Below are 288,358 nucleotides of genomic sequence, written 5' to 3' on the forward strand. Positions count from 1 at the left end.
TCCCATTTGTTTGCTACTGCCTGACATTTATTTTCTGAGACAATATCTTTCATTCCACTTCGTATGATTATGGAATCATTGAGTCTTGAGAGTTAAAAGAGACTTCAGCTTCTCTAGTCTAACCCATACCTGAAATCCATTCTACCTTATTCTAGATGTATGCCTTAGCTAAATAACCTCCATAGTTGGGGAACTCACTACCTCTCTAAGCTGCCCATTCCAGTTAGGAACAGATCTAATTGCCAGGAGATCTTCCTGAGTTCAAACTAAAATCAATATTTTAAGAGAGCCACGATTCCATATCTGTAGACTCCACTATCCCAGTGCTTGAAAACAGGAAGGCATTGAGGGGCTAGAAAAGGCTAACAACTGGTCAGGGGAAGACCAAAACGAAAGGAATTTAAGTGACTCCACCTTGTTTATCTACATCTGGGCCTGAACAAATAGAAACTAAAAAACAATTATTAACAAACTCCCACGAGCACACTTTAGGGTCCTGGCACAGAATAGGTAAGCATTTAATAGATATTTGTTGAATTGAATGCCATCCATCCTGGCCCATCACAAAGTTGATCCTTCAGATTAGAGCAAATGAAGTGAGGCTGGGCTGGCAATGAACCCAGCAAAATGTGGCTGGGCACGAGATAAACGGACCAAAGACCACTTGTGTCAGAATTTTTATATCCCGCTTCCATTTCTCCTACTGATGTAGGGGGCTGGGCTCTCCGAGGCTGTTTTCCAACCAAGGAGCAATTATTTCCCTTCTCAGACACAAGGTGTCACTGTAGCACAATGGGAAAACAAACAAGCCATCCTACCAAGCGGGCTCAGTACCCCCTGCAAGAGCTCGCTCTCCACTCGCTCTCCTCTCCTCTCCCTCTCCTCTCTTCTCCCTCCCCTCCCCTCCCCTCCTCCGCTTACTCTCCTCTCCTCTCCCTCTCCTCTCCTCTCCCTTTCCCTCTCCTTCTCCTCTCCTCTCCCTTTCCCTCTCCCTCTCCTCTCCTCTCCCTTTCCCTCTCCCTCTCCTCTCCTCTCCCCTCCCTCTCCTCTCCCTCTCCTCTCCTCTCCCCTCCCTCTCCTCTTCCTCTCCTCTCCTTCTCCTCTTCCTCTCCTCTTCCTCTCTTCCCCTCTCCCTCCCCTCCCCTCTCCTCTCTCTGATGATTGATCTTTTTTAAGTAACTGCACTTCTCTTGATGCTGCCAGAAATGTATCTGGAAGAACCTGATCCATGGTGTTTTCTCTATTTCTCCTTCACATAACAACTTAGTCATTCTAGAAAGCCACAGAACATTTTTGTTCACCTTGGGCTGATTTCTATTGGCTTTAAGAGTTGGAACTGCAATAAGCTTCTGAAATTAAATATAAAAATCAACACTGAATATTGATCTCCTAACTGGCCAATGGATTGAAGGAATATTTTAAAATCTTTTTTGACTTGGGAAGGACAGCAGCTGTATACAGAGATGGGCTACACTGTTAGCTGTTCTGGAGAGGAATGATTTGGGCCAGTCCCCATGACATTGCTGTTGCATCAATCCTCCATGAGCAGAGCTAAGAGGAAGAAGCTACATAGCCCTCACCTCCCACTTTGGTTGGAAGGATTTATTCCACAAGTGTCCTGCAATTTTTAATCTAATCAAAGAACAAGAATATATTAATCTGATGTATAAAAGACACTGTATTAAATGCTGGGGCATATACAAAAGACAAAAAATGAAATAGCATTAATACAACATGTACACGTAATAAATATCTGGCACACATACCTGTATACAGAGACATCATATACATCATCACTACATCAACATATACAAAGGTAGGGAGCTGCTGGGGGCTGGGGCTAGAATAAGGAAAGTATTCAGGTAGAAAATAGCAAATGTTGACTTTTATTGTTCATGAAGCAAAGTGGACAGTTGAGGTAATTATTTGCATAGGAAAGACAGAGAAATCCCTTTTGCCCCAAATATCCACATAATTGAGGGAAAAGTCATGGGTTTAAAAGAGAAGGGATGTTTTTAGTGTGTGGTGCTCTCCATAAGCATACATGAACAGAGGCCTTTATGTAAATGATGGATTACCTTGAAGAAATACTTCTACCACATCTGAAAAACTAAATTTAGTCTGTGAGGCTTTGCCACTTTTATTTGGGTGGAAAATTGGAACAGGTGAGTGAAGAATGGAAATTAATACCCTGATATTCCACCTTTAGGGGGACCTAGGCAGAATGCCCCAAGCTGGATCATTTCTCAACATCAGACATGTTTTTTTTCTATTTTTTTTTCAGTGCTTTCTAAGCTACCTGCCCTTGTTCTCGAGTTTTAGGGGGAACTATATTTAAAGTGTCAACCTTCCTTCTCATTTCAAATAGGAAAGAACTACACATTCTTGTCATTTCCTGTGCTCTTTCCCTTTTGCCTCCTGAGTCACAGACTCTGAGCTCAGTAGTTTCTTCACATTACCAAGCCCTAGCTAACCAGCTCTAAATAAAGCAAATCACTATTTGATTCTCAATAGCATCAAGCTTTAATATCTCAGTGGGTGTGTTACATCCAATCTAAGCTTATTTCCTCTTCAGGAATCAGCTGTAATCTACATTTCAACCAATTCAACTTCACCATTTACTAAAAATCTTTTTGCTGGGGACTGTGCTAGGTTCTGGGAATACAAAACAGTCCCTGCCTTTAAAGACCCTACATTCTAATGGGGGGAAGGGGAATATGTGTATACATATAAGTGTAATATTAGTCAAGAAGAGATGGAAACAAAAAAGAGATCCAAACCAAGACAGAAGTCCTTCACTTTTTTTTTTTCCGTCATGGGCCCTTACATCAATCTGGTGAAGCCTATGGATCTCTTCTCAGATTGTTTTTAAATATTACAAGAGGGGGGCAGCTAGATGGCACAGTGGTTAAAGCACCGGCCCTGAATTCAGGAGTACCTGAGTTCAAATCCGGCCTCAGACACTTGACACTTACTAGCTGTGTGACCCTGGGCGAGTCACTTAACCCCCATTGCCTGCAAAAAACCAAAACCAAAACCAAAAACAAAACAAGAGGGGCAGCTAGGTGGCGCAGTGGATAGAGCACTGGCCCTGGAGTCAGGAGTACCTGACTTCAAATCCAACCTCAGACACTTAACACTTACTAGCTGTGTGACCCTGGGCAAGTCACTTAACTCCAATTGCCTCACTAAATATTACAAGAAATGCTAAATTTGTTAGAAATTAGTTAAAATAAAGATGTGATTTTTTTCTTGTCCAAGTTCATGGATCCTCCAAAATTTCTTCAAGGTAGAAGTAGCACCCACATGACCTAAATCCCCAAGAGCTATTTAATCAATTCAATAAATATTAAGGTCCTCTTTAATATTTGGTACTAAAGATGTATAAAGAAGAAAAATTCCAGCCCTCAAGAAGCTTACAATAAAATATACATGAATGTATCTAGTTAAAATGATAACATTCCAATTCCACATTGACTGAAAAGCTTGACTGTGTTGAAAGACGTCAATGCCTAGAAAGAACCAGCCTGCTCTTAATGCCAATCCCACTAGTGCCTTTGATCAAAATTTTGAGGATTTCCTTTCCTATTCAAGCCAAAAGCTCCTATTGTAATTCTCACAACTGGATGCTTTTCTGCAGAGATACACTGGGCTTTCAACTAAAAACAAGACAAAGCCATGACACCAAAAATACGCCCCCTTTTTCACACCACCCTTGGCTATACCCCTGAATGCTTCTGACCCCTCTCTATCTATTGTGGAGATTCTGAGATTGGAGTCATGATGCTCAACTGGGAAATGCTTATTTCAATTAATGAACTCTCTATCCCTTTGTGAATTCCTAGTAATTTTTCTCCCTAGGGAGGGATAAGATATGCACAAATAACTATAATAGAAGTCATGGGGGCAGTTACGTGGCACAGTAGATAGAGCACTGGCCCTGGAGTCAGAAGGACCTGAGATCAAATCCAACCTCAGATACTTGACACATACTAGCTGTATGACCCTGGGCAAGTCACTTAACCCCAATTGCCTCACCAAAAACAAACAAAAAAACTGTAATAGAAGTCAGAATAGTGTGTGATAGAGGTCAAAAAGAGGGGAAAAAAGAGATTTTGAAAGGGAATGATCTTTGAGGGGAAGCTTCATGAAATTGAAGGCACATAATAATAATCTTTAAGTTAGGAGAAAGAAGTATAGTAGATGAGAACATAGTAAGAGTACAAAACACTAAGGCTTGTGAGGAACAGGATGAAAGGAAGTGAGGCAGTATAAGAGATGAGAAAAGCAATAGTTTCATTTGGCAGGAACATATAAATATATGAAATAATGCCTAAAATGTAGGCAGGGGTCAAGTTGAGGAAGGTTTTGAATTGACCAAGTTTTAGAGTTTATATTTTAGTTTGTGCCCGTGGAAAAACAAGTCAGCAAAGAATTCAAGCATGCTAGAGAGTATCCTGGAAAACAATCCCTTTTATCACTTTATTAAAAGAAAATGTCAGGGCAGCTAGGTGGTACAGTTGGATAAAGCACCGGCCTTGGATTCAGGAGGGCCTGAGTTCAAATGTGACCTCAGACACTTGACACTTACTAGCTATGTGACCCTGGGCAAGTCACTCAACCCTCATTGCCCAGCCAAAAAAAAAAAAAGAAAATGTCCAAAGGTTCACCACTGTTTCAACTTCCGACACAGCAAAAATCCTAAAAGGCAAACTCTGGTTTCAATCCAAGAAGGCAACTTATTCATTTATTCCTTTTTTTAAATTTTTATTTTCAGTCATCAAGTATTCAAGAAATTGTAAACAAATGTTTACAAGTATATTGACAGTAGCTTTCATTAAACACAAGGTGATATATATATATATATATATTAAATGATCCTAAGTGCTCTCCAAATAAATAGTAATTTAAAAAACCACAAAATGAGCCTTCTGTATGCAACAATTCAAAACAGCCTCTCATCACAAATATACTTCTATAAAGACACGCACACACACGCACACTCCAATCACTAAGGACCTAATGCCAAATTATTTGACACTATAGAACATTTTTTGAAAATCAATTAGAAGCCAGTTTTCCTGTTTCATGCTCCTAACCTATCTATCATTTGGGGTTTGTGGTAGAGGTATTTGTTGGATGAAGAATGCCCACCATAAAATCTTAACAAATTTTTTTAATGTTTCATTCTTGGACACCAACTCCAAATGACTTTCTTTTGTACAACTTTTTGGCTTAATGTGTGTGCCCCAATAGTTATTTTAGTTTTCAGAGCTGTTTTCTGCTTCCATTTCTACCCAGTAACATTAATGGGTTCACCACAAAAGACATCACCCTTCACCCCCATCATTAAAAACATCTTATTGGTATAAACCTTTTTAAGGAGAAATAACAAAAGGTCATCTGAACCATGTCACGATTTACCTCTTTCTGAAACTACTCTTAATATCTGGTTAGTGTTGCTAAGGTAAATATAAAAAGCACTGAGTTTTCTGTAGAAAAGATATTTTCTATCACATGGTCATTTCCGCAGCAGAAATTCTCCATAGGTTAGATGTTGCATAAGTCATAGTAATGAGCATGAAAAGTACTTCTTTTCCTGGAAATGCTCTAGCTTTTCAAAAAGTAAAGCACATGCAGTCACATAGCACTGGAATACTGGGAATAATACCATGGAATTAGCTAGTGGTGAACATGCATCCTTGGACACTAGTAGCACCATTGCTGTTCATATGTTCCAGAAGTAACAGAGAGGAAGGACGTGGTAGGCAAGGCTAGAGTGAATATTGATCCTTCCTAGAGCTGAGTAAAGCAAGTCCTGTTTTGAAACATCATCAGATGGGCAGCTAGGTAGTGCAGTGGATAGAGCACCGGCCCTGGAGTCAGGAGGAACTGAGTTCAAATCCCGCCTCAGACACTTGACACTTACTAGCTGTGTGACCCTGGGCAAGTCACTTAACCCCAACTGCCTCACCAAAAGAAAAAAAGAAACATCATCAGATGCATACAAATTTTTCTCCAACTTGAGAACAAACCAGTGGTACATCTAGTGACCTTGTCTGAGACAGAGAAAATGAGAAACGTTATTACAGTTGATTTTTATTCTGAAAGCCTATTCACTTAGCCCAGCAGCCATTCTGCACAGCCTCTTATTGTGAAATGCATAATGGAAACATGTGTAAGGCTCCCTACTGGTCTGGATAATGAAGAATGAAGTCTGAGGCAAACCTAGACTTAAATAGCATTTGGAAACCTATCTGTTTGGGGCTTAAATTATTTGGGATGCAATTATACAAGTTATTGATGGTCACAAGTATGTCTGTGCACTATCTAGATTGTTGAAAATACACACCAAGACGTAATCACCCAAACTCCCCCCATCCCCAGAAGGAGACTCCAGAAATGATTAGGTCTCATCCTTGAAGTACCTTGGGTTCTGGATAGTTTGCAGCATAGTAAGAATTGATCATTTCTTTGATGCCAAATGAGGAGGAGGAATGGAGCAAAGATATCCTGATTCCACTGAAGAGCGCAAGCTGAAATGAAGGGACTCTGGTGTTTTTTTTCTTTTTTTGTCTTGCTCTGTGCTCTGCTGAATAGACCACATAAAAAATTCCCTTTGTAGCCAGCAGAAGTGTAGGTCCTGGATTGCCTCCCAAGACTGGCCCCCATCTTGGCACAGAGAAGCACAAAATTTGGTCCTAGAGAAGTGGTTCTCAAATTGTGGTCCTTGAAGGTCCTCTAGGTGGTCCTTGGTCTCCTGTAATAGTCTGGTCTTTAAGGTGAAGTGAGGTACGAATGAACAATTTACTTACGATAGATACCTAGTTTGATATTAGACCTCACTTTTCAGCAATGTCATTTTATCCATTTGTTCTGGGGGAATTTTTTCCACGATGACTAACAAAAGCAAGTGCATTAGGTGGTACATGGGGTCTTTCCCCACCAGAGTGATTTTTGGACCAATGAAGTTTGAGAACCACTGAAATAAACAGCCAACTAAGAAATAGAAAAAGGAAAATAAAATTGGTGTTAATTTTTTTTGTATTCATTGCTAACAGAGAACTAGGGTATTAAGAGACAGGGTTAATACCCACTGATATGACAACCAGGTCAAATCATGTTTGTTTTGTATGGAGTTCTTAATCTTTTGGCAGCTATGATTTGAACTCTAACTTATCCAAATCTGAATAGTCAAAGGAATCCTGGATTTCGAATCAAAGGACTTGGTCTTGATTCTAAGCTCTGCTGTTTGTTTACATCCCATATGATCTTGGGGAAGATCACATAACTGCTCTGAGCCTTGGTTTCCTCAGCTGTAAAATGAGGGAGTTGGAACAGATTATGCCTTTAGTCCCTTCCAGCTTGAGGTCCTATAATATGTAGTCACGTTATAAAGAGTTCAACTATATTATTATCACTACAGAAGGCTCATGCTATTATGATGCTCCCATGCTTTGTATGGTAGTAAATAGAAATCAAATTCCCATAGTCAGTCAGAGTGCTCATTTCCTGACACTTAAAAAATTGGATTTTGACTGTTTTCCATTCAAATGACTGAAAATGTTAGTTCATAGCACACTCTACTTATACAACAATAGGTCTAGGATCTCTGATTACACTCATGATTGGTGTAAAAACTCCATTTAGTAATGTGATAGATGACCTAACAGATTAATCTTAGGGAGCTTCCTGAGGCTCATAAAAGTTAAATAACTTGTCCATGGTAAATTAACCAGTAAGTGGTAAGTGTGGGATGTGAACTGAGATCTTACTAAATTGGCTTCCTCTACTCTGATACATGGCCCCACTGCCTCAATTAATTATAATAATAATCATAGCAAGAATTTCAAGATTCTTCAAGATTCGAAAAGCACTTTACATACATCATCTAATTCATACATAATGTATTAATAAAATAAAAGCAAATACATTAATTAAATTGCATTTTTAAAATATGGACACAGTTCTCTAAAAAGGTATGATGGTTGCTGACTTTCTTAGAAGGGTAACATGGTATAATGGGAGGAGAAGACCTGAGTTCCAGTACTGCTTCTGATACTAAGTAGCACTATGACCTTGGGCATGTAACTAATTGCTAAGCCTCAATTTCCTCATCTGTAAAATTAGACTGATTGTATCTCTTCCATTGATTTCCCAGTTTTCTTGTAAGGAACAAATAAGAATGGATGGAAATACACCTTTCACAATGTAAACACTCTTTACAAATGTAAGGCTTTACATCAGAGAGTTTAATCAAAAGTATCCCAATATCAATAGTAAAAAATGTAAAATACATATTGCATAGGATCATATATATTCAAAGTTGGAAAGGACATTAGAGGTCATCTAGTGCAACCCCTTCATTTTACAGAGAGGACCCTGAGGCCCAAACGGGTTAAATGACTTGTCCAAGGTAACCCACAGGTAATCAGTAGTAAAGCCGGAGATAGAGCTCAGCATCTAGCATTCTTCCTACCACATCTTGCTACCTCCCTTACTAAGCTGGTTTGTGTATCCACCCAAGGAAATGTGTAATATTCTACAACAAATATCATTAAACACCTCTAAATTTAACTGAATAATTACCCAATTCCTTAGTTCGTCCAGATGGTCCTGAAAAGCAGAATTTGGCCCATGCTGTCAATCATCGATCTGCCTTTTTGTCAAAGGAGGCACTTGAATGCTTTTCAGGTTTCATTACTCACAGAAATCATGCTCGTGGCCTCCAGACTTTATTATGTATGCATAGGATTATTATTAGCAGCCAATGAGAGCAGGTGGTTTGGTGGGTATTTTTGACAAATCTACAGAAAAGCTTCATTAAAAATTTTCTTTAAGGGGCAGCTAGGTGGCGCAGTGGATAGAGCACCGGCCCTGGAGTCAGGAGGACCTGAGTTCAAATCCGGCCTCAGACACTTAACACTTACTAGCTGTGTGACCCTGGGCAAGTCACTTAACCCCAATTGCTTCACCAAAATAAAAAAAATAAAAAACCGGAAAAAAAAATTTCTTTAAGTTGATATCCACCAAAGAACTAATGGAAATACTAACGCCTCAGAGGAACAAAAATGTTGTGGGGAAAAATGGCCCACATAAAATTGCCTAAACCTTTTCCCACCATTCCAAAGCTAATTCTCAAAGCAAGACTTAATTAATACGCTTAATTAATGTTGGGTGCTTTATTTAGAATGCATTTTAATGCCTAAAATGGGTTGTTTGCATACTCAATATGAAATATAAACAGATTTGAGGAATATCATTAAAAACTTATTCTATCAGGATGCTTACCTAAATAACCATTAAGATAGGTTAGTTATTAAAATCTAGTGAAACCTATCATTAAATTTTTAATAATAATTTTCCTATATGTAGGGTTTTTCTTGGATGTTCTACACAAAATCATATGAAATCATAAGGGAAGTATACATGAAATATGATTATAAACTTATGCAACTGCTTCTTAAATAAACATCCCAGATAGACAAACACATGGGTATAGTCCTTGAAAGCAGTCTCCTTGAGATACTACTTAAGAGGTAATGAACAGAAACTCATGTGTTCATAGAGGCTTCTCATTAATGGATGCCTCGTTATTCCATGACTTGCCTATGCCTGGAAATGCAAGAGTTGGACACTTAGTAATCTGACCTACTGGGAAGTGCTAATACCAGGTTTCTTAAAGATAGGAAGAGGTTTAAAGGATATCCACGATCACCACCATAACTATCCATATGCGGGAAGTATATTATTAATGAAGTCCCAGAAATCAATATGGGGTACATCAAATGCTAGAAAAGGAACCCATTCCCTATTCTTTCCCAAGAGGTCAATGGTTGATTAAGCAGTGAATTAACAGCATCAGGTCTGGGGCTAAAGGAAGGAAAGGTGGGATGATGTAGGGAATGCTGAACTCTTCTTCTTGACCTTCTCCCCTCTGCAGGTTAAATATAAGAAAGTCCCAAGCAATAATCTGACAATGAGCATGATCAAATCTTTAGTGTGCTGCTCAAAATCTCCTTTATCCCCTTAGAAATAAACACTTGGTGCAAAAATATCTCATATCAAGTGCCTGAATAATCCCAAGTGCCCTAGTGTGGTCATGCCCTTGGACCTCACTAGAAGCAGCCTTTGTTAAAACAAACAAAAAAAGCTACGAGGGATATGAGGCTTTCTGACCAATCAGAAGCCTTGACAGGGGAGTGGGGAAGAAGCAACTTCTTTATTAGTGCCTGTTTTGTTGGTTAATAAGCATTCCCCCACAGGGTGAATGGCACTACATGAACTGTCTGGCAGAGAGACAATAAAATTAGGTAGGTACTTATAACTTCCATATATTGTGGTACAGCTGAAAAAGCACTTGCTGTTGAGTCAAAGGCAATGGATTCAAGTCCTGCCTCTGATACTTACTGGCTGGGTGAACTTGGTAAAAATCACTTAACACCTCTGGGATTCAGTTCCCTTGTCTCTATAATAAGGGCATTGGACTAGATGACTTCTGAGGTCTCTACCAGCCTTAGGCTGATGATCCTATAACAGAGCCAAAACCAGGTTTATTTTATCATCAGCTCTATGTGAGTGTCAATAGACAAACTCGTCCTTCTGTGATCACCTGTTTAATGACTAGCTTTCTTCTTTAAAAATACTCTTCCACTTTAAGCAATAACCATCCTCTACAAACTATAGGTAACCACTATAGAAACACAACAAATGGGACTAAAAAGTAAAGTGTAACCACTCTATCAAAGAACATACGAGTCTGGTATTCATATTACTCTACCAATACAACTAGGACTAAATACTGGTAAATCTCACCCCCAAATCATGAGGCAAAACTGTCAGGCTCACATTTCCATCTATAGGAGATGGTTACCTGGCAGTGAGACCATCTCTCATACAAGCCCTGAAGACTAAATACTGCTCCCCAAAGTGACCATGCCCTACAGATTTGCTTGCTACTCATTCTATAACACAAATAGATATTTTAGGTATTGGGTACTAGGAGGTATTTTAAGATCAATCAAGATGAAACTTTACTTAGTACCTATGACAAAGCTATGCCCAGATGGACTCAATAAATATTCTTTAATAAAGAACAAAAAGTGGATATAAAAAGGAGAAAACTCTCCCTTTTAGGTCCACCTCAAGATGTTCAAGATGGTAAAGAGGAAAGAAATCAAGGTGGTAGGAGGATCTTGGGAGATAGGATTCAGGAAAATAGATTCACTTATTTTAATAAATTTCAATTAAATGCCTGACTGACTGGTACCAATTCACACATCTCATTTCTACTGGTTTCAAAAGGATTTCTTATCCCAAGTATAGCTCTCCTGATTTAATACCCTAATTTAGGGAGAAGCCAAAACAATTTTCTTTAAAGGAAACTACACCTACCTATGATTCCATCCAAGCATTTAGAAAAACAGTGCTGAAATGGCTGCCAAGTAGGTTAGGGGCAGCTGGTAGGGAAGATGAAGAGAAGGGACTCACTACTTTCATTTTAAAAGACACAGATGTAGCTGCCTTGACTGTGATCTTAGCCAAAGAATTTGTCCAGCAACTATCCTAGAAAGGAAGTCAGCCAGGAACTTTCTCATAGTCGGAGTTTCTCACCACGCCCTTTTAACAACATAGATAATGATTTAGTTTATTTCCGGGGCCCCTACATTTATGATTCAACAGCTTTTTTCCCAGCCTTGGAATGGAGGAGGCTGAAAAAGAAAACGTGCTATGAATTCAAGTGTCTATTACATTGGGCTCTGCCTATAGTGTTTTTTGAAGCATCTGAAAACTTTCCCTGATATCTAACTCTTCTATGGCTTACAGTTATCAATAGTACTTTAAGAAAAAGAGGACAATTTTTTTTAAGCTTCCTTTCCAGACTGGGCTGGATCGAAGTCTCTAAAAAACAAAATGAACATGCTGCACATACAAATTTCTGACCAAATTGCATAGTTTAGGCAAATTCACTTGTGCTTTGTAGCAGAACTCACAGTATTTATAATCTAAAAACTATGATTTGTAAATGCAAACCTGATGATACATCTCACCTTTATTTGTTTGAAATCTATATTAATGATATGCATCTCTATTACTCTTATCATAATTCTGCTTAACAATTTAGAATATCTCGGCCTTTGACTTATACTAGATTGGAGCGTGAACATTAAATTAATATAGCTAAAGTTACAACCTATCTTTAAGTTCCGTTTTCTGGAGAAGGGGATAAAGAAGACTCTTAAGTCATGTTGAGGTATCCAGCTCGCAATCAGTAATGGCTGTTTGCATTGAGTTTTGTTGGTTCATAGATTATGTCTTTAGAGTTTAAAAAAGAAAGAAAAGAAGGCACGGGTGTTTCACAAGGCGCCATTTTCGATCCAACCAACAAAACCAAAGTCTTCTATTATAACCTTCAGGGAAGGGGGCTACATGGCAGCAGTGGCTTCTTCCAACTCAGGGTCTGCTGAGGAAGTTATTGCTTCTGGAAAGGGTCCGGGGTATGTCTGTGCTGTATAATGGATTCCTCTTCCAAGACACATTTCTTCCTGGAGCTCCCCTCTGTTGTTGAAAGTTGGGCAAGATATAGTGCGAGAATAATTTTCATAAGGATCTGTGTGGCAAACGGTCTCGCTGACAGTGTTCAGAGGGGATGCCCTCCACCTTTGCCTCTGCAGCTGTTTTTCTTTGTATTTTATAGAGTACCAGGCCAGGAAAATAAAAATAAATCCAACAAATTTGAGGCCAGCCGCCAAACCGAAATAGACAAAACGAAATGATGTCACGTCATATTCCCAACAAGAGCCTTGCACACCACAGTCCTGTTGCCAAAGCATGCAGGTGGTGTCAATAACTGCTCCAAAATAAATTGGAGTAGGAATGTATGCTAGAAGTTAAAAAAAGAATCCATATTTAGTATACATTAGAAAGAGAAATACAATTTACAAGTCTTGAAATTATGGGTTTCCACTAAAACAGGCTAAAGAGCCTTTGTGTTTTCGATGTACATAATTTTCTTTCGGGTTGCTTTGCTTTTTTTTTTTTTTTTGCAGGGCAATGATGGTTAAGTGACTTGCCCAGGGTCACACAACTAGTAAGTGTCAAATGTCTGAGGCCGGATTTGAACTCAGGTACTCCTGAATCCAGAGCCAGTGCTTCACCACTGCGCCATCTAGCTGCCCCGGGTTGCTTTACTTATTTATTTTCATGAAAGATAATAGGATCATAGATTTAGAGAGAAAGGGGGTATTTGTGGTCATTGAGTCTCATTTTATATATGAGGATACCGAGGCCCAGAAAGGTTAAGTGATTTCCCCAAGTTACTGGCAGTTGTTTGGACACTGCAGAGTCAAGGTGAAATAGTGCACAGCTAGTAAGTATCTGAGATAATACTTGAACCCCGATTTGTCTGGCTTTACTTACAGTCAGCATTCTACTGTACTAGCTTACCTCAAACTTTATTACAAAAAGTTCATTGCCATAAAATGCTCATTATAATGAAAATATACTCAGAGATTCACAGCATTAGTAATTATTAGCAGTTCAGTTCATTAGTTTCTTCATTTGTTTTTCTCCCAACCCCAAACCTATAAGGAAAACTGTCAGGAAGCTCTGAAACCTTGTGCCAATACTTTGCCATGACATGATCTGATCTTCACTGGTCTATCTTGGACCTGATCTACATAGCTGATATTTCAAAGGAGTCAGATACTGAATCAATGGAGACAACTTTTACTGATAATTAATTGGGTGTTTTGTGATTAGCCTTTACCTCTTTGGAATATCCATCCACTGATCCAATAGCTACCCTATGGGGAAAAGTTGACCAGATCTATTCCCACTCACACATGTCAGTCCTTCAAATACTTAAAGACTTTTCATGTTATTCCTAAGTCTTCTCTCCTCCAGGTTAAACATCTCTAGTTCCTTAAACACAGAGAAAACTATAGTGGTTGTATGGATAACACTTGCTTAGCTGTTTATCAGAAAGAAAGTCTATGGTGAGCCACTTCCCCTACATTATACACATGAGAGGTCCTGACGTAACAAGGGAAGAGAAACTTTAGGTCCTTTGAGGGTTAGGAGATATGTTTTTGTTTTTATTTGTTTTATTACAATGACATTTTAATTTTTTTGTCTTGACTTGTGATTCTATCCCTATAGGTAATTCCTAGGAAACAAACATCCTCTGCCCATGAAGACTTGCAAGTGTTCCATAATTTACAGTCTAAGAGAGTTGCCCAGGCCACTAGAAGGTCAGGGGACTTGTCCAGGATCACACAGCCAGAATATATCAGAGGCAGAACTTAAACCCAGAGAATAGTCCTCTTAGTTACTTCTCCCAACTATCTCTCAAAATTCTTTGAGGAGGTGGCCTATATGCACAGAGAATTTAGCAATCACCTTTTCCTTTGAAGCTTTGGGCAATGATGGGTTTTGACCTTTTAGCACAGTTAAGCTTTCTAAAAAGCATTAATGCCTGACAGTTAAATCAGGGAAATCCGAACTGGTTGACCATGTTCAGTACAACAAACTCCACAAGATGAAGGCTCAGGAGAGAGAACAAAAAAAGAAGAGACTCCTTCTCTACATTTCCCTACCCCTCCTACTACAATATCCTTTGGGGAGACAATTGTTTCTACTGTGAAAACAGTGATTTCCTTCTACCTCATACCTGTCTGAGTTGGTCCCCATTTAATTCTCTAAAGCACTTCAGATTTACTTTGCAAACAACATAGTTTATAAAGTACCTTCTCAGAAAAAAGAAAAACTTTTATGGGTCTAAAACTATTACCAGGTTTAACAAGAAAAAGGAAGCTTTTCACCCTCTGGTTATCTCTAGAAAGCCAGCATATAAAGTTTGGGCTCCTTATGGCCACGAGAGGACTCCAGTAACACTCAACACTTCAAAATCCTGGTAAAAGATGCTTCCTCCTTTAATGTGGAAATGTGGTTCATACTTGGAAATTCAAGGCATGGAACCACATTCTTTTGTCCTACAGACAAAAGTACTGATTGCTGCAAAGAATAACAGCAGCTGAGGGAAATGAGAGGCTGCAATTTAAGATGGAGCATCCATCAAATGAGGAAGTCTTTTTTAAAAATGCATTGAAATTGGTGAAGCAAACAATCTCAGAACTGTCAGTTTAGAAAATGCTTCAGCTAAACTTATTTTCTCTATATTTCCCTAAAGTATCAGCTCAATGAATGATAGCAAAGAGTATTTATAAAAATCAAAATGATGCTGTTAGGCCACAAATAAAGACTGCTATTACAGTTTGCTATATTGCTTTCAGCTGTATTAATGATCCTGGCTCTTTAAAAAATAGTCTAGAAGTCTGGACTAATTTTTCAGGATATTTAATTCATTTTCATCCCCAAATTGGAAAAAAATTATTGCGTGAACTTAAGTAAATCACTTTCTATCTCTGGACACCTCAGTTTCTTCATCACTAATATGAATCAGTTGAATGAGATGATCTCTAAGGTTCCTTTAAACCCGATTGAATTTATGAGTATACGATTCTTTTATTCAGTCCTATACAACCATCAGCAGCAAGGTAGCACAGTAGATAGAGCTCTAAGCCTGGGCAAGTCACTTAACCCTCTTTACCTCAGTTTCCTCATCTGTAAAATTAGTGGAAGAAGGAAATAGCAAAGCACTCCAATATCTTTGCCAAGAAAACCCCAAATGGTGTCATGAAGAGTCAGACATGACTGAAAGACTCAACAACAAATCCCCTAAAGAATGAGGCAACTGAATAATTTGCTCTCAAGAGAAGAACAAATGCCAACATTTTAATTATTAAAATGCACAACAGGACAAAATAAGGCATATTACATAAGTCTATTAATCAGGCCATTATATACTGCTGTGATCTATGATACCTAAAATTTTAAACTGTTTAGAGAATGAAGCCTAAATTTTGATTTGTACCTAAGCATAAATTGAATATGACTTTCCTTTCATCACAAGTGAAAAATCAAATTGGATACTCTAGACAATGTAGCACAGGGAAAAGAACAATGGATTTGGAGTTAGAGGAACCAGTTTCAAATGCCATCTTTGACACTTAAGTGGCACCAGACAAGTCATTTTAGCTCTTTGGGCCTCATCTTTATTTGTAAAATGTGGGAGTCAGGCTGGATAGCCTTTGATGTCCTTTCCCATTTTAAGTCTATGATCTTAAATCATTCACCTTTTATTTGTTCAAATCAGAAGGAGTGATATCCTCCATGTCAAGTTGTAAAATTCCAGACCCCAACAAAAACAAGCAACTTTTCATTTTCAAAGGCAATTGAGAGTTTGCCACCTGCAAAGAGGAACTAAGAACTGTACTTGGAAATTCAGAGACTTACCAAGTGTTCGTAATAAAACAAACTGCATTCCTAGTGCAAAAGGTCTCTCCCCATCTTCCACAGACCTGGCCCAAGAGAGAAAAAAAGGAAGGAGAATGCTTTGAAATAAATTTTCAATTAATTCTACTTAAATGAAAGCCTACAGAACTACTCTATCTAAATGTACTCCTAAATTCTAAAAAGTCTAGAGGCTAAGAGGAAAGCTGTCACAGAATCTAAACAAAGAGGAAATACAAATTCCCTCTAAATAGAGTGAGAAAAATCTGTTTAATGTTGATTGTTTCTATGCCAAATAGAATGAGTTGAAAGGGACTCTTAGAAGGCATCTAGTTCATCCCAAAACTGCATAAAAATCCCCTCAACAACACACCCAAGAAAACTTTTTCTTGAAGACCTCTAATGAGAGGAGCCTAGATACTTGTTTCAGGCAGCCAACTGTAGTTTTGAACAGCTGTAACTGTTAAGGAGTTTATCCTCAGAAGGAACCTACTCTTTTCTCTTTGAAAAATCCACCTATTGAGTCTAACGGTAGCCTCTGAGACAAAGCAGATCAAATTGTTCCTTCTTTCTAAATGAAAGTCCCTTAAGATACTTAAAGATATCACTTATGGGGGCAGCTAGGTGGTGCAGTGGATAAAGCACTGGCCCTGGATTCAGGAGGACCCGAGTTCAAAGCCAGCCTCAGACACTTGACACTTACTAGCTGTGTGATCCTGGGCAAGTCACTTAACCCTCATTGCCCTGCCAAAAAAAAAAAAAAGATATCACTTATGTTCCCCTAAATCTCTTCTCAAACCTAAACATCCCCAATTCTTTTAACTCATTCTTTATGTTACATGAATTCCAGGCCTTTAACCATGTAGATCATCCTTTTTTATGCATCCTTCAATTATGTGGCATAATGGATAGTGTGCTGAACTTGGAATCCTATCTCAAACATTTACCAGCTATATGAGTCCAGGTAAATGATTTAACTTCTCACAGCTTTCATTTCCTCATCTATAAAATGCAGATAATAGTAAGCAGATAATTCACAGCAGGGTGAAGAGGATCAAATGATACAAATTAGGTAAAGTGCTTTGCAATCCCATATAACTCTATACAAATGTTAGCTATTATTTTGTTTTTGGCTTTTTGTTTGTTTGTTTTTTGTTTTTGCGGGGCAATGAGGGTTAAGTGACTTGCCTAGGGTCACACAGCTAGTAAGTGTCAAGTGTCTGAGCCTGGATTTGAACTCAGGTCCTCCTTAATCCAAGGCCGGTGTTTATCCACTGCACCACCTAGCTGCCCCAAGCTATTATTTTGTTCAATGTTACAATGTCTTCTATATTTCTAAGAGAGGAAATAGGGGCCAGGAGGGAAATAAGCTTATTTTACTTCCAGAGTATCATTTCCAAATTTGATAAGCACATTATTTATTACTTTTAACTCATTAATAAAAATGTTAAACAGCACAGAGACAAGTACAAATCACTGAATTACTACTCCATCAGCCACCTCCTTTATAAATTGTCATCAAACCAATAAAGACTATTCTTTGGGTTCAGCCAGTCAACCAATTCTAGGTCAACTTGATGGTACTATTATCTAACTCGTCACTCTATCTTTTCTAGATGAATAGGAAAAGATTGCCAAATGTTTTATCGAAATCTAGGTAAGCTCTGTCTACAGAATTCCCCCAGTCTTTGTAGATGTGTCAAAAGAGAGAATATGGGGCAGCCAGATGGTGCAGTGGTTAAAGCGCTAGCCCTGGAGTCAGGAGTACCTGAGTTCAAATCCAGCCTCAGACACTTGACACTTACTAGCTGTGTGACCCTGGGCAAGTCACTTAACCCCCATTGCCCCACAAAAAAACCCCATTTTTTTAAAAAGAGAGAGAATAAGATTAATTTAATATGATCTACCTTTTTCCTGCTCCAGTTTTTCCGCTAACCTCTAATCTCACATTTCCAACTACCTTTCAGACATACTGAACTGGATGTCCAATAGACATCTTAAATTCAATACGTCCAAAACACAACTCATTATCTTTCCCCCTAAATTTTCCCTGTCCCTACCCTCCCTGTTACTGAAGAGAGCACAACATCCCTCTAGTCCCTCAGACTCACAAGCTAGGAGTCATCCTGGATTGCTCACTATCTCTCACCCCCACCCGTAGTCAAGCTGTTGCCGTGGCCTATCATTTTCAGCTCCTTGGCAATCAAAGCCCTCTCCTACCTTCTTATCCCTTACTCCCCAACACATACTTTTTGATCCATTGACACTGGCCTCCTGGCTGTTCCAAGAATATGATATTCTATCTCTTTTTTTCTTTCTTTCTTTTTTTTTTTTTTTTAGTGAGGCAATTGGGGTTAAGTGACTTGCCCAGGGTCACACAGCTAGTAAGTATTAAGTGTCTGAGGCTGGATTTGAACTCAGGTACTCCTGACTCCAGGGCCAGTGCTCTATCCACTGCGCCATCTAGCTGCCCCTTCCAAGAATATGATATTCTATCTCTTGGTAGCATTTTCTCTGGCTGTCCCCCTGTCTCCCTCCTCCACTCCAGGTACTGACTTCCCTCTTCACTTTCTATATAAGAAGCCTTCTCCAACACTTCTATTTCTAGTGCCTTCCCTCTGTTAATTATTTCCCATGTATCCTGTGTTTTGCTTGCTCTGTAAATATTTGTTTGCATATTGTCTTCCCCCTTAGAAAATAAAGTCCTTGAGGGCAAAGACTGTCTTTTGCCTCTTTTGTTATCCCCAGCTCTTAGTATGATGCCTGGTACATAGTAAGCACTTAGTAAATATTTATTAATTGATGAACTGATAGTGGATGGTATATATTTTAGTTATCTGAGAAAATTATTGTACTACTCAGGATAACTTGGCAATGGGATGAATATGGCAATAGAGCCAAAATTAAAGCCTCTAAGTTTGCAAGCAGGGTGATAATCCTTCACTGATGTTCAAACTAAACAATCATATCTCACTTTTAGCCTCTCTGATCAACCGGCTGCTGGCTACTGAGCAGACAATGCTGAGTCTTTCCTTCACAACCTCTACCTGCAGCACTTTCTAATCTCAATAATGTCTTCAAGAAATAATTCTATCATACCACACCACCCTTAAGTATATTGGATAGCAATGAAGCCATAAGTTCCTAGGTAACTCCAATTTGTCCTTTCTATTACTTCTAATTACTGAAGAAAATCACAATACTTACTCTGGAGATGTTGGTGTCAAAGTCTTTAGTAGGAAAAAAGCAAAATGTCTCTTCTAATTTTGTAAAAAGCACAGAAGACCCCAGGGCCAAGAAGATCTGAGGGGAGGTCCTGCCTCGGCGACATACTGGCTGTGTGACCCTGAGCAAGTCATTGACCCTTTCAATGCCCTAGGCAGCTCTCTTCAACTAAAAGTTGCAGAAAAAATGCTAACTGATTTTGATAGAGGTAAATTCCTCACCTGGGAGCTCTTTATGCTAATGAAATACTAAATCTGGTTGCTATACCTCAAATAAAACAACCAAGGATATGACAGAGACAGGAAGAGCACATAGCATGCATGCATACATGGCCAAGCAAGAAAAAAAAATCTGTCTCTTTGTCAATATATTTTTCTCCTTGATTCCAGGTCACGAAGTATGAAGATAGTCAAATCAACATTAGTAATTGCTTGTCCAGAAAAAAAAAAAAAGTTTGTCATCCAGTACAGAATCACAGAATCTCAAAATCTTGGAACCAAAAAGGACCTGAAAGGCTAACTCATACAAGCCAAAGTTTCACCTATCAATCAATCACTCAATAAGCACTTATTGATTGAGTGCTAACTACGTTCCAAGCACAGCACAAAGCATTGGTGGCAGGAAGACAAAAACTAAATAATCCCTGAATTTAAGGAGAGGAAAATATACCCATATAAGTAAATACAAAATAAATATACGTTCCACAAGGCTGGAGAGGGGAAGTCACCATGAGCTGAGGGCATTAGGCACATGAGATGAGCTTGGAAGGAATTTAGGGATTGTAAAAGATATCATGAAGTAGCTTGGCATAGCATTCCAGACAGGAGACAAAATAGCATGTATGAGGAACAGCAATGGGACAGTTTGGCTTGACCACAGAGTGGGGGAAGGGTAGTATGCTCAGTCTAGAGAGGGATATACTATGAAGGGTTCTAAATGCCAAGCTGAGCAGGCAGGGAGTGTCCATCTACCATCTACCTGGAGTCTTGAGCAACCTTGTGCTTTTAGGATAAATTATTTTCCAAGTTCAATAGGCTTCTTGTTGCTCCTCTATAGTTTCAGCCTTGTTTTTGCTCACAGTTTATGCAGAGTCTCATGGAGCCGGGGAACAAAACAGAACTTTTCAGGGTTGGCATTTTGAGGAAGTGGGGACATCCTAAGGAACCTGTCTAGAAAAAGTTAGCACTCTGGGGGCAGGTAGGTGGCACAGTGGATAAAACACCGGCCCTGGATTCAGGAGGATCTGAGTTCAAAGCCGGCCTCAGACACTTAACACATACTTAGCTGTGTGACCCTGGGCAAGTCACTTAACCCCCATTGCCTCTAAAAAAAAAAAAAGTTAGTACTCTACTGTGGTCCTTGCTTCTAACCAGTCACACACCAACCCCTTTCACATTTGATAAAGAGCATAAACATTGGGCAAGTGCCTAAGCACCCTGCATTTTACTCCATCCAAACTCTTCTCTTCTCTGCCTTATTCTGTTCAGTTCCCAACACAGGGCTAGGCTTGTATGACGAAGGTGACCTTTAATGCTTCTTCCAGCTCGTAAATAATGACTCTTCAAACCCTGACACTTTACAGTAGCTCCTGTAAAGATAATGAAGGCTTCCCTGCAGTCATAATCCAGGGCTCACCTGAGTGTGACTATGATGGCTGATGGCTGGGCACATGCTGTTATGAGGGTAACAATGAAAAGAAAAACAAGGAATGGAATAAGGGTATTACAGGTCCGATTGCACTTCCCAGACACGGCATAGCCATTCTCATTGAGATAGGTTTTAACAATAACCATCCGAAGCTGACTACGCTGCCCCACTGTAGGTGCAGTGATGACCTGTCGGCTCTGAACACAGGCACACTCTGTGTAATTACGTACCTGAGGAAAGAAAATGGAGAAAACAACATTCAAACTAAACACTGTGATCAGCGACAACAACAAAATACACAGCAGGGAAATAATAAGACTGAAAAGAAAAATTTCAAAATGAATGGCTTTTGGATGAACCCTAATATGTAACTACATGAATATCTTCACAAAGTTATATGATGTACCCATCAACGATGATAATCGGTCTCCAAAAATAAAGATCTCAACAGGCTAGAATGAATCTGAAAATTACATAGTGACAGATAAACATGGTACAGAAGAAAAAGCATTTAACTTGGAGGCACAGGATCTGGGTTCAAATCTCTACCTTGCTAATTATTGTCTGTGTGACCATAGGCAAGTCACTTAACCTCTTTGGACTTCAGTTCCCAAATCTGTAAAATGAAGGGATGGACAAGATCAGCACTAAGGTCCCTTCCAGCTCTAAACGCATGATCCTATGGAGAACATTGAGGATCCAAAGGGCACACATGTTCTCATAAAACTTTTTTTGGACCAGTAAAGAACGTTAAACATCAAGGCTTCCTCCAGGAATCTTCCCTGTCCATTCCAATGTTTACCTCTCCCTTTTCTTTACTCCTGAAATATATTCATTTAGCTCTGACCATACTGTCTTATTTGGTTATTTAATGGGTAGAGCGTATAGAGAGCCATCCTTGAAGCTGGAAAAACCTGGATACCTACTGGCTTTGTGACTCCGGGCTCCCAGTGCCCCAAACAACTAAAAGTGGAAGTGGAAGAGAAGGCACTGACCTGCATTAATAGCAGGGAGTTTGCTCATCTCGGAGTTTTCTATATCAATGAAGTCAGAGGTCTAGAATGTCTGCTTATGTATATGTCTTATGTCTTTGGCTCTGTTAAGGTATTATGTGTTATATATTTTTGTGACCATCAACCACACAGAGACACACACACAGCTGAGCACATAGTACCACAAAATCACAGTTTAAGGGTTAGAAGGAACCTTGTTAATTACTGATCCAACCCATACTTGAATGGGAAGTTCCTTACCAGCTCCGAAGCTGATAAATGTTTAATGGTAAGCTAGGAGGGAGGGGGTGGAAATATACATATACATATACTTTGGGGGGGGGAGGGCCAATGAGGGTTAAGTGACTTGCCCAGGGTCACATAGGTAGTAATTGTCAAGTGTCTGAGGCCACATTTGAACTCAGGTCCTCCTGAATCCAGGCCAGTGTTTTATCCACTGCATCACTTAGCTGCCCTTATACATATACTTTAAAGTTTGATCTGCATTATTAAGACTTTCTTAAGTCTAGACAATCAACAAAACAATAAATTATGCCCACATTTTTAACAAATGCTATTTTTGAGGTTTAAATGTCCACACTGAAAATTTAACAATCAGCTCTTGCAAAGCCAGTTAAAAATAGCTTCAGCACACCCCTGTAGATAAGGATAGTAACTTAGGCCTGTGATTTCATTGATACAGAAAATTCTTAGATAAAAAATCTCCCTCTGCCAATGCAGGTCAATCCCTTTTCTACAACTTAAAGTCTTAAGAGAGTTGCTTAGACCACTGTGAAGTGAAATGATTTGCCCTAGGTCTCACGGCCAGTGGATATCAGAGGTGGCACTTGAAGATAAGTCATCCAGACACTGAGGCCAGTTTTCTATCCACTTTGCCATTTTGCTAAAGAAGATACATATTGTTAATATTTATTCATCATCATCATCACAGAATTTTCTCCTTTTAAGTCACAGCAAATCAGACCCTGTGAGTAAATAAACTAGTTCATCAAATAGATTAGGTAATGTGGGAAATGGGTACCTGAATACCTCTTAAAAATCACTATTATCCTGGCATTATAAATTGAGCAAGAAAATAGTCTTCTAGAAACATGAGTCAGCCAAAATCTCCCTGTTTTTAATGGTACTTTTAATTCAAGGCCAATGCAATTAAAAAATTAATTCAGTCAACTACCATTTTCGCATTTTAACCAATTAAAATTTAAAAAATTATACCAACCAAATTCCCTCATTTGACTGATTTTTGTTGTTTCTTTCCCCCAAAAAAAGCCCCTGCTGAATTCAATGAATTAGAAAACTATTTTGGGGCAGCTAGATGGCGCAGTGGATAGAGTACCGGCCCTGGAGTCAGGAGTACCTGAGTTCAAATCCGGCCTCAGACACTTAACACTTACTAGCTGTGTGACCCTAGGCAAGTCACTTAATCCCAATTGCCTCACTGAAAAAAAAAAAAAAGAAGAAGAAAACTATTTTGACATTTTCATTATCCAGTATAGTGGTAAAAAGTATGACTAAGGAAGGCTATTTGGCCATCTGCTTGTCATTCAGTAAACAGATGCCTTGAAAGAGTTAATGTACTTATACTAAAGAACTAACTTAATACCAAAGAAATATTTGGGTATTGGACTTAAAGCCTCTGGTGACTCACACGCTGAATCTGGTTTATTAAATAAAGAAAATAAATCATCTATAGTCTATTTTTATAACTTGATGCTGTATTTTTATGTCTTAAAATAGAAAGATCTTTAAAATTTTTTTTGTTTAACAGGTATAGCCCCATTCCACCAATCCAAGAATGTTAAAGGTATTTTAATCTTGTCACCAAAATAGGTTCTTTATAGATCCAATAAGTATTATACAAAGAAGCAACACATTATTTTGAGCAGGGAGTATACCTATTAGTTAATTGATATAAGAATACCCATGTGGAAACTGCCCATTCCAACTGAGCTCAGAAATCTATCTGAAGCTTCTATCCTGAGAGTTCTTGAATCAGAAGTTGGGCATCATTTGACCAGACGGAAAGTTTCCTTAATAGCATGCTTCTTAGAAGAGAAGACAAACAGGATAGCTAGATAGCAGCTAATGGATTAGAGAAAGTCATCCCCTGGAGCACCAGGAGATCTAAACCTATAAACTTCTCAGATGATGTAGTGAAACATCTGTTCAGTAGTACCATAAAGTTGTCCTTACCTTACAAGAATGGGCAAGAGTATAATGAACATAATGGGCTACTTGATCATTGTTTTATGTTTCTTCTGTTTGTTTATATATACCTTTAAGTCTCCATCTTAGAAAATTTTCTGTGAGTTTAAATAAAGACTTTCTTATAACCCATTAAAAAAAGGAAGTTACCTGGAATATTGAGAAGTATCTTGCCCATGGTTACATAGCTAGGTTTTCCTACAGTAGGAATTGAAGCTGTTTTCCATACTCAAGGCAGCTAGCTGGTGCTGTGGATAGACTGTTGGGCCTTGAGTTTGGAAGACTCACCTTCTAGAGTTCAAATCTGGTCTCAAACACTTATTAGCTGTGTGACCTTGGGCAAGTCACTTAACCTTGTTTGCCTCAGTTCCCTCATCTGTAAAATGAGCTGGGTAAGAAAATGGCAAACCACTCCAGTATCTTTACCAAGAAAAATTCAAATGGGATGACAAAGAGTTGAACACAACTGAAAATGTCTGAACAACTTCCAGGTTCTGAAACTTATCTGTTAGTGACTGTGCCACCCTGCCTCACCCACACTAAATAACTGTACAGGAGGAACATGTTCAAGTTTCCTGAAGAATATGTTAAATTTTCCTGGGATTCAATTTCTTCATCTACAAAATGGGAATAACAGTATTTGCACCACCCATCCCATTGGGTTGCTACTATGAAATGCTTAGTAAATTTTAAGTGTTATGTGAGTATGAAATTATTCATAATGATAATATATTATATTATAGAAAATTTGGCGGCCCAGTGTTGAATTGCATGCAGAAAGTAGATGGAATGATGTCATCAAAGAGGTGAATGATCAGAAAAGGACCTCAGTCAATCATGTTGCCAGAGCACTGGATAATTAATCAGTGCAACAATCCTTAAACTGAATTCATATGCAGGTAACATCAGCAGATGAGGAAACCCCTTAGGACACTAGGTGGACCTCTCTGGAGGGCTTATGGGTAGATACGGATTAAAGTCAGAGTGAGAAGGTAGGAATGGACTAGAATGTGTGTGTATGGTGATAGGGATACCTAAATAAATGAGCTCACAGACTCATTGAATTATTAAAGCTTGGCCTGGGAGAGAACTGTCAAACTCAGAACCAACAACTCACAAAACTCCCGAGGGTAACCCCCCAAAAAAGATTAAAATGTAATTGGGAAATGTTTAACAAAATATGTAAAAATGCAATACAGCATAGATTAAGGCAATTTGCAATTTTCTTCTTCTTTTCTTTTTTTTTTTGGTGAGGCAATGAGGGTTAAGTGACTTGCCCAGGGTCACACAGCTAGTAAGTGTCAAGTGTCTGAGGCAGGATTTGAACCCAGGTCCTCCTGAATCCAGGGCCAGTGCTCTATCCACTGCACCACCTACCTGCCCCAATTTGCAATTTTCTAAGTCAATCATAGCCCAGGAATCTGTTTCTATTAGAGTTTAACACCATTGGCCTAGTGGAGAACAGTGTTGGCCTTAAATCTGGAAGATACAGGCTTAAATCCTACCTCTGACACAATATCTATGTGTTCTCTGTGAAAGTCTCTCTGTAACCCCTCTCAGACTCCATTTCCTTATTTGCAGTATTAACTTCACAAAGGGAAGGATGAGAGTCAATTCAACTGGCATTTATTGAGTTCCAATTAGCACCAGGCATTGTACTTGGGCCCTAGTAATAAAAGGACAAAAGCTAGGCAGCCCCTCCCTTCAATAAGCTTCCATTATACTTGGGAGACATCAGCACCTACTCAGATGAGTAATCACTGGATAAATGTAAAGCTATTCTTCATGACACTGACTATTGTGGAAATCAGCTCAAACTGAGACTTAAGGAAAGCTAGGGATTCAAAGAGGGAAACATCACATCTACATAAGCACCTTATAAACCTTTAAGTGCTACATAAGTGTTTCAAGTAATATTATCCTTATTAATCATAAGAAAGTTTTCTATAGTTAATAGAATCATAGATTTTCAGAATCAGAGACTTTAGAACTAGAGGAGAACTTCAAAATAAGCTTCTCCAACACTCGTTTTATAAAGGAAGACACCAAATTTCAAAGAGTTCGACTAACTTGCAGGTAAAAAAAGAAATGACATAGTAGCAGAACGAGGATAAGAAACCAAGTCCTCCAACTCTGAATCCAATGTTTTTTATGTGTTATTCATAACTCATGGGGAAGAGAATTCTCAAAATAAACTTTGAAAGGCTGAACCAACAGAATTATCTTTAACCCAAAGTTTTAAAAAAAGTGTACTATCTTTTTGGCTCCTAAAAACAGCTTAGAAGGACATTTTTAAGACCCCAAATGTGTCAAAAGTACAGTTTACTCACACACTCGATCTAGTCCATGAAATAATGGAGAAGAAATCAAAGACCATTTACTTTACTGTTCTATTGCATGAGCATCAAATGCAGTGGCCATCTTGACCTTCACAAATGCAGACAAGAGAAGTCAAAGGAAAAAAAATGAGGGGGGTGAGGGAGCAGGGTGAACCAGGAGCTTCACATTATCATGTTGCACTGAGCCAGCAACACAAACAGTCAAAGTGCTGGTGTGGAAGGAAGTCAATTGCCTCCCCAAAGCTGAGCTCGTCTCTAGAGGAAGGTAATATTGCTTCATTTTTCTTCCTCTAGGTTGAGACAGAAAGCATTTTGATGGTTAGGGTAAGCCTCTAATGAATGAAAATAACTGCATGACAATAGCAAATGAATATCTACAGGTCCTCTGTCATGGAAAGGTGGATTAATAACAGTCTATGAATTTGTCCCAAATACTTACCCCCATACTATGATTACCACTATTGGCACAGCCAGCCAGACAAGGGTTAAAGTATGTAATTCCATCTGATCCACAGACTGGCTCATACTCATGGATTTTACAACCACAATTAACATTGCAGCTTCCGGTCAGATTCCTGTGGGCCATGGTGAGAGAAGGCCTAAAAGCAAAAGGAAGAAGAAAGGTTAGAAACAACACGTGCATAAAACTTAATTTGGAGATAGCTGATCATTACCATTATGGATTTTAGAAAAGAGATGTTTTCCAGGTCTTTATTAACAATGGGGCATGTGGCACCTACATTACCACACTTCTTTTACTTTATTCCCATTCATTCTACATTTCAATCAAACTGGACTATGGGCCATTCCCTAAACTCAGCCTTACATCTCCTGCACCCATGGCTTTGCATAAGCTCTCCCCCATGCCTAGAATGCCCAGGGATGCCTCCTCACCTCCATCTTAGAATCTTTAGCTATCTTCAAATGGCTAAGAATTCAAGTGCCACCTCCTACCCTAAGCCTTTCCCGATTCCCCTTGTTTTAAGTGTTCTTTCTTTTTTTCAAAATTATCTTGTGGTTACTTATCTCTGACTCTGTTGTATCCCCAAGTAGAATGTAAGCTTCTTGAGAGCAGGAACTGTTTTTCTTTTTTGTGTTTGCGTACCTAGTACAATGCCTTCCTCATAGTAAGTACTATATATAGTAAGTGTTTATAAAACTCCTCATGGTAAATGCTTATTAAATGTTTGTTGAATTAAATCAAAGCCTTTAGTCACATAATTGAAGCAAGGAAAATGTTTGCCTTAATATTCTAACATTTCAGGTCTAACAATTTTTCTTACCTATACAAATGCCTTAGTTCTAGTCTTCAATTCAGTGTAAGTTTCTATACTTCCAAAACAGACGCAAGAGCCATTTCCCAATACATAAGATATATAATCATTGTAAAGTGTTTAGCACAATGCCCAACACACAGTAAGTGCTTAATAAATGTTTATTCCCTGGGGGGGGGCGCCTAGGTGTCGAAGTGGATTAAGCACCGGCCCTGGATTCAGGAGTACCTGAGTTCAAATCCTGCCTCAGACACTTGACACTTCCTAACTGTGTGACCCTGGGCAAGTCACTTAACCCCCATTGTCCCGCAAAAAACCAAAACAAAACAAAAAACAATAAATGTTTATTCCCTCCCTTTCAAAAGAAAAATTGCCAACTGAATATGACCACATGAAAATGAGCTTCAAATCACTAACAGTGAGAGAAACATCAATTAGAACAATTCTGAGGTATCACCCCACAGAATGAAAATTGAAAAGGAACAAAAGATGAGAATAGTTGATATTGAAAGAACCCTGGGAAGACAAGCACACTGATACTCTACTGGGGAGCTGTGAACAGGTGCAACCACTCTATATTCTCCATTTGGAACTACACAAAAAAGTGACTAAATTTCCCATACCCTGTGACACAAGAATCCCCCTCCAACAATACCACCACCACCAAGTAAGTCAAGGACAGAAACAAGGGGCCAATACATACTAGAGTATTCATAACAAAATTCTTTGTGAGGGCAGAAGGTTCAAAATAAAGTGGGTTCCCATTGTCTGGGGAATGGCTAAATAAACTATAACATATTAATGGAATAGAATAGTACAGTGCAACAAGAATGACAAATATAAGGCATTCAGAAAACGTGAGCAGATTTGTATGAACTGATACAATGCAAACAGTAGCAATAAAATAAAATACACTATGGCTACAACAATGTAAATGAAAAGGTCACAAATAGCACAAATCCCTCTCACAAATCTTCAAATTTATTTTAATAATCCCCCAGTGGAATGGGTGGGGATCCATTTCTGTGTTTGTACAACTATTCTCTCATTGCTTGAGATGAATTCGGTGAAGTCTCAGCAACTTAACATTTTTTTAATGGAAAGAAAAGGGTTTGGTTTTGTTTATAAACTTTGGAATCAATATAATGGTATAGCTGTTCAGTGATACAATAAAGAAAGCAGTGAGCTAGATATGTCCTCTCTCAAGAATGTCCAAGCCCTGGGGCAGCTAGGTGGCACAGTGGATTAAGCACCAGCCCTGGATTCAGGAGGATCTGAGTTCAAATCCAACCTCAGATACTTGACACATACTAGCTGTGTGACCCTGGGCAAGTCACTGAACCCTCATTGCCCCACAAACCAAAAAAAAAAAAAAAAAGAATGTCCCAAGCCCAGAGCATCGCCCCTAGGAGAGAATGGGGGATTTGGCAAAATAACAATCAGGCAGATTCCAAAGGGGATCACATAAAATGCTAGGCTAAGCACTCAGTACCACATCTTCCACTTAACAGGTATGTAATATTTGTATTCGACTGACAGCATAGCATATAATTATTTCCCTTCCTTTTAATTCTTCACCCATCATCTCTAAGCTATAAGTTATATTTACAGAAAAGTCATTCATTCACTCAAGAAACAGTCATTGAGAAATTGTTATGTGCAAGGTCATGTCTTTAGTGAAGTGATTTGACAACAAAGAAGAAAGTGAACTAAGTATCAAATTGGAAATCTCAAAACATTACTTTTTCCTAAGGGCTTTTCTGCTCTTGCCTATTCTCTCTTTTGGGAAATGAGTCCCTCAAGTTTAATAAAAAATAAAAATCTAACCAAGAGAAACTTCTAAACCAAGCAAGAAAGAATAAAAATTTTAATTCATCTCCCTTGCTTACATGGGTGGAAAAACTTGTCAAAGATCCACATAATGACATAAATTAATTCATATTAGGACTTTATCAACACAATTCTCTTCTGCAAATCCATTCTTTCTGACAAGCACTTTGAAAAGTGATAGAAAATATAAGGATCAATAAAAGGTCTATCCAATAAAAATATTCATCCCATAAAATAGTACATTTCAACAGCTTCCAAAGACATTTATTGCCATTGTTATTTAGAATGTATGTAACAAAATGATTTAGTTTTCTGATTTCTGATTTATATAATTATTTACAATTATTTTACAATTATTCCATGCATCTGCAAGATGAGATTTACAATTTTAAACTTCTGAGGCAATTATTAAACACATCTAATTTATCCATCTAAATGGGTATCCAGGCAAGAGGGAAGACCTGAAAGAGAAATAGTGAGCAAACATATGACACAGATTCCAGAAAGACAAAAGCTTTCTGGTACACAGGAAGTGAAACACAGCTCCAGGCCAACCCAGAAAGTGTTTGACTCTCTGGACAAGATGAGGTCATGATGTGTGATGCAAAGAAATTATAAAATATGAAACACTAAGAAAATCAATGTAGGAAAGCCAAACAGTAAATTTAAATAGTAATGAAAGGAAATAAAATATAAAGAATAATGAAAGGGAAGCAGGCATGTTATCAAAAGAATTGGGCAGGGGGTGGGGGGAAAGGAGGAGAGGGGTCAAAGGGATCTAATCCAACCCCCAAAAGAGAATAGACTTTTGTGGTTGATCTCTGAGTAGAGTTGACAGAAGTCATGCCTGAGGATAATAGTACAATACTTACTTGAACAATAAGTACAATACTTACTTGAAAGTTTCTCAGTCCAGAAAGCACAGTGGAATATATATATATATAAATATAAATTTTTTACTTGCATTCTAAACTGAAAGTAGGAGTAGCCAAATACCACTCATTATCCTAAAATGAATATATTGTTGGGGTGTTTGATACAGTAAGATCTGCTAGAAAGCCACAATGTGTCTTTGGAAAAGCACTATATAGACACTTCACAAATAAACAGACACATTAATTTGATAAAAGACTTTTTGACAAAATATCCCTCCCCAAGTAGATTTCTTTAAATGAGAGCTTACTCTGAGCCATGAAAATACACAAGTTGCAATGAAAGAATTAATTTAATGTGTGTCTCACAAGTATGCAGGGACTCTCATAAATCATGGCTTTATAGTTGGCTTGTCACATAATTAAAATGGGGTCTATGAAAGATGGCTGTGTTTTATTATTGTTTTATTTTATTTTTAGTGAGAACAGAGCAGGGCTATATTATATCCACCCAGCTGACTTATGAAACTGACATGATATCAATTTAATATGTAGAACCCCTTTAATATGTAGTAAGTCCTTGCTACTCACCATAGTCCCCTCAAAAAATACTGTTCCACAAACCACAGGGCAAATGTCATAAAACAGATTTGCTATTGCTAGGTTCTTAGTGAGAATCAATGAGGATAATGAGAAGGAAATCCAGTGTGACAGGTGCTATGCTAAACACTTAACAAATATTATATTATTTGATCCTCACAACAACCCTGGGAAATAGGTTCTATTATGAACCCCATTTTACAGTTGAGGAAACTGAGGCAGACAGAAGTTAAATGACTTTCCCAGGGTCATAGAGCTAGTAAGCATCTTAGGCCAGATTTAAACTCAAGTCTTCCTGACTTCAGGCCTGGCGATCTCTACACTAGCTGCCCTCTTAACTGGTGCAAAGATGGGGAGATTATGTGTCTTGAGTGTGAAGAACAAGGTCAGTGTGGCTAACCCAGAAATAGAATGGGAGAAAAGTAATGGACAGTGAGCCTTGAAAAGTAGGACTGGGCTAGTTTTTTAAGAGCTTTAGAGGCAGAAAAATAAATGAAAAAACCCATTCCCATAACTATAGAGTTTTACAGAGTGGCCCGAAGCACCACTAGGTTAAGTGACTTGCCCAGGTTTCTGCAGCCATTATGTGTCAGAGTTCACACCTGAACCCAGGTCTTCCCTCCTCAGAAGCAGGCCTTCCATTCAATCAATACATGCTGCAACTCAACTGATATCCAGGTGACAGTCATGGATTTTCTAGTCCTTATTTACAACAACAATTTTTTAAAAACAGGTCTTCATTAAACCAGGCAAACTTAAATAGCAAAATAAAATTAAAGACTAAAATCGGGTAATTAAATATGCTGAAATAATTTAATGTGGTATACAAAACAAAGCTTCTCAAAGAAATAAATGCTTCCAAATTCATGGACTCAGTAGAGCATTAGAATAAAAAGGACCATATCAAGATCATAAAGTACAACACTTATTTTATAGAGAAAGAAGACTCAGAGATTGAGTAAATGATTAACATCATCCATTGGGGGAAGCTAGGTGGCACAGAGGAAAAAGTACTAGCCCTGGATTCAGGAGGGAGGACCTGAGTTCAAATCTAGCCTCATACACTTAACACTTATTAGCTGTGTGACCCTGGACAAGTCACTTAACCCTCATTGCCCTGCTCAAAACAAAACAAAATAAAACCACATCATACATTGATTGACAGTAGTAAAGCCAGGACCAGCCAGACCCCAAATTCTCTAACAAAGCCATAAAATGTTACAGTGGATAGACCAGAGTATGGTACTTAAAGAAAGACCTGCGTTTGAATACTGCCCTGGACTCTAACCAGCCCCTGTCATCCTTGGAAAATCACTAAACCTCTCGCAGCTTCACTTTTCTCCTCTGTGAAATGATACTCACAGCACCTATTTCTCAGAATTGTTGAGGATCAAATGATAAAAAAACAGGGGAAGCATTTTGCAAGCATAGAGAAATGCTAACTCTTCATTTCTAGTCCTGGGAACTTTCATTACACCCCATTTCCCATTTGGATACCTTTTCCACTAATCCATAACCAGAATGGTAAAAATAGAACGTTGTAGAGTAGAGTTTGACAGTAAAGGACATCCATCTCATTCAACTCACTGCTGAATGCATCATAACATTAATCTTATACAAAGACTTTGAGTAAAGTGTTATTTTCTAGCTCAGCCTAGATTTTTTACTTGGGAGTCAAAAAGCCATTCAATTGAGAGATATCAGCCTTTAGGCCATAGGTTCTGGAGCAAGAGAGACATGGGTACAACCTCTCTGTTTTACATGAGAAAATTTGAAGCCTAGAGAGGATAAACAATTGGTTCAAGGCACACAAGTAATGATACAACTCAACCAACTCGATTCAATTTAATAAGCATCTCTTAACCACCAACTATGTACCAAGTACTACACCAGGCATAGAAGATACAAAGACAAAAATGAAAATGGTCCCTGCCCTCAAGGAACTTTTATTTCATTAAGGGAGGAAAGCATGTACGTAGTGAACAAAACCAGTCAACAAGCATTTATTAAGCACTTTCTAAGTGCCAGGTGCTGTGCTAAATTCTGGTGATAAAAAGAATAATTTTTTAAAAATCTTTGCTCTCAAGGAGTTCATAGTCTAAGGCAGAATACAATATGCAAGCTATATAAAAGCAAGATAATTTACATGTATACATATAAATATTATGTATACATGTATATATAGAGAGAGATTTATGTATCTGTGTGTCTTGGAGATAATCACAAAGAGAAGACAATAGGATTATGGGAGACAGGAAAGGCTTCGTGCCCATGCAATGGGATTTTACCTGGGATTTGAAGAAAGCCAAAGACAGAAAGGAAAAGGGAGGGGGCATGGGGAATGGCCAATCAAATGCACAAAATAAGGAGATAAGAGTATCTTGTGAGAGGAACAATAAAGAGGTCAGTGTCACTGGACCACAGAGTACATGGAAGAAAGTAAGAAAGTAGGGGACAGGTTTTAAAGGTCTTTAAAAGCCAAACAGGATTTAATATTTGATGCTGGATGTGATAGGAAGCAACTAGAGTTGACTGAGTGGGTCAGGGGGAGGAAGTGACATGGTCAGAGAGGAAAATCGATTTGACAGCTGAGTGATGGATGGACTGGCATAGAAAGAAACTTGAGGCTATTGGAATAGGCATGAAGTGATAAGGATATGCACAGATAATGAAATAAAAGGGCTATCCTGAGTCCCTTCCCTAGGATAGTGAATTGAGAGGTAAAGGAGAAGAATAGGTAGACAGAAACAGCTAGAATAACTGATGCATAGACAAGTGGCATCCTCTCACACCAAAGAAATTATACCAAGCCTAGTGTGCATTCTTATCTGGCTTATTCATGACTACTGTGTTCAAAAGGTGCCTGGGGTCCTCTTACCTTAGGTTGGTGCATTTGCAAAAGATTACAGGGGGCAGCTAGGTGGCACAGTAGATAAAGCACTGGCCCTGGATTCAGGAGGGCCTGAGTTCAAATCCAGCCTCAGACACTTGACACTAGCTGTGTGACCCTGGGAAAGTCACTTAGCCCTCATCGCCCCACAGGAAAGAAAGAAAAAGAAAGAAAGAAAGAAAGAAAGAAAGAAAGAAAGAAAGAAAGAAAGAAAGAAAGAAAGAAAGAAAGAAAGAAAGAAAGAAAGAAAGAAAGAAAGAAAGAAAGAAAGAAAGAAAGAAAGAAAAGAAAGAGAAAGAAAGAAAAAGATTACAGCTCCCTTTGTCTTGCTTAGTAGAGTAGTGCTACATCCTTTTTATACCTATAAACACGGATGGTTTGTATATAATCAGTAAACCTCATGGTTTGCTTTTTTTTGTTCAGGGCTGCACTTCTCCTTAAGTTCTAGAAAGAACATTTCTGACCATGTGACACCCCCCCCCTTTTCCACTTAACAAATTCCAGTAGCTGCCTATTGCCTACAGGATCAAATACAAAATGCTCTGTCATTCAAAGCCCTCTATAACCTACCCTTCTCCTATCTTTCCAGCCTTCTTATACCTTATTCCACCTATGCACCCACTCATAAATGCCCTTTGACCCAATAACATTGGCCTCCTGGATATTGCATGAACATGATACTCCACCTCTGGGCATTTTCTCTGGCTTCTCCCCATATCTGGAATACTCTCCTTCCAGAACTCCACTTACTAACTTCCTTGGCCACCTGTAAGTATCAACTAAAATCGTATATTCTACAGGAAGCCTTTCCAAATCCCTCTTAATTCCAACACCTTCCTAATTTCCTATATTGTATCTTCAGCACTTAGTGCAGTGCCTAACACATAGTAGCTACCTAATAAATGTTAACTGATGGATCAACACTAACTCAAGCAGTAAGTCACTGGAGTGAAACAGTTCTGATAAACAAACCCAAACCCAGTATTCTTTTCAAGATACCTTCCCACTACTGTAAAAGGTAAATTTGTAGTCAAAGGCTTGTTTCCATTCAGCTTTCTTCTTTACCAGGAATTTTGGATGAATGAGCCTTTTCCTATTACTTTTTTTCTATTAATCATTAAAAAGGTCTTAATTTGTCTTTGCTAATAGCAAAGTTTCTCTCCCTTCATCTGCATTCAGAGGAAAATAAGACACAGAAATAGCCATATGAAGTTGTGCTTGGTTTAAGAGTGCTATCCTTATTTTCTCCACCAGAAATAGGTGGTCATTTTCCAATTTTAAAAGTAAGCCATCCCAGGGATAGCTAGGTAGCACAGCGGATAAAGCACCGGCCCTGGATTTGGGAGGACCTGCGTTCAAATCCTACCTCAGCCACTTGACCACTTACTAGTTGTGTGAACCTGAGCAAGTCACTTAACCCTCATTGCCCTGTAAAAAAAAAAAAAAAGTAAGCCATCCCTCCCTCCCATTGATTTTTGAAATGTATATACATTAGGGCTTGAATTAGTAGACTCAGAATATTTAATACCTGTGATACTGATTAGTCATCTGTGATACAAACCCAAAATTATATATTCCTTATGAACAAAATTTAAATATGGGTTTTAAACATGGATTCAAAATGGTTTTATGAAAATAGTTTAAAACATCTGAGAAAATCTTGTTCATACTAAAAAATGAGGACCTAAAAACAATTCTACACACTTCCAATTACAGTAGGAATTTTGTGCACCATGTTATTAACTTACTAGAAGCCTGAATCCTCTGCAACATCTGGATTCCTGATACATATCTGCTTAACACTACAAGGGACTTAATTAAAATCACAAGCTTTCAACTGAGTTTGAAGAGGAAAAGCTTTCATATTTCTTTTATGGAATTCAAAACATCTAACTAACCCTAAAGCTATAGAAATATCAAGTGATCTTTCCCTTTTCAGTCAGCAAAGAGCAGAAAGAAAAAAAATGCCTGCAATTTGCCTAGACTGAACAAGATGCTACAACGGTACACATCAGCATTTTCTGCTTTTGTTCTTCAACAAAGCTGACTATGTAAGATTAGATTGTTATCTTTAGGTCTGACTTGGATCTGTCTTTATGGAAGGTGCACACAGTTTCTTAACTTTGACACAAGTGTATGATGGGACCATAGTTAAATCATTTTAATGCCCAGGAAAGATGTTAAGTGGAACAGGAGATGACTCAAACCTCATGCTTCTCGGAACTCTGAAAATAAAATGAAATTCAACTCAACATCCATTTCTGGAGCATCTACTATGTTTGGCTTTCACAGAAGCTCCAAGTTGGAAAGACCTCAGTGGGAGGCCATCTGATCCAACTGTTAGCTAAGAAAAAAAAAATCCCCTCTCCAACGTGCATTTCTTTTGCTTGGAGAACATGCCATGGCAATATTAGTGAAAAGAATTGGGCTTGTTTAACTTGAAGAAAAGAAGCCTGGGGTGGGGGAGAGAGATGGGAACATAGGGAGGTATATGATAGCTATGTTCAGGTGTTTAAAGGATATACATGCTCACATAAAAATGAAATTACACCATACTATGATCTACCATGAAGGGGCATCTACTACCTCCAAAGAAAGTCCATTCCACTTTGGGATAACTCCAATTGTTAGGAAAGATTTTCCTCATATCAAACTTAAATTTGACTCTGTTACTTCTACCCATTACTCCTAGTTCTGTTCTCTAGGACTGGGCAGAAAAAAATCTGATCCTTCTTCCCCATGATAGGTTTTTTTCAGGAGGGGGGGCAGGGCAATGGGGGTTAAGTGACTTGCCCAAGGTCACACAGCTAGTAAATGTCAAGTGTCTGAGGCCAGATTTGAACTCAGGTCCTTCTGAATCCAGGGCCAGGGCTCTATCCACTGTGCCACCTAGCTGCGCCCCCATGATAGCTTTTAAAACATTTCAACTCATATTTCTTTCCCTTTTTTAAAATCAGGCTTAATATTCCCAATTCCTTTAACTAATCCTCATAAGGTATAATCTTGAGGCCCTCCAAAATCCTGATTACATTATAAGACTAATTTTCCTCATAATAAAAGGCTTTTGCTTTTATTCCCAAACATATCTGGCGATTGTTATAGGTGACTAAATATGTAAGTCGCTAATCTAATAAAAAATATGACTAAAGATAGCAGAGATAATTCTAAAGCCTACATTAATAGCCTAAGGCAAAAAATAAGCTTTTTGTAACTATACAGGTTTGCCTCAAAATGAAGCATCATGTAAAAGCCTTTGACTATAATATCATCTTGATCTAAGCAGTGGAAAAGAGAAATTGAATTGATACAACTGGATTGCACTCTTCTAGAGAAGTGTTATTCAGTTGTTACAAGGCAAACCGACTTATGTGACTTGCCCAGAGTCATCACCCAGCTGGTAAATATCTAAGGCCAGATTTGAACTCAGGTCTTCCTTAGTAGAATGCCTTGAACTGAGTGGATTTAAAGGAGATCAGGAGGATTAGTATATAGGGTTATAGAAGCTGTACTGCCAAGTTGCAAAGAGTCAGTGTGATATAATCGAATGAGCAATGAAATGTCAGGAGTCCTCATTTTTAGTCCATATAAAAATTATTACCTCATCTTTAAAAAGAGAATCAAACTAAATCCATGAGATCTCTTCTAGTCCTAAGATCTTCATAAAATAAAGTTCTTACATCTGTTACCAAGGGGAAAAGAGAGAGACAGAGAGGTAGTGACAGAAAGAGAAAGAGACAGCAAGACAGACAGGTAGACAGAGACAGAGATAATACCATGTCTCCTTACTTACCAAATCTATGGAGTATAAATCCAGTTTTCCCTATCACAATATAATTAGCTAATACTGTCAAAATTCTGTTTTTATGCCTTGCAAAAAAAAGTTTCTTAATCAAGCATTTAGGGGGAAAAGTTATTAAAACTTAAATATATTTAAGCCAACTCCATTCATCTTGCTTAGTGAGAAGCACTATGGTCTCCAACAGTATCTATTCTTCAGTACTACAAAGAAAGTAATAGTTGACCATACTCCTTAATTAGAAACCAGTGGTTAGGTAATGTAACAAAGGGATGATTCAATAATCATACTTATTTCTTTGGCATCGATATGGAATAAGTATCGTTCTGTAATTGTACTGTCGCATCCTCTAAGACATTTGGAGGATTCAAAACTGAGCTTCTGATGATTTTTCATTCTCTAGACTCCAGCTGATATACTGACTCATTTCCAATTCAAGTAATTATATTCTCAGCACCTAGAGTTTCCCCTGCAGTTTTAATTACAAAGTTTGATTCACCTTCTGTCTGCATCTGCTGACTATGAACTCTTGTGTCCCGGACATCTTGAAACTGAAAAACAACTGCTTCACTTTGGCCCGACAGTCACTGAGCATGTGCACAGATGGCTGGGTTTCAATGCGAAAAGAGATGATCTCTGGGGGGTTTGTGTTACCCATTAAAAAGTGGTCCGGGATATGTGGTCTTCTTAACCTTTTTTGTTGGTTTGTTTCCTGGATCCCTTAGTCAGTCTGAGGATACTTCCTGACCTCTTCTCAGAATAATGCTTTCAAATGTATAAAGTAAAATACATAGAATTGCAAAGGAAACCAATTATATTGAGAACCAATTATTAAAAAAAGTTTTAAACTTCACTGGGAGGACAGTTAGGTGGTACAGTGAATAGAACATAGGCCCTGGAGCCAGAAGGACTTCAGACACTTACTAGCTCTGTGACCCTTGGCAAGTCACTTAATCTCTATTGCCTCCAAAAAAAATGTTCAATGGATATACACATGCTATACACATGGCTGACATTTCATTATCCATTTCCTTCAACTCCATGTTCTTCTTTAAGTAACTGGGTCTGAAGGTAAAACAAATACTTTGCTGTGGCTTCTTCAATTTAAAAAGTTGTTTAATTGAACAATCATTTATTAAGCACTTACTTAATAGATGACATAGTAGACAGAATGCTGGGCCTAGAATCAGGAAAACCTGAGTTCAAATCTGGCCTCAGACACATATTAGCTATATGAGCCTGGGCAAGTCATTGGTCCCCTCTTTGCCTCAGTTTCCTCTTCTTTAAAATGGGAATAACAATATCACCTGCTTCCCAGGGTGGTTGTGAAGATCAAATGAAATAATAATTATAAAGCACTTAGCACATAGCAAGTACTATAAAAATGTTAGATATTATTATGAATCAAAGAGATTATATTCTACTAGAAAAAACTTGTTCAATAAAACTTAAACCTTAAGTTCTAAAATCTCCATGAAAATATAGAGATATAAAGCAAGGCTTCGACTAGGGTTAAGCTTTATTATCATCCCACTTTTATTCTATTTCTGTTCTAAAGAACTTAGCTCTTTGAAATCTATAAAAGTTTTATAGATTATTATTATTATAGAAATATGTAACATTTTTTAGTTGGGGGGCTCTGGGGCTAAATTTGAGGAAATCTAACTTAGGGGTATCTCTACCCTTGAAATATTATAACAATAATAGTGCATCATGATTTATATAGTACTTTCAGGCTTCTAAAGCACTTTCCAGATATCTCACTTTTTTCTCACAACAACCTTGGAAGAGAAATGATATTACTTTTTTTTTTTTTTTAGTGAGGCAATTGGGGTTAAGTGACTTGCCCAGGGTCACACAGCTAGTAAGTGTTAAGTATCTGAGGATGGATTTGAACTCAGGTACTCCTGACTCCAGGGCCGGTGCTCTATCTACTGCGCCACCTAGCTGCCCCAAAATGATATTACTTTTTATGAAACCCCATTTTGCAGATGAGGAAACTGAGGTAGGTAGTGACTTGTCCAGGGTCAAATAGCTAGAATGAACTCAGACATTCCTAACTCTAAGTGAAGCACTCTGTCTACTATGCTACCTCCTTTGTTGTTGTTCAGTCATTCTTCTGTCATGTCCAGCTCTTCATGACCCCACGTGGGGTTTTCTTGGCAAAGACACTGGAGTGGTTTGCCATTTCCTTCTCCAGCTCATTTTGCAGATGAGGAAACTGAGGCAAACAAAGTTAAGTGACTTGTCTAAGGTCATACTGCTGGTAAGAGTCTGAGGCCAGATCCGAACTCAGGAAGATGAATCTTACTTACTCCAGGCCTGGCACCTAGCTGCCCCTACTTTGCCACCTAGCTAGCACATGGACATGTGTTAGGGATTGGGGAGGGGGTTCTGGTTAGTACCCTTAAGGCACATATGAAATTAAGTTAAATAAAATTTAAAATAATTCAAATTTCTGAATCAAATACCCAGAAAGCAAATATTTCAATCAAATGTGCTGGTTGATATTTCTGTTCCAGAAAACTATACACATTCCATTTATTTCTGGCCTAAATCACAATAAGCTACATGTCAGGCTTCTGCTTGTGATACTGTGGCAAAGATGCCTGAAAGCAAAACGCCTTTTTCAGTAGAGAGGATGCCTTTGTTTATCATATTAAGTTTCAAACTTGAGACCTGAAAGGGCAGAGGAGAAAAGGGATGGAATCTTTTTCAATAAAGGCATTAATCTAACAGAGAGAGGTCAGTGCTGACACTAAGTTGTTTAAATAGAAAATAACCACTCTCATAAAGTGGAGGCAAAAGCTTCTAAACAAAAGTGAATTTAATGCAGCATTTGTGTGTGTGTGTGTGTGTGTGTGTGTGTGTGTGTGTTCAGTGTAAGTGTAACCAGTAGATATAGCTGTGGAGTGTAAAACCGACTGCAGGTACTCAAAACAATAGTTTCTGCTCCACCCTCCACACTAGATTGGGACTGAGCTGAATGTTCTGAGAACCGTCCAGTCTCATCCCTAGGAAGTAGTTTAGGGTGTGAACTTTTCTCCAGTCAGGTCCCCTCCTTTCTACTCCCCTTTCTCTAGGGAGATTTAATTAGCTCCATCCTGTTACAACAATCAGCTTACTTTGTAGCTTACCGGTAATGTAGGCCCTCTGGTCCATGTGGTCCCCTCCTCTGTGGTTTTATATGGAGTTTATACCAGACCAAATGTTACTAGTATGATCATAATAGTTTAGAGTCGGACATGACTGAAAAAACAACTAAAGAACAACTAAGCCCTGGCCTCTTTTTGCTCAAGGCAAAAATCAGGATACAGGAAGTAGTTAGGTAAGAGAAATAAATAGAGTATATTAAATTACAGTATCTATTATTGAATAGGCACATTTGAACGGAACTTGCAGAATGAGCAAATTCTTATTTGGAACTTTCCTCAGTCTTTTTTTTTTTTTAAGTGAAGCAATGGGGTTAAGTGACTTGCCCAGGGTCACACAGCTAGTAAGTGTCAAGTGTCTGAGGCCAGATTTGAACTCAGGTACTCCTGATTCCAGGGCCGGTGCTCTATCCACTGTACCACCTAGCTGCCCCTCCTCAGTCTTTAAAGAGATGAGTACAACCAGCAACTTTAGCCCTTGTCTTCTCTGAGATGCCTGTGAGGGTCCAATAACCATCTTTGAATTTTCTCTTTTCTGCCAAAACTCAGCCCTCCTTTCATCATCACCTTTCTGTTATTCTTTTTGACTGCTGCCCCTGTGTGAGTGCTGGACCAAGCTGGGAATAGTCTCTTTACTGTTCTGCTTGAACCCCTCTTATCAGAAGTGGTTCAAAGAGAGAAGAACACATATACACATCAGAAATACAGAAATCTGTCTTACTGAATAAGAAAATAGGAGGGGAAAGGGATAAGAGAAGGCAGGACAACAAAAGGGAGGGTAGATTAAATGAGACACTAGTTAGAATCAAATAGATATTTGAAGGAGGATAGTATAAAAGAGAAAGGAGGATACACAGAAAAACATGGGATGAAGGGAAATATACAATTAATAATCATGACAGTGAATGAATAGAATGAGCTCACTCATAAAACAGGATTCTGCTTTCTAATCCATGCTGCTATCCATTTCTGTTAATATGTTGTTTACAAGAGACACATTTGAAATGGGAAAACATACACAGAGTTAATATAAAGGCCTGGAGCAGAATCTAATATGTTTCAGCTGAAGCAAAAAAAGGTAGGGTTCACTATCAGGATCTCAGACAAAACAAGAGCAAAAATAGACCTAATTAAAAGAGATAATCAGGGAAACTACATTTTATTAAAAAGTGCCATGGACAATGAAGTATTAACAAAAAAATTTATAACAAGTTTCTCTGATAAAGGCCTCATTTCTCAAATATTTACTAAGTATGGAAATGAGTCAATGGGGGGGGCAGGGCAATGAGGGTTAAGTGACTAGTGTCAAGTGTCTGAGGCCACATTTGAACTCAAGTCCTCCTGAATCCAGGGTGGGTGTTTTATCCACAAAATAAGTCAAATTTATAAAAAATAAGAGCCATTCCCCAACTGATAAATGGTTAAAGGAAATGGACAGAGTTTTCAGTAGAAGAAATCAATACTATTTATAGTCATATGAAAAAATGTTCTAAATCACTATAGATTAGAGAAATATACAGAAACAACTCTGAGGTACCACCACATACCTATCAGAAATAATGAGTACTGAAGGGGATGTGGGAAAATAGGTACACTAACGAAGTGTTGGTAGAGTAGTGAACTCATCCAACCATTCTGGAAAACTATTTGGAACTATGCCCAAAGAGGTCCAATTGAATGTGTGACTTTGCACAATTTCTGTGAACCTAGAAATGAAGATTCATTCTAAAGCAATAACTCACCTGAGCTGAGCTATTATTACTTCTGTAAATAAAGTCTCTAATACTTTAAAAAAATACTGTGCATACCCTTTGATTCAGCAATACTACTACTAGGTATGTATTCCAAAGAGATCAAAGAAAAAGGTAAAAGGCCTATATGTACAAAAACATTTATAGCAGCATTTTTGTGGTGGCAAAGAATTGGAAATCAAAAGGATGCTCATCAATTGATTAGCAAATGGCTGAACAAGTTGTGGCATGGGATTTTATGAAGTACTGCTGTGCTATAAGAAATGACTGACGGAGGGATGGATTCAGAAAAAAAGATGGTAAGAATTATATCAATTGATGCAAAGTGAATTGAGAAGAATCAAGCAATCATTAAGCACGATAACAGCAATGATTAACTGTGAAAGACTCAGCTACTATGACTGATACAATAATGCAAGACAATTCCAGAGGAGTCAAGAGGAAAAAATGTTATCCACCTCCAGAGAGAAAACTGATTAACTCTGAGTGCACATTTAAGTACATTTCCTTATTTTTAATATGGTTAATATGGAAATATGTTTTACATAATTTCACATGCATAATGATATTTTGCTTGCTTTCTCAGCAGGTGGGGAAGGAGTGGGGGGAGAAAGAGAATTTCAAACTCAAAATTTTAAAAGAAAAGATTTTTATAAATAAATAAAGGAATGAATAATTTTTGCAGAACAAATCGACCACTCATACAAAGTTTCCTAAGATTCTGAGGCAGTTTAACCCAAAGAACATATTTATTTCTGGGCATTCCATGAAAATAAACCCTAGATATCTATTTTGTAAACAACAGTTTATCTGACTGCCAACCTTGGATGATCTCACCATGTAGAGCAGCACCAGGAGGAAACTATATCTTTTTACTTGTAATCCTGATAGGTTGCTTTTATTTTGTTTCTTTTTTTCCCAACCTAAGTGACTTGGCAATACGTACATGAAACTCAATTTACATCTAGAGGAAAATCAAAGCTGTATTTAAAGTCAGAAACCAGACATCTCATCAGTGGCTCATCATTTAGGGCTTTGTTTTCCTCAGTTGTTTTGCCAACACATCCAAATGGGTAAACTGTTCAAATGAAAGCAGCTTGAGTTGTCCTGTTCCCGAGTTTTAGAAAATTACTTCTCTGGGAAATCCACATCAAATAAGGATTTTTTCTCTCGTATCTGACAAGTTTTAGACGGTCTCTCCAATGTACAATATGCTTCAGTTTTATCCAAAATAGAAGTATATCCAAAATAGCCAATACTCCAGTTCTAGAAAACATAGATTATTTACTTTCCAGATCAGCTCTTTAGAAAACATTTTGTTATACATTTTGCCTAAATAAGTCCCAATCTGAAGCACAATAGGATCACAACTTGAAAGCTGGAAAAACCTTGGAGGCCATTTAATGCAATCTCCTCCTTTTTTTTGTTTTGTTTTGTTTTGTTTTGGGGGTTTTTGCGGGGCAATGGGGGTTAAGTGACTTGCCCAGGGTCACGCAGCTAGTAAGTGTAACCTCCTCCTTTAATAGATAAGAAAACAAAGGTTAAGAGAAATTAATGGAATTATCCCCCACTAAATTGTGAGCTCCTTGAGGGAAGGGTTGGTGTGTGCCTCTTTTTGTATCCCCAGTGCTTAGCAAAGTGTCGGGCACAGAGTAGGCTCTCAATAATCATTGACTGACTGTCCTTGGTTATATGGATAGTAAATAGCAGAGGCAGGATTTTAACCTAAGTCTTTCCAACATCAAGTCCAAATTTTATCTACTATATCAAGTTTTCTTGGCTATGTGCTTTATTCAGGGAAAAGGTGTTACAATAATCCTTTTGTGTCACATTTTTAAATATCTGTCATCATTAAAAGCATGTTTAAGATTATCTTTGTCCATAGTCCAATACTAGGGTCTAGCAAAGAACAATTCAGATGTGATTTTGGTTTGCAAAGCATTAAGAAAAATAAATTTCCCCATGTGAAAAATAATATTTGGGACAATATAATATTTAATAATGTAACATACCCTTACGATTTAGTCATTGTCATTTCCCCATCATTCTAAATTGCCTCAATGAGATAGAAGCTTTCACAAATCCAATTTCAAATGGAATCTATTGCAACATGGATCTCTACTGTGAAGTAAAAAAAAAAAATAAAAAATAACTAAGCATTACTTCATAAACTGAAACTTTGTGTTTAAAAACTGAAATCCTGTATAATGAAGGGATACTGAAACACCTCTGATGTGCATAAGTGATGGATTGTTTGTATTTTTATGAGTACTGAAAATAAACATTTTTATTCATGTAGAAAACCCTAGATTTAGGTCTGGAAAGCTGGGGTTCAAACCTTGCCTCTAACATTTATTATCTAATGACTTTGGTCAACCTGGTTACTCAACCTGAGTTTCAGATTTCTCATTTGAAGAGGATTGCTGTGTTTTGTCCTTAGTTTTCATTTTCAAAGAGGACAGAGAACATTATGGGGTGATGTCCTCACTCACGTGTGAATTGGATTTGAAGAAGATAGTCATATTTTTACTACCTATGTCAAGGGATTATTATTGAGGTAAATGCTTTGTGAGCTGTAAAGTGCTATATAAATGAGAGTTGTTATTAATTTTATCCATTCGCCATCAGCAGAAATCATCTGGGTGAAAAAGTACCATAGAAAGCACTTTAGGGGGACAAAGACATGAAAGAAGAAAACACGGTCTCTGCCCTTGAAAGAAATTGCAGTCTAGGCGGAGAGACAAAACATTCGCCTAAGAATAATTAGAAAGGCACATAGCATTCTAGATGCTACAACATGGTTGACTACAGTGTTTAGAGCGTTTGCCATGATTGTAATACTATTGATTGTTCAGTCATTCAGAGATACTTACCCTGTTGTGTATGGAATATTTATGCCACCCAGGTTGATACTTTCACAGCCAACAATGAAGAGTGTTGAAAAACACAGCAAAGACACCCCACTGCAGATCATTGCTAGTTTTGCAGATTCCCTGGCACCAAGTTTCAATTTTTTTATAATGTAACCTCCTAAGACAATACCAACACCAGCACTGGGCACAATAATCACACCTAGGGAAAGGAAAGGAAGCAGAGGATTAAGTCAAAATGAATGAATACTAACATTAGTCTCTTCAATCAATTCTATTTTATGAATTGTTTTGTAATATGACAAATATCCAACAGAACATCCACAATCAACAAACTCTTTGGCATATAACAGAATCCTGGATTCATTTAATCAACAAACACTAAGTGTCTACTGTGTGCACTGAATTCGATTCTGGAAAAAAATTAAATAAGGTATTTTCCTGCCCTCAGAAACCTGAATCTACATGCTTTAATAAGAGAGTCCTGTTTAATTAATATAATTTAACACTGAGCCCAGAGGGAGGCATTTGGGATGGGCTGTCTGGGGGTCTTCTGCCTCTCCTTGAAAATATGCTGTACAACATTGTTTGAAGAACTGTGAGGACTTAACTATTCTTAACAATACAATGATCCAAGACAATCCCAAAGGACTATTGATGAAACATACTACCCAACTCCAAAGAAAAAACTGGTACTGGTGAAACACAGACTGAAGCATGCTATTTTTCATGCCTTTCTTTCATTTTTTTCTTTTATTCAAGTTTTCAAATACAAAATGAATAATATGGTAATGTTTTACATAATTGTACACGTATAACCTATATCTGATTGCTTGCTGCCTTAGGGAAGGGGGAAGGGGAGGGAGGAAAAGAGGGATAAAAATTGGAACCCAAAACTATAAATAAAAATGTTTATTACTTTATAAAAAAGTTGACTCTGCTCGAAAAAGAAAAAGAAAAAAGAACGAAAATATGCTGTATTTCAAGAGTAAACCTGAAGATAAACCTGTAATAAAAATATTTTTATTTAAATGCCAAGAGTCCAAAAATAGTATCAAATAACTAAAAAAAAACTCATAGAAGAACACTGGCAGGACTACTAAATATATAACCTTTATATTGATGAGGAAGCAAAACTCATAAAAACAAAGTAGTCCCAGGTTTTCTTTAGCTACAGATCAGCTTTCAGTAAATAATGGATAAGATCAAAGGCAAAATTTATTAGAAAATTCATTAAGATCCTGTTTACATTTCTATTATAATGTTAATAATTAATTTATTTAAATTAAAGTATTCAGTCTTCATTACAATCATTACCATATATGCAAAAAGCATTTTTGATTAACCAAAACTGTACAGCCAGAAAGGTTCTCTGTCAGGGGCATCCTCTCGCAGAGCCATCCACAATTTAATCCCTACAGCCCAAAATAGGATCTGAAGACATTGATCATTTCTCCTTAAACTGAAATCAAATATTCCAATGTGCCACCTCTCAGAGAGCTTTGCATTTCACCTCAAACCATAGGCTTGAAGGTTTTATTCTAGGCCTGAATTTACTTATTCGATAAGCATTTATCAAATGCATACTGTATGCAAAGTACTGCAAAAGTTTAAATAATCTCCAGTCCCTTTCCCCAGGATTCCTGAACTCCATTCTAGGATTCTGAGACATTACCCTCCAACTATGGAACATGCAGGGAATATTACGTTCCATTACTCCTTTTTAAACAGGAATAAAAAGGAGAGATACACTCTGGAGATGTGGTTAAAGCATAAGACTCCTGGTGAGGAAGTGTGGGTTCTCTTCCCATCTCCATCCCCAATACTCTGGCCGAGCTAACTGCCTTTTCTATACTGTGGAACCCTCCTGAGGTCTGAAAGAATCTCTGAAGGCCCTGGGTTAAAAAGGAGGGTATTAATCCTTTTGTAGGGGTGGTGTCATGAGGCACAGTGCTTAGAGGTGCTTAGAGATCTTTGGGATCAAAATATTTCAAAAGTTGCAGAATATGGTGTACGTATCCTTCCCACACAAAGCCTGCAGCTCTTTCATTTCCTGATAGTGTGATGTGTTTTTTTTTAAACTAAGAGTAATGTTCTCATTAGTTCTGGTCGATCAGGTTGTCCTTCTTGACATTCGTTACCCCTTCTTGTATGCTGTAAATCTAAAATTCCCCTGCCCTTATTGGAAAATGAACATGTTCAATAGAAGAGATCACGGATGTATAAGAAATATCATTTGGAGTCATTATGCTATTCAATTCCAGCCCTGTTCATTCCTCTCCCTTTAAAGAAGGGATATGATGTGTATCTGGAATAAAATTGGGATAGAATGGAGCTAGCCCAGTGCTCTCCAAACTGTGATTGTCACAAGATTTGCTTGAAGGCTCTCCCTTTCTTCCCTTTATGTCTGTCACCTTCCCCCCCCCCCCCGGGGATACATTTATGGGGTTAAGGGTAAAAGTAAATTATGGGTGAAAAGATAAATAGGGGGAATGTATTTTTAACGTAACCTTAAAATAAGCCCCCCCAAAAATTAACACTTAACAAATGAATGGTTGGTTGTTGTAAATTCTAGTTAGTCTGTCTAAAATTCTAATGAGTAGTCACCAATAAATTAGAAGCTTTAGCAAGAGCTTAGACTTTTAAGTATTTAATAAAGAGCATTAGGATCTGATGATCAGAGAGAAAGGTAAAAATCTAACTATTTCTAAGAGACCCCATCATCCGACCTGCCATGGCGAGGTCAGGAACAAAAAGGACCCAATGCTTCCTTCTTCTTCCCAGAAGCCTCTCCTTGAAAACCGAAATAGCCCATCCCCCCATACATACACACAGCTCCAAGCTAATTGGCTGGTAGCTTTGATAGACAGTACCTATGAGCAAACGTCACTTCCTGATGCCAAGGAACTGACCTTCCAAGCCACATGGCTTGCCCTCAGATGCCTTCTCCTCATGGCGCAGTTTTCCTACAGTAACTCTCCAGCAGGTGGTGTCACTCCAATTGTCACACAATTATATTGTAATATTAATTCTAAAGCTATACTAATGGTAATGCTTACATTTAAGCCATGATGATGATGATGGCTGACAATTATATAGTGCCTTAATGTTATCTCACCACAACCCTGGAGATAGGTAAAAATTGTATTCTATTTTACCAAGGAAACAAGCTCACTGAAGTTGTCGCTCAGCTCTAAGTAGACAGTGTGGCAGAGAGGGAATGAGTAAATGACCTTTTGTGTCAGTCACTGAGCATTTATTAAGTGCCTATTATGTGCCATTTACTATGTTAAGCTATAGCAGTAAGAAGAAAGGTAAATAAAAGTCCTGCTCTCATAGGAACTCACAATCTAATGGGGGAGACGATCTGCCAAAAAAAAAAATTATCCAAACAAGATGAGTATGACAGCTCTGAGGAATTCAGACAAATAGGGGGGGCTTGGACAAATATGTGCTGTGAATTATGCAAAACCAGAAGGGCAATAAATACAATGATTACAGTAATGTAAATTAAAGGTAGAGTAAAAGGAAGCCAAATTCAGATGAACTGTAATGACCAATTTTGGACCACTAGAAAAGATCATGCAACATACCTCTCTCCTCTCAGCAAAATATGGGAAAATATTGGCTACAATAACAGACACAGTTCCTATATTGGTGGTTTTTGCTAAAAAAAAAAATTTCTCCTTATAAAAGAGTAGATATATTCAGAGAACAGGGATTATCTAAAAATGACTAAGACATAAAAAAGATATGAACATAATATTTCTTTTTTAAGAAATAAAAGATTTTAAATAAGACAAGAATTGGGTCCAAGTCCTGTCTCCAACACTTAACAGCTATATGACTATAGGCAAGTCACTTGAAATCTTCTAAGCCTTAGTTTGTCATCTGTAAAATGGGGGTTATAATACTTGTATCATACTGCCTACCATATAGAATTGATGTGAGGAAATACAGTAAATGTGAACTAGTTACTACTCAAATATGTCTTTGCTTCCAAGAAAAAATTAGGGTCATTAAAGGAGTACTGTGGTTTTCTAAAGGCAAATCAGTCTGCTTCCCCCATCCTGCTGAATTCTGGCCTCAGGTAATAATTAGAATGAAATCTTATTAATCGAGTGATGTTGATGATGTGGTGTGTTATAAAATATTGCTTGAGAAAGACTGTTCCCTACTAAGTTTTTTTTTCCTATTTTTCTCTTCTTTGTTATAAGAGATGGCTTTCGTGGAGGGGGAATTAATAAGGAAATGTTGAAAAAGGCAGATAATCCTTTAAAATCAGTCTTTTTTTTTTATTAGGAAAACATTACTGATGCTTTCTGTTTTTCTTCTGTTTGTTGCCCTTGTACTTTATCCTTGGGCTGACTTTGCTTAAGCTTCTCACCAAGCTTTCTTTCAACTGGTTTTTCCCTTCATAGCCCCCATAGTGATGATCTCATAAGTCTTTTACCATTCTTCTCCATAAGATTTTGCAAACAAATTATATTCCAGACCTGTATTACCTTTGGCTACCAAATCTCTGGAGCTAGTAATTAAGTCAAGTGTTTATTCCTTAGGACCTTTTGATCTAGCCAGTGGTAGAGTGATAGAGTGTTGGGCCTGCAGCCAGGAAGACCTGAGCTCAAATCCATTCTCAGACACTTAGCTGTGAGGGGAGAGATTAGTGCCCTCCACTCAACAGTAAACATTCTCAAACCTGGTCATAACCTTTCACATGCTGGTGACTCCAAATTTCTGTAGATCATCCAAATCCCACTCAACATCTCCTACTACCTGATTCCTCATTCTCAATGCCCTCAATCCTACCACCCCAGAGTTTCATCCTAACTCCACCAAGGCCTCCCATGGTGCCCCCTGAAATTCCCGTTTCACAGGCAACAAACTTCCCTTCATCTTTTTTTTTTTTTTGCAGGCAATGGGGGTTAAGTGACTTGCCCAGGGTCACACAGCTAGTAAGCGTCAAGTGTCTGAGGCCGGATTTGAACTCAGGTCCTCCTGAATCCAGGGCCAGTGCTCTATCCACTGTGCCATCTAGCTGCCCCCTCCCTTCATCTTAAATCTATTCCTCTCCCCCTCCTTCCATCTATAGGCTCTTATTGAAACATGCCTTTCCCCTGATGACACAGCCTCCCTGGCCACTCTCTCCAGCACCGGCTGTACTTTCATTCATTCTCCTCAGGTCGAGGTGGAGAATTGGAATACATCTTGCTTCCCCATCATTATTTCTGGGTTCTCCACCTTCCTCCTTCACTCGGTAACCTCTATTTCTTTGAGGTTCATGCAATTCAAATCTACTACCCAATCAAAATCCTGGGGGTTATTATCTAGACTTCTAGGTCATCCCCCTTCCTTCCCTATTAAGTCCAGTACCTGATTCACAGTGTTTCTCTCTTTAACTCTTATCCCCGTACTAGGTCAGTTAAACATGCATAAATGACTCTCCCCAAACACTCTAATTACTCAGTTCCTCAACCTCACCTCAGTCACATACAAAGTTGATACTAACCTCAATCTTGCCATCACCCACAGATGTACCACCTCCATGTTCAAGAATTCTGAAATCCCCTTATCCATACATAGTCTATTGGCATTCCATTTCTCCCGCTGTTTTCCCTTATATAATTCTACTCTTCATCTTCACCATGACCTTTGATCCCTTGCCCCACAGTTCTCTCCTAGGCCATCTCCTCTGCACGAGCCACTCTCTCCTCTTCTACCCATCTTGACTCCTTGATGAACCAGTTTAATTCAACACTGTTCTCCTCTCTTGAATTGCTAGCTCCCTTATATCACCCAATTATACCCAGGCAATACATAGCTTTGGATCACCCCCACCATTCATTGACTTTGCACCTACATACATGCTGCAGAATGAAGGTGGAGAAAAGAGTGTGGCTGTTTTGACTGTGTCCACTACAAATATATGTTACATAGTCTCCAATGGGCCCTCACGTCTGCTAAGCAATCCTACTATACCTCCCTAATCGACTTACTACACCACACTCTCTACAATGACTCTTCCAAACCTTTTCTTTCTTTCTAAAACCTCCCAGGGGCAGCTAGGTGGCGCAGTGGATAGAGAACCGGCCCTGGAGTCAGGAGTACCTGAGTTCAAATCTGGCCCCAGATACTTAACACTTACTAGCTGTGTAACCCTGGGCAAGTCACAACCCCAATTGCCTCACTAAAAAAAAACAAAAAACAAAAAAAAACCTCCCAGGGGTCCCCCTCCTACCACTTTTTCAAATGATAACCTAGTGCCATATTTCACAGAAAAAAAATGAGGCCATTTACCATGAACTTCCTCTTCTCCCCTCTTCTTCATCTCCCATAACTCAGTTGCCTTCTGCCATTTCCTCCTCCTTCACTCTTGTGTCACATGATAAAGTGCCCTTACTCCTTACCAAGGCTAACCCTTCTACCTGTTAAATCTGGCTCCTGAATTCATCATTCCACTGAAACTGCTCTCTCCAAAGTTACTAATGATCTCCTCATTGCCAAATCCAATGGTCTTCTCTCAATCTTCATTCTCCTTGACCTCTCCACAGCCTTTGACACTGTTGTTTGTCCTTCTCCTCCTTGATATTCTCTTCTCTCCTAGTTTTCCTCCTACCTATTTGACTATTCCTTCTTTGTCTCCTTTGCTAGATCCTCCTCCAAATCATGCCTTCTATCTGTAGGTGTCCCTCACATTTCGGTCCCGGGTGCTCTTCTCTTCTTTCTCTATAGTACTTCACTTGGTGATCTCATCAGTTCCCATACGTTGCTGATGATTCTCAAATCTACCTTTCCTGCTCCAATCTTTCTGCTGACCCCCAATCTTTCAGCTGCAATTGCCTTTCAGACACCTAAAACTGAATATCCAGCAGACACCTTAAACCCAATATGCCCAAGCCAAAATTCATTATCTTCTTCACCACCACCACCACTACCTTTCGTATTACTATTGTACCATATTCAGTTTAACCTTTGCAACATCTCTTGAATGTACCCCCTTCTCTCCTTTGACACTGCCACCAACCTATTGCAGACTGCTATCACCTCATGCCTAGTTATTACAATAGCCTGCTGGTGGGTCTACCTGCCTCAAGTCTCTCCAATCCATTCTCCATTCAGTCACTAACATGATTTTCCTAAGAAACAGGTCTGGTTATGAGGTCTGATTATGACATCTCCCTACTTAATAAACTCCAGTGACTTTCTATTGCCTCTAGGAACAAATACAAAATGCTCTGTTTGGCATTCAAGGTCCTTTATAACCTAGCCCCCTCCTACCTTTCCAGCCTTCTTATACCTTACTCCTCATCATGTATTCTTCACTACAGAGACACTGGCCTCTAAATGTTCCACAAATAAGAAATTCTATTTCTTCACTGTATGCATTTTCTCTGGCTGTCCCCAATGCCTGGCATGTTCTCCCTCCTCAAATCCAGCCACTGACTTCCTTGACCACCAAGTGAAAAAGGCTTAACCCAGAGAATAATTTATGCAATAACAACCATATTGTAAAGATATCAACTTTGAAAGATTTAGGAACTCTGACCAACACAATGACCAACCACAATGCCAGCCAAAGGACTCCTCATAAAATGTGCTAGCTATCTCCAAATAGAAAGCTCATGGGTTCAGAGGACAGATGGAAACATTTGCTTCTCTTCCCTTATTTGGGGGCAGGACAGAAGGGAAATACAGCTACTGTGAAAATTTGCTTTGCATAACTATATATATATATATATATATATATATATATGCATGCATGCATGCATATGTATATACACATACATACATATATATTTATGCATATACATACACACATTCATTTTGTTTTTCTTATTTTCTCAAAAGAAAGGAGAAAAGGCAAAAGGAGAGAATTCACAACTGAAAATAAAATTTAATTTAATTTAAAAGAAAAAACTCAAAAGACAAACACAGAGGCTCAATATATACCAAAATATTCATAGCAGCACTCTGTGGTAGCAAAGAATGGGAAACAAAGGGAGTGCCCCTTGATTAGTAAATGACTTTTAAATTGTGGTATACGAAGAAAACCAGATATTACTGTATAGTAATAAATTATGAATATGAAAAATTCAGGGAAAAGTGGCAAGATCTGAATAAACTGTTGTTGAGCAAAAATAAGCAAAACTAAGAGAATGATGTATAATGATGCCAATAATGTTAAGGAAAATATCATCTAAAGAAATCAAATTCTATGATGGAATGAATAGAAAACCCAGTAAAGATCCTGGAATAGAGACTATGAAACATACTTCTCACCCCCTCACAACAGTTTATTCAGAAGGACCACTAGAACAACATATTATTTGGATTGTAGGATGCAGCAAATGAAAGGATTTTTCTGCTTAATTATTATCTTTGTCACAAGAGACGGTTCCATCTGGTTGGCAGTTGAAAGAGCTGTGATATAAAAGACAAATGGTTTCAACAAAACATTTAAACAAAGTGCTCATGATACATAAATAAGAGGTCTCTGTGTAGTCTCAAAGCCTTGGGCAACTTTTATTCCTTATTATTGCTCTATATTTCCCAGCAAACTTCTCCCCATCCTTACCTATTCCCAACTTTGCACTGAAGTCACCTAGTACCAAAGCATCTGTGCATTTAGAGGATCTTACTTAGTTCTTCATAGAATTTGTCCTATCTCTTCATCCTTTGAAACAACTATTGGTATAAAAGTTGCAACTATATTTGCAATGGTCTTTTTGCAAATAATTATCATGAGTACTCAAAAATGAGATGACCAAATGTTCCAGGAAGTTATGGGTTGTTTTTTTTTTTGTTTGGGGATACAGAGTAGAACCAATTATCAACTTCTTTATTTGCCTCTCCAAGAAGAATCTGTGAGCTACCCTTCATTAAAATAGAACTTCCTTCTGGTTTTGTTTAGAACAAGAATGTTATATCTGATGCAATTCAATTCCTCCAGTAATATGTGTATTCATTACTCATTGGACAAGTATCTCACATTTAGCATGCCAACAATTAAGTTAAGGTTAAAATGGCAAAAAAAAAAAAAAACCAAACCCAAAACAAACAACAACAACAACAACAAAACAGTGATTCTTAATACCTTTTACCCCTTTTTCCAACACCACTACTAACATTATTCAAGAAAAAAGGACACTCCCAAGACTAGGGATAATTTTCTCTTTTTCTTTATTCATCACCAAGTGCCTTCTTGGTCTACTAGAGATAAGCCTCTTCAAAAAGGAGGATTTCATCAGGAGGGCATTACTCAAAACTTTTCCCTCATGGTGGGACCTAACAGAGGTTGAACCAGAGCCTTCAAAAACTTAGCATTACCTCTATGACACAAGACGGCTCTGGAATACAACTTTATAAAGTATCATTTCAACTGTATATATAAGGAGTATGAAACTCAGAGAATATGTTACAAAGGGCACTGGATTTAGAATTAAAGGACTAGATATATATGATATGCTTGACTGTGGAATGTCACTTAACACCAGTATAAAATGAAAATAATAATACTTGCTAGGAAACATTTAAGAAATACTTATTGATTGACTTAAATGATTTGCCTACAATAATGCAGCTAGCAAGTGTTAGAGTGAGGACTCATATCCAGGTCTTTTAACTCTAAATCTGGGGCTTTTACGGGTATACACTGAATGAAGTATTTTATGGGGGTGCTTTCAAGACACAAAACTGTCCTCGGAATGTCATGTATAAAAAACCTCTTTTACAATTTAACAACTTCTCTGTGTTTGTCTTGATTAATATAATGACATTTCCTTCCCAAAGCCAAAAAGATATTCTAATATAAACCACTAAGAAATCATTTAGATGATTCTAAATCAACTCACTGACATATAGCGTTAGAAGAAAGTGCAATAACTTGATATATATGTATGTATGTGTGTGTGTGTGTATATACATGTATATATATGTATATATATATATGTGTATATATATATATGTATATAAACTCATATCAGGCTCAACCAATCCAATTCTCCTACAGTAGTAACTTACAAGGTTCTTTGCTATCAGCGAGGAAAAAAATAGGGAGCCATAGAACATCCTAAGAGAAACCTGAGACTTTTATTCTTGGGGAACCACACACCCTTTTAATATCTGATGGAATTACAATTTTAAAAAGGTAGATTCAACAAAAAATGGTGTCTTTCACTTCAGGCTCCTACAAAAATGCAACTAACTAAAAGCCCTGGGGTACTCTTCAAGATATAAAAGCAAATGCTGAATGTGATTCCAAAAAAAAATCAAACTAAATTAATATTTTATCCTTTATGGCTTACAAACCTAAAAGGCTTTTCCGCAGAGAAGCAATAAAACCAGAGGACGGTGCTGATTTTAAATGATGAAATGCAAAATCAGAGTATTTACTTCCAATTATCTCTAGCTCCAAGAAACCAAAGGTGAAAAAGCAAAAAACTGAGCCTACCCCTCCTTGTACACCTAGGGCCTCTTTTATAGGCAATTCCAAAGAAAAAGGTTAGCTCATCGTTACAGCATTAATTTTTCATTGAGCAAAATCAAGAACTCAACCTAGAGCTGAGAATCAAGCGATCGTCCTCAGTTCCAGTTCACACAGCTGGGTGTGGCCTACAGGAACTATTGTGTCAGCGCCAAACGTACAGCTGGACCCAGGGCCCCATGGCAGGATCAGCTTTCTGTCAGCACTTTTCCAATTCTGACCTTTCTGTTGTTGTCCAAATGCTGCAACACTCAGAGCTTTCCCATGGAGACAGATGATGATCTTAACATTCACTAATAGCCTAGTTACAGAAACCTAGGCAAGCTACATTTCCACAAGGAGTAGAGCAAGGACATTAAAAATAAAATCAATTCTGCGTGAGAAAAATACTGAGCCAGATTGTCCCTGTACCCAGGCTACTCCCTGGCTGAAGATTAGACTACTTAGTAAGCTGTATTAACTCTTACAGGCCACTAGAGTGTACTGAAACAGTAACTACTAAATTAATTCATTAATGTGCTCATTTTGAGTTTATTAACAATCTACATAGGGTTGGGCCAGAAGTTCAATTTTTGTGCCTCCTAGGAAAGAGGAGGCAAATGGGTAGTGTAAATGAGGCTATGAGAAGAATGTTTAAACTGCTTAAAAGAGCAAATCATTTTCAAGTATTCATATAAATGCAAACAATTGATATGATAAATATCTTTAATTTTCACCTAAACATTAAAGCAGATCCAGTAAGACTGAAGCTGAATAAAAATCCATCATTCTCCTTTTCTATTGCACTTTAAGATTTATAAAATTAAATCACAACAACCCTGTGAGGTAGCACAATATTATCATGGTCATCAAACAGATGGGGAAACTGAGATTCTGATGATAATAACAACAACTAGCATTTATACAACACCACTCTAGTATCCTTGCCAAGAAAACCCCAAATGGGCTGAGATGGCTGAACAATAACACTAAGTGCTAAGTGCTTTATAAATATTGTCTTACTTGCTCTTCACAATATTTAAGGTAGATGTTATTGCTATCTCCATTTTACAGATGAGGAAACTGAAACAGAAATTAATGGTTTGCCCAAAGTTACACAGCCAATAACTATCTGAAGCCGAATTTGAACTCAGGTTTTCCTGACTCCAGGCCCAGCACTCGCTGCCTCAAGAATTGTAACTGACTTGCCTATCATCTTATAGTGACAGCATAGGCATAGAATTTGAAATCAGGATTCCTGAGTCTAAGATTAGTAATTTACTATGTGAACTTTAGCAAGTTCCCCATCTATAAGGTGAGAAAGTTAGACTAGATCATTTGTATGGCCCATCCCTCTTCTGAGAGTCTATGACTCAAACCAAAAATGAGAATTTAGGGAGAGATACAATAGGGAGTATGGGCTCTGAAATGGGTACAGACCTCAGACTATTTCCCTTGGAATAAACTGGAGGGACTTCAAGGCTAGTGGTCTCAGGGCCTTTTGGGGTAACTAGGCCCAGACAGCCTAGAACAACAGATGAAGAAGTCAAGCTTCAGCTAAAAGGCAAAACCTACAGTAATCATCAGGCAAATCAAACATAGTCAATTAATTAGCTAGCATTTATTAAGTACTATTTGTGTGCCAAGCACTGCTAAATGCTGATACAAGGTAAGGTTAAAAACAAAAACAAAAAACCACAGTCTCTGATCTTAAGGGGAATGGGGGAAAATAACATATAACACGCAAATAATCATGTACACACAAAATGTGTACAGAATAAATTGAAATATCAGAGGGAGGACATTAGGATGGAGGACTAAGAAAGACTTCTTGCAGAAGGTAAGGTTTTACCATCAACAGAGAAAGAACTGATGGTATCTGAACACAGATTGAAGTATAATTTTATTTGTTAGCTCCTCTTTCTAAAAGCATTTTGTCTATTTTCCTTCACAACCTAATGAGAAGATGTTTTACATAACTGCACATGAATGACTTATACTGAATTGCTGGATTTCATAGGAAAGGGTGCTACAGTTGATTCAGAGGCTTGGTGGTAAGTTCTTCTGGCACAGTGCGCCTGGGGTCTGCATTGACGCAATCGTGGGGTTGGTTTCTGTTCATAGCCCAGCATGGACCCCTTTAATCTGTCTTTCGCTGGAAAATAATCTCAGCCCATCTTTTTGTGGCTTTTGCTGCTCCAGGGGTTCTTTTATTGCTGTTTAGGGGGTAACTGTGTCAGGAGCTCTGTGTGTTTAGTATCTTTCCTCCACCATCTTGGCTCTACCCCTCCAGAGATGTTACCCAGAGGAAGAAAACATTAGGAGCCCAGGAGGCCAGCCTGGGACAAGAAATATCTCCAGAACTAACATTGGCATGATGTTACCAAAGATTTCAAAACACTCTGAACCTCATTAATTTGTTTCAATGGGCAAAACTATCCCTCCAAGAGAAACTTGAGAGCAAAGAATTATGTCTATATTTTTGCTCTTATGAAAAGCCACTAGCTAATATGAGGGAAATACTGTTACTTTAATGACTCTCTACTTTTATGTAAGTCATAGAATTTGATCCTGAACAGTTTATTTCACAAATAAGGAAACTGAGGCCTGAAGAAGTAATTACTTGCTCCAGGTCATATTGGCAAAATAGAATTTAAATCTCCAGACCCCCGTCAAGTAATGATACCAGACTTATTTTAAGCGATTCTATTTTTAATATATTTGGACTTTTCTTTAATTGGCATCAGCCTTCTCCCCCATTAATACAAAATAATAAGGCTTTGCTAAACAAGGAGTTTATTTTCCCAATCAATTGGCAGAGTTTTGTTTTGTTTTGTTTTTTTTATGGTGGAGCTGTGAACAGGTGTGATCTTTGGGGGAAGTAATGTGGCTGTATAAAACAAGAGGTACAAAACTGTTCATAACATTTGACTCCGTGATCTCACTACTAAGACAATATTTTAAGAATGTTTACTGGAGTGTCAAAAAAAAAGACAAATGTCTACAAAAAGACTCATAATAACATTATTTATTCACAATTATGAAAAACTCAAAACAACCCCTATATCTATAGATTAAGAAATGATTAAACAAATTATGGCATTCAAATATAAGGGAATATTATTGAATGATGCAATTAGTATTACATACTTATACTACTGTTTACTATACTATTATTATTATCATTATTAGTAATGCAACACTGATGGGAAAACACAAAATGATTCTTAATGAAGAACCAAAAACAATGTAAACAATGACTATGACTATTAAATATAATTATATATAACAATAATATAATCTGAAAAACACATACAGCAGCAAAAAAGAAAGACACAGAACAAAGGGTATTTTTGTTATTATCTTATTAAAAATCAGTGTACCCTTTTTAAGAACACATTGTAAATAGTGGAGTTGTCAATTTCATAGAATCTCAGCAAGCTAGAAGGGATTATACCTGAATAAGAATTCACTCCACCATGTACCCAGCAAATAATGGTCATCTGGGGAAGCTAGGTGGCACAGTGGATAAAACACCCGTCCTGGATTCAGGAGGATCTGAGTTCAAATCCGGCCTCAGACACTTAACAATTATTAGCTGTGTGACCCTGGGCAAGTCACTTAACCCCTCATCAAAAAAACAAATGGTCATTTAGCTTTTATATAAGACTTCTAGTACTTGAAAAAAAAACCCTTCCTCCCTATATAGCCCTCTACTTTTGGATAACTCTAATTGTTAGAAGTTTTTCCTGACATCAAGCCTAAAACTCTCTCTCTGCAACTTACATCCATTATGCGGGTTCTACTCCCTGGAGTCAAACAAAACAAGTCAATATTCCTCCTCTACATGACAGTTCTTAATTGAATACAGCTATTATGTCCCCTTCCCAAGTCTTTTATTCTCCAGGCTAAACATTCCCCATTCTTTCCAATTATCCTTTCAAGACATGACCTCCACTATTCTTCCTCAAATGTGGCATCAAAGACTATATGATTAATGTTTTAAATTTTTTTTTATTTGTTTAATTTTTAATTTATGGAATAAAAAGCATTTCCATAACATAAAATAATAAAAAGATGATTGTACATGAAACTACAAATCTATTATGTACAACTTACTGTTCCTTTTAACTATATAATAAAGTTAGCCTGTAAATTTATTTCCTCTTTTTTCCCTTCCCTCCCCACCTCCCCACCCTAAAGATGGCTACCATTAGGCACAAATATGTATATATACATATATATGTAAAATCATTCTATACATACATCTATTTATCCATTTCCTCTCTGTATGCAGATGTCTTCCCTCATATGTCCTTTCTTTTATGAAACAAATATTTTTTAAACTTTTGTGTATTTACATTTTTAGTGATGCTACCAAGTTTAATTGATGAAGTTAGCAAGGAAGGAAGGAAGAGACTGATTAAGTGCCTACTATGTTCCAGGAACTGTGCTAAATGCTTTACAAATATTATCTCATTTGATCCTCACAACAACCCTGGGAGGTAGGTGCTACTATTTTTGCCACTTTACAGTTGAGGAAACTGAGGCAGAAAGAGGTTAAGTGGCTTACCCAGTTACACATTTAGTAAAAGTGTCTGAGGATAAATCTGAACTCAAGTTTTCCTGACTCCAGGCATTGCACCACCTAACTGCTTCCTACTTGATTTTATCCATCTCTTTGCATGAGGATACATTTCATGTGTTAGATTTGGAATATAAAAACAAAATCTCAGACAAATCTCTTCTCCTTTTATGATTCTAGTGTGTCTTGAAAAACTGAAGTAAACCAAATATAATAAAACAATTTGTTTCAATTTTTATGACAAATTAAAGCAGTCAAATATACTTCTACAAATATTAAAATGCTCAAATGGATGTTCTCACTAAAAATATTCTTTCTAATGATAGAGATGGAAAATTATCCTTGCCTACTCATCCTTCGAAACTCTTAATCGTGCTCAGCCATAAGTAAGTTCACCAAAAAGGGTCCACTTAGCATGCTGGAGAACCTTATTCTCTTCCTCTTGACATCACTGTACCCCCACACTGGGTACAGGGCCATCCATCAGTTGCTCATCATTCCTTCCAGCTAAGTTACACCAATAGGAGAAAATGTAGCCTGATATCTTGTCAGGCAAGCCCACTGGCCAGAAGGTCATACAGAGTCAGAGAGCAGTGTTCCAGAGTCATCCTCAAGTTAGCCTACAGGTGCCATTTGGGGAAGGACAAACTTAATCCACTCATATTTTTATGCTCAGAAATCCCAACAACAGAATGAGAAACATGAGCACTGTTTACGCCACAAACCAACGCTAACATCTTAGAGAACTAGGCTGGTATTCATCCTGACTTTTAAAAGTTGAAGAATAAATAAGGGGGAGAAATTGAGGTTTAACAAGGACAACTGCAGGGTATGACAGTGAGGTCAATAGTTGTATGTGACTAAATAGGATTGTTTTTAAAAGTAAGAATTGGACTAGATGATCTCTAAAGTCTCAAATATATAAAATAACTCAAATTAGGCTATGAAAGCTCACAACTATTGAGATCCAATGAACAAATAAGACTAAATGAACATATCAATTACTGGAATAAAAACTGTGTTTCTAAAATGCTTGAAGCTGCTCCAGACGTTTGTTCTCTCAAGTATTTTAAATATTCCCATCACAAATTTTTATATGTGATTACAGTACTTATCTGACCTCTATCTAAAGTAGTTTGTTAAGCAAAGATACTTAATTCAACCTTTTCCAAATTATCATCAATCTAATGTCATAATTAATAACATCTGGCTATGTTAAAAAAAAAAATCAAATGCCTAGCCTGCTCCTGAGACCCCATAGTAGTGCGTTTATTAACATTAAAAGTCATTTTAAAAGACCATTTTAGTTCAGAAAAGACACTCAAAGGGCTAAATCAAGTCTGGTTAGAGAAAAAAAATTGTCTGCCTTAACAGACTGAGCTTCACAGAGTGATCTTACATATGGTATCTCTCATAAGGTCTACTGTGTTACATTTGCAAAAAAGGTGGCTGGACTTGGAATTTAACATGGAATTTATGCTTGAAAAATTCATAGAAGCAGTTTCAGAGATAAAACGAGCTATTATATAAAATTAGCATTTATTATATTTTATTTTTAAAATATTCTCCAGTGAATAAAGTGACAGTGTACTTATACTCTCTCTAAATAACTTGTTTTAATGATATGTATTCCCAATAATGTTCTCTTGTCCAGGTAGGATTAGAGTTAAAGTGTTTTCTGACAGTAAGATACTATAATTATCTGCCATAAATAGAGACATTAGAAAATATAGTCAGTTTCTCTAGTACAATTTAAATTAGAGTCTAGAGTCAGTGAGTTGAAGAAAAGTAACTATTTGCTTGAAACCTTGGTTCATCTATTTCTAGGAACAACTCCAGAGAAACTTACATGCCCTCCTTTCCCAACCAATGGAGAGATGCCCCGACAGAGAGCTGATACACTGGCAGCTGAACAAATCATCTGCAGACCTTCCTTCCTGGATGAGTGTAAGTTACAGAAAGACCATGACTTCAATTTCTGATAATATCCAAGCACATGTTCCATCATTTAGATGAAAAGAAAAGTATACTTCCTGTCTGCATGGTAATGATGATGTCCTGGCGATGCTTAAAGACCAAGATACTCGTTAGCCCAGAATGAGATTTCTGCAAGTTAAAGGGGAATTCAAACCAGTCTTTTGGACTGGGCTACGGAAAAGATTTTTGTGTCCCTAAACTCAGGTATATTAAAAAAAAAAAACTAAACTCAGTTATAGTACTAACTGAATGACAATTAGCAAAAAAAAATTCAACTTTCCTGTTCCTCAGTTTTGCCATTTGTTTTTTGTTTTTAAGTGAGGCAATTGGGGTTAAGTGACTTGCCCAAGGTCACACAGCTAGTAAGTGTTAAGTGTCTGAAGCCAGATTTGAATTCAAGTACTCCTGACTCCAGGGCCGGTGCTTTATCCACTGCACCACCTAGCTGCCCCACCATTTGTTTTTTTTAAAGATTAATAAAAGTATTTTATTATTTTCCAGTTACATGTAAGAATAGTTTTCAACATTTGTTTTCATAGGATTTTTAGTTACAAATTTTTCTCCCTCCCTCCTCCCCAAGACAGAAAGCAATCTGGTTTTGGGGGGATTTTTTTGTTTTTTTTGTAGGCAATGGGGGTTAAGTGACTTGCCCAGGGTCACACAGCTAGTAAGTGTCAAGTGTCTGAGGCCGGATTTGAACTCAGGTACTCCTGGATTCAGGACCAGTGCTTTAACCACTGTGCCATCTAGCTGCCCCTGAAAGCAATCTGATATAGATTATATATGTACAATCACATTAAACATATCCGTGCATTAGTCATATTGTGAAAGCATCAGAGCACAAGGGAAAAACCTCAAAAAAGAATGGAAAAAACAAAAAGCCCAAAAGTAGAAACAGTATGGTTCAATCTGCCTTCATAACCCACAGTTCTTTATTCTGGATTTTGAGCATGTTTTCTATCATGAGTTCTTTAAAATTGTTTTGGATCATTGCACTGCTAAGAAGAGCCAAATCTAACACAGTTGTTCATCACACAATGTTGCTGTTACTGTGTACAATGTTTTCCTGTTTCTGCTCCTCTTAGTCAGCATCAGTTCATGTAAGTCCTTCCAGGTTTCTCTGAAATCCTCCTGCTCATCATTTCTTACAGCACAATAGTATTCCATTACATTCATATACCACAACTTGTTTAGCCATTTCCCTCGATTTCCAATTCTTTACCACAGTTTTGCCATTTGTATAATGAGAACAATAACAGACCTCCTTCAACCCCTTCAAACCAGAATCTTATGAAGATAAATGGATAACTGTAATGGATTCCTAACAAGTCTCGCCACCATAATGAAAGACATACAGCTTTCAAATTTCACCACCAAGTTTCTTATGCATAAATCTGTTCATGTCACTTCTCCACTCAAGAAAAAACGTTAATGGATCATAATTTCATCCTAAATAGAGTTTAAACTTGCCATTTGTAGAAGGAGGAGAATAATACCAGATCTCCTTCATCAACCCCTTCAAACAAGAATCTTATGAAGATAAATGGATAACATGCACTGTTGCATAGTGTTGCACAGTGAAGTGAACAGAACCAGGAGTACATTGTACACAGTAACAGCAATGTTGTTTGAAGAAGAACTATCCCTTAGGGATCTAAAAGTTCATCTGGTCCAATCTACACTTTTTACAAAAGACATATAGGGGCAACTAGGTGGTGCAGTGGATAGAGCACCGGCCCTGGAGTCAGGAGGACCTGAGTTCAAATCCGGCCTCAGTCACTTAACACTTATGAGGTGTGTGACCCTGGGCAAGTCACTTAACCCCAATTGCCTCACCAAAAAAAAAAAAAAAAAGACATATAGCTTCAATTCAGTCACTGTCTCTCTGAGAACTCAAGAGCAAATACCTTAGTAATTCCAGAATTTGTGATTTCATCAGTGCAGGCATTCTCTCCACTAATGCAGACCCTCCCCCCACCCTCATTTCTTAGTACTCAGGTGTTTCCAGAGTTGCTGTCATAAAAAAAAAAGTTATTACCTTGTAACCAATGTGGTAATGAGCCTTTCTGCCCTTAGCTAGACAGATGCTCAAACAGAAGGCAAAAAGTCCCACCCACCAACTTTACCCAAAGCTCTTCCAGCTTGGAGAAACCTTGTAGAGCTTGAGTTTGACTAGTATAGCCTTTGAACCCAATGCTACCTCTATGCCCAAGTGAGGCAGCAGATAAGAACTTCAAAGGGAGGCTAGCACTCAATAGACATGGAAACATTTTGAGCTAGAGTTATCCAAAGTAAAATAGTAAAATTTTAATTAATGAGAATTATTTTGGGCATGGGGATGTTCTGGTGAATGGAATTCTGGTTAATTGAGGGTTAAGGAATCATAGTACTACGTTCTTATTTAGGGAACTTTATACACTGAGGGTATCTGTGATGTCTGCCATCATTTAACCTATTTTGATTCAAAACACTCAAGGATTGATAAAGAACCTACTGCCTTTCAGTTATTTCAAAATGGATGTCCAGTAGACATCTTCACCTCAACATGTCCAAAACTACCTCATTATCTTTCTCCAAAAAACCCTCCTCTCTTCCTAACTTCACTATTAGTTGAGGACTCCACCATCTTCTCAGTCACAGAGGCTAATAACCTAGATATCATCTTTGCTTCTTCATTTTCTCTCACCCCACATAACCAATAAGTTGCCAAGTTCTATCATTTCTGCCTTAGTAACATCCCTCATAAATATTCCCTTCTCTTCCTGAACACTAACACTAGCCTGATACATGTCCTCATCACCACATGCCTGGACTGTTGCAATAGCCTGCTGGCTGGTCTCCCTCAAGATTCTTCCCACTCTAGTCTGTCCTCCATTTGGCTGTCAAATTAAATTGCTATGGCTCTTTATCACTTCCAGGATAAAATATAAAATCCTCTGATTGACATTCAAAGCTTTTCACAACCTGGCCTCCTTCTGTCTTTCCAGTCTAGAAGACTTACTTACCTTACTTACCCCCTACATACTCTGAGATCCAGTGACATCAGTCTCCTTGTTCTTCACATAAGGCACTCCATGTCCAGGCTCTGTCCACATGCCTGGATATCTCTCTCTCTCTCTCTCTCTCTCTCTCTCTCTCTTCCCTGGATTCCTTCCAGTCCCAGCTAAAACTTCACCTTTTACATACAAGAAGGTATTCACTATCCCCCTTAATGCTAGTGCCTTTCCTCTGTTGATTTTCTCCAATTTACTTATCTTGTATACAGCTTGTTTGTACATAGTTATTTTCATGTATTAGACTGAAAGATCCTTGAGAAGAGGAACAGTCTTTTGCCTTTCTTTGTATTCACATGATTTAGTACTGTGGCTGGCACATAGTGGATGTTTAACAAATGTTTATTGACTATTCAAGATTTACTAACTTTCTTTTACTCCAGAGAACAGAAATGGGACCAATGTGTGAAAGTTAGAGGGAGGAAGATTTTGGCTTAACATGAGTGTGAATTTTTCAACTGTTTGATCCAAATTATCATAAATAACAAATCCCTTAAAATGGTCACATATATCTGAATTTGTGATATTCAAAGTTATAATTATGTAAAAAGTGGTAACTTGTTCTAGCCCCAAGGAAATATACAATATGAATCTGAATAATACAACCACTTCACCAGATTCATTGTTCACACTAATTGGGACCTAGCTAAAACTACCACTAATTGGAAATGGAATGTATTGCATCAGGAAGCAGTGAGACATCACCAGTGGCCTTCAAGAGAAATGTTGGATGTGATCACTGGTCCACTGGTTGATATGATTCAGAAACAGACTGCATTCAGCAAGTTCTGAGAGCCCTTCCAACTAGAGATTCCATGATTCTAAGTATCTTAAAGGTGTAGGAGTCTTTGCCCTCAGCTTTATAAATGAATCAACAAAGGCCAGAGAAGTTGAATGCCTTGCCTAAGACAACAGAACAAGTCAACAGGAAAGCACAGATTTGAACTCAAGTCCTCTGATCTCAAATTCTGTCTTCTTTCCATTGAAGTACCCACCTTTGAAATCCTTTGACCTCACAATTTGAAATATTATCTAAATGATAAATGTGCTTGGGAGAAGGAATACATTAGTGGGAATGAATTTCAGTCAAAATTTAAAAGTGTAGGAGTTAGAGACCAGTTATAAACTAAGGTCTAGAAATGAGGGTGCCTCAGAAGAGGAGTCTGGGAAGAGAGGAGTAGACAGGAAAGCTTCACGATTTTGTTTAAGGCCATGTCTGTTTACTTGGAATTATGTACAACGAATAGAAAAGGTGTTTCTCAACTATGTTCCCATTCTCTGAGTGTAGCTGAGTCAAAGGAAACACTCCCTGCCAGCAGTGGTTTTTCTCTTTATTCCCTTTGCTTAGGCTATTGGTAACTATTCTAAGAAAAGCCTTAGTTTGCTTTTTGAGCCCTCCAAATGAAGGAGTTTACCCCGGAACTTTCTAGCCCACCTAAAGCAGAAGACAAGCACAGCCAAGAACCGTGGCCAACATCATCTTTCTCCCACCCCCACAGCTAGGGATTCCCACTTACAGACGGTTTCTAGTGTGTTATGGCCTTGTTTTGTTTTACTTTTGACACTAGGTCTCCCTATTTTGCCCAGGCTGGAAATGCAATAAACACACACACGTAGGCCAGATCAACATAAGAGCCTCGACCTTCTCCATTTTGGACTCGGGCTGGTTTTCCCCTCCTTGAAAAGCCTGTTTCCCCCACTCCCACCCCAGCTTCCATCAGGAGTTCACCGTATGGGGCAGCTAGATGGTGCAGTAGATAAAGCACCGGCCCTGGATTCACGAGGACCTGAATTCAAATCCAGCCTTAGACACTTGACACTTACTAGCTGTGTGACCCCAGGCAAGTCACTTTAACCCTCATTGCCCTGCCAAAAAAAAAGGGGGGGCAGCTAGGTGGCGCAGTGGATAGAGCATTGGCCTTGGATTCAGGAGGACCTGAGTTCAAAAAAAAAGTAGTTCACCATATTTGTACCATACTTGTGGGGGAAGGGACACCTAATCACGTCTCCCCATATAGCTCAGAACTCCCAGTTCAAAAGATCCATCAGGGGCAGCTAAGTGGCGTAGTCGACAAAGCATCAGCCCTGGATTCAGGAGGGCCTGAGTTCAAATCCAGCCTCAGACACTTGACACTAGCTGTGTGACCCTGGGCAAGTCACTTAACTCTCATTGCCCCTCCCCCCCAAAAAAGATACACCAGCCTCAGCCTCCCCAATAGCAGAAATTACAGAAGTACACTGCCATTACAGCCTAATGCTTTATTTTAAGAATACCAAAATAGTCCCCTTTTGCTGTTGGTTTCTTTAGTTCATTGCACTGATGTCATTTAAATACAGAACCTCTTAAAAATGTCATATTACATATAAGCTATCTTCTTTTAGGACAGACTAGATCTTAAGAGACTAATTTTATTTTACAGAAGAAATTAGCCCAGAGTTTTAGTTCCTTGCTCAAGGCACACTTATATTTTCCTCTTTCCATCTTCCACCTATCACTATTATTTCTGATCTCTGGGGCCAAACAGAACAATTTTTCAGATGTGGTCAGATAATAGCAGATGCCAGGTCCCTAGTCCTATACACTGTGCCTATCTTAATGCAGTCTAAGATTATGTAAGCTATTTATTTAGACTGCTTTGTCACAACTTTTAAGACAGGCAGTGTGGGGGCAGCCAGGTGGCGCAGTGGATAGAGCACTGGCCCTTGAGTCAGGAGTACCTGAGTTCAAATCCTGCCTCAGACACTTAACACTTACTAGCTGTGTGACCCTGGGCAAGTCACTTAACCCCAATTGCCTCACTTTAAAAAAAAAAAAACCCAAGACAGGTAGTGTGCAAAATTGATAAAGAGCCTGGTCTCAGAGTCAGAAAGACCTAGGTTCAAATTCCAATTCTAAGACTTGCAATTTGTGTGACCTTAAGCAAGGCATTTATAACTTTATTGGGTCTCAGTTTCCTTATCTGTAAAATTAGGGGATGGAGTAGATGGCTTTTGAAGTCCCTTCTAGGAATGGACTAGAGAAGACAGATCAAATAGGCTACGATTGTTAAATTTTCAGCATGAACATTTATACCTCGAAAATCAAGATTAGATTGTGAGCTCCTTGAGGGCATGGATTGTTTTTTACTTCTTTTTTATCCTCTTCACTTATAACACTGCCTAGCACATAGTAGGTGCTTAATAAATATTTATTGATTGATAAGTCAGCAAAGGATACAATTAGAGCTTCATTAACTGTTTTGCTGTTTGTCAATAATACAGATTAAATTAAAGTGTCGCATGTACATTTCCCCCAAAACATTTACCAGCACTTTTGCTTTGATTCATATCTATCATTCTATGAGTTCTCTATACCAGTGAAATCACAGACCTACAACAACAAGAATCACACTGTTGACTCATAATGAGCTTATGATTTATTAAAAACCAAAGATCCTTTTCCAATAAAATTCTACTTAACCAAAGGAACTTCCTATCTTACATTTTTGAGGATGATTTTTTAAGTGAAGTATAAGATTTTACATTCTTAGTGAAGTCCACAAGTGTTAACAGTGCAAGCTTTCTTAATATATGAAAAACCTTGGAGATGAGAAAGCAAAATTTGTAATAGTCTATCGTCTCTTTTTTTAAAATGACACCATTTACAGGAATGTTCATGAGCCTTGAAGAAATTAGAATAGGGTTCATTTTTATAAGGAGCTCTACCTTTCTGCTCCAGGGCAGAGCATATTTTTCCATGTTAGATTCTAATATCTGTTCTATCCCTTTTCATGTAGAAACATAGAATTCTAGAGTTGGAAAGGATCTTAGATGGCATGTCATGCATGTCATGTCTATTGAATTCATTAGTCCCCTTGACAGTATTAGTAATAGGTGGTCATCCAGCCTTTGCCTGAAATGATGCAGGAAGGAGAAAGAAAAGGAGAGGAGGGGAAGGAGGAAGATGGAAGAGAAAGAGGAGGAGGAGAAGAAGGAAAAGAGCATGAAGAAGAAGAACAAGAAAGTTGTTTATATAGTGCTTTAAGCTTTGCAAAGCACTTTACAAATAGTATCTCATTTTTTTCTTCACAACAACCCTGGGAGGTAGATACTATTATTATATTATTAACTTCATTTTACAGATGAGAAAATCAAGAGGCAAAAAGAGGTTAAGAGACTTGCCCAGGGTCACATAACTAGTAAGTGTCTGAGGCAGATTTTGAACTCAGGTATTTCTTGCTCTGGGTCTAGTACTCTAACTATTGAGTAATCTTGCTGACATACTAATAACAGCTAGCATTTATACAGTAACTTAAGATTCACAAAGCATTTACTGGCCCTAGAGTCATCCAGACTAATTCTTTCATGATAGGGTATAGTTGTTGGATATAATGATATATTCCCTTCTTCATATTAACCCCACCCCAGTTCTTTAACTATTCCTCACATGAGTTTCAAGGTCCCCTGCCACCTAGAGGCATCTAGTTTCTGAATATGCTCTTTGTCAATACCCTCTTAAAAAATGAAAAAGATGAGCTGATACCTTTGTGTTTGGCAGTCTATAGCAGCTGGTGGGAGAAAGAAGCTGATTTATAAACACTTTCCTGATCTCCTTGGAAAGCTGAAAAGGTTAAAGCACATAGCTATAGAAATCTCAAATTCTTGTACTAATACTAATGCTGCTTCATGAAGTTAGAGCTAAATCTAACTCTCCTCTCTGGAGATTCATTCATGTCCAGTTTTCAAATAATACTAAAGAAAAGCACACTACCCATTCTCTCTTGTGTCCACTTTTGTCCACTGAGCATTTAAATACGTTTTTAAGAAACAACTCGTGAAAATGAATGTTGAAAACTATCATTACATGTAACTGGAAAAAATAAGATACTATTAAGATTGAAAACAAATAAATGCTAAAGAAACATCTTATATCGTCTTTAGATCCAAAGAAAGATGGGAAGGGAATCAACATGTATTAAGCACCTACTATGTTCCAGGCACTATGCTAAGTACTTTATCAATATCTTCTCATTTGATCCTTATGAAAATTGTGAGTGGTGAGTGCTTTTATTATAACCATTTTACAATTAAGGAAACTGAGGCAAACTAGGGTTAAATGATTTGCCAAGGGTCATACAGCTAGTTAAGTATGAGGATGAATTTGAACTCAAGTCTTCCTGACTCCAGACCCAGCATTCTATCCATTGTGCCATCTATCTGCCTAGGCAGGATAGGGCAAAGTGTTAGCCTGGGAATCATGAGATCTGGGCTCTACTTCTAGTTCTGACTGCCACTAACTAGCTGTGTGACCTTAGATAAGTCCATTATTGGAACCTCAGCTTGAGACATCATAATAAAAAGAAATTAGCACTAGCTGATTTTGATGATCCCTTCTCCTTATAAAACCCCATTTCTATTTATTAATTCTATTTTTAAATAGTTTTAAGTAATAGAAAACTGATTTTTTGAGATTAACCTAAACAGAAAAAAATTAAAATATCTAAATAATTTTAGCCCTTGCTACATTCAAAATAAATTATATAAAGCAAAGTACTTTGCAAAGCAAAGTTTGCATTCTCTTTTGGACTCAAGGATGCAGTAATTTGAATAGTTCACAGGTTTAGCTCATTGTTACTTAATAAGCTGCCATGCTTTGATGCTGTTCAGTTAAAGGCCAATCATTAGCTGAACAGATGGATCCCAAATGTTTGGTTAATAACCTGACCTTGCCTTATGAAATATGTCGCAGGCATCAACCTGATAACTCCTGCAACTGGAAAAAAAAAAAAGGTTTTGATCATTCTACAAAACTATTCTTTGCACCTGGCAGTCAGCCTGCCTAAGTCTCACAATGAATTCAAGACCAAAGTCAAAGGCATCTGAGCAGAACCTGGGAAGGTTGATGCTGAGAACAGAACTCTAAATAAATTTGTCACTCCGTTGCATGTCTCAGTGAATACACACACACACACACACACACACACACACACACGCACAGAGTTTTCAAAGATTATTTCTCCTGCAAAGACAACTGACACCATGAGAATATGAGAACCTATCCCCATGAAATCTAAAATCCTTGAGTGGAGCTGAACTGACACCCTGAAATTTTTGACTCAAAATAGTCTCTGTAGGGGCGGCTAGGTGGTGCAGTAGATAAAGCAACGGCCCTGGATTCAGGAGTACCTGAGTTCAAATCCGGCCTCAGACATTTGACACTTACCAGCTGTGTGACCCTGGGCAAGTCACTTAACCCCATTGCCCCTGCCAAAACAAAAACAAAAACAAAAAAACCCACCAAAATAGTCTCTGTAATCAACACTCTCTGTGCCAGAGAGTAACAGGTTGGTTAGTACTGTCCTGGGGGGCACTCGGCTTTTATTTCTAGGGTTCCTCCAGATTAACCATATACACTGAATGCCAGGTATAAATTGTTTTGTTAAACACCCTCATTTGTTTCATCCAAACTATACCTGAATAGCTATTCCTTCTTTGTGGGTTAAAAATTGCTCTCCTGTGCTACTTAGGTAACAGGACAGTTTTTGCTCACTTTTGGCATTATGGTATGCTATTCTTAACCAGAGAATACTGAGTCATATCCCCCAAATCATACAGGGCTTTGTGGTTAGTACAGACATAGCTTTAATGACCTGAGGAGGTGAATAACTAAAATGCTCAGAGGAATGGCCTCAAGCATTTCTAATGCTGCCAAAGGAAGTGGGAATGAAAGATAAATATTATAAATGCCATTGCCTCAAATTCTCCACTCAAGTCCCACTCCAGTGACACACAGGCATGCATGGAGGTCACCTTGGGTTCTTCCTACTCCAATCAATAAACCTTTATTTAATTCAATAGGCATTGAGGGCAGCTAGGTGACACCGTGGATAAAGCAATGGCCCTGGATTCAGGAGGACCTGAGTTCAAATCCAACCTCAGATACTTGACACTTACTAGCTGTATAACCCTGGACAAGTCATTTAACCCTCATTGCCCCGCCAAAAAAAAATTTTAATAAATAAATAAATGAATGAATGAATAAATAAATAAATAGATAGATAGATAAATAGATAAATAAATAAATAAATTCAGTAGGCATTTACTGAATCCCTACTCTATGCTAGGGATTTTCAGGAGACTGGTCAGTGTAATTTCACAGGTAGATCCCACTGGGGAATTTCCCTCATCAACACAGATCAGCACCTTCTGTACAGTTGAATTTCTTGGGGCCCCTGAATAAGATTAAGTGACTTGCTGAGGGTACTATAATCAGTCTGTATCAGAGACAGAACTTGAACCTAGGTCATCCTGACTCTGAGGCCAACTCTCTATCCACTGTACCCTCCCTACCTCTCTCAGGCTAGTGATTCAAATCAAAAATATAACCACCAGTGCATTTAAGGAGCTAACATTCTGTCAAGGGGGGGCAACATGCACACATATAAGTTTACACAAAATATGTACATAATAAATAAAAGATAATTTGGTGAGGGAGCACCAGGAGCCAGGGAGATAAGGAAAAATCTCAAGTGGAAAGTGGTATTTGAGCTGTGCTTAGAAGGAAACTAGATATCTTAAGTGAAAGGAAGTACACCCCTGTGGAATGCAAGCTGCAGGAAGTCTTAAAAAGGAGGAAAGGATTCATGCGGCCACCATCTTAGGACCCAGCTTAAGTGGCTCTGAAAATCTGGTCACTAAGTGATGATTTCTTTGGAGAGAAGACAGAACAAATCCCAAAATAATCTATTTAGAGGGAAGGATTTTCTTTTTCTTTTTCTTTTTTTTTTTTTTTGAGGCAGTTGGGGTTAAGTGATTTGCCCAGGGTTACACAGCTTTGAACTCAGGTCCTCCTGTCTTCAGGGCTGGTGCCTCTATCCACTGAGCCACCTCACTGCCCCCAGGATTTTCTGAAATGCTGAAGTGGGGGATGTATTTGCATCAATGAAATACTCTGAATTATGTAATTCTGAGTCTCTTCAGCCAGTGAAGTCTATTCTTGGGGCCATGCTTCTAAACTCAATTTATACCCCAACACACTCTTCAATTCAGTGGCACTGGCCTCCTTTCTGCTCCTCATATAAGACAATCTATCTCACCTCTGGGAATTTTCTCTGGCTGCCTTCCACGCTTGGAATGCTCTCTCTCCTCAGCTCTGCTCTGGGATCTTTCAGATCCCAACTAAAATCTTGCCTTCTGGGCAGCTGGGTAGTGCAGTGGATAGAGCGCCAGCCCTAGAGTCAGGAGGACCTGGGTTCAAATCCGACCTCAGACACTTGACACTTACTAGCTATGTGACCGTGGGCAAGTCAATTAACCCCAATTGCCCCCCCCTCCACACACACACACACACACACACACACACACACATCCTGCCTTCTACAGGAAGCCTTTCATAATCCTCTTTATTTCTAATGCCTTCCTCCTGTCTATCCAGGAATCCAGTATAGCACTTGCTTGGTATGTATTTGTTTGCATGTTGTCTCTCTCATTATATTATAAGTTTCTTGAGGGCAGGGATGGTCTTTTGCCTCTTTTTCCTATCCCCAGCACTTAACAGAGTACTTGGCACATAATGGGTGCTTAATAAATGCTTTCTGACTGACAGGGTTCTAGTCAATTAAATTCAACAAAAAGTTAAGTACTCTTTGTAGTCATGACACTAAGCTAGACACTGGAATACAAAAAAGCCAAGCAAAACAATCACTGTTCTCAAGGAGTTCCTAGGACATACAGCATGTATAAAGACACATTTAGTCCAAGATAGGGAATGAAGGAGGAAAAGAAGAGATCAGAGTGGTCTAGGCATAATTGAGGAGAAGGGAAACAGAACGACAAGAGGTAATAGCAAAAGGGGTGGCTTGTGAGCTGAGCATGGAAAGAAAATAAGGACTCTGAAAGGTAAAGATGAACAGAAAGTGCTTTATACACATGGGGTCTGCTTGTGCAAAAGCACTAAGGCCAGAGATGGTCTATCCAGTGCAAGGAATACCTGGGTCTGAGAAGGCAGGAAGGAAAGTAAAATAAAATAAGTGTGTAAATGAAGACTTAACCCATAACATGGAGGGCTTTAATTGTATTTAACCTAAAGAAAATAGGGAGGTTTTTGAGCAAGAGAAAGATATGGTTAAATCTACGGTTAGGAAAATTATTTTGGCAACTGTGAGAAAAAGAAGGGCTGGAGGGAAAGAGAAACTAGAAATAAGGAGACCACTTCAGAAGCAATTACAATTGTTCAGGTAAGAGGCAAGAAAGCCTGACCTAGGATTGACAAATGAGGAGAAAGGAGAGTAGAACTGATGGGAGTGATGTCGGGGAAATAGAAGTAATACTAAGCAATTGATTAGATATAGATGATATGGTGGGAAAATGGGGTATGGTTTGGGGTTCTTGGGAATTCCTCTTTAAAGAATTACACCCTCTTGCACACAAAACGTAGTTAGAACAAGGTGATAGTTTATTTAGGGCCAAGGGAAGGGAAGGGTGGGGGGAGGGAAACCATGAAAGAAATCCTTGGACTTTTCATGGGAAGATTTGGCATAAAGCACATGGCTCAGAGGTACCAAATATCCTTGAACAGGAGACTGGAAGGTACTTTTATAGAGGCCTGATGGGGGTGGACCATCTGCCTGTGGAAAGTTCCTTTAATGAAGGTGGACCATCCCCCACTGGTGGTAGCTGGGGGAATTGGGTGAGGAGTGGAGGACCATCCCCCACTAGTAGTGACTAGAGGAATTGGGTGAGGGGTGGCTACAGATATCTCTACAGGACACAAAGGCCCCAGCCACACCCAAACTTATCTCCCCAGGGTAAGGGAGACCAGAATGAAGGGTAGGAATCCCAAGCTAGCTCAGTCCGATTTGGTTCCTCTAGGCATTATCTGTCCTCTGGTTTAGTTTCTCAAGGAGAAGATTCCTCAGAGAAATTCTGGGGTGCTCTGCACCCCATGACATACAGGACCAAAGATTACTCTGAGGTTATTGGGAAAGTTTTTTGAGTGAGTTGGCCCACCTCCCCCCAAAAAGGAAGTACCATTCTTATAATCTCTTTGAAAAACATGCTTATATTCCATAAAAATAAAATCAAAAATTTTAAAATATGCTAAAGCTTTGGCTCAAAATTAAATCACTAATTTCCATATATCATCATTAAATTACATTTTAAATTCAAGAGTCCAAACTATAAACAGATAATAAAAATTTTCAAATACATTAATTAGTTTAAATTCACTTATACTAACGTTTATCCTTAGGGTATTTAAAGAGAAAGAGAGAAGAACAACACAGAAAAGAAAAATGTCAAAGATCTACAAAGATTTTCATAACAAACTGTTCATCATCATGGACAATAAAGCCACCACGCTTGGACTTCAACATGGCCATCTTGAATGTGCTTATATTGAAGCCAGAAAGAACAAAAATGGTAAAAATAAAGCACCTACGATGAACCTAGCATGTATAGAAGATCTCTGTCTTAGGGATAATAAAATTGTGAGGATACCAAGGGACTGTTTCAGAAGGTATCTAAAGGTGGGAAAGATACCAAAAGAGGGGGGATTATTAATAGTCCAAAAAAGTAACCAAGAAAACATGAACAACTATCAATCTATATGCCTACTTTTCCCATCTACACAAAATCTTTGAGATTCATTTGCACACAAATTAAGAGTATCCTATTCCAGTCATTAGAAGGGAACAAGCAAGTTTTTGCAAATGATATTCAAAAAAGAGACACATATTTAAAATTTGATAATTGACTAAAAAGTCAAATAGAATATAACATTTCACTGTGTTTTTCTTTTTATTTTTCTTTCTTTCTTTCTTTCTTTCTTTCTTTCTTTCTTTTTTTTTTGGCAGGCAATGGGGGTTAAGTGACTTGCCCAGGATCACACGGCTAGTAAGTGTCAAGTGTCTGAAGCCGGATTTGAACTCAGGTACTCCTGAATCCAGGGCCAGTGCTTTAACCACTGCACCATCTAACTGCCCCCACTGTGTTTTTCTTGGTGTTGAACATTAAAAAAGCATTTGATTCAATAGAGTAAAATGCTACTTTAAGAGCCATCTTCCCTGAATCAATTCATTAAAATTCCTTAAAAGATATAATGGAATTAATTCTGTTCAATGACATTATCAGAAGCATAAAGCAGGGAGATGTATGTTCACCAAAAGCATTTGCCACTATGATGGAAGATATCTCTAGCCCAGAGTTCCAAGTTGAAGAAGGATTCCTCATGGACTGTGTGAGATCTTCCAGGTACTCTCATTTACAAATGATATTATGGCAATTTTATCAAGTCCCAGAATATTACAGAGCCTTCTAGAAGAAATTCATAATCATTCAAAAGATTTTTCCCTAACCATCCACAAAGGTAAAGACAAAGTGGATAAAAAAAATACATATCACCCAGATTATGACATACAATTAAACAACCTATTGAGCTTGTCCAATAGAATGTACATGAGGGACAGTTCAAATGAACCACAAACTGGGCCCAGAATTAAACAGAACTGGCCAAAATACCTTAAGAAAATTTTAAAATCCCTTTATTGACCCCCAACCTCCTCCCAGAAACAAAAGTTCATCTCTTTAATATTAACATTCTACCACAGTAAATTATTATGACATAGAAGGCAATAAAGATTAACATGGTAGATGTAAGCAGACTCTAACATATAACCACTGAGGAACTTTGAAGAACAGGATATCATCAGGGAACTGTATGTATGCTAGGAAGAGAATATGGGACAGTAACATGGCGAGGGCCAGGGATGAGAGATGAATATCCCAAATGCTCTTCTTGTGCCCTCAGGATGTGAAAACAAAGTGAAGAAGGTCTTCAGAATGAGGAAGGAAGGAAGGGAATTTCTGGAAGGCTGTAGACAAAAGATGAATGGTAGGAGCAAGGCTTATGACCTGCACCATTTGAGGGAGCATCCTAGTTCATGAGAGCACAAATCCACTTAAGTATTTTTGAATATTTCTTCTGGGAATGGCATAAAATACCTAACATTTATTTTGAGCTAATAAATGTGGTCACATCTGAATTAACAGAAAGAATGACAGTCTCATCTATAGAGAGTGTGATAGGAATACAAATCAGGACAGGTAGACATATAGGGATAACACAGCAATGAAATTAGGGATTTTCTGGCTTCTATTACTAAACTGTTTAAGTAAAGGCTGCTCTGGTAAATCCCTGGGGATTTACAGGCCACCCCAGACAGAAAGAGTGCTCACCTACTAATTGCAGTCATCAATTCTATTCAAAAAAGAGAACGAGTATCATATAATTATATTGTACATCTAAGCCAAAGTAAACATAATGGGACTGAACAAAAGAGAAAAGTGTTGGAATGTGAACATATGAATGTAGTTTATTTAAGTCTATTGTTAAGGACTTTAAAGGTTTTTCAATTAATCACATAACATTCTACAAGCTTCTTTTGTCTGTGTTTACTAGAGAAAATACAAATGGAGGTTTGGGTTAGACAACTAAAGCAAAGTGAATAGTATAATGATTTGGAATAAAGTACATCAAATTTAAATTTTAAATAATAGTAGCATTAAATAGCACTTTGGAGTTTGCCGAGCTGTTATGTCATTAGAGCCTCAAAAACTCTGTGAAGTAGGTGTGATTATTGTTCCCATTTTATAGAGTAGGAAATTAATAATGACGGTCAGACCAGGGTCACAAAGCTAGTAAGTGACTTGAGTTGATATTTGCACTCCAGTCTTCCTGACTCTAATCCTCTGTTCTTACCCAATGTTGTTATTGTTTAGTTGTTTCAGTCATGTTCAACTCTTCATGACTCCACTGAGGATTTTATTGGCAAAGATATTGGAGTGGTTTGCCATTTTCTTCTCCAGCTGATTTTACTGATGAGGAAACTGAGGCAAACAGAGTTAAGGGACTTGCCCTGGGTCACACAGCTAGTAAGTGTCTGAGTCTGGATATGAACCTGGAAGATATTTCCCAACTCCACTTTATCCACTATACCACCTAGCTGTCTTATATTACCCAATGTACCCCAAATAATAATAGATGGCATTTATATAATACTTTATAGTTTAGAAGTGCCTTTATACTCAACAACTATTTAAATCTTGACATAATTCTGTGAAATAGGTACTATAGCTATAATTATCCCCATTTTATACATAAGGAAATTGAGGCTCAGAGAGGTCACAGTAATTGGTTTGCCCAAAGGCACACATGTCGACAAGATTTAAACCCAAGTCCCTGAATCTAAATCCAGCATTTATTCCACTATGTTACTGTGGCCTTCTTAAGACAGAAAGAACCAACTCGATTTTATATACAGAGCAGAAAGATCAGTCCACTGTCAGGTCAGTGACATGGAGTTGGCACAGTCCTTATAGATCATCTGTAGGGGCAACTAGGTGGTGCAGTAGATAGAGCACTGGCCCTGGAGTCAAGAGGACCTGAATTCAAATCTCACTCAGACACTTACTGGCTATGTGGTGACCCTGGGCAAGTCACTTAACCCTAATTGCCTTAAACATCCGGGGCCATCTTCAGTTGTCCTGGCATACATACACACACACACACACACACACACACACACACACACACTCACTCTCTCTCTCTCTATATATATATATATATACATATATAAACACACATACCTATATATACATATACATGTATGTACATACATACATATCTAGATCTAGATCTTGGCATTGGAGGAGAGAGTGAGGATGGTGACTTTGCACAGCCCTCCCTCAGTTAAATACAATTCGGTATAAGTCATCACCCTGATGTCATGGGCCTTGTAGAGAACAAAGGACAAACAAAAAAAACCAATGATGGGGCAGCTAGGTGTCGCAGTGGATAACAGCACTGGCCTTGGATTCAGGAGGACCTGAGTTCAAATCCGACTTCAGACACTTGACACTTACTAGCTGTGTGACCCTGGGCAAGTCACTTAACCCCAACTGCCTTGCCAAAAAAAACAAAAACAAAAAACAATGATATAGATCATCTACCACCACATTCATCATTTGACAGATGAAGAAAGTCTGCTTAAATGAGGCTAAACACTTACCCCCAAATCACACAGGCAGTCAATGATGGCACAGAGATTTGAACTCATGTTTTCTGGCTCCAAATCTGTGCCCCTTTCACTGCACCACACAACCCCTCACTATTACTGCTTGTACTTTATTGTGGAAGGAAACTATAAATGGGCTGGGAAAGAAAACGCAGTCTTATTAGCACACTCTGGTAATAGCAGAAGGCCATATACAGTGGAGATTGCAATGCAGATACCATGAATGCAAGAAGGGAAAGCCATGGAAAAACTCATGACAAGAATTAAATATAGACAGATATTTCTGGGGAATGGCATGTGGTTGCTTTCCTAATCATGGTGCTGACAATCACGGCAGATAGATGCACTCAACAGACAAGATATCATTCAACCCTTGTATCTCAAATCTCAATACACGGGGCCTCCTCTCACTACATATCCCATTGTCACCACTACAGTTACACCCAACAAAAGAGCCCAACGCAGTAGAAACTTTCATTTCTATTTCCCCCCATGCTGTCTCTGCAGATTGCAGAGATGAGACAGAGCTGTATAAAGTAAATTCAGCCTCAGCTGCACAGTGAGCTAGGGGCCAGAGAGAAGGAAAACCTAGCATCACTGTGGGAGGGAAGGGACTAGCACCTGAGGGAGGGAGATACCCCAGGCAGCGATGCTTAAAAGAGAAACAATATCTGCTACAGTCTGGAAAGCATCTTTCTCCCTTCTTTGGAAAGGTGAGAATCTAGAGTAGAAAATATTTAATATACCATCAGATTTGGTTAATGTGTTCATTCGTTTTACCTAATTGCTTTATTTTCTTCTCTTTATTCTTTGTTACAAGAGATGGCTTTCCAGGGAGGAGAGGATCAAATAATTTGATCTTCATAAACAACCTTGGGAAACTGATGCTATTATTATATTTAGGACATGGACTGATCCTATAAGTTTCATTGGTATGGGGAATCTCTAAGTAAGAAAATTCCCTCTAGCAATACAAGTCAGAACTTTTCTGTGGAACAGTCTTAGAGAGTTTGCTAGAGCACTTAGAGTTGGCACAATGGATAAAGCACTGGGCCTGGAGTCAGGAAGCTGTTGTTGCTGTTGTTTAATTATTTTCAGTCACATCCATTTCTTCATGACCTCTTTGCAGGGGGTGGGGGTGGGGGGGGTTCTTGGCAAAGATACCAGAGTGGTTTGCCATTTCCTCCTGCAGTTGATTTTACAGATGAGGAAACTGAGGCAAGCAAGGTTAAATGACTTGCCCAGGGTCATACAGCTAGTAAGTGTCTGAGGCTGTATTTGGACCCAGGTCTTCCTGATTCCAGGCCCAGAACCATATCCACTGTGCTACCTATATGTCTCTTGGAATCAGGAATTCATGCTTTCAAATTCAAAATCAGACACTTACACACCACCCATGTGACTTCCAGGTGTCATTTAAACTCTGTTTGCCTCAGTTCCCTCAATTTATAAATGGGGATCATAAAAGTACCTGCCTCCCAGGGCTGTCTGAGGATCAAATGAGATAGTATTTATAAAAAGTACTTAGCATGGTGCCTGGCACATAGTAGGTACTACATAAATATTTATCCCTTTCCCCTTCCCCCTAACTTGCCCTGGGTTATACAGCTAGAATGTGTCAAAAGGAAGACTTGACCAAAGGTCTTCTTGATCTGTTATGCCATATGACTACTCTCCATTCAGAAATAAGGATCATGTATTCCTTCTAGCTCTAAAGTCCCATTATGCTATGAAAAGGATATCTACTACTTCCTTGAGTTCCCCAGCTTGAGAAATTGAACTACATGGCATTGCAGAAGGGTTGGGAAAGGCCACCCAAGACTCCTTGACAGCCAAGCAAGAAATCCCAATCCATACAACCAAAGTCAGTACCCTGAAGCCCTGGCAGAACCAGAGCAACCCCACCATTACATACACCACGCCTATCTATTATCTAACAAAGTGTTTCCTATCATCTTTCGTCATAACCAAGCTTGCAAAATGAAGTGGAGACAACAACCACAACACTATAAGCTTAAAATAACACTAAAAGTTGTGCTGGTTCAGAATGATATAACTAACCCTAATTCCAGAGGGGTAGGGATGAAAATATTTCCCTCTTCTTGGTAGAAGGGTGGGAAGACAATAGGTGGGAACTGATGCACACTACATGCTCCTTGCATAGTTGGTGTTTGTTTTGAGTATCTACTTTTAGTTGTTATAAGTTCAATGGGAAGTGAAAGTACTACTTAAAAAGCATTAATAAAATATTAAAATCTAAAAAAAGAAATAAGATAAAAGTAAAAAATTAGGTAATTATCCAGGTAATTTAAAGCAACTACCCTTCCTGCCAATCATTAGCAAAAAAATAATTTTTGACAGATAACTGTCAAATAGGCAACTAGGAGGTATAGTGGATAGAGAGCTGGAATTCTGAGTCAGAAAGATCTAAATTTAAACCTTCCCTCGGACATTTTCTAGCTGTGTAACCATAGGCAAAATCCATTTAATCTCATCCAGTCACAGTTTCTTTATTTGTAAAACGGTGATAACAATAGCATCTACTTCACAAGGCTAATAAAGAATAATAATAATAATCGCTAACATTTATACAGCATATACTACATGCCAGGACCTTTACAAATATCTCATTCGACCCTCACTACAACCCTGTGAAGTACGTGCTACTATCCCCATTTTTACAGCTAAGGAAACTGAGGCAAACAGAAATAAATGCAAGTTTTTTGCCCAAGGTCACACAGCCAGTAAAGGACTGAGACTGGATTTGAACTCAGGTCTCTTCCTGACTCCAGGCCCAGTGCTCTATCCACTGCCCCATCTAGCTACTTTTACAGGGGGTTACTATAGGGATCAAATAAGATTTTATAGATAGATATACATACATATGTATATCTAAATACCACTTTGCTAACTTTAAAGATATAAGTATTACTTATCATCATCATAATTATTAAGTCAAACAGGAAAGTGGGTACTGATACATTGTAATATGATTATTCCAAAGCTCTACTTATAGCCTATGTCCTTGGTAATAAGTGAGGCCCTTAGAGAGATGTATTAATCTCTCAGTCCACTGAGATAAATTGTAGTGTATGATGATTCAGAAGCTACTAAAAATTACCCTAAAGTCTGAAAAAGTTAATTCCACCACTTTCCTAGGCACCTAAATTACTAAGGAGGGAAGTTTGAATATTAAATACTATTGTCCTAGATATCAAACGTCTCTAGGAACCAAAGAACACATGTGTTTGTAGATTACAGAGACTTAAAACAACTTCTAAAAGGAAAACCATTCATGTCTTTCCAGAATTTAGCTAACTCTAATCATTCGGTTAAAAATATTTTTATCTTATCAAGGATAGCAGAAACAGACCTGGATTTAACCTCTGGGAACCTGGATCCTCGTCCCATTTCTGCCTCTTGTTACCCCTATGTGACCTTAGATAAGTCATTTATAATCAGAGAGGTGACAGCTAGGTGCCTTAAAAATAGAGCTCTGGGCCTGGAGGCAGGAAGACCTGAGTTCAAATGTGACCTCAGACACTAACTATATGACCTTATAAAAGTCATTTAACCTTAAGAGATGGTTCCATTTTCTCCTCTGCAAGATAAAGAGATGGATTCTGTGACCTAGATGAAGTCCCTGACAACAATAATCCTATGATCCGATAAATAAGTGAGGAAAATGCTGATAGCACAATGAGCAAATACGTCAGTTCATTTTGTTGTTTTTGACATGAACACTAAAATTTCATGCCAACTACATAGAAGTCCTATGTAAGACTTCAGCTCCATCCCCTTTCCCCTTTTTGGATTGGATCTATGATTTATTTGGGATAGGGGACTCCCAGTGAGAAACTTCCTCTAGTAATGGGGGCAGGGGGGTTCAGCAGGTAGGTGGCACAGTGAATAGAGTGCTGGGACTGGAATCAGGGAGACTCACCTTCTGAGTACAAATCTGGCCTCAGACATTTACTAGCTGGGTGCCCCTGGGCAAGTCACTTAATCCTGTTTACCTCAGTTTCCTCATCTGTAAAATGAGCTGAAAAACGAAATGGCAGTATCTTTGCAAAAAAAAAAATACCAAATGGGGTAACAAAGAGTTAGACATGACTAAAATAACTGAATAACAACAATGTGGATCAGCAAATTGTCTACAACTTATAATTTTAGAGAGCTGTCTGGGACACTGAAAGGTATAAGTGAATTGCTCTATGTCACACAGCCAATAATATGTCAGAGACAGGACTTGAACCCGAGTCTTCCTGACACTGAGAGCAGCTCTCTAGTAATGATAATAACTCACCTTTATATGGGACCTACTATGTGCCGGCCTCTGTGCTAAGCACTTTACAAATATTATTTCATCTGATCCTCAAAATAACACTGGGAGGCAAGGGCTATTATAATCCCTATTTTACAGATGTGGAAACTGAGGCAAATAGAGGTTAAGTGACTTGCCCAAGATTATACAGCTATCAGGTGTCTAAGGCCAGATTTGAGCTCAGATATTCCTGACTACAAGCCCAGAGGAACAACAAGAAGACCACCTAGCTACACTTTTTTCTCCCCTCCAGTGCCTCTCCCTCTTCTTTTTTATATTTTCAAGAACAGAAGTCTTAAGACAACAGAAGAATTAACAATTAAATCCAAGAAGAAAAAAATCATCATTTAAAATCACAGAAGCCAATTTTTTTCTTTCTGAAACAAAATTGGCGTTTCCAGACTTTCTCCCTCCTTAGTTTAATGGTGATAAGATGATAAAGAATTTGAATTTGAACTAAACTTCCGCCAAACTCACTCCTATCTGATGACCAACATGATGATGTTTGCAGGTATCCTGAATGGCAATGTCTTACCAGTGTAGATGCTGGCACTGGAAGCAGGGATGCCAAACTGTGATTCGATGAACTTGGGAATGAAGGTGATAAAAGCGGTGACAATGGCACTCTCAGCTGTATATGACAAACTCACAAAAAGGAATGTCATGTTGCTTAAGATCCTGACAGCTGCTCTTGGTAGGTCTACAAAATGACAAACAAACAAAAAATGATGAATGTTATCAAGAAGGGATGGGAAATCAAATCCAATTTGAACTGTCTTCCAAATGAATTGTAAATAACCGCTGAGCCTTTATAAACTTTTTTTTTTACTTGATGCCTGATTGGAAACTTTTTCTTTTAAGCATATCTTTGTGGTATTTTTTTCTCAAATAGGATAAAAAAGCCTAATATAATGTTATGAAATGTTTTAAAAAATATGTCAATAATCACCATAAAAGATCCCATGGAACAAACAGGTTATATTCCAGAAGTGTGTTTCTAAGTTGATTGTTCTAAATTCAAAATACATTTTTCCAGAAAAAGAATGTGATAAATGGTGGTTAGTTCCCAGGCTAGTCCACAAAAGCCTATTCAACTAACTGACTATGTGCCTAAAGTAGGATTTCAATAGTATTATTACTCCAAAGTTATACTTCCATCATTTGGAAAATTCAGTGAGTCCCAACTCCAGATGGCAGGACTTTAGCTCCTTCCATCTTCTTTTCTTGCTTCCCCTCTAAGGGAATATAGCTTCCTTTGACAGTGGTATAATGAGGAAAGATCTTAGGACACCAGTAACTATACATTTGCATAAGGGAAGGCAGCACTCCAAGTTAATCACTTCGTAAATCCTTTGAATAAAGGGCAAGGGGAGTTCCCCTCCGCCCAGTGCAAAAAGAGGGAGAGAGTTTGGGGGGTGGGGATACTTCCCTACTATCCATTCACCTATCTGGGTCAACTGGGTATTTTCTGTTAAAGGCTAAAATTCTAGCTATATTGTCTAAAATATCTAATGAGTGGTCGCCAATAAATTATAAGCTTTAGCAAGAGTTAGACTCTCAAGCATTTATTAAGGAGAATAAGAATTTGGTAAAGAGAGAGAGAAAGGCCTACATTCATCTATCTCTTAAAGGGAGAGTGCATTTCTAGCTCCCTTCTCCGCCAGGGTCCTCAGGAAAGAGCCTGAGTCAGAGCGCTAGGCTCCCCCATCTTCCTCCCACAAACAAACGTCACTTCCTGTCGCCAAAGAAAAGACGCATGTTCTTGCCCTCAGAGACCTTCACCTCATGGCACAGCTTTTCTACAGTAAGTCTCCAGCAGGTGGCATCATTCCAATCGTTACATTTCCTAATCATAGAATTTCTTGTATCTCTCATACTTTCAATGCTAAGATATTGTGCTGCATTATTTTTTATACATACAATCATCTGAATGATGGTTTGGTGTCTTATGCAACAGCTGCAATCAAGGTCCTTAATAAAAATTAAATCTCTTTGAAAGTACATAATTTAAAACTTCTTCCCCAGAACACCAAGATTAGAAAGTTAGCCAGAAGACATGTATATTTTGGGGGAGTTCAGACTTGCAATTTCATCCAAATATGCTGGTGTAGACACTCCCTTTTCTGACTCAAATCAGCAACTAGTCCACAATTTAAGTCTTAGATAATTAGTCCACTAAGATATTGAGAGGTTGTGACTTGTACAGGTCACAGGGCCAGTATACATAGGAGGGTGGACAGGAACTTACGTCTTCCCAACCATCAGACCACCTGCTCCAAGGTTGATCTTCAATCCACTATACCGTGCTGCCCCTCACTTCTACATATCATTTTTAATTAATATCCAAGTTATTTGGTATAGTGATGGCAATAAAAAGTTTTATTATAAAATTCAAAGAAAGCAATACATTTACAATGTAAACATCCATACAGATAAGAGGTAGGGGTGAACAGTTTCTTTCTAAACTAATAAATTGTGTTTAAGAAGAAATTCTACTTATTTAAAAACTGACCAAGTTGACTAAAAGAGAAATGATTCCTTCTCTTTTCTCTTTGCTGATATTATTAATAGTTCCAGGATACAAATCTGACTTCCAATCAAGGTGCTTTTTATTCCACCAAGCTACCTCTCATTGAATTGAACTGAGCTCTTTTCCCTTCCACTAAATGGCTCCAGAATGCTAGGCTTTTTGAGTCTATATCCTGTGTTATTCAGTTGCTTGAGTCATGTCCAATTCTTCATATCCCCATTTGGAGTTTGACCCCATTTGGAGTTTCTTTCCAAAGATAATGGATTGGTTTACCATTTTCTTCTCTAACTCATCCCCACCTCCCATGTGGGACAATGAGGGTTAAGTGACTTGCCCAGGTCACACAGCTAGTAAGTGTCAAGTGTCTGAGGCTGGATTTGAACTCAGGCACTCCTGAATCCAGGGCCAGTGCTTTATCCACTGCACCACCTAACTGCCCCTGCCAATCCATTTCTAATAAACTGCCTTTTTTTTTTTGGTTGATTAGTTATATCCTACCCTTTGTGACCCCCATGGGATTTTCTTTGCAAAGACACTGGAGTAGTTTGCCATTTCCTTCTCCAAGATGACAAAACTGAGGCAAACAAGATTAAGTGACTTGCCCAGGGTCACACAGCTAATAAGTGTCTGAGATCAGATTTTAATTCAGGTTCTCCTGACTCCAGGGCAACCCAGCTGTTCTGTGCTGCCTCTATTGTGCTTCAAAAAAAAAATACACTTAAGAATGCTCTAATGCGCTTAAAAAAATAAATGACTATTGTGTTATGGTTCTACACAATTCCCCAGAATAAATCAAACCCTGGAAAGGACCATGGCAACAGCAAAGAGGAGGTGTTGTGTAGAAAACAAACCAAATTCTCCCAAGTTATTCCCAGGATATATACCAGTCACGTTTGGAAGCTCTAGTGAGTGTTCTTATCAGGGGTCCAGGAATTTGTGTTATATAGATCTTTTCTGATAACTGTATTTCAATATAATTACTTTGTAATTTTATGTATTTTATTTTATGCATTTAAAAATGCAATTCTGAGAAAGGAGTCCATAAGTTTCACCAAACTACCAAAGGTATCCATGGCACAAAAGAACAGGTAAGAATTCTTGGTCTAGCAACGAACTCATCCAAGCAACTAAGGAATTCTTCAGGATTTAAAAAAACAAAACAAAACAAAACCTAGTTACCTTTACAAGGAGATCTATCAGAACCTCTGAGTAGCTAAGGTTTCCTATAATGAGAAACAAGTTTCCTATGGCTATAAACAGACATTCAGTAAAAACAAAAACAAAAACAAAAACAAAAACAAAAACAAAAACAAAACCAGTGCCAAATAAAGCCATATTGCTATTATTATTGCCAATATTTACCTAATTATGTCCTCAATGCAGCAGGTACAAATGATATACAGTAACAAAACATGGCCCTTTCAGGAGCTCATATTCTAATTTTAGGCATACCAACTACTTCACACAAGCAGAGACTATAGGAACCCACTGCTTGCCCTTCGTGGTTAATTTTTGCTTTCTGTTTTTACCTTCTATTTTTATTTCCTAATTGGAAATTCTCAAATGTATCTAGTTAAGGAGAATTATCTTAAGCAACTGTACAGTAATCACTTGAAGGTTTAGAGAGAGGAAAAAGCCTTACCTAAGCCTTCTAGAAGATGCTTCCTCTTTGAAGTGTGATTTGGAGAAAGTGTTCAATTCAATCAACAAACATTTTAAAGCACCTACCATGTGCAAGGTATTGGGAGATAGAAAGATGAAAAGAACAGGGCCCCTGTCCTCAAAGAATTTATAATCTGGTAGGGAAGATAAGACGTATACAAACACTATAATACAAATATGATAAAATGTATGCATAATAGAGGAACAATGTTTTATGAGAGAGAGAGAGAGAGAGAGAGAGAGAGAGAGAGAGAGAAAGGTCATTTCCAACAGAGGGGAAAAGCTTCCCTGAGGAGGTGAAATTGAAGATGGGCTAGTTGAAGAAGCAGGGAAGAGTGCTTTGATGTATAGGAGTTGGGCAGCAGTCCTAACCATGGGGAAAAAAAGCAGTCCACGATAGAAGGAGACCAAAGGAACAAGTAGATATGAATGAGACTAAAGAGAGAAGTAACATGATGAGAGATGGGAAGAACAGATCTATGCTTCATGAAATGCAAATATGACAAAAGAATGGGTGGTTGTTAAGGAGAAAAGGAGAGAAATCTCATTATTTATAACCCTAATTCTACTATTATATACTTAAAATAATGAAATAGCAAATCAAGACATAGGAGCATGCACTAATTTAATTACATATATGTGCCTCTATGTAGAATATGCATCTACTACTTAGAGATTTGTTCTTGATTATATGGAAATTCAATGAGGGATAAATCTTTTCCTCATTTCTAATAACTCTCTCCTATTCTTAACTTCTTAATACTCTGATTTTTTCTTGATGATTTGAAGGTGATCCTGGTTTCTGAAAGCGATCCTAGTGGAATTCAATCTTTGGCAGGTTCTGACAAGCTGGTAAAGCTCCGAACTTAAATCCAGCATTGGGCTGCACATCTGACCAAGGAACGATCCAAGACAGAAAATTGGCCAGCAGGAATTTAATCTTTTTAGTTACAGAAACTCAGATAAATTATCACTATATTATGGCATGGTGGGGTTATGATCTGTTTTGGTAGAGGCTATGATATCCCCTCTAATGAAATGAGGAAATTTACTGAAATACTGGTGTCTTCTGCCATTGTGTAGTTATTTAAGTTTATGACATCGTACTATGCCTGCTAGTTGAGGAAGAAGAGAAGAGGAAAAAGAGGGAATGAATAAAAGAGGAGAGGGGTGAAATGAGAAAAAAAAGTAGGCAGCAGCAGAAGCAGCAGCAGCAAAAAGTTACAGAATTTGGCCCCAAAGAAGAGAGAAACAAATTCATCTCCCTCACTTCTTTTTGGAGGTGAGGAGTTATGAATAGACAAGAGATGTGGCTGATTTGTTGACTAATTTTGCTAAGCTGCTTTTTTCCTTCCTTCTTTTTTATTCTTTATTGAAAGGAGTAACTCTCTGGGGAGGGGAGAGGTTGGGATATATTTTGAAATGAAAGTGTTATAAAAAACAAAAAACAAAAGTTATTTTTAAAAATGTAAGGTAGCGTATTTGTTCTGCAACAGTAGCCTCAAAGCAACAAAAATCTGGACTTTTGTTAACTTACCATTCCTAAGAACAATTTGGGTTTTTACAAAAGGAAATACTATTTTAGTAATACAATAATTTCATAACAGATCATAAATATTTAGTAAGTGCAAATTGGCGACATGGCATTGTACATTTCTAAACTAGCTGAATGAAAACAGAATTTTACACTGCATTAGAGAAGTTCTTGGGCTTCCTATTTTAATGTTTATTTACTTACTTATTCATTTATTTATTTATCTCTATAGCCGATTCTTAAGGTCAAAGTTGTTTTTTTTTGGTTTTGTTTTTTTTTAGTGAGGCAATTGGGGTTAAGTGACTTGCCCAGGGTCACACAGCTAGTAAGTGTTAAGTGTCTGAGGCCGGATTTGAACTCAGGTACTCCTGACTCCAGGGCCGGTGCTCTATCCACTGCGCCACCTAGCTGCCCCAGGTCAAAGTATTTTTAAGCTTTAAAGTCTTCTGATATTTTAAAGGGATGGGAAAAGCAAGCATACCCTAACTGGAACGATGTTTATAGTAATAATAATGATAATAATAGTACATAACACTTTAAGGTATACAAAACACTTTACAAATATTATCTCATTTAATTCTCACAACAATCCTGTGAAGTAGGTGCTATTATTATCCCCATTTTGCAGATGAGGAAACTGAGGCTGAAAGCAGTTAAGTGACTTGCCCAGGGTCACAAAGCTGGTAGATGGCTAAGGCTGGATCTGAATGCAGAACTTCCTGACTTAGATTCAGCACTCCATTCACTGTGCCACCTAGCTACGTAGGTGTATGCATCACTTATTCTATAGTCTAAGTCTAATAAACCTTATATGTGCATTTCCTTGAACGTGTCAATATGTCTTTGTCTTTTACTCAATGTAGCTTTCTTTGTCTAATTCCAGCTGTATGTTATAAATAAACAAAAGAAAACTTATAAAAGACCACCCTAGAAATGATCACCTACACTTAATTGCCCCAATCTTTCTCCTCTCCTTGGAAGATGACAATTATGTAGAATAATTGATAATAAGTTCTATACCGCCACTGTCCCCAACCTTCTCTTCCCTTGCCCTCCTTCACATACAGACAGGAGCATGCCCTGCTCTTATATAGTGCATTACTGTTATTAATAATAATATCTTAGGAATAGGGACTGGACTAGTTATCTCATTAGGGTAAAGAACTTATTACTGGGGCAGCTAGGTGTCGCAGTGAACAGAGTACCGGCCCTGGATTCGGGAGGACCTGAGTTCCAATCCAGCCTCAGACACATGACACTTACTAGCTGTGTGATCCTGGGCAAGTCACTTAACCCTCATTGCCCCGACCCCCAAAAAAATCAACTTAAAGAATGTATTACCGGGGGCAGCTAGGTGACGCAGTGGATAGAGCACCGGCCCTGGAGTCAGGGGTACCTGAGTTCAAATCCAGTCTCAGACACTTAACACTTACTAGCTGTGTGACCCTGGGCAAGTCACTTAACCCCAATTGCCTCACTAAAAAAGAAAAAGAAAAGAAAAAAAAGAATGTATTACCAGTGCAGGCTAGCACCTTCTCTGAAACTTACATAATATTAGAGAACTGCTCTGATAAATTAAGTGATCTGCCCACAGCTACTATGTGTCAGAGACAGTACTTGAACTCAGGTCTCTGTGACTCCAAGGCTAGCTCTTTAAGAAGTCATACTGCCTCTCGATTCATAAAATGCTAATGACAACAATCAAATTGACAATTTTTAGTCCCACAATCACCACAAGGGCAGATAACTTTTATTTTCCTCCAAAATTTTAACTCACTCACCACACACTTCAGTGAACAATAACAGTCTTGGTTATGAAACAGACCCTTCACAATCCCTAGCCACAAAACCAGCTTGTTTATTTGAAATTTACACTGATCAATGTCCCTTTTCATCCATGCAAGTATGATACAAACTTGAATGCTCTTTCCACACTTAGAACATGAGGAAAGTAGCCCCTCTATGTTATTTGAATCATAGTTTGTAGACTCTGTTAACAGTCACTCTCTGCCTCCTTCCTTCACAAATTATATTTTCTACATCAGTGGGGCTGTCTTAAGTTGTAAATGTGTAAAGGACAGGTATATGTAATTCTTCTTATCAAGCCCATGCCACATGTAATACTTTCTGATGACAACACAGAGGATGGTGATTAGACATCTTTACTCAAGCATAGTGACAGGGTCCCTAATGGCCATCTCACATGTGGCTCCTGGATTCGGTGTAGCCAAGAACTCCAAAACTCCTCTGTACTCCACTGTAAAAATAGAGTGTACTTGAAATAGAGAACCTATAAAGAAGAGCCTACAAAGTTTTGTTCAAATCATTAACATAAGTAAACATAAAAACATAAAAGATCACAAATAGATAAAGACAGGAAATTAAAGTTTTATAATCATCAAAAGTAAGTAACTTAGAAAAGTTTTAAGTAGCTGTACTGTCGAGATGTGATGGCTTCAAGGATTATGGGCTCAACTCTCAGAAAATTGATCAGGCATCCTTAATGTTTTAAGTGCTACTTTTAGTTCATAAGATATTAAAGCAACCGACATCTTGTAAAGGGCTCAACCTTCTTATATGTAGCTGAAGCAATAACACTCAGAATCACACCTTCCTTTTTTACCACATTTAAAACAGCTTGTGTATGGCACAATTTACAAGGTATAGCTAGAAAAATGATCATATCAATTGATCATGAGTGTCCCACTCTTTGTGTTAACTCTAGGGATCAAAAAGAGTCTTTGTAGCTTCCAAAGGTGCATATGAAATTCAACAGCAGTTGATTTTACATTCACTGATATTTCTTTATCAGTAATTCTAAACAGAAATTTAATTATATTAGATGAGACAATTGTTTGTTATCTCTTTTTTAAGGTAGCACATTCAATACTATATATGTCAAATTGTTTTCTTTTTAAAGTCAGCATGGGAAAACTCGCTGTGGGAGGGGTTGTAAAAATACAGGGACACTAATTCATTGCTGTGGAAGCTATAAATTAGTTCAACCATTCAAGAAAACAGTTTGAAATTATGCAATAAAAGTTACCAAAGTATTTGTATTTTTTGGTCCCAAAATTCTACTATTAAAATTATTGTTATACCCCATGGAGGTTATTAACAGAAAGAAAAGACTCGTGCAAAAATATTCATAGCAGCATTATTTGCAATAACAAAATTTAGAAACAAAACATATGTCCAATGATGGCTAACAAATTATTGTTATTACCTATGTATGTAATATAATATTATTGCACCATAAGGAACTTCTATAAAAAACTGACTAAAATTCTTGGAATAAGCTTGAATATCCCTTGATACTCAATTACTTTAATGGCAACATGGCCAGAAGGAGAGGAAAAAAAATTTAGGATTAAGAAATTTAAAAGGCCAGAAGTGTCTACATTACCCAACAGACTTATGCTTGGACAGTATGAATTCTATAAGAAGAAACTTAAAATGTGCTAGACATTGTGTGTTCCAAAGAACACAACAACATGAAATTGGCTCTAGATGGGAAATAACTGATTACAATATGGGGGGGGGTCATTTTAGGACTACTTGCCTTTATAGTCAAAGTCAAAATTCAAATCTAATGAGAACATGGCAATGAGAACTATTATGCATTTCTAACAACTGTAACTTAACCCATTCAAAAAAAAATGTTTTAAATAAAGAAAGGATAGTAAAGGCAGTCATTCTGATTATCATCATTTCTTAAATAATACTGCAACAAAAAGAATAAAACTGAGAAATAAGTGTGAAGAAAGTCTGATTTGAAACTCAAGTAAGACAGGTCATCCTAAGAGTATTGATAGGTAAAATTGGAGGGAGGACAACAATCAGATAGAAAATGGAAAAAAAAAAAAAAAAGAAAATGAAATTAATTTCTCAGTGCTTCTATGGCTGTCTATTCACATTATTGATGACACTGGGACTCCCATATTTGGACTCTAACCTGTCAAAATTCCAGAAACTATAAGTGAAAATCAAAATGATACTTTAAAGGATGAAGCTGACAACTGTACTAAAGCAAGTATACACTGAAAAAAATCAGTGCCAGAGAAAATAGAATTTGGAAAGCATTAAAGGCCCAATTTAAGATATTCCAAAGCAAGGAAAGAATCTACGTGCTTTAAAAAATTATAAAGTTACTTTTTCAAAAAAAAGAGATTTAGATGTAATCAGCAAATGGCTTGGATATTTTCTTTCTCACTTGTTGATGAGAATGATATATAAACATATTTAGGATATCCTTCCCTAATTAAAATATGAAGAACAAACTTTTGCAATTATTTTCTACAGCAGACCACAACTTTAGGGTCATATAACTGACTGCAAAGTGTTTGAGAATTTGGGAAAATGGCACCAATGTTTTCAACAATCCCAATATGCTTACATCTTTTTAATATCAATACTCTCCCAGGGTGTATGTGAATCATAAAATAATACAAACTCAAAAGAATTAAAATTGTAGCTATTACAATATCCCAACATGTTTGCTGTTGAATAAAGAAAAAAAGTTGGGGCAGCTAGGTGGTGTAGTGGATAGAGCACTGGCCCTGGATTCAAATCTGGCCTCAGACACTTGACACTTAACTAGCTGTTTGACCTTGGCCAAGTCACTTAACCCCAACTGCCTCACCAAAAAGAAAAAGAAAAAGAAAAAAAGTAACTCAGTAAAACCAAATGAAATCTTGAAAGCTCTCCTATAACAAGCTGTCTCCCATAAATATATTAAGATCATACAAACTATATTCCAGAACATACAAAATTCCTGGATAGATGCAACTAAAGAGAAAACTATTCAATGATCCTCTGATTACCACTGTCAATTTATATATAAAACAGGGAGATATATACTCACCAAAGGTGTGTGCCAATATCAAAAAGTATATCTGAAACTCTAAATCTGGTGAAAATGAATGTTGACAACTACCCTTACATGTAACTGGAAAAAATAAAATAAATGTTTGTTGCAAAAAAAGGATATCCTATACAGAGTAGAAATAGAAGAAAGATTCCCTAGAGATTTTGAGGTTCTCCAGATGTTTATGTTTGTGGATGATATTGTGATGATTACATTCAGCTGCCAAAATACTATAGAAGTTTCTTAGTGAGATCCATAGTCATTAATACCACTACAAAATGTTTCAGCCTGACAATCCATGATGAAAAGAAATTAAATAATTGGAAAGTGCCTAGTGTTCAGACTATGGTATTCAGTTGGATAGATAAACCATTGGGTTAGTCCATTACTACATATCTTAGACATAATATAGGCTCAGAATTGAATAGAAGGAAGAGAACAAGCTATCTATAGTTATATTTTTAAATGCTCTAGGTCATTATTGATTGGAGAAATGTACATCAAAACAATTCTGAGGTTCCACCTCATACCTATCAGATTAGATAACATGACAGGAAAGAAAAGTGACAAATGATGGAGTGGATGTGGAAAAATAGGGACATGAATGCACTGTTGGTGAAGTTGTGAACTAGTCCAGCCATTCTCAAGAATAATTTGGAACTATGCCCGAAGAGCTATCAAACTGTGTACACAATACCACTACTAGGTCTGTATTCCAAAAAGAACAAAATAAGAAGTCAAAGGACCTATATATACAAAAATATTTATAGCAGGTCTTTTTGAGGTGGCAAAGAAATGGAAATCAAGGGATGCCCATTAAGTAGGAAATGACTAAACAAATTATGATATACAATTGTGATGGAATATTATTGTGCTATAAGAAATGAAGAACAGAATGGTTTCAGAAAAACCTGGGAAGATCTATATGAATTGACACAGAGTGAAGTGAGCAGAAGCAGATCATTGTACATAGTAATAGCAATATTGTTACAATGATCAACTGTGAAAGACTTGGATACTTGGATAAATACAATGATTCAAGACAGTTCCAAAGGACTCATGATGGAAAATGCTGTCCACCTTCAGAGAGAGTACTGAAGAATTCTGAGTGTAAATTGAAGTTATCATTTTATTCACTTTATTTTTCTTGGGTTTTTGTGACACAGATAACATAGAAATATGTTTTACATTATTTCATGTGTATAATTGATATCTTATTACTTTCTTCCTTGATGAGTGTGGGAGGGGTAGAAGGAGGGAAAGGATTTAGAACTCAAATTGCTTTTAAATGTTAAAGATAAATGATATTTTTAAAAGAAACTCATTGTAGGTATAAATATTTTATTACAATAATAACAATAATGACTTGAATATAGATGGCATAAAAAGAATATCTAAGAAATGTATGAGTGGAAAAAGAGGTGGGCTAGTTGAATACCTGGACTGAGTAATAACAAATTCTCAGTTCAAGTACTATCCAAAAGTTAAAGGACCTAGAGTTAGCTCTCCATTGTGTTAGATAGATTCCATGCCATATTTTTTTTTTTTTTTGCAGGGCAATGAGGGTTAAGTGACTTGCCCAGGGTCACACAGCTAGTAAGTGTCAAGTGCCTGAGGCTAGATTTGAACTCAGGTCCTCCTGAATCCAAGGCCAGTGCTCTATCCACTGCGCCACCTAGCTGCCCTCCATGCCATATTTAAGAAAGAATGTGCACAAGGATGGCATATGAGAGCTACAATTGTAATCTGTACAAGGAACTTGATACCTACATCACTGATATCCCACATCCATTAATGTCATAGAATAATTGAAGTTAAAATGTAACTAAGTCCTGAGGATAAAAATATGAAGAATATTAAGTAAAAATATTCAGAAATCCACCTCCCTTATACTTCTCTGAGGTGGACAGTATTGTTGCCTTCATTAGAAACCAAAAAAGGGAAACCCAAAGAGCTTTTGTTCTAGACTAATAGGGAGAAAAGTAGGTGTGGGAATTAAGAAAATCAAAATTGTAATGACCAACAAACCTGCTTTACTCATTCTAACTGCCATGACTTTTTATTTAATTCTAGTTCTTTGGTACAAATTTTGTCATTTAAATGTTTTTAAATGCTATCGCTGAGTCAACCACTGTTAATATTCCTACATAATGTAAATATTTGCTGTATTATCTATCAATCAAATGTTGCTTGATTCTCTTAAAATTAATTATGGAGTAGGACAAAGGCTCATGAAGGGGTAGCAAATGATTAATTTACAAGTCACTTGGATTAATAGATATTTTATTAACCTCAAACCACTGGATATTAAGAGTAGATTTCTGACACATTAATTTTTTAAAATTTCTTAGTCTATATTTCTTATCCTTATTTAGTCTATATCTTTAAAAATATAAAAGAACTGGCACATAATAAATGTTATTTAAGATCTCTGAAATAATCTCAACTCATATTTTAAAAAGACTCATGTTTGAAGCCTAAATACATTAGTTATTTCTGTATGTTACAGTAGGATTATAGGATTAACTGGGAGATATAATTTTTAAGCAATATTACATTTAAATAGACAAAAAGTCACACTGGAAAGTATGTATTTTTAATCCATATATTTCTCTTAAGTTAGGTACGTACTACTTGACGTGGTCAAAATCAACAATCAGAGGTCTCTAATGCGTGTCTGAATGCACATAGGTTCGAATACTTTGAATTACTCAGCCTGTTTCTCTGAAAAGGATCCTTTACCTTTTACATTCTTTCCAAATGCCATAGAAGAGGCAACTCCTTCTTGCTCTCTGCTGCTTGATTTCTCCTTCATAATCTCATCTTCCTCATTGGAAGCATCATCAGAGGACTTTTTCTTTTTCTTATGTCGAGGTGGAAGCTTCTTTGGGAAAGTAAACATTGGGAATATGACAAGAAGCATTGCAATGGCGCAAAGGAGAAATCCACTCCACCTACAAATCAAGAAACACAAAGAGCCATTTATGCTTTAGGTAGTATGAGGGGTGAAGCAAGGAAGAAGACAGAGCAGAAGTGATAAAAACTCTAAAGAGAACCAAAATAATTTATCTTCATAGATCAACAGCTAAAAAGAAAAAAAAAACTAAGCTAACTGGAGAGAAAGGCTTCTCTTGTTCTGTAGCACAATTAATGGCAAGCCTACCCAATAATGTCAAAAGTTAAACACTCTAGCCATCCTATTGGAATGTTATACTATTGAATAATATTTTCAAAGAACCTAATTAATGTGTTTTTCTCTGTGCTATCATCTCAATGGAAGTCCAATGGTAAGTCGCCAAACAAAATTAATCTTCCACTCCACTCCTATTCCAATTCCACAACATGACATGGAGGTGACTCTGGGTTCTCAAGGCTATGCCAGCAGAGTGAAATCAATGTAATATAGGTGGCCAAACTCTATCATTATTGGGAGTTTTTTTTCCTAAAACTTCCCTGACTCATTATCCCCACACCCACTGTCTCCCTTGAAAACGTCGGTATCTGACTTGGGCCTCCTTTCAGGGTCTTCCCTGGGAACATCAAAATTTAGCTCATATCTTTCCCTGTGAAGGTCCTCAGATTCTCATGCCTATGAAGGCATGGGAATGTTGCAAACCACACCAGCAGCTATGCCTCCACCAATGCAATTGCTGGTCTCTTTTTTAAAACTGGAAGACAGTAAGGAAACTACCAAAGAACAACTTTTTAAAATCATTTCTCTTACAACATATGGGCTACTGTAGACACAGGACTTCTACCAGATTGGGGCGGGGGGAGGGGGGACAAAATCATTTTTTAAAAGTGAGAAAAGTGGGGCAGCTAGGTGGCGCAGTGGATAGAGCACCAGCCCTGGATTCAGGAGTACCTGAGTTCAAATCCGGTCTCAGACACTTAACACTTACTAGCTGTGTGACCCTGGGCAAGTCACTTAACCCCAATTGCCTCACTAAAAAAAAAAAAAAAAAGTGAGAAAAGTATAGAAGATAATCTCTGAAGAAATGTTAGAATGTGAGAAGAAAAACAATAACAATAGCTAGTATTTTTATAATACTAAAGTTTCAAAAAATAACATAATGATAACATATTTGAGCCTTACAACAGCACTATTGTTATCAACATTTTACAGTTGAGGAAAATGAGGCTTGAGAGAGAGTAAGTTTTCCCAGGATCACCCAGCTAATAAGACTCTGGGGCAGAATTTAAACTCAGGTCTTCCTGAGGCCAAGTCCAATCACGTATCCACTCTGCCACCTGGGATATGAAGTGCTTAAGGACTTCAGCAAAAGAGGAATTAGTGCGAACTGCAGTATAGCAAAAATCTTCTTGGTGAAGGATTTGAGCTCAATCTCAAAGACTGGATAGGATTTAGATTCTGTCTATATGTAAACTGAATATCACCACGCTACAGTCACAAATTCTTATATTCATTCAGAAGTACTTTAAAAAAAAAATACTCAAAATCGGGGGCAGCTAGGGGGTGCAGTAGATAAAGCACCAGCCCTGCATTCAGGAGGACCTGAGGTCTAATCCAGCATCAGACACTTGACACTTACTAGCTGTGTGACCCTGGGCAAGTCACTTAACCCTCACTGCCTGGCAAAACAAACAAACAAAAATACTCAAAATCCCCCTAGTAAGTTCCTCTTTCAATCACCTATCACCTACTATGTGCTAGACAGTGTGCTAAGTATACAAATATAAAAGTGAGATAGTCTTTGCCCTCTAGAAGTTTATATTCTACTGGTATCATAAGTATGGTCAATGAAGCCTAAAAATCAAATATAATGCCACAATGATATGTGGGAATGGTGGTTCCCAGGAATGAAACTCATTCACCCTCCATCTGCTCCTACAGACTCTTGTCTCTAGGCCAACATTTCTTTTACTCCCACCCCATTCCCCTTCTTCTTTCTTACAGGTCTTAGGAACCGGCCTGCCTGATCTCTTCCTATTATAATACATGTCTTCCCTCTGACCAAAGATTTTCTGCTCCCTGGCCCACTTCTGCAGAAGTGAAATATGATTCCCAACTTCTCCCCTGTTCTCCTGCTCCTGGGTAAGCACTGCAGCCCTTCTGAGATTTCCTAGGGGATTTTGCTTTAAGTAACTACAGAGAAACTTCGGAGATAAAAATAACAAACATTAGCAAGTTACACAGCTATAAAAGGTCATAAAGCTTTCATAATAAAAGTTATCTCAGGTATCCACTGGAGTGTAAATATATATGGTCTGATCTCAGCTCCTTCATGAACTCCTCATTCATGTCTCCCAAGAGTCAGTCATTCTCAGCCTCTTTGTCTATTAATTATTATTCATGTATATAAATTGTTAATAGGACTAGTGCCCCTGGATCATATTCTTTCAGTAAGGAAAACACTGGGCGGCTAGGTGGCGCAGTGGATAGAGCACCGGCCCTGGAGTCAGGAGTACCTGAGTTAATCCAGCCTCAGACACTTAACACTTACTAGCTGTGTGACCCTGGGCAAGTCACTTAACCCCCATTGCCTCACTAAAAAAAAAATAAATAAAAAATAAGGAAAACAACATCCAATATTCCATCCCCTAAACCCCTTTGTTTCCTTCAGCAGACTCTGTATAGGGAAGACAAAGACGAACACAGGCGCTCTCACAATTCAGTTACAAAGAACCAAATTTAAGGTTTGCAAAGCACTTTACATTTATTGTCTCTTTTAATCCTCACCACAGCCCTGTGAATAAATAGCACAAATATTATTAGACTAATTTCAAAGATGAAGAAACTGAGACTCGGAGACGTAAACCTGCTCATGGCTGGGAAGCCTAGATTTGAATGCTCATGTCCTAATTCCAAATCCAAACTGCTGTTTGGCCACATAGCTCTTACCATAAAAGAAAGAAAATTCCAGGTTTATATGTTTATCTCCATGCCCCAGTTGCTAACACTTCCTTCCCAACGCTAAAAGCAAACAAAACAAAAACTTGCTTTGTATTTCTTTTATATATACTTATTTATATGTGTAATGATTGGAATGACGCCACCTGCTGGCGACTCACTGTAGAAAAGCTGCGCCATGAGGTGAACGTCTCTGAGGGCAAGACCGTGGGTCTTTTCTTTGGCGTCAGGAAGTGACGTTTGCTGGTGGGAGAAAGAAGGGGGAGCCTGGCGCTCTGACTCACTCTCTTTTCCTGTGGACTCTGGCAGAGAGTGGAGCTAGAAATGCACTCTCCCTTTAATAGATAGATGAATGTAGGCCTTTCTTTTTCTCTTTACCAAATTCTTATTCTCCTTAATAAATGCTTAAAAGCCTAACTCTTGCTAAAGCTTATAATTTATTGGCGACCACTCATTAGATATTTTAGACAGACTAGCTTGAATTTTAGCTTTAACGTATGTGTACATATTTTCTCCCCAGATAGAAAGCAAAATCGATGCAGGGCAGCTAGGTGGCACAATGGATAAAGCACTGGCCCTGGATTCAGGAGTATCTGAGTTCAAATCCAGCCTCAGACACTTGACACTCACTAGCTGTGTGACCCTGGGTAAGTCACTTAACCCTCACTGCCTCGCAAAAAAAAAAAAAAGAAAGAAAAGAAAAGAGAAGGAAAAAAAGGAAAGCAAGATCAATGAAAGCAGACTCTTTCATTTTTTTCTGTATCCCCAACTTCTAGCATGGTCCCTGGCATATGGTTAGGCATTTGCTAAATGCTTGTTCATTAACTGATATATCAATATCTCCCTGTTTCACATAATAATAATAACTCACATTTATATAGTACTTTAAAGTTTGGTAAAGTACTTTACTATCAACAACCCTGTGAAGTAAGTAGTGTAATGATTGGAATGATGCCACCTACTGGAGACTTGCTGTGGGAAAGCTCCACCATGAGGAAAATGCCTCAGAGACATTGTGGCTTTTCCTTGGCATCAGGAAATGACGTTTGCTCATGGGTGCTGTCTATCAAGGCTACCAGCCAATCAACTTGAGGAGCTTCCTATTTTCTGGGAGGAGACAAGAAGGAGGAAAGGGAGCCTCCGCAGAGAGCTCTTGCGCTTTTGGGTTCCTGACTTGGTGGTGGTGGCGGCGGCAGAGGACTTCATAGGAAATTTGAGGAAAGATAGGAATGCCAGGCTGTTGGAATTCCGTTCTCAATCTTTTTCTTTCTATTTTTCAATAAACCCTTAAAAACCTAAACTTGTTTATCAGTAATTTTAGTCAGTTTCCCCCAAAACTGGGGGAACAGATTAGAATCCACATTTAAAATCTTAAAATACACAGTAGTATACTATTAGCATGGCACAGTGGATAGAGAACCAGCCTTGAAGCCAAAAAGATCTGAGTTCAAGTCCTGTCTCTGACACATACTAGCTGTGTGACTCTGGGTAAGTCCCTTAATCACAAATATTCCAAGGCAACTTTCTTAAGAATTTAAATTTCATAGAAGGTGCCAATCTATCATCCAGAAGGATCCCTATACCAATTAAATCCCGGGTCCAAGCCTACAACCTGTCCTCTATACAAATGAGGAAACTGAAGGACAGAGAAGATGCCTTAGCCATTAGCACACAGCCAGTGTCTGTAAAATTCAAACTCAGGCTTTTCCACCTTCTATTAATGACGCCACACTTGTTCTCAAACAGCAACAAAACAGGATCAGTCCCAGACACTAAAAACAATCGTTTTCTCTTTAATTTGTTTTAATGTATCTGAAGATACGTTCTAATTGTGAGCATGGATCAGCTAGAAGAAATACGTATGCAAATTTAGAAATGGAAACACCTCTCATAAATTCCCTCTTTGTCAGTCACTCTTAATTCTGGGATTCTACCAGCCACTTCAAAAATGCTTCAGTGGATCCGTGTTTTCATCCATTATGGGCACTCCCTCCACTGGTGAAAATCACAACCCACCCATGTCTTCTTCTCTTGTAAGATTCTCATCTATATTCTCCCATGATCCTCCACAGAAGCCATCTGACCTTTTGAATGGTCTAAAAACTGTGGTATTCCTAGTACTCTCTGCTTCTTTTAATGCTCCTCCACCACTGTGACTGGAAGTACAAGGAAGTCACATAGAATGAAGAATATTTTTTTTTAATTTTTCTTTATTTTATGGATCATCAAGTCAAAAATTCATTGCCTAGTGACAAATTACTAATAAATCTCTCACTATTTAGCTAGATTGGTTCTCAGTTGTTTCAGTCACCAGGACTATACTTCAAGTGTTCCCAGCAAAGTAGAACATGCTAGAGCTTATGGTCTCTCCATAAAATCTTCAAGAGCCTAGAGTGCCTTGCACACCATACTGAGGCATCTTGGGGGGAAAATATGCAATTGTAAAGAAATATTCTTATAAAGGTTGCTGATATTTGAAGTTTCATATCTTAGTCATGATTGTATTTTCCAAATATCACACACACTTTCAAAATTTGTACTTGTATATATTTTGTATTTATTTATATGTGAATGTGTTATTTCCACTGTAGAAGGTAAGCTCCTTGAAGGCAGGAACTAATTTGTTTTTGTCTTTGTATTCTCAGCATCTAACACAGTGTCTGGCACATAGTAAGCGCCTAATAAATGCTTGTTAATTGACTAAAGGTTTCAAATTAAGTCTGAGACTACTAGAACTTCTTAGACAACTGGGAATCAAAAAAAAATTTTTTTGAGATTGTTTCATTATATCACCCAGGCTGAAAATGCAGTGACCACTCATGAGCCTAACACCACCAGTGTCAGCATAGGAGCTTTGACCTGCTCCATTTCTGCCCTGAGCCTGGTTGCCCCTTCCTGGAGGATCATCATGTTGGTAATGTACTTCCAGTGGACCTCCAAACAGCTTTAGCCTTGGCATAGTTCCGAACTCTCAAATTTGAACAATCCAACAGCCTTAGCCTCCCCTAATAGCAGAGATTACAGGCATGCACCACCATGCCCAGCTCCAAAACGATATCATTAAAACAACACTATTGATAAGTTACATTGCTGACATTTTTCATGTTGTGACAGGCCTCAGTAATCATAGATTTAACAGTGCTAAAAATGAACCAAGAGACACAAGTACTTTAAAGAGTGGGAGGGAAAAATTGTCCTCTTTTACTTTAGTATGAGAGAGGCTTCACTATACCCTTTTCTTTAAAAGTTATAAAAGCTAACCATATGATTCCAAGAAAAGAATACAGGAAACAGTTAAACACTTACAAGCCACAGGCATATATGGTTAATTTTAACATATAAAACATATTATCTGTTCATAAAATGATTCTCACATAATCTAAAGGAGGGTCATTATTGAAATATAATTTTTGGTCAAAAATTGAATAGGAGGTGGGGTTTTCATGTGTAATCAAATTAAGACAAAAACACAGATTGTTTAATATTTTACAATGGAGAAAATCTTCCCTTCTCTCATTTCAGCTAATAAAATAGTACCAGAGATTTATATTTGAAAGAGGCCTTTTAAAGGATTAGAAGGATCTAACATGAAGACCAGAAAGTATTAAGTAAAAATATAGCAGCATTCACTTTCTGAACCCCAGGAAAAAAAGGAAATAAGATTCAAATATGACATATAAAACATCTATAATATTACAATAGGAATATGTGTGCATATGTAATCATAGTAAAGAAAAATAAAAGAAAGATTCCAAATAGAAATTCTCATTTCTAAGCAGGATAAAGGTATCTATATAATTTTAACAGTAATATCCTTGGTTTCCCACTTTGGAAGTTCACTGTGTCCATCCATGTTATGGTTCATCACATTTTTTTTTTTGAGTGGGGCAATGAGGATTAAGTTACTTGCCCAAAGTCACACAGCTAGTAAGTGTCAAGTGTCTGAGGCTGGATTTGAACTCAGGTCCTCCTGAATCCAGGGCCAGGGCTTTATCCACTGCGCCACCTAGCTGCCCCTTATCACATATATTTTGATAAACAATAACAAAATCATAATAAGCCAAATCAACTTCCTCCCAGCCCAATAATATTATGGAGCAGTCATAGCAAGGATGAGTCCCCTACCTACATGTACTGAGAAATTTACTCCATCTATTTTTACTCATTACAATAGAGCCCAGTATTAACAATGGTAGCAGTTCTAAAAGCAAGAAACATTTACATCTGCTGTTCCCTCAAGATTTTTTCCTTCCTCTAACTTTCTTGTATAGCCTGGTCCTCTCTCTCATATTTGACTCCTTCTACCATCAAAAGCCAGAAAAGAGCAATATCTGTCCAGCTCAATCTCCTCTTTCCCCAAATTCTTCAAGAGTTAAGCACAGTCTTCACTAACTGCTTTATGTTTGTCTTCTTTAACACCACTTTCCTGGTGGTCCTTTCTGAGCTTTCCTTTTCTCTTTATTTGTCCTGGTGTTCTGTTTTCACTAACCAATGATTTATTTTGACTGTGATTGACCTCACAGGTCCAGGTATATATGAATTTATCTTTAACAGATTTTATTGACATTTGTTTTTATATCACCTAGATTTCCTCTTAACTCCTCTTCCTTTTCCTAGAGATCCAAAGCAAAGACTTTTCAAGAAAAGAAAAATGGGGGGGCTCAGTGGATAGAACACCGGCCCTGGAGTCAGGAGTACCTGAGTTCAAATCCAGCTTCAGACACTTAACACTTACTAGCTGTGTGACCTTGGGCAAGTCACTTAACCCCAATTGCCTCACTAAAAAAAAAAAAAGAAAGAAAAAAGAAAAACGGAATAAGAGATAAATAAATAAGACCTGACTTTATAGGCAATATTCCTTACCTATAGACCCTTCCACCTCTGCAAAGGTATAGGGGAGAATGTCTTCTCATATCTTTCCTTGGGAGTGATTTATTCATTTCTTTTGTTTTTTTAAAGTGAGGCAATTGGGGTTAAGTGACTTGCCCAGGGTCACACAGCTAGTAAGTGTTAAGTGTCTGAGGCCGGATTTGAACTCAGGTACTCCTGACTCCAGGGCCGGTACTCTATCCACTGCACCACCTAGCTGCCCGATTTATTCATTTCTACCAAATAGAAATTACTTATGCTTAATCTTTTCACATTGCTGAGAAAACTGAGGGCATTCTTCCTAAATTCCCTAATCTACCATTCTCTTTATCTCAAAAGTTCTTGACATGATCCCCCACTCTTTTCTCCTTTCCTTAAGTCTCTGACCATGTTACTCCACCTTGCCAAGGCCAACCCCTATAGGTGTGTCTTTGATGCCATTTCCTGCTATCTTCTCCAAAAGATCACAACCTTAATTATTTTTTCTTTCTCTTGAACCTTCACTTCTTCCTAAATAGAGGTTCCTTCCCTACTGCTTTCAAACATGCCCAAGTCATTTCCATCCTTAAAGAAACTTCACTACACCCTTAAGTTATCATCCTAAATCTCTCCTCCCTCTCAACCAACACTGGTTGCCTCTCCTCCCGCTCCTCAACATTTTGCAATCTGTCTTCTGACTTCACTATTCACCTGAAACTGCTCTCTTCAAAGTTACTAATGATCTCTGAATTGCTAAAGCTGATGGTCTTTTCTCAGTCCTGATCTTTCTCTCCTGCATTTGATACTGCTGACCACCCTTCTCCTCTTACATTGCCAACTTACTTCTTACTTTGCTGGTTTGTTCAGAAATATGCTCTTTAACTGTGAGATCCCCAAGACTCTGTCTGAGCCTTCTCTCTCTATTTTCTCATTTGGTGACCTCATCAGCTCCCACGGGCCTAATTATAATCTCTATGCAGATAACTCACAGATCTATATATCCAGCCCCAGACTTGCTTCTGAATTTCAGTGGCTGGTATCCCCAATTTATGTGCTATTGAACATCTCAAATGGAATGTCCTGGAGACATATGAAATTCAAAATATCCCCCCAAAGCACTCTCATTATCTTCCTCCCCTACTCTAAACTTTCCTTTCTGCTGAAGTCACCATCATCCTTCTAGTCTCCCTGCCTCTTGTCTCTTCTCACTCAGTCCATCCTTGGCACAGCTGCCAAAGTGATTTTCCTTAGGTATTCATAACACCATTCTAATCCTCTACTCAATCAACTCTGGGGCATCTCATTGCCTCTAGGATAAAATATGATCTCTTTAGCTCTTAAAACCCTTCACTACCTGGCTCTGCTGCAGCCCTCTATGATAGAGCCAAACTGTCTTTCTTTCCATTCTTTACATCATACTCCATCCCCTTTCTCTGTGCCTTTACAATAGCTTTTCCCTGTGTCTCCAATGCAAATGGGCAACGAGGTGATGCAGTCAGCTAGAGTGCTGGGCCTGGAGTCAGGAAAAACCTGAATTCAAATCTAGCCTCTGACATGTAGTAGCTGTGTGACCCTGGGCAAGTCAATCCTGTTTGCCTCAGCTTTCTCATCTGTAAAATGAGCTAGAGAAGAAAATGGCAAACCACTCCAATATCTTTGCCAAGAAAACTCCACATGGGGTCATGAAAAATTGGACATGACTGAACAACAAAATACCTCAAATGCATTCCATGCCCACCTCTATCTCATAGAATCAATCTCTTACTTTAAGAACTCTGAAACCCAGGCAATTTATCAGCATCAGCCTCCCCTGATAGCAAGAGATTACAGGCATACAGCAGTATGCCAAGCTCCCAAACTAAATTATGTTTTCTAGTAAGCTTTTCCTAAGTCCTCCCCAACTGCTAGTGCCTTCTCTCCCAAACTAACTTGTATTTAACTCTTTGTATTTATTCTATATATGCATATGTATTATATAGGCATAAATAATTTCCACAGATAAAAATTAATATATCATTCCAGAGTAGGCATATGAGAAAATATCTCCCCCTCCTCCTTTACAGAGGTGGCAGGGTCTGCAGGTAGGGAACATTGCCTATAATGCCAATTTTTATGTGTGGTCTTCTTTTTTTTCTTTCTTTTTCTTTTTGAAAACTGTCATGGGTCTCCAGGAAGGGGATGGGAATCTGGGTGATATAAAAAACAAAAAATATAAATATAATCTATTATTTAAAAATTCATATATCAATAGCATTTGGTTGTTGTGTCCTTTGTTCTCAAAGACGACCATGACATTGAGGAGATGTCATGACTTGCAGTGAATTGGATTTAAGTGAGGGAGGGCTGTGCAAAGTCAACAATCTCGCTCTCTCCTCCAGGACCATCTGGGTCCAGTGGCAAGACATACATCAGGATGACTGGTGATAACCTTGGATGTTTGAGGCAATCTAGGTTAAGTGACTTACCCAGGGTCATATAGCTAGTAGCATCAAGTGTCTGAGACTGGATTTGAACTCACATCCTCCTGACATCAAGGTCAGTGCTCTATTCACTTCACCACCTAAATGCTCCAGTAGCATTTGGACTTGTGATGTCAGTGACAGTCAAAATAAATCACTAGTTGTTGAAAAAGACCACCCAAGACAAGATGAGAGAGAAGAAATGCTTGGATCAAATGAGTATCAGGAAAGCAATGTTACAGAAGCTTCATATATGAGTGTTAAAAGCTGAATAATATATGCATATAGAGAGAGATTTATCTCTGTTTAAATTTGTGTATATGTGTGTATATACATATAAATTTGCACACAAACACACTTGTCTACCCTGTAAGACTATAAGCTCTTTTAAAATAGATTGTTTATTCCTTTGTATTTAAATCCCATACCAACAATAGTACCTGACACATAGTAAGCATTTAATAAAAGCCTTGATAGGATTGATTGATTGTAGAGATAAGATTAAGTAGGAAGTGGATCAGGCCTGTATTTTTATTATTATTATTATTATTATTATTATTATTATTATTATTATTATATGCTGTAACTACAAGTGTATCACCCAAACTGGGAGACTGCCAAGCAAAAGAAACTCCTATTAAAAATGAAATGAAGAAAGAAAGAAGAAAGAGGAGGAGCAGGAGGAGGAGAAAAATTATTGTAATTTGTATGTTAAGAGAGTTAAGTTTCCATTGATACATAGGTGCTTATAACCTTAGGACAACTAGGTGATATTGAGATAGATAGATAGATAGATAGATAGATAGATAGATAGATAGATAGATAGATAGATAGATAGATAGATAGCTTTACAATTTCAGATTTTTCCCCCTCCCTCCCCTCCCTCCTCTCCCTCCTCCCTCCCCTAGACAGCAGGTAATCTGATATAGGTTTTATATATATATACATACACACACACACACATATATATATACACACATAATAACATTAATCCTATTTCTGCATTAGTCATGTTATAAGAGAAAAAAATCAGAGCAATGATGAAAACCTCAAAATAGAAAAAAAACAACAGCATCAAAAACAAAAGAAATAGTATGGTTCATTTAGCATCTATACTCCGCAGTTCTTTTTTTTTTTTCCCTGGATTTGGAGATCCTCTTCCATCATGAGTTCCCTGGAACTCTTCTGTGCCATTGCATTGGTGAGAAGAATATAGTCCATCACTGTAAATCAACACTCAATGTTGATGTTACTGTGTACACAGTTCTAGTTCTGCTCATCTCACTCATCATCAGCCCACGCAAGACCCTCCAGGTTTCTCTGAACTCCTCCTGCTCATCGTTTCTTATAGCACAATAGTATTCCATTGTATTCATATACCACAACTTGTCCAGCCATTCCCCAATTGATGGGCACCCCCTCAACTTCCAATTCTTTGCCACCACGTAAAGAGCAGCTATAAATATTTTTGTACATGTGGGTCCCTTTCCCCCTTCTATGATCTCTTTGGGAAAAAGACCCAAAAGTGGAATTGCTGGGTCAAAGGGTATGCACAGCTTTATAGCTCTTTGGGCATAATTCTAGATTGCTCTCCAGAATGGCTGGATCAGTTCACAGCTCCACCAACAATGCATTAGTATTCCAATTTTCCCACAGCTTCTCCAACATTTATTATTTTCCCTTTTTGTCATTTTAGCCAATCTGATAGGTGTCAGGTAGTACCTCAGAGTTGTTTTTATTTGCATCTCTCTAATCATTAGAGATTTAGAGCATTTTTTCATATGGGAATAAATAGCTTTGGTTTCTTCATCAGAAAACTGCCTGTTCATATCCTTTGACCATTTCTCAATTGGGGAATGACTTGGGTTCTTATAAATTTGATTTAGTTCCCTATATATTTTAGAGATGAGTCCTTTATCAGAAGAACTGGACTCAAAAATTGTTTCCCAGCTTTCTGCCTCCCTTCTAATTTTGGATGCATTGCTTCTGTTTGTACAAAACTTTTTTAATTTAATGTAATCAAAATCATCCACTTTGCATTTTATAATATACTCTATCTCTTGTTTGGTCAAAAACTGTTCTCCTTTCCAAAGATCTGATAGGTAGACGATTCCTTTCTCTCCTAATTTACCTATGGTATCACCTCTTATGTCTAAATCGTGTATCCATTTTGACCTTATTTTAGTATAAGGTATAAGATGTTGGTCTATGACTCAGGATATTTCTTAGCAAACAAGCTGAACAAATGTACCATTTTAAGATAACTACCACTTCCCAAAGTCAATGACTACACAACATCTTTAGATTAACCAAAGGAGATGGCAGCATGAGACGGTAAAAATATCACTCAATTTAAAATCAGAAGACCTGGGTTTAAATCCCAGCTTAACCATTTACTATTTGTGGAAACCTTGGATATATCACTTAATCTCTCTGCGTCTCAGTTTTCCTCATCTGTAAAATGAGTGGATTGGACTAGATGACTTCACAGGTCCTTTATAGCTTTTAATCTGTGATCCAATGAACTATACCAACTAACCCATCAGTTTCCCTTCAAATAATGTGTCTATTTCTATGACTGCTATAAGGATCTGGAATATATGCCACAGTCAAAGGCTAAACATGACTGTGGAAAAGGCAAATCCATGAGCTAGGTTCAGAAGAATGTCCACAAGCTCAGGCATATGCTACCAAACCAATTAGTGTTATTAAATCTTCAGGAACATTTGAAGAGCAAGAACCTTATCAATAATGAGATGTTAGAACTTTTTCACAATATGAGCAGAAGTAATCTGGCCTCAAATCACATTCTGCCATGTGACCCTCACATGGATATTGATGTTTGTTGCAGCAATGAAAAAAAATGGCATAGGACAAGAAAAAACTCTAGACACCCAGAGGAGTGTGCCTTTCACCTAGAAGTACCAAAGAGGTCATGAGGAGCATTCACATCCCCAACACTAGCTATGCATCCATGACCCAAGCCAGCTATAATTCAGCTCTGTAACAAATCATATCCTTCGATAAATTTCAATAGAATATATATATGAATTTTGTGTTGAATTTTGCCTTCACCTTTTAGTGGCACAAGGCAAGTTTTACCACGCAACTCAGTAATATAATGTAAAATACTTTGTATACCTCAAAATGTTCTATAAATTGTAACTTTTATTATTCAGTGCTTAGCACAATGACTAGTACAAGGTAAATGTTTAATAACTATTTTTATTGATTAACTATTCATTTAAAAACCATTAGCTACTAAATGTCAGGGAATGGAGAAGAGGACTGCATCACTTCCCACCCCCAATCCTTGGAATCAGCCCCATGAATCTATACCACTTTCTTTTTTTTTTTTTTTTTTTTGGTGAGGCAATTGGGGTTAAGTGACTTGTCCAGGGTCACACAGCTAGTAAGTGTCAAGTGTCTGAGGCCGGATTTGAACTCAGGTCCTCCTGACTCCAGGGCCGGTGCTCTAGTCACTGAGCCACCTAGGTGCCCCTATACTACTTTCTAATCACATGACTTTGTCTTTCAAAGTTCACTATCTGGTACCTTCCTACTTTATCGCCTTATCTGATGGTTCTTTCAATTCTCCAGCCAAACTGTTTCCTTGCTCATATATATTCAACATTTTCTATCTTTTTTGTTTTTTGTTTAGTTTTGGTTTGGTTTGGTTTTTGGTGGGGCAATGAGGGTTAAGTGACTTGCCCAGGGTCACACAGCAAGTAAGTGTTAAGTGTCTAAGGTTGGATTTGAACTCAAGTCCTCCTGAATCCAGGGTCGGTGCTTTACCCACTGCGCCACCTAGCTGCCTCATTTTCCTATCTTTAAACCTTTGCTTATACTGTCCCTTATACCTGGAATACTCTATCCCCCAATGTGACTGTTGAAATATGTCCCATTTGGGGCAGCTAGGTGGCACAGTGAATAAAGCACTGGCCCTGGATTCAGGAGCACCTGAGTTCAAATCTGACCTCAGACACCTGACACTTACTAGCTGTGAGACCCTGAGCAAGTCATTTAACCCTTATTGCCCTGGGGAAAAAAAAAAAGAAATATGCCCCATTCTTCAAAGTCAGGCTCAAAAGTTCTACCTTCCATGAAGTGAAGCCCCTCACACTCATAAATAGCCTTTCTTTCCTTAGATGTTGCAAAGCATTTTATACCTTTCTAGTGAACTTATGAACTGTATAGTAAGCACCATGTTGTAGTGATTGCATGCATATATTCTATAGTCGTTACATATTTCTCTCTCCCATACACAGTTCCATGAGGACAAGAACCATATCTTCATTGTATTTTCATCTCAAATAGTAAATGATTGGTGAAGGAAGTCTAGAACTGAGATCACTTGGCCCATATAGCAACAAAAACAGTGTCTTAGCCATAAGTCAAAGTGTGCCATCAATGGAGCATCTCTAATCCAATAGGCTTGTTGAGTCTTCCTCCAACTGGCTTATTTGGTCCTGGATTCTACATGGAACAACTAAGGCATGAGAAAGGGAGGAGGGAGGGAGAGAACAATGGCACTATGGAGCTAGAATCATATAGATTTAGAGATGGAAGGGATCTTGCAAGTTATCAATTTCAACCCCTTGATTTTATTGTTAAGGAAACTATAGCCTAGAATGGTGAAGAGACTTGGCTTGAGGTCACACAGATAGTAAATGAAAGAATGGATTTCAAACTAGGGCCTCCAGAAACAAAGCCAGGATTCCTCCCACTGTATAATGCTGCCTCTCAGCTAGGGGGGCGGTGATGAAGAAAAAAAAAAGAAAAAGAGATAAGGTTACTATTTTTAAATGGGCAGATTTTCTTTAGAATTTTAATACATAGTTTTCTTTTTTCCTTTTTTCCCCACCTCCATCCCCAAAAAAGAGAATCTTTTAGAATTCCAAATCTGGTCTCAGCTTTTCACAAAACAAGTCAGAAGCTAATTATGCTTCCTTCCCCCTTTTCAACCACAGATTTACTTTAAAGGGTTGGCAGATACAGGTGCCATTGTAACAAAGAGTGGTCCATGTGTTTTTTTCTCAGAAAGATTCATTCAATGATACTTCCCACATAACCTCAAAACCCTAATTCCTCTTCCGGGCCTCACTTAAATTGATGTGAGGACATCCATCCTGCCCACCTCCCAACACAAGCTCGTATTGCATGCCAATGAGACACTTAAATACCAAAAATATTTAACTTTCTATTTTAAAAATCTATTATGTCACTATCTAGTTCCTGCCAAATACTTCAAATCCTTTTCTGGTTGGTGACTGGTCAGTGTTATCCATTTTAGATTGGCATCGCCTTGGGACATGGTCTGTCTTTCATTTCTCTGAAAAGTGCCCATGATGGTCCTTGTGAAGATGGGCACAACAATGTTATTGATTATGATTAAATCCTAGCACATAAGCTTCTAATCCTCCATAAAATATTCTGAGATATACACAGTCCTTGGCTGATCTTTAATTTTAGAAACAAAAGGCTAATCTACCTCAAATTATTCAGAATATATTCCAGAACCACTCCCAAATATACTTATTCTACTCTCTCATCCTCAATTTCATCACCACTGTTCCTTTTTTACAACATTTAATGCCCAAAAAAGAAAAAAAATTATATTCATCTGAAAAATATATATACACATTTAGTCACTCATTCAAGAACATTTTATTAAGTAACCACTGGGGACAGCTGGGTGGCACAGTAGATAAAGCACTGGCCCTGGATTCAGGAGGACCTGAGTTCAAATCCAACCTCAGATACTTGACACTTACTAGCTGTGTGACCCTGGGCAAATCCCTTAATCCTCATTGCCCTGCAGAAAGATAGATTAGATGGATAGATAGATAGATAGATAGATAGATAGATAGATAGATAGATAGATAGATAGATAGATAGATAGAAAGAAAGAAAGAAAGAAAGAAAGAAAGAAAGAAAGAAAGAAAGAAAGAAAGAAAGAAAGAAAGAAAGAAAGAAAGAAAGAAAGAACACTAACTTTGTCTACGGAGCAGTTATGTGGTGAAATGGATAGAGTTTAAATCTGGTCTCAGAGACTTAAAAGCTGTGTGACCCTGGGCAAGTCACTTAACCCTATATGCTTCAGTTTCCTCATCTGTAAAATTAGTTGGAGGGGGCAGCTAGATAGCGCAGTGGTAAAGCACCGGCCCTGGATTCAGGAGGACCTGAGTTCAAATCCAGTCTCAGACACTTGACACTTACTAGCTGTGTGACCCTGGGCAAGTCACTTAACCCTCATTGCCCTGCAAAAAAAAAAAACAAAACACAAAAACAAAAACAAAAACAAAAAATTAGTTGGAGAAGGAAAGAGCAGACCACTCCAGTACCTTTGCCAAGAAAACTCCAAATGGAGTTACAAAGAGTCAGACACAACTGAAGTTACTGAAACAACTGAACAACAACTACTACGTCTATATCCCTTTGCTAGATGCTAGGAAGAGTACCCAAAAAAAAAAAAAAAGAGTACCCCCCCCAAAAAAAAGAGTACCCAAAAAAGTACATTTTCCAAGCTGGAAAAAGAATGAATAAATACATCAAACTGCTAGAAAACAACTACAGGGCAATACAGAGGTAGTATAATTTTAAGCTGTAGTAACTTAAAACTGCCCCAAACCTTGGAACAAACAGTACACGTAATGTATACATTATCCGCAGTAAAGGAACAGATTTTAAAATATAAGAATCTATACGCATCCACAAGAGTTTTATCATCTTCAAACTAGTCACTCTGGAAGAGTATATACTTATTCTAATGACGTAACTATTACTTCAAAAAAAATTTTGGATTTTCTCTTTTTGGGACCTGGCCTTTGAACCGGTCTTGATATGAACCTTGAAGGAAGTCTGAGATCTGGGATGTACGTGGAAGAGTAAACTGCCAAACTGCATGGTTCTCTTTGCATATTACTGGTCAGAAGAAGGTGGAATTAAATTGCTGAGGCTCATTCCTATGACTAATACTTTTCATTTCTTAAGCACAATCTCTTTGCAAACTAAAGTTAGATCTTATAATAAGCTCTTATTCCTCTTTATACCTCCAGGCTCTCAAGCACCATGTTGAATTCTATGCTCTGACCCTGAAACTTCAATAGGACAAATGCCTAGTCCTCCCCTTTATCCAAAGGTTTCCACTGGATTGATGATGATGATGATTTAAAATGTTACATTTTATAGCTCTTTATATTTTTAAGTACTTTTTCATTTAATTCATTTGATTCTCATAACAATACTATCTGGTAAAAAAGGAAGGAATGGTTCTTCTTCCTATTTTACATATGAGGAAACTGAGACTCAGGAATAATGAGTAACTTGACCCAGGTCACAGTAAATGGTAAGGCCAGAAATACAACCCAGGCTCATAGTCCATCTTTCTTTCCACAGCAGCCACCTTACAAGTAACTATATTGTGCACGGAATTTTGAGAAATAAGTAAATTATCTGCTAATGTAAAATTTACTTACAATAGGAAATCCTAGTGACTAAAGCTCAAGGGAAAGCCTGGAACTCTTGGGGGGGGGGTTAGGGGGGATATAGGTGTGGAGGGGTTGGGGGGTGTAAAACAGAGATGATAATTAGACCCATGAGAGTCAATGAGGTTACCAAGAGAAAGAATGCAAAGGGAGAAGATAGAAGAGGACCTAAGACAGAATCTTGGAGAACATCCATAGTTAAAGAGTATAACATAGCAAATGAGACAGCACTGGAGACTGGGGAGGGATCAGACAGGAAGAAGACAAACCAGGAGCAGTGCCAACCACCTGGAAAATTCATTCCCTGGTAATATTGGGTAAATAATCTTTTTCCTGCTTATGTCCTAAAAAATTAAATTTAATTTAAAAAGTCAGAAGACTACCAGTGGTGCTAGCCAATTACCAAATTCATATATCAGGCTACTAGTTCCTTCACTAAAAGTCATCTCTAATGCTTAATTGTGAAATCAAGATGACTCTGAGTTCTCTCAGGTTATGGCTGTGTGATGCAAACTTAACAGATCCTAACAAGCCAAGCAAGACTGTGACTGCCACTCACGTACAGAATGTGTGTCGGCTACCTAACTAGCAGCCATGCTCAATTCAGACAACCTTATCACCAGAAGGGTGGCCATCAGCTGATGAATTTTTTAGCCATAATAATTCATGAACACACTCTAGTGAGGCATAAAAGGACTGCTGCCTACATCAGCACAGGAAATGCTGTTACCTGATGAAATCTACACTGTCTTTTTTTATATATTGAATTAAGGGTTCTACTAACTCTACTAAGGGGTTCTGCTAACTAATCTTCTGGCTTTGTTAGAAGCATAAATGCCTTCAGTAAATGATAATATGATTGGATTTCCAAAAGTATACTGAATTTCACCATCTTGCATTTCTTTTCTGAGACAAAATTCAGTCATTATTTTTGCATTGTCACTTGAAATTGATATTTTTTATCCTTCATATTAGAACATTATTTCATTAATGTGACACTAGTTCTTTGCTCATTCACCTGTCAGTTCTCTCACTATAACATATGCAAAGAACCAAACAAAATGTTATTTTAGTTATTTAATTGAAAAATTAAATAACATTTAATTGAACTTTAATGCAAATTTGATACACTGAAATCATATATTAAAAAGAACTTAGTGGGGGCAGCTAGGTGGCAGAGTGGATAGAGCACCAGCCCTGGATTCAGAAGAACCTGAGTTCAAATCTGGCCTCAGACACTTAACACTTACTAGCTGTGTGACCCTGGGCAAGTCACTTAACCCTCATTGCCCTGAAGGAAAAAAAAACAAATAAGGCAGGGGGCAGTTAGGTGGTATAGTGAATAAGGTACCAGCCCTGGATTCAAAAGGACCGGAGTTCAAATCCAGCCCCAGGCACTTGATATTTACTAGCTGTGTGACCCTGAGCAAGTCATTTAACCCTCATTGCCCTATAAAAAACAAAAACAAAAACAAAAAATAGGGCAACATAACACTCCTGCAACTGCCCCCCTTTGTTTTCCTCTTTTTCTTAAAAAAAAAAGAAAAGAAAAGAAAATCTTAAAATTTCCTTTTGAAAAATTCTTCTATGAGAAAACTGTCAGATCCATCAACATCTTGTCCATGCCAGCACTGTTATCTATAAAACACCACACTTAGGTATAAGATCTCTATAAATGTCATTATCCCACATAAAAATATTAAAACAAACTTCAGATTCCAAAATCTAAAGGAGGACCAAGGACTCAACAAAAAGAGATAGAATTCAATAAATGTGGTACAAAGACTAGAAACCACATGACAGACTGAGAGATAAATACTGGTAGGTTCACCTAGCCAACGTGTTTATGTATGTATGACCTTTGTTTACAAGGCAAGTGGGGAAAGCTAGGTGGTGCAATGGATAAAGCACCCACCCTGAAGTCAGGAGGATGTAAATTCAAATACAGCCTCAGACATGATATTTAATAGCTGTGTGACCCTGGACCAGTCACTTAACCCCGATTGCCTCAAACATCTGGGGCCATCTCCAGTCATCCTGATGTATATCTTACCACTGGACCCAGATGACTCTGGAGAAGAGAGTGAGACTGGTGACTTTGCACAGCCCTCCCTCACTTAAATCCAATTCACTGCAAATCATGAAATATTTCCTCCCAATGCTGAGCCTAATCTTAATATCTCAGCACTCATTTTCCTGCCTTATACAGGGTGGTTCTGTTTAGACCTGAGCCTCTCCCTCAAATGACTCACCAGCCTGATCAATCTGCTTGGAAATTCACACACTGCCTTCACAGACCCTATTCTTAAACACTGGCAATGGTGGGTCTGGAGAAGGCAGTGCCTTCCCTTCTCACAATCCTTAAGTAATTCCAGTTTTAGCCTTTTTTTTTCCATCTTACTCTGTCCTCAATGAAATTCCATTCTCATTCCTACTAAATCTTAGCTGCAGGGGAAGTCTGAGGTAACTCCCCTCCTCCCTCAAAGTAAAATCTCCAAGAGTCTAAACTCCTTGAGACTAGAGATTATTTTACTGATTACATTTGTGTCCTTGGGGCAGCTAGGTAGTGCAGTGGCTAAAGCATCAGCCCTGGATTTAGGAAGACCTGAGTTCAAATCCAGCATCAGACACGTGACACTTATTAGCTGTGTGACCCTGGGCAAGTCACTTAACCCTCACTGCCCCGCCCCCCCCAAAAAAAACTGTTCACACTACATTTGTGTCCTTAGTGTCTGCCACAATGCTGACACATGGGAGGTGTTTAATAAATGCCTATTTATTGATTATGTCTTTAGCAATGCAATTCTCACAATAATCTAATTGGGTAGTAAGAAGGGAGGGGGAGACCAAGAATGAAATCAAAAGTTTTACTGTGAGTTAAAAGATAAACCATCTTCCTGCCTTAACCTCCTGACTAACTCTAACTTCCTGTTTAAGCTAACTCACCGGCTGGACTTCTAAGAGTTTCCCCATATGTAAACACTGAGATAATAGTTCTTGGACTTTAATAGTGAGCATGGCTTTTTACTACTAGGCTCTTTCATCTTCAAAGTGGATGGCTTACAAAAGGAGCAAAAATAAAAAGTGTTGTGCAGATTAATTAATTCATATTTGCAAAGTACTTTGAAGATAGAAAGTTAAGTGTTGCCATTCTAATAACTTCACAAGTGTCAGATTAATATTCAGGTTATTACTCCACACAAAATAAGCATTTGTCCTTTACACAGTTTCTAATATAGTATTTATCACAGCTTTTTCTATTTTGTTCTTACTTTCCAATATAAAATGATTTTTAACTAATGGATGCCTGTTTAATGTCTCCTAATAATAGACACATATCACACTTTCAACATTTCCAAAGTCCTTTACACTATCTCACTTGAGCCTCCCAAAAATCCTAAGTACTGCATAAATTATCGTCCCCATTTTACAGATGAGCAAACTGAGCCGTGGAGAAGTTATGTAACTTGCCTGTGATTATATACACTTAATGACTCTGAGAGACAGGATCAGAGCTCTGGTCCAAATCCAAGTGGCTTCTATGAAATGAGTTTAAAGTTATAACCCTCTGATGCTACTTGTTACAAACCACAATGAAACCCACCATCATGTTTCAGCTCCAGGCTTGCTATTAAAGTCTCAAAAGCCTCTGGAGGGCCCTTGCAAAGCTACCATCTCCACCAGAGACTTGACAGAGTGTTAAATGTTAGACTTGCTTAGGTCCCACAAGGCTTGGGCAAAGTGCTGCTCCTAACACAGCAACTATCTACTTGTAGGCTGCCAACCTCTAGCATGGAGGAAGGAACAAAAGGTTACTGGGTAAAAGCAGTCACAAGGAAGTGGGTAATGGAAAGGTTTGGTAGAGAGTAACACAGGAGAGACCATAAAGGAAGATCAAAAGACATTTAAGGTAGGTGGGACAGGAAGGTAGTATAAAGAGACACAGCAGGAAGATAGTAAAAGGAGGAGGGAAACTCAAGTGGAGAGAGCCATGCAGGTGCAGATGCTGCCAAGTGAGCCCACACCACTCTGCTGTTTAAGGACAAGCCCCCAATGCTACAGATCACTTGTGAGATATCACATCGTCGGTGATATCACCAATCTGTCCATTTGGAGAGTTTTCCTGAGCAGTGCTGCAAGAGCACATGCAATCCCTCCTATCAGCATAACAGTGAAGTGGGGGGAAAAAAATTATTTCTTACCAGTTTCCAATGAAACGAGGGTCATTCTGGTCAAGATGAACGGGCATTCTGGGATCAACATAAAAACCAATAAGAACTCCACCTAATAAATATCCTGCTGCAGGACCAAGTGCTCCCATGACATACATGATGGCTGAGAAAATAGAAGGGGAAAATCATGAACTACAGCAATTTATTTTGTGAAAGTTTTGCTATTTCTCTAAGTCAGCCAAAATTATAGCAGACATATGTCACCATAAGAGTCCATGAGCCAGCAAAGGTCCTTCAATGACTGGCAGTCTGGAAGACTTTGACAGGTGTTAATACTTCTGTTCTAAGCCTTATCCATTTATTTAACTAACTAATGGCTGATGACCTCTTAAAAATCCTTAAGATATCAAAGATGGGGGGAGGGGGGATAGCAATATAGCAATTAGTCTAAAAAAAGTCAACAATTCACATCGACTATATGGCCAAACCCAAAAAAGGATCCTTTTGATAATCTCTAAAAGTACTATCCAGATAGTTTAATAAGCAGAGGATACAGCTAAGGATCCAAGTCCCAACATAGGCACAATTTACTGATCACTCATGGGGCATTAGTTAGACACATATGACACATATGTAAGCATATTCTGAGCACATGACTAGTACAAAATTCACTGGTACAACACAGAGTAAGTTGGTTGCCTGGCTTTTTTCTTAAACCTTCCAAGATTATCTGGTAACAGCTAAGCATTCAAAAGGAACAGATAGGAAACAAAAACAAAGTGTAAGGAAGAAGGGAGACAGAGAAGGAGAGAAAGACAGAGAGAGAGAGGAAGGAAAGGAAGAAAAGAAAGACAGACACTGGCAGTGAGTGGGGGCAGTGGGGGCTCAGGGAGAACACTGACAGACACAGATTCAGAGAGCAACAAAAATCACGAAAGAGAAACAGATTCTGAGACAAAAAAGAGGAAAAATAAGTCACAAAGAAAGGATACATTCTGATCACAGCCTTCCATACAAATGGAAAACATAAAGAGGTTGAAAGAATAGAAAAGAGTCTAAAATAAGACAGAGAGCCTAAAATCTCTCTGTCTTAAAACCCCTAGTACCCTACAGGCCACCTCAAAATCAACAAAACCCTCAATAAGATATTTGGTTAATTGTTTATCCAGCAAGTTATGCTTAGAAGCAATGGCATCTCTAAAGGGACTGTGTGAGAGAATCATCTAAGGAACAAAGTGAATGCATTAACATAACATGAAAACAACTGGGAAGATCCCATATTCTATTTAGAAAGTAATGAATTTTTTAATCATCATTTAGATTGAAGAGGTTTTATATCAAAAAGGTTTTTCTAAAAGATTGATTAGCATGCTTTTCAAATGATATAATCAGGTTTGATCTTTTTCTCACTTGTGGATTTTAAATATTAAATTCTTTTTTTTTTTTTTTGCGGGGCAGTGGGGGTTAAGTGACTTGCCCAAGGTCACACAGCTAGTAAGTGTCAAGTGTCTGAGGCCGAATTTGAACTCAGGAACTCCTGAATCCTGGGCCGGTGCTTTATCCACTGCGCCACGTAGCCGCCCCTAAATTCTTTGATGATCACAAAGAAACCTAGATAGCCCATTCTATTTCCATGGCTTTTTTTCCCTCTCTTAAAACTCCTTTACATTTTAGGAACATTCATAACTTAGAATACTGCCTGGATGCTGATCAGAATTGTGTGCTTAATAAGGAACTCATTCATTCATAAACATTTTAAAGCATCTATTGGGTGCAAAGCATTTTGCTAAATACTAAGGGAGATACAAAGATAACCAAAAAAAGATGTAAAAAGCTAACAAGCTAGACCACGGATGCCTTTAAGTCCCTGAATAAACAAGTTACTTTTTTCTCTTTCCTGTAAATAATGCCATTCTTACAGTAAGGCAAATGAAAATGAGCAGAATGACTGTGCATTTTCTTAAACATCTGCTTCTAAATAAATGTTGACTAATCTTTTATCTCCAGTTACACATGCCTACCGTTGGCAAGGCAATTCCACAACACCTGTTCTCACTCCTTGCACTATTTCAAAAGAGAACCTTAAAGTAACATCCGATTGCACCAACCATGACTGAGCTGTTAAGACACTTGCCATTTTTAAACAGATGCATATGTGACTGTAGAAGCAAAGCAGCAAGTATTTGATAGTAATTGTAGGCATTTTTTGTAAAAATAAATAAATGAATGAATGGATAAATAGGAAAATGAATGAATAATAAATGTATGAGTTAAATAAATTCTTCTACCTTTTTTATTACCTGTTACAAATCAAGAATAGAAGGTTTGTTTGTTTTTAATTACAGAAATTCTTACGTACAAGGGATAGGGGACTGAATATGCTACTTCACCCATATATGAAAGTCCCTCAAATAATTCAGGCCACCACATTCCCTGCAATTTACAATCTTAGTGGTATGGAGCACTTGAGATTAAATGACTTGCCCTGGGGTCCCATGGACAGTAAGTATCAGAAGAAAGACTTGAATCTAGGTCTTTCTAGCTCCAAGACTGGCACTCTATCAACTATGGATGGATGGATGGATGGATGGATGGAAGGAAGGAAGGAAGGAAGGAAGGAAGGAAGGAAGGAAGGAAGGAAGGAAGGAAGGAAGGAAGGAAGGAAGGAAGGAAGGAAGGAAGGAAAGAATTTTAAACTTAAACAGGAAGGAAGGAACCAAGTTGTCTTCCAACCCATTTGGTTAGCATTTAGAAAATCACTAGTCGGGGCAGCTAGATGGTGCAGTGGATAGAACACCGGCCCTGGAGTCAGGAGTACCTGAGTTCAAATCCGGCCTCAGACTTAACACTTACTAGCTGTGTGACCCTGGGCAAGTCACTTAACCTCAATTGCCTCCCCCCCCAAAAAAAAAAACCCCAAAAAACAACAAAAAAAAAATAGAAAATCACTAGTCCCCTGATCTCATTCAATACCCTAAAAAACACTTAATACATTAGAGCAGTAACTTAGTAAACTAAATGCAAGTCCTTCCAGTGTTCAAAGTCCTTCCACAGCTTCTCCAGTGGCTATACAATAAAGTCTACGCTCCTTAATCAGGCATTTAATAGGGTCCACAATTTGAACTTGGGTACTGTTAAGGGAGCGGAATGTGATAGGAAAAGTACAGTACTAGAAATCAGAAGTCATGGGTTTGAATCCTGACTCTGCTCTTTATTTTACTGTGTAGCCTAGAACAATCACTTTTTCTCTGTTAGTCTCAGTTTCTCAGTCTCCCAAATCTGTCTGCCTACCAGGGTTATTCTGAAGATGAAATCAGATTATGTACATGAACTATCATGAATTGTCCATCAAAAAGCACTATACACATGTAAAATAAGGAGATGGTATGATCTGCAGTATGGGCAGCTAGTAATTCAGTAGATAGAGCACCTGGCCTGGAGTCAGGAAGACCTGAGTTCAAATCTGGCCTCAGACACTTACTAGCAGTGTGACCCTGGACAAATCACTTAATCCTGCTTGCCTCAAATAAGGTCACAAAGAGTCAGACATGACTAAACAAGAACATGATCTGGAGCAGTATTTAATAACCCAAACTTTTTGCTGTTGTTCAGTCATTTTTCATTTGTGTCTAGCTTTTCATAACCCCATTTGGGGTTTTTTTGGCAAAGAGACGAGTGATTTGCCATTTCCTTCTCTAGCTCATTTTATAGATGAGGAAACTGAGGCAAGATTAAGGAATGAGTGACTTGCCCAGGGACTAGCTGAGGCCAGATCTGAACTCGGGAAGATGAGTCTTCCTGACTCCAGGCACAGCATTCTATCCACTATACCACTTAGCTGCCCTTAACCCAAGCTAGACCTGACCAAAAACTTAGTCATTTTACTTCCTCAGTTTGCTCAGCCCTTGACGATGATGGGCATTATGAGCCAAAGAAAAAGAACTGGCAGGGAAGATGGGGAGGGGGAGCAGCATTAAGGGAAAAAGAGGAGTCATATCCTTCAGCTGGATACTGGCTAAATAAATTGTGATATATGAATATGTGAAATATTATTGTACCATAAGAAAACCAGATGATTTCAGAGAAGCTTGGATAGCATGAACTGATGCAGTGTAAAATGACCAGAATCAGGAGAACAATTTATACATGGAGAATACTATAAAGAAAAAAAACTTTGAAAGACTTAAAAGCTCTGGTCAATAATGCAATGACCAATCATGTCTTCAGAGAACATATGAAGAAACACATTATCCACCTCCTTGACAGAGAGGTGATGATGTCAAGGTGCCAAAAGAGACATGTATCTTTGGATATGTCACTATGTAGATTCATCTTGGTTTACCATGCTTATTTGCTAAAAGGTGTTTTTCCCTTCCTTTTCTCTGTTTTAAATTGGGAGGAGTGGTATGATGAGGAATGAAGAGTTAACATTAGTGATGAAAAAAGAGAGATAGCCATAGTAATATATTTTAAAATGCAAAAAAAAAAAATAAGAGAACAAAAGAAAGTTCAGAACAAAGCATAGGTAAGCAGAATAGTATTGAAAGTAATGTGTATACATGTAATGGGAAAAAATAAAATACTTTATTGATTTTTTAAAAAAAGTAATGTGTAGGATTTTTTATTCACTTTTTTTAAAGCATGCAGTATGAAATGGAAATTCATGGTTACAGATACAATCATTTTTCTTGTTTAGCCGCATATATGGAAATTATCATTTTTAGTGTTTAAGTTTAAAATTTTAAAAATTAAAAATAATACAAAAAACAAACACACCTGTGAAATAGTCCTTGATATGAAGGGAAATAAAAGGTTGGAATAGAGTATTAAAAGTAAAAAGCCATAAAGTTTGGAAATAGGACCTAAGAATAAAACCAAAATGGCATTAAGTACTACCTGTTCATTTTCCATAGTCTTTGAAGGATTGGAAAGGATTCTGGGAGTACACCTGGAAGTTTTTCAGCATTATACAGGGTTATACTCCAAGCTCAAAAACAAATCAAATATTTCTGCAGTTCCCAATCAGAGTTTATCCAACTAATGATTGATTGGATAACAGGAACATAAAAATTCAATGGGAAGCCTTGTATAAAGTTTGTTTTGGAGGTCAGGATGAATATTCCCCTTTTTAGTCCTATAGCAGTTTTATTGTAGATAGTTTTTAAAGCTTAAGTGGGTGTGATTTAACTTTTCATATGTACAAATCCTAATCAACCAGGTTATAATGAATATCTACTAACATGAAATACCTCCTGAATTTTTAGCCCAGACTTCTCAACCCAGACATTACATATCACCTTTTAAGAATCTAACACTACAGCACCTATTCCTAATAAAAACACTAGAGAACTTAGGAATAGGTGGAGCTTTCCTTAAAATGGTAAACAGTATCTACCTAAAACCATCCACAAGCATTATATGTAATGGAGATAAATTAGAGGCCTTCCCAATAAGATCAGCGGTGAAACAGGGATGTCCATTATCACCTCTATTATTCAATATTGTACTAGAAATGTTAGCATTAGCTATCAGAGAAGAAAAGGGAATTAAAGGAATCAGAATAGGCAAGGAGGAAACAAAACTATCATTCTTTGCAGATGATATGATGGTATACTTAGAGAATCCTAGAGAATCAACTCAAAAATTACTTGAAACAATTAAGAACTTTAGCAAAGTAGCAGGATATAAAATAAATCCACATAAATCATCAGTATTTCTATACATGACCAACAAAGTCCAGCAGCAAGAGATAGAAAGAGAAATTCCATTTAAAGTAACAGTAGATAATATAAAATACTTAGGAGTCTACTTGCCAAGACAAACCCAGGAACTCTATGAACACAATTACAAAACACTTTTCACACAAATCAAATCAGATCTAAGTAACTGGAAAAATATCAATTACTCATGGATAGGCCAAGCTAACATAATAAAAATTACAATTCTACCTAAATTAGTTTACTTATTCAGTGCCATACCAATCAGACTACCTAAAAATTATTTTATAGAGCTAGAAAAAATAATAACAAAGTTCATCTGGAAGAACAAAAGCTCAAGAATATAAAGGAAACTAATTTAAAAATGCACAGGAGAGTGGGCTAGCCTTACCAAATCTGCAGCTTTACTATAAAGTGGCAGTCATCACAACTATTTGGTAATGGCTAAGAAATAGAGTGGTGGATCAGTGGAATAGGCTAGGCACAGGAGACACAGTAGCAAATGACATTAGTAATGCAGTGTTTGATAAACCCAGAGACTCCAGCTTCTAGGATAGGAATCCAGTATTTGACAAAAACTGCTGGGAAAACTGGAAGATAGTATGGCAGAAATTAGGCATAGACCAACATCTTACACCTTATACTAAAATAAGGTCAAAATGGATACATGATTTAGACATAAGAGGTAATACCGTAGGTAAATTAGGAGAGGAAGGAATAGTCTACCATTCAGATCTTTGGAAAGAAGAACAGTTTATGACCAAACAAGAGATAGAGAATATTATGAAAAGCAAAATGGATGATTTTGATTACATTAAATTAAAAAGGGGTTGTACAAACAGAAGTAATGCATCCAAAATTAGAAGGGATGCAGAAAGCTGGGAAACAATTTTTATGGCCAGTACTTCTGATAAAGGCCTCATTTCTAAAATATATAGGGAACTAAATCAAATTTATATGAATCCAAGTCATTCCCCAATTGAGAAATGGTCAAAGGATATGAACAGGCAGTTTTCTGATGAAGAAATAAAAGCTATCTATTCCCATATGAAAAAATGCTCTAAATCACTATTGGTTAGAGAGATGCAAATTAAAACAACTCTGAGATACCACCTGACACCTATCAGATTGGTTAATATGACAAAAAAGGAAAATAATGAATGTTGGAGAAGCTGTGGGAAAATTGGAACACTAATGCATTGTCGGTGGAGCTGTGAACTGATCCAGCCATTCTGGAGAGCAATCTAGAATTATGCCCAAAGAGCTATAAAGCTGTGCATACCCTTTGACCCAGAAATAGCACTTTTGGGTCTTTTCCCCAAAGAGATCATTAAAAAGGGAAAAGGACCCACATGTACAAAAATATTTTTAACTACTCTTTTTGTGGTGGCAAAGAATTGGAAATTGAGGGGTTGCCCATCAATTGGGGAATGGCTGAACGAGTTGTGGTATATGAATGTAATAGAATTCTATTGTACTGTAAGAAACAATGAGCAGGAGGAGTTCAGAGAAACCTGGAAGGACTTGCATGAACTGATGATGAGTGAGATGAGCAGAACCAGAAGCACATTGTACACAGTATCATCAACATTGTGTGTTGATCTACTGTGATGGACTAGATTCTTCTCAACAATGCAATGGTACAGAAGAGCTTCAGGGAACCCCTGATGGAAGGGAATCTCCAAATCCAGAAAAAAAAAGAACTGTGTAGTAGAGATGCTGATTGAACCATACTATTTCTTTTGCTTTTGGTGCTGTTGTTTTTCTGTTTTGAGGTTTTTCCTCATTGCTCTGATTCTTCTCTTATAACATGACTAATGCAGAAATATGTTTAATGTTATTATTTGTGTGTGTGTGTGTATATATATATATATACATATATATATAACCTATATCAGATTACCTGCTGTCTAGGGGAGGGGGGAGGGAAGGGAGGGAGGGAGAAAAATCTGAAATTGGAAAGCTTGTATAAAAAAATATTGAGAACTATTTTTACATGTAACTAGAAAAAAATAAAATATGTTTATCAGGAAAAAAAAGAATCTAACACAAGGTAACTGTGAGCAGAAATTGGAAGGTCACCTGTACTAGGCATTTGAATCGCATTTCCAAAAAAAGAGTTGAAACTCAAATTAAATATATGGCTATATTATCCCTACCAACTGGGATCTCACAGAATCTAAGAGATGGAAAGGACCTCAGAAGCCATATAAATGAGCAAGAACTCCCTCTACAAGTGATTGTCCAGCCTTTGATGGAAGACCTCTAGTGAAATGGAACTGACAACCTCCCAGAGTAATTCATTTCACTTTTAGATAGTTCTCATTGATGAGATCTTTTTTCCTCCCATTTAACCTAAATTTGCCTCTGTAAGATTCTATATATTACTTCATATATAATATATATTATATATCATCATATATTATTTTGGCCCTCTGGAGCCAAAAAGAACAAGTCAAATCATTCTTCCTTCAAACAACCTTCACTTAACTTTCAAACACTTGTATGTAGTTATCCTGTCCCACTTCAAACTTCTTTTCTTCAGATTAAATATCTTTAGCTCCTTTGATTGATCCCCTCATATGACAAAGACTTAAAACACTTGACCATACTGGATGATTTACAACTTTTCAATGTCCTTCCTAAAATTTGGTGCCCAAAACTGAAAACAATTCTCTGGATGGCATCTGACTACTAAGCTTCTATTAATATAGCCTAAGATGAAATTACTTTTTTATGCTAACACACTAAAGCTTAAGATCTTTTACCTAAAATTACAAGTACAAAAATGAATGTTCAAGTTAAGCCATCAATCTGGGGCAAAGATTTGGAGACTAAGAAAAATAAGAATGGATAATCATATGAAAAACTAAGTTATAGATCTATCTGAGATTAGAAAAATTTATATTATAGTTGATTCAAAACATTCTATAGAAAATTATATGGGAAGCAATAAAATATAATTCAAGAATGTTTTCCTCTATCTTCTTTCATAGTTATGTGTTTTTTAACAATCCCTAATTTTAACATTGATTTTTGTACTGCAATAATCTACTGTATCTGACCTCCACTATTTTCATCTATATGCTCCATCATTCAAAAATTGTCAATGCCTCCCCATTATCTACATCATAAGGGCTAAACCTCATAACTTGTCACTCAAAAGAAGGAAATTAGCATTTATCAAGCACCTACTATGTACCAAGCACTGTGCTGAGCACTTTGGAAATATAAACTCACTTGGTCAAAGCCTTCTGCAGTCTGGCATTAACTAACTTTCTGGCATTATCTAATATTCCTTCCTTCATAAACACTTAAGTCCTGCCAGTCTTTTCATTCACTGATAAATATGCCATGTGCATTTCAACTTCTATATCCTTCAGCTCTCTCCTTATCTGACTCCTACCCATCCTTCCAGGACCAGCTCAAGGCTCCTCCATGAAGCCTTTTCCTGAAAGCTAGGAGACTTCTTTTCTTATCTGAACTCAGTAGCATTTTTTATTTGTACTACTCTGAAGACCCAGAAAAGAAAGTTCTTGTCACCAAAGTCTTTGGCACTGTCAAATGATTCAATATTGGAAATGGATGTGGTCCTATTAATGGAAATGACACTAAAAAAGATTCATTACCCTCTGAATCCTAAGCACACCACAGGGCCTTTCCATATGACTTTGAGCTGAAACCACCTCATATATGTTGTCTTTACCATTAAAATGTGAGCTTCTTAAGAAACAGGGACCATATCTCTTTTCTACATATATCCCCTGTGCTTACTGCAGTAAATTGCTCATATTAAAGGCTTTATACACACTTTTTTCATCCATTCATTAAGCAAGTGGTATTATATAATTCTTTAACCTTCTCTATCAAATAGATTATAAACTCCTTGAGAGCAAGAACCATTTCAGCAATGCCTGGAAAGACTTATATGAACTGATGCAAAGTGAACTGAGCAGAACCAGAACAATTCATACAAAATATTGTAAAGAAAATCAACTCTAAAAGACTTAGGAAGTCTGATCAACACAATGATCATTTGCAATGCCAAAGAATTCATAATAAAACAGGCTACCCACCTCCAGATGGAGAACTGAAGGACTCAGAATACAAATGAAGCATATTTTCTTTTCTTTTTCTCTTCTTTCTTTGTCTTTCTTTCTTTCTTTTTTGGACATGGCTAAACAAGAATTGTTTTGCATGTCTATGTATCTATTTGTAATGAGTTGTGTTTTGCTTTTCTTTTCAATGGTTCCAAGAGAAGAAGAGAGAAGAGAAAGAAAACAGAACTGAAAATAAAATTAAACTAAATTTGAAAAGAAAAGAGAAATCTAGAGTAGACAAATCAGGAAATCACTAAAGATAAGAGAGAATGGTTCCTAACCCTATGTACTTTTAAAATATTTTTTGAAAATCTTGTTCTAAATGATGTATTATCTATTTAGCCTTAGTAATTAAAATAAACATTCATTTTTTTTAAGAGAAAGCAGGAGCCATGAATTAGACTTTTGTGTAAATTTATGCAGCCTCTAAATCCCTCTGGGAGCCAGCTCTCTTGATCAGTGACTGAGTACGAATTAGTCTACTATATCTACCAGCTGGAGCCAAACTCCAGACCATGCTTCAGCCTCACACTCCATCCAGACTATTTTGCCATCTGCTCCTTCTGAGCTCTCTCTTTCCACCTCCTGCTCAGGTCACAGGAATCAAATCAATTAGTAACACTGCTTCTAGAAAGAATGTGGCAATTCACTCACCAAATATATTCACGCCTCCATGACTTCCCAGCCCCCAAATCACTTCTGTGGCCACCAATCTCCTATATGTATCATCTTGCCCTATAAGAATATAACCTCATTGAGAGTAAGGACTGTCTATATTTTTGTATTTGTTTCTCCCGTGTTTAGCACAATGCCTGGGATATACCAAGCAATTAAAAATACTTATTTTTAAGAGCAAAAATGAATCTATTGAATATGGGAGGGGAACAATATGAGCACTTTTATTTTTTCTCAAAGAATAGAACAGAGCAGAGTACATTTCTAGACTTTAGTCTAGGAGACCTTCCATGAGTAACCATAAGTATCTGTGGTAGAGCTCAACCCAATGACAGCTTCTATTCTTGTTCAAAATTAGTCCCCCTTTTAATGTTACTAGTAATATAATAAATAAGAATAGAAAATCCACTAAATTGTTCAGTGTTTTGAAGTCACCACTGCCTTCTTAACCCACAATATCCTGGCTCTCCCACCTTGACCCTATAGATTACTCCCTTCCACATGAGTCAAACCAAAGTCCCCATGAAGTCTTTTTTGACTATTCTCGATGCCCCCGAAGCTTTTCATTTTATATAAACTCTTGTATGAATTATTATCACCAAAGTGAAATTCTCTAAACTTATCATTCCATCTCCCTCTACATGACTTCCCATAGGCTGTCTTCTCATCCCTGGAATGCATTCTCTCCCTATCTCCACCTCTTAGAATCTTTACCTTCCTTCAACCTAGGGTGCCACCTCCTAGACAAAGTCTTCCCTAACTCCTGTGCCTCAGTTGTGATTACCTTCTCCTACCTCAAACTACTATATATTTATGTATCTGTGTATAGATTGCATCCACCAACAGAATGCAGAGATCCTTGAGGGCAGAGACAGCTGTCACTTTTCTCCCTCTATCCCCAGCACCCAGCAGAGTATTTAATACATCACAGATACCTAATAAATATTTGTTAAACTGAACTGAATATTGACAAAGACACATATACATAGTATAAACAGATACAGATTATGTAGATCTATTATCAAGTATTATCTACAACAATAGAAGTAGTTCATACAGTCTAAAAGACACGTCTATATAATTATAACAGGATCACTAGATTGAAATTAGGCATGCTTTTAAAAACTATTTTAAAACAATTTATAATCTAAAAGTATGGGAAGGAAATCAGGTTAAGAGAATAGAGAAAAATCTCCCTTGATGGATCATTGCTTTAAAACATGAAATATCTGGAAAAAAAAAAACTGGTCACCTATGAAGAGCAACTGTGATTTTTTCAGATTTGTAGGACATTAAACTGAAATTCCATTTATGCTTCCCAAGCTTACACAAAAAATGCTGAGAAAAGATCACCTGGATCTCAAAATTAGTAAGCAGTCATGCTAATCACTAAGTATAAAAGCCTAGGGTATTAAAAAATTAAAATTAAAAAGTTAGACTAATCTTAGAAAGAGCAAGTTGCAAGGAAACCAACATTTTCATAAATTTTAACAATAAATTTCACAGCATTCTGTGGTAAAATATGAAAGTTTTTAACAGTCGGTTAGGATAAGTGAAAGACGCCAGTTTTTCAAGGACCACCCTTTTGGGGAGGAGATGAACAGTCCGCCTGCTGCGCATGTCAGACTGCCTGCCAGGTACAGTGCGCCTGCTGCGCATGTCAGACTGCCTGCCGGGTTTTTTTGACTTCCGGGGTGGAGAGAACGGGAGTAGCCTTTTTTGCCGGCTTGGCGGGACTCCGGGCGGCGCGGCACAGACGGTCTGACTCACTCCAAAGGTGGCCTAAATCGGTTTGGTGAGTTTTTATAAGGAATATAGACAGCCTAGATTTAAGACGATTTGTACTGTATTTCTGTTTTCCTATCCTTCTAATCAACAACACCTTATATACAATAAAGGCTCTATCTAGAAAACCAGAAGCTTCTTCCATTTACTAGTCTGGGAGATGAATTAAGGGAAGGGTTAAGTAGGGGAGATTTATGATCTAATATCCAATTTTAAATCTCACAGTTTGGCGACCCCGAAGGGACCTTAAGGACCCTCCCACCCTCCCTAGTTTGGCCATAAGCCGGCTAATTCGGTGGATTTTCCAAATACCCCCCCCCCCCCCCCGCGGACTTTCCCTTTGTCTAATCTCCCTTAAAGACTTTAAGCCTCTAAAAGTCTTGCTTTAAACAGAAAAGCCAGCCCAGTTTAAAGGGCAAGATGCTCGAATATTCTACCATCCCTTTGATTTTTCTCATCGGAATGTATTGGGACAGCATAACATCCCGACTTAGAGGAATAGTTTATTCAATGGTCCTTCATAACATTATTGGTTTTTTCCTCATTCAGGCAGCAAAAAGTTTTTTGTATAATAGTATACGTGAGAATCTTTGGGAAAATACGTTTAATATAAGTAGAAATTTTATGCCTGCAATTGAAATACCTTTTAATACCACATCCATAGTTCATACGACTAAGGATTTTATTTTTTTTTGTTGTTTTTTTTTTGTTTTTGTTATTATCATTGTTTTTGTTATTATCATTGTTATGATGTGGGGGAAACTCTCACATATGGAGAGAGACCTCAAAATGGCTGTTTCTACTAGAGATGATCCAAGTTCAGAATCAGATCAGCAGAAACTACTCCCTCTGCAGGAAGCTATAGAACATAGTAAGAAGGGAGTGCCAATTCAAGTCAGAAAATATAGCCCCTTTAGACCAAGTGACTTGAGCGCATGGAAATCAATCATCCCTAGTTTTGAGAAAAATCCAAACACTGTAATTTCACAGTTAAGGACTATATTTAATGCATATCAACCCAGTTGGGCTGATGTTACTTGCCTTTTGGAAACTTTACTGTCCCCAACTGAGATTACAGATATTATCTCAGCAGGAAATGCCCTTGTTGCGAAAGGTAAGGCCGATGTGGAATGGCCTCTAAAGGATCCAGAGTGGAATTATAATGATGATAGGGATTTCCAAAGATTAAAAGATGCTAGAGAAACACTTCTGAAGGGAATGGAATCTTGCTCTAGAAAACCGGAAAACTGGCAGAAATTTTTAAGCCTACCTCAGGAGGCTAATGAAAGACCAAACAGATTTTATGATAGACTTTGTGAGGCCGCTAGACAGTACACCAGATTGGATCCAGTAGATTTAAGAGATTCCTGTATCATTCTCAACACATTTGTTTATAATTCACTGCCAGAAATACGCAGATACTTTCTGAAACAATGTCCAGACTGGAGAAATCTCTCAGTAGATAGAATTAAGGAACTTGCAAATTATGTCTTTGACTCACGTGAGGAAGATCCAGATCACCCTAAACAGAGCATTCTGGCACCAGCGATTCCTAGTCAGCCATGTGGACACCGGAACAAGGACACTAAGGTGTGTTGTTACTGTCGTAAGGAGGGGCATGAATTGAGAGAATGTAGGACTTGGAGAAGAAATTCTAATTCTAATTACAGGCGAAATCAAAATAGAAATAGATCTTTTTGGAGGAATACAGAAAGGCAGTACCAGAATAATGGTAACCAAGACCCCCCTCAGAAGAGGACACAGGAATGATGGTGTCTTGGGGAGGAATGGAACATAGATAATGAAAGCCATATATTCCCAGATCCAGATTTTTTGAATGCACTTGTGCCAGTCCATTCACCTCCCCAGAGTAATGAACCACATGTCACCTTAAAAGTGGGGGAGACTTATTATGATTGTCTGCTAGACACAGGAGCCTCTAAATCAGTATTAGTAAGCAAACCAGATGCTGGGTGTAGACCTGTAGGATTTTTGAATGTAGTGGGAGTCTCAGGAAAGAGCCAGAGAGTGGCAAAATTGAATCCTCGCATGGTATCTATGGGGCCCTTAACAGTGGAACATTCATTTTTACTCATGCCTGATGCCCCTGTAAATTTATTAGGTCGTGATCTCCTTTGCAAGCTTAGAGCAACCATATCTTGTGCTCCAGATGGGGCTGTCTCCTTACAATTGCCAGAGGATACTGTTCATTTATTACCAATTTTACTTACAGAAGCTCAAGGAACAGCAGGGGAGGTATCCAAAATCCCCTCTGACATTCCTGAGTCTTTATGGGCCTCATCCCCTAATGAGGTGGGGCTCCTTAAGTCTGCCATGCCTGTTACCTTTAAAGTTAAGGGGGGACCACCCCCCTCCATTCCACAGTATCCATTGTCTAGGGAAGCAATAGAAGGGATCACCCCTATAATTGAGGCTTTGAAAAGCCAGGGTATTATTATTCCATGTCATCACTCTCCATGCAATACTCCCATTTTGCCAGTTAAAAAACCCAAGCCTGGGCCAGATGGTAAACCTGTTTATCGCTTTGTGCAAGATCTTAGAGCGATTAATAATTATGTTATTCCTAGACATTCTATAGTCGCAAATCCGGCTATGATAATTTCCTCAATTCCCTATGAATCTACATGTTTCACAGTGGTAGACCTTTGCTCTGCCTTTTTCTCCATACCAGTACATGAGGACTTCCAATATTTATTTGCTTTTACCTGGAAAAATAGACAGTGGACCTGGACTAGACTCCCACAGGGATTTGTAGACAGTCCCACATTATTTTCCCAAATTTTACAGCAGGATCTGGCCTCTATTACCTTTAAGGGCTCCACACTAGTACAATATGTAGATGACTTACTTTTGGCCTCTCCTAATGCTGAAATTTGTCAGGAAGATAGCCGTCACTTACTGCTGGAGCTGCACAAGAGAGGACACAAGGTTTCCAAGACAAAGGTACAATGGTGTTTGCCCCAGGTAGAATATTTAGGATTTATTTTGGCTGCTGGAACTCGCTCTGTCTCTTCTAAGAGAGTCCAGGCCATTCAACAACTCTCTGCCCCCACTACTAAGAGGCAGTTGAGAGCCATTCTGGGAGCAGCTGGGTACTGTAGACAATGGATACCCTCTTTTGGTGAAATTACTAAACCCCTCATAGCTCTTACAAAAAGTTCTGTTCCAGACAGTTTACAGTTGGATCCCCAGCATCTCTCAGCCATAAAAGAATTAAAACGGGCCTTGTTATCAGCACCTGCCCTAGGACTGCCAGATTATAGTAAGCCTTTCACTCTCTTTGTGCATGAACAAAGGGGGGTGGCTTCTGGAGTCCTGACTCAGTCACTGGGGCCTAACCAACGTCCTATAGCCTACTATTCAATTCAGCTGGACCCTGTAGCGGCTGGAGCGCCACCTTGCCTTAGAGCAGTGGCGGCCACAGCGCTTTTGGTAGAAAAAGCCTCTGATTTGGTCCTAGGTAACCCTCTAACTGTGCAATGCCCTCACGAAGTGGAGGCTCTCTTACTACGTCACAGGACACAAGCCTTTTCAGATCAAAGGCTGGCTAAGTATGAAATAACCCTGTTAGGTAATGAGAATATCACTTTAAAACGCTGCACAGTTCTTAATCCAGCAACACTACTCCCTAACTTACCATTCTCGGGGGAACCGTTGCATGACTGTGCTTCTTTAGTTGATATGGCTGAAAAACCCCGTGATGATCTTTTTGATACACCTTTAGAAAATCCTGATCTTGTCCTCTATACAGATGGTTCCTCATTTATGAGAGAGGGAACCCGTTTTACTGGAGCTGCTGTAGTTTCTGATTATGACACCCTCTGGGCAGCTTCTCTGCCTTCCCATTTTAGTGCACAGGCTGCTGAACTTGTGGCTCTTACACAGGCCTGTAATATAGCTAAAGATAAGAGTGCCACCATTTTTACTGACTCGAAATATGGCTTTGGCATATGCCACTTTATTGGTATGATTTGGCGTCAACGAGGCTTTCTAACATCCTCGGGCAAGGCTATTGCCAATGGGGACCTTATCAAGGACCTCTTAGATGCCCTAAAACTGCCTTCTTCCCTAGCCGTTGTACATTGCCCTGCCCACACAGGGAATAGTGATCCTGTTTCAAAGGGAAATGCACGAGCCGATTCTGCAGCCAAGCTTGCTGCATTAGAAGCTCCTGAACATGTATTTAACCTTTCACCTTCTGAGGATATTCCTTCCAACCTAACCTATGACGATTCTGAAGTAGAAAAGTGGAAAAAGAAATTTAAGGCGAAACAGATCAATGGCATCTGGGTGTCTCCGGAAGGTAAGCCATTTCTTCCCCGGAAATTCTACCACCAGGTATGCCTCTCTGTTCACAGAAAAGGCCATTTTGGTACACAAGGCATTGTAGACTCTATTAAGAGAACCTGGATAGCACCAGGTGTGACTAATACAGCATCTCGAATCTGCTCGGGCTGCTCCACATGTCAGTCTTATAATCAGTATGCTTTTAAGGTCAAAGCTTATGGAGGGCGTCCTCTAGCATATACACCTTTTGAGCACTTACAAATTGATTATATTACTATGCCAAAAGCAGGACATTATAAATTTTGCCTTGTTATAGTTGATCAGCTCACTCGGTGGGTGGAGGCCTTTCCCAGCCCCCGAGCCACAGCTGCCTTTGTTGCCAAAATTCTTCTTAAAGAGATAGTACCTCGTTTTGGCCCACCAGCCCGCATCGATTCTGACAAAGGCACACATTTCACTGATTCGATTTTATCCCAAATCTACTCTTTCTTGGGAGTGACTCCAAAATTCCACACGCCCTACCATCCACAAAGTTCAGGCCAAGTCGAACGTATGAATAAAGAGCTTAAGAGTATGATTGGCAAATTATGTACTGAAACCCATTTGAAATGGCCTGATGTTCTACCATTGGCATTATTCTATCTACGAAGTAGACCAAGAGGAGAACTTCATATATCTCCTTATGAAATGCTTTTTGGTCACCCTCCTATCCAAGCTAAAACTTTTTCCCCAGTTTATACATCACTGGTGGGAGGTGATACTTCTGTTGCTTCCTATATACAGGAATTACAGACCAGGCTACGTGAACTCCATGAGGCAGGAGCTGTGGTCCAGGCAGGACCATTAGACTTTTCATTGCATAACTTCAACCCAGGAGATAAAATATATGTAAAGAATTTTCAGAGAACCAGTGGAACTCAACCTGCCTGGGAAGGACCTTTTCAGGTATTATTGACAACTCCTACCGCCATTAAAATTGGTGAAAAAGACTCATGGATTCATTGCTCTCATATAAAGCCTGCACCATTCATAGGTGAAGAGATTTCAGATAGACCTGAGGTAGACGCTAAAGAGGTAAAAACCCTAACGATAGCAACTGTTAAAGAGCAAAGAAAGTTCAGAGGAAACAGGAAGTTCCCATTTAAGAATCCCACTGATCAGTTAAATGCTTTGGGACTCAGTCTTCGTAAAGTATCAGGAGACGGAAATTGCCTTTTTAGGGCTTTAGCAGACCAGCTAGAAGGTCACTGTAGAAATCATCTCAGACACAGACAAGAAGCTGCTTCTTATATGATTAACCATAGACAAGAGTTTGAGTCTTTTATAGTAAATGACTCCCCTTTTGAAGAATATGTTGATGAATTAAAGAAATTTGGAAAGTGGGGAGGAAATGATACAATTGTAGCATTTGCTAAGCAGCATCAGCTGAATGTTGTGGTTCATCAATTAAATCAGCCTTTATTGAAAATCAGTGGCACAGACAAAACTGATGCTACAGAACTCCACATTTTCTACCATAAAGAACATTATGACAGCATTAGAAAGATCAATGACAATTCAGAAACCCCTGCCACTTTGGCATGCAGAGAATTGGGGAACCAGTTAAAACAATGTGGCATACCCCAAACTCTAGCAGCTTAAATACCTTATAATTTAACAAGCATTTCCTTCTACAGGCAAAAGCACTGAAGTACATGGCCTAGTTTTCTGGCCTACCTCAACTATTTTTTTTTTTTATTTTATTAATTTTTGGGTTTTTTTGTTTTTGTTTTGACTTTTGAAAGGCACTGAAAAGACCTGGAATTGACTGCACCTTTAAGTTCTTTAAGAGCACAAAAGGGTGCTTAGCTAATCTTTTGCTTTTTATTTTTTATTTTTGGTTTTGCTTTGGTTTTTTTTTTACTTTTGTTTCTTTTGCTTTTCTTTAAAACTAAATTTTGTAAACTAAGTGATTATTCAAAGACATTTTAAGTATATGCTGTGGGTGAGGCTATCGGGCCTCAGAAGCTACCAGAATTCTTCTTTTTTTTTATTTACTCTTTCTTTTTGAGAGAACCATGAGTTCTAATGAGTTTTGTTTTATTTATTTATTTTTCTCCTTTCTCTTGTATGTTGTTCTGTTTAACTAAAAAGTACCAGAAATTGCTTGATACCTCACTGAAAACATTGAATATTGAATCTTGCTAATTGAAGTCTTATTTCTTTTTGATGAATTAATCACCACTTTAAGTATCTGCTACTGTTATACCAGAGAATTCATGTATAAGATGATGTGGTCTACTTGCTAAAAGAAGATTATGTAACAATGTCTAATATAATCAGCTATTTACATTCGTTTATTATTTATATGTCATTATACTCTGGGTATGGTTTGGAATTATTGTATATATCACTAATATATTCTCAGTTATGCAGCATAGCACACATTTTTACCATCATATTGTCTTTGGTGAAATTAATGAGATTTCAGAAATATGGAAACTTATCATTTCAGAGACTAACTTGCTGTGAACTCTGACGCAGGCCCTGGAGAGAATATATGTGCAACAAAAGGAGAGACAGGTATACGTAAGTCCATGGTTTGCTTATGATGGTGACTATGTAGAGCACAATTACTAGGCACAGTCCAGTATTCATCCTCTCTCCCTCCTAATTTAACCTAATTTAACTGAACTTATTTATCTTTTTATCTCACTCAGTTGAATTCACCTGTGGCCTAGCACAATCACTGGCTGTCTCAGAACCATGAGATATGGTATGATAACCTTTCCATAACATTTTCAGGTGTCATGAACACATACTAAATTTGGCTTTGATCCAGACACATGGTGGTAAAAAGTGTTACACATTGCATAACTACCTCAACCCTCTATTACAAGTCTAACCATATAAAGGAGGGAATGTAATGGAATTTATTAATTTGATCATTGACAATGCTATGCTAAGGTTTTAAAAATACAGCAATTCAAACAGTTAAAGAAGATAATCCAGCTTTCCAGACCAGAGTCCAGAATCCAGTTTTCCAGACCAGAATCCAGTTTCCTCCTGATGACATCTTACCACTTCAAGAAGACAAGAGAACTCAGAGACTTTATATGAACTGTTTTGCTTTATTAGCTTTTACTATCTCCTTTCTGTTATATACTATCTGTAACATGTACTCTCTGCAGAGGCTCTCCCTTTGCAAGACTAATGTCAAAGCATCGGTTCATGAGGAAAAAAAAAAAATCGCCCCTCTGGACAAAACTTTCCTCTCTTCCTTTTCTGTATTGTTGTTCGCATATTATTAGTCAGCAAAAGTTATTATATTCTTTTTACTGTTCCATCAAGGAAACATTCCGTTTCTTGAGGAAGCAAAGGGGGGAAATGTGGTAAAATATGAAAGTTTTTAACAGTCGGTTAGGATAAGTGAAAGACGCCAGTTTTTCAAGGACCACCCTTTTGGGGAGGAGATGAACAGTCCGCCTGCTGCGCATGTCAGACTGCCTGCCAGGTACAGTGCGCCTGCTGCGCATGTCAGACTGCCTGCCGGGTTTTTTTGACTTCCGGGGTGGAGAGAACGGGAGTAGCCTTTTTTGCCGGCTTGGCGGGACTCCGGGCGGCGCGGCACAGACGGTCTGACTCACTCCAAAGGTGGCCTAAATCGGTTTGGTGAGTTTTTATAAGGAATATAGACAGCCTAGATTTAAGACGATTTGTACTGTATTTCTGTTTTCCTATCCTTCTAATCAACAACACCTTATATACAATAAAGGCTCTATCTAGAAAACCAGAAGCTTCTTCCATTTACTAGTCTGGGAGATGAATTAAGGGAAGGGTTAAGTAGGGGAGATTTATGATCTAATATCCAATTTTAAATCTCACAATTCAAACTTTGGTTTTTCAAACTACTAAGTTTCCATGCCATGAGAAGCATCATCTGTGAGCACATTCAAGACAGCAGACTGAAAGGAAGCATTTTTTGCATATCTCACCCAGCATACCCCTCCTCCATAATGCTCCTGATTTACTTCTAATTTCACTGATTCATTTTTCCAGCCTAGGATAATTTATGGAGATAGAGAGGTCTGCTGACACTGGGGCAGAGGCTGGCAAGAAACATTCCAATATCCACTGACAGAAAGGAGGCCATGAAAGGACACTAGAGCAGAAAACACTGGAGTAAAAAGAGATACCATGGAATTCCTTAACTAGCACTGGGTGTAGGAACAGGTTACCCATTACCCAGTTTGGGGTCACAGATTCAGGGCAGGGAGGAGCAACCACAAGAAGGAGAGGTTTAGCTGAACACTGAGCAAGGAATAAGTTGCAGAAACATAGTTCTGAGCATAGAAGCATAATAATGACTCGTTTCTACCCTTTAGCCAATCACATAAGATTGCAGTGGAATGACCAGGGCAGGGGGTCCTGGGCCAAAGGGGAGCCAAGAGTTCAGTTGTTCTGAACTATAGAACCTTCTAGTGGACTAAAAATGACTGACTCCTGCCTCAATCTACTGAAACTCAACCACACACAAGTCAACAAACTCAGACCAGGAGGGCAAAGAACAAATCTCTCCTGGTATCAGACTTAGGGAATCATGAAAACTTGCAAATTACCACCCTAAGCTATGAATTAAGCAAAAGGGTTTAAAAAGACAGAAGCTTGAATTGCTTGAGTTCTTAAAGGGGGGGGGGGGGATAGGGAGGGAGGGAGGAAGAGAATTTGGAATACAAAGTTTTAAAAATTGATGTTACAATTTGTTTTCACATGTAAGGTGGGGAAAATTCTAAATAAATAAATGAATAAAAAGACAGAAGCTCACTACAGACATCCCCTTCAGAAATGTAAAGAACTCAGCACTAACATAACCAAAAGAAAAAGACCCAATCATAAAGAGAGACTGTGGTGATAGAGAAGTTCAATGTACAAATACAGAAGACTACAATGACTTAAAAATATTTATAGGAAAAGCTTCAAAGAAAAAAGCAGATTTGACACAAATTCAATAAGAATTCCTAGAAGAGTTTAGAGAAAATGTTAAGAAAAAGAGGAAAAGGGCAGCTAGGTGGCTCAGTGGATAAAGCACCAGCCCTGGATTCAGGAGGACCTGAGTTCAAATCTGGCCTCAGACACTTGACACTTACTAGCTGTGTGATCCTGGGCAAGTCATTTAACCCTCATTGCCTGGCTCCCCAACCCAAAGAAAAAGAGAAAAAAAAAGATTTTAAAAACCAAATGAAAAGAGTAGAGGAAAAATGGGGGGAAAATGAGCTATACAAGAAAGATATGAAAAAAAGAATTAATAACTTGGTTTTTAAAAGCTATAAAACCTGACTGAAGAAAATAAATGGGAAAAAAAAGCTTTAAATCCTTGAAAATTAGATTTGGTCAAATGGAAGCTAATGACTCCATGAAACATCAAGAAATATTAAAACTATTAAAAGACAAAAAAGTAGAAGGAAATTTGAAATATCTCATAGAAAAAAAAAAAAACAAGTGACCTAGAAAATAGATGAGGAGAGGTAATTTAAGAATCACTGGATTACCTGAAAGCCATTGAATTACCTGAAAGATAATTTAAGAATTATTGGATTATCTGAAAGAGTCTATACATGATATCTCAAGAAATAATAAAAGAAAACTGCACAGATATCTTGAAACTAGAGGGAAAAGTAGTAAGTGAAAGAATCTACTAGTCACCTCCTGAAAGAAACTCCGAAATGAAAACTCCCAAGAATATTATAGCCAAAATCCAGAGCTTTCAGGTCAAAGAAAAAGAATACTGCAAGCAGCCAGAAATACAAAATTCAGGTACCATGAAGCCATCATCAGAATCACACAAAATTTAGCAGCCACCATCATAAAGGAATGAAGATCTTGGAATAAAATATTCTAGAAGGCAAAGGATCTAGGATTACAATCAAGAACAGTCTACCCAGCAAAACTGCATACAATCCTACAAGGGAAAAAATGGTCCTTTAGTGAAATCAAGGATTTTCAAGCATTCTTGATGGAAAGACTAGAACTAAATAGAAAACTTGACATTCAAACACAGAATTCAAGAAGTATAAAAAGGCAAAGTGAGTGAGTGAGAAGCTATAAGAGACTAAACGTGGTTAAACTATTTATATTTTTATATGGGGAGATGATAAATGCAACCCCTAAGAACTTCATCATCACCATTGGTCTTAGAGAGAGTCTTTTGAACAAAATTTTTCACAAACAAATGTAACTAAAATTAGAAGGAAAAAAGGAAATGGGGGGGGGGGGTCCTTTGCAACAAAACCACAGTAAGGAACTAAGTCAAAATAACAAGGCCATGAGCCATGCCCCAATAGAAAAATGGTCAAAGGATATGAATGTGTAATTTTCAGAGGAAGAAATTCAAGCTATCAATACCTATATGAAAAAATACTCTTCGTTACCAATAGAGAAATTAATATTAAAGCAACTTTGAGGTACCATCTCATACCTATCATATTAACTAAAATTACAAAAAAAAAGTAATATGACAAATGATAGAGGGTCTGTGTGAAAGCAAGTACAGTAATACACTGCTGGTGCATCTGTGAACTAGTCTAAACATTCTAAAAAGCAATTTGGAACTATGTCCAAAAAACACAAATTATGTATACACTGACCCAGTGATACTGCTACTAGGTCTATACCCCAAAGAAATCAAAGAAAGAGGGAAAGGACCTATATGTATAAAAATATTTATAGCAGCTCTTTGTGTGGTGGGAAAAGAATTGGATACTAAGGAAATGTCCATCAATAGGGGAATGGCTAAACAAGTTATGGCATACAAATGTGATGGAATATTATTATGCTCTAAAGGATGAGAAAGGGTTATAGTACTGAAAAACATGATTAGACTTATATAATCTGATGCAAAGTAAACTAAGCAGAACCAGTAGAACAATTAATATAACATCCACAATATAGCAAAGATAATCAACTTTGAAAGATTTAGGAATGCTGATCAACACAATGGTCAACTATACTTCCAAAGGACACATGATGAAACATGTTATTCACCTTCAGACAGAGAGCAGATGTACTTAAAGTTCCTTCTCTCTCTCTCTCTCTCTCTCCTTCCCTCCCTCCCCTCCCTTTCTCTCTCACATGGCTAATGCAGGAATTTGTTTTGTATGACTATACATATTTGTATTGAGTTTCTTGCCTTCTCAGTGGTTGGGGAAAAAGGAGAAAATTTTGAACTGAAAATAAAATAAAATAAAATTTTAAAATAAGAGAGAAGCACTTGATCAACTAACAAGTATTTACTAAATACCATATATATATATATATATAAATATGTGTTTGTATATACACATATACATATACATGTACATGTACATATATATGTGTATACACACACACACACATATATCAGGAAACAGACTAGATACCAGGAAAACAAAGTGATGGCTAGGTGGTGAAATGGATTAATTAACTATTAACATTAATCCTGTAGTGAAGAAGACCTGAGTTCAAATGCAGCTTTAGGTAATATTAGCTATGTAACCTTGGACAAGTTACTTAACTTCTCTAAGCCTTGATTTCTTCATCTATAAAATGGAGAAAATAATAGCACCTATCTCACAAAGCTGTTGTGAGGATCAAATAAGATCATATAAAAAGATATTAGTAGTTGAAAACCTTAAAGTGCTATACAAATATTAGCTATTTCTATTAATTGTTAGCATCATTGTGACCTTGGAAAAATGGTGGAAATAAAGGGAAATACAAGTTGATAGGTATCTTAGGATACATAATACCCACCAAGTTGCCTTAATGTAACTCTTATGATTGAACTGCCTGAGTAAAACACACTTTTTTAATGTTATTTTTCTTGCTTTTTTGGTTTTTGTCTTTGCAACATGACTAATACAGAAATGTTTTACATAAATTCACATGTATAATTGATACCATACTGCTTGCCTTCTCAATGGAGGGGGAGGGACAGAAGGAAGATAATGTGTAACTCAAAATTTTTTTAAATGAATGTTAAAAATAAGATAGAGGAGCTGTATGACCTTGGGCAAATCACTTAACCCACATTGCCCTGCAAACCCCACCCAAAAAAAAAATAAGATACAGGGGCAACTAGGTGGCGCAGTGGATAAAGCACCAGCCCTGGATTCAGGAAGACCTGAGTTCAAATCCAGCCTCAGACATTTGACATTTACTAGCTGTGTGACCTTGGGCAAGTCACTTAACCCTCATTGTCCCACCCCCCAAAAAAATAAGATAGATGAATGAGAGAGAGAGAGAGAGAGAGAGAGAGAGAGAGAGGGAGAGGAAGAGGGAGAGAGAGAGAGAGAGAGAGAGAGAGAGAGAAATTGAGATTGATCTGCCCAAGAATCCACACGAACAGTTCATAGATCTCATAGTTTACCTAAGCTCTAGGATATAGATTTGGCATGGTAGTGAAATTGTCGGAAAAATCTTTGACATAACCCTTCTTCATAAAGAATGATCAGTCAAACCATAAAATCAGACTTTACTTCAAAAGATATTTTAGAGCTATTGATGGGTACTAAACTATTAAATTCATGGGAGAAAAAGTCCTGGCTATAATCTTTAAGTTACAGGAGGAATGATGAAAGCAATGGGAATAGGAGAGGAAAAAACAAATCTTTCATGGTAATAAATGGGCCTATAAACCCTGAAGAAATAACTCAAATTTGAAAAGCATCCAAATGTCTTTGCAGTTATAGGCAGAATCAGTCAGTCTTGTAACTGGATGATAAATGTATGAGCTTCAAGTTGCTGTTCTAGCATCTTACAATGCAAGTTTCCATTCTACTTAGTGAAGTATTTCAAGGATCCATGATTTCATTGCACTCTCCTTACCAATTCAATTCAACGAAGACATTAAATGTCTAGTAGAGAAAGACACTGTGATATCTACCAGGGTTACAAAGACAAAAACAAAACAGTTCCTGTTCTTGAGGAACTCACATTCTACTAGGAGAATATATAATGTACCCCCAAAATGCAAACATAATGTCATACCAAATAATTTTCAAGAGGGAAAGAGTAAGCTGGAGCAGAGGAAGAAACCTCACTGGAGGGGGAATCTGAGCTATGTTTTTAGAGAAGCAAGAGATGCTATAAGGCACAGATGAGGAAGAAGTACATTCTAGATCTTGGGGAAAGGCTCTGTACAGAAATAAGGCAGAAGATGGAAAATCAAGTATGGGGGAAATCTAGCAGGCCAATATGGCTATTTCTGTAATGCCTTAATAGTTTGATGTGTACTATGTCCCCTGAAAATGTTTTGCTATGTTATCTAGTTTTGTACTTAAGGTAAGTAGGTGGAGCAGCAGATAAAGCACTAGACTGGGAGTCAGAAAGACCTATGTTCAAATCTGACCTGTGTGATCCTGAGCCAGTTATTTAACCTCTGTCTGCCTCAGTTTACTCAATTATAAAATAGGGTTAATAGCAGCACCTATCTTATAGAGTTCTTGTGAGGATTAAATGACATAATATATAAAGAGCTTTGCAAATTTTAAAACACTATATAAATGTGATACATTGTTATTGTTTATATATGTTTATAAACATAATTTTATATGTATATTTATATACATATCTGTGTGTGTCTTTTCCAGCATGATAAAACCCTGGGGCCAACCTGCATGGCCTTCAAAAATCTTTGAGAGCAACCTCCACATTACGATGAGGTTTTAAAACAGGACATTTGTGTAGGTTTGATTCTCATACTACCTAATGATTTGCTGTAGTAAGAATGATAGCTAAATGTTTGTTGTCTGAAAAAAACAGATTCTAAATATGTTTTGTAATATTTACTTCAGCAGACATACTGAAGACCCAAAAATGTATACCAGCTGTTGGGTGCACATATGTTCCCTGGAAAGTATACAATTCTGCCAAGAAACACCTGCAATAGGTAAAGCGATACATATTCACTTACAAGCTCGACGAGTTGACTGCCAGAAATTGAAAAAGTGGCCAGCTAGTTTCCATGGGAAAGATCTTAGTTCAAAGCAAATCTCTATTACAACCTGAAAATCTTTGCTCTCAGCAGCAAAGTGAATGAGATAGCAAAACATACGGTAAAACTGTGTTGGAGCTCTTTGCCGTCTGTTCATTTTTAGTCTTTTCATGGATCATAAACACTACAAAACTTTGGGTTCAAATCTTTTTCCAACCAGTTCAATTCACTTCAACAAAGTTTTATTACATTTCTGATGCTAACAAGCCACTAGAGCAGGTGATGGAAATATCTGCTATGGAGAAGGGCTATGACTTAACCAGCAAAAGAAAATGCCTGGATAGAGCACTGGCCCTGGAGTCAGGAGTACCTGAGTTCAAATCCAGCCTCAGACACTTAACACTTACTAGCTGTGTGGCCCTGGGCAAGTCACTTAACCCCAACTGCCTCACTAAAAAAAAAAAAAAAAAAAAAGAAAATGCCTATGTTCTAATGCCTATAGATATTTTCTTTTCAATTATCAAACAAACAAAAAAAATCAGAAAGGGAGGCTTCCTTTAAAAGCTATATAGCCAAGGTAGCAGCTAGGTGATGCAGTGGATAAAGCACTGGCCCTGGATTCAGAAGGACCTGAGTTCAAAGCCAGCCTCAGACACTTGACACTTACTAGCTGTGTGACCCTGGGCAAGTCACTTAACCCTCATTGCCCCACCAAAAAAACAAAAACAAAAACAAAAGCTATAGTCAAGTTTATTGTTAGAGCCAATTAGGAGCTGCCTAAGACCCACAGAGATAGAGGTTAAGTGTTTTGCCCAGAGTTACCCAGGAAGAGCCAGGATTTTAACTCAGTTTTTCTATCTGCTGGTTCACATGTTTGTATACACGCCTTCCCCTGTTGAAGGAGTCCTTCCTCCATTTTGAACCCTCAAAAATGGGTAACCACTATTCTGGTTCACCACATGGTAACTCTGGAGTCAAGCTTCAAGCCAAGCACAATTCTTCACTAGGCTGAGTCCCCCAATTGGCTGCTAGGTCAAAATGCTGTGGATACGCTGAAGAGGTGACCTGCCTCGCAATCTCTCTCTTCTTTCTGACTTCAGAGCACAAAGATGACTGTGAACTATCTCCTGAACATGTCAGGGAAAAGACATTTGGTCTGTTTCCCACCTGGCCCCAAGCCATGAAAATATGCCAGGGCTAAGTAGCAGTCCTGGGATAGTACCACCTCTCTGTCAAGTTCAAGGTACTTTTTAAAAATTATGATGAACAGGATGCTATCAGAAAAACCTGGAAAGACCTACATGAACTGAAGCAGAGAGAAATGTACTGTATACAAAATAACAGCATTAGTGTAAGATGATCTGCTGGGAAGCATGTGGTTATTTTCAGCAAGAGTTATCCAATATAACTCTAAAGAACTTAAGAAAATTGCAGTCCATCTACAGAGAAGGAACTGATGGTATCTGAAAACAGACTGAAACACATTTTTTTTGACAATTCCTTAATCTGAAGTTTTGTTTTTATCTGTTTTCCCTCACAACCTAGATAATGTAGAATTGTTTTCCATGACTACTAATGTATAATTTATGTTGAATTGTTTGAGTTCCGGGGGGTGGAGGTGGGAGGGGAGGGAGGAAAAGAAGTTGGAACACAAAGTTTTTTTTTTTAATTGATGTCAAAATTTGCTTTTACATGTAATTTGGAAAATAAAAGTCTAAAAAAAAAAAAGAGGCTGAAAGAAAAAAAAATTGAACTAAAAGCCCCAGAAATCTTTGGTTGGGTTGTATTTACATATTAAAGTCCAGGAACATAACTAAACAGGTAGGAAAGACAAGGATCGTATGCTTAGGTTTGTCTCTGTGCTTTTTCTCTTCGCTGAACTAAAAGGAGAAATGTGTCCAAGGATACCAAAAAAAGACATCAGCAACCCTGCAATGTTACTACACACTTGTGGCCTATGTGGATACTTTTCCATGTGTGTTCCATATATTTATATGTGTGTATACATATAGTATATCTCTATATACACATATATTTTTCTCATTGATGGTACACACACACACACATATACATATATTTGTGGTATGATGTGTGCCAAGTTTATGGGGAAAATGTTTTATTCCTAATTTTTTTACTATAATGTTCCATTAAATGCCTTTACCTTGTACCATCTGATTATTAAAGGTAGGTCCATTGGTGGGGGCTTATAAACTATAGCTTCAGTGATTGAGCACCTAGAACCTGATGGAATCTACTCTGGGAGTTCCACACTTTGGGGAGGGACATACTACTATATCAGTAACAAAGTTATAGGCTATAGAAACAATTCAGTGGAGATAAATCCTAAATAACTTTTAATTAAGTAAACCACTCTTGCCCTCAATCTTCTCAAATGCAAAATGAAGGAACTGAATTTATGATCTCTCATGTTTTTCAGCTATGATTTCAAATGTTTTTGTTTAAAAATCTGTGATTTTGAAAAGACTTTAAGTTCTAGTACTTGACATATATCCTTTCCAAAATCTATGTTTAGCTTCTCCCCAAGAAACATAAAACCAAAAATGCTATATCTATTCATTTATTAAGCTAATAAGGCTACAGTGATATCTATTATGTGAAGAATAAGTTTCAACAAACAACACTGAACTGGAAATTGCTTCAAAGATATTTTTTCTCAGTGACTTTTCTTATCTCAGGGCCTTGAAAACTGACATTCACAATCTAGTACAATATATTAAACTGCAAAGAGCATGAAGATGATTTTTCAATAAAGATCATTTCCAAATGTAGGCTTTCGTTATTTTAAACAAATTACTTCTCCACATTTTGACAGCCATTCAATAATATATAATAGTAAATAGCTACTCAGTTTATAACATGTAGTAGACAATTAGTAGAAGACATGTCCTTCCTTCCAATAGCAGCTATCCCATAAGATATTGGAAGACTCTCATGAGATGAAATAAGCTTTAAAAGCTGAAAACTGCACTGAAACTTGTAGGATACCTGGTATATGTAAAGTACTTTGGAAACCTTAAGGCTTTATAACTGTCAGCCAGACTTTTATTCTCTGGTGAAAATGAGGCATTACAATTCCTATCATACTGCTATTGTCAAGTTAATTACCTAATCACATCGGTGAATTATTCTGGTAAAAAAGGAGGGTTATACAAATTCAAATTTGTAGACATTTTACACACACTATATAATTTAAGAAATAATATTCAAAGCTTAATTTTCCTTTTTCTATGTTTCTGAGTAAAAAAAGTAAATTTGGAAAGTCTATTTACCTTGCACCTAGCACAAAGCTCAGAGCAAAACCGAAGTCCTCTAACTTTGTTCTTTGTTTGGACCACTTTGTAAAAAGAATTTCCAATACTGGGGGAGGAAGTGTAGAGGTTAACTTGTTGACTGAGTGATTGAACCTTTGAATACTCCACAAATAAATGAACTAGGCAGCCCAATTGTTTAACCCAGTAGTAGGAAGCATGTGGCAGAGAGAGTCTATTCATAGTAACAGTGGTTGAATGTGGCAGCCTCATCAACTCTATTTCCTCTGAACCTCCTATAACAGTGGAATCAGGCCCAGCCACTTCCACCTTTTTCCACATTCTAAGAGGTATGCTGGAAAGAAGTACTCAGGTCTAGGTCCAACCCGCCCATACTCCACTGGGCTGGCCATCCACTTGATTTCTAATCAACTTCCTTCTGATACAAAATGTACCATTTGGTGACTATTGGCACTGAGCTCCCAATTCCTCAGCTACCTTCAAAGGGTTGGTGGTGAGTTCCCAGATGTAGATGTTCAGCAAAAGCCCCCTGAAATCTCTGATCATCAGGCAGCCTTCAGTCTCAGAAAAGTCTTTTTTCTAAAAGGTTTTTTGGTGGTTTTTTTGCCTCTGTGTAACAAAGGAACCAGCATTTAAACCCTCTGTATTCAAAAGAACATGGTATCAAACTACAATTGGAAGGGTACAAAGAAGTTACCATTCCCTGCTCCCAAATCCTCTACCCTGTGACCATGTAATTTTTTAGATAATAGTCAACTTTACTGTTTTTATTATAAAAATATAGCATTTTCCCTCAGAATATTTAAATAAAGTTGCATTACCATTTGTAATTTTTTTTTTTAAGTATCAACTTGTCTCCTTTGGTCTTGCAGTATTATTGTAAGTTAGGTAGAAGTGAATACCACTGACCTCATTATAGAACAAGAAAGATTATTTCATGAGATATATGGCTATCACATACTGCATTGCTAATGAAAAGTCTTTGCAAAAACACCATCATGCAAATAATTGCGGCTTACATATCAACATTGGCTGGGAGGATGAAATGATAGAGGAATTCTACAAAGAACTTGATTAAGACAGTACCAATTAAATTAACATATATTCTACTACTTCAATGCAAAGGTAGGAAAAGGTGACGATGAAAAGAATTATAAGGTAAAGTATGGTTCAGGAGGAAGAAATGAAAGAGGCTAAAGACATGTTAATTTTAGAGAAGTTTCATACCTCTCTATCATAAACACATTCTTCCAAAAAATAATCAGAAACTGTTGGGCATAGTTGGATAGAAAACACCAAATAATATCAAAAAGAATGAAATTTACATTTAACTGACCAGAAAAGGATTATTGATAGGGGAATTATCACTGAACCAGCAAGCTAAACACAGTCAGACCATTAATTCAGAACTAAAATTGGAATCTACAATAAACAATAAGAAAGAGCAATAATGCTTTTATATGTGTGTGTGTGTGTGTGTGTATATGTGACTTAACCCTGAATTATTTAAATAAGTTATTGAAAATAAAAATGGAAAATGGAAACAGGAATGACAATGACACTGACTAATAATTTCATTGAGAAATTAAGCTAAAAGAGAGGGCAGCTAGGTGGTGCAGTGGATAAAGCACCAACCCTGGATTCAGGAAGACCTGAGTTCAAATCCAGACTGAGATACTTGACACTAGCTGTATAACCCTGGGCAAGTCACTTAACCCCAATTGCCTCACAGAGAGAGAGAGACAGAGAGACAGAGAGAGAGAAATTAAGTCAATATAAATTAATTGCTATGATCAGAAGACCAAAAAAGCCTAGAAAGCATTTTAGTCAGCAAACACTGACTAACCAAATGGAAACAGATGGCTGCCAAAGACAACACTGAGTTAGAATATATTCTCCACTGTAAAATCCTACAAAGAATGATTATAAGTAGTGTTGTTTTATAAAGTAGGAAGAAGCAGAGTGTAAGCCAGTATAAAGAAAGCTTAACAAAGATATGTAATTAAGCAAAGTCATCCCAAGGGCATTCATAGATAAAATTGGAAACAGAACTACAACCTGAAGAAAAAGGGTAAAGATTTCCAAAAAAATATTACAACAAACTGTTTTCTCCATCAAAGACAGTGGACCCTAATATCAGAGTCCCTGATGTGTCTGCAGAGTAAACCTAGAAATAGCGCTAAAGGGAACAAAGATATGAAAAGACACTAGTTTGGATCAAATAGAGAAACAATTCATACTGAATGTGGTGCAGTGGTCAAGGGATTAAGACACTTACTTACAAGGTACAAAAAGAAGGGCAAGATAAAAATTGAGGAAAATCTCTGACCTTATTGATACTTTAAAAAAGGGGAAGGATGAGATCAAGTAACACTAAATATTACCAATCTCTATGCCTAATCTCTCACCTGTACAAAAAATTTATCTATACAGGAATTGAGGGAATCCTCAATGAGGATATTAGTAGAGAACAATCAAGTTTTCACAAACGATATTCAACAATAGACCCCATCTTTACTATCTCCCAATAGACTGAAAGATTTAGAGAATATAAGATCCCATTGTCCTTATTGTTTGTTGATTACCAAAAATAAATAAAGTACTGCCTTACAGGATCTTTTAAAATAAAGTATCTCCCATCTATATATCAAGATCACCCAAGATTATTATATCATGGAAGATATGTAACAACAGAAATAATCCTAATAAATGGTCTTGTGATAATAAACATCATGGGAGGTATATAACAAGGAGATGTACATTCACCAAAAACAGAAGTACCAGACTCATGGCCTGTAAAACTCCTGAATGGGACCTGAACAATTAAATATATTTAATTATCCAAATAAAATGGAATTGGAAATTATATGACAAAATAAATACAAAATTAGTGTAACATAGATAATGTTAATTTCTGGTTTTCTAACTCGACAAGGGGTGATTCAGGGGTCCATTTATGTTTGAGTTTGACACCACTGACCAAAAATATGCATCAGTGGGACAGAAGAGACCCAGCACAGAGTCATGGTCAAGATCAAGGTCAAGGATGAACTCCCAGGGACCAGGAGATCATATAAATGCTCCTGTTTCTGAATGAAACTGCTGATTGCATCGAGTCCTAAAACACTGCAGAAATTTGTGATTAATCAAGGGAGTTTGGCTTGTCTGTCTACACAGTAAGACCACATGGATGAATGTGTATTGCCCAGATATCAAAACATATGTGAATGTAGATCCAATAGAGCTCATCCAACAGCATGACAATGATCTGGCTCCAGAAATGGGTCCAATCTGGAATTGTTTATGGGGAATTGTAAAGCACTTTTACTGACCCCAAGCTTCTCACCAAAGCCCATATTTTTAATAGACATTTTATCAGTGTTGCTCTATGATAACATGACCTGGAATACTCCTTCCTCTGAAGAACTAAAGATATGCATCACACACAGAACAATAGAAAGGCAAATGGTGGGTGTTATCAAGCTGAAATATACAGCCTCTGAGGAACTCAGAAGAGGAATGAATAAAATATATCAGCAAGGAATTTTATGATAGAAGGAAAAGATGGGTTGATTACGTGCACTGAGAGATGGCCAGCTACAGTGTTCCAGTGGGACCTTTAAAATGTCAATAGATAGCAAGAAAAGCTTTTGACACTTTTTGTTATTCTATGAATGGCAAACTTTTGGGAAGATATGAATAAGAATAGCATAGGTGCAGCAGATATGGGTGGATTTCAATCTACAATAATGGAAGAAATTCCTGAATCAATGAGGTCACAGATCCATTTATTATAAAACACCCCTCAAAGTGACAGAATATGAGGCACCAGAGAGAACAAGATCTCTACTGCAGCCGGTCTTCTATAGTCATCTATAACCATTCTCAGATTACTACAACTACAGATATGAAGGTGAGCAAAAAAAAAAATTTTTTTTATTTGCTTATTTGTTAGCATGTTCAGCAAATTCACATGTTAAAGGAAATTATTCAGCGGTAAGAGACAATACAAGTAAATCATACATGAACAGAGATACATATACTTGCCTGTAAATAAGTGATGCATAGGAGGGTCATGTAAGAAGTAAGCATTACGGGGCACCTAGGTGGTAGAGTGGATAGAGCACTGGCCCTGGAGTCAGGAGGACCTGAGTTCAAATCAGACCTCAAACACTTACTGGCTGTGTGACCTTGGGCAAGTCACTTAACCCCAATTGGCTCACCAAAAAAAAAGAAGTAGTAAGCATTACACTCACCACTCCTCCCCACTACAGAGAATGGAAACTCAGTGAGCACCATCTTGGAAAGGCTACCCATCCTGTTGTCTCAAAATGATCTTTTGCCTTGTATATATTGTGCCTTAGTTAGAGACTAGAGAGAATACAAACTATGACTTCCAGATAGAAACAGTGAGATGATTATTGTAGAAAATTAACAAGGATGATGTGGACAATTACATGTGAAGAAGATTTCTGGAAGGGTCCTATCCATATTATAATTAACTAAAAACCCTTTCCCAATGTACTTTGATGGGAGCCTAAAACTTCAAGAATATTCCTGATTTGCAGGCATCCTAGGGTACCAGGGCCCCTTTCTGCTATTCCAGATGGGCAATTTTTGCATAAATCCAGTATTCCTAGTCTCTTGGGCTGACCTCAGGGTCGTATGCCCAGTTGGTATAAGTGCACAGCAAGGCAAGCCCTTAGTAAATATCAATTTGTTTATCTATGAGGAATGTGTGAAGAAATAATAATTGACTAGAACTTGAGTAATTGGCTGGGAAAGAACTGTGATTATTCACAGAATGAAAAGATTGAGCACTAGAAGAGATCCTAGAGACAATTTGAAATGCAATGGTCATTTTACAGATGAAGGAAACTGAGGCCTAAAAAGACAAAGCAATGTGTCCAACTAGTAAGTAGCAGAGTCCTCTGAATCCAAATCCAGTGTTTTTCCCCTATGCCAAATTGCTTTCCATTAATAAATATTTATTTTAGTACCTAGAAATAGATAAAGCACAGAAGACTCAAAAATAGATATAACAGGGGGAAGCTGGGTGGCACAGTAGATAAAGCACCAGCCCTGGATTCAGGAAGACCTGAATTCAAATCTGACCTCAGACACTTGACACTTACTAGCTGTCTGACCCTGGGCAAGTCACTTAACCCTCATTACCCAGCCAAAAAACCAAATAGATATAAGAGAGAGAAAGCAATAAGATTTATATTGTGTCTACTGTGTTCCAGGTTCTGTGCTCAACATTTTTTATAAATATCTCATTTGATCCTCACAACTATACAAGGTAGGTACTATTGCTATTCTCATTTTACATTTGAGGAAACTGAGAGACACAGAAATATGACTTGCCAAAAGTCACACAACTAGGAAGTATCTGAGGCTGAATTTGGACTAGGGTCCTCCTGGTTCCAGGACCATCACTTTAAACACTGGGCCACCAGGAGCCTCCCAGAGCTTCCATTTAAAAACCTTATGATCAGGGCAGCTAGGTGACGCAGTATATAGAGCACCAGCCCTGGATTCAGGAGGACCTGAGTTCAAATTTGGCCTCAGACACTTAACACTTACTAGCTGTGTGACCCTGGGCAAGTCATTTAACCCCAATTGCCTCACCAAAAAACAAAACAAAACAAACCAAAAAACCCTTATAATCTAATGGTAGTATATGGGGAAAAGGGGCAAGAGAAAACAAACAGTCATGATTATTTTTTTTAAAGAGAGTGAGATTGTTGCAAGGGAGAGATCCTGGCAAAATACTATAAGAAATTTGAGGAAAGAAGGCTTCACAGAGGAGGTGGCAAAACAGAAATTAATGTTTAAAGAACAACTGTGAATCACTGTTATTCTAAGGGTGTGTGTGTGTGTGTGTGTGTGTGTGTGTGTGTGTGTGTGTGCTTGTGTGTGTGCATGTCCACATGCTTGTACAAAAGTATTGGGGCAGCTAGCTGGCAAGTGGATGGAGCACCAGTCCAGGAGTCAGAAGGACCTGACTTCAAATCCAGCCTCAGATACTTAACTCCAATTGCTTCTCAAAAAATAATAAGTACATATAAGTAAATGTGTACGTGAAATGGTGGTCTTATCTAGTGTGGGGTGGGAAGGGAGAGAGTTCATAACTTAAAATGTAACAAAAAATAAATTTAAAAAATTTTAATGCAAATTAGGAGGAATCTATTCCAAACATGAAAGTTTGAAGGAGCAAAGGCAGGAAGATGAGAGACAACAGAACAAAATCTGCTGCTAGAGAGCCTTGATTATACTGGACTTACATCAACACCAGTGTAACTGAAAAAGGAAAGAATACAGTGAGCAAGCTAAGAGCTACCATAATAAGACAGCACTATATAAACTTGTAGGCAGCTAGGTGGCACAGTGATTAGATCACTTGGCCTAGATTCAGAAAGATCTGAGTTCAAATCCAGCCTCAGACATTTTCTAGCTTTCTGACCCTTACCAAGTCACTTAGCCTATTTGCCTCATCTATAAAATGGGGATAATAAAAGCACCTACCTTCCAGGGTTGTTGTGAGGATTAAATGAGATATTTGTAAAGTACTTAGCATAATGACCTGCACATAGTAGGTGCTTAATAAATGCTTGTTTCCTAATTTCCTTTACCAATGACTTGTGTTCTTTCCTCTGCAGTATTACCTGACGTCTTCACACCTTACACACTCTCTCTCTCTCTCTCTCTCTCTCTCTCTCTCTCTCTCACACACACACACACACACACCAAATTTTATAAGGGTTCCTAGCTCCATTTCACAACTGCTACCTAGTTCCTTGAATTTGACAGCACTAGCAAACTTTTTGGCTTGGCCTCTACACAACATCCTGGTTCCAAGAGAGAGAAACAAAGCCATTTATGTAAATATAAACTGGCCCCAGAGCACAGATTGTACTACACCCTTTCTCACCTTAAACAGTATCTTCCTCTCAGAACTTTTAACTCCCTTTAATCAAATGGAGCTAGACCAATAGAGGGATGGAGACTATAACACCTCTGTCTTTGCTGGGAAACCAGCCTGGGGGAGTGACACCCCTGTACTTAGCTCATTTATCTAGAATCATAGAGACTAGACTCATCTTTGCATATTTTACACTCTATTAAAAATAAAGACATGGGGGCAGCTAGGTGGTGTAGTGGATAAAGCACCAGCCCTGGATTCAGGAGGACCTGAGTTCAAATATGACCTCAGATACTTAACACTAGCTGTGTGACCCTGGGCAAGTCACTTGATCCTCATTGACCCACCAAAAAAAAACAAAAAAATTTTTAAAAATTAAGAGATGAACAAAAAGTAAAGACTGATATCTGGAATTTATTTTTTAAAAGATAAAAAAATTGGGGCAGCTAGTGGTACAGTGGATAAAGCACTGGCCCTGGATTCAGGAGGACCTGAGTTCAAGTCTGGCCTCAGACACTTGACACTTACTAGCTGTGTGACCCTGAGCAAGTCACTTAACCCTCATCACCTTGCCAAAAATAAATAAATAAATTTCAAATTTTAGCATTAATACAACCCTTTGCTATAGACATTTTACAGATACAAAGGCCACCCTGTAACTCATTTCTACAGTGTTGTAAGGTTTTTTTGCAAAGTACTTTCCTCAAAGCAATCAAGTGAGACAAACAGTCCCTTAATTAATGGCCATAAATATGACTAAAGCCAGGGAAGTGTCCTCTGATTCCCTGAGCTTTGATTATGGAATGCATGCTCTTTGAGGGCAGAAAGTATTTCATTCCTACCTTTGTAGCCAATGAAACTTGCACAGCACTTGGCACCGAGTAGGTGTTTCATCTCTAAAATGACCTGAAGAAGGAAATGGCAAACCACTCCAGTATCTTTATCTCGCCCCCGCCCACCCTCCAAAAAAGAAAAAACAAATGAGGTCACAAAAAATTAGACACAACTGAAATGAATGAACAACAAAGTACTTCATAAATGCTTGTTTAATTGAAGTAAATTGTACCAAGTATTTTGTAACATCCTATTTATATGTGAATTAGTGAGCTTTATGATAGTTTTCAGTTAACCAGGATATTCATTTATTCTCAAGCACTATATGTCACCATCTATAGAAGCAGCTAGGTGGTACAATAGATAGAGCACTGGACTTAGAATCAGAAAAACCCAACTTCAAATCCTGCCTCAGATACTTAGCTGTGTGACTCTGGGCAAATCACTTGACCTCTGTCTGCCTCAGTTTCCTCATCTAAAATGCAGATGATAAGATCACTTACATCCCATGGTTGTTGTGAGGATTAAATATGATATTTATAAAGCATCTTGCAAACTTTAAATGCTACATAAATGCTAGCTATTATTATTATTATTATTATTATTGTATTAATGGAAATGTATGCTCCATCAGTAAATACCTACTTAGTGACTACTAAGGGGAAGAATTATGCTATATAAAGAAGTTCAGAACATTGTCCTTACCTTCAAGGAGCTTACAATCTAGTTGAGTAGGTAAACACTGCCCACATAAAAGCAAAAGTAACAGTACAGGCTAGACTATAAGTATCAAGGCAGCTAGGTGGTGCAGTGGATAGAGCACTGGCCCTGGATTCAGGAGGACCTGAGTTCAAATCCGGCCTCAGACACTGGACACTTACTAGCTGTGTGACCCTAGGCAAGTCACTTACCCCTCACTGCCCTGCAAAAAAAAAGAAAGAAAGAAAGAAAGAAAGAAAGAAAGAAAGAAAGAAAGAAAGAAAGAAAGAAAGAAAGAAAGAAAGAAAAGGACTATAAGTATCAAATGAGTGGTCCCCACTTTAACTGGGATAGGAATTTAGAGGAAAAGAAAAATAAATAAATTACATAAATAAGAGTTTGGGCCCACTAGGTATCAGATTCATGTCTTATCATCATTAGTATTCTATTAGCACAAAGGTTCTAATACTGAAAAGAAAAATCGCTGGCATCTTTCCTAGACTATCTTTTTCTTTTTTTTTTTTTTTAGTGAGGCAATTGGGGTCAAGTGACTTGCCCAGGGTCACACAGCTATTAAGTGTCAAGTGTCTGAGGCCAGATCTGAACTCAGGTACTCCTGACTCCAGGGCTGGTGCTCCATCCACTGAGCCACCTAGCTGCCCCTCTTAGACTATATCTAAGGAACAACAAACTGGATGATTCTTTCCTGTGATTTTAATAGCAACCTTCAGTTTTTTAAAGGAAGAAAAACTTTTATGGGACATACATCAATATTTTATATTGCATGATACTTCTAGAACCCATAGCCAAAATTATCATAAAATTATTTTAAGGGCTTGTTACCAGATAAATTTTTAATTCAGGGCCTTCTAGAAACAACTACAAGTATAAGCATGAATACTGATAAGCTATAATCATATAGAAGCTATTATGAAAGACTGACAGTTCTACTTGGGAAGTTAATATTTTGGTCATTATTCAGTCATGTCCAACTCTTTATGACCCCTTTTGGGGTTTTCTTGGCAAAGATAGTAGACTGGTTTGCCATTTCCTTCTCCAAATGAGGAACCTGAGGCAAACAGGGTTAAGTGATTTACCCAGGGTCACACAGCTAGTAAGTGTCTGAAGCCAAATTTGAACCCATGTCTTCCTGACTCCAGCCCCAGCACTCTATCCACTATGCTACCTAGCTGCCTCCAGAAAATTAATATATCAGACTTCAAAATGACATAGAAATTAACAGATAGTCATGCAGACACAAAATATAAAGCTGAAGTAGACATATGGATAATCAAATACCAAAGAATATTTCACCTGAATATCCAAGATATAGAAACAAAGATCTTTCCCCCAGATATCTAGAAAACTGCCCAAATCCTTCAGTTTGCTTCTTATAAAGGCCAGCTAAATGAGATCCAGAAAAAGACTTACCATAATCTTAGTCTCTCATCCCTAACAAGAAAGGATCGATATAAAGAATTCACTCATTTTATATAGGTATTATGTTACACATAAATATTGGGTTTTATATATATATATACAAATATAATGTATTCATATAATAAGTAGCATATAAAATAATATGTATTTTATCTTCCTTGTAGGACATTTCCAGTAGGTCTTCCCAGATTCCCTTGCCCCATATGTTTGTGCCCTCATCCCCAAAAATACCTTAAATGTATTTTGCATAAGTTTTGTATATATTTACAATATGTTCATGTTATCTCCCCGCTGATACATGTAAGCTACTTTAGGTGGAAAGCATTCATTTTTGTCCTTGCATCCTCAGTGCCTAGACAGGTGACTGGAACATAATAGGTGCTTGTTGATTGAGGCAATTCTTCTGGCTTAAAGTTTTAGTAGCTTATAAATTTATTGTAGTTAATTGCAAAGCTGCCTTAATAAGAGAGGACTCACATTTGTAAAATACCATACAAAGCACATTCATCACTGTGGCACTTGGCAGTTTAATAAGAAAAGTTTCAACCCTTTGCCAAGCATAAAACATCCCCAATCTGAATCCAACCACTTTTCAGTTATAACTCTTATTTATTGCCCTCCTCCAGAGCTTTGTGCATGTCAGCTTCCACATACCCCAGCACATCCTGTAATCTCTCACCTCCATGCTTTTGCTCATGCTTTCGCCCATGCTTGAAATGTCTTCCCATCTTACCTTCTCCTAAAAAATTTCTAACCACTGTTTAAAGCCACTCCCAAGTTCTGACTCTTCTCTTTTTGGGGAGAGGGGGAAGCAATGAGGATTAAGTGACTTGCCCAGGGTCACACATCTAGCGTCAAGTGTCTGAGGCCACATTTGAACTCAGGTCCTCCTGAATCAAGGACGGGTGCTTTATCCACTGTGCCACCTAGCTGCCCTAGTTCTGACTCTTCTTATCAAATTTCTCTCACTCTCACTCTCTTATAATAATTATTTTTCCCCTCAGATTTCACAAAGCATTTAACTCCTTAACATTACTCATCATAGAGTACTATTACAATGATTTTTTTTTTCCTTTTAATTTGAGACTGGGTTTCCCTATCTCTTCCAGGCTGAAAGTCAGAGGCCACTCAGAGGGTGATTCCAATAGTAATCAGCTCAAAAGCTTTAATATGCTCCATTTTTCCAACATGAACCATCTCGACCTTTGTAGGTAGACTGGCGGCCCTTCCTTCCTGGAAGCTCAACACATGCTTAATGAAGAAACTAATTGGCCTTAGCCCTATGGCTCAGAACTGCTGAGGTCAAAAAATCCTCCAGCTTCAGCCTCTCCAACAGCAGTGTCTACAGGCATGCACTGCCTCACCAGTTGCTATAATGATTCTGCTTCTCAGGGAGGAATAGCATCTAACCCCTGGACCACTGGGGAAAAATACCATTTTCTGAACAGAAATATATTGTTATCCAAAATGATTTTTTTGTGTAATATGAGTTCCTAAAACCATACTCCAGAATAAGGCATAGTTACTATCAGTCTATTAGTAATTCAGGTGACTTCATACCTAATAAGTATAAAACTAAGCCCTCATGACATAGTGGAAGAAAGAGTAAGCCTCAGATTTAGGAAGACCTGGACCCAAGTTGCACCTCTGAAATACAAGATATTGGACTGGGTGGGGGGCAGCTAGGTGGCACAGTGGCTAAAACACCAGCCCTGGATTCAGGAGGACCTGAGTTCAAATCAGACCTCAGACACTTGACACTTACTAGCTGTGTGACCCTGGGCAAGTCACTTAACCCTCACTGCCCCACAAAAGAAAAAAAAAGATATTGGATTGGGTGACCCTGGACAGTCCCAAAAGCTCTCATCACCCCCAGGAAGTTCTCTAAAATTATAAATTGTTGTTCAGTTGCTGATCTGAATTAGTAAAAGGGTCTCTTCACCAAAAATTTCCCACACCAATGAAGTCACAGCTAAGGGCTAAAAAATAACAAGAGTAACTCATCATTTTGAAAACTATTTCTCCTCCTACTTATGCAAAGAATTCAGTTAACTCAAGGATTCCTGGAGAATCTTCTAGAGAAGAGGTCTATAAAATTCCCAAATGCAGCCCAAGCCAGACTAAAATGTCATTAACAAAATAAACACCAATACAATATTAAGTGTAAAGAGACCCAAGTATTTCATACAGTGTCAGTCCTCTTGGCAGCAGCTGTAAGAAAGAGCCTAGAAACCCAAGAGGATTCTCCAAGTCCTGTTTTATCTCATCACAGCTCCCTAGGGACAGACCACCTTGTATAATCACAGTTACTCCTTTTGGTTCATTTAATGACTGAATTTTTTCATTTTTCCTAAACCATAATTACTTAAGGCACGATTCTATAAGAAACTTTTACCCAGGATGAGTTCAATATTTCAGTATTTGAATTTGTGAATGACTAATTGACCATAGTGACTAGATGTAGGCATTTTTGCAAACTCCACTCAAACTGTGCCTCCCTTTGGAATCATATAATCTGTCTTAATCCACAAACATCAATCATAAGCTGATTAAATGACCTCTCCATCTTCACTGTTTGCCTTACCATTTATCCCTAGCACTTTGGGGCCCTGTACTCTTCAATGAACTGGCATTTCATCTGGAAAACTGTTGGTCAAAGTGCAGTGGTGTTTTTAGAAACATGCCATTACAGGGGATTTCCAAGTATCACAAACATTGTAATATATGAAAAAACTGTGGCAATGACAACTCATCACATTGCAGTTTTGATGAACAATCCATTTTAACAACTCCAGTATAACCTGGTTATATATATATATATATATATATATATATATATATATATATATATATATAGTTACTATTATTTTAATATTAATTTACTTCCAACAATGCATCAGACTGAGTAAAGAATTCCATGTGAATATTTTACTCCATAAACAAGATATTTCACAGCTACCTAATCTTAATTATAGGCCAGAAGCATTTTGACTAAAATCATGGCCCAGTATAATCTAAAATTATCCTTTCACAAATATGACAACCTCGGCTATAATAAGGGGTCAGCTTTTCCACAGTGATTAAAGCCCTAAACATTTGTGCACCTGGTCCAGCAAATAGGTGCATTCGTAAAGTAATCATCTGGATGAGAGCTCAAAGAACTTCCCATTTCTCTTTGGGAAGGATATTTTTCAAGCATGATGTAAATGACTCTTTGTTAAAAAAAAAAATGATACCATCTGTTCAAAACTGCACTCCCCAAACACAACAGCCTTCTGCACCAGAGATAAATCTTTCATGTCCTGACCAATTCTTAACACATTTTGAATGTTCTGCAAGCCAGATTTTTCCTAGTCCTAAGAGACTCTTTGGTAGTAAACTGAAGTGTGAAGGAAGGTTCATTAACCCTTTTATTTTGTGTTGTTATTTTGTTTGTTGACTTTGGGTCTCCCCATCACTCAGGATAAAAGTACAGAAACCACATATGGTCCAAACCCACTGCTGATCACCATGGAAGCTTTAACCTCTTCTGGTTCTGACCTGTACATTTCATTGTCTCCCTTCAGGCAGTTCATTAACCCAGAATTTTCAAAGACTCAACATACTAGTGTCCACTTAATGCAGACACTAATCAGCTATAGGCCTATTGCAACTAAGAACTCCGGCACTCAAGCACTCCATCAACTTCAGCCTCTCCCAGTAGGAATCATAGGTATGCACCACCAGGCCAAGCTAATACTTTTAAACAAATAAACTAACAGTTAGTTACTGTTGGTAGAGTTAGAATCTGTAAAACCATACTGGAAAGCAATTTTGGGATTATGTAAATGAAATGACTAATCCATTCCCTTTGACCCAGAGATTCTACTACTAAGTGTATACCTCTGGGAGGTCATTGATAAGAAGAATTTCTATATGCACAAAATATTTATAGCAGTACTTTTTGGGGTAGCAAAGAGAAACAAAGTAGATGTCCATCCAGTGGTGAATGGCTAAATGAGTTGTGATACATTAAAGTAATAGAATGTTACTGTGCTGTAAGAAATGACCGATATGAGGAATGCAAAGAACTTGGGAAAATATACAAAAACTGATGCAGAATGAAGTAAGCAGTCTAGGAAACAATATACACCATAGCTATAACAATGTAAATTAAAAGAAGAACCATAAAAGATTCAAAAGTGAATGTTACAAAGTTACAAAGAATAAGCATGACTACAAAGATCCATGAGAAGAAACCCTCATCCCACTCCTCTGAAGGAGTAGGTAGGAATTCCACAAGAGCATATATTTTCAGACTTTTTCCATTTGTTGACTGTTTTTGGTTTTTTGTCTTTATCCCAGAAGAAGAGATGAATTAGTCATATAATAAGAATTTGACACCAAAAAGGGCACACACAGATAACCCAAATGTCAGTTGATGCTAAAAATTAGTGTAATTTTACTTTGAAATAGTCATACTATTTCTATTTTCTTTGCCTTAGGGGTGAAAAAAAACCCTCTATGTAAATTGATGCATTTTGATCCTTCAAGGTATTCCAAATTCCAGCCTCAGTGGGCTAGGTGTCTCTTGTGTTGAGAATTTACAGGGATACAAATCTGGATCATTGCAGAGTCAGAAAACAATCACTTTCTTCCTGAACCTTCCTCAAGTAATTATTCCCCAAAAATCACACTACAGTAATACTTCTAAAATCATATTGCAGATGTAAATAGATGCCACCTGTGTTCCCACATGTTCTGGGATTTAGGAATCTCTTCTACCCAAGATGCATGTAACTGGGATAGTGCTATGAAAATAAAGCAAAATAAGGAGAGAATTTCTTGTTCTTCCATTCATGACCAAAACCCAGAGACAGAAACTACATAGGGCTTTCAAACATTTCAGGGAAACACATTTTTTTTTCATTATACTTTCTTAAATCCTTTTAATGATATACCACCAAAGAAACCTATCAACCAAAAAACTATACTAGATGAGATTCTGACCTCAAACTCAAAATAATTATACTCTTTTTCAAATAAAGAGCATTTGGAGTTAATTAGGGAATTAAAGAATTTAGAGCTAGAATTCATAGAGTCTAATTCATTCACAAAAGAATTAACAAATATTCCCATTTTGCTTTAACATAGTGAAAAGAGACCTGGCTCTGAAGTCAGAAGATCTAGGTTCAAATACTGGTCTGGTGCTTACTACTGCCTATGTGACCCTGGACAAGTCACTCCCTGGGCCTCAGTTTCTTCCCCTATAAAATGAGTAAGTTGAACTAGATGGCTCCTGAAGTCTCTTCCAGATTCAGATTTATGATCATATGAACTGCAAAAGCAAGTGACTCACAGCATACAACTATAAATGTTTAATAAATGGCATTCTTATGAATATCATCAGCCCTTCCATTTAAAACTATAAGTATGAAGAATCGACACTCTGACATTACTTAAGAATCACTGCTACAGGGGCAGCTAGGTGGCACAGTGGATAAAGCACCACGTCTGGATTCAGAAGGACCTGAGTTCAAATCCGGCCTCAGACACTTGACACTTACTAGCTGTGTGACCCTGGGCAAATCACTTAACCCTCATTGCCCTGGGGAAAAAAAAAAGAATCACTGCCACAATTATCAGAAACTATCATAAGAAGAGCTAAGTCCGGGGCAACTAGATGGTTCAGTGGATAAAGCACCGGCCCTGGATTCAGGAGTACCTGAGTTCAAATCCGGCCTCAGACACTTAACACTTACTAGCTGTGTAACTCTGGGCAAGTCACTTAACCCCTATTACCTCACCAAAAAAAAAAAAAGAAGAGCTAAGTCCTCATGAAGTAATATAAGGATATAAGGTAGTTACTGCAGACTGAGGAGCAGCTAGGTGGTATAGTAGATAGAGTGTCAGGCCTTGAATCAGGAAGACTCCTCTACCTGAGTTCAAATCTGGCCTCAGACACTAGCTGTGTGACCCTGGGCAAGTCACTTAACCCTGGTTGCCTCAGTTCCTTGTCTGTAAAATGAGATGGAGAAGGATATGACAAACCATTCCAGTATCTTTGCCAAGAAAATCCCCAAATGGGGTCACTGAGAATCAAACACAACTGAAAGCATTCAACAGCAAATGCAGACTGAAAAGATATCAAACATGAAGACATAAATTATTTATTTCCTCAACTTCATATATCAAACCTGGTCCATTAGTGGGAAAGAATCTACCCAAAATGAAGAGCGGAGTATAAAAGAGAACTTTGAAGGAAAAAAATGTATTCTTTGTGGTCCCTTCCAACTCTATTGCGATAAGGAGATCATGGTGTGTTGTGAAGGTTTTGTTTTGTTTTTTTAATTTCATTTATAGTTTTTGGTTCCAATCTTTATCCCTCCTTCCCTCCTTCCTCTCCCCACTCCCCAAGGAGGCAAACAATCTGATATGGGTTATACACGTATGATCATGCAAAACATCACCATAGTTGTCACTTTTTACAAGCAAATTAAATCATTAAAAATATTTTCAAAATGTAAGAATGTGAAAAATAGCATGCTTCAGTCTATTCTATCAATATCAGTTCTTTCTTTGGAAGTGGATAATATGTTTCATCAATAGTCCTTTAGGATTGCCTTAGATCATTGTATTGCTGAGAATAGTCAAGACATTCACAGTTCTTCTTCAAACAAATTACTGTCTCTATGTACAGTTTTCTTTAGTTCAGCTTACTTCCCAATACATCATTTCATACATGTCTTTCCAAGCTTTTCTAAACTCATCCTGCTTGTCATTTCTTATTGCACAATAATATTCCATCACCATCATATACCACAGTTTATTTAGCCATTCCCCAACTGATGGGCATTCCTTTGATTTCGAATTCTTAACCACCACAAAAAGAGCTGCTATAAATATTTTTGTACAAATAGGCCTTTTTCTCTTTATTGGGATGTCTTTGGTAAACCTAGTAGTGGTATTGCTGGATCAAAGGGTAAGCACAATTATCATTTTTTTAAAAGATGTCATATATTCGTAGTAGTGCTTAATTTTTAAAATGTCATTTGTCAAGAAAAATCTAATTCATAAAGGACATTATTTAAACACCATTAATAACATTAAATTTTTCTTCTTGTTTGTGAAATGTCACTCCTCTCTCTTTATCCAAATCTGTAATGCTGCTCTGACAGCCATACACTAATGCCGCTAGCATCCGGATCAGGTTAGTCCCTGAAAACTAAGGCTTCATCAGATATAGCAACTCTCCCAACTTGCACTTGCACTTGAATTGTTGTTGTTGTCATTGTTAAAGAAATCCCTTCACTCAGCAATCTACTGATAGCCACTAATAAGTGAATTGAGAGATCCCTGTGCTACTGCTTGCTTTGAGAGATGTTCAAGGAGATATTGATCTGACTATTGAAAGCAGCCCAGTCTACCAAGACCAAACTTAGCTATAAATAAAAGACATATAAATATATTTGGCAAGGAAATACTTACATCTGAAATGTAACCTTGCTTAGTAAAACAACAAAAGCTCTTTATCCTACTTGGATACTCTTTCAAATGTAAAGTTTCCCAATTAATCAATTGGTACTGTATTTGATACCTACTAAGTGCAAGATGTTGTGTTGGCACTATAAGAGATAAAACTATAAAAGTTGCATAAGACAGAGTAGTATGGTAGTATATCTCTGTTTCCTTACCTATAAGAGAAGGTTGGACTAAATGAGCACCAATTGCCTCTCTGGTTTCAAATCCTAATTTCTCATCATCCTGTCACATGAAGAGTTGAATAACAACCCAGAAGGTTCAATAAGATTACATGCAAATATCATGATGATGTATATGATTATGAAATGAAAGGGATAGTAGTTCAGAGGAGAATGCAAACACTAAATTGCAGTGGGTGGGGATACTTCAGAACAGAACCAGAAAAGATTTAAGTGGAATCCTGAAAAACAAGAATTTGGATATACAGCAAAAAGAGAGGAGGGGCAGCTAGGTAGCACAGTGGATAAAGCACCAGCCCTGGATTCAGGAGTACCTGAGTTCAAATCCGACCTCAGATACTTGATACTTACTAGCTGTGTGACCCTGGGCAAGTCACTTAACCCCCATTGCACTGCAAAAAAAGAGAGAGAGAGAGAGAGAGAGAGAGAGAGGAAGCACAACGTGCAGATAGGGTGAAATAAAAAGAAGAAAGTCCAAAGCTAGGAAAGCTCTATGTAGATTTGTCTAGAGATGAGGATTTGGAAAGGTAAGTAGTTAAAGATAACCTTAGAAAGGTCAATTGGAGTCAAATCAGGTATGCTAGGGATATGTCAAGTTCTCTCTTGAAGGTTTCTGAAGTAGAAAAGTGTTATTACCAAGGAGAGCTTTATGAATATTGATTTGGCAGCACTGCGCAAGACAGCCCAGGGGGGTAAGAACCAAAATTTCTTTTCTGCTTCATCCTTTGCCACAGAAGTCGGTGCATGAACTGCAATTACTTTCATGATCTTTTTTCTTACACTCATCAGGAGAGATGACCAAGTAGCCCATGAAATGATATTTCTCTTTGACTTTAGGCACACATGAAACCAATCCTTGCAACGTTTTTATTCTGTCTAAAGAGAACCAGTGAGCTATTCTATCATGTGATGGCAACTATTTATGTATTTTGATTTTATTCATAGTGAGAATGTAAATATTTCCATGTTTTAGTTCCTCCAGTAGAAAAAAGAACACACGTTTAGAGTAACAACAGTTACATTGGTATTTATGTAAAAACTGTGTATTTTTTTATTACTCCCTGTCCCCTCTTTCTTGCTCTGCAGGCATTCAAGGCCTGCCACAATCCAGCACCAACCTATTATCTGCACCTTATTGACTGCTATTATCACCTTATCTATTCTAAACTCATATGTTGAATACTCTGGTGTTCAAACCTTTTTTTAACCTACCTCCCTCCTACCTTTTCTAGTCATTTAATCCCCTCCACTACAATGATATGATCTCCTTGCTAGTCCTTGACCAAAACACTCAGTCTCCCAACTATGGGCATTTTCACTGGCTGACCCCCATGCTTAGAATGTTCTCCCTCCTTATCTCTGCCTCCTGACTTCCCTGACTTCAAGACTCAGCTAAAATCCAACCTTCTATACAAAGCCTTTCCCAATCCCTCTTTGTTGCCTTCCCTCTATTGATTATCTCCAATTTATCACATATTTCTTGTTTGTACATAATTGTTTGTTGTTTTCTCCATTAGACTGGAATCTCCTTGAGGGCTGGGACTATTTTTTGTCATTCTTTGTATCTCCAGTGCTTAGCATAGTGCCTGACTCATAATAGGTGTTTAATAAACATATGATTCTAGAATTGATAAGGTGATAATAGCAGTCTATAAGGTGCAGATAATAGGTTGGTGCTAGATTGTGGCAGGCCTTGAAAGCCTGAGGAGCAAGAAAGAGAAGCAGCTAGGTGGTGCAGTGGATAGAGCACCAGCCCTGGAGTCAGGAGGACCTGAGTTCAAAGCCAACCTCAGACACTTGACACTACTAGCTGTGTGACCCTGGGCAAGTCACTTAACCCCAATTGCCACACACACACACACACACACACACACACACACGCACAAATTCAAGAGACATAGTTTCTGGACAATTAAAAAACCCAAGAAATCAACAACAAATAAATGCTTGCTGATTGTTATTCTCCTATACCAATTCTCTGCTCTACCCTGACTAATCTACTCACTGTATACTACTCTAGCTTTGTTCTATTTGTAAACCTTGAAAGCCTTCACTTTTCTTCCCCATGTGAATTCTATCCATCCATTATGGTCCATCTGTTCTCTAAGGTCTTTTTTCTCTAATCCAGACTATAGCGATTTTTCATCTGAACTCTTAAAATAACTGGAATCTGCAGAACCTACTTGGCACTCATTACCATTTCCTGCCTTTTACTATATACAGGGTAGGTCTAGGCATGTCATACCATATCAACAACAACTCAAGCAATGGCATAAAGATATTATCCAAAACATGTGTGACAAGAGGGTGATTTATGATGTAAGAAGAGTATAAAACAAAAAGATGCATAGCCTGAGTGCTTCACTGGTGTCCACAAAATATCAAAAGGACCAGAGGAGAGTTGCTAACATGTTAGATAAATTTTTGATAGAGAGGATTTACAAAAGTTGGCCAGGGTCAGAAGAAATGAAGGTAATGTTTTCTGTACTAGTGGAGGGAGTATACACATTGATGAGGTCACAGATACATCAAAGTATGACATGATAAAGTTAATTGTCCTTTTTTATGTATATACATCTTCTCTTTCCCACCAGAAACATACACTTAAGTAGAGTATCTTTAATTTTCATTTCCCATACCTGCCTAACAGCAGATCCTACCTGTGTAATTGAGTAAATACACCTGGAGTCAAAAGAAACTGGGTTTCTAATTCCAGGCCAGACACTTACTAGCTGTGTGACATTTGGGAAGTTGTTTTACTCTCTGAACCCCAGTATCTTTATCACTAAAACAGGGATAACAATACTTTCATCTAACTTAGGGGCATAAATAATTGTATTTTATACACCTAAAACCAGGATGTTAATGCGAAGTTTTATCGTCAATTAAAATGGTACCTTAGAGGCACACCTGGGGACCCTACCATCTCTATAACTCCTGGGAGCACAGAGCACAACAAGGCCTATTCAGAGGAGATTCTGTCCCAAAGTTGTTTCCTGCTCAAGCTCTGACTAGTCTTGCAGTACTACATGTTTCACTGCTTCAAAGATAATCAGTTGTAACTAGCTTCAGTTTGGCATCCTGCCTTGCACCCTAATCCCTGTTAACCTGTTCCTTCTAACTCCCAAGGCCACTATTCTCAGACTTCTCATTCAGCACTCATCATTTGTTTCCCTCATTAGAACTGAGTTTTAAGTGAAGTTACTTTATTTAGAGACAAGGGTAAGTTAATAATCCAGTAGGCACAAGAAATCAGAGAAGGTAAAAGTTATCTGAACCATGTAGCACAATATATGTTCAACTGGATTCTAATGAAATTAACTGAATTGAATTGAAGTTAAAATATATGCTATCTAAGGTCCTTTCCTATTCTAAATCCTTTAACTCCGTAACTTTTTCTCTAAGTTTGAGATGCATAATTCCATTTGCTTTTGGGACATCTTCAAAGATGTGTATACCATTGGCTCTTTAAACTCAATATATTCAGCCAGTCCTGTGGATTAAATTGTGTGATTGGTGAGTGACTCACATGGTCTGCCATATCTAGCCAGCCCTAGTCATGCTCCAATTTATAGCCAAGCCACCTTGCCTGCCCCATGCATGGTAACCTTCACCTCAACGTTTCTAGCTCTGGAATCAAATCAATACTGTCACTACTACTGGAAAGGGTATGCCAATCTCCCTTATGGCTCTACAATGCAAGTTTTTTTAAACCTATGGAGGACAATAGCTATAGTCAATGCAATGACCAATTGCAACACCAGAAGACTGATAATGATTCTTATTTACTACCTGCTAACAGAGAGGTGATTGACTAGAGATGTAGAATGTGAGATATAGTATATTTTCAGGCACAGTCAATGTTTAGATTTGTTTTGTTTGACTATATTTTTTTGTTATAAGGATAGGCTTTTTTGTATGGAAATGGTTTGGGGTGAAGGAAAGAGATCAATAAACCAAAAAGAAAGAAAGAAAAGTGCATCAGTGAAACATTAAGATCCTATACAGAGGGGCAGCTAGGTGGTGCAATGGATAGAGCACCCACCCTGGATTCAGGAGGACATGAGTTCAAATCCAGCCTCAGACACTTGACACTAGCTGTGTGACCCTGGGCAAGTCACTTAACCTCAATTACCTCCCCCCCCCCCAAAAAAAAGATCCTATACAGAAAAGGACAGAAACAAGCAGGGCAGTATTGGAACTACCATGCTAAATTAAGTATATACATTTCTTAAACCCAAGTTGTTCATAATGGTCAATCAACAAATACTTATCAAGAGCCCAGGCACTGTTCAAAGCACTGGAGATACAAAAATGAAAAAGCCAGCCCCTGCCTCCAAAGAGCTTACAATCTAATGGAGGAAGACACTTTAGTTTCATAGTCTCATATACAATTTTCTTCTGTTCTTTATATAAAGAAATGATCGTGTTTGTTGATATTTGTCAAGTTCACAATAATATTTTTAAAGAAAATAAAAAGGTTAAGAAATTGACATGACAAATTGTTCACTGGGGGGAATTCCTCTACATTTCTTTTATTAAATGCTTTTTGAAGCTCCCCTCTCCCAAAAAAGAAAAAATGTAAACTCCCTGAAGGCAAGATCTGTCTCCCTTTTGTATTGTATCAATAGTGCTTGAGACATAACAACCACTGTATAAATGTTTGGGTTTTTAAAATTTATCTATCCATTCATTCATTATCTTTCTTCTTAAACACCCTTCCTTGTCTGGTTTTGGCATGACCATTTACCACCTCTCTTTGTCCATAATGTTGAGGTTTTACTTCCCTTTCCAAGTCCCATCAATTCTACTTCTTCAAAATCTCTCACATTAAAGATCCTACCTCTCTATTCTCACTGCCACCATCTTTATCCAGGTCCTGATTAATACCTGCTCATTAATATCTATCTTAATATAATAACATTTGCCCTCCTCCAATTTATCAGGAATAGAACTGCCAGAACATTTTTTTTTTCATGCACAGATATGGTCATTATATTGTTATTTCATTGCTTGAAATTTTTCAGTGGCTCCATATTTTTCTACCATGTAGAGTTCTAACTCCTTTCCTGGCACAGAGTAGGCACTTAAGAAATGCTGCTTGGCTGAATGACGTGATGGCTTTCCATCCTTAATTTTTATTACACTCCTCCATAGAACACACATTCCAGTCAAACTTAAGTTTCTATACCTTTGCGCACACCATTTCCTATGCCTGAAATCTCCTTCCTCTTTACTTGTGGAATTCTTTTTCATCCTTTAAAACTTAGCTTTATTTTTATTATTATAACAAAAATTTATATATATATATACATACATGTGTATATATATATATAACAACTAGCATTTAGATAGCACTTTAAGGTTTGCGAAGCACTTTTTTTTTTTGCAAAGCACTTTACATATGTTACCTCATTTTATCCTCACAACAACCCTATAGTGTAGTTGCTATTTTTATTCATATTCTACAGTTGGAGAAACTTAGACAAAGGTTAAATTATTTGACCAGGGTCACACATCTAGCTAGTATCTATGGCAGGATTTTAACTCAGGCCTTTCTGACTCCAAGCCCAACTCTCAATTCATTGTCCCCTTTGATCTTATGAACATTCCTCCAAGCCTAATCATGAGAGGAATTTTTTTTCTCTCCCCACTACCTCTACTTGAATTTCTCTCCCCTTCCTACAACCATTTCCCCTGAACACAATGCTACCTGGGACAACACAAATACCATCCCCACATTCACCACTAGGAATACTGCTGGGGGCAGGCTATGGGGTCAAAGTAGGTTGCTAAAGCAATCCCTAAGGACTGTTTATATTTCATAAAGCCTGGCATTGGCATCATAATCCCCATGTTACAGATGGAAAACAGAGGCTCAGGCAAATTAAAAGGTTTATCCCCAGTCTCAATGCTACCATGAGGGAGAGCTAATGATTCCAAATCCAATCAATTAATCAACAAGTATTTTTAAGCATCTATTTTGTTCCAGAAACTCTGTTCTGGAGTTACAAGACATAAATAAAAGCATCCTGCCCTCATGGAGTTTATATATAATGGGGGGAGACAATATATCCTAATAGAAGAGCATGCAAAATTAGTATATACAACATTAGTATAATTTGGGGAGGGTAGGTACCGGCTACCTAAGAAATTTGGAAAATGCTAACAGAATATAATGTTTGAATTGAGCTTTGAAAGAGAGTACAAATTCTGAGTCCTAACTGAGGAGGTAATGCATTCCAGGCAGCCTGTGATGGTGGCACTGGGCACAGAGATGAGAAATGGAATGCCCTGTATAAAGAACAGCAAGAAGGCCATTTGGGCAGGACCAAAGAGTGTATGAAGAGGAGTGATGTCCAATAAGCTTGGAAAGACAAGTCCAGTCTTAACTACTCTACTGCCCTAGCACAACAGGAAGACAAATAATTAAGTACAGTGAATCTATTCTACACATTTATTCATTCATTCAACATTTACTGTTGGCTTGTGCGAAGTACCCCACCAAGGCGCTGGGGAAGGTATAAAGTTGAGTTAAGATACCGTCCCTTATAGTCTAATAGGAGGATAAGGAACCAGCACAGAAAGCTGTACTAAAAATCGTTACAGGATAGGAGCATTAGATCTACAAAGGACAAAGTGGTCCTTGTCACAAAATAAGGAAAGTTGATGAGGGAGGGGAAGCTAGCAAAAGGCTTCCTGGAGGAAGTGATCTTTCCCTCCCCAGACTTGCCATAATATTCCATATTTATTTGAAATAAAAATACTCACTTCAAAACTATGTATATACAGTAGACAAGGCACTATGCTACCCATTGTGTATACAAACAAAAAAACCAGCATGGTCCCTACCAACAGGTGCTTATATTCTTTTTTTTTTTTTTTTTTAGTGAGGCAATTGGGGTTAAGTGACTTGCCCAGGGTCACACAGCTAGTAAGTGTTAAGTGTCTGAGGCCGGATTTGAACTCAGGTACTCCTGACTCCAGGGCCGGTGCTCTATCCACTGTGCCACCTAGCTGCCCCAGGTGCTTATATTCTACCCAAGAAATTTAAATTCACATGATAATTATTTGTGAGTTTTTGGTTTTGTTTAGTCATTTTTAGATGTGTCTAACTCTTTGTGGCCTTATTTGGGCTTTCTTGGAAAAGATACTGGAATGGTTTGTCACTTCCTTCTCCAACTCATTTTACAGATGAGGAAACTGAGGCAAAACAGAGTTAAGTGACTTGTCCAGGATCACATAGCTATAAGTGAGGCTGGATTTGAACTCAAGAAGATGAGTCTTCCGGATTTCCAGGCCCAGTACTCTATCCAGTGCACCACCTAGCTGGCCCCTAATTGATCAAGGTGTGTGTGTTGGGGGAGGGGAGTGTTTGCCCTCTTTCATTTATGTTTGTGTATAAAACATTATTATCCACTTAGCATAAACTTAATAAATGTTTAAATTAATTCATTGAGATAATTCAAAAAAGGGAAAAGAAAAATGACAACTGAATAATAAACAATAAAAAACCTGATCTTTTTTTCCAAAACACAAACCCCATGATACAACAAATACTTTTTTTTATTGAATTACCAAATTAACAAACAATTACTTTAGTGGGTATCTGACTGAGAGCTGCTAGATATCATTTCAAATTGCCTTACTATGGAAGGGTCAAAAAACTCCTATAAAGAAGCAGGAGGAAATTAAGACAGAGTAATGATGAACAAATAACATTTAACAGTTAGGGAAGGTCTCAATGGAAGGCCACATGATTGGTAGCAAGCTTTACTAGTGACAAATATGAAAAGATTAAGAGCCATCAAATTAAAATCACAGATGATGCCAAATAAAAGAGGGGAAGACAAATTTAAAAAGGATGCTGAAATAGGAAATCTGGTTCTTCAACCAATGAGGAAGATCTCAAATTATAGTACCATGTGTCATTTGATGTAATAGACATGCTTCTAGAAAGTTCCATGCACATTAAATATGTGTAGTCCCTGAGTCTAAGAAAACTAAGTCTGGTAGTTGTTTGAGTTCTGAAATTATGAACTGTAGTAGCTAAAGCCAACTGGGTATCTGCAAGCAAAGTGGTGAGCCCGTAGGAGCAGAGGGCTACCAGGCTGCCCAAAAGGGGGCGAACTACCTACATTGGATAAATTGAACATGTTAAAACTTTTGTGTTGAGCAGTTTTGAGGATAAGTATATGAGTGACTGCTGCATTTCCAGCCTGGGTCAGCCTCAAAAACAAACAAACAAACAAAAAAACCCTGCAACCCCTGCAATAGAAACAGAAACTCTTCTCTCACCTTTTGGAGATACTCGTCTATGACCTAGGGCAGAAATTCCAACAGGCTGGAATGAGGACAGAGGTGTGGCTGAATAAGAGGTGAGGCCATTTCAACAGTCATTGGTTACTCCCTTTCCTGTGGCCTGGACCAAGGACTCCAGCCAGGCTGGGATGGGCAATGAGGAATGCCTGGAGAATGGGTGGGGTTGTTGCACCGGGGTCACCAGTAACTCCTGGCCCTCCTGCCTTCCTTATCATGGAGACTGTCCTTTATCAAGGTTACTCTCCTGTCTAGTCTTGAAGACAACTCATGATTTTCTAAGTCTCTCTTTTTTGTTGTTCTTAATTTCAACAGTTAGGTTGGCAACCAATCTAATTCAATTCCATTCAACAAACATTTAATAAGTGCCTACTATGGGCAAGGCACCCTAAGAGGTTTCTGGCCAGAGAAATTAAAATGGTCTGAATAATGTGTGAAGAAGTTATACCTTGACTGGTATAAGGGGAAGTACCTATACCAATGAAATCATAAACCTTTTGAAGAATTTGAAGAAGAAACATAGTAAAAGGACTCCCTACTACTCCCCTTTCTCCACCCATCAAAATCCCATCTTTTTCCACTCATATGATGGGTGTTTGTGCATAAATACCAAAAAAGAGAAAAATAAAATTTATTTAAATTTCATAGGAAGAATCCCATTAGTAGGGGGTACCAAAGAGGAGGACTAAACCTCTTAGATGAGGAAGAAAGGGAACAAGCATATATTAAGTACCTACTATGTGTCAGGTATTGTGCCTTACAATTTTTATCTCATTTGATCCTTATTTTACAATTGAAGAAGCTGAGTAAGACACAAATTAAGTGACTTGCCAGAGTCACATAATTAGTAAGTGTCTGAGTGCGAATTTGAACTCAGGTCTTCCTGACTCCAGGCACAGTTCTATATTCACTGTTAAAAAGGAAGAGGATAGGAAACTAGTAGTAATGAGATCCTATATAACAATTCAAATGAAACAAAGCCTATCTCTTTAGATGGTGAGGGTTTCTAAATGTTTCTATTCCTCAATATCATACTAACTGCATATAGCCACAGAATATTACAAAATCTCCTTTGCGAATTCTACAGCAATAGGAAAGAAACTAGTCAAACCACTAAAATTAGAAAAACAAAGTGGATGAAAACCACATATTGCTCAAACTATGACACTGAGCTATGAGGCCAGTCCTTTGAATGTGTTCCATCAAAATGTCAATCTTGAACAAGTGCTGCAGATAAAGAATAACTTAGACCAACAACTGAGTAAGAGAAGAACAGGTTGGATTGTATTTTGGTAATTTTACAAATCTTTCAATATACAAAACTGTTTTCTGTCACCAAAGCCTTTTTCTTTAATATTCCTCACCACAATCTCAGAACAAGTAAAATTTCAAAAAACTCAAAGAGCAATGGAAAGATACACAAAAAGCCCACACTGGTCCGGCACATTACCAGTGATAATTTTCCCATGGGAAGTGTCATAAAAGGTATTACTGAAAATATGAAAAACTAGGAAAGGACATGTGCCATTCATGTGACAAGAACAAAATACCAAAGTACCTTCTTCCTTTTCCCATCCATCAAAACCAGTATTGCCATCTGGGTCACCAATAACACTGGAACAAATTGACTGGCACCCAAATGGAGGTTACAACATGTGGCTTCAGGCTACATCCAAAGGAAAGAGGGGAGAGAGGAAAGAAGGGAAATCTCAAGTAGAGGCATATAAGGGAAGGAGAAAAACTTATGGAACAGTCACTGTACAAAGAACATATACACCTACATTAAGCTTATGTATTGTGAGGATTGTGTTTTGGGGTTTTTTTGGTTTTTGTTTTTGTGTTTGTTTTTTTCAGGGCAGCTAGGTGGCTCAGTGGATAAAGCACCAACTCTGGATTCAGGAGGACCTGAGTTCAAATCCAGCCTCAGACACTTGACACTTAAGTAGCTGTGTGACCCTGGGAAAGTCACTTAACCCTCATTGCCACACACACATACACACAAAAGAGCTCAACATTTGAACAAATCCTCTGGTACCTCCTTTTGTAATTTGAGCTCTAACTATCCTGCCTTTGACAAAAATTAATGTTTTATAAATTCAGATTTATGTATATCAGATTATGCATACAAAAATATTCATATATATATATACACACACACACAAACATGCACACATATGCAAAGAGAAAATACATATCTCACCATACTTAAGCCTACAGTCATTCTAAACAGCTGGTTATCATCAGTTTTGCTCCCTCCATTATATGCCTCTACTTAAGATCTCCTTTCCCTCCTCCCTTTGGTATAACCTGAAGCCACACCCTGTATCCCCATCCAGTGCTAATCAATTTTTATATATACCTGTATATAGAAGAGGGCTTCCAAAACAATTCATTTTGAAAATATGTAATACTTGAGTACAAGCTTATTGGTGTAAAACAGATCTCTGGATTTGGAGGCAAAGGATCCGAGTTTAACATCTGGCCCTGCCACTTAGGCATAGAACATAGAACAACTCTGGACTTCATTTCACCATCTCCAAAATGTGCGTGTTGGACTGGAAGCTCTCCAACAGGGCAGCTCTAAATTTATGCTTTGGTGACCGTAAGTGACATCTAAAGGACATGTAATAACCATTTAACATTAAGTATTTGGAAAGCTGTCAACCCCACAGAGGGAAAATAATTATTTTTTGGTTGAAATCCAATTGCTAATGAAACAAGTGTGAAAATTTTGGTTGCCATATAAAAAGGGGACAGACATGTAATCTATCAGACTGTAAATTAAGTCCCCTGGAAGGAACTAGAAAAGTCACCCAATCACTTGAGTCAATTAAAACTAGTTTGGATAAAACATTTCATTGCCATGCCTCACCAAGGCTAATCACAAAGTGATAATTATCTACGTTATTATTAGGCAAAGATAATTATTATGTCTTCTGTGTGCTTTGCAAGATTGGCTCCTAAAAATATTGTAGACACCTTTGCTAGTTGCTTTGCCTCCCACGAGGTACCTACACACCATTTTCCAGTAATGGAAAATGAGCAAAGTAACCATCAGTGAGCTATAAGTGAGGCACAAACCTGTGTTTTGGAGGTATCAGGTCCCTAATCCCTATGAACAGTCTATCCCTACTTCTCCTTTTTAGTGCAAAAGACAGGAAAAATAACAGTATCTTGGTGGGCTACCAGATCATAAAAATTCTTATTTGTTTAGGCCTTTATAATTTGCATGGTACTTTCCTCACAAATCTGTCGAGAGTAAATGTTTGATTGCTCCCATTTTACAAATGAAGAAACTGAACCTAAGGAAAATTGAGTAACTTGCCCTCAGTGACACGGCTACTAAGTGGCGGAGATGGGATTCAACCCCAGAGGTTGGTAAAGTATTCCTTCCTCTTCTTGGTAGAAGTTGGTGGCCTAGTGATGCAGAATGAGGCATGCATCATCTAATATAGCCAGAGAGTAGATTTATTTTAATTAACTGTATGTACTTTGTTATAAGAGAAAGTTCTATGGGGATAGGAGGAAGGAAAAGTAATTAGGAAGTTGAAAAGAGGATAATTTTTTTTAAATCAATTGAACCCAAGTTTTCTAATTTGGGGGGGGGGGGCGGGGCGGGGCAGGGCAATGAAGGTTAAATGATTTGTCCAGGATCACATAGCTAATAAGTATCAAGTGTCTGAGACCAGATTTGAACTCAGGTCCTCCTGAATCCAGGGTTGGTGCTTTATCCACTGCACCACCTTGCTGTCCCAAGTCTTCTTGTTTTTAATCCAGGGTACTTTATAACATACTGCCCTGTCTCCCAAGAGCCATCCACCCACCCTGAGTCACAAAGGTCTCTATAATTGCCATTTTTACTTACAAACTAGTAGACTCACAGAGGGAGACCTTGTCAGAGGATTACAGGAGGTTTGTAGTCTAGAAAGAATTAAAAACAAAACAAAAACAAAAAATAATCTATGAGTTGCCCCTATCTTAAATAAGCATATAGATTCTATTTAAACTTCTTTCCCCATGCTCCTTAGCAATTACATTTCACCATATTCAGAAGCTTTCAACATATTTCTCCAGAGTCACTAGCAAAACCATCTAGTTTGGAAGCTATTTATGCCTCCACAGTCCTTGTCTTTCTCCTCCCTGTAAACAACCTTTACTTTGTCTGGTAAACATAAAATACATATGAGTAAGCATAAAAGAGCATGCAGAAATCAATGTAGCATTCCCATCAACCAGAGGGAACTCCCTACAGAAGAAAGAGTTTCAGCATTACTCACACAGCTTAGCCAAGAACATCACTGTTTGCTATCTCTGCCCTAATGGAACTAACATGTCCTGTTTTAACACTGGCTCAGGTCCTGCCCAGCAGATGGTCACCACCATCAGCAGTCAATAAAGAGTTATTAAATGTCATTTTTGGTGACAGCCATCCCATGCTGATATGTACCTCCCCCAACCAAAACAAGCTAAGGATATAAGCCATTAACATTTCAGGCCTCATCCATATTAGTCTATAAAATAAATAATAGCTTGCTCCATTTACATAAGAAGAATCTAGAGCTAGAAGGGATCTTACAGACTACCTCATTCAACCCATTCATTTTACAAACAAGAAGAATGAGAAACAGGGAAGTTAAATAATTTATACAAAATCATATGACGACACCATCCCTGGAGTCAGGAGGACCTGAGTTCAAATCCAGCCTCAGACACTTGACACTTACTAGCTGTGTGACCCTGGGCAAGCCACTTAACCCCCATTGCCCTGCAAAAAAAAAAAAATCATACGACAATTCAGGATTGAGTGTGTGTTGAATCACAGACTGGCAATTGACAAAGGTTTAATAGGCATGCTATACTATCACTACACAACCGGGACATCTTAAAGACTTGAGATCTAGGGGGCAGTTAGGTGGCGCAGTAGATAAAGCACCAGCCCTGGATTGAGGAGGACCTGAGTTCAAATGTGAACTCAGATACTTGACACTTACTAGCTGTGTGACCCTGAGCAAGTCATTTAACCCTCATTGCCCTGTAATAAATAAATGAATGAATGGATAAATAAATGATAATAATAATAAAAAAGACTTGAAATATAAAGTAGTGTTTGCCAAATCAGAGGTGGGAGAAGCAAGAAAAAAGAGAAAACGAAAAGATTCCTGTGGAGGATTTGTTCCCTTATACGGAAGTTCCCAAACTTTTTCTAGACTTATGAGCTCAGCCTCCAAAGAGTACCTATAAAATCTAAGCCAAAAAAAAAAAAATGTATCCAGAAGGGGAAATTCTGAAAGAAAGGGGAACTGTACAAAATGACTAATGCAGAAATATGTCTAATGTTATTTTATACATATAACCTAATATCAAATGGCTTGCTGTCTTGTGGAGGGGGGAGGGAGGGGAGGGAAGGGAGGGAGGGAGAAAAATTTGGAACTAGAAATCTCATAAAAGCAAATGTTGAAAACTATCTTTACATGTAATTGGAAAATAATAAAATACTTTTATGATTTAAAAAAGGGGGAAATTTGTATTTTTAATTGGTTCTTGCCAACTTTTTAAAGAAATAATAATATCCTACCAGAGAGGCAGGGTAGAATAGTAGAAGGAGAGTCTGCTTCAGAGTCCAGATGCCCAGGTTCCAAGTCCTACCTGTTACACACACAGAATGGCTCTGTGAGCCTGGACAAGTCACTTAACCTCTCAGTGGCCCCTGGACAGCTCTAAGACTGTAATTTGCAAAGCAGGTGTTGATCTGCATTGGTAGAGGGAGTTTCCTTTACTTAACAGCTCCCCACACCAATGAAATCACACATGTATGTGTATATTCACACATGAAAGGTAACCTTAGAGGGAGAGACACTAGCACTTGGGAAAGACTAGGATTCTAAGCAGGGTCAAGCAGAAAAAGCATCACAGGCATAGGGTGCAGCCAATGTCATGGCACAGAGACTGAAATATGAAGCATTTATGTATGTAAACACAATAAAGCCAATATAGTTGGATTGTAGAGTGTATGGAGGGGAGTAATGTGAAAGAACTGGGAAATTAGGAAGGAGCCAGGTTGTAAAGACCTTTTAAAGCTAAACTTAGGATTTTATGTTTGATCTTAGAATAGGGAGCCATTGGAGATTTTTGAGGAAGGGGGCTGACATTGTCAGACCTAGTCTTTAGGACAATCACTATTGCAGCTGTATGGAGAGTGAATTGAAGTGAGGACAGACTTGAGGCACAGAAACTAATTAGGTTATTGCAAGGGTCTAGTTGAGAGTTGATGAAGTCCTGAACTAAAGTGGAAACTATGTGAGTGGAGGGAAGAGAACATATACAAGAGTTATAGCAAAGGGTAATTGATTAGCTGTGTGGGCTGACTGAGAAGAAGTTGAGGATGACACTAAGACTGTAAATCTAAGTAAAGATGGTGGTGTCCACAACCAAAATAGAGAAGTTCAGAAGAAAAGACGTTTTGAGGGGAAAGATAATGATTTCTGTTTTGAACCTATTGAGAATCAGTTGCTTAGAGAACATCCATTTCCAAATGCCCAATAGACAATTGATGACCCAAGACTTAAGCTCAGGAAAGAGACCAGGGTGGATATATAATCTAGGAATCATAAACTCATGACAGCTGATGAGTTCCCTGAGTCAAAAAGAATAGAAAGGAAAGAGAACAGAGCCCAGGAAAAAGCCTTGAAACACATCGTTTGTGGGTGAGGGATAAAGATCTAGCAAAGGAGACTAAGAAGGAGCAGTTAGAAACAAGAAAAAAACAAAAACAAAAAACTGAGAACAGTGTCATAAGAACCAAGAAAGAAAATAGTATCGAGTAGGAAAAGGTAAGTCAGTGCACATAGAAATATACATATATGGCAAATCAATGTTCCTAAAAGAAGTGCTTCACTGCATATTTGAAAAATTAAAATAAATTAAAATAAACTATATATTGAAGATTCTGTTTCACCCATTGAAAGACACTGAGGATGTCTTGGAGATCTATAAGATCAAAACTGGAAATCACAGTTTTAAAGTTTTGTAGAGTTAAAAATGAAATTAATTAACTTATTCAAAGAAAATTACACAGAAAAAAAGGTATCAGGAAGATTTTATATCTTGTTAAAAGGTGCTGATGTCTTGCACTACACCTGTACCTACAGGCAAGTCATTGTAATTCAGTTCAATTCAGGTCAGTTTCCCTGGCAACAGAAATTAATAAGTAGGAAGAAAACTTTTTGGTGCATAGGCATATTTCTAGACAAACATCAGTGATCATCTGTCATCTGCCAATGTGGAGACACTACACAAATAAGGAACATTGTTCCTATTTTATAAATTTTTCAGTGTCTGAAAAAGTAATAAAAAATACAAGATGTATGAGTCCCAATGGCTTACCCTAATCACCTAAACAAAACTTCTTTCAATCCTTTCATTTAAAAAGAAAAAGCACATGTTAAATTTCTACCTCCCCCAGAAATGAATGTCAACACCAACCTCATTAACAGATTTATAGTCAAGCCATTCTGAATGATGGAAAGTCAAGGATTGGACCAAATTGTTTATAAAGTTCCTTCAAATTTTAACACCCTAATAGGTGGTGTTTTTTTTTTCAAAAGTGAACAATGATATTTCAGACACTTGAAATTTCTGTAATTCTGCTATAGCCTCTTAAAGTTGGAAGAAACCCCTGAGTCCAGTTGCTCTGCCCTGCTGAGAATACAAATTCATCTATTCATTTACCAAACTTGTTCTGAAGCACCTATTCACACATCATGAATACAAATACTACACCTGCCCATGCAGACAAAATTAAGCAACAGTGTTAATTTCATAGTGACAAGTTTCACTCTGTGATCAAAACACCACTTCCGAGGATTTCTGATTTTACCACCAATTGACTTTGAACTACATGAAAAAGCAACCAAAGAAATGCATCAGGTGATCCAAGGTAAAAGGTCATCTCAAAGCATCATTCATACTGGTGTCAGAACTACACTTCAGCATACATCTGGTCAGTCCTCTGAGGGAAGAGGTGAAATAGGTATTATCAGGCCATACTGGTTGGATGTGCCATATTTTATTCTTGATATCTAACATTAGGCTTAATAAGTCATGTTTTCAAGGACCATAGAACCAGAGCCAAAGTTTAAACATCCTAATTCCTACACAGGACTTAGACTTCACAATCTTTCAAGAATGTATAAGGATCAGGCAGCTAGGTGGCACAGTGGATAAGACACCAGCCCTGGAGTCAGGAGGACCTGAGTTCAAATCCGGCCTCAGACACTTGACACTTACTAGCTGTGTGACACTGGGCAAGTCACTTAACCCTCATTGCCCAGAAAAAAAAAGAATCTATAAGGATTTATCACATAAAAGACTGGGGCTCCTAGGAAAAACTGTGGTGATACTCACAAAAGGAGGAGACAATTCATTTCTTGGTAGTTTAACTACTAAAACAATTATAACAATCTTCTCATATTCTTAGTATTGTTGAATGAATGGATGAATAAATGCTATTAGGCCAATGTATGTAATATCAGTCAATCAATCAGCATTTTAAGTACCTACTATGTGCCAGTATGGTGCCAAGGATACAAAGACCAAAAACAAAATCAGTCCCTGCCCTCTAGAAGCTTACATTCCATTTGGGGAGACACATACACAATACATTCAGGATAGTTATATAAGATTGATTTTCATGTGTGGCTTCAAGAAATTCATCATCTAGCTTTGTCACTCTCATACTACTTTCCTCAACCTAACAAAATAGAGAAATATAACCAATTGATTCCTTCTTTTTTATAAATTATTTTTAAAGTAGATACCACAGAATTTTACAGTGAGAAGAACCCTTCATCTAGTTCAAGAGTTCCATGGGCTTCACCAGACAGCCAAAGGGATCCATGACATACCAAAAAAGGCTAAGAAGTCTTGATTTAATTCAATACCCTGGATTTAAAAAGGAGAAAACTGAGACATTCAGAGAAATGGCACATCTTCCCCCAAATCACAAAGTTAGTTATTAGCAGAGCCAAGTATAACTGAGGTCCTCTAATTGACCAGTGTTTTTCCCCTATGCCACAAAAGGCCACTACATGGTACAGTGGATACAATACTGGCCTTGGAGTCAAAAGGACCTGAGTTCAAATCTCACCTCAGACACTTACTAACTGTGGGACTCTGGGCAAGTCACTCAACCCCAATTGCCTTAAACATCGCCTCCTGATACATATCTTGCCACTGGACCCAGATGGCTCTGGAGGAGAGAGTGAGGTTTGTAACCTTGCACAGCCCTCCCTCACTTAAATCCAGTTCTCTACAAGTCAAGACATCACCCCAATGTCATGGTCCTTTTCAAGAATTAAGGACAAACAACAACACAAATGCAAAAAAAAATTAAAAAGAAAGAAAGAAAAGATTTTGTCTCATACTAGGTGTATTTTGTTGCTTGTTTATTTTACATTTCTTTCTAACTGCACATTTTGCCCCAGATGAAATCAGGTTGTGATTAGGCATCTCAGGAGAGGTTATCCTATTGCATAAGAAGCAAGATGGCATAGCAGAAACAAAGTTGGTCTGAAAGTAAGGAAGACTTGGCATCTGACTAACACATACAGGCTGTTGGATCCTAAGCAAGTCATTCATTGTGCCCTAAGCAAGTAAGACCCTAAATTACAAAAAAGGAACCAAAATGCACTGGTAGAAAATTCCTTACCAGGAACTCTTTTCACCAATTAAAATCACAGCTCCAGTCAAACACACACACACACACACACACACAACAAAAACCCACTGTCTAAAATGCTTTCTTGGGGTACCAAGAATTTCTCCTCAAAGAGTAATAAGTACCTTTTAAAAAATGGAGTCACCCTATACAAAAGGGAAAAAAGTGAAAATGTGCCAACTGCCTGATCCTTGTCCCTTAAAGAATCCTTACACTCCAAACTTGAAAATTCTGCTTACCAATTCATTGCTAGCAAATGAAAACTTCCTACTAGCCAGCAAGATAAAATCTGAGCAATTAATGTCTTTTCCTCAGTGTATGGCTCCATTTTCCTGCTATTGCTATTAGAATCGACTCTGCCAGGCACTTTCATCAGTGATTAGGTTGTGTAGGTTGGCTCATTAGTGACATGACCTACTCTAATCTATTTTACAGCTGAGGAAACTGGAACTGAATATGGAAGTGAAGTACACTCTCCAAGGTCAAGAGCCAGCCAGGAACAGGTCTGGAACTGTGGTTCTTGATTCAATGTCCTTTCTATAGAGACAAAACATGTCTAGCATACTAGACTTGGTGAAGACCTGGATTCAAAACCCTCCTCCACTACTTTCTGGCAGATTCCAGGGGTACTTCATTTGACCTAACTCAGATTCCTTATCTATACAAATAGAGCCAATAATAGCTAACATATACTGCTTACTATGTGCCAGGCACTATGCTAAATGCTTTACAAATATGGCCTCATTTGACCCTCACAATCACCTAGAAAGTGCTATTATTATCCACATTTAACAGATGAAGAAACTGAGGTAAACAGAAGTTAAGTGACTTACCCAGGGTCATATGTGTCTGAGGCCACATTTGAGCGCATCTTCCTAATTCCAGCCCCTGTGCTCTATTCACTGGGCCACCTAACTGCCCCTAATACCTGTGGTAGCTATCATAAAAGGTTGCTATGAGGCTTCAAGGACACTTATTTTTCAAACTTTAAAATACTGCATCAACCAATCAATGAACGTTTCTTTAAAAACCACGATTTATTCAGTATCTATCAGATACTGTGCTTGGTGTTGGCAATACAAAGACAAAAATTAAATAAGAGTTACTACCTTTAAGGAATTTATCTTTTACCAAAATGGGATGTGTGTGTGCATGCGTGTATGTGTGTGTGTGTAAGGTTCCATCACATAAAAGGATGGGGCTCCTAAGAAAAACTATGGTATATTCAATACATTCAAAAGGAGCAGAAAGTTCATTTCTTGATAGTTTAACTACTAAAATAATTATAACAATCTTCTAACGTGTTTAGCATTGTTGAATGAATGGATGAATGAGTGTTATTAGGTCAGTATATGAATCTTCTAAACGGATCTAATTCCCCTGTCAATACCCCTTTTTTTCCTCCCTTGCCAAAGGCCAAAGCTTGGTTCGAACTCTAGCTTTATTCCCCATCCCATTCCCAGAATATAAGTAGACCTAAATGGTACTCCTGGGTATATCAGGTGATCAACAGGTCCTTCCCAGATAAATTTGATTCCTTCCATTTTTTCTCTCAATTGAGAAGGCGAATTCAAGTAAACTTCCACAGTGCAGAGGTTTGTCCAAGACAAATACATATTCATATGGGAAAAGCTCTATTACTCAAGATAGAGACTAGATCTGTGACTTCATTTATCTTGAAAGCTCCTAGATATAATGACTTCTTCCACCAATACAGGTCAGAACCTTACAATCTTAGAGTCACTAAGAGTAGTAAGGGATTAAATGGCTTCTCTGGAATCACAAAACCAGCATATGTCAGATGCTGGTCTTTCTGGGTTTGAGGCCAGCTCTCTATTCAACACATCAACCTGGCCCTCTGAGGAGAACCACACTGAAAGAAACTCCAAGATAGCAAAGTTACTATTCAGACAGGAACAAAGAGATTTTAAAGGTACAACAAGTTGATAGCAAAAGAAATTCTGCTTGCCTAGCACCCCTTGGTAAGGTCAAAAAATAGCTCTCCAAAGCTGCTTTCTGTCAGTGAACTCTGTAGAGGCCACAATGTGGTACTACTATGGTATTTCAACAACCCATAGCAATTGACAGACCTACTGAGTGAACAGCCACCACAAATAAAATGGCCTATTTAGTGAGAAAAGCCACCTGCAATCCCCATAAAGCAATGAAGGGCTATTCTAGTTTTCCATGTGGTAGCAAGAGACACAGAATACATCTGGAAGAAGGAAGGACTGCTAGGAATCGTTCCTATTTTCTTATACCTTCTCACTAATCACTCTATTTATAATGTTATACATAAAAGCCATGAGTTCCATGCACTGTATCTCTAGTGCCACCAACAGTTGCTGATTGCTCCATCACAGGGGTGACTGAGGGGTTATCCTGTCCAGGTATGAAAGGGCTATACGCTGTAACTCATTCTCTTATGTAGAATGGATAGCAATTCAGCGGAAGTCATAACTAGAAATTCTGCTACCTGAGAGTAATGCAGTTGGTTGGGGGATGACATAGAGAACAATCCATTCTGATCAAGTGTGTTTATATCGGGGTAGGGGGCAGCCTATCTCTTAACAAATCTAATTTCCAGACCGTTTAAAAAGGCTGATGACCAGACTCAGGAAGGAAGCAGAAAGGGGAAATGAGGTAGACAAGAGCCCTGGGAGTAAAGGGAAGGTGGTAATAGGCAAGGAGTGAGAGCTATGGGCTGGTGAGAGGCTAACAGAGTGGAGAACCACAAAGTACTGAGTCTACAGCAGGGAAAAAATACGCCCTCCTACCAGGTGTTGGCACCCTGGGTATAGAGCCCCAGTGGGACACCCCTTAGTTATAGCTCTGTGGCCAATGTTAATTTTGGCCATATTAATAATCATAAGGGACCACTGTTAAGAATGAATCAATTTCACTCATTACTATTGAGAGATAAAAGGAACAGATTTGCCCCTTTGCAGATTTCTTGTCCCAAGTATGTCTCAGACTCACAATTATCTCAACAATGTTGTTCAAAGTAATTAGTGCTGATTATTAATTCAGACCAGGCTACTAATGTTATTTTACAGAAGCACAGAAACCAAGCTGTATCACTTTGTTCTGTTCTTCCAATTGTCTCTAAACATTTCTACTGTCTACTCACTCTCTGACTGCCCTCATTTCAGCTCACTAGAGGACCATGTACTAATTATTCTCAGTGGGGATAAAATTGAGACTTTGAAAATTTTCATATATTATAAATTTTTTAACTAATTTTACATTTAGAAGAGAAATATATAAGTTACTATCAGGGATTTATTCAAATAGTAATTTTGAGGATATTCCCTGGGGTCAGTAAACACAATCCCAATTTGTATATCATCTCCAGTCCATTCTAATGAGTTAACTCAGAATAACTACTCTGAAGGACTCTAAGAACTTTAGTCATCAAAAATAATTAAATGTTGTTCAATATATTATACTAAGACAAGTAGACTTTCATATTTTAGACAAAAAGAGGAACTAGAAAACACAAGGAGATGGGATTAACCCTTAGTTAGAGAACTCAGTGAGACTACTACAATACCTTGTCACTAAAATTTCCCTATAAAATATTTTTAAGGTAACATTTACTATCTTCTCCTTGAAAAAAAACTGGGTCCAAATATGCTTTAACTTTTCTGTTTAGTTTAGGAGTTTACCTCCTCTGTTCTTTCTTTTTCTCTGCTTCCCCATATACTTTCCCAGTCTTCCCCTTTTTTTTCCTCTTTTGGCCTATGTTTTCCTATATTTGTGGAGTTATTTCCTCTCCCCCAAAGTGTCATCTCTCTCCCCATTTGAAAATATATTGATCTAGATGGTTCTTCCTAATTCCAGATTGTTGGGGTTTTTTTAAGTGAGGCAATTGGGGTTAAGTGACTTGCCCAGGGTCACACAGCTAGTAAATGTTAAGTGTCTGAGGCCAGATTTGAACTCAGGTACTCCTGAATCCAGGGCCGGTGCTATATCCACTGCGCCACCTAGCCACCCCTCAGATTGTTTTTTAATACCAAAACATAATTGGTTGGTACTTCGCATATTTAGTAGTGAAAACTCTACATTTTATCTGTGATTACCCACTTTCTCTAAAATGACCTCTATGTATGACCATGGATATTTCAAAAGACCAAGATTATTCAGTGATCTCTGAGCCTTTACTGGCATTCAGATTGCCTTTAATTACTAAAAATCTCTATCTACTTTTGACTTTTCACTGAGGGAGTCCTTATAATTGCCTTTAAAGGGGTTAGAGAATGATTGCATTTCTGGTGTGGGTGTGTGTGTGTTGGGGAGGTGTTTTGGGGGGGGCAGGGCAATGAAGATTAAGTGACTTGCCCAGGGTCACACAGCTAGTAAGTGTCAAGTGTCTGAGGCCAAATTTGAACTCAGGTCTTCCTGACTCCAGGGCCAGTGCTTTATCCACTGTACCACCTAGCTGCCCCAATGATTGCGTTTCTGACCAAGACCTCAAACATCATTATAAAAGTTCTGCCCACTTCTGCACATGGCCTTACACCTCTGCTGGATATTCAAACGTATTTCCGTTTCTTTGGACTTTGTGTGCCTGAAAATTTCAGTTCTTATAGGTTTTTGAAAGGTAAATAATGTAAAAAGCTTTAGTTTAAAATTTCCCCAAATGTTTCAAAAAAAAAAAACCACCCCACCACCACAGGACCAAATGTAACATCATTAAATTAGTACATTTTCCTTCCTGTATATTGCCTTATGTAATTTTGAAAAGGTATATGGAGGATTTTTTTTCTTTACACATTGGGGTCTGTCACAGTCAGCAGCACTAAGACTAAATCTTTGAAAGCTGACATAAATATTCACATTTTAAGACTTACATTAACACACTTTAATATTTCGTGGTATTTTCCTCACCAAAACAAACTTGGTACTAAAATTATTATTATTCTCATTTTACAAGACAGGAAACTGAGGCTCAGCAAGATTGAGTAACTTGCCTGTGGTCATACATCAGTAAGGAGCTATGATTTGAGCCCATATCATCTGATCTCAGGCCTAGTACTCTTTCCACTACTTCCTGCTTTCTAGAGGTTAAAACTTCAAGGTAGGTAGTTTGGGACACTGTATGTAACAAATTCTAGCAATACTTATCTGTCTGTATCTTTTAGAGAGTTGTTATTTACTTTTCTTGATGTTTGGGGAGAGAAAAGATTAGTTCTCTTCCTCACAGCACTTTTACATTTTGATATTGATGTATTTTCTCAGTTGTCATAAAGGAGATTCATTGCCACCTATTCTCCTGATGTAGTTTAGATTCATGCCAATGAAATGTTTGAAAGACTATGGTTTGGTTTGGTTTTTCCTGTTTTAAGAGCCATTTGAGACAGGGGAATAAGTGAAATGGTTCTGTACTGCTCTCTTACTATTCCCCAGATTTTTTCTCTGAGAATGAAAATAAAACCTAAGAGTCTTTTCTCTGATATGATTCAACAACCCAAACACCTTACGTATATAGCAGATTCTGGCAATAATTATCTCTGCTCTGGGGGAAAGATTATATAATGTAATTGCATCTGCATGGTTATCAGTAGCCTTTGAAATTTCTAAAATCCTAGACTTTTTATACACATAAATAACTAAATATAATTAATATTCTGGAGTATTCATTATATATATAATGAATTTTTTATATTATATATAATTAGACATATATTATAGATTATTGTAATTATATATCTAATGTATCTAATTATATACGTATGTGTATATATATATATATATATATAAATACACTGATTTGGTCACTCCACAAAGTATAACATAGTGAAAAGAAGAAAATACTTCAGTAGAAAAACTTTTGGCATATTCACCTCCTCACCTACTCTCACCAAATCTTCACAAAAAGGATTCAGTTCTGAAGTGGACTGCTGGTGTAGGCCCTCAAAGTACCCTGTCAAGGAGAAAATGGGCTTCCAGTTGCACTAGCTGCCAAGTTTCACACCATTATTCAAGTAATATCACCTCATATATTCCTCTCTGCTATCAGCAAAAAAAAAAAAAAAAAGAGTAGGGGTGAATTTTGCAGTTATCTAGCTGAATCTTAATATCCAAAAGCCACTTCTTGGCAAGAATACAGTATAATTCAGTAGTCATAAAGTTAATGTTTTTCAATCCAATGTAAGTTAGTAAACTTGATGTCATTCAAGATTTCCCCCCTGAGGCACAAGTAAAATACATAAGATGACATATATATGTAAACATATACATATATATGGCTACAATAAAGAAAATCTTATTGCAGCTAATTTTTGCTTATCCTTGCTATTATGAGGAGGGATGAAATAAAAGCAACAAATAATCCAAAGTTTAGTTCACTGATGCATTCCCACACAGCCCATAGATCAGTTGTTTTGTAGCACAACTGAGTGATCTGAGTTTCTCCAAAAACAATGCAAAACAGAAGGGGGGAAGAAGCAAGGAGCCTAACCTGGAGAGAAAAATCAACACCCTCATTATCATCTTCATTCACATCAAAAGTCACCTGTGGTTGGGGAATGAAAAACTTAGTTTGAAAACTTATTCACCGTACCCTGGATGACAACCATCATTCCAAAATAACTCCCTGAAAAGAGAATCAATGCAGCACAAAAAGAAGGTGAAGTACCACCCTCAAACTAAGTCAAGTAGTCTGAAAAATGGTGGTAGTGAGGGAGAAAGGTGGCTTCTTAAAAAGAAACACATTTTGGTCAATGTTTTGGGGATTGGGTGTCATTAAAGACCACAGGAATGCCTTACCTAGGTACAATGATGCATTTTCTTTCTTGACATTGTCATCTAAGTAGGTTGGTCCCAAGGTATAAATAGGAGTGGAGCCCATACCAATGAGAACCTGTGCACCAATGAATAAAGCTACATAGAGCGAGTGATCATTACCGCCAGAGTCCTTCCAACAGGCAGATGACTCCAAAAGGTCCCTGGCACTGCTGTTGCCATTCAAACACAAACCCTCGTTGGAAACTGAGGAATTCAGTTCTTGAATCTGGTACGGTGGAGAGATGAAATGAGGTAAAGAAAACAGGGCAGCCCCCAGTGCAATGAAGAGTCCACCCACTGCAAGCCACAGAGGTCGCCTGCCCCGGCCTCCAAAGTAACTGATGAAAACGACCACAACCAGGCTCCCAATGTCAAAACAGCTGACCAGCAGCCCGGACTCGGAGCTTTTCAAACTGTAGCGCCTCTCGATGGTGGTGATGACACTGCTGAGGTACCCTGAGACCATCAACGACTGGATAAAGGTCAGGAAGCACATGCAAACCAAAAAGCAACGGGAATCCGTCAAAACCACGTGGAGGCATCTTCTACCATGTAGGGTTGCCAGAGTGGAAGAGACCGACAGGCCTTGGGTGGAGGAAACTGACAGGCTTTTGCCAATGGCGACCATGTGGTTGCAGTCTAAGGTCCCGACCATCCCTGAAGAAATGGAAGGGGTGCAGGAAAACACAGTCCGGGAAGAGGCTGAGCGACTGAGCCCCAGCTGAACCTGAACCGGGTCTACGCATCGCTTCACCTCAGTGCCCCCTGAGAAACCGTAAAAGCCCGATTTGGGCCTCCTAAAGGAGCTATGCCTTTTATCTGCCCTCCGGGGGCTAGGGTCCCGTCCGCCAGCGGAGTTTAGAACTGGCAAACTCTTGGACCTACGGGTCTCATGCCTGCCCTCTTCCAGGGCAGCAGGGGCTACTGTTCCCTCCTTCTGCTCTCCCACCTGAGGCTTCATTGCGCCCTCGACATCGGGCGCAGCCATGGCAAGTCTAATTCAGATGAAGTTAGTGACTGACCCAACACGAGGACCCTGCTGACGCTCTTCAGCCACCCTGCACAGGGCGCCAAAGCCGGGCCCATGCGGGAGCGCCTTGGGACCGGGACTGGGGACCCTGAGCAGCGGGGCAGGTCATAGTAACTAGCAGAAGGAAGCCAAATGCATCCCGGGATCAGAGGGAGCCCCGCAGGCTCCGGGCCGCATGCCCCCAGCTGTCCTCCAATGAGCCCTGACTGAATACCACCTCTCGTCAGCAGCTCGCAGGGGGCGCCTTGCCTGCCCCGGGTGCATCCCCTCCCTCTCTCACTCTCAAAAGGCAACCAGCGAGACCCCTCGGGCCCCCAGAGCGGTTACGCAGAGGCGCAAAGTGCTAGGGCAGTGCTGGAGCACTGGACCGACCGGTGGCTAGGCTGCGGGTGAACAGGGCTCCCTCGGCTTGTCCGCATCCCTTGTCCGCCTTCCTTTCCTGTGTAGCTGTGGAAGGGGAGCTCAGTCTTCACTGCCTCCACTCCCCAAACCCCCGAGGGGCAAAACTTCCAACCTGAAAAGCAGAAAGAGACAGAGAGAAATGAAAGGTCAGAGAGGCCATCAGCTGGACCACCGGAAGAATGGAGAGGGGATAGGACGATGCTACGGGACGAGAACCTGCAGGAGGAGGGGGAGGGAGGGTACTGTCGGGCTCAGTCTTTAGGCTCCGGAACAATAAGAGCCAGGCGGCAGAGATCCTCTCTCATTGTCTACGGGGCGGACGTCCTCGGCCCTGCCCCGCCCCCTTGGCAATGGGCAGCACATCTGTTTTAACATGTTAATAATTATTAATTTGTCAGCTATGACTCAGAAGCAGCTTCCTTTTATTTGGGGGAACTAATTGTAACCTTTCCTACTCCTACTGCATTTCCCAAAATAGAAAATATCCATAAGAACAAAGGAAAGTTAACACAGAGAGGATTCGTTCCACTCTCTTTAAAAAAAAATCTCCGAGTGTATAAGAATGTACATATACTTGTACAAACTCACGTGTGCGCTACTGAATATATGTCCGTTTAATTCATCAATTAAGAGACCCTTTTATTTAAAGCCAAAAGCCATAGCAAAAGGTCAGCATGCCTACGCCTTTATTTCCAATACTAAAAATAAACCCCATGGAAAGAAATATTCAATTACAAATATCAAGGGCATTCAAGGCTGCATCCCACATTGAGTCTGTCTCTGGGGGCATGGTGCCACTAGAAACTGAACATCTTAAAAAGCAGGAATTCTCAATGCTGAAGAAGGGGAGGGTAGTGGCAAGAAACAAAGAAATAGCAGTAGGGGAAGCCTGTTGTAGACCAAACGACTCTCTCCACCTAGAACAGTTCCGGACATACATCAGCGACATAAACATAACTATATAAGATGAGCGCGGGCACAGTAAGTACGGAAGAAGCTTCATAATTACACAAAGTGAACGCATGAATTGTGTACGCCAGTGGCGTGTGCATGCGTACACACACACACACACACACACACACACACACACAATTTACATATACAGACGGATGAACTGCCCCAAAACAAACACCGCACACATTACTAGCTTGAAATCAGCAGGATTGCACTGAGTGGAGGTGCTCTTTGTAAATCTCCACAACCGGCTCCCAAACCGGACGTTAGTCCTCGGGTCACATAAATACGTGCGGCCAAAGGGTGAGCACGGAGTGGGGGTAGGGGTGGGGGTAGCAGTGGAGGATGGGATTAGGGAGGGGAGCTCTTCACTCTGCTCCAGTCTAATCCCGATATCCCCACTCTGCCTTTGTGCTGCCGAATTTTAAATAAATAAATAACCCTGTGGGGAGGCGGCTAAGGAGAGATTCCTAGACTAGTCTGTCAGCGGCCACTTTGCCTCTCCACTGGACTCTAGTTCACTTCCTCTCCCATGGTTGCAGCGGAGGGGGTCCTAGAGCCTCACAAAGCCAGGTTTCCCCCACCCGTGCTCCTGCAGGAGCTGCGCTCCCGGGGAATCCCACCGGCTGCAGAAGCACGGATTGGGGAATCCCAGAAAACTCCCATCCAGGGCAGGGTGAATGTCAACCATAAGAATGACACAGGCAGGATTGCTAATACAAGCTTGAGAGAGATCCACCGGACAGGGGAGCCGGGGAGGCCCTATGGGAGAGGATGCTAGTGAGCAGGTGTGACACTCGATAGAGCCGCCCAGGTTAGAGAAGGAACAGCAAAAAAAAGAGAGAGAGAGACAGGGAATGCTCCTAAGGAACACAATCAACAGCTACTCACTCGTGTGTCTGTCTGCCTGAGTGGGGCACCGGGACGGGGAAGGGAAAGGTGGAGGCGGAGGAGGATGGGTGCTGTTTAGGGACGCTGCCTCTTGCTTCAGTCCTGGTGCTGGTAAATCAGTGAACGAGACTATGCCTGACTCCAGCTGAACTCTTCCTCCACCTCCTGAGTGTCACCTAACACTCTCCTCCCCTCTAAACACATACACAAAAAGACAAACACAGAAAGAGCAGCAGCAGAGGGCGCAGGCGCGCACCAAAGCCCTAGCCCAACTCTTAGAATAGCTGGAGGAATGAATCCCTCCTGATCTGAAGCATGTGGTGACCATGGGAAGAGTAAGAGCTCGCCATGATCCCCCTTCATCTACTAAGGGGGGGGGGGGGGAGAACAAACAGACGTTTTTAAAAAGTTTTCCTCAGAATAATAACCTTCAGGAGTCTGGGAGTGTGAGTATTCTTATCCCCCTCTTACAGATGAGGTGTGATGTGACTAATAGCGTCATACATCAAGAGATGGAAGGAGCTTCAGAAGTAACTAGTCCAAACCCTTCCTTAATTTTCCAGATGAAAGTAAGGTCTAAGATCATGCAGGGAGTGTCAGAATTTGAAGCCAGGTCCTCTGACTTTAGAGCTAGTATTCTAGAGTATCTGACTCCAAATTCAATGCTCTTTCCACTAAATTATGATGTATTTCTTCTGTATGGTCTATACCCATATTTATAATGGGGGGCAGGGGAAGCTAAGGGAAACAAAACGGAAGAAAACACAAGAAGAGAGATATTGATAGGTTGTTATTTAATAGAATTGTCTATTGATAGACAATAGGTTGTCTGTTGATAGAATTATCATTACATGCATGTAGAAGGGTTTTTTTAAAGTTTCATTAGAATGGCCCTGATGGAGATATTAAGGAAAATCTGCCACAATTTAAAATGGATGTTAAAGATAATTTTCATCCACAGCCATATAGCTGTTCCTATACAGCTATCTGTTCCTGACTTTGTTTAGAATTTGGAACTTTAGAGTTGTCTCTTTTTTTACTTAATAATATTTTATTTTTTCCCAATTACATGTAAAGATGGTTTTCAACATTCATTTTTGTAAGATTTTTCTCCCTCCCTCCCTGCTCCCCAAGACAACAAGCAATCTGATATAGGTTATACATATACAATCATGTTAAACAAATTTTTACATTAGTCATGTTGTGAAAGAAAAAGCAGAACAAAAGAGAAAAACCACAAGAAAGAAAAAAGTTTAAAAAAAAAGTATGCCTCAATCTGCATTTAGACTCTATAGTTCTTTCTCTGAATGTGGATAGCATTTTCCATCATGAATTTTTAGATCACTGTACTATTGAATAATGTTGCTGTTACTGTGAATAATGTTCTCCTGGTTCTGCTTACTTCATTCAGCATCAGTCCACTTAAGTCTTTGTAAGTTTTTCTGAAACCCACCTGCTCAATCCTTTCTTATAGCACAATAGTATTCCATTTCATTTATATACTATGACTTGTTCAGCCACTCCCTAATTGATGGACAGCCCCTCAATTTCCAATTCTTTGCCACCACAAAAAAGAGCTGCTATAAATGTCTTTGTACATGTGAGACATTTTCCCTTTTTTATGATCTCTTTGGGATACAAACCTAGTAGTGGTATTGCTACATTAATACCAGTTTTATAGCCCTTTGGGCATAGTTCCAAATTGTTCTCTAGAATGTTTGGATCAGTTCACAACTCCACCAATAATGCATTAGTGTTCTAATGTCAATTGTCTTTTTTAGATTTTTTAAAAATGTAGTAAAAATGAATATGAAATTTGCTGACCAGAAAGAAATTTGGACTTCAAAAGGTGCTATTAAAGGGGAAAAAATTTTAAGTCTATTGAGTTTACAATTAAATAAAAATACATTTAGTACTTCAACCATATTTCACTTACAATATTTGTGTATGAAAATAAACCAAATTAACAAATTGTTCTTAATGTCATACCATCAATAATTTTTCAGGTAAACAACCTCCCAGTCCTTTTCATGTATTTTACAGGTTCATAGATTTTAGAACAGAAAGGGACCTTAGAAGACATGGAGTCTAATCCCTTCATTTTACAGATAAGGAAAGAGAGGCCCAAAGAAGTTAAGTGCCTTGTTCAGGGTCACATATCTAGAAAATCCGCAGCAGAATTTGCATTCAGGTCTTCTTGATTTCAAGTTCTGTATCCTATCCACTACATCTCAGTTTTCTAGCTCTGACCTTCTCAAATTAATCTGTGTCTCTACACTCTCATGTTACCTGCAGATGGGTATGATAGAAAAGTTCTCTAGCAAGCAACAAGGAAAAGAAAAATGGAAAGATGCTACACCTGAAGCAGGACTTTGATCTTACAGCCTTGAGAAATCTCTTTTCCAACAGCTATTTGTAAACCCTAGCCTTTATCTAACCCATGAAGTCCCCATTACTCAATAAAGTGATTTTATTGCATAATTATAATCATTTTCCAATGGCCCTTCTTTCCAGCAATCATTATTTTACATCTTTACTAAGCAGGTATGTGTCCATAAAGTGGGTTGGGTTTTTTTTGTTTTTTGTGGGGGGGTTTTGCAGGGCAATGAGGGTTAAGTGACTTGCCCAAGGTCACTTAAGTATAATGTGTCTGAGGCTGGATTTGAACTCAGGTCTTCCTGAATCCAGGGCTGGTGGTTTATCGACTGCTCCACCTAGCTGCCCCCCACAAAGTATTTAGAAAAGAAAACTGCTTCCACTAGTTTCTTTCAGTTCTCAGCAAATAAATGGATGGATGGATGAATTAATAAATAAATTAATAAACCATCAAATGAACTCTCCTCCAATAATACCCTATTGGATCGGATAAGATAGCAAAATGAGAGCATAACACTCAGGAGGGTGTACTTTAATGGGCATTTTAAAATACTGTTTCAAAAAAATACACACAACTTTAATGCCAGAAAATTTCACTATACATATCACTTAGATGTGGATTGTGTGATATCAGGTCACATAGTTTACAATAAGCCCCAGGAAAGAAAAACATAGTAGAGACAATTTTGAAATCCTGCCTGATTCACACAGATGTTTTGATTCTCCACACTACTTTCTTCCTTCTCCTCCTGGACATCTTATACTACCTCTTGGAAAAAAAAATAATGTTATAAACTAATTTATACATGAATCCATGTTACTCTGGTATATTTTATTTTAATTGAGGGCCACAGAGACCGGACAATTATTAAGCCAAAAGGAATGAATCCCTAATGTTAGAATTTCAAATATTATTGTACCTGGATAAGGGAAATATGTTTGAAAAGAATTTTTTCACTTCTTTCAAAGTTATAATATATTACTAGTAAGGCCTCTCCTAGCTCCCTATTTTGCTACAATAAATCAGTGGCATAGCTAATATCTATAGAGTACTCTAATGACAGTTACTGACTTCTGATGATTTATGTGAACACAAATGATACTACTCGAAAGACTCTAGAAAGCATTATTCAGGATTATGAAGATGAGCAATAAAATCAAGACATTAGAGGCACAGGTGGTTTTTTCATCACTGTTGCTGATTGAAGATCAAGGCTTCCAAAGACAAAAGACATTTTCAGAAGTGAACAGCTGTTTAAGAGGATGGTATCTGAAAGCTAGTTTGGGATTCCTGGAAGCTAGCTTAAAATACAGGAATGGTAGAAGTCTCTTATAAGTGTTGATATAATATATATTTGCCTGGACTCTTACAACTCTATACAAAATATATTTCAAAATGAAAAAGATTAGAGTAGGAGAAAACTGGCTCCATATATATATATATATATATATATACACACACACATATATATACATATATATATATACATATATATATATATACATATATATATATACATATACACACACACACACCCCAAATTACTTAGAAAAGAGAAGAGAATAGCTACAATGTAAGAAAGATAATAACACTAGAAATGCCTAGAAATCCATAGAAGAAAAAAATTCAAAAAGGCATCAGGGATTTTTTTTAAATGACCTCACATGTTTATTTAGAAACATACAAAGTACCGAGAAAAAGTAAAATGAACTAAAGATTATAATCCAAAGAGGCATACGACCTCTAAGGTTTCACTAAGACTTGGTAGGATTAGACTTTGGACTGGAAAATGACTCTTCAAAAGAAAATAAATTAAAGGGATTGCAGAGGAGCATCTATATTAAGATGACATATCAGTATGAGGAACTCCAGAGAGGGAAAGCATGGCGTATAGCATTTAAGTAAAGAGTATAGGAAGCAGAAAGAGGAGGTGTATTATTAGTGTCTATCATAGAATACCTTGACAGAAGGAGTGAATGAATGAGAAATATGGGAAACAGGCCACAATCTGGGCACAAAAGCATTCTATAGTAATGGCTGGAGAGTGGGGTGGACTTAAATTATATGGACATCTGCTGGAAATCTCTGTATGCCAAAAGTAGATCAACTAAAATCTTGGCTTACTTTAATTAAAATTTCATCTTTCTAAAGATAGAGGAATCAATCAGGGAAATTGTTATTCTGGATCTAATTCTCACCAAAGAACTGTTGGAAGTAGGAATGATGGCAGAGCCTAGGGAAATGACCATTCCATCTTTAAAATCAGCTTCCTAAAAACCTAAAGAGCATGTAAGACAACATCCAGCTTTCCTTGATCACACATTCTAAGGGCCTGAAAAAAGACAGGGAAGGTATCATGCTATAGAATTCTATAAAGGATTGTTCTCTGGGACATGGGGAGGAAAAATTGGAAAACACAGATGATATTTTAAAAATGTCAATAGAAACTTATTTCTTTTAAAGAGAGAAAATGGGATAATAAGAGATGTTCCAGACAGCATTTGGAAACCTACATTTTGGTAGGGTGCAAGAACAGGTACCAACTGGCAGCTATCAGCTCACTAGCTAACTTCAGGTCATTGACCCTAGGTGACTGGGAAGGAAACCCACACCTCTGGATGGCATTCATTCCAGAGAGAGTAGTTCTAGACTGGGTTCCCGGAGCAAGGAGCAAGTTCAGAAGCAAGCAGCAGTTGTAAGGAATGGGGGTCTCAGTTTCAGCTTTCAGCCCAATAAGAAGCCTGTAATGGAATAATAAGGGCAAGAATCACAGACCACAGGGAAACCTATGTCTATCACTGTGAATCAGCAGAGCTTTCCAGCTGGCTAACTAACTAGCTCAGTTCAGTTGCAATATACTAGAATTCCAAATGGGACAATCCTACAGGCCTATTGCTCAGACCCAAACCCAGGTGAGGAGCTTACAGTACTCAGACTATGTAAGCAACCACCAGACTTGTTTTGGGAAAACTAAAAGTTTTTGGGTTCCCTGCTTGAGCTGCAATAACATAATACTCCCAAGAAATCAGCAGCAGAATGAACTGACCTTCCATCAAGTAGTGTGCAGAGCAACATGGCTAATGCAGAAATATGTTTAATGTGACTGTACATTTATAAACTGTATCAGATTGCTTTCTGTCTTGGGGAGGGGAGAGGGAAGGCAGGGAGGGAAAAAAATTTGGAACTAGAAATCTTATAAAAAACAAACGCTGAAAGAGGTAGCTAGGGGGTGCTGCTAGGTGGCGCAGGGGATAGAGTGCCAGCCCTGGATTCAGGAGGACCTGAGTTCAAGTCCAGCCTCAGACACTTAACACTTACTGGCTGTGTGAACCTGGGCAAGTCACTTAACCCCAATTGCTTCACCAAAAAAAAAAAAAAAAAGAATGTATAGACTGAAAGAGGCAGCTAGGTAGCACAGTGGATAAAGTACTGGACCTAGATTCTAGAGGAGCTGAGTTCCAGTCTGACCTCAGACACTTGACACTGGCAGTGTGACCCTGGGCAAGTCACTTAACCCTCATTGCCCTAAAACACACACACACACACACAAAACAAATGTTGAAAACTATCTCTACAGGTATTTGGAAAATTTTTAAATAGTTTTATGATTTAAAAAAAGGTGTGGGTTATTAAAGGAGCTTTGTCATTTCAAAAAAAGAAGAAGAAGTGTGCAGAGCAGAGACCTATCATAAAATTCAAAGCCAGGAAGTAGGCTGGAAGACACAAACAAAAAAAGAACAGCATTAAAAAGCTAGGGGGCAGCTAGGTGGCGCGGTGGATAGAGCACCGGCCCTGGAGTCAGGAGGACCTGAGTTCAGATCCGGCCTCAGACACTGGACACTTACTAGCTGTGTGACCCTGGGCAAGTCACTTAACCCCCATTGCCCGCAAAAAAACAAAAAAAAAAACAAACAAAAAAAAAAGCTATTATAGGGGGCGGCTAGGTGGCGCAGTGGATAAAGCACCGGCCCTGAATTCAGGAGTACTTGAGTTCAGGTCTGGCCTCAGACACTTGACACTTACTAGCTGTGTGACCCTGGGCAAGTCACTTAACCCCCATTGCCCCGCCCAAAAAAAAAAAAAGCTATTATAATGAAAGGGACATTCAAGACACAAACTGAGAAAAATACAATGGCATGGAATGTCTATAAGCAAAGCTTCAAAGGAAATAGAATTTAGCTAGCACCATCTTGGAGCACATTCTTCATCTGGACCTGCTGTTGGTTGGTGAACACTCCCCTCTTAGGACAGGGGCCATGAGGATTGGGTGACTTGCCCAGGGTCACACAGCTTATGGTTGTCACGTGTCTGGGGCCAGATTTGAACTCAGGTCCTCCTGAATCCAAGACCAGTGCTTTGTCCACTGAGCCACCAAGCTGTCCCCTCTACAGTAGTTTTGTTTGTTTTTTTTTAACGGGGCAATGGGGTTAAGTGACTTGCCCAGGGTCACACAGCTAGTAAGTGTTAAGTGTCTGAGGCCGGATTTGAACTCAGGAATTCCTGAATCCAGGGCCGGTGCTTTATCCACTATGCCACCTAGCCACCCCTACAGTAGTTCTTAAGAGTTCTCCTCCTGGGGTGGAGCCAAGATGGCAGAGGAAAGGCTGTAAATTTTCAGATCTCCCCACAATCCATGCACATACCTCCAAATAATGCCATAAGACAATTTCTGGAGTAGCAGGACCCACAAAAGAACAGAGTGAGATCATTTTCCAGCCAAAGATAGCTTTAAAGGGCAGCAGGGAAAGTCTGCTGTACCAGGCTGAGAGAGAAGCCAGCTCCACCTCGCAAATCCAGCCCCAGGCAGGCCATGCCTCCAGAGCCTCAGAATCATCAGCATCAGTGGCTACTTCTGGAACTCAGTTCACGGACTGGTGAGGGGGTCCAGTGGTTGGCTGGAAAGAGATAGTAGGAGTCTCTGTCAGAGCTGAGGTGGAGTGCTATAGTGTTGCCCAGGAAGCAGACTTGAGAGGCATCAGCCCCGTAAGGGAGGGGCACAGGCACATCAAGATTTGACCACAGTGAATAAGATTTCTGCTTCCAGGTGTGAGATTTAAAATTGGATATTAGATCATAAATCTCCCCTCTTTAACCTTTCCCTTAATTTATCTCCCAGACTAGTAAATGGAAGAAGCTTCTGGTTTTCTAGATAGAGCTTTTATTGTATGGTAGTCACAAGGTGATGTTGATTAGAAGGATAGGAAAGTAGAAACACAATACAAATCGTCTTAAGTCTAAGCTTAGTCTATATTCTGTATAAAACTCACCAAAACCGAAGGCCACCTTTGGGGAGAGAGAGACCGTGTGCTGCTGCTAACCGCGAGCTGGGCCCAGTCGAAACTCTCATCAGCATCAGCCTGTGCAGTGCAGTCAGGAGACCAGCAGAGCAGGAAAAAAGTCCCACTTCCGTTCTCTCCTTGCCTTTTAAGCCCGGAAGTGGAGTGCTAGCAGGCAGTCTGACGTGTGCAGCAGGCGGACTGGCGTGCGTAGCTCATGCTGTTGGTCTCCTCCCCGAAAGGGTGGTCCTTAAAAAAAACTGGCATCTTTCAGTTATCCTAACCGACTGTTAAAAAACTTTCATATTTTTTACCACACAGGTTAAAGAGTAAGCAGGCCCATGGTTACTTACAGACCAGAGCACAGGCGTGGCAAGCTGAGAATGTGCCTCTCCTTAAATTGTACCACCTGGGACCCCCCTAAAGCTTGGGACAGTGCATTCTAGAAGCAGTGTCCCACTTTAAGAAGGAGTTAAAAGCCAAAAAATAGGCAAGGATAATGAGCAGGCAGAAAAAGATGCAGACCATGTAAAGTTTCTTTGCTGACAAGGTAGATCAAAATACACCCTCAGAAGAAGATAATAAAGTCAAAGCTCCTATAGCCAAAGCTTCCAGGAAAAATATGAATTGGTGTCAGGACACAGAAGCACTCAAAAAGGAGTCTGAAGATGAGAGATAGAGGGAAAAGTAAGAGAGGTAGAGGAAAAAATGGAAAGAGAAATGAGAATGATGCAGGAAGGTCATGAAAAAAAAGTCAACAGCTTGAAAAGCCAAATTGGACAAATGGAAAAGAAGGTACAAAAGCTCTCTGAACATTGTTATCGATTACACTCCTTCACATTTTGGTACAGTGCAAGAAACACTAGATTTAGAATGAGAGAACTTGGGTTCAAATCCCAGCTCTTCTACTTTACAGAAGTATAATCTTGGGCAAATCATTTCCCCTACTAAGCCCTCAATTTCCTCATCTGTAAAAGTAAGTTAGAGGGGCAGCTAGGTGGCGCAGTGGATAGAGCACTGGCCCTGGAGTCAGGAGGGTTCAAATCTGACCTCAGACACTCAATACTAGCTGTGTGACCCTGGGCAAGTCACTTAACCCCAATTGCCTCACACACACACAAAAAAAAGTAAGTTAGACTAGATGACTTTTATGGTCCCTTCTGGCTTTAAATCATATTATCCTATCAGCCTCCAGCATATCATGAAAGGAAATAACTATATGATAGAATGACTACATAGGATCCTAGGTTTGAAAGTAGAAAGGACTTTAGAGGTCACCTAATTCAATTCCCTCATTTTAAATATGAGGAAATTGAATTAGGTGACCTGAAATTGAAACCCAGAAAGGTTGTGACCTACACAGGGTAACCAAGGTAGAAAGTGACAGAACAAGGATTTAAATTCCTAATGTAGGTAAAAATTGACTTTTAATGTTACTATAGATATCATAACTTTTCTACTGTAAGCCTGTAGTAATACAATTCTGAAAAGGGGAAGGGAAGAAAAAAAAGGAAAAAAGAAATTTACATGAAAACTTTATTATATATTTAAAAGAAACAGCAAGTTGTACATATTTGCAATTTCATGTATAATCATCTTTTTTATTACACTATGTTATAGACATCCTCATTTTATTCCATAAATTAAAAATAAAAGTGATTTTTAAAATTACCTTGGGTCTTTTGGGTGGGGGAAGAGATGGGATACCTAAGAGACGAATCATCAAAAAACAGTAAGGGAAGTGAGCACAGTTGGTAATCTAAGCTAAAAAAGGAATTATCAAAATCTGTATTTGATACATCTCTGTACTATAAACAGACAGAGAGCACGGCAGGTTTTCCTCAGGCAGGAAACAGGAAGTTAGTGTGAGGACCAAGATGGGTGAGAGCTCTGAAACAGGATCTAATTTCATTCCCTGCATGACCACAAGCAACTCAAATCCTCTCTCCATGCTTCAGTCTCCTCGTCTGCACAGTAAAGGAAAGTTGGACTAGATAAATGATGCTTAAAGTACAAAGTTAGTAAACCTGGGAATTTGGTGATTCTAGAAGGAAATAGACATTCTGCTGGCTAATGTGGCGCAGACAGGAACTGGGAGTGGTAGCACTCGATATCAAATCGATATGTCCAGTAGAGACATCATACGCCCAGTCCAAGGGCTGGTTTGGAGCACAAGGTGAAGAAGTTGAGCTTTGGTTCAGCCTTAGAGTAGGCTTAAATGACTGATTAATGAATATGCCTCAAGCATACCAAAGAGGAAAAAGAGGATTAGCTAAAGTGAGAGGATAAGACTTCAAAAGCCATAGAAACCAAAGGGAGGAGAAAAAAAATAATAATTGAAAGGTCCGTAGAAAATAGCTTAAATCCCAGAGGAGGCATCTGGGGAGGGGGGGGGGGGCTCTAAGTCAAGAATTTCCATGTCCAAGAGACTAGGAAATAGGACAAGACTGAGAGTGATAGGCAAGCAGTAGAATAGAAGTACAGTAACACCTCAGATCAATGGCATGGTCTCAAGACTTCACACCCAGCAATGGGACTAGGAAGCAGGTTTTCGAAGAGGCTGTGAATTCTGCCAGACCTAGCACAGTGAATCCAACCCAAATTTGCCTTGGGCTAGATGGCTGAACAAACTGACCTGGCACACATTCCAAACCAAGTTAAGTCAAAGAATTGGAATGCTGGAGTTAAGAGGCTCCTAATATACTTTTCTTTTATTAATACCTCATTGCCTTCAAGCTATTTGGAAAGGGAACATCATAATACTCATACATACCACCAGAGCAGTAACTAAGAAATTTTTTCTGCCTATGGCAAATGAAGCACACCTGGCACACAGTTGCCAGAAAGAAGCATGTGTATCGCAGGGCATCATGAGATTTCCATGTTGCAGAAGAACCAACAGCTGCTGCTTAAGAGTTTCCAGATCAGTCTGGCTGGATGAGCGGTCACCCAAGGGAGGAAGCAAATGTTTCTTATTGGCACCTAGGAACAATGTCCCAGTTTACACTTCCCTAGTTATGGCTCTGCACCCCACCACTACTCTTACTCAACTTTGGGCACAACAATAGATTTCAAAAAGGAATGGCCAGATGATTAGACTAAGGAGGCTGCTTTCTATTGTTAAAACATTTGGAATGTTTCAATTCAAAATTGACCTCTCCACCTTAGAAGGGAGCAATACACACCTACCCCACAGTGACCAACAAATATTTCATACAGGTTGGAATGTAGGTGGTGTAATGTTACCTCTAAACAACAGAGAAAATTTAGGGGTACACTGTATAAATAAACTTGGATAAATATTTAAATTCAAACATAGACCACATACACATCAAATTTGCAGGTGACAAAGCTGAGTGGTATCACTGACCCGATGATAAAGTCAGGAGCAGAAGGATTTTGACAAGCTAGAGCATTAAGCTAAATAATACGTTAAAATTCAGTACATTTACCTACAAAAATAATCAACTTCATAAGTACAAAATGAAAGAGACATAGTGATTCTGAAAAACATATGGGGGATTTGTGGACTACAAGCTCAATATGAGTGAGCGACGTGATGTGATGTGATGGGATGGGATGGGATATGATGGGATATGATGGGATGTGTTGGGATGGGATGTGATGGGATGGGATGGGATGGGATGGGATGGGATGGGATGGGATGGGATGGGATGGGATGGGATGGGATGGGATGGGATGGGATGGGATGGGATGGGATGGGATGGGATGGGATGGGATATGATGGGATATGATGGGATATGATGGGATGGGATATGATGGGATGTGTTGGGATGGGATGTGATGTGATGGCCAAAAAAGTTAACGCACCATGGGCTACATTAAGAGAAGCATAGCTTCCATGAATATGGAAGAGGTAGTCCCACTTGTACTCTATTCTCTTCAGATCACATTTAAAGTATCACTGTCAGTTCCAGGAGTCACAGTTTAGGAAAGACATTGATAAGGGGGATAATGTCCTGAGAAACATAACCAACATGGTAAAAAGCCTTGATTCAAGTCATATAAGGATCAGTTGAAGAAAATGGGCAAGTTTAACCTTGAAAAGAAATGGCTTGGGGGCAGCTAGGTGGTGCAGTGGATAAAGCACAGGCCGTGGATTCAGGAAGACCTTGAGTTCAAATCTGCCCTCAGACACTTGACACTAGCTGGGTGACCCTAGGTAAGTCACTTAACCCCCATTGCCCTGCAAAAAAGAGAGCGAGAGAGAGAGAGAGAGAGAGAGAGAGAGAGAGAGAGAGAAAGAGAGAGAGAGATGGTTTAAGGTATGATACTGGCTGTCTTCAAATAGTTGAAGGGTTATCACATAGAGGAAAGATTTGACTTGTTCTCTTTGGTCCCAGAGGGTAGTAATACTTAAATTTCTTTTGCTTTTGCTTTTCTTTCTTTCCTTTTTTTTTTTTTTTTTAGTTAGGGGCAATGAGTAGAAATTGCAAAGAAGTCAATTTAGGCTTCTTCTCAGTGAAAAAATACTTTAAAAAAACCTCCCTAACAGGGGCAGCTAGATGGCGCAGTGAATAGAGCACTGACCCTGGATTCAGGAGGACCTGAGTTCAAATCCAACCTCAGACCCTTGACACTTACTAGCTGTGTGACCCTGGGCAAGTCACTTAACCCCAATTGCCTCACCAAAAACAACAACAACAACAACAACAAAAACAAAAAAACAAAACCTCCCTAACAATTAAAACTGGCTAAAACTGAAGTAGCTCCTTCCCCCACCCCATCATTCCCCTCCTTAGAGAGAGGTCTTCGAAAGGGGCAGCTAGGTGGCGCAGTGGATAAAGGACCGGCCCTGGATTCAGGAGGACCTGAGTCCAAATCCAGCCTCAGACACTTGACACTAGCTGTGTGACCCTGGGCAAGTCACTGTGGAAACTTTTCACATGTAGATTGACCTTGATGACCACTGAGGTCTTTTCCAACAATCAAATAATGTGATTCTGTGATTGGCAGGCAGTCCGCCAGACTTGTATCTGAAATATTTCCAGCTTCATAAAACCTTCCAAACCTTCACTCCTCTTGTTAAAGACTTTGAGAACTCAGGGATGCCTCCAGACCATGAGAAAGAACTGAAATCAGGAATCAGTGGAAGACCTATTCCAAAATGCCACTTAATTTGTTGTCCTTGGATAGAAGAGATATCACTATTCCAATAATGAGAACAGATATAATATCTTTATTCAGTGAATATTTAAACCAATATAATGTACAACATAATGTGCAAAATAGATAATAATGATTAAATCATATGTATATGAGCAAATACAATTCAGCTATACCACAAAGAGGTCTTCAATTAAAATATCATAGCTATGACAGTAATAATCATTATTTTTAAAAATTAATCAATATGGGCAGCTAGGTGGCGCAATGGATAAAGCACTAGCCTTGGATTCAGGAGGACTTGAGTTCAAATCCAGTCTCAGAGACTTGACACTTAATTAGCTGTGTGACCCTGGGCAAGTCACTTAACCCTTATTGCCCTTCAAAAAAAAAAACAAACAACCAAACAAAAATTAATCAATACAAGCATGTCTTGATATGTAAAATATTTATTTGAAACCTTAAAATAAAAACATAAATATCAGACAAAGTAAATATAATGATAAATAATAGAAAGTCACTAAAAAAATTAAAACAAAAAAGTCACTAATAACTAATAAATGCAGTCATACACTAATTCCTTATATTTTCCATCTACTATTATTATCAAACTGCCTTACTCCAGTAATATGTTCAACATAAATGTCTCCATCTAATGGCTTCATGAAGCATCTCTTTGTATATTCATTGATAGCATCCCAACCCCAATTTCATACTTGACAGCCTGGGTTCATCACCAAGATTGATCTGTAACCCAACAGCACCCCCAATAAATGCATCATAATATACTCTGAAACATTCTTGAGCCAAATGTTGGACTACTGATTTTTTTTTTTTGGCCAGGTCTGGTATTCTCAAAAGTTTTCAAAGGAAAGTAGTATCTATGATTACAATTGTCAAAGTCGTGGCCTATCATCATCAAGTTAAACCAAAACACTTTCTCAATCTGGAAACTATCTGATTGGCATGGATCTCAGTGATATCGGGCATTCTGATGCCCTACACCAACCAGTCCAATAATGAATTATGTAAAAAAATAATTATGTCTATGGGTTATAGCATTATTTAAACAGTGATGACCTCAGTGCAGTACATGATGTCTACCCCTATAGCAATTTATCCCAGAACCAAAGAGTCATACACCACTTAAATAGTCTTGCTAAGTGACACATAGTTATTTAGCAAAACAAATAAAAATATCCTCACATTGGAAGAAATAGAGACCAAGGTAGCAGTAGATACCACTTGTATTTTTGCTTAGTGGGGCTTATTATAAATCAGTTTTGCCTGTAATATTAGCAAGTCGTGAGATTCAATTAGTGTTCCAATCCTTCAGTTGCCAATGAACATCTACTAAGCCATAATGCAATACTCTTATTGCTTGATTGTCATTCAGTTTTAATTTTTGTTCATAAATGGCAGTAGCCACACGAAGAGTCCAAATATTAAGTAAAATCTGTTTGGATGGCAAAATCACACTTCATTTCGTCATTAAGTTATTCAACAAGCTCACATGACTGGGATCATGCCTACCTCTGTTTCTATCTTCCAAAGAGGTGATGAAAGAATTAACCCTAATCCACAGAGACCAGTAATCTCACTCCAGATGATGATGGAATCTTGTGTCAATGGTAAACAAATTAACCTGATACTCTTATAAGGTACACTAACTCTCTGGGGGCAGATCTAACCATTTCTTGTCTGCATTTCTAACAACTCTATCTAAGGTGCTAAAGGTACTCTTGGAAAACTTGCTATTCTTTAAATGACATGTGATGCTCAGAAGAATAAAAATTGACTATATCATTTTTTGTCAGGGTGCCCATCCTAACCATTTAACCAAATGTCATTCTACTGTCATTTTAGCTATGGCAAAATTACTGACTAATTCAGGAATACAATTTCCCACGGGAATTCCCAAGTAGACATAAGTGTTTTCCTCTGTCATGATAAGAGACAATTTTATCTTATTAACTAAATTTTATAGGAATTACTCTTTTCTTGACTATCAGTAAAAATGCACACTTTCTTGGCATTAAATCAAAATATTACCCATGAAGCAACCTCATTTACACTGAAAAACATGGGGGGTGAAATGGGGGAAAGTCTTTTTCCATATCAACATGATCTAAATAAACCAGAATGGTGAATACTTGACTAATCAATCAATCAACCAATCAACAAGTATTGTGTATTTACTATCTATCAGACTCTGTGCTAAGCCTTAGAGACACAAATAAAGGCAAAAACAGCCCCTGAAATCAAAAAGCTTATATTCTGATGAGGGATAAATATGTAAATAATTAGACATACAAGAAACACACAAAGTACATGAAAGGCACTAGCACCTGGGGAAATGGGAAAGGTCTCCTGCAAAAGGTGGTGTTTGAGCTAAGTCATGAAAGAAGCTAGGAATTCTAAGAGACAGGTGAGTAGAGAGGCATGGGAGACAAAAAAGTACAAATTCATGGAGATGGGAAACAGAGAGCTATGTCCAAGGAATGGCAACTGACAAGTGGGATAGTACAGCTGGATTATGAGTAGAAGGAGGTAAAATATAAGCATACTGGAGTAAAAATCAGGTTGTAAAGAGTTTTAAATGCCAGTGGACTTTTATTTAATTTTGGAGGTAAAAGGAAGCCATAGAAATTTACTGAGTAAGGAGGAGGTGACAAAAAGAGACATAGTCTTCAGGAAAATCACTGGCAGTTACATGGAAAATGGATCTCTCTTTCTCTCTCTCTCTCTCTCTCTCTCTCTCTCTCTCTCTCTCTCTCTCTCTCTCTCTAATAGGGCAATGAGGGTTAAGTGACTTGCCCAGGGTCACACAGCTAGTAAGTGTCAAGTGTCTGAGGCCGGATTTGAACTCAGGTCCTCCTGAATCCAGGGCCAGTGCTTTATCCACTGAGCCACCTAGCTGCCCTGGAAGATGGACTTTAATGAGAAGAAACTGGGGGGAGAGATTAATTAAAAAAACTTCAGTCTGAATGCAGACCAAAGCATATATCTATCTATCTATCTATCTATCTATCTATCTATCTATCTATCTATCTATCTGTGTATGTATATATGTATATATGTGTATATGTATGTATATGTGTGTGTATATATATATAGGCAAGGTAATGAGGGTTAAGTAATTTGCCTAGGGTCACACAGCTAGTAAGTGTCAAGTGTCTGAGTTCAAATATGAACTCAGGTCCTCCTGAATCCAGGGCCAGTGCTTTATCCACTGCACCACCTAGCTGCCCCAGAAGCATATTTTTTTATCTTGTTGCTTTTTTCTGAGTTTTCTAGCACAAAATGACTAATATAGAAACATTCTACATGATTCCATATGTATAACCTATATCACATTGCTTATTGTCTCAGGGAGAGGAGAAGGGAGGGAATAAGGGATAGAATTTGGAACTCAAACCTTAAAAAAATGCAAATATTCAAATATTCAAAATTTTACATGTAATTGGAAGAAAATAATATATATAATAAAAAATATTTTAAAGGTTATTACAATAATACAGGTAAGAAGTAAAGAGGGACTAAATGAAGTATGATAGTGGCTGTGTGAGTGAAGAAAATGGGACAAATTCAAGAGATCTTGCAAAGGTAAAAACAAGATTTTGCAACTGATTCGATATGTGGGATGAGTGAGAATAAGGATTTGAGAAAGGCACTGAAGTTGGTGAACCCGTGTGACTGGAAAGATGTTGATAACCCTTGACAGTAATGGAGACGTTTGGAAGAGGGGAGGATCTGAGTCTGGGAAAGAGGAGATCATAAGTTCTGTCTGGGACCTGTTGAGTTTGAGATGTCTCAGATATCCAGTTTGAACTGTTCAATAGGCAGCTGATGATGAGAAACAGAAGCTTATTTGAGATAGTGGAGCTAGATATTCATTCAGATCAATAAATCATCTGCATAGAGATGATAATTAAACCCTTGAGAGCTGATGAGGTCACTAAGTGAGAGAATAGAGGGAGAATGAAGAGAGAGTCTCAGGGAAGAACCTTGAGGAATATCCACAGCTGGAGACATAACATGGATGATAAGCCAGCAAAGAAGACCGAAATAGAGCAGTCAGAGAGGTGCAAAGACAACTAGGAGAGAGAGAATAGTGATATTAAAACCTAGAAAGGAAGGGGTAGTCAACAGTGTTGGGAAGGATGAACACTGGGAAAAGACGATCATATCTGATAATTAAGAGAACACTGATAACTTTGGAGAGGATCGTTTCAAGTGATGAGATCAGAAACCAGATTGCAGATGCTCTAGAGGAGAGCAAAAAGAAATCTAGTAGAGGCAACAAGCAAAAACTATTTTTTCAAAGAGTTTAACTGAGAAGACAAGGAAAAAATACAGTCTTGAGTACCAAGGGAAAAAAAGGTCTTGAGTCATGTTTTCTGACACACAAACATAGGTTAACGTCAACAACACATTTAGTATATGTCATAGAGTAAGAAGTTAGATTTAGATTTTTTTTCACATCTTTCCTGCCAAGCTACAAAGTTTAATCTCTTTTTTCATCTCAAAGAAAGAAAGATATGGGGAAAAAACAAAATCACATGAATAGTATAGCGCCTGCTGGTTATGCTAGTAGGGAAAGTAGGATCAAGTGAGAGTTTCTTAAGAATGGAAGAGATGTGGGTATGTTTGCAGGCAGCAAGGGAATAGTCAGTAGATAGAGAAAGCCTGAAAATTAGCTTGAATATTAGTTCTACTATAAGAATAAAAATAAATTAGTTTAAAATTTTTTAAATTTTGTTTAAATAAATAAATTAGTTGACTAGGCAATCCTATATTATTTCTATATATAATACAGTGATAGTTGGATTTAAACCAAGACTATCACATATAATGGTCATGTTTCCCTGATAAAATATGGGGATAATCTTCTATCTCACCCTCCTATAAGCCTTCCCATTTTAGTGATAATCATATTGTTTTGTGGGGCACTGCTCTAAACCTCAATCAGTTCAAACCAAGCTATTCCACAAATGAACTGTCAATGGCACATGTATAGTCAAATATAAATATATACATATATATGTTGTATGTATGTACGTGTGTGTGTGTGTGTGTGTGTGTGTAAAGTAGGTTTGCAACAACCATTGATTGGCATAAAGTTCTCCCAGTATTCACTGATCCACCCATTTTGTAGCCAATTGGCCAGGACTGCAACATATATCTTCACTCTGGTGCTTCCTGAGGAAATTGATCTACAGTTGGTAGACAAATTCTTTTCACCTTTCTTACAAATTAAAGCAATATTTTTAAGGTGGTATTCATTCAGGACAAATTCACATTTATTTTGTGTTTTAAATTGAGGCAAGAAGATCACAAAGAAGAAAAGGACCTGTGTGTACAAAAATATTTATAGAAGCTTTTCTGTAGTGGGAAAGTACTAGAAATTTTAGTTTCTAGGAATGTCAATCACTTGGGGAATGTCTGAACAAAATACTTGAAATACATCATTTCTGGGGGCAGCTGGGTGGCACAGTGGATAAAGCACTAGCCCTGGATTCAGGAGAACCTGAGTTCAAATCTGATCTCAGACACTTGACACTTACTAACCATGTGACCCTGAGCAAGTGACTTAACCCTCATTGCCCCGCAAAAAAAAAAAAAAAAAATTAATCATTTCTGAGAAACCTGGGAAGGCTTATATGAACTCATAAAAAGTGAAGTTAGCAGAACCAGGAAAACAATTTATACTATAACAAAAACAACTTTGAAAGACAATAACTCCAACCAATACAATGACCAACTATGATTCCAGAGGATTGATGATGAAGAATGTTATCCACTTCCTAACAGAGAAATGATGGATTAAATAGACAGAATGAGACAAATATTTTTGATGTGGCCAATGTGGAAATTAATTTTGTTTGCCTATGCACATATGTTACAAGGGTTTTCTTTTTCTTTTTACTGGGGAAGGGTATAAAAGAGAAAATAAATGCTTATTAACTGAAAAAATAAAATTTAATTTGAAAATAAAGGTAAGGGGGCAGCTAGGTGGCACAGTGAATAAAGCACCAGCCCTGGATTCAGGAGGACCTGAGTTCAACTCCAGCCTTGGACACTTGACACTTACTAGCTGTGTGACCTTGGACAAGTCACTTAACGCTCATTGCCCTGCAAAAACAAAACAAACAAAAACACACCCACAAAAAAAAAAATAAGGGTTAGACTATGTCCTCTGAATCAAGCTTTTTTCCCAAAGCCAATACTTTAAACACTCTAGTCATGATGTAATATTATTATGACAGCTGAGATAGGCCCTAATCTGAATATGTGTCAATGAATTCTATAAATCGGATTTTCCTTATCCATGGGATCATTATAATTAGGAACCAATTAATTCAAGGTTGTAAGAGAATTTGTACTAGGTCCAATGACACCCCTCCCCCAGAAAATAAGTATGCAGTTCATTCATTAGAACCTGACAGAATGGTGAAGTTGATTTTGTTGTTTCTATAAATGCAGGGAACAATTTGTTCTGCATAGTCACTGTATCTAAGTTCCTTCCTGGTTATCATTTGATACCTGTGGTTAATTGTTATAGGCTGTTCAAATGACATATAACTAAATTCTTTGTTAAAATTCCTAATAAAATCAGACATAATAGTCCATCATTACAGTTATTACAATATGTAATCCAACTTCTCTGGAATGCTGATCTGTACAGATTGCCATGAAAAACCATCAATATTTGAAATTTGGATTTCTGCCATTGGATTCTTTTTTTTTAATGCTAATGGATCCAGATAATAAACGTACTAATAAACAATGGAGGTAAATGTCCTGGAGAAGAAACAAGCATCTGAGAAATGCCAAACTTTACTGGCAAAATGGTAATGGTCATTTCAGATTCCAATGATAAGAACAGACATTTTAAAAAAATTTTTTTAGTGAGGCAGTTGGGGTTAATTGACTTGCCCAGGGTCACACAGCTAATAAGTGTCAAGTGTCTGAGGCTGGATTTGAACTCAGGTGCTCCTGACTCCAGGGCTGGTTTTCTATCCACTGCGCCACCTAGCTGCCCCCTGAGCAGACAATTGACTTTATTTCTGTTAATGTTTAAAATAGAGTGAGTTCAATTATGCATCTACGTACATCAACAGTCTGCATAAAACAGATTCCAAAATCCTTGGGATTACAACAAGTCTTAACAAGTCAACCTCCAATAAAAAATTAATTAATTAATTAAGTTAAAAAAAGGTCAACCTCCATCTGAAGATAATGCCCAAGCAACGACTTCATAAAAAGAAATAGAAAATAGAACAAGTGTGTGCACTTTAAAACAGCAAATGCATCAATCTGAACATTAAAAAAACGGAAAGCATATAAATATCAAATGAGACAATTTTTTCTTTGAAAAAAAAAAAGTTAGGCACAAACATGTCCTGTCTTCATAAGAAAAAAAAAAGAACCACTATTTTGCCTGACTGAAGTGATATGTTCCACACAGATTTCCCTACTCAACTTGATAATATCCTATAGCATGAGGACACATATAAGTCTTGGTCAAACAAGAGAGAAGCAGGCAGCTAGGTGGCGCAGTGGATAAAGCACCAGCCCTGGATTCAGGAGGACCTGAGTTCAAATCCGGCCTCAGACACTTGGCACTTACTAGCTGTGTGACCCTGGGCAAGTCACTTAACCCCAAATGCCTCACCAAAAGAAGAGCAAAAAAAAACCAACAACAAAAACAGAGAAGTTAAGAAGTATATATACACACATATATACTTAAAAGCATTGCTGCTCCAAGGTGGTTGTTTTTTTCTAGGACAAAGCAATGAGAAAGATGGCATTGTACATCTTGTTCCTAAAAGGCTCAAGAACTTGAGAGGTGGGACAGACAACACCATAAATTTAGAGGTGGCAATCTCTCTTCTGAACCAGTGTTGTCCTATAATATGTCATTTTCCCTTTCCCCACTCATTCACACACAAGCTTCTCATTACTTGCTGCCTAGTCACCTGGATTCCAGTTGTGAGTTAGACATAAGTCTGATCTGGGGTGAGAGCTCTAAGGAGTCACATTGTTAGATGCACCTGATGACCTCAGTAGGAACACAACTGGTATCTTCTTGCATGTCAGAAATAATCATGCTGACTCAATCTTTTTCTCCTCTTCAATAACACTGATGACACAATCAAAACACAGTGTGTTGGTCCATTAACCCTTGTTTGCGTTATGTAGTCTGCAGAAGTCAGGAAGGAGATAAATCATGTCACATCCCACAGTTGAAAACCAAGCCTTCTGGGGTGGGGCGGGGCGGGGCGGGGCGGGGGTGGGGGTGGGGAAGGGGGGGAGGAATCTGACTTTTCTGTAAGTTGAGCAAGTTAGGAAATGTCTGACTTAGAATCTTTTTAAGTTAATTAAAAACTACTTCTGTAAAATTTAAAATCGGTGTCCTCATAAAAGATCATAAACAAACACTCTTTTGGAGTTAACCATGAGCTCCCAGGAATGGAATTCATTTTTTAAATGAGTTCTTGTTTTGGTTTGGTTTGTGTTTTTCTTAGTGAGATTGATTTATTAACTTTTTTGTAACAATGAGGTCAAGCCTAGAATATTCGAGTAAAGACTGTCCTCACTGTGCCTGCCAGAGGAGCAGAGTAGGTGTCTGAGTTTAGGAGAGGAGAGATCTTTCTTCTTAGGAGAGCTGATACCTTCTTCCTTCTTCCTTCTTCCTTCAAAAGAAGACACATGTGGTTCCAAACCCTCCTGGGAAGAAATCCAGAAAGAAAAAGAATAGACTTTGGAGTGCATGTCGAAGAGCAGAAGCCTCCGATCTTTCTTTCCTTATTTCTTCCCAAATTGGGTCTGGAACCACAAATCCTTTTTTAAAGCTGGAAAGAAAAAGCCTCAGGCAAATACATGGGCCCCAAGTTATCATTCTCTCCCCCAATGAGGAAAATATGCAAATGCTTCAGGCTTGAACCCAGGGTTGTATTTTTAAACTCACTATTTTTCAATTCGATAAAAAGTTTAAATTCACTTCATCTTATTTAAGCTCTGAATGAAACTTTTCTTTGCACATTGGCAGGGTCTTCTGATCAAATCTGAATCGAATGGGTTTGATTCCAATCTAATCAAGTAAACATGTATTGTGTATCTAAGTAAGAAAACAAGCATATAAGCACTAGTCAGTCATTTTAAGGTTGGCAAAGCATTTACAAATATCTCATTTGTTCATCCAATCATGGGAAGAAGGTGCTATGATTATCTCCATTTTACATTTGAGGAAACTGAGGCAGACAAAGCTTAAGTGACTTGCCCCAGGGTCATATGACTTAGTAAGTGTCTGAGGCCAGATTTGAACTCAGGTCTGCTTATATCCAAAACTCCAAAAAGCCAACTGTCTACAAATAAATAAATGTATTTTGGGGGAGGGGAGGGGCAATGAGGGTTAAGTGACTTGCCCAGGGTCACACAGCCAGTGTCAAGTGTCTGAGGCTGGATTTTAACTCAGATCCTTCTGAATCCAGGGTCGGTGCTTTATCCACTGGGCCACCTACCTGCCCAATAAATGGAATTTTTGTTAAGATAGCATGTGCATTAATTAGCATCTATTTATAAGCACCATAACACCCCTATTGGCACAAGGGTATATAACTACCCAAGTATAAAATTACTCATCATTCATTCACAAATTTATCCAACAAATTTACTCAAACTAAGTACCTACATTGTACAAAGCACACTGTTATGTGCTATAGGGGACCTTAAGCCCAATGTCCCTTCCTAGAGTTATAGACCAGTAGGAGAGAGAATTTTTAAGTACATAAATCACTGTAACATCAAGTGGAATGTAAAACCTACCTTATAGGATAACACTACATCAAAGTAGTATCAGAGGTCAAAGGTGGGAGAAATTATGTCCAAAAAAAAATTTGTAAGAGTTGGAGAAAAAAAAATTTTTTAATTAAAAAAAATTTTTTTTTAAAGTTGGAGAGACACCAGCCCTGAAGTCAGGAGGAACAGCTTCAGACACTTACTATCTATGTGAGTGTGAGCAAGTCACTTAACCCTGATTGCCTTGGGGAAAAAAAAAATTCGGAAAGAATAGCAGAAAAGGCTTCATGGAGGAGGAAGCAGTATTTGACATGAGTCTAGAAGGATGGGTAAGATTTGAACAGGGAAGTTGAAGAGGAGTAAATCTGAGGGAACAACATGCCTAAAGATCAAGACCAGAAACTCCTTGCATGGGGGGCAGCTAGGTGGCACAATGGATAAAGCACTGGCCCTGGATTCAGAAGGACCTGAGTTCAAAGCCGACCTCAGCCACTTGACACTTAGTATCTGTGTGACCCTGGGCAAGTCACTTAACCCCCACTGCCCCACAAATAAATAAAAAAATAAATAAAAATAAAGGCCTGGTTAAAAACAAAACAAAAAAACAAACAAAAACATAGGGGGCAGCTAGGTGGTACAGTGGATAGAGCACCAGCCCTGGATTCAGGAGTACCTGAGTTCAAATCTGGCCTCAGACACTTGACATTTACTAGCTGTGTGACCCTGGGCAAGTCACTTAACCCTCATTGCCCCACAAAAAACCCCCAAAAAACAGAAATTCCTTGCATGATCTGAATTTACCTAGTCCTGTTTGAATGGAATAGAGTATATTCTTTTAACTATTTTTGGTTTCTCTTTATTTAAACAATTATTTTCCTTCACGCATCAAGGAAGGCCTTCACTTCTGAATTGTCCCAAGACACTTCAGTTTGGCCTTGTCTGTCTGGCCCAGTCCCAGCTGCTCTTCAGAATAAAGGTGTTAATTACCTCTTTAACACTTCTCTGTTATTCTGTCAGTACTAACTGCTCTTAATTTCTCCCTACCATCTTTAGACATTGTAAAATGGTTCTTCTCAAAATGGTGCTATTTACTGTCCCCCAGCAGGCTCATTGCCCTTCCTAGTGACGGATTTCTCTTTTGTGCAGGCTAGCTTAATAAATAGTCTTAAGATGGTACTTCCCCTGAATATTTTAAATCAGACAAACAAAGCATATTTTAAACAATATTATACATGTTTCTTCTAGGTATCACTTTTCTCCTATAGGAAAAGAAGTGAAGGGATTGAATTAAATAATCTCTAGGTTCTCTTTCAAATCTAAATCCTATTATCCTTAGCATTTAACAATAAGATTGGTAAAGTGGTAGCTAAGTCACCATGTATGATAATAACTCAAAAATCAGGCTAACATTAAAATTGTCAATATTAAGAGAAATAAAAATGAAAACAACTTTGAGGTTGAGGAACCACACCTAGAAAATTGACAAAGATGACCCCAAAAATACAAATAAATAGGAATAGTGACTATTAGAAAGTTTATGGGGGAGAAAGACACACAGCACATATTGATAGAACTGTGATTTAGTCTAATCATTGTAGAGACCAATTTGGAATTATGTGAGAGAAATGACTTAACGATTCATACTCATACATATACTCCAAGTAGGTTAAAGGCAAAGAAAAAAGTCTCTCTTCTTTACCAATATATTTGTAGTAGCATATTTTTTTGGTGAGGCAATTGGGGTTAAGTGATTTGCCCAAGGTCACACAGCTAATAAGTGTTAAGTGTCTGAGGTCAAATTTGAACTCAGGTCCTCCTGACTCCAGGGCCGGTGCTCTATCCGCTGCACCCCCTAGCTGCCCCAGTAGCATTTTTTTAATGTTATCAAAAAATGCATGAGTGTTGATTGGGGAATAGCTATACAAACTTTGGTATATGAATATAATGGAATGTTATTGTGCTGTAACAAATTATGAATGTGAATAATTTAGAGAAGTATGGGAAGATTTGTATTAACTAATATATAGAATAATATAAACAGATTTAGGAAAAATATACAAAATGAAGGAGGGAGAAGAAGAAGGCAGACAGGCAGGCAGCCAGGAAGGAAGGAAGGAAGGAAAGGAGAAAGGGAGGGAGAGGAGAGAGAAAGGGAAAAAGAGAGGGGAGGAGGAGAGAAGATGAAAAGCAAACACAAGGGGCAGCTAGGTGGTGCAGTGGATAAAGCACTGGCCCTGGATTCAGGAGGACCTGAGTTCAAATCCAACCTCAGACACTTGACACTTACTAGCTGTGTGACCCTGGGCAAGTCACTTAACCTCCCATTGCCCCACAAAAAAACAAAAACAAAAGCAAACACAAACATTTTCATAATTGGCATATTTCCTGTAGGGAAAATACACTTCATTTCAATTTAATACACATTTACTATGCACCTAAAATGAGTAGGGCATTGTCCTAACGTCTGGGGATACAAAAATGAAAAATGTCATAATCTCTGCTCTCACAAGGAGCTTATCAAATGCTATCAGGACATATGTACAAAATAAATAAGGCTCATTGTAGAGCAAAGACAGTATGAAGACAAATTGCACTAGAGACATTTAAGGAGTGATTCCATTTCACCTGAAGCAGCAGGGAAGGATTTCACTGAAGAGGTGACATACCATCAGAGCCATGAAGGAAGAGCAGGATTTCAACCATCAAGGAAGGAGACCTGGAGGGGCTGTTCTAATGCAGAGGGGAGAGTGCAGGATAAGATCAGGGATTAATATGTAGGCCAGTCTGTCTGGAACAGAAAATACATAAAGGAAAATCTAACTCCTGCTGCTTTTCACACAGGACAGTCCATCTCCTGTCTGCACATCCTTGCCATGACTGTCCTCCATGCCCGAAATGTGCTCCCTTCTCACCTCTGCCTCAGAGGATCTGCCTTGAGGCTCAAGTGCCACTTTCTATATATGCCAAAGCCTTTTCTGCTAGTGCCTGCTTCCCATGAATTACTTTGAATTCATCATGTATAAATTTTGCATATACTTATATGTTAACATCTTATCTCTCCCACCTAGATTGTCAGTTCACTGAAGGCAGGGATGCTTTCATTCCTTGGTTAAGGCCCAGCACATAGTAAGAACTTAATAAGTGCTCGTTGGTTGAATTGACTGAATAATAAAAAATTGGAGATTGTGGATTGCTGTAAAAGGCAGGCTAAGGGGTTTGTACTTGTATTAGGAAGACTAATTTGGCAGTGGTCTGAAAGATAAATGTAAAAGAGAAGATGGTGGTAGAGGCAGTGGGACCAATTAGGAAATTGTTACAAAAGTCCAGGTGAACTATTAGGTCTTTATCTCAAAGAAATCATAAAAAAGGGAAAAGGACCCACATGTACGAAAATATTTATTGCTGCCCTTTTTGTGGTGGAAAAGAATTAGAAATTGAGGGGATGCCCATCAATTGGGGAATGGCTAAACAAATTGTAGTATATGAATGTAATGGAATACTATTGGGTTTTTGGGGGGTTTTTTTGGCGGGGCCATGGGGGTTAAATGACTTGCCCAGGGTCACACAGCTAGTAGTGTCAAGTGTCTGAGGTCGGATTTGAATTCAGGTCCTTTTGAATCCAGGGCCGGTGCTTTATCCACTGCGCCACCTAGCTGCCCCCTGGAATACTATTGTGCTGTAAGAAATAATGAGCAAGCAGATTTCAGAAAAACCTGGAAGGACTTAAATGAAATGATTCTGAGTGAGATAAACAGAACCAAGAGACCACTGTACACAGCATCAACAACACTGTGTTTTGATCATCTGTGATAGACTTAACTCTTCTCAACAAAACAATGATCCAAGGTAATTCCAAAGGACTCATGATGGAAAATGCTCTCCACATCCAGAAGAAAGAACCATGGAATCTAGATGCAGATTGAACCATACTGTTTCTACTTTTTTTGTTGTTTCTCCTTTTTCTTTTTTGAGGTTTTTCCCTTTTGTTCTGATTCTTCTTTCACAACATGACTAATGCAGAAATATGTTTAATATGATTGTACATATATAAACTATATCAGATTGCTTGCTGTCTTGGGGAGGGGAGAGGTAAGGGAGGGAGGGAGAAAAATTTGAAACTAGAAATCTTGCAAAACCAAATGTTGAAAATTATCTCTACATGTAACTACAAAATAATAAAATACTTTTATGATTAAAAAAGTCCAGGTGAGAAATAATAAGAACCTTGATTATAGGCAGTATAACTACAGAAGAGAATAGAAGGGGTGGGGAAAGGAAGAAGAGGAGGAAGACAAGGTGGAAGAGGAGGAGAAAGAGAATTGAGAGAGGAGAATTGAAAGGACTTGGCAACTGACTTATTGACAAAAACGATTATGAAGTTTCAGTCCTAGATTGACAGGATAGTGAAGCTATCAACAAAATAAGTGGAGATCAGTCTGGTCACCTAAATGACAAGAAGCCAACCCCACTCTGTATTGTTCTTGAGCAGCAAAAAGGGCCCATTTCACCACCACGAGGTATGACAATGTAAACCAAAGGATTTCAGCAGAGACTCTCCAGAGCTTTTAGCAGTGACACTAATGAAGACATTGAGTCTCCTCAGCAGGTTTCTGGGACATGGAGAATCTGTCTAGAGCCAATGCTACTACCCTAGGTGACTTTGCCAACTCTTAAGAGTTGTTCTCTACAAGCATAGTTGGACCAGACGTGCTCAATTCAACAAGTATTAATCAGGTGCCTACTATACAGCAGGCATTACTCTAGGTGCTAGATACTAAAGTGATAGAGTGAGTCAGAGCAGTATTCACTGCTATCTATCAATCTCTCTCTCATCCTTCTAGGTGGCTCACTCCTAGGTACCAGGATACAAAGATAAAAATAATAGGATCCCGGGCAGCTAGATGGCACAGTGGATAGAGCACCAGCCCTGGAGTCAGGAGTACCTGAGTTCAAATGCGGCCTCAGACACTTAACACTTACTAGCTGTGTGACCCTGGGCAAGTCACTTAACCCCAATTGCCTCACTGAAAAAAAAAAAGAAAGAAAGAAAGAAAGAAGAAATAATAGGATCCCTTTGTCCAGAAAGTATTCATCCATTCAATTTTCCAATTATCGGACCAGTAGAATCCCTGACCGTCTTTGTGTCTACATCTATCCAGCTAAATTGAGGTCTACTCAAAAGAACAGTAAACATACACTATTAGGGCAACCTGCTTCCTGTAGTAGACAGCAAAGGATACAACACAAAGAAAGTATCCCTGGGCACAAATACAGAAGAAAAAATATTAGCATGTTTCTCATACTCCCAAATATAGCTAGTACTTTACATTTATATAGCAATTTAACTCTTAAGAGTACTTTCCCGGGGCAGCTAGGTGGCGCAGTGGATAAAGCACTGGCCCTGGATTCAGGAGGACCTGAATTCAAATCTGATCTCAGACACTTGACACTTACTAGCTGTGTGACCCTGGGCAAGTCACTTTAACCCTCATTGCCTGGGGGGCGGGGGAGAGAAGAGTACTTTCCCTGTCTGTTATTCTCCTGTTATCCCCTGAGCACATACATGCTCACACATACATAGAGTTCATTAATACCTAAATACTATAACTGTGTGCTAAGGATATCATCAGTATGGTCTTATCACAGGTGCAGCATGGGAAGGAGCAGAGACATGCAGCCCATCCCCAAGCACCACCACTGTCCACCTCACCAACTCTAGGTTCACAATCAGCACCCCTCTTGCTCCCTAGCATGTCCCCAGTTGACATACTACCAAATGCCTTTTTCCCTATTGCTGATACCTTCTAGACAAGAGTGGCAAGGGTTATGTGGTCATTCATGTGCACAAAGAGCTCTGCTCTGCTCTTCTGCGCCCTTTTAATTTAGCCAGATCTATCTCAAGGCACATCATTTCACGCTCCTTGCCCAAATCTCTTTTGTTTAGCCTGGTGATTCACAGAATCAGCCGCTATTCCCAATTCAATCCATTCTATCAAATACCAGCAGAGGGCTTCTCAGCCCAAAGGCAAATAATCACTTCCAAAGAACACTGTTTATCCATCAACAATTACAATAAGCTAATTAGGTTCCAGTCTAAGAACTTATATTCTTTATCATCACAAATGGAAAAGCCATGATTTGTAGACAGAATAACAGAGATTCAATTAGTTACCCACCTCGGGATCAAAGAGGTAGGCTCCTTACAAAGAAGAGCCCTTCTGCTTTCTCTCTCATTGTTAGAACTCCAGAAATTGCTTGATTTTTCTATCACACGGTCAGCTCAACCCTCCCAGACTTGAAAACTCACATGACCGTAGGACCATGTCACTGTGGGGATTCCCTGAAGCTTGTTTTACAAGATTGGGCGGGGGGGGGACAGTATGCCTCTACTCTTTCTTTCCCTTAAAGGAGGGCCAGGTATGGTTAGGAAAGGGGAGGCCCAAGCAGAATCTCTTTAAATCTAACTCTGCTGTATTGCTGATTCAGGGTCATTAAATGTGCATAGAAGGCTTCTTCTGGCCCTGGTACAGAGCCAGCAGCATGGCTGATGAAAGCATCTGGGTGTAATCCCAGTTCTAAAAAGGAGGGAGGTAGACAATGGGGTAGAAGGGAGAGAGCCTTTTCCAAACCGTCCAGCAAAGAGAAACAGTCTTGGATGGCTGTGCACTTGGGGAAGAAGAATTAGGCAAGTGATTAAGATGATTTTCTGGGCTTTAAATACTACTCATTCTTGCCTCAGGTAACGATTGTCATTCAGTTTGTTCAAGAATAACAATAATCCAAAAAATTTTTTTAAAAAAGAATAACAATAATCTCAAAAATAAAATAAATTAAAAACAATAACCTCACATTGGTGTAGCCCGTTAAAGTTCAGAGACCTTTCTCCCCTACATCATTGTAGGATAGACAGAGCAAGGAGTTCTTTATAAATAAAAAGTTGAGCCTGGGAGAGGTTAAGGGATTTACCCAGAAGCACATACCCAGGAGGTGTCCCAGCCTGGGTCTTAGGACCTGGAGTTCAGTGGATGAATTGTACTTTTAAATAGCATCCTTGGACACAATTGAACTGTTTTTGTCTCCTTGATTTATGCAAAAACTTCAAACTGGATAAAATCTGTAGGCAGAGCCATCCCTAGGTTTTGGCAAATTAGTACAATTACCCTGGGACCTGTGCTTTGGGGGGATTTCACACTGCTACCAGAGCCAAGCAGCTGGGCAGTGATTCAGGGAGGCAGGCTGGGAGAAAATATGGTGTCTCTGGCCATCAGCCCATCAATTCCACTGGCACCAAAGAACTGGGGCTGGATACCCTAAAACAACCTTCCTCAATTTACCCACTCTTCAAGCTGCATGCTTTCTTTATGTCTTTTATCATTCCATACAAGGCTGCCCTGAAGGTTCATTTTTCACCACATTTTTCACCTTTACCAAGTCTTCCCAGTGTGGTTTGTGTCTGACCTTAAGCCCTCCCAGGGATCTGAGATCTAGGAAAATCTCTACCCATAATATTATAAATAAATAATGGGCAAATTACTTAGCATCAGAGGATCACAGACTTAGAGCTGGAAGATACTGCTCAGTCCATCCATTCTAAGCCCTTTGTTTTACAGATGAGAAGTCTGAGGCCCAGAGAGGTTAAATGATTTGTCCAAAGTCACACAGGTAATGACAATGGCTTTATAAAAAGATTCACTCTAGAGTTCCTTTAAAAAAGGAATGCTAAGGGGCAGCTAGGTGGCACAGTAGATAGAGCACCAGCCCTGGATTCAGGAGGACCTGAGTTCAAATCCGGCCTCAGACACTTTACACACTTACTAGCTGTGTGACCCTGGGCAAGTCACTTAACCTCAATTGCCTCATGACAAAAAAAAAACAAACAAACAAACAAAAAAAGGAAAGCTAAGAGGGCAGCTAGGTGGTACAGTGGATAAAGCACCAGCCCTGGATTCAGGAGGACCCGAGTTCAAATCCAGCCTCAGACACTTGACACTTACTAGCTGTGTGACCCTAGGCAAGTCACATAACCCTCATTGACCCACAAAAAGAAGACCAAAAAAAAAAAGGATTGTTAAGTGAGTTGATTTATAAAAAATATACTTCACATATAATTTTTAAAGTTTACTCCACTGTATAAAGTGAAATAAACCTATGCAATACAAATATTTAAATAAAGAAGCAGGCTGTGAGCAATACAAAACAATTCGCAAAATTATTAAAATATCACCCCAAAATGCAACCACAGCCATTGTAATGAACAGAATTAGGTCATGTTACCTACCCATTGTGATACCATGTTGGCATTTACTTTATGATCTGTTTTCTCAATAATCTATTCCTCTACTAGAAATTTGCATAAATACATGCTAAACTCACATTAATTCTTTAGAAACTGTCTCATTCCCATAGATATCCAGGCTGGCCGACTAGTCTGCTAAAAACCCCTTTATCCTAAAAATAAATTAGCTAATCCTACATGATAGGAAAAATCATTCTCTGAGATGCCATTAGTCCCACAAAGGAGAGTAAAACAAAATTCAATCCTAGTTTCCCGAGCTATCATTTCACAAATGCTATACAAAAGCTCTTTTTAAAGCAAAGGAATGGGAGAGTTCAGGGTGAAAATGAACACGATTACTCAAAGAAGCTGGCAAACTTTCTAAATAGCTCACATCCACACACTCTCACTCATTCACTCACTCAAAAAAAAAAAGTTAACTTATAGAAGTTACTTTGTACCAAATTTACTCAAAGCTCCTCTCTCTCCACTATATTATCTCTTTTGGTTGATAATTACCTGGTTTTAGAAAAACTCCAAGTATCCAAGATGAAAAGATGTACTGTTTTAAATTATTACTGCTGCTGCCTTCCACATGTGTGCGCAGGCGCCAGTGCTCTCAGCATGAGGACTGGACTACTCTAACAGAGTCCTTGGTTGTCAGTGATACACTGATAATTGTTCTCATTCCTTTGTTGTCATTAATGAATGCAAGATGACTGAACATGAGAGTGAGCCCCTTAGACTGGCCAGAGTCAGGATTCAAAAGAGTTTAATGTTCCATTTGAGGATAGGCAAACTTGTTGTCTAGAACTGGAATTTAAATTACAACCAATTGCTTTGAGCTGCCATTTACTTTTTGAAAATTATAGTTGTTATAGTCTAAATTAAGCTTGCTTCAACTGATGTAAGTCTAAACTAATAGATAGGTTTCCCTAGAAAAACAGCACCTGAAAACTGAGCCTTTTTTTCCTTCTCTTGGTCCTCTTTGCTCATGCATCCTCATGTTGGAGCAGGAAAAATATTTTCAAATAGAACTGTCACCAAAGTCCAAACACAGCAGATAATATTCATAAATGTGTGCCCAGAGATAAATTTTAAAGTTTAAGGAGACATGGAAGTGAGTTCTGAGGAGAAATGACAAGATAGAAAAGAGATCTGTAAGTAAGGGAAAAAAACATTTTTTTCTTTCCTATATAGAAAAAAAACTAGGACCTTATTGCTCTCATAATAAGGCAGCCAAGGGCAATACTGGTTCAGAATATAAACTTGCTTGTAAAATATCATGGAGAAAGTAGTGGAATATCATGAGGCAGTATTAGCTCATGCAATAAGATAACAATAAGAAACAAAAGGAAAAGAAAAAAAAGTTTAAAGAAAGCCAACTAAACCAACCATTCAAGTCATTCAAGAATGAAACAATAAGGAGGGCAATAAACAAAAAGTGGAAAAGATCTGCAGTGATTTTTCTAACAAACTCTCTTCTCCATCAAAGACTACGAAGCCACTACATTTGTACTTGGATATAACAGTCCTGGATATGCTTATAGAAGAAGTAAAAATGTCACTGAAAAGAAAAAAAAGCAACTGGACCAGAATAAGCATACATAGGAAGTTTTATGGTGGAAGTAATACAATGTGTGTGGAAGGCAATGAGCAATTAATTCTCAAGTAAAGAGGGAAAGATATTAATGACATAGAACATTTTATTAACTACTAAAAGGCAAATGAAAGAATATTATAACTACCAACCCATCATGTCTACTTTCCTAGTTATACAAAATTAAGCAAGAACACTCTGTACATCCATCCAGGACATGTTTGATAAGGGTATTAAAATGGAACAAGTAGGCTTTTACAAACAACATTTCACAGTATACTGCCTCTTTGCCATCATACAATTAACTGAAAGATGCAGGAAGTACAAAATTCCACTGTACTTATTTTGCTGACCACACAAATTCAAAAGAATTTGATTCAATAGGATAAAGCACCATCTTAAAGTCCACACTAATGGCCCCTTCTAGTCCTGAATCTTTGATCAGATAGCCTTTCCTAAGAAAGATAGCAGGGCAGCTAGGTGGTGCAGTGGATAGAGCACTAGCCCTGGATTCAGGAGGACCTGAGTTCAAATCCGGCCTCAGACATTTGACACTTACTGGCTGTGTGACCCTGGGGAAGTCACTTAACCCCAACTGCCTCACCAAAAAAAAATAATAATAATAAAATTAAGAAAGATAGCCCTGGAGGGTAGCTAGGTGGCTCAGTGGATAGAGCACCAGCCCTGGATTCAGGAGGACCTGAGTTCAAATCCAGCCTCAGACACTTAACACTTACTAGCTGTGTGACCCTGGGCAAGTCACTTAACCCCAATTGCCTCACTAAAAAAAGAAAAAGAAAGAAAGAAAGATAGCCCTGGGGCAGCCAAATGGCGCAGTGGATAGAGCACCAGCCCTGGATTCAGGAGTACCTGAGTTCAAATCCAGCCTCAGACCATTGAAACTTACTAGCTGTATGACCCTGGGCAAGTCACTTAACCCCAATTGCCTCACCAAAAAATAAAAAAGAAAGAATGATAGCCCATACCCTTACTTTAATTATAGAGAGCTCAGATTCCCCTATACTGAATCAATCCATCAGGAGTCTGAACTAGGTATGACCAAGGCCTAGATATTTCCATTGAATTAATGTCATGTCTAGGTAATAGCAATTTATTTCTTATATACTCTGTTTCTCCTCTAGTTGATTGAGTTCTCAAAAATATTATTTTTTACTATTATTTCTACTACTACTACTACTACTACCATTATAACACCCTAATTACTTACTATTGCCAAATCTTCAAAGAGCAAGCCTTGAGATTCACCTTTCCTAAATGTCCCTTTATACACACACACATACAGAGTTAGTGAAACCTCACTAAACAAGGTTTCTAAAATAGGAGACAACTTCCAATATAAAAGTCTAACTATAAAGTAGGAAGACTGATATTTTTAATAATAGTCTCAGAGCATTCATCCACATATATGAATACTTTCCCTCAACCTGGGATATCATATCATAGTAAAGCTGTCATTGCTCAACATATTTTTGAATCTCTTTAGGAACTATTTTCAGAACTAATTTTAAGGGCCCAAGTTAATCAGCAAAAGGACTCTGTTGACATATCATGAAATTTCACTTATTATTATTACTTTTTAACCCAAAAGAACATTCACTAGCTTGACCACACATAATTTTCACTGGATTTGGCTTTAGATGATGTTTAGCTGGTTCCAAAATTAAAAGCATGGAAACTGTCAACACTGAGGCCTTTCCAAAAGGTCAAACTGCTGGCATTAAAGACAACCATGAAAGAGGAATTCTTGAAGTGTTTTGGGCATTGGCTACACTGGAGGAGTGAGTGTGGAGCTTCACAAAAGACTATTTGGAAGGGCACAATTCTAAGAGAGATATATGAGTTCTGGCATATTTGCTCAAAAATCTGTCCTGTTACTTTTTTTTTTTTGGTAGGGCAATGAGGGTTAAGTGACTTGCCCAGGGTCACACAGCTAGTAAGTATCAAGTGTCTGAGGTCAGACTTGAACTCAGATCCTCCTGAATCCAGGGCTGGTGCTTTATCCACTATGACACCTAGCTGCCCCCAGTCCCATTTCTTTTTAACCATGCCTTGTAGAAGCTACCATCACCTTGTCCCAAGGAAAACTGTCAAAATGTCTAACTATAAGCGAAAATCACTGATTTTTACTTCCTTCCAGAACTCTTCAAGTCCTCATTCTTCTGTAAGGCCATGCGTATTAAACCCTGCACCCAGTATTTGGATATAGGACCTCTAAGAAAAGCTGTACATCAAAAGGTGGTATCCTTCTGGTAATTAGTACTTTCTCCAGCTTATGTGGTTTCTACACTGTAATGCCCTAATTAGGGTCCAAGTTTTAATGCTTATTTACAATTGTCTATTCTGAGAGAGTACCAAAATATAGCCAAAGTTTTTGGATCTCAAAACAAGGATCTACGTTCTTTTTTTTTGGTGAGGCAGTTAGGGTTAAGTGAATTGCTCAGGGTCACATAGCTAGTAAGTGTCAAGTGTCTGAGGTCCAATTTGAATTCAGGTCCTCCTGAATCCAGGGCCAGTGCTCTATCCACTGCGCCACCTAGCTGCCCCAAGGATCTACATTCTTAGTAAGAATTTAGAATAGTTTCCCTTTCAGTGAGAAGACCTCAGATTGCACCCTAGAGCCTAGGACGTTCTATCTCCCGCTGGACACAGCATTTCCCCTGGGGAAAGACTTCAAGGGAGAAGGGCCAAGCATCTCCCATTTGCCCCAAAGCAACCATTTCCATCTGTGCCAACACAGGCAACTTCCACCTCCTGATGCCAACACAATATCCCAACTGGAATGTGAAGACCCTCCAGTGCAAAAAGAAGCAAGTCTCCCTTTGACTTTAGGCCTCCCATTTCATGCTACATCTGTTCTGAGGGTAGAGAAGTGGCACCCTCCCATTCTCACACTTGGTCATACCCTTCATAATCCAATGACTTGGCACATCGTCCAAACCCAGTTCCATACTCTCCACAACTTGATTCCTCATTACCATTCCTCTCAACCCTTCCTCCCCAAAGTTTCAATCAAACTTCATCTAGCCCTTCCATTGTGCCCTCTGGAATGCCTGTTCCATAGATAGCAAACTTCCCTTCATCTGAAATCTTTTTCTCTCCTACTCTTCCCATCTACTAGCTCTTATTAAGAACTTTCCCATGATGACACAGTTACCTTAGCCACCCTTTCTGGTACTGGCTGCACTCTTCCCCGTGCCAGAATGCTCTTCCTCCTGTTCTGACTACTTAACTCCCCTTGTCCACAGAAAGCTTTCCCTAATTCCTCTTAATTCAAGTACCTTCTCTCTCTTAATTATTTCCTATTTATCCTGTATATAGCTTACTTTGCATATATTTGTTTGTATGTTGTCTCTCCCATTTAGATTGTAAACCTCTTGAGGTTAGGGACTATCTTTTGCATCATTTTATATCCCTTGTGCTTGACACAGTGACTAACACATACTAGGTTCTTTTTTTAAAAAAAATAAATGTTTATTGATAGCTTTTGTTTTTATGTTACCTTTTTTTGTCATGGCAATGAGGGTTAAGTGACTTGCCCAGGATCACACAGCTAGTAAGGGTCAAGTGTCTGAGGCTGGATTTGAACTCAGGTCTTCCTGAATCCAGGGCCAGTGCTCTATCCACTGTACCACCTGGCTGCCCCCCACATACTAGGTTCTTAATAAATGTTTGTTGATTGATTAATTTCAAAAGAAAGGTAAACTGCCCTCTGTGTTCATATCTATATGTGATTTCCAGTTTTCACTCCAACGTTAAACTCTTTGATCACTTCATATTGTCTTCGTTTTCTCATCTCAAAATGACAGGTGGGTTTGTTTGGGTTTTTACAAATTCTCTAGGATCTTAAATAAAAGTACTATTTGAGGAACATGCAGCACTACAAATGATATCCTGAAACCATTTGCAAAGGATAACAGTAACTCATTTATCCATGCTGAATCCTAACAATGACACTTCACTAGCTAAGTGACAATCAAGTGACTTAAATGTTCTGGGTCACAGGTTTCATATCTGTAAAATGAGTGACTGAATAATGGTCCTGAAGGACAGGTAACAAAACATACTATCCTCTGCTTAGCAAAGGAAATAGGGGATTACCAGGGCAAAATGATGCCTATGTTGTGAGACGGTGCCACAGTCTCAAGGTATATTTTTTCTTTGTTCTAAGGAAGGATTTAATTCTATAGTGGGAAGGGTTAAGGAAGGAAGCATTTTTCCAGAAATGATTGTCTTATAAAACCAAAATAAAATAAAGAAGAGAGTTTATAATGATAAACCTAAAGAAATGGCAAGACCATTGGGGGGGTTCCCATTATACATTTTTTTCTTTGCAGGGGAATGAGGTTTAAGTGACTTGCCCAAGGTTCTGGCATATTTGATCAAAAATCAGTCCCATTACTTTTTTTTTTTGGTAGGGCAATGAGAGTTAAGTGACTTGCCCAGGGTCACACAGCTAGTAAGTGTCAAGTGTCTGAGGCCAGATTTGAACTCAGGTCCTCCTGAATCCAGGACTGGTGTTTAATCCATTGTGCCACCTAGCTGCCCCTTTCCCATTATATTTTACTGTGGATACTGTTTCCATTTGATGCATAATATAACCCATCCACTCTTCATCCTATGTAACCCTTTCAGTCTTCCCTTCTATATATTCTCCACCCAATATTCTTGGGATTTTTTTCCCTAGGTACCCCATGAGTCAGTACCAATGCTGATTATCCATCTTCATATTATTTTAAAAAAGAAGTAATAGGGGCAGCTAGGTGGTACATTGGATAGAGCACTGGCTCTGGATTTAGGAGGATCTGAGTTCCAAATCTGGCCTCAGACACTTGACACTAGCTGTGTGACCCTGAGCAAGTCACTTAACCCTCACTACCCTGCAAAGAAGAATTCCCATTATCAATATATGATCAATCAACATCCCTTTCTAGTCATATATTTCTTTAATGATACCTATTACTCATATTTAAATTGATAGTAATATGTAGCTGCCTATATACAACATAGGCTCTTCAAGTGATCCATAATCTTTATTCCTTAGAGATTATTGTACTGCATGATTTACATGCATATGTAATTAAAAGGACATTAATGTTAAAAAGATAAGATTTTGTTTCAGGGAGGACTTGGGGTCATTTAAAGTTTTGTGCAACTTCTCAAATGAAGTTCGATCCACTCTCCAACTATTCAATTCTGGGTCAGTTCTTTGTCTATATGTCAAGTCTGTTTGTGGTGATGGATTAGCTCTGTTTATTATCCATTCAATGGTACATCACAGCCTGTGCAAAAGACATTCTTTAGTTACTTGTTTTTGGAGTGTCTTTTTTCCCCTGTTTGGATACTTAAACCATTCTTTTGAGTAATTATGGATCTCATTGAAGAAGTTCTGTGATGGACAAATTGATGAAATCAGCATAATGTCATTCTCAAACAGGAATATCTGGGAGAATTCACTATCTATGGGTAGTCTGCCTCCCATCTAAAACTCTAGACTGGACATCCTCCTTGACAGTGGCCTTATGTCTCACTTGATATTAATACTAGAGAATCATTAAACAAAATTTTTACTGTTATTACCCCATCAATGATTCATGTATACACCTTAATATACACCTGGGAGACACTTTGTTGGAGAATTGTCTTTAAGATTGAAGTTTGTTTCCCCAAATCGACTTTTTAAAAAATATATTAAGGGGCAGCTAGGTGGCGCAGTGGATAAAGCACTGGCCCTGGATTCAGGAGTACCTGAGTTCAAATCCGGCCTCAGACACTTGACACTTACTAGCTGTGTGACCCTGGGCAAGTCACTTAACCCCCATTGCCCCGCAAAATATATATATATATATATATATATAATCAACATATAATTAGCATAGCGGTCTCTCTTATTCTTTGCACCTTTCAGTTATGTGTGATTATAAAACTGTAGCCTGCTGCAAATACTATTTGTGAAAACCTGCCTATTCTTTTATCACACATTTTTCAAGGATGTCCTAGATACATTTGTAAATTATTATAGAGACCAGAAAATGTATAGAGATCAGAAAACAGGCATATGGATTAATAGACATTGATATTTTCCTAGAGGTCTTCCCCTACCCCACCCCCCCCCATTACCCAGGAGCTTTCTCTTCTTTCAGATATCTTGAGAATCCCTCAATAATCTCAAATGTTTGCTCCCTCCAGCATGAATCTCCTCTATACAGACTTGGTTTGATCCAGCTATTTTTCCCATTTTTTTTTCCTTAGTGATATTTCTTCCTCCTCACATAGCACATCAAGGAATATGACTTTAAATGTAGTTGCTCCACTGTCACTGATAGAGAAAAAAAGTTCATTTAGGAATCTCTTCGACATCTTATCCATTTTTTTCACTTTGTTGCCTTCCGATTCCATTCTTTTTAAATTAAAAATTTTAGGGGCAGCTAGGTGGTACAGTGGATAAAGCGCTGGCCCTGGATTCAGGAGGACCTGAGGTCAAATCTGACCTCAGACACTTGACTCTTACTAGTTGTATGACCCTGGGCAAGTCACTTAACCCCAATTGCCTCACAAAAAAAAAAAATATTATGATCTTGAGAAACATAAAGAAATAGAAACATTTCAATATAGAATGAAGAGAAAAATAAACTGCATGCAAAATCTCAAAGTTCTATTATGAAAAGTTTGGGTATTTAAAGAACATATTAAATTTGACATAATACTGCCTTTCTAGTCAATCAACTAGTATTGACTAAGTACCTACCATATGCCCAGCACTGTGCTAAGTATAGGTAATACCTAGTAAGGCAAAACAAACAAAAAACCAGTTCTTGCACTCAAAGAGCTTAGCGTCTAATGGGAAAGACAATATGCAAACAATTATGTACATACAAGACATATACAGAATAAATTCAGGGTAATCTCAGAGGGAAGGCACAAAGATCAAGGAGGATGGGAGAGGTTTCTTACAGAAGGTGGAACATCAGCTGAGACTTGAAGGAAGCCAGGGAAGCTGAGAGGCAGAGATGAGGAGGGAGAGTATTCTAAGCACCAGAGACAGTCAGTGAAAATACCCAGAGTTGGGAGCATTGTCATGTGTGAGGAATAGCACGTAGGCTGGTGTCTATGTTCCCTTCTGAAGCTACTTCTACTCCATTCTTTGAATTTTTAATGGTCTTTGGGGGGGGCAATTGGGGTTAAGTGACTTGCCCAGGGTCACACAGCTAGTAAGTGCCAAGTGTCTCAGGCCAGATTTGAACTCAGGTCCTCCTGACTCCTGGGCTGGTGCTCTATCCACTGCGCCACCTAGCCACCCCTTTAATGGTCTTTTTGATGCTCTTTTCTTTCTTTTCTTTTTTTCTACATCACTACCATTACCCTCCAATATCCTGCCACCACAATCTCCTTTTTAAAAAAAAGTACTTCCTTGTAACAAAATATAACCAAGCAAAATAATTTCATTCTTAATAAGCTTCAGATGATCTAGCTCAAATGTTTATCAAGCTTTCTGTAGTTTTATCCCCTAATGCTTCTGATTTTTTTAAATCTTTCATTATTCCCCTTCATAAGATTTTATTCTAAGATGTTATTGCCCTGAGTCATTTTAGGTAAATCTATATTTACTGGCCAAGGCAGCTCTTAGTGTCTTTTGGATTTCTCAGTCTGGAGATATAATTATTATAATTATTTGTCATAATTACCATGGTTGCTGGAATCTATATAATGCTTTATGATTTTTAAATATATTACATAACCACTAGTAGATCTGCATCCCAATGAGATCCCAAAAAGGGAAAAAGACCTATTTGCACAAAAATATTTCTAGCAGTTCTTTTTGTACTGGCAAAGAATTACAACTTGAGGGGCTATCCACCAATTGGGGAATGGTTAAACAAATTGTAGTATATCATTATAGCTGAATGCTATTGTGCTACAAGGAATGACAAAGAGTATGATTTCAGAAAAGCCTGGAAAAACTTACATAAAATGATGCAGAAGGAAGTAAGCAGAACCAGGAGAACATTATACATAGTAAAAGTAATACTGTATGATAAACAACTGTGAATGACTTATCTATTCTCAGCAATACAATTATTCAAGACAATCCCAAAGGATTCATGATGGAAAATGCTGTTCACATCCAGAGAAAGAATTGCTATTATCTGAATAAAGACTTTTACTTTCTTCCCTTCTTTCATTTTTGGGGAGGTTCAAGTTCTCTTTCATAAAATTACTAATATGGGAATATGTCTTACATGATTGCTCATGTGTAACCTATATCAGATTGCTTACTGTCTCGGGGTTGAGGGAAGGATAGAATTTTAAACTTAAAACCAAATGTTAAACATTGTTTTTACATGTAATTGGGAGATATAAATAAAATATGATATTGAAAGAAAAATACATTATATACATTATTTTATTTGTCAGTTAAGCTTTTGTGGCAGTAATACTCTGAGTTGATATCAAATCCTTAATCTATTTTCCATTTTTCAGTATCAATAGGTTATTTAAATAGGTTAGGTGGGAACTATTTTGATTGTATACCATGTCTCCTCATTTTTATTCTTCCTTCCAATTTGGTATTGATTTTTGTTTAACAAGTGAATAGTCTGACGATATACAGAAAGCAGATTCTGAAATTAATTCCCACCTCAATAACCAATATTCTAAGATAGAATTTATTTCATATTTCATGATGTTAGCTAGTATGTACCAGGCATTGTGTTAAGTGCTGGGGATACAAAAAGAAGCTAAAGATAGTTCCTGACCTCAAAGAACTCACACTCTAATGGGAGAGACAACATGCAAATAATTATGTACAAACAAGCTAAAGATAGGATGGATAGAAAATAATTAACAGAGGGAATGCCCTAAAATTAAGAGACTTTAGGAAAGATTTCTTGTAGAAGATGGAATTTTAGTTGGGACTTGAAAGGAGCCAGAGAAACCAAGAGGAGGAGATAAGGAGAAAGAGCCTTCCAGTTATGAGAGACAGCCAGAGAAAATGCCTGGAGTGGGGCAACTAGGTGGTACAGTAGATAGAGTACTGGCCCTGGATTCAGGAGGACCTGAGTTCAAATCTGGCCTCAGACACTTGACACTTACTAGCTGTGTGACCCTGGGCAAGTCACTTAACCCCAATTGCCTCACCAAACAAACCAAAACAAAACAAAAAAGAAAGAAAAGAAAATGCCTGGAGCCAAGAGATTCGAGTGTCTTGTTCATGGCATAACAAGGAGGCCAGTGTTAGAATACTGGAAAGATAGGAGGTAGGTTAAGTTATGAAGGACTTTGAACATCAAAGACCTTGTATTTGAGTCTGGAGGTGATAGGGAACCAATGAAGTTGATTGAGTTAGAGGGGTAGGACTTGGTCTCATCAGTGCTTTAGAAAAATGACTTTAGCAAGTAAATGGAGGATGGATTGGAGTGGGATGAGACTTGAAGCAGGCATACCCACCAGAAGGTTATTATTACATTGGGCCAAGTGGGATGTAACAAGGGCCTTCCCTAGGATGGTGGCAGTGTCAGAGGAGAGAAAGGAGGGTTATTCAAGAGATGTTGCAAAGATGAAATCACAGGCCTTGGATATGGGAAAGAGATACATAGTGAGGAGTCTAGGATGTCACCTTGGTTGCAAACCTGAGGGACTGGGAGGATGATGGTGCCCATTACAATAACATGGAAATGGGGCAGCTAGGTGGCACAGTGGATAAAGCACTGGTCCTGGAGTCAGGAGGACCTAAGTTCAAATCCCTCCTCAGACACTTGACACTTACTAGCTGGGTAAGCCTGGGCAAGTCACTTAATCCCCATTGCCCCACAAAACAACAACAAACAATAACATGGAAGTTTGGAAATAGGGAGAGTTTGGGGAGTTCAGTTTGGGACACATTAAGTTTAATTTGTCCAGTGGACATTCAGTTTGAGAAGTCTGAAAGACAACTGGAGATCTGAGAATGGAGGTAAGCAGAAAGTTTATGTAGCTAGGTTAGCAGACAGATAGATTTGAGAATCATCAGCATAGAGATGATTATCAAAACCACGGGAGCTGATGAAAACTAAAACAGGGAGAAAAAAAGAGGCCCCATGACATACCTATGGTTAGAGGGCATGAGCTAGGTGAGGATCCAGCAAAGGAGATAGAGAAGGAGCAGAGGCTATGGTTAGAGGGCATGAGCTAAGTGAGGATCCAGCAAAGGAGATAGAGAAGGAGCAGAGGTAGGAGGAAAACCAGGATGAAGTGTTATTTACAATAAGAGAAGGGAGTATCAAGGAGAAGGGAATGATCAACAGTCTTGAAGACTTCAGGAGATCAAGGAGAATAAAAATAGAGGAAAGGCCATTGGGTCTGGCAATTCAGAGGTCATTAGTAACTTTAGAGAGTAGTTTCAGTGTAATGACGATCAGCACCACCAGATAACTTTCCTTTTGATGAACACTTTCATCCCATAGAGGTTTCTTAATTTTTTTAATTTTTATTTATTTCATTTTTAATTTATGGAATAAAACAAGCATTTCCATAACATAGTATAATTTTTTTTAACTTTTTCATTTTTTGCAGGGCAATGAGGGTTAAGTGACTCACCCAGGGTCACACAGCTAGTAAGAGTCAAGCGTCTGAGGCTGGATTTGAACTCAGGTCCTACTGAATCCAGGGCCAGTGCTTTATGCACTGCACCACCTGGCTGCCCCCACATAGCATAATTTTTAAAAGATTATAATTTAAAAGATTTGCAGCACGTGAAGCTACAAATCTATTTGCAACTTGCTATTCCTTTTAAATAAATAATAAATAAATAAATATTTGGAAAGATTTTATTTATTTAAAGTATTAAGATATTTGAATAAATAATAAAATATAGTAAATGTTCCTTTTAAATATATAATAATGTTATCATGTGAATTTTTTTCCATTTTTTTCTTCACCCACCCACCCTAGAGATGGCTACCATTAGACACAAATATGTATGTATATATGTATATACATATATGTAAAATCACTCTATAAATACTTTTATTTATTAGTTCATAGAGGCTCCTTTGTAACCTACAAGCTATTAGCCTCTCATTTTTTTATCCTAATCCAGATTTTCCAGTATATTCTTTGCCATCTTCCCATATTCCCACCTTTGGATTGAAGTCTCATTTAATTTGGAAAGTCCCCCTGAATTCTTCAAAGAATTTCTTTGCTTCCTCATCTTCTTCAAGAGAGGTTAATGCATCAGCTGCAACTATCTTCATGTCAGTCATCTTCTTACTTGTGCTCATTATGAGCACAGCAATGTGAAATAAGCAAATGTCTTATGAAACAATGTTCCTTTGAAAACATGATAACACTAAATTCTGCCAACTTCCTTAAATGACTCTTTAAAGAGAAACAGCTAACCTGTTCTAACATTTAGATATAATTTCTTTTATCTTATATCTTTTTTCATTTATATTGAGGATGTGAATTCTTTGTTACGAGGAAGTAATATTTGGGAGGAAATCATTCCGCAATAACAGTGAGGTTTTTAAAAAGCAGCTCAATAGAACATTTTAGGAGATTGTTATGCTTGATATGATCCAGGTTTTCCAAATCTATCCACATACTTCTCATTGGACAAGTTTCTCACATGTAGAATATCAATATCAAAGTCAAAGTCAAAGTTCACAGATGGCCTAAAAGCTATAATTTCTATTACCCTCTGCATAGAGGGAAGGAAGACTTTATTGAACACTTGTGATGTACAAAGCTCTGTGCCAAGGGCTAGCTAAAGATACAGAGAGAAAAGAAAGACAATCCCCTTTCTGAAGGCTGTTTGTTCAGTATCCTGCCACCATCACTACAGAAGCAGAAGGGCCATTATGCATCTTTTTTTGTTTCTCGACAAAGATTATCACCAAGCAGCCAGTCTACCAGTGATGAACATCTCTGTACTAAGTTAGCATGGTCCTCAGAAAAAAAGATTCAGCCTATAATTGGGTGCATACTCAAAAGTTTTCCAGCAAGATAGAAACTACCAAGGGCAGCTAGGTGGCACAGTGGATAGAGCACCAGCCCTGGATTCAGGAGGACCTGAGTTCAAATCTGGCCTCAGACACTTGACACTTACTAGCTGCGTGACCCTGGGCAAGTCACTTAACCCCAATTGCCTCACCAAAAACCAAACCAAAACAAAAACAAAAAACAAAAAGATAGAACCTACCAGAGCTCACACTTTGCTGCTACAGCTTCAAAGAACAAAGGGCCACCTCCACATTTCAGTAAGTCACAAAAGCAGAATTTCTATGGATATGTCATCATAACTATTACTAACACCACTGCACTACCAGGAGTATGTACAATCTGATATGGCTGATACTGGGAACAATGAGTAGGATTTTGACTACCCATTGATAGGAAATATATTTTTATTTTTCAGAACACTATATTACTGGGCAGCTAGATGGCACAGTGGTTAAAGCGCTGGCCCTGGATTCAGGAGTACCTGAGTTCAAATCTGGCCTCAGACACTTGACACTTACTAGCTGTGTGACCCTGGGCAAGTCACTTAACCCCCACTGCCCCACAAAAAAAAATTAGAACACTATATTCCTAGCTGTGTGACCCTGGGCAAGTAACTTAACACTCATTGTACTGCCAAAAAACCCCACTATATTAGAGAAGCTAACTTTATCATTTAATTTAGAGACAAAGAGTTGAGGGGGAAAGCTCTGTAACCTGACTCACAGCTACTATGCCAACTTAAATGAAGGTCATTTTTTTTTAACTAAAAGCTCTTAAATTTGGATGTTCGGTTTTGAGTTCATTTGGTTACTACAGTTTCATCTAAAATGAGGTGTATTTTTATTGTCTGTTGTTTAAGTGATGGAAAAGACAATAGGCTTTCCATAGATATTTACTGTTAATTTAGACATGAAAATGAGGGTTTACATTAATCTGTCCTTTCTCTGAACTCTTATAGGACTTCTGGCCATACAGCTCATTTTGGTAATTAATAATCATACTTCTTCATATAATTATTTGATATTATGCCTCATTTTGTTTATGTAAGATTGAAATCTTGAGGACAGTAGTCGTATCTTACATGTATGTGATACTACACCCTCACCTACAGAGTTGAGCACAAAGTAGTGAGAAATGGCAAATGGTAATGGTAAAACATACCTTTTTTGTTAGGAGGAGAAATAGTAGACTATTGATGTGGAATGAGGCATGCAGTTATCAGACAGGGTCAATATATTGGTTTTGCTTAAATATACTTTTTTAAGACAAAAGAAATTTATTAATACACCAAGGCAGTACACTTAGGAAGACTGGCCAGGATTTTTTTTGAGGAGACATTTCATATCTGCCCCTTTCCCCCCACCCACCCACATTTATTTATTTTATTTTTAAATTATGGAATAAAAGAAGCATTTCCATAACATAGCATAATAAATAAAAAGATGATTGCACATGAAACTACAAATGTATTATGTCCAATTTGCTATTACTTTTAAATATATAATAGTTATTATGTAAATTTATTTAATTTTTTTTCTTTTTTTCTTCCCTCCTCTTTTCCCCTCCCTAGAGATAGCTACCATAGAAAGGTTCTTTGGAGAAGGCAGTCAGTAAGACATAATGATATTTTTAAAGTATAAAGGAAACATTTAATTTTTTTAAAGAAAAAGTCTTGATTCTCAATTATTCCATCCATGTATTAGCTATGTCCTGACCTCTTCTTTAATATCATCAAAAAATATTAAGTGCCTGCTACTATACTATATGCTTTGTATAAAACATACCGAAGAAGCCTAACCCCCTCTTGTTAGGAATTTACAATACGGCAGATCCACCAATATGGAAATACATGTATACATGTTTAAACATGCTGATTTATAAATATACATGTATACATGTTTCCATGTGTATGAAAATCCAATATACAAAAAATGCAATTCATGAAGATCAAAGATTTGAGTCATTAGTCAGGCTGAAAACAAATTTTCTTTTCATATGTTCAACAAGACTGGGGAAAAAATTTTAAGTTTATTTTTAAAGCTAGAGTTAATGTTTAAATTTACCACTAGTAGGATCTTGCCAAAGAATATTCATTGTTTTATGTGTAACTGAGTTCAAGGAACAGTCCTGAACAGAATGTGTAGGAAGTACAGGTATGTGGCAATTTACTCAAAAGAAAAATGTGATGTATTTTATTAGAAGCTACCGTGGTATGTTGATAGTCAGAGATTTCTTGCCTAAAAAAGCAAGATAGACCTAGAGATAAACAACCTTTCCACCTTTCCTTTCCCATCTCACCCTGTTCTCTGCCCACCCACCCCACCAAAAAAATTCCCTGAAAGCTTCCTTTGAACTTTTCGAGTTGTTTCAAGCCTTTCTACAGAAATATATTTGGAATGCTCCTGGATTTTTAAAAAATTGTTCAATTTTTTATTTCATTTTCAGTTCCTAATTCTCTCCCTCCTAAATCACCAACTGAGAAGTGAAAAAAAACCCAAACCTATTACAAATATGTGTACAAAACAAATTCCCACCTTAGCCATGTCAAAAAAGAAAGAAAAAAGAATATATGCTTTCTTCTGCACTCTAAGACCATCAGGAGGTGGCTAGCATGTTTTATCATGAATCCTTTGGATTTGTCATTGGTCATTGTGTTGATCAGTTACTATGTCTTTCAGAGTTAATTATCTTTACAATGTTTCTGTTACTATATAAATTGTCCTCTTTGTTTTCCTCACTTCACTTTACATCAGTTCATACAGGTCTTCCCAGTTTTTCTGAAACTATCCCCTTCATTTCTTGCAGTACAATAGGATTCCATTGCATTTGTATATGATAACTTGTTCAGCCATTCCCCAATTAATGGGATCCCCCTGTTTATTAGTGCCCTTCGCCAGAAATTTATTTGTGTTTATTTTGTATTTAACTTCTTTTTTTTAAAAGTTGTTTGTCCCCCCAATAGAATATAAGTTTTTTGAGGGCAGGGACTGATTATCATTTTGTTTATGTATTTTCAGAGCCTAGTACCGTGCCTACAAGCACATTTTTTGTTGTTGGGTCATTTCAGTCATGTTTGACTCTCCATGACCCTATTTGGGGGTTTTCTTGGCAGAGATATTAGAGTGATTTGCCATTTCCTTCTCCAGCTCATTTTACAGATGAGAACTGAGGCAAACAGGGTTAAGTAACTTGCCCAGGGTCACACAGCTTATAAGTGTCTGAGGCCAGATTTGAACTCATGAAGATGAGTCTTCCTGATTCCATGCCAACTGCTCTATCAGTGGATAGTGCCACCTGACTTCCTGTTAGCACATAGTAAGTGCTTAATAAATATTTATTGAATTGAATTGGTTCCATCATTACTGCATTAGTTGCAACACTCGCATTTAACAAAATGTGAATAATGTTATCAGAAAATTACACTTTCCTTTTTTTTGAAAAATGTTGACTGGGAATGCACAATTGGGGAAAGTAGTGAGGTGGTAAAGTTCAGAACCTGGAACTTTAGAGACTAGGTTCTCCAATTGGGAGAGGCCATGGAATGCAATGGTTTCATTTTAGTGAGAAGAGGTAGAGGAAACAGTAGCCTAAATAGAGAAGGGAAGGAAGGAAGGAAGGAAGGAAGGAAGGAAGGAAGGAAGGAAGGAAGGAAGGAAGGAAGGAAGGAAGGAAGGAAGGAAGGAAGGAAGGAAGGAAGGAAGGAAGGAAGGAAGGAAGGAAGGAAGGAAGGAAGGAAGGAAGGAAGGAAGGAAGGAAGGAAGGAAGGAAGGAAGGAAGAAGAATTTAATCATATCTTCTGGCCCCAAGTAAAATTTTTCTGCAGTTATAATTTAATTGGCAAGGTAGGTGGCATAGTAGACAGTGTGCTGGGCCTTGAATCAGGAAGGCTCCTCTTCTTGAATCCAATCTTACCTCAGAAACTTACTGTGTGACCCTGGGCAAGTCACTTAATTCTGTTTGCTTCAGTTTCCTCATCTATAAAATTAGCTGAAGAAGGAAACGGCAAACCACTCCAGTGTCTTTTCCAAGAAAACCCCAAATGGATTCACAAAGAATCAGACCCAATTGAAAATGACTGAACCAACAAATAATTTTAAATAATGGGGGAAATGGTTTAGCATACAAAAATTCACTCCTATATACAACACTCTAAGAACATACTTCCATACAAAGTAATGTAAGACCTCTATTCTTTAAGAAAATAAAGACTAGGGGCAGCTAAGTGGCACAGTGGATAGAGCACCGGCCCTGGAGTCAGGAGTACCTGAGTTCAAATCCATCCTCAGACACATAACACTTACTAGCTGTGTGACCCTGGGCAAGTCACTTAACCCCCATTGTCCCCCGCCAAAAAAAGAAAATAAAGACTAGAATAAACTATAAAATCAAGGTGCTACTGCACATGTATCATCTATATCAAATTTCTTGCCTTCTTAAGGAGGGAGAAAGGGAAAGAGGAGAGAACTTGGAACTCAAACTTTTAAAAAATGAATGTTAAAATTTGTATTTACATGTATTTGGAAAGAACAAAAATTTTTAAATCATCATACAAACTAGAAATAAGGTACATTATTTACATCATTTAAAATAAGGTTAGTCTAATTCCCAGGGAAAAAGAGAAATCAGTTATGGACTGATAGCCACAGGCCCAATCAGTCTTCCTGAGTTATAGAAATGACTATTATTAAGTTCCCTCTTTTAATATTTGAAGGTAAATCTTACTTGAGATAGGTACTTCATTAAAACCATTATCGCCCATTAATACCTTAACATGAACTCACTTGTCAGATTATTTAAGGTAGATCAAGTTCCTGATAGAATAGGGGCCATGTGAGATTAGGTTTGATGTACCCTAAAGAGAAAAGAAAGAGCTGAAAAAGAAGGATGAACATCAGGGGCAGCTAGGTGGCACAGTGGATAGAGCACTGGCCCTGGATTCAGGAGGACCTGAGTTCAAATCTGGCCTCAGACACTTGATACTTGCTAGCTGTGTGACCCTGGGCAAGTCACTTAACCCCAATTGCCACACCCAAAAAAAAAGGGGAGATGACCATCTAGGTGGGGTACTATGGAGAAGGAAGAGGTAACCAAATGACAGCAAAAGGGCCGTGTGGAGGGTTCAGGGGAGGGAGGTGCTGCTTGAGTCAGAAAGGTGCATTAGTGGGACCCAAGTGAATAAATACATAGATTTCAGTATTCTTTTTGGAGTGACAATTATTAATCTTGTGGAAAGAGATCACATTGCCCAGACTATAGAGCAAGACTGAACTATCAAGAAGGACAGTTATGGCAGGGTTAGGCCCTTGGAGCCGTCAGAGAAGTAGAAAACAAATTAGTTTAGACATACCTCCTCGGATCCTGGGTCAAAGGGGTAGCTGAGAATCATGGTTTTGGAGTTGAAAGAGACTTTAAAGATCTTCTAGCCCAATCCCCTCATTTTTCAGGTGAGGAAACTGAGGCTGTTTAAGGTCAAGTGACTTTCCCAAGTAAAGACAGCTAGAAATTGGCAACCAGTTTTTGAAAATTGGTCCTGTGATTTAAAGTTTGAGTGCTTTTCTTCCACTGCACACCACCAGAGAGGGTAAACCACAAGATTAAAAGAACATGGAAGGGGCAGCTAGGTGGCACAGTGGTTAAAGCACCGGCCCTGGATTCAGGAGTACCTGAGTTCAAATCCAGCCTCAGACACTTGACACTTACTAGCTGTGTAACCCTGGGCAAGTCACTTAACCCCAATTGCCCCACAAAAACAAAAACAAAAACAAAACAAAAAAGAACATGGAAACTGTCCTCTGAAAGCAGATGAATGATATGAACAGTCTTCCTTTCATTACTGCTATTTTATTGATTTTTTAGCCTATTGTCTCTTCCTGATTATCCCCCCTTGCCAGTGAACTGTTCCTTAAACATAGTAAAAGTTCAGAATAATTGACTCTCAAAATGACCTTGTCGGGCCGAACCTGCTGCCTATATTCCACTCCTATCACCACCACCCCAATCCATCAAGAGGAAATGTTTCATCGTCACAGTTTTCAAAAGGAAAAATGTAAGCTATCAACAATTATATGAAAAAGGTTCAGAATCAGTAATAAGACAAATGCATATTTAAACAACTCAGAGACAGATATTACTTCATACCCTTCAGGTTGGCAAAGGTGCTAAAAGATGAAAAAAGTCAGTGTTAGAAAGCTTATGGAAAGACAGGCACACTCATTTCTTGCTTCTGGAACTGTTAAGTGGTCTAATCATTCCATACAACAATTTGAAATTATGTAAGAAAATTACTAAATTGTCTATACCCTGTGATCCATGATTGAGATCGTACTCCAAGGAAGTAAATAACAGAAAGCAAATGGTTCCGTATGTACCGATAATTATAGCAGTATTACTTGTAATAGCATAAAGCTGGAAATGATAATATCAGTTGACATTTATGTTGTGCTTTAAAGTTAGCAAAGTACTTTATATAATTTTCTCACCTGATCATCACAACAACGCTATGAAGCAGGTACTATAGGTATTATGATCCCCATTTCAGGGAAGTTAACTGACTTGCCCATGTTCATATTACTAAGCGATGGCAGTATACCCAGTTCAAATTCAAGTTTTCCTCACTCTTTCAACTATACCATGCTAGCCATTAACAAATCATGCCTCGGGGCAGCTAGGTGGCGCAGTGGATAGAGCACCGGCCCTGGAGTCAGGAGTACCTGAGTTCAAATCCGGCCTCAGACACTTAACACTTACTAGCTGTGTGACCCTGGGCAAGTCACTTAACCCCAATTGCCTCACTAAAAAAAAAAAAAATCATGCCTCAAACAAATGAGGAATAGCTGAACAAATTATAACATATGGATGCAATGGAATATTACTGCACCATAAGGAATGATAAATATGAAGAGGTAATTGAACAATGGAAAGATTTGCAAGAACTAAGGTAGAGTGAAGAAAACAGAACCAAAAGGAGAATATATACCATCACTACAAAAATCTAAATGGATAAAACAATACAAGGTAATCAAATTCAAATTAAATACAAAGGTGAAAGTTAATTCCAGGTTATTGAGGTTAACTATTAATATAAAAAACTGTCCAAGAATGCATTGATAGGTTCAGCTGCCAATCATATTTATGAACACGCAGAAACATTTTTAATACCAGTTTATTGTATGCGTAGAGCATAGACCCATCATCTGCTAAAACCAGTGGGACCCTGAACAGTAGTCTTAAGCTGTATTAAACAGGTTTTGGTTATATAGGCAGGATGTATATAATGGAATTTTAAAGAAGGCAGAAGGGGATGATAAAGCTTTACATATCAAGGAAGAGATACAAAGGGACCAGTCATATCATGTTAAAGTTGGTAAGTAGGGGCAGTTAGGTGGCACAGTGGATAAAGCACTGGCCCTGGATTCAGGAGTACCTGAGTTCAAATCCAGCTTCAGACACTTAACACTTACTAGCTGTGTGACCCTGGGCAAGTCACTTAACCCCAATTGCCTCACCAAAAAACAAAACAAAACAAAACCAAAAAAAAGTAAAAAAAAAAAAAGTTGGTAAGTAAACACTGGGGAATAGAGTTGGAATTAGCAGACTAACCATTAACAAAAGAGCTATAGCCATTTACTTGACTTGCTCATCTTAAGTAAATAGAGGTAATAAAGCTGAGCCAGAAGTTCTCGTATCACTAACCAGTTAATCACTAGAACTGCAGTTTAATGTCTCAGCTTGATTCTGCAGATGCTAGCTAATTATGTGACTTAAGCAAATGGTGGTAATAATGCCACGCCAGAAAAATTATCTTATGACACTATTAACAAACAAAGGGTAAACCATGAGGGTGGAAAGTGACATGCATTGCCAATCAGGATGGCTCTAGGAGATGATAATGTTTTACTGTTTTTATAGGAATGTGGTCGGAGGAACAAAGATCATAGGATCATAGACTTAGATCATGAAGGAACCTTAGCAATCATTTATTCCTACACCTTTATTTTATAGAGAGGAATCTGAAGGCAAAGGAGGTTAAGTGATCACTGAAATAGTAAGTGGCAGAAGTGAAATCTGAACTCAGGTCCTCTTTAGGTCGGCTAGGTGGCACAGTGGATAGAACACTGGGCCTGGAATCAAGAAGACTTAAGTGTTCAAATTTGTTCTCAGATATTACTAACTAGCTGTGTGACCCTGGGAAAGTCAGTTAACCCTGTTTGCCTCAGTTTCCTCAAATGTAAAATGAGCTGAAGAAGGAAATAGCAAACCGCTCTTGTATCTTTGCCAAGAAAATCCCAAATGGGGCTATGAAGAGTAGGACACAAGTGAAATGACTGAACAACAAAAACCTATGATTCTAGGCAAGATATATCCAAAATATATCTACTGGAAAATAACTCACAGTCCAAAGAAAATGTATCAATGTATATTTTGTGTCCTTTGAATTTGGCAATGAGGTGTATCTCTTATGATTTTAGTATAGTGGCTAAGGATTCAAAGTGAAAGGAGTAAGGATCTTAGATTGAATACAGAACAGTAGAAGTTGACTGCTAAGAAATAACCAGTTTTGGGGCAGCTAGGCAGCGCAGTGGATAGAGCAACGGCCCTGGATTCAGGAGTACCTGAGTTCAAATCCGGCCTCAGACACTTAACACTTACTAGCTTTGTGAACCTGGGCAAGTCACTTAACCCCAATTGCCCTGCAAAAAAAAAAAAAGAAAAGAAAAGAAAAGAAATAACCAGTTTTGGGGCAGCTAGATGGTGCAGTGGTTAAAGCACCAGCCCTGGATTCAGGAGTTACTGAGTTCAAATCTGGCCTCAGACACCTGACACTTACTAGTTGTGTGACCCTGGGCAAGTCATTTCACCCCCATTGCTCCGCAAAAAGAAAAAAGAAATGGTGAGCAGGATGCTCTCAGAAAAACTTAGACTTACATGAGCTCATGTAAAGTGAGATTTACTGTATAAAAAGTAACAGCAATATTGCAAAATAATAAGCCGTGAATGATTTGGCCATTCTCGGTAATGCAATGATCCAAGACAACTCTGAAGGAATTATGGAAAATGCAATAAATGTCCAAAGAAAGAACTAATGGTATCTGAATACGAATTAAAGCTTATTTTTTTAGTTTCTTTTTCTTAAGTTTTTTTTTTTGGTCTGTTTTCTTTCACAACCTGACTAACGTAGAAATGTTTTGCATGACTACACACATATAGCATATTAAATTGCTTGCGTTCTTAAGGGGGGGTTGGGCAGGGAGGGAGGAAAAGAATTTGGAACACAAAGTTTTTTAAATGGATAGTGAAATTGTTTTACATGTAATTGGGGGAAAATAAAATTCTAGATTAAAAAAAATGTTGAAAATTATCTTTACATGTAACTGAAAAAATACTATTAAGAATGAAAAAAGTTATATGTTATGTTTTAAAAGAAAATCAAACTGGGGCAGCTAGGTGGCGAAGTGGATAGAGCACTGGCCCTGGAGTCAGGAGTACCTGAGTTCAAATCCGGCCTCAGACACTTAACACTTACTAGCTATGTGACCCTGGGCAAGTCACTTAACCCCAATTGCCTCACTAAAAAAAAAAAAAAAGTCAAACTATATAATATTTGCAATCTAATAATGCAATCTTGTTTTTACTGTTCTACTCTAAATATATGGAAATGCTTGCCTTATTCTGTGTTTAAGTTCAGAATGAAAAAACTTTTTAAAAGATATCACAGTGTTATGTTTAAAAATTATTAAAATAAAGAACAAACAGAAGCATGGGAAAATTATGAATGTATGTAACATGAAGTAAAAAGAACCAGAAAAATTACATGTAGAATTATCATAACTTTATAGAGGGAAGGAACATAAAAAATGGTCTCTAATTATAATGACCAAGCTTGTTCCCAGAAAAAAAAGATCTTTTCAAAATATACTTCCCTATCCTTTCTGGAGAGGTGGGGAGGGAGGGCCCTATGGGTATGAAGCATTGATTATACTGCCGCATTCAGCTATATAACAATTAGTTTTACTCATTTGCTTTTTTCTAATGTTTTATTATATTACAAGAGATAGTTCTCTGGATAGGGAAAGGGGGGAATATATTTGTAAATAAAAACTGATAAAATTAAAGATAGCAGTAAAAAAAAACTTTAATGATTGGTAAGGAAGAGATTGAAAACCATTGACTCAATGGAGTTTAGAAGTTCTCAGCAAAGAATTAACTGCATGAAAATGTGGGAAGCAGCTGTGGCACACACCAAGCAGTAGCATCATTGGTGATCTCAAAATTACCCATTCATTCAACAATTCACACAGAACTGGTCATTGACTGTTTATGAAGTATAAAATGGAATCTGATGAGGAAAACATGTCAGAAAAGAAACACTCTAAAGGCCAATAGTCTCTAACAATCGTTCTCCAGGTTGTCCATTGTTGTTGTGTCTTGTTGAGATCCAGAAGCTATACAGTCATGAGAACAACTGAACTCCTTAAAAACAAAGACAGCCCATTTTCTGGTCCTCATTACTATTAATTGTTCTGCAAAAGCCAAAAATAGACTACTGGTGAAATGTTGGCTATAAACAGAATAAAGAAAATGACTCAAGCAAGAGCATTAAAGACATTGTTTTAAATAGCAGATTAATATCTTTCTTAAAGTTTTTTCATTCTGAACTTAAACACAGAATAAAACAAGCATTTCCATACATGCAGAGTAGAACAGTATAAACAAGATGGTACATAAGACTGCAAATATTATACACAGCTTATTTTCTTTTAAAACATAACATGTGGTCAGCTAGGTGGTGCAGTGGATAAAGCACTGGCCTTGGATTCAGGAGGACCTGAGTTCAAATCCAGCCTCAGACACTTGACACTTAATTAGCTGTGTGACCCCGGGCAAGTCACTTAACCCTCATTGCCCTGCCAAAAAAAACAACAACAACAAAAAGAAAAACAAAACATAATGTAACTTTTTTCAATCATAATAGTATTTTATTTTTTCAGTTACATGTAAAGATAGTTTTCAACTTTTTTAATTTAGAATTTTATTTTCCCCCAATTACATGTAAAAACAACTTTAATACACATTTTTTTTAGTGAGGCAATTGGGGTTAAGTGACTTACCCAGGGTTACACAGCTAGTAAGTGTTAAGTGTCTGAGGCCGCATTTGAACTCAGGTACTCCTGACTCCAGGGCCAGTGCTCTATCCACAGCACCAACTAGCTGCCCCTTAATACACATTTTAAAAACTTTGTGTTCCAAAAAAAACTTTAGAAAAAGAAACCAAATTCTCTTCCTCCCTTCCTGCCCACCTCCCCTCCTTAAGAATGCAAGCAATTCAATATAAGTTATACATGTGTAGTAAAGCAAAACATTTCCATATTAGTCAGGTTGTGAAAGAAAACAGACCAAAAAAGCACTTTGCAAATCTCAAAAGGCTAGATAAATGTTAGCTGTTATTATTATGGGTGAATAGTTTTTGAGAGTTGCATTGGTTGAAAAATTAATCACCTTGAAGCCAAGGAGATGATGTTCTTAGATCAGATGACAAGCACACAGTTCCAACTTTAGTATTTCATTGTTATTTTAGTCATTATTTTATATTTAGAATTTGTATTTAGTCACTTTTTAAAATAATCATAAAATTGATTCTTTTGTAACATGGGCTTCAGAAATAGCAGCATCTTTTAGTTTTGTATTCCATTGTGTTAAAAGAATTAATTGAGAAATTAGCATTATACAAGAAGTACCTCCACTTCTAGAAAATCAGTTAATAGCCTATTTGGTTTATTTTTAAAAATGCCTTTAATGACTGTTGGCTAAAATGAGCAATAAGAGGTTTGTAGAATAGTTCTATCTGAATAAAGTTCCATTCTTCTGGTGTCATTAAAGAACTTTTTATTTTAAAATTGGGAGGATCTCTCCATATGATTTGTTAAGTTATAAGTTAACCTGTTTCTCCATAGTATTAACTTTTGAATAAAATTTTTATAATCTGATTTCATACCCTTTGGCCCAGCAACACCACTATAAGGTCTACACCCCCAAAGAGATCAAAGGAAAAGGAAAAGGACCCATATACACAAAAATGGTTATGGAAACTCTTTTTTGTGGCGGTAAATAATTGGAAATTAAAGGGATGCCCATCAACTGGGGAATGGCTGAACAAGCTGTAGTATATGATTGTGATGTAATATTATTGTGCTATAAGAAAAGATGAGGGGGCGGCTATGTGGCGCAGTGGATAAAGCACTGGCCCTGGATTCAGGAGTACTTGAGTTCAAATCCGGCCTCAGACACTTGACACTTACTAGCTGTGTGACCCTGGGCAAGTCACTTAACTCCCATTCCCCCGCCAAAAAAAAAAAAAGATGAATAAGATGGTTTCAAAAAAAAACCTAGGAAGACCAAGATTAATTTATGCAGTGTGAAGCAAGCAGAACTAGGAGATCATTATACACAGTAACAGTAATCTAATTATAATCATCTATGAAAGACTTTACTCTGAAAAAAAAGACTACTCTGATCAATACAATGACCCAAGACAATTCCAAAAGACTCAAGATGAAAAATGCCATCTACTTCCAGAGAGAGAACTCATGAACTCTGAGTGCAAACTGAAAGATAATTTTTTTTTGCTTTATTTTCTTGCCGTTTTACAACATAGCTAATATGTAAGTATGTTTTGCATGATTTCACATGTATAATTGATATATTGCTTGCCTTCTAAATAGGTTGGAGAGGGGCTGCAAGAAGGGAGATAATTTGGAACCAAAAAAAAAATTTTAAAGAATGTTAAATAATTATCTTAAAAGAATTTTAAGAAGAAAAAAATTGAATTTGTCCAGGAAAGGGGCTACTTTTGGAGGGGCAAGGCAATGAGGGTTAAGTGACTTGCCCAGGGTCACACAGCTAGTAAGTGTCAAGTGTCTGAGGCCAGATTGGAATTCACGTTCTCCTGAATCCAGGGCCAGTGCTTTATCCATTGGGCCATCTAGCTGCCCCCAAAGGGCTACTTTTTTTTTTTTTTTTTTTTTTTTTTTTTTAGTGAGGCAATTGGGGTTGACTTGCCGAGGGTCACACAGCTAGCAAGTGTTAAGTGTCTGAGGCCAGATTTGAACTCAGGTACTCCTGACTCCAGGACCGGTGCTCTATCCACTGCGCCACCTAGCTGCCCCCAATTTTTTTTTTTTTTGTCTTTCCAGGCCTTTCTGAAGTCATCCTGCTTGTCATTTCTTATAGCACAATAATATTCCATCACCATCATATACCACAGTTTAGCCATTCCCCAATTGGTGGGCATTCCTTTGATTTACAATTCTTGGCTACCACAAAAAGAGCTGCTATAAATATTTTTGTGCAAATAGGTCTTTTCTCTTTTTGGGGATGTCTTTGGGATATAAACCTAGCAGTGGTATTGCTGGATCAAAGGGTATGCACAGTTCTATAGCCCTTTGGGCATAGTTCCAAATTGGTCTTCAGAGTGGGTTGGATCTTTTCACAGCTCCACCAACAGTGGATTAACATCTAAGCTTTCCAACGTGCCCACCTTCCAATATTTTCCATTTTTGTTATATATGCCACTCTGCTAGGTATGAGGTGATACCTCAGAGTTGTTTTAATTTGCATTTCTCTGATCAATAATGATCTAGAGCATTTTTTCATATGACTATATATAGCTTTGATTTCTTTGTCTGAAAACTGCCTGTTCATATCATTTGACCATTTATCAATTGAGGAATGACTTGTATTTTTAGAAATTTGTCTCATTTCTCTATATTTTTGAGAAATGAGGCCTTTATCAGAGATATTTGCTTCAAAAATTCTTTCCTAGTTTTCTACTTCCCTTGTAATCTTGGTTACATTAGTTTTGTTTGTGTAAAAGCTTTTTAATTGCATATAATAAAAATGATCTATTTTACATTTAGTTTTATTCTCTATATCTTCTTTGGTCATAAATTCTTCCCCTGCCCATAAATCTGACAGATAAATTATTCTATACTCCCTTAATTTGCTTATGGTATCATCCTTTATGTATAAATGATATACCCATTTTGACCTTATTTTAGTACATGGTGTGAGATGTTGGTCTATATCTAGTTTCTGCCATCCTGTTTTTTAGTTTTCCCAGCAGTTTTTGTCAAATAATGAGTTTTTGTTCCAAAAGCTTGGATCATTAGGTTTATCATATATTAGATTACTATTATCATTTACTATAGTATCAATAACTTTTAAAGTAAGAACCTTCTGTAAAGTAGGGTTTGTAGGATGTCAATCCTCCCACGTGCCATATTTATAATAAGAGAATAGTCACTCAAGGATCAAATATAAATCCCTCTGTTTGACTTTTAAAGTTATTCCCAACTTGGCCCCAACCTAGTTTTCTACCCTCATCATATTGTATTTTGTACTCAACTCTTCTGCCACTAGTTTTCTCTCTAGTTTTGTACTGGCCATCCCCAGAGTGTGGAATACACTCCTACCTCATCTCTGCCTCAGAATTCATTACTTCCTTCAGGACTTAGCTTAAGTGCCACTTTTCACAGGAAGCCTTTCTTAGTCCATTTCCTCTCCCTCTACTTTCCAACTACTAATGACTTCCCTTCCTAAGTACTGACATGTGGCTTAGGATAAATCAGAAGTTTCTCCTTTGAGCAGCAAAACCAAAGATGACCAAATAACAAGATAGACATATTGAGAAATCAAGGGACTATTAAAGTTTAGACTGACCAACTAGATACCAGGAAAGATATATCTAAGAAGTAAGGAGAGATAAAATTCTATAGCAGGAAAGTCAATTAGGGGTGACCTGAACTGAGCTAGGAGACAGAGATAACCCCAAAGGTCAGGACCATCAATTCCAAAAAATCCCCATTGACTTTCAGGAGTATGACAAGCATCCAAGTTTTCCCCACCAGACCCCAAGAGGGAACACCCTATCTGTCCTCTATAAAAACTTTTGCTTTCCCTCTGTTCTATGAAGAAGAGAATGTTTCCAAGCTCTCCTCCCTGAGGGATGAAGTCTTTGACTCCCCACTCAGTCACTCTTCTAGCACCAAATAAAAAACCATCTTAATTCTAATTGGACTATGAGTCCAGAGTATAATTTTTTTTTTTAGTGAGGCAATTGGGGTTAAGTGACTTGCCCAGGGTCACACAGCTAGTAAGTGTCAAGTGTCTGAGGTCAGATTTGAACTCAGGTACTCCTGAATCCAGGGCCATTGCTTTATCCACTGCACTACCTAGCCGCCCCCTAGAGTATAATTCTTTATTAAGGAATACCTAAGGACCACCACTTCTCCCCCATGACAGTACTCTGTATTTAGCCTGTATATATTCATCTTATTTTTTATTCTCTTAGTATTTTATTTTGGGTTTTTTTTACAATTACATGAAAAGATAGTTTTCAACATCATTTTTTTTTTAGTGAGGTAATTGGGGTTAAGTGACTCACCCAGGGTCACACAGCTAGTAAGTGTTACATGTCTGAGGCCGGATTTGAACTCAGGTACTCCTGACTCCAGGGCTGGTGCTCTATCCACTGTGCCACCTAGCTGCCCCTCAACATCATTTTTGTAAGATTTTGAGTTCTGCATTTTTCTTACACCCCCCCTTCCTGAAGCCAGCAAGCAATCTAATAGGTTACATATTACATTAATGTTAAACATATTTCCACATTAGTCATGTGAGAGAAGAATCAGAACAAAAGGGGAAAAGCACAAGAAAGAAGAAACAATAACTGGAAAAAAATTACAATGGAAGTGAAAATAATATGCTTCAATCTGCATTCAGATTCCATAGTTCTTTTTCTGGATGTAAAAAGCATTTTCCATAATGAGTCTTTTAAGGGGCAGCTAGGTGACGCAGTGGATAGGGCACCGGCCCTGGATTCAGGAGGACCTGAGTTCAAATCCAACCTCAGACACTTTACACACTTACTAGCTGTGTGACCCTGGGCAAGTCACTTAACCCCAATTGCCTTACCAAAAAAAAAAAAAAAACCATAATGAGTCTTTTGGCATTGTCTTAGATCATTATATTGCTGAGAAGAGCTGAATCTATCACAGTTGATCACACAAATGTTGTTGAAACTGTGTACAGAGTTCTCTTGGTTCTGCTCAGCATCAATTCATGTAAGTCTTTCCAGGTTTTTCTGAAATCTGCCTGCTCATCATTTCTTTTTCTTTTCTTTTTTTTTTGGGGGGGGGGGCAGGGCAGGGCAGGGGCAATGAGGGTTAAGTGATTTGCCCAAGGTCACACAGCTAGTAAATGTGAAGTGTCTGAAGTTGGATTTGAACTCAGGTCCTCCTGAATCAGGGCTGGTGGTTTATCTACTGCACCACCTAGCTGCCCCTACTCATCATTTCTTTTTTTAATTATAAAAGTATTTTATTATTTTCCAGTTACATGTAGAGATAGTTTTCAAAATTTGTTTTTATAAGATTTCTAGTCTCAAATTTTTCTCCTTCCCTCCCTCCCCAAGACAGCAAGAAATCTGATATAGGTTATATATGTACAATAACATTAAACACATTTCTGCATTAGTCATATTAGAAGAGAAGAATCAGAGCAAAAAGGAAAAACCTCAAAAAAGAAAAACAACAGCACCAAAAACAAAAGAAATAGTAAGGTTCAATTTGCATACATATTCCACAGTTCTTTTTTTTTCTGGATTTGGAGAGCCTTTTTCATCATGAGTCCTTTGGAACTATCTTGTGTACCATTGTATTGCTGAGAAGAATCAAGTCTATCACAGTTGATCAACACATAATGTTGATGATACTGTGTACAATGTTCTCCTGGTTCTGCTCATCTCACTCATCATCATGCAAGTCCTTCCAGGTTTTTCTGAAATCTGCCTGCTCATCTTTTCTTACAGCACAATAGAATTCCATTACAGTCATATACCACAACTTATTTAGCCATTCCCCAGTTGATGGGCATCCCCTCAATTTCCAATTCTTTGACACCACAAAAAGGGCAGCTATAAATATTTTTGTACATATGGGTACTTTTCCCTTTTTTATGATCTCTAATAGTGATATTGCTGGGTCAAAGGGTATGCACAGTTTTATAGCCTTTGGGGCATGGTTCCAAATTGTTCTCCAGAATGATTGGATCAGTTCACAATTCCACCAATTTTCTCACATTTTCTTCAATATTTATCATTTTCCTTTTTTTGTCACACTAGCCAATTAGATAGGTATGCGTTGGTACCTCAAAGTAATTTTAATTTGCATTTCTCTAATCAGTAGAGATTGAGAACATTTTTTTCATATGGCTGTATTACATATACTTTTAAATCTACATGTTGGCTCCCCGATAGAATATAAACTCCTTAAGAACAGGGATTTGAGGGTTTCCTTTCTTTCTTTTTCCTTTTCCTTCTTTCTTTCTCTTTCTTTTTCTTTCCTTCCTTCCTGTCTCTTTCTTTTTTCTTTATATCCCTAGTGCCTACTAGCTATACCTGGCACACAATAGTGGCTTAATAATCCTTGTTGTTTGACTGAGTAGGCAATGGATCAAAGTTACATGGTCATAACAAAGACGATGCACAAGTGTCAGTACTGAATCCTCTCTTCTCCCCCTAGAAAACTCTTCATCTCAGCTACATGCACAGGAATTCTGCTAGGTTCAATGGGTCTATGCAAGAATTTAGTCTGCTATGCACAATACACTTCATCATATGAATCATTATGACTACATCAACTGAGGTAAAGGAAAAAGGGCAGGAATGGCAGGAAACCAAATCCCCACCTCCTTTACAACAAAGATGATAGACATCCTAGGGGTCTTTGGAAGTGCATAATCCTTATTTAATTGCATTGTTCTTCAGTTAAAGAGAAATTATCCAGGCAATCAAGTAGCCAGGTGTGATTTATCACCTGGGGAAAACCAGGTGTTTCCTTCACATTCATCTTTAAAGAATGTAAATAATGCTCTTTCCCTCAAAAAAAAACTATAAAAAGAGTGCTTCTAGTCAATAAGGGAGAAAATAGGTCAGTAGAAACACATTCATACAAAGATGTTAGAATTATTATATAACATGGTCTAAAAATAAGATCAGATTATTTTCTCCTAATTATTTGGAGCTCCAAGGTGTTTATATTATTATCCTAAGAAGACTTTAAGTTAAAGAAGGAAAAAAAATAAAAATTAACCACAGTTGATTTACTTAAAACTAGAGATATACCTATTCACTTTGCACTTGTCAAAAAAAACCCCAAAACTTTGAAATAAGATTCAAATTTTTCAAAAGGATAAGTAAATAAACACTTGCTAAATAATTCTCACATAGTTAATTATAAATATTTCATTGACAAGGCTCCCTAGAAGTTTGGTAAACCTCATTTGAGGATGGGGTACCAACAAGAAGATTCCTGGTCTCACCCCCAACTCCTGACCTTCCTGAGATACAGAAAAGTTATAAGAGGTTGCTGATAGATATATATTTCTTGTAAGTCTGGGCCATATAAAAATCTGCTTCCCTTCATACTCCTATTCAGTGCCCTGGAAGTCTTTCTGAGACCCTAGGTCCAAGGCTCCCCAAAGCTTAGCTGAAACTGTAGGAGTTAGAAACAATTAAGGCCAAGAACAGCTAGGGGGACCCAGTTGAACATGTAATTTCAAATGGAATCTGCAGCATTGGCCCCTTGTGTCAACTAAAGTGGAAAATGTTTTACAAGCTGATCTATATGACTTTGGAAAAAATCAAATAGCCATTGTTATAGTGAACTCAATATTCTTTTTTTCTCTTAATCATAACAAGAGGTATCCAGCTGGTTGTTTGGTAATATTTGAATCCATTGCATTAAGCTATAAGCCCGGCTTTTAAAAAAGAAAACAGAAAGCATTTCCACAAACAAAATTTTATACATAGCTGATTTTTCATGAGACACCCCCTCATTTTTTAAATTATAAGCAGACAAAGACTAATCACCCTTTTCAATTGGTATATTTAAAATGCATTGGAAAGCCAGCCTTCCTAAAGGCATTAGCCATTTTGCAGAATGCATAGTACTACTGGGATTAAATCTATCAGGGACATTGACATAGCATAACCATATAGGAGTTGAATATACTCACTTTACCCAACTCCCACACCTCTAATCTGGGAGCTGACATGACTTATGCCCAAAGATTTACACAGGCTGATGGAAATTGAAAACAAGAAAAAGACAAAGGCAGACAAGTGTGAGAGCATATATTCTAATATCATCGGGCTTTAGTCATTTAGGAATGCACTGGGTTTGCTACAAAGCGGTAGAATAGAGGTCTGCCCATTTAATGAAAGTAGTTCTAAACCTAATAAACGATAAATGATGGCCCCAAATATTTCAGTGCCAAGCATATTTATTTAAGGGAAACTTAGAAAAAGGCTTGGATTTATTTGAACTAAGAAGGTACCATGTGGTAAGGGATGAGGCAGTGTACTTTAGGCTAAAAAAAACCACACACACACACACACAAAAAAAAAAACCATGTTCACCTTAAACAGCATACTTGAAAAATTCTTGATTGTTATCAAAGTTTTACATTTTATATTACTGATTCTGAATCAACTTAGAGAAGGACAAAAGGCCTTAGCCGTGCTGTACATTTGGGACAGGAAGCTTTTGTCAAATGATGCCCAGAAAATGATTCAACTGACAGAGATTAGCCCATTTATGAGTGCATGTGGCAATCACTGAGAGGCCAAGCTTTATCCATTTCATGAATATTGGTTTAAATCCAGAGGGGTATCCAGTTTAAAATAAAGAACTCCATTTAATCCTACCAAAACCTTGGGGAAGAGTTCCGAGGAGAGGCAGGGAGGGGAAGGGAGGAGACATTACAGTACAATATTACTGTTGAAGCCTCACAGGCATTTCCAGAATGAGACATGGAAAATAACACATAAATCCCTCTGGTGGTATCAAGATATGTGCACAGCACTGCAAAACTGGGGGAACAGATTAGAATCCACATTTAGAATCTTAAATTACACAAAGCCCATTGGTTACTCTCAATGTGGTTTAACCTATCTGCTGAGACAGTGTACTGGGGGTGGCTGATGCACATGCTACAGCTTCTTGGAGCCAAAGGTGAGCATTGAGTGCCAAGTAGACACCAAAGGTGCGTGAGCAGCCCTAAAAAGGTCTTGGCAAGCCCTCACATCAGAGGTAGTCATCTATGAACACCCCATACATGCCACTTATACTACTGGTCACATCATGAATACCTAAATGTAGCTACTTCCGGAACTGGCAATGTATTTAGGACTCATTTATGAAAAGCATTGATTAAAAATTATAACTATCTTGGGTATTACTGAAAAATGGATTTTCTACATTTCATATCTTTATAGATTTCTTTGTCCAGTTGAATGTCTTGCAATTTTCATTGATTAATTTTTGAGACTAATCTTGGCTCATCACCAGTAGGCAACCCACTTGATAATAAATTTCCTTGACCATGGCAATTCACGAAAAAAAGAAAATTACAAAATGATCCTCAGTCCTTTGCGGTCCTCTTTGCTTCTATAGCAAGTGGCAAAGTAGAAGAAAAAGGAAAGAAGGTGGTAAACCATTTTTAGATCATCCTTAAACAATAACTTACCTTTGGGTTATATAAATATAAGATTCTTGTCCGGTCACCAACAAATGTCCGTAATAATAGAGCATTTGAATCATATCAATCTGGACTGACATCAATATGACTGTAAGTTAAACCAGAAGGTAAAAAGAAGTCAAAGCTGAAAGGAGGCCTTACTGGTTCTCTTTGGAGAGGCATATAAAGGAGTTAAAGGAGTAAGATTTATCAAGCATCCAAAGGTGAGAAGCATCATTTCATGATATGCTTAATCATCTTATGGTATAGTGCTTATGGTAAGCATATTCAGGAAGTCTCAAAACATTGCAGAGCTATAAACACTCAAAAGAATTTAGTCTAATGATCCACTCCATAGGAAAAAAAACAAATGGGAGAAGATCGTCTCTCGTCCAATCAATGAACAGTGTTTGTTAAACGTCTAATATGTACCAGGTACTGTACACATGAATAAGGAGAATTAAACAATCCCTACTCTTAAGGAACTAATAATCTACTGGAGATGACAAGTGGAGATATAAGTGTATATAAAACAAACAAAGATAATTAAATGCAAATAAATTGTAGGTAGGGCAGCTAAGTGGTGCAGTGGATAGAGCTCTGGAACTATAGTCAGGAAGACTCATCTTTATTAACTCAAATCCCACCTCAAACACTTAACTGTGTGACCTTGGGCAAACCAATTAATCCTGTTTGTTTCAGTCTCCTCATCTGTAAAATGAACTGGAGAAAGAAATGGCAAACCACTCCAGTATCTTTGCAAAGAAAACCTCAAATGGGGTGACAAAGAATCAGACACAACTGAAACAACTCAACAAAAACAACAAAAATGTAGATGGTTAGGGAGGGAGGGTGTACAGATTAGCATCCAATGTAGAAAGTAGTGATTGAGTTTCATCTTGACAGAAGAGAGGGATTCTGTGAAGTGAAAGCGATGACAGAGTATATTCTGGGACCAGGGGATGGCCAGTGCAAATGTTTGGAGGTAGGTAGGAGATGAAGTATCACATATGAGGAATAGAGAGAAAGCCAGTTTGGCTGGATCCCAGAGAGTGAGCTGTACAGTGAAGCTGGAAAGAGAGGTTGATGCCTGACTATGATGTGAAGTGGATGGATAACCCAGAGAGCTGGGCCAGCAGCACATATATCTTAGACAAAGACTGCAGATGGTCATTGAATTGGACCAAAAATTGAATAATAGAAGAGAGTAATACTGAATTGCCTTTGGGAAATTGCTGCTCTTTCAGTGACCTCAAGCTTCTGCCTAAGGAAAAGGGGCTCGAGCTTTTAACATCAGAATTCTTCCTACAATGCTATAAGTCTGTGAGTCACAGATTACCAAAGGCACAGACTCCAAAGAATTAAAGAGGCAGGTCACCCAAAGGTCAATGGAGAGGAACTTATAGACATGAGTAAGTCGATTACAACATATTACCAATGGAGACTTGTGCAGGAAAGTAGTTTAAAGGATATTATCAGAAAAAGGAGATGGGCTAGGGTGGGATATTTTTAAAAGAAACAGTAAGAAAGGTTTAAACAAATTATTTGCCATCTCAAGAAGTGGGGGAGAGAGAAAGGAAGAAAGAGAATTTGGAACTCAATTTTTTTTTTTTAAAAGCATGAATGGGGCAGCTAGGTGGCGCAGTGGATAAAGCACTGGCCCTGGATTCAGGAAGACCTGAGTTCAAATCCAGCCTCAGACACATGACACTTACTAGCTGTGTGACCCTGGGCAAGTCACTTACCCATCATTGCCCCGCAAAAAAATAAAAAATAAATAAAAAACATGAATGTTAAAAATTGTTTTTACATGTAATTGGGGGGAAAATTTTAAAAGAAGATTATTTCAATAGTCTAGGTGAGAGGTGATAAGGGCCTGAATTAGGGTGGTGCTTACCTAACTAGAGAAAAGAGGACATGTACAGGAGATGTTGTGAAAGTAAAAAACAAAAACCAGACTTATCAATAGACTGGATATGTGAAGAGAGAGCTAGTGGTCAATGATAACATCAAGAGTTTTCAAGCCTGGGTGACTGAAAGGATGGTGGCTCCCTTGCTGGTAATAAGACAGTCTGATAGAGGATTGGGTTTGGGGTAAAAGATGAGTTCTATTTTGGATAGGTCATATATAAGATACCTACAGGATATACTATTTGAAATGTCCTAAAGGCAAGTGGTAATACATTACTGTAGCCAGAACAGAAGCTAGGATGGCATATAAAGATCTTGTCATTACCTACATAGAGAGGAAACCTGGGGGGGGGGAGAAGAATTATCTAGGAAGAGATGTCCAATAGTGTCAGATGCTGCTGATAGGTCAAGAAGGATCAGGACTAAGAAAAGGCCACTGGTGGGACAGCTAGGTGGTACAGTATATAGAGCATCAGCCCTGGAGTCAGGAGGAACTGAGTTCAAAGCTGTCCTCAGACACTTACTGGCTGGGTGACCCTGGACAAATTACTTAATCCAGATTGCCTCAAAAAAAAAAAGAAAAAAGGGGGCAGCTAGGTGGCACAGTGGATAAAGCACCAGCCCTGGATTCAGGAGGACCTGGGTTCAAATCCAGCCTCAGACACTTGACACTTACTAGCTGTGTGACCCTGGGCAAGTCACTTAACCCTCATTGTCCTGGAAAAAAAAAAAGAAAAGAAAGAAATTTTTTAAAAAAAGAAAAGGCCGCTGGATTTGGTGATAAAGAGATCACTGATATCTTTGAAAAGGACAGTTTCAAATGAATAGTAAGTCAGAAATCAACTTGTAGAAGGATAGTGGAACAGAGTGTTGTTAGCTTTCTCAAAGCATTTATCCATGAAGGGTAGATAGTGTACATTGCTAGAAGGAATGACAGGGCCAATAGGTGGTGCTGGGGCTAGACTCAGGAAGACTCATCTTCCTGAGTTAAAATTTGGCTTCAGACACTCAATAGCTATGTGACCCTGGGCAAGTCACTTAACCCTATTTGTCTTATTTCCTTATCTGCAAAATGAGCTGGAGAAGAATATGCAAATCACTCCAAGAAAACCCCCAAAATAGGGTCTCAAAGAATTGTACATGGGGCAGCTAGGTGGTTCAGTGGATAGAGCACCAGCCCTGGAGTCAGAGAACCTGAGTTCAAATCTGTTCTCAGACACTTGATACTTACTACCTGTGTGACCCTGGGCAAGTCACTTAACCCCAACTGCCTCAAAAAAAAAAAAAAAGAAAGAAAGAAAGAAAGAAAAAAGAATTATGCAGACCAAAAATGACTGGACAGCAACAAAAAGGGATGGTGAGATCAAGTGAAGACTTTTTAAATAATTTTGAGGATTTTGATAGTATTTTATTTTCCAATTACATGTAAAGATTGTTTTAAACATTGTTTTCATAAGATTTTGAGTTCCAAATTTTTCTCCCTCCCCTCTCCAAGATGGCAAACAGTCAGATATAGGTTTTATATACATACATATACATATATATATATATACACACACATATATATGCATATGCACATATATAGAGATATACACACAATCATGTTATACATATTTCCATATTAGTCATGTTGTAAAAGGAGAATCAGAACAAAAGGGAAAAACCACGAGAAAGAAAAAATGACAACAACAAATAAAGTGAAAATAATATACTTTGATCTGCATTCAGACTCCATAGTTCTTTTTCCGGATATGGAGAGCATTTTCCATCATAAGTCTTTTGGAATTGTCTTGGATCATTGTATTGCTGGGAAGAGCTAAGTATTTCACAGTTGATCATCATGCAGTGTTGCTGTTATTGTGTACAATGTTCTCCTGGTTCTGCTCATTTCACTCAACATCAGTTCATGTAAGTCTTTCCAAGTTTTGATTTTGAGGATTTTTAAAAGATTTTTAAGGAAGATAGGGGAATGGTTATAGGCAGAAGGTGAAGGAATCCATAATTAGGAAAAGACTGAAAATAAGAGAAACAGTAGGGATGATAGTAGAGGCAACCTACTGAAGAAATTGGGAAGGGGTGGAATTTAAGGGTACATGTGGAGGGGTCATTTTGGCAAGGAGAGGCCCACCTCATCATCTGAAACATAGGTTAGGATGTTTGAATGGTGTGATATGGGTAAATGGGAATAATGGGGGAGAGCCATGTGTGAGAAACAGATAGAAGGCCAATTTGGCTAGCTTCAAACAACCTGGCTATGAGTCAGTATTTCTATGTGATTAGAATTTCTCACAACTTAGTAGTTACTATGCAGTTACAAACCAGTCCAAAATATATGTGAAAAGACACAGAGATAAATGTTTTATTTTCTTGTCATCTGTTTCAAATTATTTAAATATCTTAATTTCAAATGTTTTAAATAAATCCATATGTGTTATATGACTAAAAAATACTAAACTTATTCTGGAGGAGGGATATAATTTATGTACCGTGGAATAAAATGTACTGACTCTTTAAAAATCACAAATGTTCAGTTCAATTAGTACGTTTAGCTTAATCCAAGAGGACTGGTGATTAGGCTTTAAATACAAATTCTTTTCTTTAACTACACTAAATTATATCAATACTTTATACAATTTTTCAGTTAATCTTTGCCATGAAATCTACTCCATTTGCCATAGGATATATTTCTGCCAAGCCTACTGTGTTTTCATGCAGTTTTCCTCCTTTCTATTATTAAAAAAAATCTTATCAGGGGGGCAGCTAGGTGGTGCAGTGGATAAAGCACTGGCCCTGGATTCAGGAGTACCTGAGTTCAAATCCAGCCTCAGACACTTGACACTTACTAGCTGTGTGACCCTGGGCAAGTCACTTAACCCCCATAGCCCTGCAAAAAATCTTATCATGTAGGCTTTTAAAATAAGTAGGGGGTGGGGCAGCTAGGTGGCACAGTGGATAGAGCACAGGCCCTGGATTCAGGAGTACCTGAGTTCAAATCTGTCCTCAGACACTTAACACTTACTAGCTGTGTGACCCTGGGCAAGTCACTTAACCCTAATTGCCTCACCAAAAAATAAAATAAGTAGGGGGTGATTAGGTTATTTCCAGCTCAGAGATATATGTGTATCCATACATACACACACACATACACACATATGTATATGAATATACATATATATGGAAATGTGCCTTATGCTTTTCTCCTTGTGACTTTTTAAAATATTGTTCCCTTAGCTATAATGCTCCCCTTCTGAGCCCAATTTCAATTTCTACCTCTTAAAAATCCTACTCATCTTTCAAGGTTCATCTCAAAAATTATATTAATTCACATTCATATCATGCTTTAACATTTACAAAGTGCTTGTTGCAAAAAACCCTTTGAGAGAAGCAATGTACAGCTAAAGAAACAGTGACAGTACAACCTGACAAATGTGGAAATGTTTTGCATGACTATACATGTATAACTTATATTGAATTGCTTGCATTCTTAAGGGGGGGTGGGAGGGAGGGAAGAAGAGAATTTGGAACACAAAGTTTTTTAAATGGATGTTAAAATTGTTTTTAAATGTAATTAGGTAGAAAAATTTTAAATATCAAAATATATATATATATATATATATACACACACACATATATATAAAGAAACAGTGACAGTAGCAAAACAAAGGTTAAGTAACTTGTTCAAGGTCACCCAGCAAGTAAATGGCAGGGCCAGGACTCAGAAGCTAATTTCTTTTTTTTTAATTATTTTATTTTTAATTTATGGAATAAAACAAAGCATTTCCATCACATAGTACAACAAAAAAAGATGACTAAGAAGCTAGTTTCTCTGACTCCAAATCTAAGGCTCTCTCCACTAAAACACACTGTGCCCCCCCACCCCCAGCACTCCTTGACCACTCCAGCTAGATGTGATCTCTTTCCCTCTAAATTCTTACAGTATTTTGTTTGTAACACCTGTATGGCACTTATCACACATATGTTAAGAGTCTCATTTTTAATGCATTTTTTCTCTTCCTTACTAGAATTGCAAGCTATAATAGGGCAGTAATTTTCTCTTCTAAGGCTTTATATCTCCATACTTAACACAGTGCCTTGGACATAGATGATAATTAATAAGCATTTGTTGAATGAATAAATGAAAGCTACACTCTGGAGGCACAATGGTATAGTAGGAAAACCACTAGTCTAAGTGTCAGGACAACTATATTTGTATCTTGGCTCTGCCACTAAATGTGTGACATTGACCAAGTCACTTATTCTTCTCTGGTCCTCTTTCCTTTAAAATAAAAAAAAAATGAAGTGTTTGAACAAATGATAACAAAACTCTCTCCATCATTAAAATTCTTAATTATTCTAAATCATTATGTAAAGGTGGTGAGTCAGAAGCTGCAGCTATTCTTCTCAGCTCAACCAACGACTTTTCATAAGACCATAAGCATGGACTCACACATATTTGAAAAGTTATCATGGTGCTCTGAGATCCCCAATGAAAGGCAACATAAAATCACAAAATACAAATTAACATTCCACCCCTGCTAACAGAAGAAATCTGATTTCAGCTTATAATTAGCAATGATAAGACAGCAAGAGTTGGAAGGAATGTTGACAACCCTAATAGCTGGCAGCAGCTGTTGGGCTTCTGGTTGCCTGGTTTAACCCCTGACAGGGCTGGCTGACATCACAGAAAAACCCTCACAGTCACAGACAGATAATCATTGGAAACTTGGACTTGAGATGTCATTCAAATAGCTTGTCAGCAGGAATTTTCCAGATGTATTTCCTTGCACTGGAGCCCACAGTTAGAAGCTTATGATTAGCACATTCTAGAGATTCTCTTCTTTGTGTCCCTCCTTAAAACAATGGTCCAAGATTTGAAAGTAGCTACATGAAGGATTATATACTTTATTGTTTTTGTTTTGTTTTTGGGGGGGGGTTTGCAAGGAAATGAGGGTTAAGTGACTTTCCCAGGGTCACACAGCTAGTAAGTGTAAAATGTCTGAGTCCGGATTTGAACTCAGGTACTCCTGAATCCAGGGCCAGTGCTTTATCCACTGCACCATCTAGTTGCCCTTATTATATACTTTAAAAGAAAATAATACAAATGTACAGTTTCATCTACAATCTTCTTCTGTCCTACAACGTAGATGGAAATGCCCATTTTACTTGGTTTAGTTGGTGTGAGTTCATAATTCTCTAAAGGAAAAGTAGATTGAAGGTACTGAACTAATAGTTTAAAACTAAAAGAAAGGGGGGCAGCTAGGTGGTGTACTGGATAAAGCACCGGCCCTGGATTCAGGAGTACCTGAGTTCAAATCTGACCTCAGACACTTGACATCTACTAGCTGTGTGACCCTGGGCAAGTCACTTAACCCTCATTGCCCTACCAAAAAAAATTTATATTAATTTTTTTTTAAAAACTAAAAAAATAGGTCTACTTAGAATTCATTTTTGTTGTTGTTCCAATCATTCAGTCATGCATGACTCCTCATAACCCCATGGACCATAGCACACCAGGCGCTTCTAATCCTCTACTGTCTCACAAAATCTGTCCAAATTCATGTTCATTGCTTCCATTACACCATCTATCCATCTCATTCTCTGTGATCCCCTTTTCCTTTTGCCTTCATTCTTTCCCAGCATCAGGGTCTCTTCCAATGAGGCCTGTCTTCTCATTATGCGGCCAAAGTATTCAAGCTTCAGTTGCCATATTTGATGTTCTTTTGAATTGCCTGAATTAGTTTCTTTAAGTATTGACTGATTTGATCTCCTTGTTGTACAAGGGACTGTCAAAAATCTTTTCCAGAACCACCATTTGAAAGTGTCAATTCTATAGCACTCAGCTTAACTTAAGGTCCAACTTTCACAGCTATATATTGCTACTGGAAAAAGGATAGCTTTGTGTAAGAAACAATGAGCTGGCAGATTTCAGAGAAACCTGGAAGGACTTGCATGAACTGATGAGTGAGATGAGCAGAACCAAGAGAACAATGTACACAGTATCATCAACATTATGTGTTGATCAACTGTGATAGACTTGATTCTTCTCACCAATCCAATGGAACAAGCAAATTCCAAAGGACTCATGATGGAAAATGCCCTCCAAATCCAGAAAAAAAAAAGAACTGTGGAATATGGATGCTGATTGAACCATACTATTTCTTTTGTTTTCAGTGCTGTTGTTTTTCTTTTTTGAGGTTTTTTCTTTTTGCTCTGATTCTTCTCTGATAACATGACTGATGCATAAATGTGTTTAATGTTATTGTACATATATAACCTATATCAGATTGCTTGCTGTCTTGGATGGGGGAGGGAGGGAGCAAAATTTGAAACTAGAAATCTCATAAAAACAAATATTGAAAACTATCTCTATATATAACTGGAAAATAATAAAATACTTTTATCATTTTTTAAAAAAGGATAGCTTTGACTATATTTACTTTTGTCTGCAGGTGATGTCTCTGCTTTTTAGTGTCCTGTCCAGATTTGCTATAGCTTTCCTTCCAAGGAGCAAGCATCTTTTACTTTCATGGCTGCAGTCAATGTCTGCAGTGATCTTTGAGCCTAAGAATATAAAATCTGACACTGCTTCCATTTCTTCTCTCTCTATTTGCAAGGAAATGATGGGATCAGTTGCCAAGATCTTAGGGTTTCTTTGATGTTAAGCTTAAAGCCAGCTTTTACACTCTCCTCTTTCACCCTCAAGAGGCTACTTAATTCTTCTTCACTTTCTGCCATTAGAGTAGTATTATTTGCATATCTAAGATTGTTGGTATTTTTCCCAGCAAGTCTTAATTCTGACTTTTGATTCACCCAGTCTGGCATTTTGCATGATGTACCCTGCATGTAAGTTAAATAAATAAGGTGACAATATACAGCCTTGTTATACTCCTTTTCCAATTTTGAACCAATCAGTTGTTCCATGTTTAGTTCTAACCCTTGTTTCTTGGCCGCATACAGGTTCCTCAGGAGACAAGTAAGATTATCTGGTACTCCCATCTCTTTGAGGGTGTGCCACATTTTGTTGTGATCCACACAGTCAAAGGCTTTGGTGTAATCAATGAAGCAGAAGTAGATATTTTTTCTGAAACTCCCTTGTTTTCTCCATAATCCAATGAATATTAGCAATTTGGTCTCTAGTTCCTCTGCCTCTTCAAAAATCAGCTTGTTCTGGTAATTCTTCATTTAGATATTGCTGATGCATAGCTTGCAGAATCTTAAGCATAACCTTGTTGGAATGTGAAAGGAGAGCAATTGTTTGGTAATTTAAATGTTCTTTGGCATTGCCCTTCTTTAGGATTAGGATGTAAACTGATCTTTTCCAATACGGTGTCCACTGTTAAATTTTCCAAATTTGTTGGCATGTTAAATACTGCACTATTAACAGCATCATCTTTTAGGATTTTAAACATCTCAGCTGGAATTCTGTCACCTCCTCTAACCTTATCATTAGCAATGCTTCCTAAGACACACTTGATTTCATTCTCCAGGATATCTGGTTCTAGATCATTAAGCACATCATCATGATTACCAGTGATGTTAAGTTCTTTCTTTTTTATGGTCTTTTGTATATTCTTGCCACCTCTTCTTAATCTCTTAATCACTTCTGTTTCTGTTATGAATTAGTATCCATAGTTTATAGTTTGTATATGTGCTATATGAGCAGACATAGAATCACCTGACTGAAAATCCAATATTGTCTTTTTTTTTTTTTTGGTGAGGCAATTGGGGTTAAGTGACTTGCCCAGGGTTACACAGCTAGTAAGTGTGTAAAGTGTCTGATGTCAAATTTGAACTCAGGTCCTCCTGAATCCAGGGCCGGTGCTCTATCCACTGCGCCACCTAGCTGCCCCAAACATCCAATATTCTCAAAGAAAGTCATTAAGGTAAGTCAATCCAGCAAGGAAATTTTTGCATTTTAAATTTCCTGATGCCTCTTTGCTACAATTTGCAGTTCTGGAGTGGCTTTCCTAAAGTTTTCTGCTCTAAATTACATCATGTCTGGCAGCTCATAAAGATATGGTCCAGCCTTTTTGGTGAAAAATTTTCTGCTTAGGAAAATAGAGAATGCTTGAGGAAAATGGCAATGAATCTCCCACAGGGTAATGGCAGAGAAAATGATATTATTCTTATTACTTTCTACCCTATAGATAGATCATATGGGACTGATCATTTGAGGATCATTTAGCTCCTTTCCTGAAAACCTCTAGATGTGGAAATTATTTTATCCTTAGACTTTTACTTGCCCATTTGAACTGGGAGAGGACACAGAAGAGACACAATCATGATTTAAAAATTGGAAACAAGAGCTTGAAAATGGTTAGGAGGAGATTATTTGGCCTAAAGGAAGAAATGTGTAGATTATGGACTATCTTCAAATACAGGGTTGTTTCACAGAGGCCAATGACAAATACAATGTCCTTTGATAGCACAGAAGACACAATGAATTAGCTTCAACAAAATGGTCAAAGTAGCTCCTCATTATACTAGGCAAATGCTCAAGACCATTGTATTGAAGATTTAGAGATGGAAGGGACCTTAGAGGTCATTTAGTGCAAAAAAAAATTATACAGATGAGGAAATTGAGGCCCAGAGGATAAGTAAATTGCTCATGGTCATACAGGTAGCACATGGTACAGCCAGGATTAGGACTCAGATACTCAGGTTCCAAAGTCTTCCTTCCAAAAAACAAAAACAAAAACAAAAACAAAAAAGGGGCAGCTAGGTGGTGCAGTGGATAGAGCACCGGCCCTGGAGTCAGGAGTACCTGAGTTCAAATCCGGCCTCAGACACTTAACACTTACTAGCTGTGTGACCCTGGGCAAGTCACTTAACCCCAACTGCCTCACTAAAAAAAAAACAAAAACCAAAGTCTTCCTTCCTCAGACAATGTAGTAGATTCAAAAGCTTGGAACATGGAACTAGTCAGTAATTCAGATTTAAATGACTTTCATTTAAATGACTCAAGTCCTTCTTTATCTGTAATCTCCATGCCCTATCCATTTTTTTTAATGTCCCTTCTTTTGCCATTGTCACCACTCTAATTCAGACTTACTTTCTTATTGTTACTCTTCCTTCTTTTTCAAAGAGAATCAATGACATCACTAGGCTGATGTCTTGACTGGCACATAAATTGGATTTAAGTGAGGCAGAGAGGCACAAAATCATCAGCCTCACTCTCTCTTTGAGAGTCATTGAAGTCCAGGGGCAAGACAAAAATCAAGATGACTGGCAATGGCCCAGGATACAGTGGGTGACCTTGGCTTCTTTGATATCTGACCAAGCCCTAAGAGTTCCACAGTGCCTGTTTTAGTTGCCTTCATGGTCATTAAAACAAATTGTTCTCATCTGCCCATTCTGCCAGGGAAAGTCTTCACATGCTTGGGATAGAAATCTCCCTAATGCACTGACGACAGGTTTGAGGTCTGTCAGTTACCCTCAACCTGGTTTAGCCCATATGTGGAGATGAATTTTACCAAGGTATGGCTGATGCACATGCTACAGCTTCTTGGAGTCACAGGTGATAGGTAAACACCAAAGGTGGATGAGCAGCCCTGAAAAAGGGCTCTGCAAGCCCTCATAAGTGCTATTCATTGCTGAACACTCCATATACCCATTTGTACCTCTTACTTCGAGAGATTCTTTTTTTCTTCTTTCTTTTTTTACCTCAAGAGATTCTTAACTGTTTTCCAGGACTCCAGTCTGCCCTCTATTGAATTAATTTTTGTTACATATTGCTAGCTTAATCTTTTTAAAATACTGATTGAACCTATTCAAAAACTTTCACTGGCTCCCTATTGCCTACAACATCTACAACATCTGCCTGATTTTCATAACCCTCTAAAATCTAGCCCCACTCTATCCAACATTATTTCCCAATACTCAGAAACACAAAGCCTTCTATTCCAGTAAGACTAATATCCTGCCTCTCACACACCTGCCACGCCTGCTCTTCCTCCATTCTGTGTCCCACTCCTTCCCCTTCAAATGTTTTCCTTGACTACAAGTCTAGTGCTTTTATCATTACCTCTTACCACACTGACCCCATAACAATTGTTATATTGCTGCTTTAGAATAAAATACCACCTTTGTAAAAAGGGCTCTCTCAAAAAAATTTTAAATAATTATTTAAAAAGGGGGGGGATAAAGCTGTGCATACCCTTTGGCCCAGCAATTCCACTTTTAGGTCTTTTTCCCAAAGAAATCATGGAAGGGGGAAAGGGACCCACACGTACAAAAATATTTATAGCTGCTCTTTACGTGGTAGCAAGGAATTGGAAGTTGAGGGGGTACCCATCAACTGGGGAATGGCTGGACAAGTTGTGGTATATGAATACAATGGAATACTATTGTGCTGTAAGAAATGATGAGCAGGAGGAGTTCAGAGAAACCTGGAGGGTCTTATGTGAGCTGATGATGAGTGAGATGAGCAGAACCAGAAGAACATTGTGTACAGTATCATCAACATTGAGTGTTGACCTACTGTGATGGACTATATTCTTCTCACCAATGCAATGGTACAGAAGAGTTCCAGGGAACTCATGATAGAAGAGGATCTCCAAATCCAAGAAAAAAAAAAAAAGAACTGTGGAGTATAGATGCTGATTGAACCATATTATTTCTTTTGTTTTGGGTGCTGTTTTTTTTTTTCTATTTTGAGGTTTTGCATTACTGCCCTGATTTTATAACAGGATTAATGCAGAAAGAGGATTAATGTTATTATGGATATATATGTGTGTGTATAGATATATATATATGTATATGTATATAGATATATAGATATAACCTATATCAGATTACCTGCTGTCTAGGGGAGGGGGGAGGGAGGGGAGGGAGGGAGAAAAATCTGAAATTGTAAAGCTTGTATAAACAAAAGTTGAGAACTATCTTTACATGTAACGGAAAAAATAAAATACCTTATATGTTAAAAAAAAAGGGGGGGCATCTCTGCCTTTGGCTTTCAAGGGAAACCCAGATGAGAACCTGGTGCCTCCCCTCTCTGATGAAATGCTTTATTTTATACTAAACTTGCCTTTGCCATTGTGGAATTTGAGTTTTATGTCAGGGTTACATGATTGGTAGATTGGAAAAATACTAAAGATATAATCTACTCAAACTTTGGTGAACCCTTTGACAAAGTCTCTCCTGATGTTCTGGGAGAAAAGGAGCATCATGGGCTGCTTGATAGAATTATTAGATGGATTTGGACCAATGAGAAATTTTTGGTCAAATATTGGATAGTCTAGTAGAGTTATCATGTCTGTTCCAACTCAGATTCCATGATTTTCATGACTCATGGATAGTGAATAGCTCCCTCAGGATTTTTGTTCTTGTGATATAAACATGATTTTATGTGAATTTTAACTGAAAAAAATAAGTTTAAATTAGTTATGTTACATTTTGATAACCTTATATTAAGGTATGCTATATAAGTGAATTAAGGAGTATCATGAGGGGGTAAACTAATAAATGCTTAACAACCAGGTTCTTTTAAAAAATGTATTCACACAGTCTTTTAAATTTAATCTGGGGGCAGCTAGGTGGCACAGTGGATAAAGTACTGTCCCTGGATGCAGGAGGACCTGAGTTCAAATCTAGCCTCAGCCACTTGACACTTACTAGCTGTGTGACCCTGGGCAAGTCACTTAACCCTCATTGCCTTGCAAACAAAAAGAATAAATTTAATCTGCATTATTATCAATTTCTTTAGTTTAGACAATAATTTTTTAAAAATCAAGCCCTGATTTCTGAAATTTAATGGAGAGCTAGCTCCAGCACATACCTGAGTGTAAGTATTCAATTCAATTCAATAAACATTTAATTAAGGGTCTTCCATATGCCAGGGTACAGTGCTAAGGACCAGGGATACAAAAGATAGTCCCTGCTGTCAAGGAGCTCACAATCGTATGCAAACAAATATATACAAAACAATCCACATACAGGATAAATAAGACATTTATTTAGGAGAGGGAAAGGGTTGGAATTTAAAGGTGTTAGGGAAGGCTTCTTGAAGAAGGTGGGATTTTAGTTGGAATTTAAAGGAAGCCAGGGAGGTCAGTAGTCAGGGTAAAGGGGTAAGAGCCTTTCATACATGGGGGACAGTCAGAAGGCCAATGTCACCGGATCAGAGTACCCATCAAGGAGAAAGGTATAAGAAGATTGGAAAGGTAGGAGAGGGGGCAGCTAGGTGGCGCAGTAGATAATGCACCAGCCCTGGATTCAGGAGGACCTGAGTTCAAATCCTGCCTCAGATACTTGCTAGCTATGTGACCCTGGGCAAGTCACTTAACCCTCATTGCCCCACCAAAAAAAAAAAAATGGAAAGGTAGGAGAGAGCCAGGTTAATAAGGGCTTTGAATGCCAAATGGAGCATTTTATACTTGTTCCAGGAGGCAGTAGGAAGCCACTGGAGTTTATTGAGTAGAGAAGTGACATGATCAGAACTGGGCTTTAAGAAAATAACTTTAGTGGCTGAATGGATAATGGATTGGAATGGGGAGAGATTTGATGCAGGCAGACCCACCAGCACGTTATTGCGATAATCCAGGTATGAGGTAATGAGGGCCTATACTAGAGTGGTGGCAGTGTCAGGGTAAAGAAAAGGGAGTATTCAGGAGATAGCTTTGCAAAAGTGGAATTGGCAGGCCCTGGCAAGAGGCCGATTCTGGGGGTGAGATAATGAGGGATTCAGGCTGACTCCTAGATTGCAAGCCTGAGGGACGGGGAGGATGGTGTTGCCTTCTATAGTAATAGGGAAGATAGAGTGGGGTGGGGGAATGTTTAGAGGAAAAGACAATGGGTTGTGTTTTGGACATACTGAATTTAAGATGTCTACTGGGCATCCAATTCAAGACATCTAGGGCAGCTAGGTGGCAAAGTGGATAGAGCATCAGCCCTCTGTTGGGAGGATCTGAGTTCAAATATGGCTTCAGACACTTACTAGTTGTGTGACCCTGGGCAAGTCACCTAACCTTGATTGCTTCCCACCCCCTAAGCCCCCCCAAAAAAAGATGTCTGAAAAGAAGTTGGAAACCTATGCCCAGAGACTTTTTAAGAATCTGTTCATTTAGATTCTTTGAATGAATCACTCAGTAAGCATGTATGCCAAGAATTTGTTAGGAGCTAGGAATACGATATAAAATTAATGTCTTGGCGGCTAGGTGGCACAGTGGATAAAGCACCGGCCCTGGACTCAGGAGTTCCTGAGTTCAAATCCAGCCTCAGACACTTGACACTTACTAGCTGTGTGACCTTGGGCAAGTCACTTAACCCCAATTGCCCTGCAAAAAAAAATTAAATTAAATTAAATTAAATTAAATTAAATTAAATTAATGTCTTCCCTGCCCTCAAAGAGCTTGTATACTTTTGGGAGATACAATACGTATACATATAAAGACATACAAATTGCAAGGTAATCTTAGTACCTTAAGAGATTCGTTTGTATGTGTTTATATATGTGTGTGTGTGTATATATATATATATATGTATACATACACATATATCAATTTATCTATCATAGAAGAGAGAAAATAGATTTTTGCTAACAGAAAAAAATCAATTAAGTTTAAGAAAAAATTCAGCAATATATTTAATTGAGCCAAGCTAAAAACAAAAACAACAAAACCTTAACTAGGCTAAGAAGAGAGCTTAACTAGGCTAAGAGAGTTAAACGTAAAATGAATCTAATTATATACTAAATTTTGTCAGTGGCCTATCAGAAAGGTGAAAAGGGAAAAGAGAGAAGGAATCAGTAACTGAATGATATTGGCCAACAGGGTTATGGTTTTTTAATTGATTTTTTCATAAATTAAAATAAAAGACAAAGATTATATAATTATGAGGCAACTGTCAATGTAATTTTCTGATTTGCTTCTGTGACATTTAAAATCTATTGTGTGGTCACCTTATTCCTGTCCCAAGTATAGGGAAAACTAGCTAGGGATTACTCATAAATTAGAAGCTTTAGCACCAGTTTGGGGACATTAAGCATTTATTAAAGCATACCAAATATTAGTAAAGAGAGAGCATGGAGTTCAGAAAGTTAAGGACCCTATCTATCCTAGAGGAGAGATAAGAGTCTGGCCTGGCCTGCTTCTTCCAGAGTCCTCTGCCACCAAGAACCTGTTAGTGAGATGAACTGCCCCCGTTCCTTCTTCCAAGTCCAGAGGAGAGGCAGTCCTTCCACCCTGCTTCAAGCTAATGGGCTAGCATCACCCAAATCCATTGGTTCACTGGACTTGAGAGTGGTCCCGTGTTGAGGTCAGAGTCCACAGCCTCTGAGAACATACCCTCTTCAAAGTCAGGCAGGTGTGGGGGTTTTTTTGGTTTGGTTTTTTTTTTGCAGGGCAATTGGGGTTAAGTGACTTGCCCAGGGTCACACAGCTAGTAAGTGTTAAGTGTCTGAGGCCAGACCTGAACTCAGGTCCTCCTGAATCCAGGGCCAGTGCTCTATCCACTGTGCCATCTAGCTGCCCCGCAGGTGTGCTTTTAATTGAATTAATGGTACGTTAATCAGCAAAGTCAGTCAATCCAATCAATCTGGGGCCTTTGGGCATTGGCAAAGCCCATTATTTTCTTACACTTTCCTAAGTGTTTCATTTTTTTTTTCAAAATATTTAGTGATATTGAGTTTTTTAATAATTGGTTTTTAAGTGATGGCTTCATTTTGATTTATAAAGTACAACTATTCTGTGCATGGATTACAAACTATATAAAAGGAAAAATATGTTCTTGACTATATGCCTCTCTTTGCACCTCTTCTCCAGTCTTAGATTTTGGCCTATGGAAGGAAGGACAAGGTTTCATGAACCTGATAAACCAAATACACATTAAAGTTTACATAATAACATGAGATAGCTATGTTTATTACAACGAAACAAAAGGAAAACAACAAATACAAGAATGAATTGACAAAGATAATAAAAGGAGGTACAGCTAACTATTCTCAAGGAGGGAAGAACTCATAAAATGATTTCACCATTTGCTGATGATCTTTCTAAGTCTAAATAGTTGTAAGTACAAATTAGGTTAATTCAATTCAACAAGCATTAATTAAGCACTTACTTTGTACCAAGCACTGTGCTAGGTGTTAAATATAGCTTTGGGGGGGTGGCACAGTGGATAAAGCACTGGCCTTGGATTCAGGAGGACCTGAGTTCAAATCCAGCCTCAGACACTTGATACTTAACTAGCTGTGTGTCCCTGGGCAAGTCACTTGGCCCTCATTGCCCCACAAAAAATAAATAAATAAATATATCGCTTTGGGGATACAAATACAAGTTTACATATGTACCCTTTGACCTAGCAATACTACTACTAGGTCTGTATACCAAAAGAAAAAACAAAAAGTAAAAGGACCTATTAGGTACCAAAATATTTATAGCAGGTCTTTTCTGGTGGCAAAGAAAATTGAGGAGATGCCCATGATTTGGGGAATGGCTGAACAAATTGTGGTATATGATTATGATGGAATACTATTGTGCTATAAGAAATGATGAATAGGATGCTCTCAGAAAAACCTGGAAAGAGTTACATAAGCTGGTGCAAAGTGAAACGTACTGTGTACAGAGTAACAGCAATATTGTAAGATGATTCAGCTGTGAATGACTTGGCTATTTTCAGCAACATAACGGTCCAAGACAACTCTGAAGGACTTATGATGAAAAATGAGATCCATCCCCAGAGAAAGAATTGATGGTATCAATACAAAATGAAGCATACTTTTTTTACTTTTCTTGAAGCTTTTTTTTGGTCTGTGTTTTCTTTCACAACATGACTAATATGGAAATTGTTTGCATGACTACACATGTATAACCTATATTGAATTGCTTGCCTTCTCAATGAGGGGTGTGGGGAGGGAGGAAGGGAGAGAATTTAGAATTCAAAAGTTTTACAAACTAATGTTTAAAAATTGTTTTTACATATAACCGGGGGAAAAATATAATACTAAATTTTTTAAATCTGAGAAAATGAATTAATTGTTGGTTTACCCAGTAGTCACCTTAAGAATTACTATAGGGGCAGCTAGGTGGCGCAGTGGATAGAGCACTGGCTCTGGAGTCAGGAGTACCTGAGTTCAAATCTGGCCTCAGACACTTAACACTTACTAGCTGTGTGACCCTGGGCAAATCACTTAACCCCAATCGCCTCACTTAAAAAAAAAAAAAAAAAAGAATTACTATAGCTCTATCCAAAGCCACCAAACATGTATAATAAAATTAAAACATTTTCATTAATTAAAAAAAAAACAACCAAATACAAAGTTAAAAAAAAACCCAATCCTTGACTTCCAGGACCTTACAATCTAATGGGAAAAGATAATACACAAAAGAAAGTTGAAATGCCTAGGTAGAGAAATGGCTGATAGGACAAAGGTATCTGGCTCAAGAGAGCAAGACTTCCAAAGAAGTCCAAAATGAGAGTAGCTAGCAAGAAATGGAGAAGACTGTGCTGAGTCCCTTTTTAAACAGAAGTTCTATATAAGGTACCCCTACAGAATATACTTTTATTCTATCTAGTTCAAAGAGAAGATCTAAGAACAATGCCCATAAGTTACAGAGAGGGGTGGATTTTATTTCATAAGAACTTCCTAATATTTTTTATTGTTGTTCATTTGTTTTCAGTCATGTCCAGCTCTTCATGACCACATTAGGGGTGTTCTTGGTAAAGGAATGCTCATAAAAGTCATAAAGTGTATGTCCCAACAATTACCGGCAACATAATTTCTAAGTGTTGTCATTATTCCTAACACTGAGATGAGTATCATGATGTAACTTGGCCTTCAACCAATAAATAAGAAAGATGTTTAGACAGAGATGACAACTTGCAAAACAGTTCCTGAAGGTTTTGTTTTGTTTTGTTTTTGTGGGGCAATGGGGGTTAAGTGACTTGCCCAGGGTCACACAGCTAGCAATGTCAAGTGTCTGAGGCTGGATTTGAACTCAGGTCCTCCTGAATCCAGGGCCGGTGCTTTATCCACTGTGCCACCTAGCTTCCCCCAGTTCCCTAAATTTTTAGGCAACTTTTATTGACGGATGAACTGAGCATTTCATAGTCTATCAAAAGAAGAGTGAGAAATTGTTTCTTACATTTGATATACTCAATTGATTTGTCTGGAGCTCTTATGCCCTATCCCTTACCCCTATTCACCAAACTTCTAGCAGCATGACTAAGAAAACAAGGGGAAGGGGGACTTGAATTCCTTTCTCCTGCAAATATGGCTTGAGGCAAAGTCTATTATTTTTAGTATTGTCACGCAAGGCTTATTGAACACACAGAATAGGTAATGAATCTTAATGATGATGGTAGCTGAGGAATAGGTGTATTATTGTTGTTGCTGTTGTTATTCATGTTATTTGTATCATCTATGATTTTGTCTTTTTCCACAATAGAACGTGAATTTTAAAACATTTTTATTTATTTGTTTGTTTATTTATTTTGCTTTGGAAAGTCTTGGAGATAAGTTAAGCAAATGAGCATTTATGGCCATAGTTAAAGTGGGCAAGCAAAATGAGGAAGAGATGACAATCATGAGGAAAGAGACTATAATTATCTTTGCATGTTCTGTTCTCTCAGCAAACAACCCACAATAAGTCTCTTCAATGGACACAGTGAAGATACCTCTCCTGGAAAGATGTTTCTGATCTTGATGCCTGTTAAGAACCACCAGAAAGACTAACAAAGACTGAAGACTTATTTTGATTGAATCACTTCTCCAGTTCACTAACCTGGGTTCTCTCAGAATGTACAGAAGGAAAACGATCTGTCCCCAAATTGTTTTTCCCCCATTCAGAATGCACTTAGCACTGTAGTCTATGCCGTGCTGATTCCATGAGGGGGGCAGAGGTGGCCACGGAGGCTGCTAATGGACCCCTGTGTCTAAAATAATAACGAGGTAGAGGTCACAGCTGCGGCCCTTTCTCTCCTCCCTGGTCAGAAAGATTAAGAGCTGGGTTTCAGATCAATTTCCAAGCATCCGTATTTAACATATTGACATTTGGAAGCCAAAAGGAAATCCTTTTTTTGGAATACATTTGCATTCCAGAGGGGGCATGTTGGTTTCAGATAACTACTTGGCTGTTCATAAGGGCTCTTAGGCTCAAAGAAGATAATGTATGTAGAGGGCTTTGGGAAATTTTAAGCACTGCAGAAATGTCAAATATTATTATTGCTGTTTATTCTCTTCAGTGGTGATGTAAGACTAGTGATGTAAGAGTAACTTACATTTATAAGGCTGCAAACTTTAAAGGTGTGCAAAGTGTCTTCACAACAACCCCAGGAGACTCCGATCTTCCTTTTAAAAGAAAAATTTGTAATTTGAACAAAATAGGTAAGAAAAAAAGAAGAAAGTATTACATTCACCTTTAAGAATGCCATTAGGTGGATAACAGATATTTAAGCAAATTTAGTTGAGTTATCAAGATGCCAAAAAGAGAAATAAGGAACATACGAAATGAAATAAACATCTCTTCACTGCAGATGTGGAAGACTCTGGGTTTGGAACACTGCAGATATTGCCAGACACAGTTAAGGTGTTGTTTAGTTTTGATGAAATACCTATTTGACTTTTCATTTTTTGATATTCTATTTCTCCATTTCATACAAAATATGACAAACTAGGAAGAATAGAGGTGAGAGATGTATTAGGAAATGAAGACACTGTATAGCTTTTGTTTTTTTAAAGAAACAAATTGTTAGTTGATTTTCAGGTACCATCCTATGGTGCAAGAGAAACTAAAACAACCCTACAATTCTCAATCAGAATCTAAATGAAAACATTTCACTTAACATTCTGTCTTGTTGTTTCTGACTAATCTAAAATCAGGTCCCTTTTTAAAAATTCCAGTCATTTTTGAAGTATTCAAAAACGCCATACCATATCCTGGGCTTGAATTACATTTGATATCCTTTATTTTTCAGATTTTATGTGAACCCCCAAAGAAAACTGTCACATTTTTGGCATTATCAGCACCCCCTCAAAAGAAATTATTAAGGAATACAAATGTCTGAGAAAAATGTACTTGGTGGAGATGGCTGACATGAATAATGAAACTTCAACTGAAACAAATCCAAAGGAAGTGAGTGAATTGATACTCTAGGAGAACTGAGGCATTTTTATTTCCAACAAGAACTAGATTACTACAAATGCAATTGGGACAATCCTAAAGAGTAGAGCCTATTTCAAACAGATACAATGGGACAAGGAAACATGTACCCTCAAGTGTCCTGCACATGTCAGGCTTTTAGAATGGGACAGGAGAAGACAAACAAACTTTGGAATAAAACAAAAGTTTTTGGTTAGAACAAATAGAAAACTCATACAACCTTAGATTTTAGACCAGCTACTTTTTTTTTTCATAGAAGATAAATCTCTATATTTCCTCTCCCCTCCCAACCTTATAATCTCATATACTGCAGTTATTCATTCAGTCATCAGAATCTGACTTTTTCAATCTAATGGCCAGGGAGCCATGGAAACAGTGGATAAACCCTTTCCAATTAGGCCATTAAGGATATTGGTTTTGCTTTACTGTTTAACGGGAAATGTTTGTTGTTAATGCCAGCTTGATGTCCCTAACCAAAGTAATGGAAGCAGAGCTCCCTGTGCTGTATCCAAGGAAAGGAAGGCTGAGCCAGGCAGGCCCCCTGAGAGGTGGCTGTAGCAGGTGGCTGCTGTCACAGGGATGGGGGGGAGGGAGAGAATGAGAGGGGGAGCTCTTGTTTCCACTCAATCTTCCTGATTCTCTCCCTCACTAAGCAGTGTAGGTGTGGGTATGGCAAGGTAAAGGAAACTGTGCCCTTGGAAGACTAGGAATCTGTTGAAAAGCAGTACAGGAAACTGCAGAGGCCAAATGCTACCCTAAAAGACATTCATTTGATCAACAGATCTTAATTTTCCAAAACACTTCCCAGAGGAGGACATGCAGTAATGTATTGACTGAAATTCAGGTGGAGGAACTCTGTGGCTGGAGGTTTTTATATTGCTTTTATGTACTTATGAATAGCTGGGATGTAAAAATGGAAAACAACAGATCTGCTCATTGGCCCTGTACAATCTGTCTCCAACCTACCTTTACAGCCTTATCTCCCCTTGTTCCCCTTTAGGAATTCTTAATTCTAGCCAAACGAATCCTCCAGTCCTTAAGATATCCCACCTCTACATCTCTACTTACCTGCACCTAGAATAACACTCCCAAATGCACTATTCTTACCTTTCCTTCAAGACCCAGCTAGAACCCTACCTATTCATGGGCAGCTAGGTGGTATGGTGGATAGAGCACTGGATATTGAGTCAGGAAGATCTGAGTTCAAATCAAGCCTCAGACATTTATTACCTTTGTGACCCTGGGTAAGTCACTCTGTTCCACTTAGTTTCCTCAACTGTAAAATTGGGGTTAATAATGGAACCTACCTCCATGTGAGAATCAAATGAGTTAATATTTGTAAAGCACTTTGCACAGTGCCTGGCACACAGCAGGTACTTAATAAATGCTTGTTTCAAAAATAAATAAATAAATGCTTGTTTCCTTCCTTCCTTTCCAAAACCATCCCTGATCATCCTGTATAGGAATGGTCTATCCCCTCCTCTGAAATCTTTTTTTTTTTTAGTGAGTCAATTGGGGTTAAGTGACTTGTATGACCTTGGGGTCATACAGCTAGTAAGTGTTAAGTGTCTGAGGCCGGATTTGAACTCAGGTACTCCAGACTCCAGGGTCGGTGCCTATCCACTGTGCCACCTAGCTGCCCCCTCTGAAATCTTTTAATCTCTGCCATTCTCTTGGCATTTATCCCTGATTTCCTTATACAATTAGTTGTATTTTCCTATGCATATATCCAAATCAATCCCATAAGTACTTTTTCTTTCTTTCTTTCTTTTTTTTTTTGGTGAGGCAACTGGGGTTAAGTGACTTGCCCAGGGTCACACAGCTAGTGTCAAGTGTCTGAGGCTGCATTTGAACTCAGCTCCTCCTAAATCCAGAGCCAGTGCTTTATCCACTCCACCACCTAGCTGTCCCACCCATAAGTACTTATTAAGGCAGCTAGGTAAAACAGCAGATAAAATGTTGGACTGAGATCTAGAAAGACCTGAGTTCAAATCCTACACAAATCAGACACAGATCCTGGACAAATTACTTAACTTCTGCCAGGCTCAGTTCCATCATCTGTAAAAATGTGGATAATAGCAACACCTACTTCTCAGAATTGTTGTGAGGTTGATACATCTGTAAAGTGCTTTGCAAACCCCTAAAGCATTATATAAATTCTAGCTATTGTTACTGTTATTATGTGTATTCTGTATGTTACACTTCAGGGAAATGAAGATAAAATGAAAAACTGTCTCTAACATTAAAGATTTTATAACATTGTATTTCCCCAACAATCTCCTTGCAAGCAAGGGCTGTTTATATTTCTTATACTTGTTATGCTTCTTTGTTTTATGTTTGTTTTTATTCCCTTCCTCTCTCCACAGCTCCCATTTTTGCACATAGTAAGTACTTATTAGGAGGAGATGTTTAATAAGCCAAGAATAGTTGTGATCATTTAAGGTTTAATTCCCAAAGCTTTCCCTTTAAATTTCATTTCGAGGGGGCAGCTAGGTGGTACAGCGGATAAAACACTGGCCCTGGATTCAGGAAGACCTGAATTCAAATCCAGCCTCAGATACTTGACACTAGCTGTGTGACCCTGGGCAAGTCACTTAACCCTCATTGCCCCACCCCCCAAAAAATCTCATTTCAACCTATACTCTTAGAGAAAACAGCATTATAATTACTACTGATGTGGGGGGGGGGGTCTATGTGAATAAATCTTTGCCTCTTGGTTCAGACCTGGTTCAGACTCTTGGTTCAGGGGACTCTAGATAAATATATTTCCTCTACCAATTCGGGTAGAGACCTACAAAGTTGCCTAGATTACTGATACATTAAGTAATTTGCTCATATCACAAAGCCATTATATGTATGTGTTAAAGGCAGGACTTAAATCCATGCCTCCCTGACTCCAGGGACATCCCTAGCCATCTGCCAGGCTGTCTTTTATTGATATAAAGAGTGAAAATGGGTCCCACATGTGTAGAAAGGCTCATCCATGTGTGTGAATAGGAACCTGTCATTGTGTGTGGCTTGAAGGGAGGAAGAATTGCCATTTCTTGCCTCCCCAAGGGAGGCTTTCAGGAAAACAGGAGGTTGGGGCCAGCAGCCACCTCAGAGAGTGAGGTTCCTGAACAAGAAGTAAATGTATCTGCCCCCCCCCCTTTAAATATTGTTCATCTAAGGGATATGACTGGCTTCAAGCTAACTTTTGATCACTTTGTCCTTGGGAGGAAAGGAAACCCAAGGCTCTATATCCAAGATCGCTTTCCCATCTTATACCAATTCCACAATGAACACACAAGCCAAATAGCAAAGAAACTCATTTGTCCAAATCATAGAAAAAGAGAAATCTGAGAAGACATCCATAGGAGAAAATATACTAAACAATACAGAATGATGGAGCTCTCCCACTGGAAGCCAAATAACTCAGCTCAACCAAAAGAGAATGTCCTTGTTCTCACCCAAGAGGAAACTCCCCAAAATCTCTAGAGAAGCAAGCTGGGAACGGGGACATGATGGAGACTGCCTACTCCAGCAACCTGAAGTAGGGTTGAGCTCTTCCATCTTCTCTGTTGTAGCTGGAAGCCAATTAGATGCTACTCTCAAAGAAGACTCACAATTGGAGAATCCTGAAAAGGGATTGGCTGAGAACTGAAGTTCTTGACTCTTGCCAATTCCACCCTGCTTTTCATGCAGGGCAGGGCATTCATCTCCACCAATAAAGAGTCTCATACCAATGAGTTTTGGCACAAGGGTTACATTCATACAGAAGCTACTTTTTTTTTAATCAAGTAGCTTTGAAAAGGGTAGGATGAGTTGGTTGAGTAAGCAGTCAAACTATTCCCTCTAGATAGCACCATAAAAATAATAATAGCTCTTCAGCAGTACTTGATGGTTACAAAATGCCACACATATATTATTATCTCATTTGATTCTTGCACCAACCCTGTGAAACAGTGTTATTTCATTTTACAGATGATGAAACTGAGAATACAAGAGTTATTTACCAATATCACAAACCTCATCCGTGTCAGACGGGACTTGAATCCACTTGTAAAAACAGTTTTATAGAATCCTACTGAATTTCTACAAAGAAAGATCATTTGTTTTGAAAAAAAATTAATATTGTAATCTTTGGATTACAACCCCAAAGGAAATCAAATTCAAGGAAAAGATTAGTGAAACCAAGTATGGACAGAAGCCACTGGTGATACAAATCGAGCCAATGATTCATTTTTATTAAGTTAGTGCTTGTTCTAAGTTGCCCTGTTTCTCTCTTCTCTCTCTCTCTCTCTCTCTCTCTCTCTCTCTCTCTCTCTCTCTCTCTCTCTCTCTCTCTCTCTCTCTCTTTTTTCTTTTGGGGGGGAGGGGGGTTGAGGCAATTGGGGTTAAGTGACTTGCCCAGGGTCACACAGCTAGTTAGTGTCAAGTGTATGAGGCCAGATTTGAACTCAGGTCCTCCTGACTCCAGGGCTGGTGCTCTATCCACTGCACCACCTAGCTGCCCCTAAGTTGCCCTTTTTAAATTGATGAGTTCTGTAACACTTTACAATTTACAAAGAAAATTCCTCAAAATAAACCTGTTATGTAGGCAGAGCAAGCAATATTATGCCCATTTTCCAGATGAAGAGAGTGAGGATCAAAGAATCACAGAATTTGAGTTAGAAGCAGGGGTGTACTGGTAAATGTTATAACCAGCTCTCGGGGTAGAGAGGAAGCAATCAATTAATAAACATTTAATAAGCACTTTCTATGTGACAGGCATTGTGCTAAGCTCTAGGGATAAAAAAGAGGAAAAAGACAGTCCTGTCCTCAAAGAGCATACAATCTAAAGAGGGAAACAAGATGCAAACAAATATATACAAAGTACACTACATACAGGATAAATAAGAATATAAATAAATAAGGAATATAAATTAATAATATAAATAAGAAATGATTAAAAGAGGGAAGTCACTGGAATTAAGAGAGTCTGGGGGAGACTTACTTCTTACAGAAGATGAAATTTTAGTAAAAGAAGCCAGAGAAGTGAGAGGAGTGAGAGCATTCCAGGCATGGCAGACAGCCAGAGAAAATGCCACAAGTTAGTAGATGGAGAATTTTGTTTGTGGAACAGCAAGGAGGTCAGTGTCACTGTTGATGTGAAAGGTATTAAGTATAAGAAGACTGGAAAAGTAAGAGGATGCTAGGTTTTGAAGGGCTCTGAATACCAAAGAGAGCACTTTCTATTTGATCCTGGAAGCAACAGGAAATCACAGGAGTTTATTGAGTAAGAGTTGGGGGAAGGGGGGTGTGGAACGATCAGACCTGAGCCTTGGGAAAATCACTTTAGTAGCTCAATGGAGGATGGCTGGAGTAGGGAGAGACTTGAGGCAGGCAGACCAATCATCAAACTATTGCAGTAATCAAGGAGTGAGGTAATAAGGATCTGGACAAAAAATGGTGGCAGAGTCAGAGAAGAGAAGGGGGTATACTGGAAAAATGTTGTAATGGTGAAATTGGCAGATTTTTGGCAACAGCTTGAATACGAGGGGCTGAAAACATGTAATCCAGAATGACTCCTAGGTTGCAAGCCTGAGGGATAGGATGATGATGACCTCTACAGTAACAGGGAAAATAAGAGGAGGGAGGGTTTGGGGAGGGGGGGAATAATAAGTTGGTTTTTGAATATATGGAATTTAATATGTCTATTGGACATCCAGATCAAGATGTCTGAGAGGCAGTGGAGGTCAACAGAGAGATTGGGGCAGGAAAAGTAGATATGAGAGTCAACAGCATAAAGACTGCAATTAAATCCATGGGAGCTGATGAGATCACCAAGTACCATAGAGGGAGAAGAGGTCAAGGGTGGAGTGCTGAGGGACACCTACAAGTTAGAGGCCAAGATCTTAAGGAGTTAAGAAAAGAGTGAGTGCAGTATCGTCAACATTGGGTGTTGATTTACTGTGATGAACTATATTCTTCTTCTTTTTTTTTTTTTTAGTGAGGCAATTGGGGTTAAGTGACTTGCCCAGGGTCACACAGCTAGTAAGTGTTGTGTCTGAGGCCGGATTTGAACTCAGGTACTCCTGAATCCAGGGCCGGTGCTTTATCCACTGCACCACCTAGCCGCCCCGAACTATATTCTTCTCACCAATGCAATGGTACAGAAGAGTTCCAGGGAACTCGTGATAGAAGAGGATCTCCAAATCCAAGAAGAAAAAAAAAAGAACTGCGGAGTATAGATGCTGAATGAACCATACTATTTCTTTTGTTTTTGATGCTGTTGTTTTTTTCTACTTTGAGGTTTTTCATCATTGCTCTGATTTTTTCTCTTATAACATGACTAATGCAAAAATATGTTTAATGTTATTATGTGTATATATATATAACCTATATCAGATTACCTGCTGTCTAAGGGAGGGGGGAGGGAGGGGAGGGAGGGGAGGGAGGGGAGGGAGGGAGAAAAATCTGAAATTGTAAAGCTTGTATAAACAAAAGTTGAGAACTATCTTTACATGTAATGGAAAAAATAAAATACTTTATTAATTAAAAAAATTTTTAAAAAAGAGTGGAAAGTAGAAGCATTTATTGTAGAGGGTGTTATCAAGGAGTTTAGCTACCAAGGGCAGCAGGTAGAAGATGATAGCAGGGATAGAAAGATCAAGTCAAAAAATTTTCAGGACAGGGAGACATAGCATGTTTGTAGGTAGCAGGGAATAAGGCAGTAGAGAAGGAGTGATTAAAAATAAATGAAAGAGGGGGCAGCTAGGTGGCACAGTGGATAGAGCACCAGCCCTGGATTCAGGAGTACCTGAGTTCAAATCTGGCCTCAGACACTTGACACTTACTAGCTGTGTGACCCTGGGCAAGTCACTTAACCCCCATTGCCCTGCAAAAACAAAACCAAAAATAAATGAAAGAAGGGTCACAGCTAGATGGTTCAGTGGTTAAAGCTCCAGCCCTGGATTCAGGAGGACCTGAGTTCAAATCCAGTCTCAGACACTTGACACTTACTAGCTATGTGACCCTGGGCAAGTCACTTAACCCTCATTGCCCTGCAAAAATAAAAATAAAAATAAATGAAAGAGAATGACATAGAGGGCAATATGCTAGAGGAGACAGAAT

The 288,358-nt window shown here is 38.1% G+C and overlaps 1 protein-coding gene across 1 annotated transcript; it reads right to left on the reverse strand.

Moving 5' to 3' along the window:
• Positions 1-4,782: 4,782 nt before the first annotated feature.
• SLCO5A1 (solute carrier organic anion transporter family member 5A1) lies at positions 4,783-195,347 on the reverse strand. The gene is made up of 10 exons (XM_043991309.1): positions 195,223-195,347; positions 191,928-193,489; positions 119,731-119,863; positions 97,605-97,816; positions 84,805-84,969; positions 45,821-46,019; positions 27,222-27,381; positions 21,214-21,455; positions 16,357-16,421; positions 4,783-12,883 (listed from the first exon to the last, which is right to left on the reverse strand). Exons 2-10 carry the CDS (start codon positions 192,931-192,933, stop codon positions 12,426-12,428), a joined length of 2,640 nt encoding a protein of 879 aa, XP_043847244.1. The 5' UTR covers positions 192,934-193,489; positions 195,223-195,347; the 3' UTR covers positions 4,783-12,425.
• Between the last annotated feature and the right edge of the window lie 93,011 nt (positions 195,348-288,358).

This window comes from Dromiciops gliroides, chromosome 1 (assembly GCF_019393635.1).
Source record: "Dromiciops gliroides isolate mDroGli1 chromosome 1, mDroGli1.pri, whole genome shotgun sequence".
Classification (NCBI taxonomy): domain Eukaryota; kingdom Metazoa; phylum Chordata; class Mammalia; order Microbiotheria; family Microbiotheriidae; genus Dromiciops; species Dromiciops gliroides.

Coding starts and splice junctions, on each gene's coding strand:
- SLCO5A1 (XM_043991309.1), bottom strand. CDS start 192,933: ATGGCTGCGCCCGATGTCGAGGGCGCAATGAAGCCTCAGGTGGGAGAG. Junction 84,970..97,604: donor ATTTGGAAAGAATGTAAAAG/GTAAAGGATCCT, acceptor GTCATTTTGTAG/ACCTACCAAGAGCAGCTGTC. Junction 27,382..45,820: donor AATATTCCATACACAACAGG/GTAAGTATCTCT, acceptor TTTTGCTTTTAG/GCCTTCTCTCACCATGGCCC.